The 266138-nt window shown below is 44.2% G+C and overlaps 4 protein-coding genes and 2 pseudogenes across 5 annotated transcripts; 3 read left to right on the top strand and 3 right to left on the bottom strand.

Moving 5' to 3' along the window:
• Positions 1-40387: 40387 nt before the first annotated feature.
• Positions 40388-40887, bottom strand: LOC103227524 (succinate dehydrogenase [ubiquinone] cytochrome b small subunit, mitochondrial pseudogene; annotated as a pseudogene).
• A 2146-nt stretch (positions 40888-43033) lies between these two features.
• On the top strand, positions 43034-63126 carry CCR9 (C-C motif chemokine receptor 9). The gene is made up of 3 exons (XM_007983936.3): positions 43034-43427; positions 54551-54599; positions 60615-63126. The coding sequence occupies exons 2-3, from the start codon at positions 54579-54581 to the stop codon at positions 61701-61703; spliced, it is 1110 nt and encodes a 369-aa protein (XP_007982127.1). The 5' UTR covers positions 43034-43427; positions 54551-54578; the 3' UTR covers positions 61704-63126.
• Positions 63127-77590: 14464 nt separating this feature from the next.
• On the bottom strand, positions 77591-155250 carry FYCO1 (FYVE and coiled-coil domain autophagy adaptor 1). 2 transcript variants are annotated; one of them, XM_007983940.3, is made up of 18 exons: positions 155126-155250; positions 144184-144350; positions 140903-141009; positions 139045-139170; positions 134919-135025; positions 132744-132887; positions 129333-129423; positions 125985-128411; positions 124713-124805; positions 124015-124133; positions 121927-122094; positions 119067-119216; positions 118083-118294; positions 114936-115080; positions 96164-96259; positions 90793-91003; positions 83418-83527; positions 77591-81597 (listed from the first exon to the last, which is right to left on the bottom strand). In XM_007983940.3, exons 2-18 carry the CDS (start codon positions 144236-144238, stop codon positions 81522-81524), a joined length of 4437 nt encoding a protein of 1478 aa, XP_007982131.3. In that variant the 5' UTR covers positions 144239-144350; positions 155126-155250; the 3' UTR covers positions 77591-81521. The 2 variants fall into 2 exon arrangements, with proteins under 2 accessions (XP_007982131.3, XP_072866387.1); XM_073010286.1 differs by lacking the exons at positions 77591-81597; positions 83418-83527 and adding an exon at positions 87690-90687.
• On the top strand, positions 103147-108268 carry CXCR6 (C-X-C motif chemokine receptor 6). The gene is made up of 2 exons (XM_007983939.3): positions 103147-103229; positions 106136-108268. The coding sequence occupies exon 2, from the start codon at positions 106157-106159 to the stop codon at positions 107186-107188; it is 1032 nt and encodes a 343-aa protein (XP_007982130.2). The 5' UTR covers positions 103147-103229; positions 106136-106156; the 3' UTR covers positions 107189-108268.
• A 25504-nt stretch (positions 155251-180754) lies between the features above and the next one.
• On the bottom strand, positions 180755-186166 carry XCR1 (X-C motif chemokine receptor 1). The gene has a single exon (XM_007983941.3). The coding sequence runs from the start codon at positions 186087-186089 to the stop codon at positions 185088-185090; it is 1002 nt and encodes a 333-aa protein (XP_007982132.1). The 5' UTR covers positions 186090-186166; the 3' UTR covers positions 180755-185087.
• A 1302-nt stretch (positions 186167-187468) lies between these two features.
• Positions 187469-188321, top strand: LOC103227529 (nuclear receptor-binding factor 2 pseudogene; annotated as a pseudogene).
• The last annotated feature ends 77817 nt before the right edge of the window (positions 188322-266138 follow it).

Below are 266138 nucleotides of genomic sequence, written 5' to 3'. Positions count from 1 at the left end.
GCATTTGGGCAGAATCCCTGTCTTCTTGCAAGATTCCTAAGGGCAGATTCTCTCAACCCTGCATAGTAACCCCTTCCAAGCTCAGTTAAACTTCCCCTTTACCATCCCACCTCCCCATTTCTGTTTAGTGAGTGTTGTTGAATTTGATAACGATGGCTGCCATTATTTAGTGCCTATTATGAGCTATTAATAGACACATTCCATTCCAGTAGTTAATCCTGATAATACTTGGTTCTTTCCTCTGTAGACATTCGTTGTGTTCACATAGTGAGAGGGTCACTTTACAAGGTGTTGTGGGTGCGAGATGAAGTTCACAAAAACTTTTATGACTGATCAGTAAACAAAGTCGTTCATCAGTTCGCATTGCTGAAAAGCTCGTTTATTTTCTCACAGGCCAAATCCTGTGCTTGCGAAGTGTTATTCAGGGGAAGGAAAGGAGTGTGTGTATAATGCAAATATCACATTTGTGGTTTGGGGATTTTTAAAGTTGTTCAGCAAAACTCCATCAGCTGGTTATTGTAATATAAAATTCTGCTTTAATCTAAAATCTTCCATACCAAGGAGATTATCACCGTTAGCCAATCTACCCAACAGAGTTGAATGTTGTTACATAAGCTGTCTAACTAGTGACAGCAAATGTGAACATGTATTTTTGGTCTTAAAGTAATGAATTTGGCTCATGAAAAGGCTGAACTTGTACTTCAGGTTGTTTACTAGTGTGGGTTGGTCACCAAAGCAAACAATTCGAGCCGTGAGGGAGAACAGCTCCACCCTACTTTACTAGTGATCTTCTTAGGCTCTGTTTTTATTTTTTTTTAATTGCTGTGACAGTTTTTTAAAATGCGTATATGTGTGAGTGTATGTGTGTGTGTGAATTTGGAGGGAGGTACACAAGTCCATTTTGTACCTTTTAGCAGTGTTCAACATAAATAAAATGAAGATAAATTCTTTGTATATTATTATGAAATGAGACTCTTATAACTTTATAAGTTACCAGTCATAATACTAGGACCACCAATTTCAGGGTGTTTGCAACCTAGACTTGGCAAAAGGAGGAATGGGAAGCTGATCATGGCCTCCTCAGGGATGTCAACAGATTCACTCATTCTGCCACTATTTATAGAACCCCTGTTGTGTGCAAAGTTCTGTGGCCATGATAGTGAGTCTGAGTAAAAAATCTGAGGGGGAAATCTGAGGGAAGAAGTGGAGGGACTCACAAAGCCCCAGCTGCCCCCACACTATAAATTTTTGGGGGGTGTGTGTGGGGGACTAAGGTGAGGCTTTACTTAAGTAGAAACAGGAAATGAAGAAAAGGATTAAGTAAAAAAAAATATATAGGTGATACACAGAAAAATGTAAAAATCTTGAAGGTTATATGGGAAAGAGAAAAGTTTGAGAAATACCAAACTGGTAGTAGGTGGAAAATAGGGGAAAACATTTAGGAGATTATTCTTAAGAAGACAGAATCTTTGCAGCATGACTTCTTGCATGAAATTCTACCATACAAGTTCTCTTCAACTTCCCCATCTTGCCACATCTTGGCTACTGAGAAAGTAGCCAAGACCTTGTAGAAGAGAATGGCCAAGATTAAAGGGCTCTTTACAGGAGATATAGCATTTGAGTAGGCCTGCAGTAGGCAAGAGGCTATTTTCAGTTGCTTTCAAAATACCTTAATGATCGGCAGAGTATTGGAGAGTGCTGACAAATTAAATTAGTGAAATCACTATCACATGCATTAAAGGAGGTCAAGCGAGGAAGTGGTTCACCATAAAACACAATTCCCTGTAAGAATGTGTGGATGTTGGCAATTACTTAGCCTGAATTATAGATTAGTTTCACTGATAATCTCAATGCATTAACAACACCCCAAAGGGAACAAACACCAAAACCATCAAAATGAGAAGCCTACCTCAAAAAATGTTGAGAATTGGTTGTGGGGAATACCTTCTTGTAGAGTACAAGAAAAATTATAAAGATGATGATATGCACCAAATCCTCTTTCCATACTCCCTTATGCATATGCATTTCAGTTAAACCCACAAGTTCAGTCTGTACATTCAGCAGCTGTTAATGGGAAGCTGGACTCGCAAGACACGATGGGGAAGGGAGCAATGAACAAGATGGGACTGGTCTCTTTCAAAAATGAGCTTATAATCAAGTCAAGGGAGCATTCAAACTTGCAGAATAATTTCAAAGCAGACAGTTAGTAGTAGGGTAGTTCAGAGAGGGTGCGAGATAGTTCACTTCTGTTGAGACTGGAGAGGAGAGATTCAGAAAAGTTTTCCAGAAGGCAGTGGAATTTGGGTTAGGTTTTAACAGGAGTGTGGAAAAGTTGTGGGTGAGTGTGATGATTGTGAAATTGAGAGTTGTCCTGAACAGGGAAGCCAAATTTTCATCAGGTGCTGCAGTAGAAGTGTCCAGAGATGTACATTTAGATTTATTATTATTACAAGTGGCAAACTACAAAAAGAGATATACTGACAGCTTATACAAGGGTGGAGCACCTTTAAGAAGAGTGTCTTATTCAGAAATGTGGATCTTCCTAGATCTGTGGTCTTCAATAAATGTTTCCCTGGACTGTTGTCAATGTAAGGGTGTTCACTGATTGCATTTCATCGTAGAAAATGGAAAAAAAAATCAAATTTGCTCAGGAAGTTTTGCCTACAAAGCCAGGGCTGTGTAGTCCTATTGGAAGAGCTGAATAGCCTAGTGCAAGCTGTGTTCATGACTGGAAGGTTTCTCAGTGAGATGGATAAATAATATATGAAAAATAAAGTGAACTCAAACGGAAATGTCGTTCTTAGCCAACTTATATGAGTTTGTTTTCCCCACTAGTATATTGCAAGCTCCTTGAAGGAAGAAATATTGATTATATAATAACATAGTATGGCTGGCCTTTAATAAGCTCTGAGCTATGCTTGCAGAATTGAATTGGAGATAAACAGGAACATCTCAACAAACATTTGTGAATTCCTACTGGGTTCCAGATACTGTGTTTGTGGGTTGCTTTTGGCCCCGGACATGCCCTCTTTTAGAAAGCATATCATAAGGCAGCAGACATATTCAGCTATCCCTATTTCCCATGTTAAATGTAACTTTGAGGTGATTTATATAACTTTTAGGAGTTTCTGAGAATGAATTATTTAGTTCTCATGACTTAACCCTTATGTTTTTATATAACTACTGATTGAATTCTACTTGACTTAATGCTACATTTTGAAGACATCCCATAAAACAATTACTAATAACAATTACTAATTTATAGGTTTCTTTTTATATTTTGAGCTCAAGCATTTACAGTTGTTCCTTGAACAACACAAGGGATAGTGCTGTGGACCCCATGCACAGTCAAAAATCCACATATAACTTTTGACTCCCCCGAAACTGAACTACTAATAGACTGCTGTTGACTGGAATCTTTACCAATAACATAAATAGTTCATGAGCATATATTATGCATTATATGTATTATATACTATATTCTTTTGGTAAAGTAAGCTAGAGAAAAGAAAATCCTAGAAAATAATCAGGAAGAGAAAATATATTTACTATTCATTAAGTGGAAGTGGATCATCATAAAAGTCTTCATTTTGAATAGATTGAGGAGGAAGAGGAAGCAGAGAGGTTGGTCTTACTGTCTCAGGGGTGGCAGAGGAGAAAGAGTTGTAGGAGGTGGAAGGGGAGTCAGGAGAGAAAGGCACACTCAGTGTGACTTTATGGAAATACATAATTTCCATCTGACTTTTTATTTTTTGTTTATCTAAAAATGTTTTTATATGGTACCAGTCCTTTCACCATTTGCGTGTTTCAGTGCCTGTATAATAGAAGGGTCCATGTCATAAAAGAAGTTAAAATCAGCCTTGGATAATTGAAACCCTTCTTCCAGATTGTCTAATGTCAATGTATTTTCTGGCACTACTTCTACATCTTATCATTTGTTACTGGTTCAGAAGCACTCATCTCCATCAACTTGTGTTCAGCTAATTCATCTGGTGTGGTGTCTATTAGCTCTTGAATCTTTCTCCAAGGGTCATACCTTGAAACCCTTTGCCCCCATTCTTATTTTGCGTATCTACAATCTCTTTCATGGTTTCCTTGTTTGGCTTATGCACAACATCCAGACACAGTTTTCTCCAGCAGGAATTTATTGTTTCGGGGTTGATGGCTTTCACGGCTTTTCCTGTAGCAATGATGACATCTTCAGTGGTGTGTAATCTTTCCAGACCTTCATGATGTTCTCTCCGCTGGCATTCTCCTCCATAGCATTGACAATCCTTTCCATAAAGAACCATGTGCAATGAGCCTTAAAGGTCCTTATGATCCCGATCTAGAGGCTGAATTAGAGACATTGTGTTTGGGGGCAAGTAGACCACTTCAACACCTTTGACATGGAACTCATGGGGTTTTGGTAGCCAGGGGCATTGTCCAATAAAAAAGGAAACTTTAAAAGTCAGTCCCTTACTGGAAAAGTACTTCCTGACTTCATGGACAAAAGCATTGATGGAACTAATCCAGAATAAGGGTGCTTGTTGTGCATGTCTTCTTCTTGTACAACCAAAAGATTGGCAGCTGGTGTTCACCTTTTTCCTTCAACGCTCAGAGATTGCAGCTTTATAGACAAGAGCAGTTCTGATAATAAACCTCACTGCATTTGCACAAAACAGTGGAGTTAGATAATCCTTTCCTATTATATTTTGGTGCTCATTTCTCTTCCTTATGAATAAATGTCCTTTGTGGTATCTTTTTTCCCAGAATGGGGGCATTTTTATCTGCATTAAAAACCTGTTTAGGCAGCTATCCTTTCTCCTCAATAATTTTCTTAGTGGTGTCTTGAAACTCACCTACTGCCTCTTAGTTGGCAAAAGCTGCTTCTCTCATTATCTTGATATTTTTAAAGCCAAACCTCTTTCTAAAATTATCGACCCATTCTTTGCTGGCACTAAATTCTCTGACTTTAGATCCTTCATCTTTCTTTTTCTTTAAGTTTTCATATATGACTTAACTTTTTCTCAAACTATATTAGAGATGCCTTTTTTAGAGCAATCCTACACTCACATGAAAGCTGCATTTTTAATACAAGGTTAAAAGGTAGTTCACCAAAAGTACAAGGTTTTTGCAGCAACTGGAGTAGATGCAGTGACGCCTTCATGAATTTCCTTTTCTTCTTTTTTACAGTGGTCCTTATGCTGGAGGGCAGCTGCATCCGCAGACCTAAATCTGTGGTACATATCAAGTAATTCAACTTTTTCTTGTAATATCATGACTTTATGTTGTTTACTGGGAGTACTTCCAGCATCATTAGTGACACTTTGTATGAGTCCTATGATGTTATTTAAGGCTTACAGTATTGCACTACACACAAAATTTGCAAGAACTGCTGGAGATCACTTTTTACTATGATACATAATTTACTGGAGAGACGAACTGCTCAGGTGGAGATAATTAGCCTCATAGATATTTTAAGCTGATACTTGAAACATTTGAACTCATTGCAATAGCAACAAGAGGTGGCTACAAAATTATTACAGTAGTACAAAGTGTGCTACAGTTAATTATATGCAGTTATGATTTAATACTGCATCTTTATGTTTGTTTACATTTCTCTCTGCTATGAATGATGCCATGTGTTCTCTAAGTGTTTCTGTGCATAAGTTTTGATAAATTTTATGTTTTTGTAATAGATTTGTGTATATTTTAGGGTAGTGAATTATAAAATAGACCAGTCTGTACATATATTTTATGCATTAATTAAAATCCTAATTTTTTGATATTTCTTTGAGTTTTTTCAAACAGTCAAAAATCTCCAAAATTTTTTCCAATATATTAATCAAAAAATATCCATGTATAAGCAGACCTACACAGTTTAAACCCATGTTGTTCAGGTGCAACTGTGTATTTCTGATTTCAAGCATTTTTATAGGTCATCGGTCCTGTGTCTAAAGTGCCTATTGGTTGTTAGGAGAACAAAGATGAAGCAAAGTCCCTGCTCTCGAGGATGCTATCCATCCGGCAGGACAGACAGACCCATTAGAGGATCATGTCATGTCCATATAATGTAGTCACCTTTTAGGAAACCAGGCAAGGAGCACTTAGCTCAATGTAGGGTTTCAGGGAAAGCTTTGAGGAAAATCCCTGAATTGAATCTTCAGGGATTAGTAAATGTTAGCCTGGGAAAAGCAAGGTAGAAAGGACAGAGGGAACGTAGCAAACTCGGGCACCAATACCTGAAACAGCCCAGCGTGTGGATTCCTTACAAACCCCAAGAGATTAAATGTTAGGTGAGCATCTACTTTTAGAAGCCAATGTTGCCAAAATGTCACTGCTTTGCTAAAAATATTAAGTAGAAAACAAATGACCTGGACAGGGAAAAAAATAACTGAACACACTAAAATCCAGGGTGACATAAAGAAAACTTTCATATCTGGTCTACTGCTATCATTGAAGCTAAGACACCAATCTAAGGGACTAGTGTTAAGCTAATTGGAGAATGTCTTTCTAGGAATGGAGGGAATTTATCTGACTTCCACCCGGTCAGTCTGCAAAACTAACCCACGTACAGGGTTAGCAGAAACGTGGTAGGAATTATCTTCATTAAATCATCCACAAATAAGACTGTGGAGAGTAACTTTGAACAGCTAACATACACAGAACTGATATTTTTCATGTATAAAAATGAAGATAAATGGTTCCCAGTTGTTCTTATGTGATATAATTTGGTTTTATTTTAAAACAGTGAGACTGAATATAAACCAGAAGACAACATGAACTTAAATATCTGCATATATAAGACAGAAAAATTTTGCATTTTAAGAGAGTTAATGTATGAATTTCTATAATTGATTTTGCATAAGAGAAGCCATCAAAACCATGGAGATAGTTGTTTTTACTAGGATCGCTGTCGTATCCACATAAGAAGGTTGTGTTTGTGTGTTGAGAGATTTTTCCATGTACCTGTTGTATTTGTTACTTAGAATTTACAATATTGTGAAAACTTTCCCCTTCAAAATGGATATATGTTTTAAAACCTTCTACAATGTGAGTAATTATAGTTTAATTGATTGCATATTTACTGTGTTCCAGTAACACATGTTTCATGTCTAACATGCTATGTTTAATCCTCAAACAGCCTCATGAGATGCATACTATGATTACTCTTATTTGTGAAGAGAGAGAATGGAGGCTAAGTGAATGTAGGTGACTTTTACAAGGTCATGTAGTGAGTTGATGGAAGAACATGCATGAGTATGCAGAGGCTACCAGACAAATACACAGTCTCCCCAGTCCTTGCAGAATGGAGGGACTTGATCGTCTCACTCTCACACCTCCTCCCAGCAGCATCACCATGGAGAGGCAATAGTACACCTTCACTGGAAAGCTCCATGTGGACCATTCCTTCCTTCTATCCATTCTCGGATACCCTGATTCCTAATTCCCTTGATCCACATTCAATCATTTCAGTGTCCCCAAATTGCCTGATAGAAATCCTAATCAACACTTTTCCTCTCCAGCTTCCAGTGAATGTCTTGTGGGATTCACAATATATTTCTTGATGTCCTGAGATCATCAGCTTTTTCCTTGAAGACTCCTCACCAAAGAGAAAGTTTCCTTTTCTCCACCCTCCGCCTCCCAACACTTGTACTTGTGGGTGGGCGGTAGTCTGTGCATGCTTCACAGTTACCTCCTGACCCTTGAGTGAAGCACCTCTCAACCAGCCCTCCCTCAATGAAGCTCTTGTTTCTTGCTCTGCTGCTCCTTCTTCTCCATCAACCCTTCAGCATCCAGATCATTCACTCATTCAAGCATACTCAATCAGGCCTTGGGATTTCTGCAGGTGACCTGCAGAATGACTCCACCCTGTCTTGCCATCCCTGATGGATGACCCACATAGCACCCCTTTGTCGTGACTCCACCTGCTGTTCTTCAGAAACCTTTAGCTCCACTTTACTTCAGGACCTGTCTGCTCTCCACACCCCATCATAGCCAGCAGCTGTTCCATGCCTTGCTGAAATTTTGAACTCGGAAATGCTCCTCGTTAATCATCACCAACTCTCTGACTATTGCTCTAACTCTCTCACTGCCCTTAAACCTTGCCTCTAACTTGATTTAGCTTTCTTTTTTTTTTTGAGATGGAGTCTAGTTTTGGCACCCAGGCTGGAGTGCAGTGGCGTGATCTCGGCTCACTGCAACCTCTGCCTCCTGGGTTCAAACGATTCTCCTGCTTCAGCCTCCTGAGTAGCTGGGATTACAGGAGCCCGCCACTACGCCCAGCTCAGTTTTGTCTTTTTAGTAGAGACAGGGTTTCACTGCATTGGCCAGGCTGGTCTCAAACTCCTGACCTTGTGATCCACCCGCCTGGGCCTCCCAAAGTGCTGGGATTACAAGAGTGAGCTACCGCTCCTGGCCAGCTGTGATCTTTGAAACTTCTATTTTCTTCTGGCCCATGAGTCCTTCTCTTTGACTCATTTCTCTTTGGTCTCAAGTCAGAGCCTTCGTGCGATCCTTTAACCCTGAGAAGTTTCTATTTCTCACCAGATGACTCAATTTTAACATACTGATGGATTCCAACCTTAAATTTTTCCCGGCCAGGTACAGTGGCTCACAACTGTAATCCCAGCACTTTGGGAGGCTGAGGCAGGAGGATGGCTTGAGCCTAGGAAGTGAAGGGTGCAGTGAGCCATGATCGCACCACTGCACTCCAGCCTGGGTGACCCTGTCTCTCTTTCTTTTTTTTTTTTTTTGTTCTTGTTCCCAAACTAGAAAAGTCATGTAACCAACTGTATTGGCTTCATAAAAACTTTTTGACATTTCCCCCCCCCAATTTTCTGTGGGCTTTTTAGATGCTTGGACATTGTGGGTCAGCTCCTGCTCCACTCCACCCAAGTGGCTGTCTCCTAAAGCTTTCCTAGTCCTCACACGTTCATCTCCCCCACTTCTCTTAAATCTTAACATATGATTCTCCTGCTACTTTTCTAGAAGGGAAGTTCCCTTAATATCCCTAACCTTCTGCTCAAAGAAAGTACTTTTATCTATAAGCAAGGATATATTTAAAGAGTATTAACACCCAGTAGTGTCTGGGGCATGAGGAAAAAGGCACTCTTAAAAACTGTTGGTAGGAGGATAAACTAGTATGATGTTTTTTGGAGGACAATCTGGAATTTCATCAAAACTGAAAATGTACACACCCTTTAAGCCAGCAATTTGCCTTCACTTCTAAGAATTTATTTAAGAAACAACAAGACCACAAAAGTGTAGGTACAGAGATGTTTACAGCCTCTTTTTCTGTGGTAAAAAGTCTTGAGACAGTTTAAATGATCCTCTTATGGGGGAATGACTAAATCAATTATGGAGCAATAAAAGAGTAGTTTTCTGTAGCTGTCAAAAGAACAAGGAAGAATCCATGTGCACAGACATGGAAAGATTTCCATAACATATAGTGAAAACAAAAAAAGTCAAGTTGGAGAATAGTAAGATCCCATTTTTATAAACACACATACACGCAAATTTGGAAAGGTAAAGCAATAAATTCCTCACATCAAAATGTGGGAAGAGGTGCTAGAGTGGCAGCAGGGATGGGAGGTGGTTGATCCCTACTTTATATATGTCCGTAACCTGAATTTATTTATTAAGCAAACAGGCATCACTTTTACAGTTTAATGATGAAAAGAGAAAACAAAAGGTAATACAAAAGCCCCTTTTGTCACTTTTTCCATTGTTTTATGTGCTCACCCCAATCAAGGTACCTTCTTTCTAAGAGCCAGTACTCATTTCTGTTCTCTTTAAATCAGAAGTTAGGCAGACATTTCAGGCCATGAGACCTAGATGGAAACCACTCAAAGGAACATGCCCTTTCCTCTTCAAACACTGTTACCAACATTCAGATATTTTCATTTTGGTTGCAGCCCACTATTTTTAGCTTTTTCTTCTTTTTATTTTTCTCCAGATGGCTGAAGATACCCAGGCCTTTCACATTGAAGGTGGGGTAGGTGGAACAGAAGGAAGGGCTTTACTTGTGGTTGATTAGTTGTTTCATAACCCTTTGCATGAGCTTTCTTTGAGCAGGCACGCTTGGCTTTGGTAAGGTCCTGTCAAAATTTCTTTGATTTGAATTAGATGCACTGGGCAGGTCCCATTCAGATATTTAATAGTAAAATTAAACAGAAAGTCACCATATATTTTTTGAGGGACACAAAGGTACATCATATAGGAATATTATGAACATTAGGTTCACTTTCTTGCTACACTAGGGGAAACATCTTTTTTGAGGCAAGGTGCATAGAAATTTTGGTGTGACTTACTTTGAGAGCAATGATTATCATTCATGGTTTACTATTTACCCTTTTCACAGATATAGAGAGCAAAATTATTAAACATGTAATAAGTGTCTTGGGGCTACAAAGAGATTCTAAGCTCTCATCTTTTCCTGTAGGACACCCATGTATTTTCTTCTCTTCTTGCTCTACTGATTCGCAAGAACTCTTGTCCAAGGTTAACTAGATCTAGTTCTCATCTAAGCCCTTCTACCTCTGCTAGGACCAAGCTCCATCAATTATCCCTTAAGATTTTTCTTTTTGGCTTCTATATCTTCATCTTCTTCCTTTTTCTTTGATCCTTCCTCAGTTTAAAGTCATTCTCAAGTCTCCTCCACATTAAAAAATAAAACAATGACAAACCATAAACAGTGATAAACCATAAACAATGCTAAACTAACCCTTTCTTTGTCCACACCTTTTCTATAGTCAGCTGCCCTAACCTCCTCCTCCTCTGTATTGCTAAACTCCTCCAGAGAGTGGCCTCTGTTGACTTCTTGCACTTCATCTGTCATTCACTCGCATTTTGGCTTTCTCTCCTCCTCCCTACTGAAACAGACTTCTCAAAAGCCATCCAATGAGCTAATGGCTGCCAAATCGAATGCCTTATCTCAGGTCTGCACCATTTTGCACCATGGACACCTCCTCTTCCCCTTGGCTGTGTAATTCCATTCATTCCCAAGGTTTCATCTGTCGCATCTGAGGATGACCATCAAATGTGCATCTCCGGCTGGGCATGGTGGCTCACGCCTGTAATCTCAGCATGTTGGGATGCCAAGGCAGGTGGATCACCTGAGGTTGGGAGTTCTAGACCAGCCTGACCAACAAGGACGAACCCTGTTTCTGCTAAAAATACAAAATTGGCCGGGTGTGGTGGCGCATGCCTGTAATCACAGCTACTCAGGAGGCTGAGGCAGGAGAATCGCTTGAACCTGGGAGACGGAGGTTGCAGTGAGCCGAGATGGTGCCACTGCACTCTAGCCTGGGCAACAAGAGTGAAACTCTGTCTCAAAAAAAAAATCTGCATCTCCAACCACACTTCTCATTTGCATTCCCAATTTATATTTGCAGGAACTTACAGGTATTCTCCAAGTGGGATTCTCAAAAACTATTTATATTCAACACATCTAAAGAGAACTCGTAATCCACAAGTGTGTCTTGGTCTCATTCTACCACTAACCATTTTATCACTATCTGCCAATGAGATGATTCAGAGTTGTTTATGAGTTCTCCTCTCTCTCCTGCTGCTTCCAGCACCTCCTAGGATTACATCTGAAATAACTCAAAATCATCACCATTCCCTTCTTTATACTACTCTCCTCGTCCCATTCATCTAATCTGAAGTAATAATAATAAAAAAACAGTAACAACTGCCACGAAAACGTAATTATAATATGTCAGATGCACTTGTCAACTTACAGAGCTTTCTCCTACTGGAACTTAGCCCAGCTTCTTGGAAAAGTCACTGAAGGGTAGGTAGGGTACAAATTGATGGATTTTCTCTGCCTTCCCTAGAAAATGAGAGTTCAAGTTAAAAATTAAGTCGTGTCTTAAAAAATCAAAGGGATATGATGAACATAAATGCAAAAATACTCAATAAAATACTGGCAAACCAAATCCAGCAGCACATCAAAAAGCTTATCCACCACCATCAAGTTGACTTCATCCCCATGATGCAAGGCTGGTTCAATATATGCAAATCAATGAATGTAATCCATCACATAAACAGAACTAAAGAGAAAAACCACATGATTAGCTCAATAGATGCAGAAAAGGCCTTTGATAAAATTCAACATCTCTTCACGTTAAAAACTCTCAATAAACTAGGTATTGATGGAATGTACCTCAAAATAATAACAGCCATTGATGACAAACCCACAGCCAGTATCATACTGAATGGGCAAAAGCTGAAACTGTTCCCCTTGAAAACTAGCACAAAACAAGGATGCCCTCTCTTACCACCCTTATTCAACATAGTATTGGAAGTCCTGGCCAGGGCAATCAGGCAAGAGAAAGACATAAAGCGTATTTAAATAGCAAGAGAGGAAGTCAAACTGTCTCTGTTTGCACATGACATGATCCTATACCTAGAAAACCCCACAGTCTCATCCCAAAAGCTTCTTAAGCTGATAAGCAAATTCAGCAAAGTCTCAGGATACAAAATCAATGTGCAAAAATCACAAACATTTCTATACACCAAAAATAGAGAGCCAAATCATGAATGAATTCCTATTCACAACTGCTACAAAGAGAATAAAATACCTAGGAATACATAAAACAAAGGAAGTGAAGGACCTCTTCAAGGAAAACTACAAATCACTGCTCAAGGAAATCAGAGAGGACACAAACAAATGAAAAAATATTCCATGCTTATGGATAGGAAGAATCAATATGGTGAAAATGGCCATACTGTCCAAAGTAATTTATAGATTCAATGCTATTCCCATTAAGCTACAATTGACATGCTTCACAGAATTAGGAAAAAAAAAAAAAACATTTTAAAATTCATGTAGAACCAAAAAAGAGCCCATATAGCCAAGACAATCCTAGGCAAAAAGAACAAAGCTGGAGGCTTTCAAACTATACTACAAGGCTACAGTAACCAAAACAGCATGGTACAAAACCAGACACAGAGACCAATGGAACAGAATAGAGATCTCAGAATAAGACTGCACATATACAACCATCTGATCTTTAACAAACCTGATAAAAACAAGCAATGGGAAAAGGATTCCCTGTTTAATAAATGTGCTGAGAAAACTGGCTAGCCATATGCAGAAAATTGAAACTAAACCCCTTCCTTACACCTTATAGAAAAATTAACTCAAGATGGATTAAAGACTTAAATGTAAAACCAAAAACTATAAAAACTCTAGCAGAAAATCTAGGCAATACCATTCGGGACATAAGCATAGGCAAAGATTTCATGATGAAAACGTTAAAAGCAACCACAACAAAAGCAAAAATTGACAAATGGGATATAATTAAAGAGCTTCTGCACAACAAAAGAAATTATCATCAGAGTGAACAGACAATCTACAAAATGGGAAAAAATTTTTTCAATCTATCCATGTAACAATGGTCTAATATCCAAAATGTGCAAGGAACTTAAATACATTTACAAGAAAAAAAAATTAAAAAGTGGGCAAAAGACACGAACAGACGTGTCTCAAAAGAAGACATTTACATAGCCAACAAACATATGAAAAAAGCTCAACATTATCATTAGAGAAATGCAAATCAAAACCACAATGAGATACCATCTCATGCCAGTCAGAATGGTGATTATTAAAAAGTGAGGAAACAACAGATGCTGGCAAGGCTGTGGAGAAATAGGAACACTTTTACACTTTGGTTGGAGTGTAAATTAGTTCAATCATTGTAGAAGACAGTGTGGCAATTCCTCAAAGACCTAGAATGAGAAATACCATTTGACCCAGCAATCCCACTACTGGGTATATACCCAAAGGAATAGAAATCATTCTATGATAAAGATACATGTATGTGTATGTTCATTGTAGCACTATTCACAATAGCAAAGACACAGACTCAACCTAAATGCTCATCAATGATAGAGTGGATAAAGAAAATGTGGCACATATATACCATGGAATACTATGCAGCCATAAAAAGGGACAAGTTAATGTCCTTTGCAGCAATATGGATGGAGCTGGAAGCTGTTATCTTCAGCAAACTGACACAGAAACAGAAAACTAAACATTGCATGCTCTCACTTATAAGTGGGAACTGAATAATGAGAACACAACACACACTGGGGCCTGTTGGGGGTTGGGGGCAGGGAGAGCATCAGGATAAACAGCTAATGCATGTGAGGCGTAATACCTAGGTGATGGGTTGATAAGTGCAGCAAACCACCACGACACATGTTTACCTGTGTAACAAATCTGCACGTCCCAGGACTTTAAAGTAAATTAAATTAAAAAATAAAAGGGATGTTTTCCTCATACCTGACTTTTTGGACTGTTATACCAACCTAGGAGTTAATCACATTGACGAAATTGCCTAATAGACTAAAACTGAATTTTAAATATTTGAAGTAAACATTTTTTAAAACCTGCTAGAGATGTCGTTGGACAAATAGGCCAAAAGACAACTTTTAAAAGTAGATCTTATCCTTTGGAGAAGTTTTGGGTCCAAAACAAGATTGAGAGGAAGGTAGAGAGATTTCTCATAAACCTTCTGTCTCCACATATGCCTCCCGCTCGTTATTATCAGCATCCCCCCACCAGAGTGGTACATGTGTTACAACTAATGAACTGTAGTGACAAGTCATTATCACCCCAAGTCCGTAGTTTGTTTGTTTTTGGTTTTCATTGCTGCTATGTAAGGAAAAAAAGTGTTCTGTGATTTTTCAAGTCGGTTAGTCATAGTGATCATTTTATAAAGGAAATGCTGGTTTTAATGTCTGCTAATTTTGTGTTTTTCTTAGGAAATGAATTAAATCAATTTATCATAATTTTTAAAAAGCCTTTCCAGGATCTCACTCCTTTACACATTCAATTTTCAAGAAGAAAAATACTGTCTATATCCATTTCCAAGAACAGTAAATAAGTATATGAATAGTAGATTAAAAATAAATGCTACCATACTTGGCTTTTTTTAACAGCTGTCGGGGTGTATTATCAAGAAAAAGCGTCTTATGCTTCACAAGATTATTTTGTGTTGCTCTTCCTTACTCTGAAAAATTCTACAAGGCTTATACCTATAAATACTGTAGCCAGAATGGGAATTAACCCTTCAATATGAGCTCCAAGGTCAAGGGAAGATCTGGAGGACTAGTGTACAGGAACGCTGGAGTAAGTATGGTGACACAGAAACAGTCAAAGTGACAGGTACTGAGCTGAATAATACATACTTATGTCTTTACCTAGTGTCATGGAAATAATTTATTTTATCCCTAATATATTTTTTTTATCATTTGTTAAAGTTAAAATCACATGCCATATTTTGTAAACTGTACTCATATGCTCTATAAACTACAGAATGAAAAATGAGCAACCTCAATGCTTTACAAATGGAAATCCTGAGAAAATAAGAAGCTATAGACACAACTGTTTTGAAAGTGCCTTTGTTTAGATCCAAAAGAGAAAGATAGAGAATTTTGTTAAATCTGAACTTGTATCTCATTGCCAAAAAGTTGAGTCTGTCTTTATTAAAAAGAGCACAGAGTTTTCCAGTAATGTCATATTAAAAATATAATTCTAAGAATTGTTGACTTGAACTTTGAGGATACAAATATTTGTTATGAGATGTTTGCCACAGAAATCGGTGTTTGTTCACTTAAAGTTGTAAATTGTGGTTTTCAGAGGAAATTGATTTTATGTACTCACTTTGTGATTGATGCACTCACTGTGAACTCTGGACTCTAGGAAGCTCTCCAAGAAATAGGGACATAGTTGGAGTTATTGCTCAGTTATTTCACGGGTAAAAGTAAAAATGGCTCTGACAGTAGAATCTAAAAACAAAAGGCAGGATTTCTATTCTCCTGGATGGTGCTCATTGATGATACACAACATGTGAGGCAGAAATGGGAACTAATCTCTTCCTGTTTTTAAAAATTTGCTATGCAGAGATAATTTTCATATAATAATGAACTTAAAAGTCTGGTCTAAATATTCTACTCCATTCGTATCTACCAGAAGGACATCTGACTCTCCCAGACTTGAGTGCGGTGGTGAGATAATAGCTCCCTGCAGCCTCTAACTCCCGGCCTCAAGTGATCCTCCTGCCGCACCCTCCCAGGTAGCTGGGACTATAGGCACGAGCCATGGTGCCTGACTATTTTGTTGTTCTTGTTGTAGAGACAGAGTCTCCCTATTTTGCCCATGCTGGTTTCAAACTTCTGGGCTCAATTGATCCTCCCACCTTGGCCTCCCAAAGTGCTGTGATTACAGATGTGAGCCACTGAATATGGCCTATGCTGGTATTTTCACCAACAAAAAACACCAATGGAGTAGTTTTCTCACTTTCAAATGACAAAAAGTAATGAATGAATGAAAGCGGATCTTTCACAGAGAATATTACATAGCTTTTTTTTTTTTTTTTTTTTTTTTTTTTTGGAGGCAGAATCTCGCTCTGTCACCCAGGCTGCAATGCAGTGGCATGATCTTGGCTCACTGCACCCTCCACCTCCCAAGTTAAAGCAATTCTTGTGCCTCAGCCTCCCAAGCAGCTGGGATTACAGGCTCCCACCACCACACCCGGCTAATTTTTGTATTTTAAGTAGAGACAGGGTTTCACCATGTTGGCCAGGCTAGTCCTGAACTCCTGACCTCAAGTGATCCGCCCATATATAGCATTCTTAATAATGTACAGAACTGAAATAAAATTCACTTCATTTTTGAAAAATGAGAATTTGGGAAATTTGAAATAGAATGGCATTAATTATATATTAATCATAGAATGCAACTCTAATAGTGTCTAATGATCGCAGTATGATGACCAGCCATTGTAATTTTAAGGGAGAGAAAAAGAAAAATTTAATGTAGATTTTAACATGTATACTTCTTGGACACGGAGGTGGAAGGATGGTTTGAGCCTGGAAGGTGGATGTTGCAGTGAGCTGGGATTGCACCACTGCACTCCATCCTGGGTGACAGAGCCAGACACTGTCTCAATAAATAAATAAATAAATAAATAAATAAATAAATAAATAAATAAGTAAAAATAAAGTAAAATGTATACTTGCAAGAATTTTTCTTTTTCGAGAAATTATGCCACGAGAAGAGCATGTGCCCATGAGTCTATATAAGGGTGTATGTGCATATAGGCATGTGCAAGAATGTGTGTGTGTGTGTGTATGTGTGTGTGTTAGTTGGGAAGAACAGCAGTGAAAAGGAACGGACTTTGGAATCCTAAGGTAATTCAGATGGTGAATGGACATTTATCTCATAAATGCTTTTGTTTTTTGGTAGGTGATGAAAATAATAACACCAGCAAATGTGAAAAACCTACTTTTCTCTTAATATGATTGTGAGGTTCCCTTTGTAAAGCAAGCTTTTGTTTGCCTAAAATTAATCTCTTATTAATTTAGATTTTGTCAAAATAATTAGGCCAGGCTCGTATGCTTCAGTATGAGGCCACCATGTGACAGAGCACATGGAACGTGCAGAGTCATCTCGAAAAACGAATGATGAAGACAGGACAGGCTCTGAGTGGAGCTTTGGAGTGTAGGAAAAGGTTGCATTCTCGCCTAGTCTCCTAAAGGGTTGCCTCAGCGAGGAAACCCGGCCCAAGGAGTTGAAGTAATGAGTACGGACTCGTTGACCATTTTCATCTTTTCCCTTCTTAATTTTAAAAATCACGTATTTTTCCTGCTGCTAGGAGAGATTTTCTGCTGAAATCTCCACTGATTTCTGATCTAGTCCATTGCCAACATGTTTGTGCTTGACTCTCATTTGGGCATATTTCTTCTGGGTCTTTTAGTGAGGATTATTTTTAGAGAGAAGATAAGGGAAAATGAAATACCTCTGTTCAGCACAGGATCCAAGTACACTGGCCTTATAGAGATGTGCTTAGGAGAGGCAGGGATGGACACTAGAGAGGGCCCCGGAGTGGCATTTATTCCAAGCCTGCCTAGTATCAGTACAGAGACTGCCTGTGGGTATGATAATTATTTTGAAAGACTGTGAAGAAGCAAAATGAAAAAAAGAAAAAACCAAAAAACTCCCTACCAGATCAAAACTTCAGAGGGCAAAAGTTCAAGAGAGGATTTATTTTTAATGTTGAAAGAGAAGAGATTGTGAGTAAAATCGAGAACAGTGATTAAAATGCAAAAGCCCAGGAAGCCCAGAAGTGCTGTTTGGTTTGATGAGTGTTTGTATTTTCGCAGTCAGAAGCCAGCCAAATATACCTGCCTTATTCCTGAAAGTTTTTTCTAACTGGCTGCTAGCCTACAATAAAAACCATTTTCTACAGCTTTAATGTGTGCTGAGGAGGGGTGGGAGTGTTTAAAAGAACTCCTATGAGTAAGTAGACCTTGCGATAATGCATTATAGCATTATATTTGCAAAGGGGTGTGTGTGTGTGTGCTTGTGCCTCTCTGTGCGTGTGTGTGTGTGTTTACATTCTTGTGCCTGCTTATTTGCAGATACAAGGGGCAAAGTCACAGATAAGTAGGAGCATAGCTGAGACCATAAACTAGCAGTAAAGCATATAACTGATATGAATTCTACCACTTTCTTAGGCTTCATAACTTATGTCTCTTAGTGTAACTAACTAGAAAAATTTACGTACCCCTTGCCTAAAAATGAAACCTATTTATAGAAGCCAAAAGCTGTGAAGCCCATTTGTATAATTTATTACAAACCTATCCTGTAGAAAACCGAGATCCAAAAAAGCCATGTGGCTTGCCTAAGGTGCCGAGTTGTTGTCAAAGTATTTTATTCCCCACCTGGTGGTCATTATCTTTGTCATTCTTATGGAGCTCATTTTTCCTGAGAAGATAAAAATCATATACGACCAGCTATGGACTTTTGGTAATCAAGCTCATTTATCAAATGTATGTTGAGCACCTGATATATATGTGAGGCACTGTCTTAGACTCTGGTGTCACAATGGTGAAAACAGACATGGTCTCTGTTTTTGGGAGGTAAAGTGAGTCTTAAAGCCGTGTGAATTGGTTCTATGTATTTTGCTCTTCCTTTGAAGAAACTTACAAATGAATTGTAGCCTCTGCATCCTGCATCTGTACCAGCCAGGAACAGACGGACCGGCCTGGAAAAACCCTTCAGCCTCCACTGGAGGGGAACAAACCTTGGCCATGCACCAAGTGAGGATCTGGGATGTGGTGGCTTCCCTTCAAATAGATCTGCTTCCCAGGGAAGTGACCAATAATGACACAGGACAAAATCAAAGTGCAACCTGCAGGACCATGCAGGGCATGGAGGAGATGGGATTCCCCACATTATCCTCCTCAGGAGTGATTTTCACAACACCACCACCACCATTCTCTTCAGCACTTCTTCCACCAACCCTCACGGGGAAACAGTGACTTACTGAGGGAACCATCTGACATGGGCTCTGATCCTCCTCGTTCTACAATCTGTTTTGTGGGAAAGAAAACTTACTTGCTGCAAGTAAGAAAAAAAAGTAATGGCTTTGGAGGCTTAGAAGCATCTTAAAGTATGGACCGATCTACTACCTTTCGACATTGGATCTGAGTTTATGCCAGCCACAGTCGAAACATTGCTGACAACCAGCAAGGAGAACTCTCATGGCTTGCAGCCTTCCCTCAGACACACTTCTGGAATTCTCCCATATCTTGAAGATGTGGAGGGAGCACAGATATAAATCATAAGGACAGTAATTTATTAGATGATCTTGCCTTTGTTCTCTAGGAAAGTAGTTCTTTCCAGAATGTTATCTTTGGAGCTGCTCTTGTTTTGACAGTGTTTTAAATCAAACTCAGTTCTGACTGCTTTGGTTTCTGGTGAGAATAGTATTATGAGACCCAAGAATAATTCAATAAAAACATACCTGCATTGAATGTATATTCATGAGTCCATAATGATACTCAGAAAGAATACTGACAGAAGAAACTCATTCGAGGCAGCTAATACCAATGTCTTATTTTGACATTGTGTAACTGAAAGAAAAGTGCATCTAATGTCCTTAGGTAGAAACTATATTTCAAGGTAAGCAAATAGCTCCAGTTGACAACATAAAGCTTGAAGAATGCCAGCTAAATGTAGAGGGATGAAAATCATAATCTTGCAATTCCTAATGAGAGGGATGAAAGTCATAATCTTGCAATTCCTAATGAGAATGTAGATCCAGGCAAGAACTATCAATCTGCTTGGAGACTTTAGGGGAGTGGTTGATGGGACTTGGACATCCGTATGGTGCCAAAGTAACATGGCTGATGTGGTTCTGGTCTTCAGGAGAAAAACAGAATTGTACAATGGATGGATCAGACCACCATCACCCTCACCTAAAGGTTGATCCTAGAATCAGGAATAGTGGGACAATGAGTTATTCCATGTCTCCTGGGGTCATGAATTCTGATGTCACAGCATCCCCTGTGATGCAGTCTAGCCAAAGATGTTTAACTTGGATCTAAGCAATATATAGATGTAACTTCCAGGAAATACAAGGGAGAGAGGAACAAGCTAAATGACACCACTGGCAAGCAATGTAGGGGGCCTCTATAGGCCACTGGCCAAGCAGTTGCAATAAGAAGCTACCCATGAAGAGGTTGGAGGCTGGCCTAAAAGCTAGAGAGAGGACATAAAAGCCAGGTGCAATGTGTGGTCCAGGATTGGTTCCTGGTTTGGACAAAGAAGCTGGGAAGGACATTCAGGGAAACATTTGGTGAATTTGAATAATGTAATGGCTATTACATGATATTCAAGAATGATTATTAATTTTAGGTGCGATACTGTTATTTTTTTGTTAAGCAGGAAAGTGTTTTTTTTTTTTTAAAAAAATGCATTTTGGGGGCAATGTCATGCATGATATCTCTAACATGACACACAGCTGGACACTATGTGTGAGACTGACTGTGATGTTCAAGTCCTCTGTGGAAAGGTTGAACAAAAGTGGACACTTAACCAACATATTTGTCAGAGACTAGCAGGTAATGTGTAATTATAAATTACTATCAAATTACTAAGTATAGGTTTTGTGAAACATTTTCTAAAGTTTGAGAGTAAAGAGTAAAAAAGAGTAGCATATTTAGTTCAAAATAATGAGGAAGGCATTTATCATAGGAAGATAACAAATTTTTAAGATGTGATACGTGATTTAATTTTAATATTGCTACTAGAACCTGATTTCCACTTGTCATAATGAATAATTTTTAAAACTTTTCTTCACTTATTGCTACTCAAAATCTTCATCGACTAGTAAAAATCTTTCAACCACAGGGCAACCGTTATAAATTATGGTATGTCTGTTATCTGAAATATTATGAAGTCATTAACAATTAAGATGTGGATTTAATATTTGGTTAATATTTAATGACATGAAAACATATTATGCCAAAGTTCAGTGTGGGACATGCAACTTTATTATAATATAGTCCTAATTTTATGTATTAATAAGTGTAAATGATTTAGCCCCCAGCTTATTGCTGAGAGAGAGATAAAGAGGTACCACTTAATATAGTCCTAGTATCATTAATTATTAAAAGAAAATATAAGAGAGAAAAAACACACATGGGGAGACAGTAAAAAACTGTTTAGCTGACCAAGTATGGGTTACATTATTGTCTGTTTTAAACAAGGGAGTAGGTTTTCTCACCACATTCAGCCAATGTGGTAGATTTTCTAACATGATAAAGAGAAACTCCCAATTTTACTCATTTCCAAAGCTGAAAGTTGAAGAGTTGAAGCCCTTTTGCCCTTCTCAGAATGACTACACTTAATTAAAATGAACTTCCTCACCACTAAGTACCAGAACAAATGGTGGGTCTACAAAGGCAATTCTGCTCTGAGGAACGTGAGACAAGCATAAACCTAATATGATGGCAGAGCTGTCACACCTTGTGGCCATCCATTACATTTCCACTGACTGTTCTTTCACTCTCCAGAAGGGTGGTCATGCCTGTGCTGCTCCCAGAAGACCCAGATCCACCGAAAGAAATGCAATCCTTCCCCACAGGCAACCTTTCCTGAGGAGAAGAAGGAGCTTCTCTAATTGTCACATGAATAGAAAATGTTGAAGAGAACTGCCTCTTTCACAGGAAGGGTAACTAGAATTCTAACCACATTGAAAAACACCTCTCCCCTCTGCTTATTGAAGTAGGATACTCAGCAACAATTCGAAAGATTGAAGTTTTCATGCACCGATGAGGAACGACCTCCAAGCTTCATTATTCAGTGAGTGAAACCAGAGTTAAAGCAACAGAGCTCACAGAATCTCACTTACACACACATACGTGCTTCCACATGCAAACATGTGCACATGCACATACATGCACACACTCTTGCAAAGAAAAGATGAACACACAGCAAACTTTTAATGATAAATATGTATGAGGAACTAAGAAAGGGATGGAGTAAAAGGGAACATTCACTTTTCTTACTCTATATTTCTGAAGCTTTTGGATTTTCTTTTTACAACAGGAGGTATTCATTTATTTCTTATGTAATTTTAAAAGAGAGGGAACAATGAACTCATACACTTCTGGTAGGAACGTAAAAATGATACAGTCATTTGAAAACAGTTTGGCAGTTCCTCAAAAAGTAAAACATAGAGTTATCATATGACCCAGCCATTTCACTCCTAGGGGTTTACCCAAGAGAGAAAGAAATATATGTTCCTGCAGATACTTGCACGTTTATAACAGCATTGTCTGTAATACCCCAAAATCAGCGGCAACCAAAATGTCTACAAGTCAATGAATGGATAACGAACTGGTATAGGCCATGTAATTGAATCCTATTCCACAATAATAGGAAACAACTATTGGTACACATGACAACATGAATGTATCTCAAAATGATGCTGAAAGAAGCCAGACGAAAGAGCATTTGTTATGTATTACAATTTATATAAAATTCTAGAAATGCAAACCAAACTATAGTGACAGAAAGCAGATCAGTGGTTGAATGTGGTAAGGGGTGGTGGCGTGGTAGGAGGAAGGAATAACAAATGGGTCTGAGGACACTTTTAGGGTGGTGGATATGTTCACCACCTTCATTGTGGTAATGATTTATCTGGTATGTACTACAGCAAGATTTATCCAATTGCATACCTCAAACATGTATAGTTTATTGTGTGCTAATCATAACTCAATGAATCTGTAAAAAAGTAATACATGCTTAATATAGAACATTTTGAAACAACATAAAAATGAAGACGAAAAATTTAAAAACCCCTACTCTTTTGAAAAGAAAACCAGTAACATTTTGGGGCTTTTTCTTCCAGGAAAGTTTCACGTCCACCGTACTGTCAGCTCTACAAGGGCAAGCCTGCCTGATTCACCAGGTGTATTCACAGAACTATGCTGGAAAGGCAAATGTGGGATAACTAAGTTTGGATAAATAAATGACTGTGTAAAATAGCCTACCCTCTTCATTTCATAGCATATAGTGAGGGCTTTTTCATGTCACTAAAAGTTCTTTGAAAACATACCAATGGCTTCATACCCTTCCACTGCCTGGATCCACAGTAATTGGTTTTAGACTTGGGTTGTTTAGAGTCTTTCAATATAAACAGTAGTGCTGTAATGTTCAGCTTTGTATATACCACAGAAGACTTGTGTTCACCATGGAGGCTATTCCACAACAATTAATGGATCCAATTAAGTAGGTTAACAATTTGATTTTATGTTGTGCAGCTAAAAATAAGATAGTTGCAACCAGGTGAAGTGGCTCATGCCTGTAATCCCAGCATTTTGGGAGGCTGAGGCAGGCGGATCACTTGAGGTCAGGAGTTCGAGACCAGCCTGGGCAACATAGCGAAACCCTATTTTTACTAAAAGTACAAAAATTAGCTGGGCATGGTAGTGCATGCCTGTAATCCCAGCTACTTAGGAGACTGAGGCAGGAGAATAGCTTGAACCCGGGAGGCAGAGGTTGCAGTGAGCCGAGATCGTGCCACTACACTCCAGCCTGGGTGACAGAGCAAGACTCAATCTCAAAAAAGAAAAAAAACCCCGAAAGACAGTTACATTTTTCATCTTTTAAATTAATTTGTTAATTGCCTTCTCTTTCACTCAGTTCCCCCTTTGGTAAAATGAGAGTAATGATAATATCTTCTTCTCAAGGTGTTGTTAAAATTTTAAAATATGGTGTAAAACATGGTGTAAATATGTAAAAATTTTAAAATATGGTGTAAAAACTGCTTATGACAACTCTGGCAGAAAGTAAACTTGTAATGATGGGCACTTCTGGGCCATTCTTGTGCCAGAACTGTCCTTGGCTCCCGCCAAATTCCCGCAATTCAATTTTTTTTTTCGTGTACCTGCTAGTCTGAACACATCCATCAACCTTGCTTGAATAATCTTTGGGTTGAGTTGGAATTAAAAGGCGAGGCTGGAAGTTTATATTGTTAGTATTTAGCACTTCTTTAGAAAACTCATCTTAGGCTGGGCACCGTGGCTCATGCCAGCACTTTGGGAGGAGGAAACGAGAGGATTCCTTGAGCCCAGGAATTCAAGACCAGCATGGGCAACGTAATGAGACCTCATCTCTACAAAATGTCAAAAAATTAGCTGGGCACGGTGGTGCACGCCTGTAGTCCCAGCTACTCGGGAGGCTGATGTGGGAGGATCACTTGAGCCGGGGAGGTCGAGGCTGCAGTGAGCTGTGATTGCACCACTGCACTGTAACCTGGATGACAGAGCAAGACCCTGTCTCAAAACAACAACAACAACAAAGAAAACTTATATTAGCCAAAGATAAATGTCAGCCCCATTGGAATGGGTTCCATATTCTGTCTCTGGATAGCTCTGGTGATGAGAAGGAGTTAAGGGCAGCAATTTTCTTTCAAGAGGATTTTCCCCAGCTTTCTACTGAACTTGTGCAAGTGAAACTTGATTGAAACTACTAGCTTCGTAGAGTTGTGGTAGCAAACCATAAATCATTCTGGGTTCCCCGAGAAGTTTTTCAAACCTTAGAGAGCCAAGATGACTCTTAACAAAGCTGTTTCATTAAACAGTTTTGAGTGAATTTTTAGCCAAGTTCTGGTTCTAGAGTCTCAGCATTTAGAAGAAATGTTTAGCGAGTTACTCATATACACACATGTAAAACTTTTGTTCACTTAGATCAACAGAGAGAAAAATGAATATGTAAATATGTACTGAGTCAATATCTGCAAATATAGCTTTGTTTACATAATAGCTTCTCATTTTATAGTTAAGAAAAGTGAGGTTTAACAAGATTGAGTGACTTGCTCAAATTCTCAATAAGTGTTAGAGGGTGTAAACCCAACTCTCTCTGATTCCAAAGCAAGTATATCATCTACATGATAGAAAATCACAATAGCAGCTGATATTTTCCCCACACATTACAGTTACAAGCTTCTCTGATACACTGTCTCATCAAGCCCTTATAGTCCTTCTCTGTTCAGAAGGCTACCATGGGGCAGGCCTTCTCCCCACACCTCCCAATCGTGGATATAAGACTCTCCCTTGACATCAAAATGTGGTCCTGGCCCAGCATCATGGGTATCACCTGAAAGCTTGTTAGAAATGCAGACTCTCAAGCCCCACCCCAGACATACCGACTCAGAATCTGTATTTTAATAAGATCCCCACTTTGAAGAGCATTCCCACCAAGTCAGCCGTCAAATGCACACATGATGGCCACAGTGGAGGTACACAGAGTTGCTGAGAAGGCAGAGCGTCCCTCAGGCTAGCAGGTCTTGTTGACACTGACTGAAGAGCTAAAGACAGTGCATGTGCATGGGCGGGAAGGGACAGCCAGAGCACGAGATCACAAAGATCACCACCTGCGTTGCTCAGGGATGGAGGACCATGGATAAAGACCATTAGCAAGGTCAGTCCTGCTGTGCGAGGGGTGCACAGGAATCCAAGCCTACTGATGCTGTATGTTTGTTATGGGAAACCCTTGGGATGCTAGATTAAGCAGAATGTAATCAATTTTTGTTGTTCATTTCATGAAGACCTTTCCAGAAGCAGGAAAAAGAAGATGCCATGGCCTTCCAGTCATGCTTGCTTAAAGCCATGCTTGCTCGCTCTTCTATATTTCATTTAGAAAACATGGTCAACATTTCAATGAAGTAGTGGCTGGATGTTGTCCTGGGCCCCCAAGTTCTGCCTTCCCTAGTCTGGGATGGGACACAGCTATAAGAAGGAGCATACTTCCTCTGGTTCACTTCTAACTTTTAAGGGAATGCAGCCAACTCTAATCCTACACTCGCTTGTTTCATTGATGTGCCCCTCCTTTGTGGAAGGTGCCTGGAAGCAGTGTGGGTAATGCCTGGAGATGACTGGGCATGGCCTTTGTAGGGAATGATTCATCTCTGTCTTTTTTGAGCCATGAAATCCCCATCTAATTGAAATAAAAAGAAATTCAGGTATGTCTGGTCCAGAGAGAAGAGGTCACCGCCAAATCTGGGACATCCAAGATGACACCCAAGATGAAAGATGATGTCATCATCAATCCTCTGGTTTAAAACTATTTCCCTCAGGATTGCAATCTGGTTCCTCCAGTGGGTCTGCCCATGGAGGGAGAGAGAGTGGTTATGTCAACAAAAGTACTCGAGTTCCCATGACATCTGCTTTTGCATTTTCCTCCAACTCTCCATGTCTTTTTGTCATACAACACTGCCTCATTAAACGAGGGGTATAAACTAGAAAGTTGTAATGAAGATGTTTCTTGAAATGATTTCTGCAGACCAGCAACCTTCCAGGCGCCCCACTGTCTCTCCACTGCTCGCTCTCAAGCTCAACCTGGCAGGAGGGGCAGGGTAGCATGTTACAAGGGTGCTCACGGGGGCATGCAGAAAGCTATGTGGTTTGGGGTCAGGAAATCAGGTGCCTGTCTGTCAGGCAGGCTACACCCACAGACCCAGGCATCACCACCAAGTCAGGTGTCTCTTGGTTTTCACTGCTTTAGAATTATGAGTTGACAATCAGATGGCACAGAAGCCTGGAAACTAAGTTATCAGCTAATCAGAAAGGCTTGCTTGCATGTGGTTCAGACATCCTGAGGTGGTAGCACAGTGTGGCATAGGGTGGAAATTGCTGTCCCCAGGGTGAGTTATGGCATCTCTGTGTGTGTGCACATGTGTGCGTGTGTGTTTGTGGTTGAACACAGAGAAACTATCTTTCTTCTTAACGATCAGATGAATAATGAGTGTTTTGACAAATGGGATGATTTTATAATAACGTCTAAAGAGAAGTAATTGTATATTTGTACAAATACAAAGTCTACTTAACATTTGAGGCAAGCGACAGATTATCCAATGTTATTCAACAGATAGAAATACTTATAGGAATCCTAAAATATTTACTGTTAATTACACAATTAAGCAATTTATTCTTGAAAACACTCTCATAGTAAAGCATTCAATGATTACAGACAAATGAAACGCCTCCTTCACCACCTTCCACCACCCACTGACTTCTTCCAGGAGCTAAGCACCATGGCTATTTGGATATTAATCCTTCCAAAGGCTCTCTCTGCACTTAAAAACACGTGTATGTTCCTAGACAAATGGATAATGTTTGAGTGCTTTGTTTCTATCAGAAATGCCATCATATTGAACGTACCATCTATTATAAAAATTGCTTTGTTTGTTCAGAAACATGCCCTGGGGGATCTTTTCATGTTAGTGCATGTACATCCACATTAATTCTTTTAAATGGCTGCATAGTATTCCATAGAATGAAAGTACCATCCTTTATGTGATCACTGTCTCCTTGATGAACATGTAGGTAGTATTTCACCTTCACCCACATAAGCAAGGCAGCTATGATCTTTGTTACAATGCTTCCTTAAAGAAATGCATTGAATTTCTCCAGAGGGGATGCCAGAATGGAGTTGCTTTGCTACAAGGAATGCAAACTTTGTATCTTAGCAGGTATTGCTATCATCTCTTTCCAGTGTGGCTGAACCCATTTTTGCACCCTCAGGAGTAGGTGAGAGGCCATGATTCCCAACGCCAGTCCTTGATATTAAACTCATAATGATTTGTCTATTTGAAGAGAAAACATTGTTTTTATTTAACATGCATTTCCCTACTACTAGCTAGCTAGAGCACCTTTTCATATGTTTTTCCCCTCATCTGGGAAGAAAACTTTTGCACATTTGAAAAATGTGGGTTATCTTTTTATTTTTATTTTTGCAGGAGCAGAACTTCTTTTCTAAGAGAAATTGCAAAAAGCAAGTAGCTACATACTAGATATTTTTCTTTATTTCAGAAAGTCATAAAAGCAATGGCTTGCATAGAAATAGAGAAAAAAAGGCTGTGGTGTGTGTATGTGCATGTTTTTTTTTCCATAGAGTGACGCTAACACCCACACACCTTTAGCAAATGGAGTGAAGCCCCCAAAGATCGCAAAGGCAAAGATGAAAGACAAAGAAAAGAAAGGCAGTTCTACTAGGCACTTTATAACAAGAAAAGCAACTTGCAACCAACATCTGAAATCTGGATTCCATGTTCTGCAGAGGGCTCTGTTTGCTTCCCAGGGTCAACTATTTCCTGTAGAAATCCTTTCTACAGCAGGAGCTTGGGATTTGGCTGGTGTTTATCAGTTGCCCACGTAAGGAAGTGATGTCAGCCTGTGGCCCCCACCTGGGGTTATCTAAGGGGCTCATCGCTTACTGGTACTGACTAAGACTGAGGAGCAGCCAGGTGGCAGCAAGGAATGGCAGGCCTAGGCTCATCAAATCACCCTCAACCGCAGTAGAATTTATCACCACAGTGCATCTCTTGGGGGAAAGCTGAAGTCTGGGAGCTTGAGAGAATTAGGTGTAAGAATGAGGGGTGCAGAGGGGCCAGAAAGGAAGGGGAAGGAGCTCCGTCCTCTCTGGAGTTGGTTCTGATGCATGCGGAGGAGGTTATGGAGCAAATACAAGTATAAACCCCAAAGCTGGGCTGTGGTGTCAATCAGAGAACTCGAGGTGTGTGGCACACACGTTTAAGCTTCTGTTTAAATAGTGTTTTAAAAGATTGGCAAGGGAGAGGTCCAGACATTTTAGAAAACATCTGTGGGGTAGGTTGTGTTTCCACTCTTTGTGAATGTGGCTAGTAAGCTGAAACTCTCACTGAGGAGATGCTAATTTATGAGCCCAGTGAGATTTGCAACAAACCAGCCCAGGAATAGAACAGGGGATGGGTTGGTGAGCATGAGGGCTTCCTGGAGGGCTTGTTGAAGTGCAGATTACTGCGCCCCATCCGTAGGGTTTCTCCTTCATAGGTCTGAGGCGCCTCCCAGCTCTAACAAATTTCCAGGTAACACTGATGCTGCTGGTCTGGGGCACACACTTTGAGAACCACCGGCCTAGAGATGACTAGCTAGAGAAACTTTTAACTGGGGAGACAACAGATGCTGTGACCTTTTGTAGATAGTTTGTGGCTGTGGTCTCTTCTCAGGCTGATGGGGGAGGGGATTGCAGATAATCAGAGGAATTGAGAAATGCTTTTATGACAAAGTTTTCAGATGGCAGATGAGGAGCAATGTTTGCCTGAAGTGCTTCTAAAGGCAAGTGAGGCTGAAGTAAGGCTGTGATGTCTTAGAAAGAGTACTCTAATCTAAACTGAGGGCCAGGGCCAAGATAAGATTAAGTATTAGTGAGAAAAAGAGCATATTCTACCCTGGTACTTATTTTTAAAATTATTAAGGAACTTAACTTGTAAAATCAAACTAATAAATACCACGACCATGGCTAAACAAAGATATATAAGACTTAAGACAAACTTGTTCCTTGTTCTACTTTCCCCACTTCTAGTCCTATTCCCCAAACCAATTTTTCAAGCTTCTCAAACTTTACTGAGTACACAAACCCTGGGGATTTGTTAATGGCAGATTTGATTCAGTGGGCCTAGGGCAGGACCTGAAATTCTGCATTTCTAACGAGCTCCTAGGTGATGCTAGTGTTGGTCTATGGGCCATGCATTTTACTGGGAGGTTTTAAATAATTCTTTTAGCTGTGTGTTTTGGTAATCAATGTTAGACATTCTTCATTTATTTCCTGTAATAATTTAAGAATATTTCATTTCTACGTCAGCCTTACTTGCCTTCCCATCTTTACATTACAGTTATATTTAGTATTTTTTATTAATATTAATAAACACTGCTGCAGTATAGTGACTGTAACATTGTTCACTGCATAGTAAAGCAGTGAACTATTATAATTCATTTCTCATACAGCCTTCTGTTTTTCCTGGAGTTTCTAATTGTCTTTATTTTCTTCTTACAATGTCTTGCTCATAATAATCCTGTTTCCCCTCTCTCCTCAATAAAGCTCACCATAACAGCTCATCTGTGAAGTCCTCTTTTCTCTGGAAGACCTCCATCTTTCCACAAATTCACACCAAACTAAACCAAACCAAGCCAAAACAAAACAAAACCTCTTCCTGCCTCTGAGCATTCCACAAGCTGTTCACTCCTCCTAGGATACCATCTCCTCCCTCCTATAATCTTCCCCCACAGGCTTATGTGCCACCTGTTGAAGTGTTACTCATTGCTTTAATCTGATATAACCTTTGTAATCAGTTTGCTTCCCTACCACCATCAGTAGAGATGGCTCCCTCTGCTTCCCTTTATCTTGTTTATTCCTCCATCACATGTGCATATGCATGCATACATGTATATATATACATATGGGGGCCTCATCCACTCACGAATTCTACAAGTACTTATTAAGAGTTTACTACATGTCGAAGATGTTTCTGCCTGTCTCACCATCTCCACTTTCTTTCTTGTTATTAGTCTCTTCCATCTTCATTCTTCATTAATATTCCCTTTGCTTTGCTTCCTATGCATCCCCCTCTTTCCTATATCTCTATTTTGGGAGACACATTTCTCTAAGGGTCCACAACTATTTCATGAAAATGATAGCCACTGAAAAAATCTGCATGCTTTCAGTGATCATTTGGGGTTGTGGGGAGGTAAAGGGATGAGCATTTTGATGTTATACTATGTTTCTCTCCTGTGTACCTGCTGCTAAGTCCTTTATTTAATATATGATCATGCAACAGGTCTGTGTGAAGGATGTGGACATTTTGCTATGGGGAGTGTATCTTTTAGAATAACTTCTTCTTAGGGGATGCTCTTTCCTATGGTTTTGAATGGCTCTTCCTTCTCATACTTCAGCTCTGAGAATAAATGTCACCTCATCAGAGAGGCCTTCTCCCATCTGAAGTAGCTCTATTCCTTCCTCTTCCCACCACTCAGCCATCCTCTATCACATCACCCTGTTAGGTACATTAATTTCATTGATGTCTCCAACTAATAGTCTCCCTGTATCCATACCCTTTGAAATTGACTTTGTAGTTCTTCCCATTGAGAGGTGGCTATCTCCCCACACCTTGAATCTGCACTGACTTTGTGACTTGCTTTGACCAATAGTATGCAACAAAGTGATGGTGTGGCAGTTCTGAGCCCAGACCTTCAGAGTCATTGTGTATTTCTCTCTCTGGAACCTTATCATCATCACCATCTGTCCAAACCCAGACTAGCCATCTGGGGGATGGGAGGCACGTGGACCAGTGCTAACACCATCCTGTACAGCTAACCCCTAGTTAACTTTCTAGCTGGCTACAAACACCTGGGCTAGTAGGCCCAATTGAGGTCAGCTAAGGTTAGCTGAATAACTTCTCAACTGAGTCCAGCTTAAAGTACGACTTGTAGAATCATGAACTAAATAAATAATTGTTGTTTAAGCCACTACATTTTGGAGCAATTTGTTATGCAGCAATAGCTTACTGATACATCCTGTTTATTTCCTTTAGTGCCCTTATCACTGTCTAACATTAGCTTCTTTATTTGTTTACTTTTTCTCTCTCTCTCCCTTTGAAGTGAGCTCTATGAACTCTATCAGGGTATGCCCTTTGTCTGTTTGGTTCATTACTGTATTCTTAGTATTTAGAATAGTGTCTGACTGTAGCAGGTGCAAAATCAGTTTTGAGTAAATGAATAAATGAATTAACATACCATTTGCAAATGCTTAGTGTGTTGCTGTGTATCAGGGGGAGTATCTAATAACTGAGTTAATGGAAGAAAAGCAGAATTTTGAATTAGTTCTGGATTCAAATCCTGACTCTAGCACTTATTAGCTATATGACCTTGGACAAATCCCTTGATCTCTCTGAGTTTCAATTTCATTGTCTATAAAGCATAAACACAAAAGTAATATCTGGCCAGGTGCAGTGGCACACGTCTGTAATCCTAGCACCTTGGGAGGCCAAGACAGGAGGATGCTTAAGCCCAGGAGTTCAAGACCAGCCTAGGCAACATAGTGAGACTCTGTCTCTACAAAACATACAAAAAAAAGGAGAAAGAAACAAAAGCAAAAACAATATTCATCTACATGGTGGTTATGAAGATCAAACGTGAAAATTATTTTGTAAATTGTGAAATATTGTACCAATTTTATTTGTTGTTTTAAGTTTGACACAGAGTAGAAGGCATTTTATTCTTTTACCTTTTGGTTCTCTGGGTGAAGAAATGCCCTAATGTAAATTTTTAAATTTGTGGAACAAAGTGTCTCTTTAGAGGATGTGACTTATGTAAAAGGAAGGGGAGGAAAAAATTATGGCCTTTGAAATTAATTGAATCCCAGCTACCACTACTGTGTGATCTTAGGACGTTTGGTTAGCTGCTCAAAGACTCAACTTGCTTTTCTAAGAAGGATGCAAAGTCTCTTATAACTCATTATGAGATTTGAATAAGACAGAGTTTGTAAAACTCTTGGCACAAACTCGGTGCTCAGTCCATTCACTTGCTTTCTTTTTCCCAGATGAGGGTGGGAATCACAGTCAAGTGAAGCCTGAGGCTCTTGACGCTCAGGGTCATAGGACAGCTCAAAGGCTCTGGGATGTTTAAGAAGGAGGGTTGTGAGAAGGAGGAATCCAGGGTAATTTAGTGAGACACACCTTTCATTTGGTTGGATTCGAATGATGTTCTTGCGTTGGTCATTTACTGGATTTCTCTGTAGTGTTTAGAAATGAATTCTTTTAATAACAAAAGGATGAGCGTTGTTGCTTTGGCACCGTGTGAGTGCCAAACTCACAGATAACAGCAATCCTAGGAAATAGTTATTAGTGTCCCTGTTTTACAAAAGAGAAATCTGAGGCTGTGAGACACAGACCACCTTGCAAGCAAGTGTAGAGCTGGATAGACCCCAGAGGTAATCATGATACCCTGACACACTTCAGTAGAAAATACCTCCACTGAGCATCGCCATGTGCCAGGCGCTGGCTTGACTCTTTCCTGTATTAGTTCTTTTTCCTCTCACAGCAATCCCTTGAAGGGAGTAGTATCGTTCTATTTTATAGATACGGAAAGTGTCTTGCCCAGGGTCACCTAGTAAAGCACAGTCTTGACACCAAAGCCTGTCATCCTGGCTCAGTTTATCCATGCCCATTCCTGGAGATGCAGGGTGGGGAAAAGTTCAAGAAATTTGGTAGATGGTAGAAACCTTAAAATGAAAAGAGAAATGAGCTAAATCTTTGAGGTGGAAAGGAAAGCTAGACCTGGCTGGGGTAGTCGCAGGACTGGAGAGTGGAAGGGTAACTATTCCCCCAGCCTTCCTCCGGGCTCTCTTCAAAGCCTCCTGGACACAAGACAGCAGGGATGGAAGCTGAGACAACAGCTGTCTCTTCCTTAGGTCATCTCAAATATAGGGCGAGAAAAGGCTTCCTCAATGCGTATCAGAGGAAGAGAAAAGTAGGAGGGGATCCCAACTCCTGCAGCCCAAGATATAGTGAATAAAATACGTGAAACTATTGAAAAACTCCAAGTTTAAAAGATACTGAATAGACCTCTTTCCAGTAGGGCTTCTCAGAACCTGTGAGTGCTGCTTTGCCTTTTTTACAAAGAACCTCCTTTTTTTTTTTTGAGATGGAGTTTCGCTCTTGTTGCCCAGGCTGGACTGCAACAGCACAAGCTGGGCTCACTGCAACCTCAGCCTCCCGGGTTCAAGCAATTCTTCTGTCTCAGCCTCCTGAGTATCTGGGACTACAGGCGCACACCACCACGCCCGGCTAATTTTTGTATTTTTAGTAGAGACGGGATTTCACCATGTTGGTCAGACTGGTCTCGAACTCCTGACCTCAGGTGATCCGCCTGCCTCGGACCCCCAAAGTGCTGGGTTTACAGGCATAAACCACTGTGCCCTGCCACAAAGCACCTCCTTTTGCTGGATACCTGCCCACAGAACTCTGTTTGGGAGGGCTGCTAGGCATTGTTTTCATTTTTTCTCTGCAAATTTTTTCCAAATATGGTTAATACTGAAAATTGGGCTGTTATTTCTAAGATGAAACTCCATGAGTAATCTGAGTCCTGTGGTGGGGTCTTTTTTTAAAAGCATAATTTATTTTATTTATTAGTGTTTTGTTTTGTTTTGTTTTGTTTTTGAAACAGAGTCTAGCTTTTTCGCCCAGGCTGGAGTGCAGTGGCTCGATCTTGGTGCACTGCAATCTCTGCCTCCTAGGTTCAAGTGATTCTCCTGCCTCAGCCTCCTGAGAAGCTGGAATTACAGACACCTGCCACCATGCCTGGCTAATTTTTGTATTTTTAGTAGAGGCAGGGTTTCACTATGTTGGCCAGGCTGGTCTTAAACTCTTGGTCTCAAATGATCCACCTACTTCGGCCTCCCAGAGTGTTGGGATTACAGACATGAGCCACCATGCCCAGCCTGTTTATTAGTTTTTAACTGACAAATGATAATTGCATTCATGGGGTACAATGTGATGTGTCTACATTGTGAAAAGATTAAATGAAGCTAATTAATATATTCCTCACCTCACCCACTTATTTTTTTTCGTGGTGAGAATGTTTAAAAATCTATTCTTTCACTAATTTTGGAATATACAAAACATTATTACTAACTATGGCCAGCACCAGCCTGAGGCCTGAAGCTTTCCTGTGGGTTTCCATTGCAGGGGCCTGACCTTTTGATGTGATTGTTTTGATGTGGCCATTTAGAAACTGAGGCTATTTTCATGTAGCTATTTTGATGCTGTGGAAATTTTCTGACTTTTCAAAAACTAGCCACCGAACTTTCAGCTTTTGAAAAAATGATCAAGTGTTAATATACTATAGGGCCAGGGAGGGCAGGAGTTGGCGCCATGGACAAAGTGAGGCAGGGCGCGACTAGGGGATGGGGCCCGATTCAAATGTACGTTTCTTATTTAAAAAATTAAACATGTAAAGTTCTGATTTTTAGGGTCACAAAAGGCCCCCACGTGAAAAAAAAGCCCCTCTATGAAAGACACTGTTAAGAGAAGGAGAAGACAAGCCCCAGACTGGGAGAAAGTATTTGCAAAAGACACATCTGATAAAGGAATTTTATCCATAATATACAAAGAACACTTAAAACTCAACAATAAGAAAATGAGTAACCCAACTAACAAAAGGGCAAAAGGCCTAAAGAGATACTTCACTGAAGAAGATGTGCAGATGGGAAATAAGCATATGAAAATACGTTCGACATCATAGGTCATTAGGGAACTTCGAATTAAAGCCACACACCTATTAGAATAGCCCAGGCCCTGAACATATAGCACCAAATGCTGGCAATGATATGGAGCATCAGGAGCTCTTATTGCTGGTGGGAATGCAAAATGGTACAGCCACTTTGGAAGACAGTTTGGCAGCTTCTTCCAAAACTAAACATATTCTTACCATATGATCTAGCAATCGTGCTTCTCAGTATGTACCCAAATGAGCTGAAACTTATGGCCACACAAAGATCTGCACACAGATGTTCACGGCAGCTTTATTCATAACTGCCCAAACCTGGAAGGAACCAAGATGTCCTTCAGCAGGTGAATGGATTAATAAACTGTGACACATCCAGACAATAGTATATTACTCAACACTAAAAAGAAATGAGCTAGTAAGCCATGAGAAGACATAGAGGAACCTTAAGTCCACATCAGTAAGTGAGAGAAGCCAATCTGAAGAGGCTATATACTGTCCGATTCCAACTAATATGACATTTTGGAAAGGAAAAACTGGGAACAGTAAAAAGGTCAGTGGTTGCCAGGAGTAAGGTGGAAGAGAGGGACGAATAGGTGGAGTACAGAGGATCCTTAGGGCAACAAAACTATTCTGTTGATATTTTAATGGTGGATACATGTCATACATTTGTCCAAACCCACAAAGTGTTCAATACAAAGAGTGAACCCAAATGCAAACGACTTTGGGTGATAGTGATGTATGGGTGTAGATGAACTATTCTAACAAATGTGCCACTCTGATGCAGGATGTTGATAGTGGGAAGGTTGCACATGTGCTACAGGAGCGGGTATATAGGAACTCTCTGTACCTTCTGCTCTATTTTGCTGTGAACCTAAAACTGCTCTAAAAAATAAAGCCTATTAAAAAACCCCAACATTATTAACTAGAATTAATGATAAAAATATGTATTTAAAAAAACCCATCAGTACTTCTCACTGAATAATGATGACCATCACTGCAAACATTCCCTGGGTGACATTTAGTGTGTGTGTCCTTCCATCAGGGGTGGCAAGAGGGATGGATGTAAGCACCTTGAATCCACCATGATGCCTCCCTACAGGCAGAGGTCCAGAGAAGGGACAGTGACAGGCAGACCTGAGGGTGGATCCTGTGGTGGCCTAGGCCAGCCTAGCCAAGGCAAGGCGCTCATCTAGACGTTTGGTTCTGGTGCCTGCAGAACCAAAGGTTTTGCTGTTTTTTTTTTGTTGTTGTTGTTTCCCATGCAGCAGTCAGTGATCTGTTAAAAATGGAAATCGGGCTCATGCCTGTAATCCCAGCATTTTGGGAGGCCGAGGCGGGCCGATCATGAGGTCTGGAGATGGAGATCATCCTGGCTAACGTAGCGAAACCCCGTCTCTACTAAAGATACAAAAAAAAAAAAAAAAAAAAAATTAGCCAGGCGTGATGGCAGGTACCTGTAGTCCCAGCTACTTGGGAGGCTGAGGCAGGAGAATGGCGTGAACCCGGGAGGCGGAGCTTGCAGTGAGTGGACATCGTGTCACTGCACTCCAGCCTGAGTGACAGAGCGAGACTCCATCTCAAAAAAAAAAAAAAAAATGGAAATCACACTAGGTGCGGTGGCTCAGGCCTGTAATCCCAGCACTTTGGGAGGCCGAGGTGGGTGGATCACAAGGTCAGGAGTTCGAGACCAGCCTGGCCCATGTGCTGAAACCCCATCTCTACTAAAAACACAAAAATTAACTGGGTGTGTGGTGGGTGCCTGTAATTCCAGCTACTCAGGAGGCTGAGGCAGGAGAATCACTTGAACCCGGGAGGCAGAGGTCGCAGTGAGCCAAGATCATGCCACTGCATTCCAGTCTGGGCGACAGAGCAAGACTCTATCTCAAAAAAAAAAGAAAAAAAAAAAAAGGAAATCAGATCATGTTATCACCTATATAAGTCCCTTTGGTAGCTTTCCAGACACCTGGCATCAGGTGAAAACTACTGACCCAACCTCCAGCCTCAAAGCCCGATATGCTCGTGCCCCTCCAACTGATCTGGCCGCCCTCACTGCGCCCTGTCCTCCTGCATGTTGGTCCTTCTTGTCCTTGCATATGTTCTTCCTGCCAGCTGCTTCCTCTGCTGATAATGGCTGCTCCAATCTTCACATTGATGGGAACTTCTTGTCATTCAGCCCTTAAGTGTCACTTGTAGTGGGCCTTTCCCAGACCATCCAGTATGAGGGCCCTCTCCCAGGCCACTCCTTCCATCACCTCTCTCTGTTCTGATTCTCTGCATGGCATTTGCCGCTATTTAATGTGCTCTGTCTTGCTGACTGCTACATCCGACCTCTGAGAACAGTGACAGCAAATAGTAGGAGCTTGACAAATACATGTTGAATGAAGGACTCCAATGAGATCTTTCAATGAGATAATGCGTGTGAGGGCAGAATGGATGATTTTTATCATTAATAGATGAGACAAATAAAAATGAAAAATCCTCTGACTGGTCTCATGACTCAGGTGCTGCAAGCACAAAACCTCAGGAGTTGAGGATGACACGTATTTCCCTTATAAATACAGCTTGCATTCTGCAACAGCTTGGCAGCCACACCACTGAACTCTTGACCTCCCCTCTGAGCTACAGTGGAGAACATCTAACGACCTGCTAGACACCTTCACTTCAACACCTCAGCCATATCGCATCCAGTGCTGCATGCGCCACTATCCGCCAAAACCAATATCTTCTCCCACGTGCTTGCTCAATTAAACATACCCGAGTCTTCCCAGAGCCTCCAACTGGTTTTGCTCTCTCCCTCCTGCAACATCTCATCATTTGGCAGCTCCCGCGGGGCACTTGGCCATGTCTGTGCTGTCCCTCTCATTCCTGCTGCTGCTGCAGGGTGCGGCCCCCCCCTCCTCTCTCTCTCACTCTCTGAGAATTACCTCCTAGCTGGCACCCCGACCTTCAGGGGCTATTCATGGTAACAGCATTTAGCAAAAATGACTCCTTTCTCCTCATTCCTGTCCTTTAAGGGTTTTGATCGCTAACTGCGACACATGAGGAATGTAAAGTATCTACAGGTATTCCAGAAAACCAGTATAGCTAAAGCCTGCCCTGGCTTGAGTGCTACTGGGAAAGGAAGAGCTCACCTTCAGCACCCTTCACTCCCATGCAGAGGGGAGTGAAGCTGCCACAGGCCAGCCGCCCTGGCTTGCATCATAATGTGAGTTATCTAAGGCTAGAGCTGAGCTAGAAATATTAGCTGCTGAATAGTAGGTTCGTCTGGACCTGTACAATCCACTAGGGGGGCCATTGGCCATGTTGGCTGTTTACATTTCCATTTAAGCTAATTACAATTAAATAAAAATTTTAAAAAGATCAGTTTCTCAGTCACACGAACCACAGTGTTGTGTTCAGTAGCTATATGTGGCCACACACTGGACAGATAGCTATAGACTATTTCCATCATTGCAGAAAGTGCTATTAGATGGCTCTGTTCTAGATCTCCAGGACTTATATCAGGTTAATTTTTTGCATTAATTTAGTCAGAAGATGTTTAATATTCTCCTAGAATGTGCTGCTGGGCTTCAACCGTGGCCAGTATCCACATAGTCCCTTTCCTCATAGATTAGTGGAGAAAAAAGGGTCCTTGCAGATTTTATTCCTTGGAAATTTGAACCTAGGACTCTTATTACCTGCACTGATCACACTGTCACCACCAACTACTAACTGCCTCCAGACACTTTGGCTTTCCAAGTCAAGATAAGGCGTTAATCAATGAAAAGTAGAAAGATAGCATTGTCCTCTTCCAAAGACCCCAATATGCTTTTGAAATATGACTTTCCCAGTATGTACGGGAGGCTAAGGAAGGAGGAGAACAAGATTACAAATCCATAGTAGTTTTCAACTTGGGGAACCTAAAAAGTAGAGGACTGAAGTAAAATTAATTTTTTTCTGTGCCAGAGACTGTGCTAGACACTTGGTATATTGGAATGAACCAGAGATAACCGACTTGATCATATATTGGAATGAGCAGACTCAGCACTCCTGTTGGCCCCTGCAACAAAGTCAGCTTGGGTCTTTTCTCTGTTACAGGTATCAGGGTTGTGCATTGCAGTTTCTAGTCCACAGTTATTCCTGAAATGCTCTTCAGTTGCCAGGTATAGCACTTGGTCCAGAACTCAAAGGGGATGCTTTTATTATTATTATTATTGTTGTTGTTGTTGTTATTATTATTAAACATTTAAAAAATATTTCTTTACATAGAATGCATTTCCCCATTACAGATTCCTATAGTGGGAAAATAACAATTTATTACTTATAGTTTTATATTTGTGGACAGATCGTTTTAGAACAAGTAAAACACATTTGAGAATGAAGTCTCAGTTTAGAATTTGTAATATTTTGATAATTCTACAATGGGGACCTTGCCCTTAAATGGAACTTTGCTATACTCAGAAGCATTCCAAGCTTTTCTTCCTAGGATTTCGAAATTCATAATGTGAGATATCAGCATTTCCTAATTTTCAAGTTCCCTAGTATATGTGACCATCAGTAGATGGTGTCTGCTGAATAGAGAGGGAAGTTTTTGGAAATTAAACACTGTCTCATTTTCTGCAAAGTTTTTATTCATGAATTAACAGTATTTCTTTTTGTCCATTATTCCCAAGGCAAGTACAGAAGAAATCTGATCATGTAGTAATAATAATAAAGCTGGATTCTCTTTAAGAGATTGATAAATTCAAAGGCAAAAGCTCATATATCATGTTGAGTTATATGTGAGTCTTGTAAGAAGCTGGGAGGCAGCCCCATTAACTCACCAGAATACAGACCTCAGTCTCACAATTTCTTGGACATAATTCCTCTCAAACCTTTTCCTTAAAGATTACATTCTGAAAATAGTCTCGTGATTAAGAGAAGAAGGCTGTCCACCAATGGATTTATCTGTTATTTCTTCCTTATTGTGAGTTGAATGGCATGACAAAGTGAAAGCAAAGAGGCATGCATTAATTCTTCAAAGTATAAGTCAAAAAGTCAGCGCTTCCACAGTGTGGCAGCGTCTGTGCAGATGCCCACATCATGATAGTTGAAAGAGCAAAGCCCAGCAAAGGCTAAAGCTGAAAGTGCCAAAAGACCTGCCTTGGCAGCTTGCTGCAATGCATCCGCATGAACACAGCCAGGAACAACTTGTCCAAGGCCCCTAGACCATGAAGAGTGAGGGGTGTAGCCACGGATTAGGCCATCACAGAGCAGGGTTTCAGATAAGCAGCTGGAAGCATGCCCAGGAGCAAAACACTGACAATCCGCTCACTAGTCCAGTGGAAAGACGCAGCCTTGGAACCAGAAAGGTGGCTCTGTGACAATTGAATGTGCTGCACTCCACGCCATTCTGGGGTAGGTTGAGTCCTGAAGAAATCCTGAGATCTGAGCAGGTCTGACCACTGGGGCTCGCAGGAACAGAGCTCAGCCTCCTTGGGCACCACAGAGGGCACTCAGCCTCTAGAGAACCCCCATCTCTTCCCTCAGGGTGTACTTATACTGCCCTGTCTTCCAGAACTCACCTTTGGCAGGGTGAGAATGCAAGAGAGAAACAGCCCTTAGAGAAGGGGACCAGCAACCTTTTATAGTGTCACCCAGCTCTGAATTCTAGTTGCAAAGAAAGAAACACAGCAAAGAAAACAAGAGGATAGGGCTTTTTCTCCAAGGAATGAAGCTAAACTAGATTGCAGCAAAGGGAGTCACATCCACAGGCCCCTTTGAGAAAATGGAAGTTCTCTCCATGACCTCCTTGTGTCTTCCCTTCTCCCCAGCCTCATGATCCTCTCTGCATCCCAGGAGAGGGCATGTGAGTGCTCTAGAGCAGCTGCTCTTCCAGACCTTGATGGAAGAGCCTGCCTAAGCTTCCCCACCTCACCTGTACCACGGGGGCCCGTGTGGAGGAGGGAATCTTCCCACCCTGGTGCATTTACCCCCGCTTCTCTTCCCTGACTGCCTGCCTCACCCTCCTTCCTCCTCTGAGCCTCACTCCAACGGTCTGGGGTAAGCAGTGTCTACCTTGTATGCTCTTACCTGATGAAGAAACAGCCTGAGTCAATAGAAGGGAGAAGCACAGCCTCTTCTTCACCCAAGACACTTGCAATAGTGAGTGTCTCACCTTGCTGCAAGCTTTCCAAGCATGCAATCAAACACGGGGGAGAAACAAATTCAGTCAAGAAAGTCAAGTAAGGGAACATTTTCTTCCCTCTAGCACCAGTTCCTTTTGTGTCTTTATTTATTAAGTGAGAGGGAGGAGTGAGAGGCCAGAGCATCTGGCCGGTTCTTAGTTATGTACAGTTTCAGGCACCATTTATGTGCAATGAGCGCTGGTCGAAGGAAGGGAATTTCACGGCTCACTCGCGCCGCTGTTCCTTCAAGGCTGATGAATCAGACATCTCTTTCGTTCTTACTGTGCATGCCCTCTACCTTTCATATGGCCTATTTGTTGGCCTTTTTCCATTTAGACAATAAACCCAAGCGCACCTCCTGCATCCCTTTGCTCTATGGGAACTGAGGGTGAGGAAGGGAACATGTGCCTGGGAGTACCACGCCATGAGAGAGCAGCACTGAGTCCTCGGGACAATAAATACACTGAGAGGTGGAAATTAACATCCACAACAGTGTAGTCGTGATTTTCCCTCAGAACAAATACATAACAGGGATCTTTGTCATAACAGTGACAGGAAATCATTAACCACATCAGGATTGAAGTCCCCACTGTAGCAGTGGATGGGAAGACTTCACCTGTGAGCTTCATTCAAAATGCAATATTTTGTATATTTAGCTTTTTTCAAAGTTTCACCAAAACACCTGTAATTAATACAATTTATTGTATTATCTGTGTTAATGTACCTGATGTGTAAAACCTTACTAGATTTGCCCCAATTTGAAGGTGTCTGTGGCTTTCCAGCACTCCATGTATTCCTAGCCACATCTCACAGGCAGACTTTCTAAAGTAGTGCCATTCAATAGCACTGTCGGCGACGATGGACAGGTTCTGTATCTGCATTGTCCATTGGGATAGCCGCTAGCTACATGTGGCTATTGAGCACTTGAAATATACCTGGCATGACTGAGAAACTAGTTAACACTTAAAAAATTTTTCTTTTTTGATACAAGGTCTCACTTTGTCACCCAGGCTGGAGTGTAGTGGTGCAATCTTGGCTCACTACAACCTCTGCCTCCTGATCCTTCCACCTCAGCTTCCCTGAGTATCTGGGACTACAAACACAGGCCACCATGCCTGCCTAATGGTTTGTGTTTTTTGTAGAGATGACGTTTTGCCATGTTGCCCAGGCTGTTTTTGAACTCCTAGGCTCTGCTTAGTGATCTGCCCCCCTCGGCCTCTCAGAGTGCTGGGACTACAGAGGTGAGCCACTGAACTGGCCCTAGTTAACAATTTAATTAATTTAAATTTAAATAGGCACATCTGCCTAGTAGCTACTGTGTTGGATAGCACAGCCCTCTGGGGTTCTGGTACATCTGTCAAGGCCAGAAAATGTATGTTGTGATGGATAGTGCTTCATCTGCCACAGGGTGGTAATCTGATACAGGCCTGCTCGGGTAACACCACCCAAAGAAATCTCATCAATGTGCACCTCTGGCAAGCCTGACAAGGCTGACTTCTCTCGATGGGACCCTCCGATTTCCCCATTCCCTGTAACTGTGCTTTCTAGGGAGAGAATTTGCTCTTAGATCATCAGTCTGCATGTGTGTCTTCAGAAGAGACAGTTTCCCCTTATCCCAGCAGTTTTCAGCTTTTTGTTTCTGATTGCAAATGATTGACTCTGCTGATTGCTGAAAGCTACACAAGTGACTCCCCACCCTCTCAGGCTACCCCACCAGTGACAGGCAAGGGTGACCTGGCTTCCTTTCTGGGTGTTGTTACCAGGTAGCTGCCTGCTCAGAACCCACAAAGCCTGCCCCTCATCCCAGGCAGAGAGCAACACAGCTCTTTCCCCAGACACAGAGAGCTGGTGGGGCCTGCTGTCCCCGGGAGAGTTGCACCACCCTCCACAGTGAGTATTGCTCTTCTTCTTGCTGCCCCCAACCCAGTGACATCTTGGTCCTCAGTTGTGTGCTGCTATGATGGCTTCTAAAACCTGGGCTTGCATTAATTTGTTCAGAGGTCATGGGCACTAGGTACTTTGCTAGAAACTTCCAGGAAGGCAAATGGGAACTGGTGATGCCCAACCCAGGTTTCTTGTAGGGCGAGTAATAAAACTCCCTTCCCACTCACATACATGAAGCTTAGGCTTAAGGCAGTCTGTGATTTATACCTTAAAGAAAGGAGAAGCAGGTGCTGGGAGACAAGATGGTGGCCAGGGACTGGGTAAAGGACGCACCCATGAGGTCCTTGAGTCTGAGACATTGCCCTATGGAAAGGATTCTTTGTAGCAGTGAAAAATTGGAAACAAGGAAACTATGCATCAGGAGGCGAATGGTTAAATGAATTGTGATGTATCTAGACAATGGAATACACAGCAGCTATCCAATCCTATGATATGGCTCTATGTTGAATTGGTATGGAAGGTGATCCATGAAAGATGGGCAATTAAGAAGCAAAGACAGAAGATTATATGTGTAGTCTGATTTCCTATTAAGTGCTTGTGTGTCCGTGTGTGTGTGTGCGTGTGACGCTGTGTTACAGAGAAAAAGTCAGAAAGGAAGTATCTCAGATACTTAACAATGGCTAAACTAGGAAAGGGTGCTTGAGGAGTTTTTATTTTCTATATTATGTATGTTGGCATTTTGGGGATTTTTTGTGCGTTGTAAAAATACTCCTTTATGATCAGAGTAAAGTAAAAAGTTATTGTAAATGACTCATCAGTGGATGCTGGTTTGCCTTTTCAAACACACCCAACCTCTTTAGATTCTGAATTAGCTGTTACTCCATAGACGGCTGGCAAGTCCATCCAGAGAGTGGTCACTGTATGCTGAACTGTGCAGCAGCCAGTCTGTGGGATCCCATCTCCTTACTCCCTTTCCTGAATGAGCCAAAGCTACTTTGCTATTTCAGCATCTGGAATTTCAGAGTCCTTTTCTTCCAATATCTGCTTGTCTGTTCTGAAGCCCCCTGGTATACACCTCACAGGCTGGCACTGGGAGACCCTGGGCCCTGTGCAGCCCCTGCTGGGTGGTTGGCAGGCATCTGATCCAGGCTTGGTGAGTGGATTGATCTGATAGATGGCTCAGAGACCCCGCCCCGTGTAGGGAACAAAAAGCAGAGCTATGAAAAAATGCAAGAGATGATTCAAGCTCCGTGTAGCAAATTGTACAAAGATCAAAGTAAGGACCTGCATTCCTGACTCATGTTAGTATCCGATTTGATGTTAGTGCTGTGAGCATCAGAGGCTGTAAAGTGTGGGGAGACGCTCTGTGCACAACAACCCCATGCTGATTTTCATGTTGGCTACTTAAGAATGTTAGAGAAAGACTAATAAAGAAGAAAAGAGAGAAGAATCAAATAGACGCAATAAAAAACGATAAAGGGGATATCACCATCGACCCCACAGAAATACAAACTACCATCAGAGAATACTATAAACACCTCTACACAAATAAACTAGAAAACCTAGAAGAAATGGATAATTTCCTGGACACTTACACTCTCCCAAGACTAAACCAGGATGAAGTTGAATCCCTGAATAGACCAATAGTAGGCTCTGAAATTGAGGCAATAATTAATAGCCTACCAACCAAAAAAAGCCCAGGACCAGACAGATTCACAGCCGAATTCTACCGGAGGTACAAGGAGGAGTTGGTACCATTCCTTCTGAAACTATTCCAATCAATAGAAAAAGAAGGAATCCTCCCTAACTCATGTTACGAGGCCAACATCATCCTGATATCAAAGCCTGACAGAGATACAACAAAATAAAGAGAATATTAGACCAATATCCTTGATGAACATCAGTGCAAAAATCCTCAACAAAATACTGGCAAACCGAATCCAGCAGCACATCAAAAAGCTTATCCACCATGATCAAGTGGGCTTCATCCCTGGGATGCAAGGCTGGTTTAACATACGCAGATCAACAAACATAATCCAGCATATAAACAGAACCAAAGACAAAAACCACATGATTATCTCAATAGATGCAGAAAAGGCCTTTGACAAAATTCAACAGCCCTTCATGCTAAAAATGCTCAATAAATTCAGTATTGATGGAACGTATCTCAAAATAATAAGAGCTATTTATGACAAACCCGCAGTCAATATCATACTGAATGGGCAAAAACTCGAAGCATTCCCTTTGAAAACTGGCACAAGACAGGGATGCCCTCTCTCACCATTCTTATTCAACATAGTGGTGAAAGTTCTGGCTAGAGCAATCAGGCAAGAGAAAGAAATAAAGGGTATTCATTTAGGAAAATAAGAAGTCAAATTGTCCCTGTTTGCAGATGACATGATTGTATATTTAGAAAATCCCATTGTCTCAGCCCAAAATATCCTTAAGCTCATAAGCAACTTCAGCAAAGTCTCAGAATACAAAATCAATGTGCAAAAATCACAAGCATTCTTATACACCAGTAACAGACAAACAGAAAGCCAAATCATGAATGAACTCCCATTCACAATTGCTTCAAAGAGAATAAAATACCTAGGAATCCAACTTACAAGGGATGTAAAGGACCTCTTCAAGGAGAACTACAAACCACTGCTCAGTGAAATAAAAGAGGACACAAACACATGGAAGAACATTCCATACTCATGGATAGGAAGAATCAATATTGTGAAAATGGCCATACTGCCCAAGGTAATTTATAGATTCAATGCCATCCCCATTAAGCTACCAATGACTTTCTTCACAGAATTGGAAAAAACTGCTTTAAAGTTCATATAGAACCAAAAAAGAGCCTGCAATGCCAAGACAATCCTAAGCCAAAAGAACAAAGCTGGAGGCATCACGCTACCTGACTTCAAACTATACTACAAGGCTACAGTAACCCAAACAGCACAGTACTGGTACCAAAACAGAGATATAGACCAATGGAACAGAGCAGAGCCCTCAGAAATAATACCACACATTTACAGCCATCTGATCTTTGACAAACCTGGGAAAAACAAGAAATGGGGAAAGGATTTCCTATTTAATAAATGGTGCTGGGAAGATTGGCTAGCCGTATGTAGAAAGCTGAAACTGGATCCTTTCCTTACTCCTTATACGAAAATTAATTGAAGATGGATTAGAGACTTAAATGTTAGACCTAAAACCATAAAAACCCTAGTAGAAAACCTAGGTAATACCATTCAGGACATAGGCATGGGCAAGGGCTTTATGTCTAAAACACCAAAAGCAATGGCAACAAAAGCCAAAATTGACAAATGGGATCTAATTAAACTAAAGAGCTTCTGCACAGCAAAAGAAACTACTATCAGAGTGAATAGGCAACCTACAGAATGGGAGAAAATTTTTGCAATCTACTCATCTGACAAAGGACTAATATCTAGAACCTATAAATAACTCAATCAAATTTACAAGAAAAAACAAACAACCCCATCAAAAAGTGGGCAAAGGATATGAACAGACACTTCTCAAAAGAAGACATTCATACAGCCAACAGACACATGAAAAAATGCTCATCATCACTCGCCATCAGAGAAATGCAAATCAAAACCACAATGAGATACCATCTCACACCAGTTAGAATGGCAATCATTAAAAAATCAGGAAACAACAGGTGCCGGAGAGGATGTGGAGAAATAGGAACACTTTTACACTGTTGGAGGGACAGTAAACTAGTTCAACCATGGTGGAAAACAGTGTGGCGATTCCTCAAGGATCTAGAACTAGAAATACCATTTGACCCAGCCATCCCATTACTAGGGATACACCCAAAGGATTATAAGTCATGCTGCTATAAAGACACATGCACACGTATGTTTATTGTGGCACTATTCACAATAGCAAAGACTTGGAATCAACCCAAACGTCCATCAGTGACAGACTGGATTAAGAAAATGTGGCACATATACACCATAGAATACTATGCAGCCATAAAAAAGGATGAGTTCATGTCCTTTGTAGGGACATGGATGCAGCTGGAAACCATCATTCTCAGCAAACTATCGCAAAAACAAAAAACCAAATACTGCATGTTCTCACTCACAGGTAGGAATTGAACAATGAGATCACTTGGACACAGGAAGGGGAACATCACACACTAGGTCCTATTTTGGGGAGATGGTAGGGGGTAGGGATAACATTAGGAGATATACCTAATATAAATGACAAGTTAATGGGTGCAGCACACCAACATGGCACATGTATACATATGTAACAAACCTGCACGTTGTGCACATGTACCCTAGAACTTAAAGTATAATAATAAAAAAAAAAGTTAAAAAAAAAAGAATGTTAGAGAATACAAAAATAATGATTGGATAATAATAGGTTCCAAGCTAACTTTTCTAACAGGTACTTTTCTCTTTTGGAGAATTAGCAGCTCTCTCCCTTCCTTTATCTCCCAGGTCCCTGCACATACCCCATGCTTTCTGGCTTTCATGCCTTTGTCCATATGTTTTCCCACCCTGGAGCGATGTTCCCTCTCCTCATTGCATGTGTCCATGCTCTTCAGCCTTCAAGGACCCGCAAAAATGTCACCTCCTCAATGAAGCCCTCCTGGATTTTCCCCAGAGCTAGAGACATGACTTCTTCCTTCCAATTCCTAGCACAACTCATAGCATTTTCCATTCGTTGTTATTTGCAGCCATGACTTACCCACTGTACTTGAATGCAAGCTTCTTGAGGACATGGATCATGTCTTATACATTGTTTAAGCCAAATAAATGTATCAGGTACTCAAGACACATTGAATAAGTGGGTTCGATGGGTGGCCTATGGCACCTGCAACAAGGCCTCACTGAGCAGCAACGGAGCGATTTGCTGCAGTGCTGAGTCAACTGCCCATCCACTGCTGACAGACCACTGAGATGGTCCTCGCTCTCAGTATGTTCGGTCAAATGTGGGATTTTCCACCCTATATTTTTCCCTCCGCCTCAGCGGCAAGAAGAAAATGAAAGCAAGCACTGAGACTTAGTAGGTGGGAGAATAAAATATTTGAGACGTATTCTGACAAAAATGAAAGAGAAATAGATGGCAAGGCTGTCTGGAGGTTCTAGATGTGGAGTCTAGGGAGGGGTAGGTCCTGTTTTTACTCTTCGGCTCTCCAAATTTTCTATGAGCCAGAAGCAGATGCATATTGTATAAAATGTAATATATTACATTCTATGATATACTATATTACATTATATATACTATTTATTTGTTTATTTATTTTAGAGACAGGGTCTTGCTCTGTCACTCAGGCTGCAGTGCAGTGGTGCAATGTTAGTTCACTTCAGCCTTGAACTCCTGGGTTCAAGCAATTGTCCTGCCTCAGCCAGCTGAGTAGCTGGGACTACAGGGTAGGCAACCATGCCTGGCATATTTTAAAAATTTTGTAGAGACGGGTCTTGCTATGTTGTCCAGGCTGATCTCAAATTCCTGGCCTCAAGTGATGCTCCCGCCTCAGCCTCCCAAAGTGTTGGAATTACAGGCATGAGCCATCTTGCCTGGCTTATGTTTATATATTACCATTTTTTAAAAAAAATAAAGACAAACCTTTATAGAAAGCTAGTGCACAATTTAGTTGCATAAAGTAGCCATGGTGAATGTAATTACTAGACTTGCTCTTTCTGCGGTAACTGGAGCAGTGTACAAGTTCCTCCTCTAGATGAGTTTTGTAAACAGGTGTGCTGAACGTTAGAGCACTGGGCTTCTTCTTTTTTTAAAAATCTGACAAGTTATTTTTATGACAGCTCTTAAAATTTCACACACTTAGTAAGGTATTTAAATAGTTTGCAAAATCTAAATGAAAACATGAATTCATTTTCCATTGGTCATCGTGGTTCACCTTCCAGAAAATGTTTCGATGCTAGTGAGCAGTGCGGTGTGTGTCTTTCTCTATTTTTTTTAAAAAAGATCACACAACATAAGCCTTCCTACATGTTGCATTTTAATCTTACAGTCTTGGGGACCTCTTTTCTATCAGCATGAGGACCATCCTTGTTTATTGGCTACACGTGGTTTATTGGATTGATGTGTCATAATATTACCAATTGCTGAATGTTTAAGTTGTTTTCCAATTTTTGTTCTGCTCCAACACGTATCCCCACACCTGGACCCTTGTGCTCTTTTGTGAGAATACCAGTAGGGCAAATTCCAAGCAGACGTGCTGCAGAATCAGAGACGTTGTGCTTTGTAAATTGTGACAGATATGGCTTAACCCTCCAAAAAGATCACGTAAATGTATACTCCTCACAGCAGTGTGGAGGCCTTTTCTCCAAACTCTTACCAACACCGTTACCAGCTATTGCTCTTTCCAGTCTGAACCTTGCTATTACTCACTATAACCAAAGCCATTCGTTCTTCTCTTTGTGGCTTCTTTCTTTGGGAATTTTTCTCAGATATTACATGAATCATATTCAATCCTTTCATGCAAGCAAAAAGGAGGTGACATAAGCCCTGGGTATTAGAAATATATATAAAGTGTTTTCTAACCGACATCTCAAAAATCAACCTCCCTGTTCCCCAAGCTGTAATAAAATTCAATTTGCTGAGTTGAGGTCTTCCCAACTCAACTGGACATTTTTCATCTAGGGGAAAAAAAAAGAAGAGTAATTCTTAACTCCAAAGTGGCTGCTTTTCTGCTTGCTGGGTGAGTTCCTTATTTCAAAACAGAGGCTCACTGGGCTTCTTGATGGCACCTGGAGTCATGCCACGCAGGAAGCAATCACTCCACAGAGTTGAAGATGTCAGAACAGTTCAAAAATACTGCCTGGGAAAGTTCTTAGCTCTTTGGCTTAGGAGGAAAGGGGCAGAATACAACCGTTCTGAAGAAAACGCATCTTTCATTCACCTGGGAAATATTTCAAAATAGCTATAAAAAGAAGTTAGAAGCAGGTGAATTGCCCTACAGAGGGGAATGTTTAAATGAATTGGAGCACAGCCCCTGTCGGGATGCCATATAGCTGATGCCTTCACCTGTCTGAAGAATGTTTAATGATGAAGGAAATGATTGTAATCTGTTGGGTGGGAAAAAGAAAATAAAAGTTCAAAGTGTACGAATTCATAGAAACACGGCTGCGAGGGAAAACAACAGAAAGTTAAAAGTCGTTATTTTGGGGTAGAAAGATTATGGGTGATTTTAATTTTCTCCTCTCGGTTTTTGTGTATTTGCCAAACTTCCTACAAACGTATGTGTTACTTTTGTAACAAAAAAAGTCATAAAAGAAAAGCATGGTCTTTTTTTCAGATAAATGCTAGTGTTTTCCTGGCCCCCAGAGGGCTGCAGTGAAATTCGGTGCATGCCCAGGTGGCTGGGTAGGGTCAAGGCCGGAGGCTGGGGCTACTCATTTTTATTTCAGACACAGTCCTGTTCCAGGCTTTCTTGTGTCTTAGGGTCAATTGCCAAAATACTTTTTCCTCTTCTTTTAAAAATGTATTGTGAGTCTTACTTGTATCTAATTTCAAGCTTACTGAAAAGTGAAGAATTGTGTAAAGAATGCTTATAAACCCTTCACCCAAACCATTGTTTTCATTTTGTCCCACTGGCTTTATTATTCTCCTTCTGTCTATATACATGTGTTTTCATTAATTTTTTGCATTTTTTGCACATTTTTTGAATCCTTTGAGAATATGCCAAAGACACTGTGCTCTTTTGCCCCTAAATACTTCCGGGGAAAGTTCCTAAGAACAGGGACATTCTCCTGTAAAACCACAACGCAGTCAGCAAAATCAGGAAGTTTAACACAGATCCAGCACTATCATCAAATTCACAGTGCCTATTGTAAGACCCTTAATTTCCCAGTCATGTCCTTCGGAATTATTTTTTCCCCACTCTGGGACCAAATCTAGGTTCTTGCATTGCATCTACTTGTCCTGTCTCTTTAGTCTCCTTCAACCTAAGATGGTTTCTCAGTTTTTCTTTGTGTCACTTGACCTAGATATTTGGCTGGTTACTTTGCGGAAAGTCCTTCATTTTGGGTTTTTCTGATGCTTTCTCATTCTTTGATTTAGGCCGACATTTTTTCCAGGAATAAAGATGCCGTGTCTTCCCTCCTCAACTGTTTAGGACAAATATGACACTGGTTTGCTTCCATGTTGGTGGTATTGAGTTTGAAGACCAACCAGCTGGTTTTCAAATCCAACACCATCAACATGTAGTTACATGTCTCCGAGGAGTCCTGGCTGCTTCAGTGGAGAAAGGTGTTTAGACTCCAAGAGATCAGGGCACTAGGCGCTCATTATGCTGTGTATCATTGCTTTTAGGTCCTCTCAGCAGACAGAGCCAGGAAATATGTATGTGAAACACACATACATATACACACAAATTATGTATCTATCTATCTATCTATCTATCTGTCTGTCTGTCTGTCTGTCTGTCTATCTATCTATCTATCTATCTATCTATCATCTATCTAATTTAATCTTAAAAACATATGGGTATAAAGACACATGAACATGTATGTTCATTACAACACTATTCACAATAGCAAAAACATGGAATCAACCTAAATGTTCATCAGCGATAGACTGGAGAAGGAAAATATGGTACATATACACCATAGAATGCTACACAGCCATAAAAAAGAACAAGATCACGTCCTTTAACATGGATAGAACTGGAGGCCATTATCCTAAGTGAACTAACACAGGAACAGAAAACCAAATGTCACATGTTCTCATTTATAAGTGGGAGTTAAACGTTAAGTACATATAGACATGAAAAAGGGAACAACAGACACTGGGACTTCCTTGACGATGGAGGGAAGTAGGAGGGTAAGGATCAGAAATCTACCAATCAGGTACTATGCTTATTAACCTGGGTGGCGAAATAATCTAAACACCAAGCCCCCATGAAGCGCAATTTACCTATATAACAAACCTGCACATATACCCCTGAAGCTAAAATAAAAGGAAAAACCCCACAAAAACAAACCAAAAATAAATAAATAACTAAAACCCACGTGTGTCCATAGTGGCTATAACAGCACAAGGCACTCCAGTGCACTTTTGAAAAGCTACCGGCAGAGAGGTTACCAGGAGGAAGTTCTGGCTGCCTTCCTCCTTAGGGCCTGCTGGCAGCCAGAGATGACACTGAGAGGTGAAGAAAACCAGAATGTTTTCATCGTACTTTGCTTTCCCTGCCTCACTTGAACAGCTTTACTGAGGTCCAATTACAATAAACTGCAAATATTACAATGCAGAATGTGTATTCTGACATATATACACCCCTGTGAAGCTCTCACACAACCCAGACAGCGAACATATTTATCCCCCACTGAGCTTTTCTTTGTACCCACCTGCCCTCCTGCCCTCCCATGCTCCACTTCTCTCTCTCTCTCTTTTTTTTTTTTTTTTTTTTGAGACGGAGTCTTTGCTGTGTCGCCCAGACTGGAGTGCAGTGGTACAATCTTGGCACACTGCAACCTCTGCCTCCCAGGTTTTAGTGATCCTCCTGCCTCAGCCTGTTGAGTAGCTGAGACTACAGGCGCACACCACCACACCTGGCTAATTTTTTGTATTTTTGTAGAAACGGGGTTTCATCATGTTGGCCAGACTGGTCTCGAACTCCCGACCTCAGGTGATCTACCCACCTTGGCCTCCCAAAGTGCTGGGATTATAGGTGTGAGCCACCATGCCCAGCCACCTCCCCTTCTCTCTCTCTATTGCCAGGAAATCAGTGATTCTGCTTTCCATCACAATAGATTAGTTTGCATTATCTAGAGTTTTATACAAGTGAAATCATACAGTATGAACTCCCTTTGGTCTGGCTTCTTGGCATAATTGTTTGGAGACTTGTCCATGTTGCTGTGTGAATCGGTCATTCATTCCCTATTCCATTGGATGGATATTTCAAAGTTAACTTATCCATTTACTACTTGATGGGCATTTAGGTTGTTAGCAGTTTTTAGCTACTACAGAGTAAAGCTGTAATGAACATTCACATACTGGTCTTTATGGGGACATATGCTTATAACTTTCTTGGGTGAATACTTAGGAGTAGGATGACTGGATCACATGGTGAGTGCATTAATAACGTGTTAAGAAACTGCCAGTTTTTCAAAGTGGTTTTACCACACATTATGCATTGGGAACCACTGTACTTTCAGAAAAGCAGGGTGGGGTCATGATGTTGTTATGGAAAGGAAGCCAACAGGTTAGGATTGGATTTATGAAAGAGATTATTTTTTTCGAGAACCTTGGGGTGTGACGCTGGACAGGTTTCTTTGAAATGTACTTGCTAAGAGTATAAAAGGAAATGCCCCAGCTCAGGCACAGACTCCGTCCTTGAAGGCAGTCAAGCTGTTGTTTCTTCGGTTATACAGGGGTGGGCTTTAAAGAGATTCAAAACACATGAAAATGACAACTCGAGATTTATTTCAGTCAGTTCCGAGGCTCTGTGCACTAGGGAACTAGAACTCATTTTCTTTAGTACACAAACCTAGGACTTCCTTTTCCTGCTGAAGTCAGGGTAAAGAGGAGAAAGGTGGGTTCTGGGGGCACTGGGTCTCTTAGGGAGGGGGCCCCAACCCCAGCGGACGCCATCCAGCCCTCATGTTCTTCTTGCCACCTGGTTACTCAAAGGCCCTTTTCCTGGGGAATCCAGAGCCCAGGGCATTCTCAAAGCGACCACTGTCCTGTTAGCTTCGGTGAGTCCCTTAGCTGATAGAGCAGAGAAAGGGGAACCAGTCAGCAAAACAGGACAGGACAGAGAAGCTCAATCAAGGGAAAGGGAGCTAATGTAGAAAGGATGGGCTGGGAAAAATTTAACAGCCCCCCTGCCATTCCTCATGTGTGGATGGGAGATGCACTAATTATTGTCTAAGTAGAAAGAAAACAAATGCTAGAATCAGGTGACCCTCAGAGTCAAAGAAGTGAATGATAACTTCAAAGGAGAGGTTCTTGCATTTCTGTGTGGACGACTGTGATGATTCTGAAACCTAGAACACTATATAGACTCTAACTCCTGCTTGGCATATTGTTTTCAGAAGAACAAACAGATTTAAAATTTAATCTCCATCTTTTTGGCGTTTGGTTGTTACTATACGTTTACAAGCCAGTCCCCTTTTTGATGTGTGTCCCTTTTCCAGGAGCAGACTTGCATCTGACTGACGCACCATGACACCCACAGATTTCACAGTGAGTACAGCCATGCTCCTCCGGCTCCTCAAAACACACGCTCATCTTCCCTTTTTAGGGGGTGTGGGAAGGATCCACTGTGGAGGAAAGATTTATCTGTGTGGATTCCCAGGGTAAGATCTCTGCCTGGCAATGCCCATTACTGGGTAGGTTGTTGTCCAGCACAGAAGGTGTTGCAAATGCAAAGAGGCAGCTACGCTTTGGGGTATGTTGTGGAGACAGAGGAAAATGTGGTGTTATAAATAGCTAAGGGTTTTTAATGACCTTTAACTAGAGTGTGCTTAGTTCCATGTGCCTGTTCTAAAACTCAGACAAATGAGGTAAAGGGATAATTCATGTAATTTGCTTTTAAAAAACCCACGGTGGGCACATTAGTTGTGTTTCTTGCATAACATTATGTAGACCTTATGAAAACACATAACGGTATACATTCCCCTGAAAGGTCAAGAGCTGAACAAAAATTAGTGAGTTAGGCTGGGCACGGTAGCTCATGCCTATAATCCTAGCACTTTGGGAGGCAGAGGTGGGCGGATCACCTGGCTGAGGCCAAGATTTCAAGACCAGCCTGCCCAACATGGCGAAACCCCATCTCTACTAAAAATACAAAAATAGCTGAGTGTGGTGGCATGCGCATGTACTTGGGAGGCTGAGGCACGATAGTCGCTTGAGCCTGGGAGGTGGAGGTTGCAATGAGCCAAGATCATGCCACTGCACTCCAGCCTGGGCAACAAAGTGAGACTCTGTCTTAAAAAAAAAAAAAAAAAAAAAAATCGGTGAATCAAATCATAATCTAGAGAATCTTTTTTTCTTTTACAGCCAATGTAATTAAGTATAGAATCAAATTGATTTCCCATGCTTTTGTTAGATTCATAAATGCCTTACAAAATTACCTAAGGGCTTTAATTTTGCTTTTCTCAAAGAGAAAGCCTGGGTTTTACAGGTAGATAATTGAAATCCAGACTTCCTAGCAAGTGGGCTAACAAACTGCCTCACAGTGCATTGTAGGTTTCCATGCTCTAAAGAGAGTGGTGGTTGAAACAGTTCATCAACTAAATTATTTATGATATGCTAATGATTCATTAGTATTACATATGTGTAGTTACCTAATTGTACCTATATCTATAACAACAAAAAAGTAATTAATTTGGTCCTGGTGAAGTAACTATTCTTCTGACCAAAAGTAGATTCTTCAGTTTCTCCTGCATTAAATTCACCTTTCAACACCTGAGGCTGTGGAAACAGAAGTAGATGAAGGCAGCAGAGCCAGGGCTGCTTCTGAGATTGCCAGTCATTTGGTTTTATCATTTGGGATCTTGGATAACAGCCAAACTCTGCAAAGCAGCCCCAGATAAGAAGGAAACTGCATCTCAATAATGACCTTCTCTAATCAGAGGAGTCTGGCGCCATCTAAATGGGAAGAAGATAGGACCCCTGTGGCCCTGACTCCCACATTCCATGGAAAGTAGCTGTGGCACCCTGTGGCCACCTTTCTGAGGATGTGCTGGGCCAGTCACCCATGCAGGTGCCCCACATTCCTTCAGCATCACAGTAAAGGCAGAGTCCCGTTTACAGATGAGGAGACCGAGACTGGGGAAGGTGGTTTGAGGGTTCAAGGTCTCATAGAGATTTGGAGGAAGAGCCCTTGAGGGGTGCTGTTGGCAATCATAGCTTTGCTGGGTTGCTCCCTCAGGGTGAATGTCAAAGCACTGAAATCCAGGTCTGATTGTTGGGATTTAATACTTTCTCAAGTGTGGGGCCAAGGTGTCTGCCAGCATCCCTGCTGATAACACATTCATTGTTTTCCCACCTTCCTCCTTCTTGTGCCCTCTCTTATTCCATCTCTCCCATTCCCTTGTGCCCATTCTTGGTGCTAAGGCACAATGGAAGCCTTGGCAAGCACAGTCCCTGCCCTTTCTCTGCCCATTCCCCAGAGAGGGGAATCTTGAGCCTGGGTCTGGCCAAGGGTTTCCAAAGAACACGTGAGTCAGAGAAGGAGGCCCTGGAAAGCTCTGGGACCTTCTTCCTGCTCTGGGTGTTCACAACCAGGATGCCTGGGCTGCTGCTTCTGAGCCCAGGACTCCTGAGGGAAGAGGACATGCCTGTGTGTGAGCAACAGCCTGTGCGCTCAGAGGCTTGCCTGGGACACAGACAGGCAGGATGGGCCCCTTGCCCTAGTTGTGCGCTGAGGTTTGTTTACATTTACTGGGGGATTTCCAGAGGATTTGATGTCTAAGAGTCGTGACACAGGGGGGTATTATTCTAGGATTCCTCTTGTGGTCCTGACAAATTTTATATAAATCTAGATTTGGAGTGTAAAATTCAACCACTTAAAAAATATGCCTGAGGAGTCCCTAATCTAGCTAACTAACTTCATGCAAAAGCATGAGGTCCTTAATCCTCACCCAGCAGAAAAACTATGCCCCTGGGCTTCCAGCAGGACACAATGTCCTTGTCTGGGATTCAGTCTTGGGAGTGTTGGCTGCGCCTACTCGCCGGGCCGTGGAGAAAGCTGGGTCACCCAGGTCCTGGGACTTCTGCACATTTCTCCCGTTCTGCCCCTTCTACAGTCTCCTCCAGGTCCCACTCCAGACCACTTTCCCTCGCTGGCCCAGGAATCCACCTCCTTCCAGCACCTTAGCCCAGGACTAACACAGCTAAGTGACGCTGGCCTTCCTACCTGCCCCCCTCCCCACTCCCCGTCTCATTTTCTCCCCATGAACCAAAGCTGTTTCTTGTGCTTGCCCTTTTGCCAAGCATGCCCTCTTTCCTCCCGTGCCTTCCTCTTTCTCCCTTGTCTGTCCTCCTCTGAACATGTCTTTAAAATCCATGCTGCTCCTCGCTACCTGGAGCTGCAGCAGGAGGAGAGCAGGCTTGCTGGACTGGAGAAGCAACTCCATGCAGCAAGACCCCTGGGCCCTCATCTGTGAGGCTGCTTGCGATTTGCTTCACAGCCTTGGGCTCAGGCTCACGTGAGAGTCTATTAAAACTATTCGACCAAAAAAACCCCCAAAAGACCAAAACAACAAAAACCAAAAAACACCAACCCACAAATAACAAACAAAAACTTCAAGAGCAAGTTTAGCACCTATTCGTCTGTGGATTCACAAGTTGGTACTTGCTCATCTGCATGGTTTTACTGGGTTTTACTGAGGTTCCTCCAAAAGGTCATCCTCCCAACCTTTTAAACCTGCTGTGATGTCCACTTTGGGGTCTCCGTGCTCTTCACAGTCTTCCTTCTATTCTCAAGTACTTATTTCGCTCAAAGTCCACTCAAACCTCACCTCCCACAGGACGACTGTCTTAGTGGGGCCATGATTGCAACTGGTTCCCGTGTCCAGTGTTGGGAGGATTCTCCTGGCATGTCTGTAAAATGTGTGTCAGCTAGGAGGTCTGTCCTCTCAAGAGGCTAGGTTTCCAGATAAGGGCCAAAGTGTAAACTGAAATGGATGAACTAGGCCTAGGGACTAATCCCATATAAAATAGGGAGATGAGTTTTCTTTAGTTCTTCGCAGTAATGGGCCATTTCCAGCTGCCCTGGCCTGAAGAGCCACCTCCAGGATCCTGCTCCTGGGTCCCGCTCTTTGCAATAGGGACACATATTGGAGATGGAGTCAGGACTAGATGTCAGATTTTCCCAGTTGTTATCCAAGTTACCTTGGGTCCTCCTGCTATTTCCTGCTAGCCAAGGCCCAAATAGGACTAACATCTACTGTCCTTTATCAATCAGCTCAGTGAGCCCTGATATCTAAGAAGCCCTCCACAAACACACACACAACAGGTTCTATATTCCAATAAGGTTTGAAAACATTGCTAAACAAAATTCAACGGATTCTGAAGGATTTCTCAGAGTCTTTACTGTGCTAATGTGCAATTAAAATAAAACAAGTTCTGGGCCAGTCACGGTGACTCACGCCTGTAATCCCAGCACTTTGGGAGGTGGAGATGGGCAGATCATGAGGTCAGAAGTTCGAGACCAGCCTGACCAACATGGTGAACCTCGTCTCTACTAAAAATACAAAAAATTAGCTGGGCATGGTGGTGGGCGCCTGTAGTCCCAGCTACTCAGGAGGCTGAGGCAGGAGAATGGTGTGAACCTGGGAGGCGGAGCTTGCTGTGAGTCGAGACTGTGCCACTGTACTCCAGCCTGGGTGACAGAGCAAGACTCTGTCTCAAAAAAAAAAAAAAAAAAAAAAAAAAAAATTAGCCAGGCATGGTGGCTTGCGCCTGTAATCCCAGCTACTCAGGAGGCTGAGGCAGGAGAATCGCTTGAACCTGGGAGGTGGAGGTTGCAGTGAGCCGAGATGGCGCCATTGCACTCCAGCCTGGGCAGCAAGACTGAAAATCCATCTCAAAACAAACAAACAAGCAAACAAACAAACAAATAAATAAATAATAAAACAAGTTCTGTAGGACTTTTCAGATCCTTCAACTTGCTCAGGAGTATTGTGAATTTCAAAGAAGGATTATGCAGCAGAGATTCTCAACTATTTTAACCATTAGTGTTCACCCAAAACATGGTCTGGGAAATGCTGGTCGGATCTACTAGAAATAGATGGATATTACAATGTATACAGATAGGGAGAGCCCAGCTAACAGAAGGTAGAGAATATTTTGTTATTTAAATATAAACATTTAAGTACATAAAATAATCTTTGTACTTATATATTTGTTAATATTAACTGTTCAAAACAAAATAAAAACTTACTGTGGATTTTGGGTGACTTCTAGTCCAAATGCATCCAGATGAATTGAACTACCGCATTTGCCTCAGGAGAAATAAAAGTAGAGATGAGATTTGGCAAGGAATGTCCCTCAAGGAAAGGGAGTGAGAGCTGGTAGTCCTTGGTGGAATTTGAGAGTCCTAATGGGAGCGCTGGGAGGGAAACTGGTGGGAAGTGAGAGTGTTTGAGGATCTGTGGGCAGAGGTTTTGGAAGGAATGTAGCAGGTGTGGCATGGACTCTCCCCTCCTCCTCCATGGGCAGTCCACGTCCTTCATTCCCTCCCACCCCAGGTTTGACTCAAGGGCTTACATCTCAGGGTCTCATTTCCAGCCCTCATTTCCTGTTTCCATGGGAGGGGTTCTAGGATAGCTTCTGATTCAGGAACCCCAAAAAAGTGTAAGAAGTGTGCGTGTGTATGCACGTATATGTGCATATATATGTGTGCATGCATGAGCGTGTATATATGTGCACGTGAGCATGAGTGTTGGCAGGTTTGTGTACATGAGAGCATGTGCAAGTGCATGTATTTTGTGTATGCATGTACATGTGAGTGTGTGTGCTTGTTGGGGCCAGCTTCATGGCTGTGCAACCCACACAGTCACACAGGGGTCCTGTGCTTAGAAGTGCTTCTTGTTTGATTGAATGCTGGATGTGTTGAAATTCCTAATAATTTTTGGACTATGGGTCCTGCTAACTATAGAGCAGGTCATGATGCTTGTGTGTGTACGTGGGGTTGAGAGTGTCTGTGTGTGTACGTGTATGTGCATGTGTATGTGGGTGTATGCTGGTGCTCCTGGAGCTTTCAGGAAACTCAGGGGACTGGGATCCAGATGAGTTTAAGAGCCCTTGCTAACCTTTTTTAGGGTCAGTGAAAAACTGAATAGATAGGAGAAGGACGATCACAGTCAAACCCACAGTTTGATAAAACTGCCCGTCAATAGTGTGGAGGCACTCTTACCCTATCAGAGCACTCGGCATGCATACTATAAATGTTCGTTCACTTGTCTGGTTGCTCTATGGGAAGGTAAGTTCCCTGAGAGTCACATCTGACTTATTTACTACAGTTTCTTTGGTGCATAGCACAGTAGCCAACATACAGTACGTGCTTAATAAACATCTGTTGAACAAATAAATATGTGACAACCCAAGCAGATGTCCTCAGAATGCCTACGTGTCTTTGGCCTTACCATAGGTGTTTGAGGTTGGAAGGGTCAAGAGGTCCATGCCCCTGCCATCAGACACGACCTTCAAAATACTTTCCTTGACCTAATGCCATCTTGTGTCCCCTTGCAGAGCCCTGTTCCTAACATGGCTGATGACTATGGCTCTGAATCCACCTCTTCCATGGAAGACTACGTTAACTTCAACTTCACTGACTTCTACTGTGAGAAAAACAATGTCAGGCAGTTTGCGAGCCATTTCCTCCCACCCTTGTACTGGCTGGTGTTCATCGTGGGCGCCTTGGGCAACAGTCTGGTCATCCTGGTCTACTGGTACTGCACAAGAGTGAAGACGATGACTGACATGTTCCTTTTGAATTTGGCAATTGCTGACCTCCTCTTTCTTGTCACTCTTCCCTTCTGGGCCATTGCCGCTGCTGACCAGTGGAAATTCCAGACCTTCATGTGCAAGGTGGTCAACAGCATGTACAAGATGAACTTCTACAGCTGTGTGTTGCTAATCATGTGCATCAGTGTGGACAGGTACATCGCTATTGCCCAGGCCATGAGAGCACACACTTGGAGGGAGAAAAGGCTTCTCTACAGCAAAATGGTTTGCTTTACCATCTGGGTATTGGCAGCTGCGCTCTGCATCCCAGAAATCTTATACAGCCAAATCAAGGAGGAATCTGGCATTGCTGTCTGCACCATGGTTTACCCTAGCGACGAGAGCACCAAACTGAAGTCAGCTGTCTTGACCCTGAAGGTCATTCTGGGGTTCTTCCTCCCCTTCGTGGTCATGGCTTGCTGTTACACCATCATTATTCACACCCTGATACAAGCCAAGAAGTCATCCAAGCACAAGGCCCTAAAAGTGACCATCACTGTCCTGACTGTCTTTGTCTTGTCTCAGTTTCCCTATAACTGCATTTTGTTGGTGCAGACCATTGACGCCTATGCCATGTTCATCTCCAGCTGTGCCGTTTCCACCAACATTGACATCTGCTTCCAGGTCACCCAGACCATCGCCTTCTTCCACAGTTGCCTGAACCCTGTTCTCTATGTTTTTGTGGGTGAGAGATTCCGTCGAGATCTTATGAAAACCCTGAAGAACTTGGGTTGCATCAGCCAGGCCCAGTGGGTTTCATTTACAAGGAGAGAGGGAAGCTTGAAGCTGTCGTCTATGTTGCTGGAGACAACCTCAGGAGCGCTCTCCCTCTGATGGGTCTTCTCTGAGGTGCATGGTCCTTTTGGAAGAAATGAGAAATATAGAAGCAGTTTCCTCACTGATGGGACCAGAGAGAGTGAAAGAGAAAAGAAAACTCAAAAAGGGATGAATCTGAACAATATGATTACTTGTAGTCAGAATTTGCCAAAGCAAATATTTCAAAATCGACTGACTAGTCAAGGAGGCTGTTGATTGGCTCTTGACTGTGATGCCTGTGATTCTCAAAGGAGGACTAAGGACCAGCACTGTGGAGCACCCTGGCTTTGCCACTCGCCGGAGCGTCAATGTCGCTGCCTCTGGAGGAGCCCTTGGATTTTCTCCATCCACTGTGAACTTCTGTGGCTTCAGTCTTCATGCTGCCTCTTCCAAAAAGGGACACAGAATCACTGGCTGCTGCTACAGACTGCAAAAGCAGAAGGTTTCGTGAAAATGTCCATCTTTGGGAAATTTTCTACCCTGCTTCTGAGCCTGATAACCCATGCCAGGTCTAGAACCTTTCCAGGCAATCTCAGACCTAATTTCCTTGTGTTCTCCTTGTTCTGTTCTGGGCCAGTGAAGGTGCTTGTTCTTATTTTGAAACGATCTGCAGGTCTGGCCAGTGAACCCCTGGACAACTGGCCCCACCCACAAGACATCCAAAGTCTGTTGTCCTGCTGGAGGTTTTGACCTAGACAAGGATTCCACTTATTCCTTGGTATGGTGACAGTGTCCCTCCATGGCCTGAGCAGGGAGATTATAACAGCTGGGTTCGCAGAAGCCAGCCTTGGCCCTGTTGTAGGCTTGTTCTGTTGAGTGGCACTTGCTTTGGGTCCACCGTCTGCTCCCTAGAAAATGGGCTGGTTTTCTTGGCCCTCTTCTTCCTGAGGCCCACTTTATTCGGAGGAATAAAGTGAGCAGATACAGGCAGCAGCCAGGGAGGGCAAAGGGGTGAAGCACAGGCCTTGCTGGAAAGGCTATTTACTGCCATGCTTCTCCTTTTCTTACTCTATAGTGGCAACATTTTAAAAGCTTTTAACTTAGAGATTAGGCTGAAAAAAATAATAGAATTCACCTTTGAATCTTTCGTGTCTTTCTTTTCACAATTTGGCAAAATGTATCACCTTTGAAAATATTTAGCATATTGGAAAAGTGCTTTTTAATGTGTATATGAAACATTAATTACTTGTCACTTTCTTTACCCTGTCTCAATATTTTAAGTGTGTGCAATTAAAGATCAAATAGATATATTAAGGGTGTGAAGGCTGGTCTGAAGGTAGTGAGTTACCTCAACTGATTGTTCAGTCAGTTACAGATTGAACTCCTTGTTCTACTTTCCCTGCTTCTCTCTACTGCAATTGACTAGTCTCTAAAAAAAATGTGAAGAGTAAGCAATGGGAATAAGAAAATGGAAATAAGATCTCCAAATACCTTAAAACCATCATGGCTGACAAGTTTTTATTTCTCCTCTGTCCAAATTTACTCCTCAGGCTTTTATGTGTTAGTCAAATGGAATTTCCAAGGAGGACTATTGGAACAGCACCATAAACCACCCCTGACTTTGCCAACTGCTCTAGAGGAAGCATTTAATTTCCCCAGTGCCTTGTGGATCGTTGTGGTTTCCGTTCCAACGCCATCCCTTCCCAAAGGGGACACAAAAGCACTGGACCCTGCCATTTCACCCTTTTTCTCCCCGCCCACTTCTAAAGCACAAGAGAATGAGGAATAAAGTGAGCATACATGGGCAGCAGCCAGGGAGGGCAAAGGGGTGAAGCGCAGGCCTTGCTATCCCATCGACATGCTGCCCGTGAGGGGACAGTGGGTGGGAAGAAAGCATTGACCTGGGACCAGCAGATCAACGTGGGCCCAGCACAGGCACTGCATCCATAGTAAAGGGGAGGATAACTTCTCCAAGGTCACTTATGGACAGAGCCATCCACTGACCATTTCCAAGAGGAGACCCAGATATTTGCCCTTATAGGAACTTGAGAGGATAAAAAAGATTCAAGAGCCACTCCTAAATAACATTGTGCAGTTAGGTGCAAAGAACACAGCTGAGTTTGGTTTTTATTTTTAGATACTGCGGTTCTGACGCTCTCTCATGGGAGTCCCAGTGGTGCTGAGCCTCACACAGGACAGCCTCACTAGGACAATTATGGAGCCTCCCCAGGTGGGAGCCTGGACAAGTAGCTTTGCATGGACCTGTTCTGGTACATGTCTTAAATGCCCACCCTCCTCATTACACACAAATGCCTTGTGTGGAGTAGGAACAATATAATGAATTAATATCTTTATAAACATTTCAAATTAATCATTTCTCAAATATGTACTTCATGTGTCAGAGTTCAGCAGTTAGAAAACTTCTAGAAAATAAAGATTGCCAACCTTGAGCACTGGGACATTACTTCCTTTGGGCAGTGATGTTGTCCTGCTATCTACGGGCAGCCTGGGGGACTGGTGGTCAAGGAAGGAACTGACTAAACCAGGACTGGACACCAGTGTTTTTCCCAGCTTTGATGTCCAGGGCTTTGGCCTTGTGAGTTGCCCTGGTTGCTTCCTGAGAGAGCTGACACAGCTCCTGAGAGAGCTGAGTGGCTATAACTTCTTCCATTTGCCCATTGTCATTGTTGCCGAGAGTCCCGAGCAAGGAAGGAAGCAGCCCACAGTGAGCTCCTTCCCTTTTGGTCTTGTGGACCTTCCCCCAGGCCATCGCCATTGCAGTATGGCCATTATGGGTGGCATCCTGGTTTCTGTGATGGTGTTGACTTGAATACAGAGCCAAGGCTGTCACGAAGCATTCATGAGTCGACACCTTTGGACACCACCACAGTCTTTCTGCTTCATCGATGCAAAGCTGTCTCACACTTCCAGATGGTTCTTCTGTGTTTGCAATCTTTGAGTGGGTTTGCTTGGCTTTCCAGTTCTAAGTTGGCCTCACAAGAACTGGAGCTTCTTGTGGGGTCCAGAACAAAGCACAGCCGAAATCATCCCCCAGCACCAGCCTGGCTCTAGTGTCCACAGATCTCTGTCCCTCACTGAAGTTGGCCACTCCAACTTCACCGGAGGGTTCTTCTCCTATACACTAGTCAGGCTGTCTCAGTGTAAGGTCTGTTCGGGGGCTCCCCGTGACTTTGAAAAAAGAGAAGCAATCTTGGGCTCCAGCACCCACACCTTACATGTTTTAGATATTCAAAAAAAATCTTTCCCTCCATTCAACGAGTAGTCACTGATTGTTTAGTCACTGTGTGTGGTTAGTAAGTACCACAGCCTTAGACTTCCCCTCCCAGCCAAAATACACCATAGTGCTTCTGCAGTAAAGTCTCTCTCTCTCCCCATCTCATGTGCTCCTCTCTTCCAGTTGAGGTCCCTATCCAACATGCTCCTGGAACAATGAGCTAGTTCTCTAATCATTCCTACATGATTGGAACAGACAACCCAGACAGCAAATGGCCCATTTAATGCCTTTCTTTGACTTTTATATTATCAAAGCCTAAAAATGACATGCAAATATGTGTCTTTCCAACAAGTGATTCCTTATGAGGTCCTCTCCACATATTTACTTGTATACGCTCAATTGAGGCACCACAAGCTAAGCAAAAAATCTCTATGGTCATATGGAGATGCCTCAAGAAAGAACTTGTAGGGAGTGTGGTCGGCACAGGCCCTCTGGTTGCCAGTTCTTCAGGGCCTGCCTCTGCTGCAGAGCCGCCCTGCCCAAGCCAGGTCTTCCCAGGGTCACCTGTCTCTGGTGCTTGCGAGACAGAGAATAGCGTCATCTCAGTCCCATGGTGGCATTCTGATGGGCAGAATCCACTCCAGGGCACTCTGCCAGCACACCCTCATGGTACACTGGCACTGGAGGGAATCAGCAGGGCCTTGGCTGTCACACGTCACCATTTAGCCTCTGCATGACATGGTCAGTGAGTGGGGTGCTGGCCAACCTTGTGCCTGTCGGTCTTTTTAGCCCCTGGTCCTTAGAACAAAGTCTGGCTTGGCAAATGCTGGTTGATTCTCCAAAGCCAGGGCTTTGTGGAGCCTTCAGGGCAGTTCGAGTTCTCTTTCTGCCCAATCATGCTTCTTCTCACATCCCTCCACAGGCATTGATTCCTAATAAACACCTGGCACCCCAAACTCCATCTCAGTACCTCCTTCTAGAGAAGTTGTCCTGCAACAATTTTCTCACCAGGGGCTGCCAATTCCAAGAGCCCACCTCAGGCTGGATGGGTAAGAACACTGGGTATGCAGGAGATCCATAGCGTGGCTGGGTGCCAGTCACAGAACTCCTCTGAGAAGGCTGAGAGCATGGGTCCTGTCTCACTATAACCTAAGCATTCATCCCAGATATGCTTGGGCACCAGCTGCATGCCAGGGGCCCCATGGTATATGAGACAGTCACGATCTCTCCCAGAATATTGCTAACCCTGATTTACAGAGGAAGGAGCTGAGCCTCAGAGATGCTAAGTAACTCATCTGAGCCCATGCAGTTAGTAATTGGCTTTGCCTGACATGGTCAGACAAACCAGCCCTTGCTTTGGAGGGTTGACCGGCATTTGCCAAGCCAGACTTTGTGCTGAGGACCAGGGGTTGAAAAGATGGACAGGCACGGGCTTGGCCAGCACTCCTCCCACTGACCATGCCATGCAAACGCTAAATGGTAACATGCCACAGCCAAGGCCCTGCTGACTCCCTTCTTCAAAAATGCACATGAGGGTGTGCTGGCAAAGGACGATGGCATCATCTTCACAGAATCAAGAAGGTTCCTAGCTGCTACCTCTCCCAGGCTCTTCCCCAGATACATATGGCTGTGGAGCCTTAATTCCTTCGTGAAGAAGCCACAGATTTCACTGGAGGTGTGCATGTGCAGGTCCAAGGACCTAATACCTGGGCCTAGGCATGCATCTGAACCGCAGAATTCCTGCTGTTGGCTTTCCTCCTCTCCTTGCCCCATTCCCCTGCCTCTCCCTTCCCTGGCTCCTCTCTCTCAGATTCAAGACCCATGAATAACTTTTCTGGGCCGCGTACAAGATGTGGCTTTAGGTCAGATTCCCTGTGTGGGATCCAAGCGTTACTCACTACTGTCCCCACGTGACCCCAGATCTCCTCTGCAGCCAGTCAGATGATCTCAAGGGGCATGCTGGCCTCTCAGGTTGGCCCATGGCCAGTGGTCTGCAGGGCTGGTTTCCACCCTGGCTCTTCCTCTCTGGGTCTAGGTGGCCAGGCTTAGGCCCCAGTCCCGGGTCTGCCTGGGCTGGGGCTTTCACCAGACCCCAGGCTCAGATCTGAGGAGCTCTCCCAAGCCTCCCCTGCCAAGGGACTGGCATCTCCTTCTGGGAGTCACCCTCCAGGCTTCCCTGAAAAGCTGTGGCTGCTGCCTGGATTCCCTGGCCTGAGGATGGCCCCGCCCCTGACCACCTGGACAAACACTGTGCCTGCTCCACCAGCGGCCCTCGCTCAGGCCAGGCTCTGTGGGCAGGTAGGTGCTTCAAGGAACCTGTCTCTTCCTGCGTCTGCTGCAGCGTCCTTCTGCAGACTCTCCACTTTCTAGACCTCAAATACACATTTCAAGCACATCTGAATTAGGTCATCTGGAAATTTCTGAACAGTGTAAACAACCCTCAGTCAAGAGCTGGCGGAAGTGTCCCTTCTCGTATTAAAAGGTACTATGGCTATTGCTAATGTGATTCGCTGTGTGGGCATGGCAAGATGATGTGGCAAAGTCCCAGAGTGCCAGTTAGAGCCCCATCATCATCCTGTGTGGCACACTGCTTGTCCCTTTCCTTCACAGCCCTCCTCTCATTTGTAATTCCCTAGTATTCTTCTTTCTACTGATTGATCCTCTGACTCCTGTGTTTGGACCCTCAGCAACAAGCAGCCACAGACTGTGCGTGTTCTTGCTCACATGTGTCTGCCCAGCAAAGGTACAGTGCCCAGCATGAGAGCTGCGTCTCTAGCATTTGCACGATGTTATGACAGTCTTTGAGGCCAGAAAGAGCTACAGCAATGGAAAATGTTTGGAGACTTGGAGAGTTAGGCAAGAAAGATGGGGACTGAACTCTGAACAGCGGCAGACAGTGAGTCAGCTGGGTGGATTAAGGATGACCTACAGGAAGCAGAGGAGACAGGAGCAACAGTTTCTTTGATGCTCCTCCCATCAAAATATGGGGTTGATGCCCCCTCTCCTTGAATCTGGGTGGGCTCTGGGTTTGCTTGACGAGTGGAATTTGGTGCAAGGGATGCTGTGCCAGTTTCTGGGTACAGACTCAGAAGAAGAAGCTGGCGGCTTCCACATCCTGTGCCATGGGAGGCTTGCTCTGGAAGCCCTAAGCTGCCGTGTCAGAAGTCTGCCCACCCTGAGACCACCGTGCTGCAGAGGCCACAAGTAGGCCCGGCATTTCAACTGTTGCTGTAATTAGCCTCATTCAACATTTATTGAGTATTTAGTACATGCTGGGCACTGGGCAAGGTGGTGAGCAACTGCAGACACAGGCGTGGCGCTCATGAAGCTCACAATCGCAGACACAAGTCACTCCATCACAGGAACAAGCTGAAGGTTATCAGTACAGGATGCTAGAGAGTGTGACAGGGGACTCTGATCTGCTCTGGAAAGGGGAGGCAGGGAAGGCTTCCCTGAGGAGGTAGCGTTTGAGCCGAGAGCTGAAGAATGGACAGGAATGACTATAGGAAGCAGGGGAGGAGGGCGGCGCGTGCCAAGGCCCTGCAGCACTCATGCCTGTGGGACAACACTGTCAACTCTCTGGTGAAGTGTCCATGCATGCAATTGATTTAGGACTTCTCTACTCATGTTCTTTCCTTTTTAAACTTTTTAATTACAGAAATTTTAAAACATACACAAAAGCAGAGGGAATAGTATTAATGCAGGGGTCCCCAACTCCCGGGCCACAGACCACTACTGCTCTGCGGCCTGTTAGGAACCAGGCTGCACAGGAGGAGGTGAGTGGCAGGCAGGTGAGTGAAGCTTCGTCTGTATTTACAGCTGCTCCCCATCGCCCGCATCACCACCTGAGCTCCGCCACCTGTCAGATCAGTGGTGACATTAGATTCTCATAGGAGCACAAACCTATTGTGAACATGCAAGGGACCTAGGCTATGCACTCCTTATAAGAATCTAATGCCTGATGATCTGTCACTGTCTCCCATCACCCCCTGATGAGATCATCTAGTTGCAGGAAAACAAGTTCAGGCCTCCCATTGATTCTACATTATGGCGAGTTGTATATTTATCTTATTATACATTACAATGTCATAATAATATAAAGTTCACAATAGATGTAACATGCTTGAATCATCCCCAAATCACCTCTCCACCAATGCTGCAGGTCCATGGAAAATTGTCTTCCACGAAACTGGTCCCCAGTGCCAAAAATGTTGGGGACGGCTGGTATAATGAACATCCACATACCCCTCACCCAGCTTCAATAATGATTAACATTCTGTCCAGTTTTGGTTTCAGCTACACTTCCCAATTTTCTTTCCTTTCCTCTTCTTTGTTTCATCTGCTCCCTCCCTTCTTTTCCCTTCCTTACCTTCTTCCTTTTAAAAAAAATGTTTCCTGTAGTATTTTAAAGCAAATGCAAGACATCATGCAATTCCCCTAAAAACTCATGCTCTTATCCTTATAAAACCCCATATCACAATTTTAAAAAATTAAAATAAGAAATGGAGACTGGATGGACTCTTCCTCTGTGTGGTTAGGCCACCACTCACCAAAGGAACCGAAGGAGGGAGAGAGTCCCCTGGGGATAGAGCAGCAAGCTAGGAAAGGCCTCACACCGTGGGTGGCACTTTCTCAGTGGGGGTAATCATCCAGGTGGCTCAGAATGCTCTGCAGAGGCTGATAAAGGCCGCAGTGAGCTCCAGGGTTTCTCTTGTTCAACTTTTGGAAACCAGGAAGTCTCTAGGACCACAGGAAAACTGATGTTGCCTGAGATGAGGTGGGACCATCACCCCTAATTCTCACAAGTGTCTCTGAGCCAGGAAAGTGATCATCAGAGTCAAGTGGCTAAAAGAAGAGCCATTGGTGATTGGAGGGTTACAAGTGAGAGGGAAATCAGATGGGAGAGGAAGGTAGGGGCGCTGTTCAGGCGCAGATGATGAATTTTGATTTATTCCACTTCAGGAAGATTTGTAAGTGGGGTGTGGCGTGATCCAATTCATGTTTTAAAGATCTCTAAAGCCCCCAGGTGAAGAAGGGTGGTGGATGGGGATTAGGGGCAGTGCAAGGAAGCAGGGAGGCCAGTCAGGAGCTGGTGCAGTTGCTCAGGAAAAAGATGATGGTGGTGGAGTTGGAGCGAAGGTGGTGGTTGTGGTGTAGAGAGATGGATGGCTTTTGACTTACTCTGGGGGTAGACAAAATGGTGAAGGTTAGAATTGAGAGAAAGGAAGGAATCAGGGATGACTTGGGTTTTGAATCTGCACATTTGAGTGGCGGGTGGTGCTGCCCCTGGGAGGGGAGGATCAGCAGAGAGCGAGACCAGGGATGCTACCCGGAAGATGGTAGCCGTGAGCATGGGAAGAGCTGAGGTCAAGAGAGAGTGGAAGCTGGCAGCGACCTGACTAGGAGCAGCTTCCCAGGCATCAACAAGGCAGACTGTGATTGGCTGAGGAGCAAATGAATGGAAAGTGACGATGTGGAAAGAGGATGTGTGGGCAAAACTTGTGTCAGGTTTGCTGTGATAAAATGTCAGGAGTAATCCAATAAAACAAACAAAAATATTTAGATGATCTCTTTTTGGCCCATTTGTAATTAAATGAAAGAAGTGATTCTAAGAACCTTGCTTGTATTTAATTCAGCTGTGTCCTGGTAACTGTTGCCACAAAATTTGGTGGTATAAAAACAATAACCATTTTATTTTATTCACCATTTTGTAGGCCACGAATTTGGAAGGGGCTCAGTAGGGCATATCTAACTTGGGGTCTCTCGTGTGGCTGTAGTCAGATATTGGTTGGGGCTGTGGCCACTGGAAAGCTTGACTTGGAGGGCCATGCCCTAGGGCCAGTAGTTAATGGTGGCTGCCGAGCAGGGCCCCAGCACACGGCCGCTTCAGCAGGGAGGGCTTAAGGTACTCAGACCTTTTACATGGCAACTGGCTTCCCCGTGCAAGAAAACCAGGGGGAAGTTGCAGGTCCTTTTCTGACATGGCACCAGAAGCCACAGTGTCCCTCTGCTCTTCCACTGGTCAGAGCAGCCAGAGGCCAGCCTGGAGTCAAGGGAGTCAAGACTCCACCTCTTACGGGAAGGGTGTCAGACAACTCTGGGGCCATGTTTTAAAATCATCAAAGGTGGCTGCTCGGTAAATTAACTCATCTTTCAATGACCCCAATCACTCAGTCCCCCAGCTTGACTAGTTGACTAATGCCCAGAAGGAAGCAAAAGAGCCAAGAGAGTAAAAGGGATTGGACAAGGTGTGGACGTCTTTCTCAATGATAACAGCTATCACATTTTTGAGGCACAGAGTAGCTAACTGACTTGTCCCAAGCCAGAGGAAGTAGGTAGTGGCACCAGGAGTTGGATCCATGTCTTTCTGATTCTAGAACCCAACCTCTTAGAGGCTGTTGTACTTTCTCCCCAGTTGAAGTTCAAACACTGATGTTCCAGTGGTCAATTTGCACCATATGATCTGGATATAGCTCTTCTCACAGAGGCCCTGAGTCAGGAGGACAGGGGGCCCTAGCGGGGCCAGTCCCTAGGCAGGGGAAGAGGAACCCTGGCCATATTGTGGCTTCCTCCCAGGCCCTCCCTGCTCATGGCTTTATGCCGTTCAGCTTGGCTGGTGAGTAAGTCACCCCTTTGGTGAATGCAGAAAGACATCAACAACTGTGTAATGACTCCAGCATATAGGAATTGGGCATTTGGTTTTTTACTGGGAATTTGAGATGGCTGTAAGATGACGTGAATGTCTTTTTAGAAATTAGTTTTCACAGTTTAAAAGATAAACTGAAACCTAATAAAAAGACTTCATATGACATAGAAAGGTATAAAGAGAAAAGTAAAAGCATCTTATTCCTGCCACCAACTCCAAAGCCCCACCAGCTCCATCTGCCGAGGCAGCCAGTGCTGTGTCCAGCGTCTGTGTCAGGAAATGTTGCGTGGGTGTGAGTAGTGTTCATCACATAGTCTCCCAGGGTGCCGTCGTATATTGCTTCAATCCAACCCACTTTGAACAAACTCTTTCCTGTTGTTTTGCTATCATAGACATTGTGGCCATGAAGAGTGTTGTGTGTATTTTTGTGTACTTATATGAGTGTATCTGCAGGAGAAGGTGGATGTTTTACTGAGGATGAAAATTGAAGTGGAAATATGTGCAAGAAAGGAAGATTATCTGACTCTTTGGTAGAATTATTACAAAAATGGTCCTAATTCTCTACCCCTCACTGTCCCTGTGCCCTTTATAAAGTGACCTTGCAGTTCCTCCCATCCAGAGGAGTCCCTTTGCCCACACCTGGAATCTGGGCTGGCCTGTGACTTGTTCTGACCAACAGAACACTGTTGAAATGATGCACCAGGTCTGCGACTGGGCTTTGCAAAGCTCGGGCACTTGTACTCACTCTCTTGGAAACCTGCTCAGCGGCCATCTGAATAAACCCAGGCTATCCTGTTGGGGTCAGGGAGACCACGTGGAGTATAGCCAAGTTGTCTGGCCAAGACCATCCTAGACTAGCCAGCCTTCCTTTGACCAGCTGACCACAGATGTAGGAGTCAACCCCAGCCATGATTAGCCAATGAGCAGCCAACCCTCAGACATGAGGGAGCACAGCCTCAAGGCGTAGCTGACCACGGACAGACAAGGGAGTGAGCCCACCAAGAGTCCAGAGCCCGCAGCCAACCTGCATATTCGTAAGCAAAATAAATCTTTAGTAATTTAACCCATGGTTTTGAGGTTGTCCAACTTCAAATAACGCAGAACAATGTAGCTTTATTCTGACAACAGGTAACTGATACAGCCTTTTGTATTAACAATCATAGTAAAGGTCTGAAGGTCAAGGGCTGCCATAGCAAATCCTGGTTTATGGAAAAGTTTTTTATAAATCATCAGATAATCTATATTCAAGTAAAATGAGAATGGTTTAGAGAAAACCATTCCTACAGCTGTCTCAGCATAACGCAGTAGCAGTAACATGTTCTGTAAATGGTTTAGACTTACCATCTTCCCTGGGTCTTGGTTCTTCATCTGTAAAAGCAGGCTGACTTACAGCAAGAGCCTAGCAAATTATACAATTATACAAATTAAACAATGCTACTATCATTACTATTAACAAACCAGTGCTGCAATGAGCTGATCTTTCTCTTGTTTTTCATGAGGACCTGCCACAACCCAAAGATCCTTAACTTCTTTTTTTTTTTTTTGTGGCCTCCTCCACACCTTTGACAATCTGACAAAGCCTATAGCCCCTTTCTCAGAATGTTTTAAAATGCAAACAATAAAATAAAGGAATTACAAACCAATTAAATGGAAATACAATTCTCCAAGTATTAAAGCAGATATAGGAACTAGTAATACATCTGTCTCTTTACTAATGCATTACATAAAATCTATCAGAGCTAATGACAACCTTCATTTCAGAGTGGAAATAAATATAAAAGATATTTTGAGAGTCTGCAGAAATTGTCATGTAATATGAAAATATCTGCCATTTCTACCGGTGACAAAGTGACAGGTCTTGCTAATACTAGTGTGGCATGTTGTCTCTATTCATAATTGAAGGAAGACTTAAATTTTAGTTAGTAGTTAGGGTAAAGATGTCATTTTTCACCCACCCATTTTCAAAGATCTTTGATTCTGTGTATGGACCAGCTTAGGAACTCCTTCTTAACCTGACCTCCCCAGCTCATACCCCTGGATACTTTCTCCATTTCTTAACATTTGGACATGCGTGGAACTCTTCTGGATTTGGGGAAGGGGATGTTTTTCCACTCACAAATGATCTGCCAGTTGGCACCAGACGCCTTGAATAAAAATATAAGCCATAAAAAATTTATAGTTGTAAACCATTTTACCCTTGGAATAGTTTTATACCAGGGGATTCATTTAGAAACATCCTCCTCTCCAAGACTGAAATTTCCATCATTGCACCCTAGTGCTTGGGCTAGTGGATTTGAGGAAGATGGCCTGGTTCCAAGATTCAAGGATTATTGGGAGAGTTACATTAGGAGACAGATCAATTAGTTTATTTCTTCCTTTCCTCAAGTTCTAATCAAATCAGTGGTGACGCAGCAATGCTCACCAGGACCACCTGCTCCAGCCTCACCTGGAGGACCTGTGAATGGACCAGACCTGATGAACCAGAATTGAAAGGGGTGGTGCCCACGGATCTGCATTTTTTTTTTTTTTTGAGACAGGGTCTCACTGTGTCACCCACGCTAGAGTGCAGTGGGGCAATCACAGTTGCAGCCTCAAACTCCCAGGCTTAAGGGATTCTACCACCTCAGTCTCCCCAGTAGCTGGGACTAGAGGCGCCTGGCTAATATTTGAATTTTTTTGGTAGAGACGGGGTCTCCCTATGTTACTCAGGCTGGCCTTGAACTCCTGGCTTCAAGTGATCCTCCTGCCTCGGCCACCCAAAATGCTGGGATTATAGGCGTGAGCCACCACACCTGGCTGGATCTGCATTTTAATAGGCCCTCAGGTAACTAAAGCAAGAGAAAACCTTCTAAGAATCTCTCTGCAACTTTCTTTTATTTACAGACACCGAATAAACGAACAGTTGACTCTGGAGCAAAACTGAGCCCTGGGTGAGTCTTGGGCTTTTCCTGATCGCTCAATACCTGAAACTTTCATAACCAAAGAGGATGGGGGCCTGATCCAGGACCTGTTCTGGTCTCCCTGTCCTTCTTCTGCTGGTCACCTTCAGGGCATGAATGTGTGGTCCTCTTTCTGAGACCACCCAACAGCTGGGTGGCGTCCCTGCTGGGGGAGAGGAGCTGCCTCTTCCAAGACCTTGGGTTCCACATAGGAACCCTGTCTCTCTTTCACAAGCCTCGTGGGAGGACTGGACTGAGGCTGTTGCCCCAGTTGCTTGTGAAAGCATGCAGGGCTCTGTTTGTGAAAGCTTGCAGGGCCCTGAAGCCACCTCCGAGGCAAGGAACAAACTGGCTTGTCTTTTCACATCGGCAGTCACTGCCTTTGGTGTCTGTTCCCTCAACGGTCCAGGCTTGCTTACATTAAAGTGCTGCCTCCAGCAGATGCACTGGGCAGCTTCAGCCACACCGACACTGTCATTTCTCACTGCCACTTTCTTCCGATGAGAAAGATGGCTTCTGCTACACCAGCCCTGGGTCCAGCCCTCCCTGCAGCCTTTGGGGAGGCCTTTTCTGTTGCCCCTCTTTTCTCATCACTTCTTTGCTCTCCTATCTTTTATCCCCGCACCCCACCCCCACCGTTCTCCCTCACCAGCTTTCCTTTCTCAAGCCAGGGAGAAGACAGCACCTGCCCCACTGACCTGGAAGATGGATGTTTTGGCCTCCCAGAAATGGCTTCCTTCTCTCCTCCGAGGCTCAGTCAGAGTCGGCCTTGGGAACAGAAGGCGGGAGAGGCCTCCTGAAATCACTTTTTCTGTGATGAGTCTATGGACCCACAGGCCTGAAGACAGACCTGTTTTAGAAAAGAGGGCTTCCTTTTGGTAAGGACACTCACGCATCTCAGGTTTTGTTCATTTTTTAGCTAAAAAAGACTTAATTCATTCCAGGCTTCAGATGGGGCTGTCAACTCTGAGATAACCTCAGTGCCAGCATGGTGGGAGGTGTGAGGAAACCACACTAGTCTCCGACCTCCCCAGAGCTTGCAGGATGGGGGCGGGTGAGGAGGGGACACACATCAAAGCCCAGAGGTTGGCCATCACCCTTCTGCTCGCGTTACCATCCTTCTTCAGAAACCAGCGGGTGTGGGAAAAGTAAAAGGCTGACCTTTCTCTCACCCCTAACCCACTTTGAATGTCTTTCATAATCACTATTGCTTTCCCCCTGGCTTTTGAGGCTTCAGCTTCAACTGCTGTCTCAAAAAAAAGTCCGTTTTCTCATCTTGGGCTACTGGTTTCACCATCTGTTTGCTCTTCAGATGTGTGTGGGTGGCAAGAGATTTTTCCCACGCATCTTCAAACTGAAAGGGCTGACCTTGCTGTGAGGAGCTTTCTGAATCATCCGGGAGTCTCTACATCCTCAGCCCTCACCCGGCAGCCGTGGCAGGGAGGGGAGGGGCACCTCTATGTGCCACAGAGTCTGCGAACACTGATCTGGGCCCAGACTACCTGGAATCAAGTGGAGGGCTTGGAAATCCTCCAGCATAGACTTGGATCATCTTGAGTTACTCTGCAGTTTAGCAGGGTGGAGTGAGACGCAATGGAGGATTTTGACCTGGAGGTCCCCAGATCCCAGCCCCAGATGCACAGCACACACATCTATGTGTGTGTCAACTGTTTCTTGCACTAGCCCCCAGCCCATGAGACCCCCAAGCCTCAGGAAGGACTGTTGTATTAACAAAGAAACTCTCTGGCTGTGTCATTGGGGGCAGTTGGAGTAACTATCTGCCATTACTTCAACCTGGTTACTAGACAGAGACTTGATTTGAGGGCACCTTTTTATTTTTTTGAAACAGGGCCTCCCTCTGTCACTCGTGGAGTGGCACGATCTTGATTCACTGCAGCCTCTACTGAGTGGGACTATAGACATGCACCACCACACCTGGCTAAAAAAAATGTGGAGATGGGGTCTCACTGTGTTGCCCAGTGGTCTCGAACCCCTGGGCTCAAGCAATCCTCCTGCCTTGGACTCCTGAAGTGTTGGGATTACAGGCATGAGCCACTGTGCCCGGCCCGAGGGCACCTTTGACATAAGAGGGGGTGCAGGGAGTGGGACTAAGTGACCAGCTATCATTGCCCATATCTCCTCCTGCAGGCCCACCCTTTCCCTTCTCTGCCACCAGAGTGTTTCAGGAGCCTCTATTCCTGGCAGAGTTAGTTGCCAATGGGAATGCTGATGACTTTTTGGCTGACCCAGGGCACTGGGACTGATCCGTGAGGTCAATTCAGTGTTTTCTGAGTCCTTTCCTGCCTGGCATGTTGCTCGATGCTGCGGTGGGGAGGGAAAGGAGGAGGGAGATGAAGATAAAGATGAAGGAGAGAACCAGAGTTACAGAAAATGTGACTTCTTCCATGGACTAAAAGATTAAAGCAGAGGACAAACGAAAGTCTGGCAGCAGGAGAGGGCTGGCAGAGGAAGGGCAGTGAAAGGGCGGTGTGGGGAGGTGTTCTTTTGAGGCGCAGAGCACTCCGTGGACACAGCCCTGGCCATCCGTGGAGTGGGGGTGTGAGGTGAGTGTGGGCGGGCTGCCCAGCCTGAGCTCAGTCCAACATCCAGCACTGACCAGGACACGCCCCTCTGGGCCTCTGTCCAGGCTCTTTACTGACCCAGCCAGAGAAGGGTGTGCGGGAGTGGGAGTGCTGACTTCTTCCTCTGCCAGCCATCTCGGCCTGGCAGTCTTGCCCAGCTTTGTACCTCATATTGACTAATCGTGGTTTTAGGCCATCCATGATGCTTCTCCCCAGCCCCATTGTTCCGGTAAACTCAGAAGTCTGTTCTTTGTTCAAAATGCTCTGTGGGTGCCCTGGGAGATCTGGACATTTGAGCTGAGGGTTAGAAGCCCATAGGGCACAGCAGCATGGACTGAAAGACAGGCTGTCTCAGGCAGGTCTAATCACCACCCTCACAGCAGGCCGGAAGTAGCCAGGTGCCAGGCCACTTGGAAACTTCCCAGAACATCTGCTGGCTAAAGTCCCCCTGAAAAGCCACCATAAAAGAGGCTCTATTTCCCAGCAGCACAGCTCAACTCCAGCTCAGCTCTGGATAACTTTGTCATGCACTTTATATCCCCAAAAAATGAGAGACAAATGTCTAAATGTCATAGTGTTTACTTTATTTAAATCCTGAGGTTAAAAAATAAAGTATTTCCACATGGCATGGCAGACACTATAAAATAATATGCTTAGGGATACAAAAGTTTTCCACCCCCATTGTGCAGGTGGGGTGCTGGTGTTTGATGTGCTTCTAGATAATTCTTTGGCAGATAAGAATGAATTGGGGTCCCAGACCCACCATCCCGTAAGGCCACATGAATTGAGGATTAATCAATTAAAGTGCAATTCCAAATGTTAAGCCTTCCAAACGAGGCTTGGGAGTTGCTCTGCAGCCACCAGAGGCAGAGTGTCTCTGGATAACATACGTCAAGCAGCCTTTCTTTTTTTTCTTTTTTTTTTTTTAAATCAGAGATGCCTCCTAAAATTTCAAGATGTACTTTATTATTTTAAAAGTGCTTAAGAGGAAAGAGAGAATTATTAATTCAGTCTCTCCTGTTTCCTTGGAAGAAACGTAATGAAATGAGAACTTACTAAGGTTCCCCTACAAAGTGCTTTCTTGGTAAGTGTTTTGTAAACAAGAATGGCTGTCTCCATGGTCTTTGTGTACATGACCATCCTTGGTTCTCAGCATCACGAATGGCTTCTCTCTGCTTTAATTCCCAACACCTCTGAGCCAAGGACAGTGTCTTGGCCTAAAGAATTCTCACATGTAGAATCATGTGCACTTTAAAAAATGAAATCAGGTACACTTTTAAAAATGAAACTTCTTTAAAATTTCATCAGTGGACATCCAACCATATTACAAAACACAGGCTCCGTGATTTCATCCCCAAATGGGGATTTCCTTTCATTTGGGCCTGAAATAGTTTCACCACCTTAGACGATAATTTTAAAATTTCCAAAACACTATTTATTCTTGAGTTATATGATGTGGCTTTCATTTCTATTTTCCAAACCCTGTGGAGTTTTTCAGTTCCTGTGTCTTTGCCTGCTCTTGGTCCAGTCCACCTGGAGTCCAGTGTGTTGAGGTCAAGCACTCTGTAGAGTCCACTTGGACCTGGAGGACACTTTGTGCCAAACATGCCTCCTTGTTTGCGGCTAAGTGCGTCTGACAGAGGTTGGCATGTTCTTGATGGTGGTGAGTGGCTTCAGTGGCATGATGAAGAAGGCATCTGGTATCGATATGAAGACGTGACTGTTATGCAGAGAGATGAGCCATCAAGGGGCTGCCCACCCGCCCCCCCTTTTTTTTTTTAAAGAGTGATCTGGGATCCCAAGGACGCTTCCTTCTGGCTGATTTCTAGTGTAATTCAGTCTAGCCAGGGCTACCACCTGCAGCGGCGGTTCTTCAATTGTTATTTGCATTTTTTAAAAAGTACCCCAGTCCTTAATTGTCAGTAAAGTTGGGAATCTGATTTAAATCAGAATAAAGCTATTTATAAAAGCCACTCTTAAATATGCCAAGATGTTCTGTAGCTGCAGAGAGCACAGCAAACTTGAGCTTGAACAGCAACCTAACAAAATACAAATGTCCACCCAGCACAAAAAATAAATTTGCTAATGAAACCACATAGTTAGGAAGTCACCTCGGGGCATGGGGCAGTCCTCCGAATGTAGCAAAGGCTTTCTTTGAACAATGGCAGTCAGCGCTGAAGGTGGTGCGCACGAGACACCCAGCTCTCCTGAAGGAGTCGTTCTGGGTAAGCTGCAACTGGTCTTCTGCTGTGGTGAGTGACATGTTCAGAAAGGACCTCAGATGGAATGTCCCGGGCCCCAAACCTGTCAGCTACTCAGTGAATGGTGGTTCTTGTTGCATATGGTGCCAATGACACTTCAGAAGGTCATCAGCTTGGCCAGAGTCTCTGCAGTATCCTCAGAAAGCTTGGCCAGAGTCTCTGCAGTATCCTCAGAAAGCTAAGCACTCAAAGATTCTAGATTGCTCTGGGTTCTCTTTCATTAGTTTCTTTCTTACAGTGAACAAGCTGACTCCTGATTATCTTTTGCAAGAGGCTGGATGGATTCAAAGTTAGCATGATTTGCTCTGAATCATCTCAGGCCATGTGGCATGCCTGTGAGGACAAACATGAGGCCAAGAAGAGTCGCTGGGGGCCTGGCCACTTCTATTCCAATATTAAACATGGTCAGAGCCTTGGCCAGGGGAAGATGATTGAGTACCCGATGACTTTCTGCCAGAAGAGGCTGCTCCAAGAAAGCCAAATGCAAGAGGCCCAGCTTTTCTCTGGGTAACCTCTTTGAAAGGTTCTATTCCCCATTCCTTACGTCTTGCTTCAACTGACTGAAGTGCCCAACTCTCCTGTTTAAAGGTCTGAGTCCATTCCAGAAATGACTCCTTAGCTGTGGCCCCACAATAGTCCTCTTTGCTGGTGGTGAGGCTGTGGCTGCTGGTGTGTGGTGGGTTTGGGGTCTCTGTTGGACTTCGCCTGGAGTTCCTGACCCATTCTCAAGCCCTCAAAACCAGCCAGACCAGGGTTATGACAAAGAGAAACTTTGGGAAATGTGTGACTGGACTTGGGTCACAAGGCTAGCTGGAGGAATTGCTGGGCCCAGCTCTCAGATTCTCAGACAGCCTGCCTGGGGCTCTCTCCCCTCCAAAGTACGACCTTTGTCAGACGCCCTGTTCACCCATGGAAGAACCTGGGGCCTGACTGTGGGCAGCTGGTTCCATGAACAAGGAACAAAGAGCTGTCCAAGGTGAGCTATCTGTTGTTGGAGAAGAAAAGGACCACAGAGAACAGGGAAGATTAACGAATTCTTGTCTGGGAACAGGCAACAGGATCTCTCTGCCTCAAGCGGGGATGTCTCCTGGAGGTCAGGTGCGGGCTGAGCAGCGGGAAGTGGGCAAATGGGCTGTCAGGGAACCTGTCAGGAGGGGAGTGGGGCCCAGGGATCCATCATGCCTCTGCTTACTCTGTCACTTTGGTTTTTAAGTTATCAAAGACTTTTGTTAAGAAGGCCCCAATGTTTGAAAGTGGTTCTAATCCTGGCTATGATCATCAGTAAACACGTCTGCAGGCGGGGCAGAAGCTCTTATTTATATAAACAAACGTGGGCCATCAGCTGAGGTGTAACTCTAAAGCCAATGCACAAGCCTGCTCTGTGGTCACGACATCCACACTGGCTGGCATTTGGGCATTAGATGTAGTGTACACACAGCCACCGCAGGCCCCCAGTACAGTGGGTTTTGTTCTCGGATTATCTTTACTTCTGATTCTTAGGGCAATGCTTTGAGCTGTGGAGAGGCCTGGCTGAGTGAAGGGCTTTGAGGACAGAATCACCCAGACAAAAGGGCCAGGAAGAGAGTGCAGCTTAGAGGCCCCTCCAACACTGCTGAGTTCTGGAGCAGCCTCCAGCTTACTGGGGCAGTGAGGGACAAGAGCATGACTGGAGGAGGCTAGTCAGGATCTCAGGAGGGTTCCCTGGCACCCTGACTCACGCAATGGTTGTGTGCCTCCTCTTCCTGGGAGTACCTGAGGGTGTCACAGCCACAGGGCATGGCCAGGGCACCCAGCTCAGGTCTCCAAGATGCGGGACCCTGGTGGGGTAGGGCAGAAAATCTCTCCACAGGCAGGAGTTGGGATCACCCCTACCCGTGAAACTCTCCACAGGAGGCCTAGTGCCAACCGTGCTCCCAGGAGAGGCTGACGGTCTCCTGGGTGTTTAAACCTCTGGCAGAGCATCCCTTTGGGTGTGCGAACAGCTGGGTCTCTACTTAATGGAAACATTGCCTGAGCCCTTCAAAGCCTTGGGGGCTAAGAGTGGCCGGTGCAGAGTGCTGAGCACAAAGTGCTCCCCAGACGCCACCTCTGAGGGGCAGCCCAGGGGCCTCTCTTCCAGAGGGGCAGAGTTGATGATTTTGGAGCAGCTGACGTTTTAAAAAAATGCTTTATGTGACAGGTGAGGAAGAGTAGTGTTTCCTGTGGATGAAGTGAAGTTACCGAGGTGCTGAAGCTACAGGAAATCACTTCCATCGTAGATCACAGGCCGATCAACCGTCAAGTGATAAAATACCTTTTTAGAGACAAACCTGAAGAAAGAGAAATGGAAAAGGAGGGTGTTACCTGAGAGCTGAAAGTCTGAGGCGTGGCAGCTGCTGCTGAGGCCTCTGTGGTCTCTGCAGTGACCTGGTCGGGTGTGGGTGCTGGAGCCCCGTGCCCCACTTCTTGTCTGTCTAGTGGAGTTCTCTCCCTGTGAGGGTCAGGAGGTCTCAGGACATCACCGTGGACTCTCCTGAGGCTTGGATACAGAAATGTCCTTTTGGTCACAGGCTGTGAATGTCACCTTCCTCACCTGGCTGCTCTGAAGCAGCTGGCAGTGGGGACTGCACAGTGTGTGTATGGGGGGGTGAGGAGCAGGCAATGGGAGGAGGCATATGGCGGAGGCCAGCACGGATTTTTTCTGACTTGGCAGCTAACTCAGTTCTGACATCCATAGTTTGGAAATCTCAAGTAGGTCCCTAGAATGATCTCAAGGGGCCAAGGCCAGAGTTTATCACGGCACCATGGCCACCTCCAGGGGTAACTGGGAACCTGCTCAGGCTTGGGACGGTGCTCTGCCCTCATCATACCTCTCCTTGGTCTCTCCATCAATCCACAGTGTGGTGGCCATTGCAGAGTAGGAAATGGAGACTCAACTAAGGGCCATTGGGGGAAGAGCAGAGCTTGGGCCTGGTGGTCCCCAACCCATTCTCCTAACCACTGCCCTATCCTGTTCAAGAGGGGCTGGGACTCATGTCCACTCTTGGGGTAGAGGGTGGCTACAAAGAGAGCTCTCTGGCCATGACAGGCCTATGCCATGAGGTCCTGCTAACTCCAGGGGTGCTTTCATTTCCGCTTGGGAGTGTAGGGAGGGGCAGGAGGGGGCGAGGTGGGAGGTTCATCTTCCAACCCCTCCTGTGGTGGGCACTCTTGGCCACAAGCCCTGGCAGTTCAAGGCCTGGAGGTGGTGAGGGGATGACATAGCTTTTCCTTAGTGTCCTGTCTAGTTATTCTGCTAAGAGCCAAGTACTCATGCTGGGGATGTGACCAGTAGCCCAGGACCTTGCTCAGAGAGGATGTGGCCAGAAACAGATTGGGCCGTGCTCTCTAGAGAGCCGGTTCCAGTGACGGGGTCTGTGCTGCAGCAGAAGACATAAACAGGGGCAGGTGCCCAGCAGTCCTAACCACCCTTGTCCACATGATTGCTGCTCAGTCAATGCTGGTCCTCTCTCCGCTTCCCTCCTGCTATCCCTCTGACCTCATCTCCCTATTCCCATTCTCCTGTCCAGCTTCTCTCCCATCTTCTAAACTATACACTCCTGAACCTTAGCTGGTTCTCAAAGTGCTTCCCAGAGATGGCACCTGCTGCTCCCACCACACGGCCAGGGGCTTTGTGGTGTAGTCTCGGGCCTGCTTATCTCAAGCTCTGCCCTTCCTTCTTTTATTCCTCCCTTTCTCGTTCATTCATTCATTCAGTCCTTCCATTGTATTTCCTGAGCCCCTTCTTTGGGCAGGGCAGTGGCAGGGCAGTGGGAATCAACATCAGAGAGAAGGAAAGGGCACCCTGGTTATTAAAAGTTCAGAATGGCCAGACCGCCTGTTTCAGATCCGGCTCCACTACTGGCTGTGTGACTTAAGAGTGTCACTCCTCTACCCCTCAGCAGTGACGTGGTGAGATTCTGCAAGCATGAGCCCGTGTGCCACAAAATCTCTAACAAACACTGGAACACCACGGGAGAGTGGTCAACAATCAAGAACGATTAATAATAAGTTACTGACAAATAATTTGTTTCGAGTGTCCACCTCTGCCCTTGAGAAGAGGTGGAAGAGAGGCCTGGAGACGTGGAGCTGGTGCCTGAAGTGGCCCTACCTTGAGAAGGTATTGTCGAAGATAAGCATGTAGATGCCAGGCGTGCGAACCTTGAGCTGGCCCTGGATGTTCTCCTTGTGGGAGTTGCATCGGGTCGTGGGAATGAGGACCTGGGAGGGAAAGCAGATAGGCAAAAACATCACAGAGGCCGAGAGGGCCCTGGGCATCCTCGGGGAAGACCTTTATTTTAGGGAGAAGGCTGAGTGTGTTGCCCGAGGTCACAGCTGAGCAGGGCCGGAGCTGGGACCAGCCCCAGTAGTGGCACAGTGCCATCCCACACCCCGAGGCTGTTGATGACTAGTGGCTATGAGTTTCTTCCAGAATCATGACCTGGTCAGCACCCTTAAGAAGTGATCCCCTAGCCTTGAACATAGAAGATGCTAGAACACTCCACGGGCTAAAGGAGAAGCCCTTTTCTGGCTTCAGGATAAGAAGCTTAGTCTAGGTGGGATCCACCTGTCCAGCTGTCTCTTGTTGGTCCTGGTGCTGCCCTTGGGTCTCACAGGACAGGCTGAGACCTCCTTCCAGATAACAACCTTCCAGGCACAAAGCTGCTGGGTTCACTCTCCTCCAGGCTCAACATCCCTGGCTCCACCTAGGCCTGTTTACTGGCTGTGCTTTGGCTGGTCCCTGTACCCCAGGACCCTTTCATCTTCCTGCACCTGCGCCTCAGCCTCCTATTCACTTTCTGCCTTCCCTGAGAATGAGAAATTAGTCCCAGGAGACAGTGATACTGATTTTTTTCAGACGATTTTTGAAGGGCCTCACCGTCAGAGATAAAATCTGTGCAAAGGGTGCGTGCTGGACAGGGCCAGGGCTGCGGGGGAGGTCTTTGAATGGCTCACTTCTTCCCCACCAGGGCAGGCTCTTCAACCTACTTCCCAGCTAAGACACAGGCCTCATTTTAAAACTGAAAATATGCTAGGAGATAAGGCAGAGCCAGCCAACATTTTTTTCCTTTTTTTTTCTGAGATGGAGTCTTACTCTGTTGCCCAGGCTGGAGTACAGTGGCATGATCTTGGCTCACTGCAATCTCTGCCTCCCAGGTTCAAGCAATTCTCCTGCCTCAGCCTCCCGAGAGTAGGGACTACAGGCGTCCACCACCATGCCTGGCTAATTTTTGTATTTGTAGTAGAGACGGAGTTTCACCATGTTGGCCAGGTTGGTATTGAACTCCTGACTTCAGGTGATTCGCCCGCCTCAGACTCCCAAAGTGCTGGGATTACAGGTGTGAGCCACCATGCCTGGCCAGAGCCACCAACATTTAAAATTTCTTTTGTTTTCTTTTGAGATGGAGTCTCGCTCTCTTGCCCAGGCTGGAGTGCAGTGGCGCGATCTAGGCTCACTGCAACCTGTGCCTCCTGGGTTCAAGCAATTCTCCTGCCTCAGACTCCTGAGTAGCTAGGATTACAGGTGTACACCAACACACCCAGCTAATTTTTGTATTTTTAGTAGAGACAGTGTTTCACCATGTTGGCCAGGCTGGTCTCGAACTCCTGACCTCGTGATTCGCCCGCCTTGGCCTCCCAAAGTGCTGGGATTACAGGCATGATCCACTGCACCCAGCCCTTAATTTTTTCTTTCTTTCTTTTTTTTTTTAAAGAAGTGACTAGCACCTAGAGGATCTTGTCTTATAAAGTGTCCCTAAGCCTTCCATTTAAGACTAACTACACAGAAATGGTTAAATGGACCAGAAGGTCTACAGACAATGGAAGCAGCATCTTAGCAACTTTGAGTTCCTAATGAGGTAAACTTCCCCAGAAGTGACCATTTTTATTCTTTACAAAATAAAATGTAGCTTCTTTTTCAGAAATACAATTTTTATTACATTCAGTTTTTATTTTTTCCTATTAAACATTTTTAACTTGTACAAAATGACTGAATCCAAAATAGTTGTTAATATAAGGATGCGATTACTTTCTCAACTTAATCTTGAACACAGCTGCATATTTCTCAAAACTCTACATGTTCCCAAACTCTACACAGTTCCCAAAATGAAGCGAATTCCCACAAAGGGCTCTGCTCTCAGGAATCTTGTGGTTTAATGGCGATCACAAAGAAGAAAACATTCAATTACACTGGGGTGAGAGTACCATGAGGGGAGAACTGGCAAGGGGTGCCATTCTAGCCTCTGGGTGGGAGGCAGGAGGCCGAATGCCAGGGGAGACTTCCTGGAAAAGGTGATGCTGAGTTAGGACAAGTTAGCCAGTGAGAAGGGGTCTGGCTGTTCCTGGCAGTGGAGACAACATATTTAAAGGCATGGGAGAATATCTAAGATTTACCCTCCCAGGACACAACAACAACAAAACAAAAAATAGAAAACATATGAAAGGACAGTTTTTAAGACACTGGTTATCAGGCAATGCAGGATAGTGATCCCTGAGAGACAGGAACAGGGTGAGCCCAACAACTGCCCTCACAAAAAAAAGGAGAGAGACAAAAAAACCAGAAGGGGTAAAAGAAAATGAATACCAAGATGGCAGACTCAAACCTAACCTTAACAGCAATCACAGTAAATGAAAATAGCCTAAACATTCCAATGAAAAGGCAGAGATTACCAGACTCTGCCCAACCCTATCATGCCTACAAGAAATGCAATTTAAATATAAAGATACAAATAGGTTAAAAGTAAATGGATGTAAACAAGATTACCAGGCTAGCATGCTAGCCAAAGAATGCTGGCTTGACTGTATTAATATCACATAACATAGATTTTATATCAAAGAATATTACCGGGGATAATTTCATAATGATAAATATGTCAGTTCATTAAAAGGACAATAATCCTAAACATTTATGCCCTTAATGACAGAGCTTCAAAATACATGATGCAAAAAGTCATAGAACTGCAAGGAGAGATGGACAAATTCACAATTATAGTTGGAGATTTCAACGTCTCTTTCTTAATAATCGATAGAATAAGTAGACAAGAACTCAATGAAGAAACAGAAGATGAACAACAGCATCAACTAACTTGAACTAATTGGCATCTCTAATAGAACATTCCGGCCAGGCACGGTGGCTCACGCCTATAATCCCAACACTTTGGGAGGCCGAGGTAGGTGGATCACCTGAGGTCAGGAGTTTGAAACCAACCTGGCCAACACAGCGAAACTCTACCTCTAATAAAAATACAAAATTAGCTGGGCATGGTGGCGCTTGCCTGCAATCCCAGCTACTTGGGAGGCTGAGGCAGGAGAATCGCTTGAACCTGGGAGGCAGAAGTTGCAGTGAGCCAAGATCGCGCCATTGCACTCCAGCCTGGGCAACAAGAGTGAAACTGTCTCAAAAAAAAAAAAAAGAAAAAAAAGAACATTCCACCCCACAATAGCAGAAGGTACATCCTTTTCAAGTGCACTTGGAACGTTCACCCAGGTAGGTCACATTCTAGGCCAAGCTTGTCCAACCCGCGGCCCAGGAAGGCTTTGAATGCAGCCCAACACAAATTTGTAAACTTTCTTAAAACATTATGAGTTGTTTTGTTGTTGTTGTTTTGTTTTTTTAGTTCATCAGCTATTGTTAGTGTTAGTATATGTTATGTGTGGCCCAAGACAATTCTTCTTCCAATGTGACCCAGGGAAGCCAAACGATTGGACACCTTTGTTCTAGGCCATTAAGAAAACACCTCTCAAACTTCAAAGGATTCAAGTTATATAAAGTATGTTCTAGGTCTACAATGGAATTAAATTAGAAATCAAGAGCAGATCTCTGGAAAATCTCAAAATATCTGAAAACTGAAAAACAAACTCAAACATGTGGATCAAAGAGAAATCAAAAGGGGAATCAAAAAGGCACAGAGGGAGAGTGAGCATTGTGTTCCTAACACAACAGTGTGCTTGCTCAGGCTGGCAGCTGGTGGTGGTGAGGCAGTAGGATGGGCCCCTGACAAGCCTAGAGGGGACAAAGGTGTACAAAGAGTGTACATTGAGGGCCTGCTATACGTAGGCTCCATGCTGCCTCTTCTGCACACGACATCTCATTTACTTCCATTAACATTCTATCACATTCTAGTTCCACCAGGGACTAAGGATCCTGGGAGGGTGAGGGGTTGGTTCTGTTTCTGTGATCCACAACCTAACAACTCTGGCCTGGTCTCAAACACAGCAACAAGGGTGTATGGGAAGGAGCTGCTGGAGGGGAAGGCTTGCTGTGTGCATGGGGACCTTGGTGTGCTCACCCTGCATACCCTCGCACCCACCACCTTGATTACAAGCAACATCAAGAGCTCCTTAAAGCAGGCCCCCTGAAGAGGACATGTTTAACATAGATTAATGTGTGTTCTTGAAAATGATACTCTTCATATCTTTAAAACATCTTATTCTGTAGCCTTTTCATTCATTCCAGCTGTTTTTCATTCATTCCATTCACATGAAACATCTAGAATCAGCAGATTCACAAAATAGATCCGTGGTTGCTGGGGGCAGAGGTTGGGGAGTGACTGCTAATGGGCACAGAATTTCTTTTTTAGAGTGATGAAAAGAATCTAAAATTAGACCGTGGTAATGGTGGTTACAACTCTGTGAATATACTAAAAACCATTAAACTGTACATTTCAAGTCGGTGAGTTATATCTCAATAAAGCTAAAAAACAAAGTCAAGTGTCCTTGCTGTCAGCTGATTCCTCCTCTGACTCCCTCTGGAGCCCACCCCAGCAGGCCATCGAGCTTCTCTGGCCAAAGACGGATCTTCTGCCCAGAGAGAGGACAGGGTCTGGATCCAATTCTCTGCTTTGTCCCTGGGCCTCAGGCCAGCGGTGTGTACACTGGTAACCTGGTTCATAATTTCTTTCACCAAGTGCCTCACCTAGATTCACAATCTCTAATCTCAGTGTCAAGTCCGTGACTATAATGGAGGAAGTGGGTCTGGAGAGAGGGTGGCACAGGGTGGCGAGTATCAGACAGGCACCTCTAGAGATGGGGCTGGCCTTCTGCTGTGCTTTTCCATCTACTGGATGCTTCTCCTCAAGCGCACAGGCCCCTCGCCTCACCTCACAGTGCTGCTCCTGGTTTCCTCCACTGTGGCCTTCACCATCACCCAGGGGTCTCCTTTCCTCATCTCTGTTCCCCAGGCTGGGCTAGGCACCCTTCGCAGGGGTACCCACAGTGCCCGCCCACCCCTGTCATGAAGCCACCTGGAATCACAAGTGTCTATTGATTACAGTCTCTCTCCGACTACACAGTGAGCTTCCTTCATCTCTCTCTATCCCCTGTGGGCCCTACAGTCCAGTATACAGCAGACACTCAATAAATGGTTGCAAATACACAGCATAGTTCCTTGTGTCTATACCTCCGTAATCATGAGGTCTGAGTGCTGCCATTTGCATTGTACCTGTCATTTCCTCTAAGGCCCAGGCTGGTCAGGAGAGCACCCGGGGAGTCCCCGGGATAGATATTGAGGGCACTTGTGTGGAAACAGGCTACCCTGGCCACGGTCTCTTTGGGGGACATCAGGCAGAGATAACAGCCACCCCCATCTGTGGCTGGTGACAGTGGCCTGTGAAGGCAGAGGAGCACCTGAGCATCCTGTACACAGGCCCCTTCTGCCCCCTGGTGTCACTGTGGGGAAAGGCAATGGGGCCCCCTGGCAGTTAGAGATGAGGAAGGCTCAGTAGGTCCCCAAGTTCCTGATTCCTGGTAGAGCCACACAGGAACCCCAGGCTCCTGAGGACTCGGTGGGTAGGGACTGAGCAAGGGGAGAGGCCTACAGCCCAGTCATGTGTGGGCAGGCAAAACAGCAAAGGCCTGGATCCCTGATTTCGTCCCTTCCCTCCTTGCCACAAACACTCACGGTGTCTGGTCTGGGTGGATTCAGGATGAGGCCCTGGTAGGTCTGGGGAATGTGATGGTGAGTGGCAAGGGCAGCTCTTGGCAGTGCTGCCGTTTGTTAGTGTGGAGCTGACAGGCATGTTGGCTGTGCCAGGACTTCCTGGGCGGAGGCTCAGAACTGCTCAAGAAGGAAGGGCTCCAGAGGTAGGTATGAGGAGCTGGCTACAAACCCCAAAAGAATAAGATGGGCAGAGCGGTTTTAAATAAGACAGAATATCAGACTCCAATAAACAAGGCCAAACCAAGGGAGCAGAGTTACATTTTGAGAGTGAGTCTGAAAAGCAGAGAAATGACAAAAGCGATCCCTGCAATGAGCAGATTCCAACAGGGCAGGATGGCAGGAGAGCAAACCCAAACTGGTACATGTTCCTCTACGGGATGCCAGCATCAGAGCAGGAACTGCTGTGTGGCCCTCCTAGCTGGGCTCTCCTGCTCTGGGCCTCCCTCATCCCTCAACCTCAAGCCCCTCAAGGGCACCCAGTGGACCAAACACAAGGGACTAATAGATGTTTCTGCAAAGACTTCACAGAATTCTTGTTTCACATGACTTTAGCTTGCTTTTCCCTATCTTGATCCTTGCAATTCTTGCAAAATGGAGATTTCTGCAGTCATATTCCCAGGCTAGGATCCACTTTCAGCTCCAGTCCAGCAGGCCCAACCGCTTTTACCATTTCTTCCACTCAGAATGATTCAAATGGAACTTGTGTTTCCATCCAAACCGTCTCTCCCTCCCATATCCCTCTATACCCTTTCTCTGCAGAGATGCAGGCACCGAATTCAGACCTCAGGCATGGGTCTCCCTCCTCCTTGCCCCGTACTGAATCAGCCACCCATGGAGCCCTGCCCAACCTCTGTCCCTGTGGTCTGGATTCCACCCCATCCTTTCCACTCTGGCTTCAACTCCCTGATCTACACCAGTGGTTCTCAATCTACACCAGTGGCTGCTCATTGGAATCACTTGGAGATGTCTGGATCCCACACCTAGAGATTCTAATTTGCAGCCAAGGTTGAGAACTACAGTCCAGGCACTGTCAACATTCCATGCCTAGAATGTCTTAGGAATTTATAAACTGGTACCCACCACCAAGATTTCAAGCTTGACCACCCAAGTGACATTGGTGTTGTCTCTACTGACACCCTTCCAGGTGGGATGCACCCTAAGCTAAAAACTAGAGGAAGACAGGTCACCACCTCCCAAGGTGACCCATTTCTGCTTTGCATAGCTCTATTAGAAAATGATCCTTAAATTGAGTCATATGTCTGTATTCCTCTTTCACCTACCCATCTATCCCAAGGGCAGATTGTACCTGTTTGACACAGGTGTGACCTTCAGACATTTGAAAACAACTTTCCAGAACCTCTGGGTCTTTCCCTCCCCAAACTCGACAAGGCCCAGGTGCTCTGCCTTCTCTGCATGGCACAGCCCAGAACATTCCAGGTGAGGCCTGCCCAGCAGAGGGTAGGATGGCCACTGCCCTGCTTTGGGAAAGGCCTGCCCAAGTACCCAGATGTGTGTGTTAGGAGCCCATAGGCAGGGAGCCCAGCCTTACCTTACACTGATCCAGCGGTGTGTCCTCGGCCTCCTGGAAGACCACGCTGAAGGAGATGCTCTTGGGGTCAGAGGAGAAGACCCAGCTGATGGTGAGGCCTGCTTCGGCCACAGTGATGGGGATCAGGCTGTAGGTGCTGGACCTCACAAACAGCTCCCTGCTACCCTCCCCGAAGCTGGCAATCTCATCCACTGTGAGGGGTACTTTGATCCTAAAATCAAAATACAGAGCGGGATCTGATTGACTGGGCAAAGTGTTTGTGTCCACTGGCCAGGTCATCCATGGCTCAGAGGTGGCTGGAGACTTCTTGAGAGGATAAGCCCTGGGTAACCCTGGCCAACATGCTTAATTACGGGATGGCCAGTTCACTCCAACAAATGTTTCCTGAGCGCTTACTACATGCCTGGCATGGTTCTAGGCATGGAGGACACAGCAGTAAAAAATATAGATGACGTATTTGCCTGTGTGGAGCTGAAAGCCCATGGGAACTAAGGAACTGAGGATGGCCTGACCTGCTCCATGGCCCTCGTGGACAGGAAGTGAGTGCCGAGGCGCAGCTTTCTACTGCTCTCCTGAAGGTGCCCTGCTGCTCAGTCGTCTGTTTTCTCTCTGCCATTTCTGCTTCCAACTCCCTGCCTCACCCTTTCACCTAATTAGCACAAGCCTCCCAGCCTTTCAATATAGTCGCATCTGGCATCCACTGTAAGATTCTACATGGAAACCCTGACCTTTCCTCAAATGCCAACATCCCATACTCTTTATAATGTAGGGGTGATGCAAGTAATATAATGGTTTTGGGGAGAAAAGCTTGTTCTTACTCTCCCTGGGTAGAGAAAAGCTTCTTCAAGAAGTTTACAGGGTTCATTGACAGTGAGTTCCTCTGTTTTTGGGGTTCTGTGCTGGACCCAGAGTATTATGTGAAGAATGTGAGGTTAGGGGCCAAGGGACCTGCCTCACTGCATCCCGGCTGCAGGGCTTACCCTCTCATAAACCTCAGTTTCCTCATCTGCCAAACAGGGACAACCATGCCTGCCTCAGGACTGCTGCAAGGACTAGATTACAAGATGAACCTGAGAAGCTTGCTCCTCGGGGACCCTTCCAGGCCGAGTGGCACCCCTCCGACACTGTGCAACTCTGGAGGCAGTTAGGTTAGCTCACGGTCATGGAGGCAGGACCTCCAGTGCAGAGCTGCAACTTAGGAGCAGTGTGGCCTTGGGTGAATCACTCACTCATTTTGAGCCTCAGTTTCTCAACTGTGAAATGGGAAGGTGGCAACCATCATAGGCCATGCCGTGTGCTCAGCAATTTTGCATGTTACTGCAGTAGCTCCACGAGGAAGGCATGACTGTTGCCATTCTGTGAAAGAGGAAACTAAGATTCTAAAAGATTAAGAAATTCGATCCAGGCTCGCACAGGTCTGAGGCAAAGCCATCATCTTCCTACCATACCAAACTGCCTTTTGTGGAGAAAATGTATTACTATGCCCTTTAACACAGGGGAGGGAACTAAGTTCAAAGAGGTTAGGTAACTTGCCCAACACTGCCCAGCAAGTGGTGGTGCTGAGGGCTCATTTGCCTCCAAAGCTGTGGAGATGAATGGACAGACTCCCCAAAGCTAACGAGAAGGTAAGAAATGATGAAAAACCAGCATGCTTTAAAGAACAGCTCCAATACTCACCTTTGTGAGAATTCAATTCAATGCAATACTTCTCCATGTGTTAAATTTTATTTCTAATTAAGACCCCTCGACCAGTATTTACAATTTTCAAGAATCTGAGGGCAGGTGTGGGGGTCTATTCTGGAACAGACATCTTTCTCGTAATGTGGAAATCTTACCATATTACCATGTAAAAAGTCACTTACCCTGACATAATGTCCCATTAATGCTGGAGCATTTTATAATTTTATGCTCCAGAATTCTCCCCTGGCACCCAGGTATTTGGATTGTGCATCAATCATCTATTCTAGACATCATCTATTCAGCAACAAGGACAATACTCAGCCTCTCCAAAGGAGATCTTAACAAAAAAAATCAAGGGTTTGCTCAAATATAATATAATCTTAAGATGCCTATTGTCTATAAGGCTCATGTCACAAATGTGAATTCCACTGAGTGACCTCAGAAATTCCAGTTTACATGAGTCAAAGGGTACCAACACATGTGCAGTGTTCTGAGATAATCCCAACCTTTAACATGTTTTCAGATGCTCTCACGATATGGTTGCTAATCCTTAGCTTGCTGTCACTCTCTTTGAAAGAGGCAGAAAAAAATAACTTTCAAGATGTTGTCATTCTCCTCGCATTTTATTCCCATGTCCAGCCGACCTATTCTCGGTTCTATCCTATTCTCCTCCAGGATATGCCTTGGATCTGCATGTTCTAATTACTTATAAATCTCATAACTTTCCTCATCCCTTTACTTGAGGGTAGGTTTTTTACAAGTTTTATTATAAATGATTTCAAACATTTCCTTGTTCTTTCCCATTAAATGCCACTAAAAAACCTGAAAATGATTCAGCAGTTGTAATAAAAGTAAAGGGCAGGAGAAGGAAGGTGGACTGATTAAGGACCCCCAGAATATGAGGAAAATCACAACAGCTGAGCGTCTCTGAGCCCCCAACCTACACATACTAGAAAACCACTCATTATCCTAAGAGCCTGGAAAATCACAGTGTGCGTGAGGAAAGACAATCAACAGAAGCTGACACTGACATCAATCAGATGCTGGAGTTATCTGTCAAGGCTTTTAAAGCAGTCATGAAAAAAATGCTTCAATAACAATTTTAAATGTTCTTGAAACAATAAAAAAGTGGAAAACTCACACCAAAGAAACAGAAGATATAAAAAAGAACCAAATGGAAATTTTAGACCTAAATAATTACAATAACCAAAAAAAAAAAAAAAAAAAAAAAAAAAAAATCACTGGACACTCAATAGCTGAATAAAGATGACAGTTATACTTGAAGAGAGAAAAACAGAAATTCCTCAATCTGAACAACACAGGGAAAAGAGAATTGGGGGGCGGGGTGCAAGGAAAAAGAACAGAGCCTCAGGGACCTGCAAGACAAGGACGAAATATCTCACATTTGTATTACTGGAGTCCCAAATGGAGAGGGAAAATAGAGTACATCTGAAAAACTATTCAAAGAAATGATGGCTATAAACTTCCCAAATATGGCGACAGATATAAGCCTAGAGATTCAAGAGCTGGGTGTACCCCAAATAGGAAAAACCCAAAGAAATTCATGCCAAGACCCATCATAGTTCAGCTTCTAAGAACAAAAGACAAAGAAAAAACTTGAAAGCAGGCAAGAGAAATAACTTATTATCTACAGGAGAATACCAATTTGAATGCTAGGGGATTTCTCATCTAAAACCATGGAGGCCAGAGGGAAGTAGCAGCACACTTATTTCAAATGCTGAAAGAAAAAAACTGTCAATTCTATACTTGGCAAAACATCCTTTAGATATTTTGTGAAATCCAGCAGGGTGTGAAAAAGAATTATATACCACAGCCAGTGGGATCTATCCCAGGTATGCAAGGTTGGTTTGATATATGAAAGTCAGTCAATGCAATCTATCATATCAACAGGCTAAGGAAGAAAAAGTCTATGATCTTATCAATTGATGTAGAAAAAAGATCTGGCAAAATTCAACAGCCATTCTCAACCACCCAAGTTCTCTTTTACTATTTCTAATTGTCACTGCTGTGAGTAGCATGCAAGGGACATTTTGGTAGCTTTATCTTTGCACATCCAGTCATTATTTCCTAAGGATAAATTCCCAGACATAGGCCCATTGCATCGAAGAGAAAATGCAATTCTTGAACTTTTGGTACATCCTGCAGCCGAGCTGTTCTCCAGAAAGGGTAGCCCTGACATTTCATACTCCCCCAGCATCAACAGCTTGTGAGTGGGCTAGCTATTTAATTCTTCCTGCTTGGTCTGCCCCATAATTCAATATAGTGTTTGTCCAAGTGTGGTCCAAGGTCACCTGAGGACTGGTGGAATAGATCATTCTCTTATGACCACATCTGACCCTTCAGAAAATTCTGTCTTCACCACCTTCAAAATAGGTCCAGAATTTGCCCTGGCTCTGCCCTCTCTGCCAACACTTGGTCCAAGGAACAAGCATTCCTCTAATACCCTTTCAACTGGTCTCCCCACTTTTGCTCTTGTCCTCCATCATCTATTCTCCACATGGCAACCAGAACAATTCTTTTTCAAATGTAAATTAGATTAAGTCACTCTTAATGCTACACACCTCATTTCGGGGTCCCATTTCCCTCAGATTCAAAGTCAAAGTCCTTACAATGGCCAACAAGACCCTACGTGCTGGGACCCTCATTTCCACTCTGACTCCACCTCCTGGTTCTCTCTACTGCAGGCACGCTGGCCCTTTTCTCGGCCCCTCAACATGCCACGCACCATCCTGTCGCAGGGCCTTTGTGCTGCCTGTTCCCTCTGCCTGAAATGCTATACCCGTAGATAGAAGCCTGGCAACTCCTTCACCTCCTTCAAGTCTTATCTTCTTACTGTCACTCTATTTAAAATGGCAAATTCCCCTTCCCTGTTATCCTACTTTATCTTTTCCCATAGCAAGCACCACCTTGTAACATTTATACAATATTGACTTATTTAATTATGTTGACAGTTTGTCATCTGTCAACCCCTGCTGGAATGTAAGCTTGATGAGGGCGAGGGGTGAGCCTTTGTTGGTTTTGTTTACTGACATGCTCTAAGCACCTAAAATAGTACCTGGCACATTGTGATAATGAATAAATATCTGTGAATGAGTGACTGAATCTATTCAATGACAGTTATGCAGCCACTGGACACAACACTGGAGAACTTGATGATGTGGGAAAATACTCATGCTATAGCACGTTTTCAAATACTGCAAAAGAAGATTTAGAATATTTGTTTGTGTCAAAAATTATATGTATATAGGTATATAAAAAAGACTGGAAGGCTATATGCCAAAATGTTTTACTTATCTCTATTTTCCTAATTTTTTACAATGAAAGTGTATTGCTCATACAAAAAAAAAAAATTAACAAAGTTACTTTGAAAAAAGAACATGAGGTGTGGGAGGAATATTATAAAGGGGCATGGGGAGCTTCCCAGGGTGAGGGAACTATTCTATATCTTAATTGTGGTAGTGATTACACTGTATCATTCATGAGAATTCAAGCACTGTATACTTGCTTGAATTTTAATGTATATAAGCTATACCTGAAAAAAAAGAATAAATGAAGCCCCACTGGTATTAAGTTAGAGTCCCCGGGGTGGTCCCCAGCGCCGGCACTGGAGAGGCCATTACTCCTCCCAATGCCACACCTGGAGAGGGCCCAGGCGGCAGCTGCCACTTACATGAGTTCTCCAGACTTCAGCAGGCAGATTTCCGCATCTTGCCCCACGGGCATGTCTTCAGTGTCCTCAGGCGTTAGTGAGGTTGATGTAGTGTCCCTGAAATGTCACCAACAAGAATACAGTCATTTAGCTATCAACACACAGGGCCTCACATCCTGGCGTCCGCAGTCTTGGAGTCACAGGCAGCCAAATCCAGATGCGTGGGGGATCCTTTAATCACAGAGGCCATGACAGAGACCCCGGCAGATTTTGTGGGTAGAGGGAGGGCTGCAGGGGCAAGGGTCAAGCAGGTGGATAAGGAGAAGACAATAGGGCTACAGCAGTTTCCCTGGAGCAGCTGTAGGGAAGAGACCTCCTGCTACAGGAAGGGTAAGCAGAAACACAAATCAACCACTCTCCTAGCCCACGCCAGCAGAGCCACTGCCACGGGACCAAGGTACCAGTACCACTGGGTCCTGCCTCCTCAGTGCCAGTGCACGACTAGAGAAGCCTCTGGCCTATCCCTGGGGCACAAGAACAGGCACCCAGGGGAGGTTTTTAACACCTTCTGAATGATGGATTCTTAGAACATATTGGCAGATTGCAGTCCCTGCACTTCACTGATGGGGACACAGAGGCCCAGGCAGTTCCTCCAAGGCAGAGCTGGAGCCAGAACTAGATACCCTGACTGCAACTTAGTGCTTTCCCTGTGGGGCCCCAGGTCCAGCTCAGTCAGGGGCTTATACAATCTCAGGTGCCTCAGAGCCCAACCAGCTCCACTCCCTCGTTCTGCCAAAGAGGAAACCTAGGTCCAGAAAAGAAAAAATGGCTTTGTCCTCATGTGAAGGCGTCAGTGAGGAAGATCTGCCACTCAGTGTGGCTTCTTTTTAAACTGCTGCAACAATCTGTGCTCTTCCAGGAGCTGAATGCCACCAGCCCTGAGCAGTGGGGCTCCCTCTAGCTGAGGTCTCTGTGGCCCTAAGGGCAGGGGACATGGTATGACTGTGGTGGGGTCCACTGTGGTTCCAGCTTCAGCATTGTGACTGTGTGACTCACGGTGAGCTCTTTCCTCCTGAGACCCCAGTTTTCCTTCTCTAAATGGAAGCAAATGGAACCAGATGGACTCTGGGTTCTGAGGGCTTGAAAAGGCTGTAAGTTTTAAAGGACTCAGAGGTAGCATCTTGCAAGCCCACTGGTTGAGAAAGAGGTGGACTTGCTCTGGTCAGCAGCTTCCTGCCCGCGGCCTCTGGCTCTTCTCAGGGAAAGTGCAGGAAGAACGCAGGCTGCAGCACCTGCTGCCACCGGGGGCATGCCTTGTCACTCTGGCATTTATTTTTCTTCCTGGCCCCAACCCCCTATCTTCCTCCTTGCCTAACACCTCCTTCTTTTTGCTTTTCCAGCCGCTGGCTTCTAGGCCCCCACTCCCTCACCCTGGGACAAACAGAAACAGGGAACATCAGTGCAAGAAGCTGCTCAAGGAGCCAGCTCGTGCAGCCACCCACTTGACAGCAGGGAAGCAGAAGTCCAGAGGAGACAGGCCAGGATCACTCAGGCCTGCTTGTTTTCATCCTTGTCCAAGGTGCAAATACCATAAATGAGATAAAGAAATAAAGTAGAATCAGAGAGACTCTGAAAGCTGTACTTGGTTCTCCCAATTTTCTTGCATTCAGGATGAAAGATGTTCTAATCTATGATTCGTTCTCTTCCTCCATCACCCTCCTCCCTGATCACAGTGATGACAGACAACGCCTGATTACCTGTAAGCAGATGATTCACAGAGCAGGTTTCCCAGACCCTTGCTGGCCCCGGCGGATGCCCTGCATGAGTGAGGTGGGAGTGGGACAGGGGGGTGATGCAGTCTTAAAGGTAACAATTAGGGCAGAGGGCTTTCTTTTCAATAGGTTTTCAAACTGTAGGTCATGACCCATTTGGTGAGCTGTGAATCAATTTAGGAGGTTATGACCAACATTAAAAGAAATAGAATAAAATAGAAAATACAATAGTATATTGCATGTTGTGAGGATAAGTATTTATGAGGCTCTTGGGTTTTGTTTGTTTGTTTGTTTTTGAGACGGAGTTTTGCTCTGTTGCCAGGCTGCAGTGCTGTGGCACCATCTTGGCTCACTGCAACATCCAACTCCCCAGTTCAAGCGATTCTCTTGCCTCAGCCTTCCAAATAGCTGGGATTACAGGCATGCACCACCACACCCAGCTAAGTTTTGTATTTTTAGTAGAGACGGGGTTTCACCATGTTGGCCAGGATGGTCTCAATCTCCTGACCACATGATCGGCCCACCTCAGCCTTCCAAAGTGATGGGGTTACAGGCATGAGCCACTGCGGCCAGCCTTGAGGCTCTTGTTTTGACCGTATGTGTACACACATGCACACGAGGTAGCCATGCAAAATGTATTTCTTACCGTGAGATACTGTAGAAAATGTTGAAGCAACTCAGAGGATGTCAAGGGATTTAAGAGCTTGAGAAATGACGGTAACCAAAGCATGACCACTAGAGGGCACCCCACCTCCTACCAGAGCTGCTTCCGTTCCTTGCTATGGAGGCAGTCTCAGCGAAGATACCAGACACTCACTGCCCACGCGGCCTTCCTCCTCCCCTTGCTCTGGTCATGGCAGCCTACTGCTAGCTTGGCTGATGGCATGCCACCCTTTCCGTCTGAGTTTTTGTCTGGAGCCAGTGGTCAGCTGAGATCAATATCTCTCGAACACACGTTCCAGTCCGTCAACTTGTCTGTCCCTTTGTGGGTGCCATCCTGGCATTCCTGGGCAGCCTGCTGTGCACACAGCCCATGCCCAGTGAATGTCTACATTATTTGCCTCAGAGTAAGGTTTTCTTCTGTCCCAAATGCTCCCAAAGGAGGACATACCCAAGGCTCCGCATTAGAAGCGAGTCAGAATAAAGTGGTGAGCACAAACCAGGTGGCCCCTGGCACTGCAGTCCTGGAGTCCACACCTCTCTGAGTCATGGTGGAGCCCCTCCAGCTTGGTCTCTACAAATGGAAGTCTATAGTCCTTCCCTGTCACGAATCAAATGGCCTCGGCCTGTTTGTTGTGTAATTACTGCACAACTTTAATCCTGCAGACTGCCTGCGGTACAGGTCGGCTGGTTTAGAAACTAGCGGAGGGAGGAAGGGATGCCTGGAAAATCCCTATGGCCCAAGGTGCCTTGCTGCCAATCTGCCCCAGGGGGCGCCATCTCTCCTCAGCCTCGCTAAGCCCCACAGAGTGAGAAATGTTGCTTTTCCTGATTACACAGGCTCCTATCCTCCCTCTGGTCAGCCTCCATCTGCGAACAGTCTCCTCTGAAATGGAGATGTCTTCAGTTTAGAACTGCACTCTTCAATACAGTAGCCACTAGCCACATGTGGCTATATAAACTTAAATTAATCAGATAAATTAAACTAAAAATGTGGCTGCCTGGTTGCACTAGCCACATTTCAAGTGCTCAATTATCACCTGGACTGGTGGCCACTGTGTTGGGCAGTGCGGGTACAGCACAGGTCTCTCACAGCAGAAGGCTCCACTGAACAGTGCAGGTTTGGAAGGTTGGGCTGAACCACACCACACACATCCTATTCACTCTGTGATCTGGGGGCATATTTTAGTTTTGCTATCAAATTATTATTATTGTATTAACTTGATTTTACTTTGCTAATCCATTGCTTATAAATTCCTAGTGTTAGAGTAGGTAGCTAGGCAGGCATGAGCAGGGCAGGAGAGGGCCCCCCTCCCCCAGGAATGTCAGATGACTGTCAAGTAATGGTCAGGCAATTGTTAAGCTGTCTCTGTAAAATAACTGGTTGCAGCCAGAGCCAGAGAAAGAGTCTCCCAATAGATAGAAAACATCTGAAGCGGGTAATCAGCAGCTTCCTAAGATCTCAGGAGTTGGGCGAGTGGGCTCAAGCATGCACATTAAGAGGCAAAATGGCAGAGTTTAACCGGTATATGACCTTCCTCTAGAAACGACTGATAAGGGAAAAATACCTCAAGTGAGCATGCGTACATCTCCAGTAAACACACTGAGCATGCAGCCCCTCCCAAGTGCTGGCAAGCCGCCCTGCCTGTGGACAGCCTGCTCCAAGGAAAGAGTCGGGGGAGAAGAAACACAAACCCTGGAACCATGCCAATGTATCAAACCTCAAGTCAAGGGCCCGACGGGGCACTTGGATCTCTCAGGTCACCTGCTTGGCTCTCTTCCAAGTATACTTTACTTCCATTTGTTCCTGCTCTAAAACTTTTTAATAAACCTTCACTCCTGCTCTAAAACTTGCCTTAGTTTCTCCCTCTGCCTTAAACCTACCTCTGCCCCTCGACCAAATTCTTTCCTCCAAGGAGGCAAGACTCGAGTTGCTGCAGACCCGTATGGATTTGCTGCTGCTAACATACTTTGGTGCCACGTGACTCAGACACATTCTCTAGTGGTAGGACACTTCTACAACTCACCTTCTTCTGCTGGAGGTAGTCAAACCCTGTAACCGGTTTCCTTCTCCTGCTCTCCTGCCTATAGAAAAACTGTTCCTCCAGAACAATTCCTCTCAGCTATAGTGGCTTTGCTCCTGCCAGTTGATCTCTCAGCTCATCCTGGTGGCTTGCAGGGGTACAGGTCTGCTGGTTATGTTGCCCAGGCTGGCCTCAAACTCCTGGGCTTCAAATGATCCTCTCATCTTAGCCTCCCGAGTACTGGGATTATAGGTGCCCACTGCCACGCCTGGCTGGTTAGGTTACTTTTCTGTGGATCACAGCCCATCATTCACCAATGCCTTGCCAACAGCAATAAATGTCTCATCCCTGGATCCTGGAACTGATAACTTAACAGCTCTGCCAGGTCTTCAGGTAAGGAGAGCAGGCCAACAGTCTGACTTCCAAGATAAATCTGCAGCAGGTGTGTCTGCCACTTCCCTTTTACTCTTCCCTCAATTTTATTTAGAAAATGTTTAGGTATTTCTGGGGAAATCTAAGACATATATGATTGGGTTCCCACCCTTAGCAAGTTTAGTTTCAAATAAAAGTAATGCCCTTAAAACAATTAACACTACAAATTGGCAGATAGTAAAAGGCGTTTTGTAAAGCGATTAAAATAAAATTTTAGCCCCAAACCTGCGAGTGGCTCAGCTCCTCAAATATAGGTGCAAGTCTTTGTACTACAGAGAAGTTTCTATTAAAGAATGGCCATGATAAACAAGCCATGCTTTCTCAAATACACGTATCCCCATATTGACACGTACACACAGTCATGGAGGGCGCCAGGTGCTGGTTTGTTTTTCCTCATGGAGTAGAAAGGCTTGCTGAGAAGAGCACGGCCAAGGGTGCTTGACAAGGCTCAGGCCATTCTAACACTGCCCTGTGGACCTGTCTTGAATGGCATGGTTGGCTTGTCCCTGGGTAAAACTCAGCTCTCAAAGCTGAAAGATTCCTAAATGTCAGGCAGGGTTACTTTAAATTGCCACCCTGCCTTGAAAGGTCTCTTTCAGGAAGACAGGTGCATATTTGGCTCAGTCTGTTCTTCTATTCATTTGTCCACCATTCCCTACATCCATCTGTCCATCAGTGTATAGTCTATGCGGCCTCATGGTTCATGCCCATAAGGAACACCTCACTCATTTGTACCAGTTTGGTAGAAAGGACAGTCTGAACGAATTCATTCAAAAAAACACCTGCAAACCTACTAGAGCTCTTCAGATCTTTTTCCAGGCCCCCTGGCATAGCTCCATACTCAGAGCAGGGCAGGAAGCACTGGCTTTGCAGCCTGACAGTCCTGGGTGACTGCTGGGGATGTGTGTTCTTGGGCAAGTGGGCTAATCTCTCTAGTCTTCTGTTTGTCTATCTGTAAGTGACTAGGATTAGATGGCTGTACATAGACGCATCCAGCATAGGGCCAGGCTTGCAGTAGAACTGAGTGTTAGTCTCTGGATCCTGAGGTTGCTCCTGGTCCGTGCTCCCAATGCTTGACATTTGCCCTTAGAAGAGCCACATGAGGTTTGCCTAGGAGGTGGGAGAGAGCAAAAGCATTGGAGAGAAGCAACCTGAATGGTAGTGCAGAGCCAGAGAAGGGAGGCCAGGCACCTCCACAAGAGAGCAGCTGCTTCTGGGAAAGCAGACATCGGAGTACATGCCTCTCCCTAGTACCCTCTCCACGAGGAGGCACTGGGGCATGTGACCCAGGCTGACATGCCTCTAATTCCTGCCTTCCAGCGTTATTTCCCAGAAGGGTCAGTAATGTTAGATCATGGAGACTGACAACTAGAACTGTACTGAGATCAAAGTAGTCAACATCTGGGGAATTCTAGGAGTAGAGAGGGCAGCCCAAGGAAACCAGATGATTCCAGCCAGGCTAGGCAGGGTGGGTGGGCACTGCTTGCTGAGGTGCCTGAGTGGTGTGGGCTTAGGAGGGAGCGCTGCACCAGGCCCTCTGGCAGACTCATCATCATCCTGTTGATTGGTCTGGTAATGACAGAGACCTGAGTGTGTATCTTCGATTTGCCAGTTTCTAGTTGTGTGCACCGAGGGCTGTTATTTTGGCTATGGTCCTCAGTGTTCTCATCTATAAAGGAAGGATAATATCGACTGCAGGGCTGCTCTGGGGCTTAACAGCTATCACATATGCTGGAGCTACATGTGCACACAGAACCCAGCCCATGCCATGGACTTAGCATTGGCCCAGACCCCAACTGTTCCAAAAAGATGTCTGACTAGTGAATGAAGTAATTTTAAGGTACAAATGCCACCATCTTTGGTGGATGGCCAGAGCCAAACCTCCTTATTGTTCCCCTTTAGTTTATGAATAAAGCCCTGTCAGGCCCTGACAGAAGAATCAGCCCCAAAGCAGAATGAAGGGGGTGTGGGGTATCAGAGTAACCCACCCATCTCTGACCCACGCACTACACAGGGGCGGGTTGGTCATATGGATTCTGATCTGAAGGATGGGAGTAGGGGGTGGGTCTTTTATAGTAGCCAGCTGAGGGCTCTTAAAAAATGTTCAGCGGAAGCATGAACCACATCACAAAAATAGAGGCAGACCTTGCTTCACGAGCAAGCTCATCTGTGGAACAAACCGGCAACGCACCTCTGCTGGTGAGTTATTTGTCTTACTCTTTCCACTGAAAAGAAGACAGGGAGGACTAACCCCAAGTATTCTTGGTATTCTCTGATTCCTGTCTGTAGTAGGGCACAGTGCACAATGCCAGGCTATGGAGCTCAGCTGCTCTTAGTTCAAATTACATCACTGCCATTTGCTACTGTGTGGGTTAAACTGGAGAAACATGAAAACTACTGAACATGTTTCCAGGCACACAGTTAGTGCCTGTAGGCTGATGGTACTGCTAGTCATGGCATAGTCAGACCCACCCAGGGAGATAAGGAGGATCTAGTTATTGTCTATATTTGCTCAATGGATAATCTGTTTTCATTTCTTTTGCATAAGACAGGCTGTTTTCTCAGATGATCATTTATGTTATTTTTCAATATAAATCAATATACTACTGTAGAAACTTTGAAAACTATTTGTAAAAAAGGAAGAAATAAGTCATCCATAATTCCACCAGCTGGAGGCCAACTGTTAATAAAATGTGATCATTTTTTCCAAGTTTCTAAAAGTAGGGTCAGTCAAAAATCACGTCGTTTATCATGAACTCTTAAATGAGGGCCCACAGAATACATGGCAGAGGGATCCAAGGGGTTCATGGACTCCCAGAATTGCAGGGGTATTTGTGTGTGCATGTGTGTGTGTGTGTGTGTGTGTGTGTGTATACATTATTTCTGAGAAAAGGGCTGTAGTTTTTAGGAGATTCTCAAAGGAGTTTATGGTCAAAAAAGGTTATGAATCACAATTAATTTTATATCCTTTTGACATCTATTTGTTGTAATAGTAATAGCTAATACTTATTTTGCATACTTACCTTGTTTACACTGTTCTTAGCAATTTAACTAAGAGTACTGCATTTTCCAAAATCAGTAAAAATACTTCCTAAACATTGAAGTCATATTCTATTTTATGTTTGAATTATAATTTGCTTCATCATTATCAGACTTTTACACTATTTCCAAAGTTGTAGATTTTTTTTTAATTTTCAGAAAACAAAATAGGATTTTGATTATAGAAGATAAATGTTTTTAGTTCGCTTAGAAGGGGAAGTAATTTTTAATACTCTATTTGCACAGCACTGTCCAGGCCCAACCTGTTTACCAATTATTATACATCAAAGTTTACCAATTATTACACATGAATTTGCACAGGTCCTTTGATGAAATGTGTAATGGCAGCATAAGGGACCAGTAAAAGCTGGAACAGGAGGATACCAAAAAAAGGCAAGAGTGAGTCAAGCAATAATGGGGAGCTGGACACTACTCTTAAGAGCAAAGTCACCTGTTTCATATTTTAAATGACGAAAAAATGTGTTTTTGCCCCTGTGAATCAATAACACAAATGCATCATCTGACCTACTTAATATAGTGCCCCAGAGAGCTTGTTGGGGGCAAGCTCTAGAGATCTAACAATTGTGGTGTAAGGGCAAGGATTGTTATTAAGCAGTCTTAGCCCAAAGGCAGCATCCTTCCTTGCTAGAGAGAAAGGGCACTTTGGCCCCTGGAAAGACAGAGGCAAGCAGCAGCATCGGAGACACTGCTCCCAGTCAGGACTCAACGTCAGGGACAGAAGTGTTTCTGAGTGGATTAGGAAAGGTAACCTCATTGTTTATATGCCCTTGTCTGGTCAGGCAATATTTTGACTTTGCTGGCAGAGATTCTGTCCAAACACCTACTCTTCTTCATACATCTTCTTGAGGTGCTGGCCAGACATAGTTCCAGGTCACTGGAAATGAGCTGCTGCATGTTGAGTATCTGCAGGTCAGTAGCAAGGGCAGGCTTCGCACTCATGGGCTGATGTTGACGCAGCAGCCCCTGCTCCCACACCACAGGTTACATGATCCCTTGTCCTGTCTGTGGTCTTTGGCAGGGTCACAGGGCAGAGGGAAGGGTCAGAGAGAAGTGACATCTTGAAGGGCTGGTGCCCTGGGTAAGAAAGATAGCCCATCTGGCACCCCATTTCAATTGGGTCTTCTGCGTGTTAAAAGAGGCCCCTAAGTCCTAACCTGCCAATCACAGGAGCTAAGGCAAGGTTCTGCTTTGGGGAAATCTACCTTTTAAGAGACTTCTTGCTCAGAAGTCTTCAGGAAATGAGACTCTGATGGTGGAATGCCATAAACTGTGTTAGATGATGAAGGGGAAAGTTTAGTTGGGAAGTGAGAACCACCCAGTGCTTTATCCATGAAGCCAGCTCAGCCAAAGTGCTGGGCAGCCGTGGGCTTTTCTATCCCTTGTTTCCCCATTAGTAGCCTTTGAAAATCTATGCAATTGAGGGGAAGGCAGGAAGGACTACCTACCCATGCAGAGCAGTCTTGCCATCCCCAAACACCTGTGGTCTCCAGAAGTCTCCTTGATAGGAGAGCCCCCTGGTAGGGGCACTTGCTTTAGCTTTCACAATTTATTAGGAAATGGGGCTCAGGATGGGTGGGCAACTGTGGTGAGGCAGGGGGAGATGAAAACAGGCATGTCCCATTGATGAGCTCAGATTATCAGTGGGCTCATCCACTAACACCCAGATTATCAGCGGGCTCAACCATTCATTATCAGTGTTGCTCTTCCAAAGAGCACTGTGCCCACCTGGCAGCAAAGCGACTTTTGCTTTCAAAATAATTGAGCACAGGATTTTATGGAATGTGCTTAGGGGTCAGTTATGAGTTGTCTCCCACATGGGTGAGATCCTGAGAATTTTCAGGCTAATGGAGAGTCCTTGTCCTGTCTGAGCAATTTCCCCTCAGGATTGATTATCTTCATTATACTGGACTGTGCTGTTTCTACATAGCCTAGTGGGTGGGTTTAGGAGATGACTATTTGCTCCCTAAATGTGGTCAATGGGACAGCAGGAAGACAGAGAATGCCATCCTCAGCCCCAAATATAATTCCTGGGTTCTGACTCACAGGTGTTCATCAGAACAAACACCATGGCAGAGTATGATCACTATGAAGATAATGGGTTCTTCAACAGTTTCAATGACAGCAGCCAGGAGGAGCATCAGGACTTCCTGCAGTTCAGCAAGGTCTTTCTGCCCTGCATGTATCTGGTGGTGTTTGTCTGTGGCCTGGTGGGGAACTCCCTGGTGCTGGTCATATCCATCTTCTACCATAAGCTACAGAGCCTGACGGACGTGTTCCTGGTGAACCTACCCCTGGCTGACCTGGTGTTTGTCTGCACTCTGCCCTTCTGGGCCTATGCAGGCATCCATGAATGGATCTTTGGCCAGGTCATGTGCAAGACCCTACTGGGTATCTACACTATTAACTTCTACACATCTATGCTCATCCTCACCTGCATCACTGTGGATCGTTTCATTGTAGTGGTTAAGGCCACCAAGGCCTATAACCAGCAAGCCAAGAGGATGACTTGGGGCAAGGTCATCTGCTTGCTCATCTGGGTGATATCCCTGCTGGTTTCCTTGCCCCAAATTATCTATGGCAATGTCTTTAATCTGGACAAGCTCATATGTGGTTATCATGATGAGGAGATTTCCACTGTGGTTCTTGCCACCCAGATGACACTGGGGTTCTTCTTGCCACTGCTCGCCATGATTGTCTGCTATTCAGTCATAATCAAAACACTGCTTCATGCTGGAGGCTTCCAGAAGCACAGATCTCTAAAGATCATCTTCCTGGTGATGGCTGTGTTCCTGCTGACCCAGACGCCCTTCAACCTCGTGAAGCTCATCCGCAGCACACACTGGGAGTACTATGCCATGACCAGCTTTCACTACACCATCATAGTGACAGAGGCCATCGCATACCTGAGGGCCTGCCTTAACCCTGTGCTCTATGCGTTTGTCAGCCTGAAGTTTCGAAAGAACTTCTGGAAACTTGTGAAGGACATTGGCTGTCTCCCTTACCTTGGGGTCTCACATCAATGGAAATCTTCTGAGGACAATTCCAAGACTTTTTCTGCCTCCCACAATGTGGAGGCCACCAGCATGTTCCAGCTATAGGCCTTGCCAGCATTTCGAGAAGCTGCTCTGGAATTTGCAAGGCATGGTTGTGTCCTCTTATGTGGTGAGGCAGGCTTTGTTTATAGCTTGCGCATTCTCATGGAGAAGTTATCAGACACTCTGGTTTGGAATGCTTCTTCTCAGGCATGAACATGTACTGTTCTCTTCTTGAACACTCATGCCGAAAGCCCAAGTAGGGGGTCTAAAATTTTTAAGGACTTTCCTTCCTCCATCTCCAAGAATGCTGAAATCCAGGGGGATGACATGTGACTTCTATGATCTCAGGTTCTCCTTGATTGGGACTGGGGCTGAAGGTTGAAGAGGTGAGCACAGCCAACAAAGCTGTTGGTGGTAGGTAGCACGCTGGGTGCCCAAGCTCAGAAGGCTCTTCTGACTACTGGGCAAACAGTGGAGATCAGAGCAGCCATGGAAACAAATGCTGGCACCACCAGGCACCTAACAGAAATGAGATCAGGCTCTGCCTCACCTTAGGGCTTGACTTTTGTATAGGTAGATGTTCAGATTGCTTTGATTAGTCCAGAATAACTAGCACCAGGGACTATGAATGGGCAAAATCAAATTAGAATAGGCTGAGAATTCCAGTGGTCCATGGAATGCTTGAAAAATGTGGAAAACGGCATTTAAGACTGTAATGAATCTAAGTAGCATTTCTGAAGTGGACTCTTTAGTGGCTTTGCTCATTTAAAAATGAAATTTTCCAATGTCTGCCATATAAACATATGTAAATGTATATACACACACATATACACATATGCTGTATATTACTAGCATATGAGTTTCATAGCTAAGAAATAAAACTTTTAAAGTCTCCAAACTACTTTTATGCTTTGGTATATTCTATTTTAATGTGGTGTGCCTGGAATATACTTTTTTGGAATATATAAAAAAGTTACTTTTGGGCTCAGAGCACGGAAAATAAATTGTAAACTTTCACGGCTGTGCTCTATCATGGAAATGGAATATACCAGTGATAACAACCCTGCTCTTTCACTGTGGTTTCTAACCTCCTGTCTAAAGTGTGGGGCACATTTGTTTAACTTCTAGAATGTGGTCACAGGATGAGGCATAGTTTTAAATGTCAGATTTTATGCATGTTTATTAAATCCTGGCAGTCTGTTCAATAGGCTTAAAGATGTTTTTTGGGCTTATGTATCCCCAAATCACTCACCAAATACGGAGAACCAACTGACAACAGCTAATTGGAATGCACAGAGAGGCAGGCCAGACCGGACCTAACAGTGTGGTTTTGGGGGCTGAATAGACCAGAGCTGAATCCCTGCCACTCACCAGTTTGTAAGACCTTGGGCGAAACTCAGCCTCTGAGTACCTGTTTCCTTTCTTTTTGGTGAAACATGGATCATAACAGCACCACCTCTACGGGTTGGTGTGAATACCTGAGACACTGCATGTAAAACACTTGGCACAGTTTGCATTTGGGGAGAAAAGGTCCAAAAAATAGCAGTAGTTATTATTTCTTACAAGAACTGGTGACACAAAATGGAAGCCCTCCATGTCAGCCCTGTGGGTTAGCGAGGCAAGGGAGGGTTTATATCGTGCCTTCCAGGTGTGTGGCATACCTTGTGCACCTGTACAGCTGAGCACAGGCTGGGCCTTTCAGAGCCACATGATCCTACTACTGTTTCATAAACATGCCTAAACGCATCTACAAGCAGAGTTTTACTGTACTCAGGTCACACGGACCTCCGAGTGCTTCCTTCAACTACAAAATCTGCCCTTTTAGGGTGACAAGGCAACATTTATCTTTTAAGTGGCTTTCAAAGAGAGTTTCTGTCATTCCCCCTTTGTGCATTCACGTTAACATAGAACACTTCTGACAGGGGGCACCAGTCCCTGGTTTGCCTGACAGTGTCCTGGCCCAAAGGACAGAGGCAGAAGTAGAGTCAGGAGACGGGGCCCGGCAGCATCTCCACGAGTCCCCATGGAGAGAGGCAGCAAGATGTGATGAGAATGCAGGCTCTGGGCTCACTCTGACAGTGTTCAGTGTTCAGTGACAGCTCCACCACTGTGTACCCCTGTGCAGGTGATGCAGCACCCCTGACCCAAGCCCTGGTTCACCACCTACGCCATTGGCTCATGGTGGCCTTCCCTCCTGGGGTGCTTGTGAGCACCATGCTTGGGCCTGCCTGGCCACAGTAACAGAAAAGCAGCCACCTGGGACCGTGGGACTTTCCCTGTCCAGGTGCCCGCCCCCTCCCAGGGTCCCTGCACTGGCCTTTTGTAGCTTAGGAAAGCCCTGCCTGCCTGGCCCCAGGAACAGCACAGCAGCAAAATCTTTCTTTGCCTTCCCTGCCTCCTCAGCCACTAATTGATCCTATGCCTCTGGGCCCTTACCTGCCACTCTTTGGAGCAGAGGTCAGTTTTCCAACCCCTTCCCCTGGGTAGGGGAATAAACGCTGGCACAGCACATGCAGATTACAGAAGGCCTTCATGTCTTGATTTCACTCCATCCACACCACAGCCCAGGAAGCAGAAGATGCTCTTGGTACAGGCTCCATTCCACAGAGGAGACTGAGGTCATGTGCAGGGCAGAGCCAGTTCCCAGCCTCAGCCTACCCTTCTCCCTTCCACTTGGCTCTCCCCTCCACTTGTCCACACCAGCACATGGTGTCGGAGGCCTGGTGGGAGGGGATCAGGCTGGGTGTGGGCTCTGCTTGAGTACATACTGCCTTGGTGTGGCCTCAGGGTTGGAGGGTAAAGGATGTGCTCTTTCCCTATTTCCCTACCAAGTTCCCAACACCTGGGGGTGGCTGCAGTACTTATGGGCTTCAACCCCTTTAGAGATATGGCAGAGGCCACTAATGGCCACATCATCTGAGATGTGGGGAACACAAGATGACACTGACTCTAGGGGCTACCTGGGAGCTAGGGGCCCACGTGTCCTCCATGGGTGTTCTGGACTGAGGAGATGGTACCACAGAAGAGAAAAGCCTGGAGCTACCCCTACTGGAGGGGTGGAGGCAAAACAAAGAGGATGGGGACCAGGAGTAGTCAGGGAAGTCACTCTGGCCTCCTCCTCCAAGGGGCTCTCAAAGCAGCACCCCCTTCCAGCTGCCCAGTCCCTGTTGGTCCCTGGTAACTAATGCCATTTTGTAGGAGGCCTGGCACTATCATCCCCATTTTCAGATGAGAAAACTAGTTCAGACAGATTAATGCCTGCCAAAGCTCATACAACAGAGCTAGGACTACAACCTCACTAAACAGCCTTTCTTTGCCCAGAAATGTTGGCTCTAGGAAGGTTTCCTGCCACTGACAAGCCACAGGGTACCTGTCACCTCTGTATTCAGCTGAAGGCAGAGATCTTGGGGAAGCCCACGCGCAAGGTGGCTTTGTAACCTTAACCATTCACCATATCCTGTTCTCATTTTGCTTCTGAGATAGCAAGCGTCAAATCTCCCGGTGGGTGACAAATCCACCACAGCTCCCCTAAACACTCTGACCATGAAGCGCCTGTTCTGAAGCAATTACTGGCAAAGACGCTCTGAGGGTTCAGGGATCGTTTCTGTGCGAGAGTTTAAGCTCACTTAGGGTCATCTGGGTATCTGAAGGATCTTCCTTGGAGGAGACCCCTGGGCTGCGCAGTGCAAGGTACTGAGGTGGTAGCAGTAGCATGCACAGCTCAGCTCCTGATGACACAACATCAGGAAAGCAACATACCTCCATGAAAGTCTTCCCAGGCTTTAGGCACTGGGCTGGGCTCAGTGCTCCACACACAGTTCTCATGCAACCTTCCTAACACCAGGGGTGAGTGCTGTTCCAGTCTCTTCGGTAGAGGGGAGGAAACTGAGTTCGTGGGCTGCACTGCCTAGAGCCATGGAGCCTGGAGGTGGCAGACCAGGCATGTTTGGTTCTAAAGTTGGAGCTCTTCACCACTATACTGTCTGTTCATCTGGTAGCTAGAGGGGGAGGCTGGGCCTCAAGGAGGCCATGACTGGGTAGAGGCTGAGCAAAGGCTGAGGGAGCCACAGCCCAGTGCCCCTGCCAGCCCTTACCCCACAGGCCTGGTTCACCAGCTGACAAGAGCTTGGTTTCCTTCTGTGCTTCAGTCCAGAGAACAGCTGGACACCTGGTCAGGGAGATGGTGGGGGGTGAGCCCGAGTGACTGAAAAGGGGGTGTGCACAGGTGTGTCTGGAGGGCTACAACGAATACCATCTTTTCTCCAGAAGTCAGGAGCTGTGCTCCTGCTCTGCACAACCATTCTAGCTCTGAGCCATGCACAGGGACCACTGGGAGGTTGCTTAGGGGGTCCCAGCATCAGGCCACATCTCCCTTGCAGGCTGGACTTTGGGACCCCTTTCTGACCCACCTCTGCCAGGAAGAGGGGCAAGGCAAACAACTTCCTTAGCCCCAAAACTAGGTATGTGTGCAAAAGAGTAAACATGAAGGCAGGGGAGATGGGCAAAATGGGGACACAGGATGGAAAGAAGAGAGCTGAACTCTTCCAAAGGAATCTTAAGCCAGCAGACCGGAGGGAGGAGTCCAAAGCCTAGTTCTGGCACCTCCAACAACAGAAGTTATCCAGCCTCCTGAGGCTTCAGCTTCTTTGCCTATAAAATGAGATAATTCCCACTCCCTGATGGGCTGCACAGGGACTAGTGAGGTCACGCATAAGAGCAGCTGGTGCAAGGAAGGCGCTCAACAGCATCACTCTCAACAACACTACTTCCAAGTGGCCTGATATTCCTCACGAATTCGGACTTAGTGTTTAATCTCTCCCGGATCCCTTCTTACCTTGGATTTGCTTATTTTTTCCCCGAAGTTTCTTGCCAGGGATGCTTACACAAATCTAGGGCTCTAGATCTCCCACACTTTCTCAGACTCTTGGTGTTTTCGGTTTAGGTCTTAAAACTTAGGAAGAAAAAGAATGTAGGAAAAAGCTTCCAGAAATGCTTGGGTTTATCTCTAGCTAATGCACAAAAAAAGTATCTGACAATGCAGCCTTTAACTGACTGGGAAGGGTGGATCTTCACCCAAACAGAAGTGCAGGGATTACAGGTTCCCATCAGTTAGTCCCACATCCTCCTTGGTGGCCGTGGACCAGAACACTGGCAGTTTCCTTTCCCTGGAACAGTTCCTGATTTCCCAAGACCAAAACCACACATATTTGTCAGCAGTCAGAATGCCTTCTGTTTTTGTTCCTACTAGGCAGGGGAAGGTGAGAGGTGAGGAGAGAGAGAGCTGTAGGACAGTCACTTTATCACTCAGGCTAGAGGAGGCAGCAAGACGCTTTCAAGCCGGAATGTCCTCCCAGGCCCCCAGGTTCCTGGTCCTGCTCACTTTACCTCCTACCATCTACCCACTTGGCTTTCCAGGTGATGGAGGCAGAGTATGGCTTAGTGCTAACGGAACAGAACAGGCCCCAGGGACCATTGAGACATGGGGGTTGGGAGAACGCTGCAGATTTACATGGTCAGGGGTTGGAGGGGTGTCTCAGCAAGGCTTTAAGGAAAAGCCCCAAGTCACAGAAGCGACAGTAGTAGAGATGATCTTGGGTCTGGTGAGTTTGGTGATCAGGCTGGCTTTATCCATGAAGCTATAACATGGTGAGTTCAGTCATTCTCTAGTCAGGGAACAGAGGGTTGTGGAGATACACGTAAGCCCAGAGTCCCTTGCACTGGCAGCGTCACGAAGAGTAAAGACATGCAGCAGAAATCCTGAATGATCAATCTGACAGATCAGTCTTAGCCTTCCTCTGAATTCTGGGCAGATTTCAATGTGGAAGCAGGAGCATCATAGAATGTCCTTAACTAGAGGGAAAATGGGTCAAGAAACGTCTGGGACCTGGGACCCACATCCCACATAAATTCTTTCTTGAGGTTCTGAACAGCCAGTGCTTTTTTGTAAACTGCTCTAAAGCCGGACAACAGGGGCTGAGAAACATCAAGCAAGGACCTCCTTTTCTTATGGGTCTCATGTCATAAACTCTTGACATTTTAATATGGTGGTACTTTATACAATTCATATTTTTAAAAACTGACCTTGTAAAACTCTCCTTGAAAACCTTGTTGGCAAATAGCTACACTAGAAAAATGAGAAGGCCAAGGGAGAATAAGTACTTAAGGATACCCTTGCCGTGGCTGCTTTGGCCCTCGGAAGCCTGCTCGCCTGTGTAAGCTGCAGCATTCTTGCAGCAGTCAGGAAGGTTCAGTGGATCCAGGTCACTGATTAAAAGCAGCATAAAATACCAGTGCTAGGGCAAAGTGCAGGCTAGGTGAGTGGAAAGTCCCTTGGGTTCCACAGGGTATAGAGTAATAGGCCTGTCCATATTTTTCTTACTGCTAAAACTTTGAGGTTTTGGGTGGGTTTATCTGCAGCTAAAGGGACCTCCGAGAGGATGCATCTATCAGAGACAATTGCAACTAAATCCGAGCGTCGTTTCTCATGGCATCCTTACCAAGCCTGATTAGTGTTTCCAAACAATGAACTAAACTCACTGTGCTGGAGCCTCATGGATGAAGCCAATCCAATCACCAAACTCAAGACCCAAGACAGCCCCTACTCACTATTTCCTCTGTGACTTTGGGCCTTGCCTTCCCTTCCTGGAACACCTTCCTCTGAAGCAAGCTTATCCAACCCATGGCCCACAGGCTGCATGCGCCCAGAACTTTGAATGCAGCCCAACAGAAATTCATAAACTTTCTTGAAACGATATGAAATTTTTTCTGGGGGGAGGGCGATATTTTTTTAAGCTCATTAGCTATCGTTAGTGTTAGTTTATTTTATGTGTGGCCCAAGACAATTCTTCTTCCAGTGTGGCCCAGGGAAGACAAAAGAATGGACACCCCTGCTCTGATGCGTTTCCTGACAATATTAGCCTGCAGTGTTCTCCCAACCCCTACACTCCTGTGGTCCCTAGGGCATGCTTCATTCCATTGGCACTAAGCCACACTCTACCTTCATCACTCGGCAAGCCAGGTGGGTAGGTGGTAAGGTGAGCAAGACCAGGAGCACAGGGGCCTGAGAGCAAGGCTTTTAAAGAGCAGCATGTTGCTCTGAGCAACTGCCAAAGGTGGCCCAGCAAGGGTTGCTGTTATAGGCTGAATTGTCTCCCCATGCCCCAAATTATTCACACGCTGAAGCCCTAAGCACCAGTACCTCAGACTGTGACTGCATTTGGAGATGAGGCCTGTAGAGGAATGATTAAGTTAAGATGATGCTATTAGGGTGGGCCCTAATCCAATGGACCAGTGTCTATAAGAAGAGGAGATTGAGAGACATGGAGACACACCAGGGGCATGCAACAGGGACAGCCACACGAAGAGGCAGCAAGGGGGCAAATATTTGCAAGCCAAGGAGAAGAACCTTGCAGGAAACCAGCCCTGCCCGCACCTGACCTTGCAATTCCAGCCTCCAGAGCTGTGAGAAGGTAAATTTCTGTTATTTAAGCCACCCGGTCTGTGGTATTTTATACAGCACCCAAGCAAACTAATACAGTCGCTCAAGCCAAGAAAGACAGGCCTTAATGGTGATGCTGAAACCTGGGGCCACTGACATCTCCCAGGAGCTCTCTGTAAGGCTCAACACTGACCACTTTCTGAGCACATGATGCTCTTCAAGGTCATTGCAAGCACTGTTCTCAGGCACCTTCCCTTAGGCAAGGACAGTCAATCCTGCTTCCAGTGTCTCACTTTCCTCATCCTTTGATAAGAAAGCACAGGGGCCAGGCCTGTAATGAGCACTTAGGAAATGGGGGTGACCTCTACTCACTGTTCAGCCACATGTGGGTCAAGAGAATCAGTTTCAGTGGGTGTTTCAGGCAACGAGGAGCCAGACTCCTGTATCTGGCACAATTCCTCATCTGTGATGATATCAAACACAGCGTCGTCCGGTGGCCTGTAGTCTGTATTTGCTCCTGGGCAGCAGAGGCAGATCAGGAGAGAAGAGACACAATACACTGTTATGCACAGGCTGGGTAATGGCCTTTGGGAAAGTGAGAGAGTGCAGCTATGCAGAACAAGCTGCTGAGGCACAATTTAATTGGTCACTCAACTGACAGCTATTCTGTCCAGAGTTGAGAGAAATGGTTGGTTGCTGGGACATTCCAAAAAAGTAGAGGAAGGCTTACAGATGAAATGGAATGTACAACCTAAGAGACTTCTCAAAATCAGGGGCTTAGAGAGGTTTCAACCTCTTGCATATTCTCTGAGGTCCCTTATTTAGAAGGAAAAATCTTATTAAGAAAGAACCTAATAACAGAAAACACACTTCTATGCCACTAAATCCTTGCTCCATAAGACACAGGCAGTACTTATTCATGTATTTTTGAAAGCAGGAGTCTGTCTGATCTGCATTTTCCCTTTATCCACTGATGTGTGGGAAAGAACCTCCAAGTGCTCAAGGACTTGCAGCAGGCACTGGGTTTCCAACCAGGGGCCTTGTGTCCGACTGTGCAAGCCACTTAGTAGGAAGGCCACTGTAGGAATGTTCCTGTACCAGTCATCTGCCCACAAACACTCTCCAGCACGTCATGGAAAAATGTGAGAGCAGGTTTGAGGCAAAAAGAAAAAAAGACCGGGTGCGGTGGCTCATGCCTGTAATCCCAGCACTTTGGGAGGCCGGGGCGGGTGGATCACTTGAGGCCAGGAGTTCAATACCAGCCTGGCCAACATGGTGAAACCCTGTCTCTAATAAAAATACAAAAATTAGCCAGGTTTGGTGGCAGGCACCTGTAATCCCAGCTACTCGGAAAGCTGAGGCACGAGAATCACATGAACCCAGGAGGCAGAGGTTGCAGTGGGTAAAGATCATACCATTGCACTCCAGCCTGAGAAACAGAGCAAGACTCTGTCTCAAAAATAAATAAATAAATAAATAAATAATAAATCAAAAATTTAAAATGAGCAGACAGGAAATGTCAAAAACCAAAACAAGTGACTTGAGCACTCTGTGGTCACTAATGAGTCAGGGCAAGCCCATGCAAAGTTCCTGGGGTGTTTAGCAAGAAAAATGGTTCATGTGAGCTTCAAGTTCCCAGCTGGACCTGCCACATGACCACTAAGACAGGCCCTGCTTTAGAAGTGAAGTTCTTCTTCTTGTCTCAAGTCTGTATAATAGAGAGCTTGAGGCATAGGCTGAAAAAAGGGGCCAGGGATTGGTTTTTTTTGATAGACCCAGCCACACTCCTGAACCTGCCTTGCAAGGCACAGGGAAGGGAAAGCAGACAACAGGGATCTAAAATGATGTCCACTGACAGAAACCGAAGACTTAAATAAATAGAAAGTTATAACATGTTCATGGACTGAGTCAATTTTATTAAGATGTCAATTCTCCCCAAACTGAACTACAGATTCAATGCAATCTCAATTTAAATATCACCAGAATTTTTTGTAGAAATTGACAAACTGATTCTAAAACTTATATAGAAAAGCAAAAAACCTAGAATAGCCAATACTTTGATAAAGAACAAAACTGGAATCACTCTACGTGATGTTAAGATGCTTTATAAAACTATGGTCATCATAACAGTTTGGTATTGGTGAAAGAATAGGCACATAGATACATGGAATAGAATAAAAGTGCAGATATAAATCCACACATATAAGGTCAATTGCTTACTTTCTTATGGCAGCATAAAAAAAAATAAAGTCGGTTTTTGACAAAGGTACAAAGAACAGTTTCAATCAATGGTGTTGAAATAACTGGACAACCATACAAAAAGATGAATCTCTATTCACACCTTGCACCACACACAAAGATAACTGAAAATGAATCACAGACCTAAATGTATAAGCTAAAGCTATAAAACTTCTAAGAGACAACAGAAGAAGGTCTGTGAGTCCTTGGGCTAAGTAAAGCTAGACATGACAACAAAAAGAAAAACATTTATACATAACAGAAAAAAACGGATACATTGGACCTCATTAAAATGATATACTTCTGCTCTTTGAAGACTTTTTTGCTCTTTGAAAGAAAATATAAAGACAAGCTATAGATTGGGAAAAAATACTTGTAAAATACATATCTGACAACTTGCGTAGAGAATATACAGAGGACTCTCAAAATTCAATATTAAAAATCATTTTAAAATGGGCAAAAGATTTGAAGATAAAACTACAGCTGTGTAAAGTACGCTCCCCATCCTCATCAGTTCTTTGTACCCAACAACATAATGGGGGCTGCCAACCACCTGGTAATCCACTCAAACAAAAGAGGAATGGACAGTATTTCTAAAGGCCGGTTGGCCTGCATCCAGACAGAGGTCAAGGAGGAGTTCACAGGGACCAACTGCAGATGGCAATGATGCTCGAGCAGAGACAAGCTGAGACCACTTCTGCCTGTGCCATCTCAGCTCTGCCTCCCTGTGCTCCACATCCAAAGTCCAGTGCCCTGAAGGGCAGCCCAGGCCTGTCTGTTAGGTTGTGCTCAAAACAGAACCAGCAGAACTCAAACTCTACTTCCTTCACTGGGCTGAGTGGGAGGACACAAAGGAGATTACACCCTCCTTGGACATGAAAGAAGAGCCAACTTCAGGAAGAGACTGAAGGATATGGATGGTTCCAGACACAACTCCTAGCCTGGAGTTACTCTGGATGCCAAGGCTGCAGCTCTGGTAGACAGCATTCTCCAAAGCGTGGAGTGTATTTCATGGATGTGCATTAAGAGGTACGTAGACTTCAGGTTAAATCACACTGAATCTTATCAGAACAAAGTTATTCCTTTTTCAATTCTCTTTCAATCCTAATATATCAAAACGAAAGTCTCAAGTTGGTGGTAATATATTTTAGCACCTCTTTAATACCAAAGTTTAGAAAACACTGAATTCAGCTTATTAGCACTAACTAGCCACAACAAGCGGGGTGGAGGGTGGGAGTGGCATCTAAAGAACATAGTAGGTAGTAGTAGCAGGAGACTGACCTTGGCCTCCTGTGGCCTGGGGCCCAGGTGAGGCTGGTGACAGTGCAGGGCTGGGCTCTCCCTGGCTAGTGCCTGAGCCAGTGCTATCAGGGGAGCCAGGGCCTTCACTGAGCTTCTGGAAACAGGCTCGGCAGCAACGCTCCTTTTTGCCACTGTGCTTGCTCAGGACGTAGTTGTTGCAGCAGTAGTAACAGAAGATGCGGCCACATATCCTGGGAACAAAACAAGCCCAGGCTATGAGGATGATACACTATGATCTTGTGTGATCTGCTCAGCACCCAAACTGGGCTCTGGATGCCATGTGACTCTCATCAGACCTGGCTCTGCCCCCATGTTAGGATGTGGCCATGAGCTCATTTCACAAGATTCCAACAAAGCCTTCTTGTCAGCTTGGTGAAAGCATGGTTTACTTCCTAAGGTCCTGGGAGGCAGGGAGATAAAGTATGGCTGAGCCCACCTCCCCTGGCACCAAGTTGTAGCTATGCCTCCCATATTTCAGAAGCTAAGGCTCTAAGAGACCACAGACCTTCACAGCTATGCTGACTATTTTGCACCTGCCCCCAGCTCAGCCCGAGATTCATCTTTATCCATCCTTCTCTGGCCTTTGTGTCCCTGGCACTGCCTGTGTTCCTCTAGTGAGGTTTCAGGCCAGCTCTTGCTGGCTTCCAGTAATGCTGCTCCCCTCTGGTCCCTACAGGAATGGTAGAAGAACTGCTAGTCTCTGGGTATGCCCCATCCCTGTGGGGACCCCTAACTCCATCCACATATCTGTATTCTTTCTTTCAGGGAGCCCTGAGTGTCTTGTTAGGATCCCAACTAATACACCTTCCTCACCTGGTTCCCTTAAAGCCAAAATGCAATGTGCTCTTCCTAAACAGTTAGCCATGGTGCCAACACCTATCACAAAGTCCTCTTTCGGAGCTCTCTGCTCTGGTCCTGGGCCCCACCAGGGTGTTGGTGCCAACCCAGGAGCCCCCTGCTGACCTGCAGTGGTGCCGCCGCATCATCCAGCTGAACTCCCGCTTGCAGTCGAGGCAGTGGTTTGCCTCCGTGTCTCCGAGCCACCTGTCCTCAGCACTGAGCTTCTGCTGGAATTCCAGGGCATCTGACTTCTGCCAGAGAGCATCCTTGTCCCTGGGACGAAACCACATTGGAAGAAAAGAAGAGAGAATCCATGAAAACAGTAGGATGATCCTCGCTTCATTTCAAAAGACTGGTATCAAATTTCCTAAGTCATAGAAAGAAAATTTACTTTCACCTTGGAAATATGCCCCAGCCCATGCTAGGACTCCTCCATCCTCCCCAACATGCAGACTTAACTGACACCACATGTGTGAGAACACGCGGGAGACAAAAGATGTACACAGAAGGCACTGTCAACTGCAAAGAGCTGCCAGCACCAACGAGGGCCACCACTCAGGCACCTAAACAACAGTGCTGGGGACCACTGGGAGTTTAAGCTAAAACGTGCCGCCATGCCAACTGTCTGCGTGCAGTAAGCCCAAGGACGATGAACATACTCCCCACCCGAATCTTAATGTTCTTGGGGCCCTTTATGTTTCTATGGTTGATCCAAGTAACAATTAATCAGTGGAGAAGATCAAAGATTTCCTAGCATGAAAATCTGATCAGATGTTAGCCTCCTCTGCCCCTCAGAGACATGGTAAGGTCATTCTGGAAGCCAGACTGAAAGAAGTGTGAGGCTTTCCAGAAAGGTCTGGCAGTGTCAGAATGTGCCTGATGAACTGGGGGTGGGGGATGTGAACAGAGGCTTCCTCAGGGACACCAATGAGCATTTTCAGGCTTGATGGTGTCTGACATGGGAAGTTTAGTTCTTTCTCATATGAAGCCCCAGTCGGCATCCTCAGGGCTAATGCAGCTCTAACAGCTCCTCAGCCACCAGTAATGTGACACCTGAGCCACTCAAGTCCTTAGAGACACAGGCTTCATCACTGACCAGGAACTCCCAATCAACCCCAGATCTTTTGCCTTAAATAAAAAAGCTTGAACATGGGCTTGACTGGCTTTTTCAAGGTCACTTGAAATTGTCAGGAAGCAGGAAGACTCATTCTCTGAAGCAGCCTCATTCTCTAGGCTGGTCCACCCACACTTTGGGAATGTGGAATGCTGCCAGGAGCTGGTGTTTTCCATCACACCCCTCAGGTCACAAATACCCTGAGTTCTAACTCTGTATATTGATGATAAGAAGGCAGAGTTTTTAAACTCTCAAATTGCTTGTAATTTTAATATCACTGTTTTATAACACTTAATGAATTAGCATATCTAGGCTTTGCTGATCCATGGTGCTGCTAACATCACAAAAAGAGGGCTAATCAGATTGTATGTGCCTCTTGAAAGAAAGATCCCAAACTACAAACCAATTCTATGAAGGCTTCTTGCCAAAATTTTGAACCTGAGTCTAAGCAAGCTGCCAGTAGAATGATGGTTCTCAGCTGTGGTTCACTGGTGTCTGAGTCTCACTCCCAGAAATTCCAATTCAGTTAGTCTGGGTGGGGCCTGGACATGGGCATTTTAAAATTACTTCCCTAGTGATTCTAATATGTAGCCAGGATTGAGAACCACTGCAATAGTTCTATCTATGGACTCACAGGAAATGCAAGGGATGGATGATCATGTTAAATGACATCATGAGGATGCAATCGGCAAAAGTAGAGAGATGATAAGGAAACTCATTGACTAAAAGGGATGTAAGAGACATATCAATTGCAACAGATGAATCTAATTTAGATCCTGATTAGAATAACCTGAAAAAATTCTAAGGCAATCAGAAAAATTTGAAACTGACTAGACACTTGATGATATTAAGAAACTATACTTCATTTCTTAAGGTATAATAAGGACACTGTGGTTGTTTAAAATGGAGGGTTCTGGGCCAGGCTTGGTGGCTAATGCCTGTAATCCCAGCATTTGGGAGTCTGAGGCAGGCAAATCACTTGAGGCCAGGAATTCAGGACCAGCCTGGCCAACATGGTAAAACCCTGTTTCTACTAAAAATATAAAAATTAGCCAGGAGTGGTGATGTGTGCATGTAATTCCAGCTACTCGGGTGGCTGAGGCACAAGAATCGCTTGAACCCAGGAGGCAGAGGTTGCAGTGAGCCAAGATCACGCCACTGCACTCAAGCCTGGGCAACAGAGTGAGATTCTGCCTCAAAAAAGAAAAAAAGAATTCAAAAAATAGAAAATAAAAGAGTCCTTACCCTGGAGAGGTACATACTGAAATATTTATGGATGAAATGATATGTGTGGGATTTGCTTCAAAATCTGGGAAGGTAGGTAAACAGGTGGGTCTACAGATCAATCAAGACTGGCCCTGAACTGAACACTGTTGAAGCCGGGTGACAGGCTGGCCCTGAGCGGAACACTGCTGAAGCTGGGAGGTGTATTACATGATTCCATTTTTGTATATTTGAAAATTTCCATAAGGAAAAGTTAAAATAAGTTTTGAATGACTTGTCAGGATTAAAAAATCAAGACACTTCACATTAAAATCCAGGTTTCCACCTTCTCTTGAGAAGAAAGGTGGTCTAGCAGTTCTGGGCCAAGACTGATGCGGCAGAAGTAGAGCCCAACTGTGTCCCCAGTTTCTCACAGTCCCCTCCCGACCCAGCTCCCACTTATATCAGCTGCCTGGTACCTGCAGGCAATGGAGTTTGGGACTCTAGTACTGGGGAAAGTGAGATGGAGGAGGAGAGAGGGGCTCCTGAGAGAGGGGAAAGAAAATGGGGAAATTTCTGAAGTATGCTTTCAAGAACAGCTGCACTTCTTTAGAGAAAACCCAAGTGTGGGGAAAACCCCAGCTGCTGGTTTGACACAGCACTCACCTGAGCAGCTCTATCAGCCGCTCCTCGAGATACTTCTTGGTTCTGTTGAGGTCATCCAGGTCAGCAAGCATCTTCTGGTCATTCCTCTCGCGGTTTGTCACCTCCTCGCAGAGTTTGTTGTAATACTCTTGGACTTTTGTTGTGGCTTTTTCGAGTTCCTTCTGGGTCCTGGGGGAGGAGTGGTAAGTTTTCTTGATTAGCCAGAACTTCCAGCTTTCCCAGGCCTCTGGGCTTACCCAGGACTCTAATGAGGGGTGCTACTGCCCCCGCCATGAAGGAGCCCCTTGGTACTGCTCACAGGTATCTGCTCACAGGTTATGCAGTTCCCTAGCTTTTGAGACTCTCCTCACACCCCCACATACAAAGGGGTATCCTTGGAGGGACAGGAGGCTGACCCCAGGTTGCCAGAAGCACCCTAAGTGAATAGAACTCTGCACCCCTTGGCTCCTGGACAGGGGCTGGGCTTGCAAGCCTGATAGACAAGGCTCATGGGCTGGTGATGGGGAGGACAAGCAGGAGGAGAAAGGAGTCAGGACAGGCAGGACCGAGGTGTAGTTTACTGGAGGTGGCCACACGGAGGAGGGCCTGTCTTCCATATGTCCCCGGGACTCTACACATGGGGCATGGTGCTGGGCCCACAGCAGGTGCTCAGTCTTAATCTGCACTGCCAGCTGTTCTACCTGATAGCCCCCCTGAGGCCCAAGGAATTCCGTTTTAGGTGCTGCAGGGTGTTTCAGTCTTCAGCAGAGGAAGCTGGCTGAATCTTGCTGTCTTCCTCATCCCACCCACTCCATTTTTAACGCAGCTATCTCCTAAGGTAGTGGTTTTTCAAGGATGGTCCAGTGGGACATAATAAAAGCTCCATTAAACAAAGGGTTCTGCAGAGAGACTGATTAATTTATACCTTCCACATCTAGTATAAAGTTGCCAGGAAGTTGTTTACTAGACCCTGTCCACCAAAATGGGCTTATAGGTGCACCCACACACACAGGTGGTGTACGTGTGTGTATACACTGAATAAGTTGTCAGATAGACTGTGCAGCTTGGAACAACTGAAACAAATGCTCTGAGATGTTACAAATAACCACTGTTATATCATGTTTTCATGCCACCAACTCAGGCTCTGTTTAAATTGTCATATGAATATGACTTAACTAAGGGCAGCCAGTGCCCTATAGGATCTGAACACTGGAAGGGTAAGATGAAAATGTATGTCCAGGTTACTGAATGTCAAAGATATCCTGGATCTCCCACTAAGCCGGAGCCCAGGCCTAGAAGGCAGGTGTTGGGAAGAGGTAATAGATAAATAGAAAAGCTAGAGACTTGGGACAATTTGGTGTGCTTATCTTTGCTGGTGGCACACATACAGTTCGATTCTGGCAACTCCTCCTTTCTGCTACACCTTTTTAAAATTAGGTCTTCCTCCCTGTTACACTTTTTCTTAATCAGGTCCTGGCTCAACTAGCTGGGTCCCATGACCACATGGTGAACCTAGGCTCACAACTCCACGTGGCCCCAAGTCTGAAAATGAGGGGGTCAAGGAGGCCTTGGGATGGCAGCGTGATCTGCTCTCCACAGATATGGCATCAGAGAGTCTGCACAAAGACAGGCTGATCCTGGTCCTTGGCACACTCATCTTCCTCATCCATAAAATGGGGATAGATGATAACACCTTCCTCATAGGACTGTTAGGAGGATTACATGGGTAAATGTATGCAAAGTATTCAAAACAGAGCCTGCCACGTTTTCAGCATTATTTAAATATATGCTGTTACTATTACCATTATTATTATGATCTAACTTTTATTTCATTTTAGTTTTTCCAAAGCTTGCAGTTACTCAAGTATGCACTGCCAGAGAGAAGAAAATCGAGTTAGGAGAAAGGTGCTTTAGCTGTGTATAGGCTGGGATGGGCAGGCAGCCGGGTTCTCTGTGGCATGCTTCCAGCATGAGCACTTTCTGAGTTTGTGGCTTTTCTTGCAAAAGGACTTCCTAAACCTAACTTGAGTGACTGACTTTCTAAATGACGAGACCAAACACTCCTCCCCTGAAGACTACCACCAGCTGCGTAGGCGGACTGTGACTAACCTTTCTAGGTCTTCATGCAAGGCAGCCCCCTCCTTGTCCTTCCTCAGCATGGCCGCCTGGCACTCTGCAAGATGGTTGCTGGTGCAGCTCAGCTTCTCTCCCATGTCTGCTTGGGTGGCCTGGCACAGGACATCAGGGAGAAGACACTCAGCTTGCAGAAGCCCATGCAATGTACCATAAAGTGGCTAGTGTGCCATCCACCCCATCTGGCTGGGTCACTTCTAAATGGAGGGTTGTTTTCTATTAAGTTCAAGAAGCCATGAATCTCTGCTCTATATTTGTGGGGCCTCAACTGCAACTAGTTAAGGTGGTTGGCAAGTGGCAGGTACCAGAATTCCCAGGGTGACACTGAAGGTAGGGATGGCAGGGAGCAGGATTCACTTGGACAAGTCACTGCTCTGAAGACTGTGGGACCAGTGCCACCCCTGCTGCTGCCCATTTTAGAATCACTGTCTGGTGATCACCCATAGAGATGGCCAAACAGGACACTTATTTCCTTTCTGCATTTGGCAGCTCCAGCCAGGTGTCCAGGGAATGGATGGAGGGGGTCAGGGTACAAACTGAGGGTGTCTACAAAGGTAAACTGAGGACGGCTTCAGCTTGGGAATCTGGAGGCATGCAGGGAGCCCTCTTAAATGACCCAGTCAAAACCACACCAGATGCCCTCTCCCTGAGAGGTCCACACCACCAGAGCCTACCTTCAGCTTCCCCACAGCTTCCTCGGCAGCCTGCAGCTGCCGGCCTTGCTCCTCAAGCTGGCCCCTGAGGCTCCTGCACTCCTCGCCAGCATTCTAGAGAGGATACGAAAGGGATCATAAATGTAGGGTCCTTGCCCTGAGGATCCCTCAGCCCCATCACCCAAATAGATAAAACCAAGCTGCCTTTCTCTGTTTCCCTGCAAACTGGCTCCTCAATGAGCTTTGGGCTTATCAATAGTGAAATACTTTCAAGCTTACTAAGAAAAGAGACTTAGCCTGGTCCCCAAACTTAGAACTTAATTTCTGCAAGGGAAAAGGTTGGCTATGAGCCACATGGAGTTTCACGGAGTGGGGTGGCACTGGGTGGGGAGGCACATCTGTGGCAGTGCGGTAGAGCTGCCTCAGAGAGGAGGGTTAGGAGTAGCCTGAGAGTGCACAGACCGTGATGCAGACAGACTAGTGGCAAGCCCTGGAAATCAAAGCCCCAGGCCATTCTGCCGTGTCTTCAATCTAAACAGTCCTTAACCCTTCATCTTTGTGCACTATCAAAGAGACATATTAACTGCTCATCTCATTCACTTGTCTGTCCCAAGGGCCTTGTAAAAACGAAATAAGCTGGTTCCCTACCCTATATCTGCTGTCAGGAGAGCACCTGATGGGGTTGGTTATTCATTAAGAACCCAGAGGTAGGACGTGAGGCAACTGTGAACTGCTGGCCCTCAGAAGGGGTTTTAGAGGCCAAGTCAGTGTTCTCACACTCACATGCCCAGGGCGGGGTAGGGGACTGGGCAAGTACAAAAACCAGCGTAAGGAAAAGTGCAGAGGATGTGTGCCTCCTTTAAAGTGGGCAGACACCCTCAGGTTCCTGCTGACTGCTGCCACGGGGAGGGGGCAGGGTGAGGACGCAGGCTTTCAGATCTTCTGAGGTTTCAAAAGAAGCCCTCAAACTGTATTTGTAAACACCCTGCTCTTTCAAGGTTGGCTACTAATTTTAAAAACCTCTATGTGGGCTAATCTTGTTTGCAGTGGTCTTGAGTTTAGACTTCTGGGCTAAGGTATCACTCCAAATGTTCTGGCCCTAACATGCTCCTGCAGAGAGAAAGATGCTACTGTGAGCTGTGATAGCAGGACAGGGCCACAAGGTGTTTGCCTGCACCCACAGTACATTCTCCAGCCCTCACCTGCCTCATGGCTGAAGGTGCATCCTCTCATGGACCCACCAGGCCTGCCCAGGGAGATGGGTAGAGCCCAAGTGGTTGAAGCTAGGATTACCTTAAGTCTGCTCTGGTAGTCCATGATTTCAGCGCTCAGCTGGAACTTGAGGGTGTCGAGCTCCTGGCGTGCAGCCTCTTGGAGGCTCTGGGCCCGCTGCTCGGCCTGGGTGAGCTGGGCCTGCAGGCCAGGCAGTGAGTCGGCTGCTGCTTTGGCTGCCTTCAGCTTCTCCTGAAAGCTCTCCTTCTCTTGCTGCAGCCCAGCTACTTGGCGCTCCAGGCCCTCTCGCTCCCTTGAGGCTGCCTCTTTGGCATCCTGGAGCTCCTGGACAGCACAGGCCAGTGCCTTCTCCACTTGCTCCTTTTCCATGGTCAGTGTGCAAACCTGGATGCCCAGCTCGGCTGTGTCCGTGTTGGCGCGGTGCAGCTGCTCCTGCAGCTCAGCGTGCTCCAGCTGTGCTTCCTCGGAGCTGTATTTGGCCTGGGACAACTTCTCCTGCAGGGCCCGCAGCTCCTCCTCCCTCTGCTGGGCCTCACTGGTCCTCTCCTCCTGCAGCGCCCCTTCACGCTCTGAGCACTGCAGCAGCTCCTGGACATGGGCTCTGTTAAGGGCTTCATTCTGCTCCTTCAGCTGCTGCACAAGGGTCTTGTGCTCCCTCAGGACTGCCTCAGCCATGCTTAGCTGGCTCTGTACCTTGTCCTGGTCATCCAGGGCTGCCCGCATCTTGGCCTGGAGGTCCACCACCTGAGCCTGCAGCCGTTGGGCCTCCCCCTGATGGACTTCCAGCTGCGCCTGAGACAGGGCCAGCTGGGCAGCCAGCTCACGGGCTTCATCGTCGGGGGGTGGGCCAACTGCCTGTTGGCCTTTCTCTGCGGTGAGGACTTCAATCAGCTGGGTCTGCTGCTGGCACTGGCTCTCGAGAGCCCTAAGCTCTCTGTGCCGGGCCTCTGCCAGTTGACGGCACTGCTCCACCTCCTCCCGCAGCTGCTGGCACTCACCCTCCTTGCTCTGCAGAGTGGCCTCCTTCTCTGCCACCTTGGCTTTCATGGCCTCCTTGGCCTTCCTTACAGCCAGCAAGCTTGCCTCCATCTGGTCGCCCAAGTGCCGGATGCTGGCCTGCTCGGCCTCCAGGGAGGCCAAGGAGCCCTGGATGGCTGCTTCCCGCTGCTGCAAAGCCTGGTAATCGGCCTGCAGGGCTTGCAGCTTGCCCTCCAGGAGCTGGTTACGCCCGACCACATTCTGCAGCTCCTTCTCCAGTTCCCTGTTGGCCTGCCGGAGCTCTTCCTCCTGGCTGCCCTCCTGCACCTTGGTATTGTCTAACTGTGCCTCCTGCAGGCCCCTCTGCTCCTCCTCTGGCTTCCCACAGGCCTCTGGCAGACTGGAGTTCACAGGGGCCAGGGCCTCATTCTTTTCACCTGCCACTGGCAGTTCTGGGCTGGGCTGCCCAGCAAGCCGCTCGAGTGCACCCACCTTCTGGCTGAGGTGGTCTTTGTCCTGGATGAGCTGCTTCTTCTGCTCCTCCAGGTCACTCACATGTTGGCTCACCTGTGCCAGCTGGGTCTCCAGGAACTGCAGCTGCCGGGTCAGGGACCTGACCTCCTGCTCCAGCAGCTCCTTTTCCTCCTGTTGCTGTTTTTTCTCCCGCCTCAACTCTGCTAGCTCCTGCTCCCAGGAGCTCGAGTGCACCAGCAACTCCTGTAGCCGTTGCCAGAGCTGGTCTGCCTCCTGTCCCTTCCCAGACAACTCCTCCTGGAGTGGGGCCATCTCCTTCACCAGGTGCTCTAGTCTGGCCCAGGCATCCTCCTTCAGCTGCAGCTCCTTGACCAGCTGCTCCAGCTGGGCACTCTGCTGTCTGTTGACGTCCTCGACCTCGGTTCTCTCCCTTTCTAGGGCTCGAAGCTTCTCCCCTAGCTCCTGGATCTCCCGGGCCGCATCACTGGGAATAGATTCTTGCTGGCCCTTTGTGTCTGGTGCTGTATCCGCCTTCTGCTGAGCCATGGCTAGCCAGTCTGGGATGCTGGCTAAATGCTGGTTCTTCTGGCCCAGTGAGTCCCGTGTGGCCTTAAGCTCCTGTGCCAAGGGCTGCAGCATGGACTCCAGCCGCCGCAGGGCTGTGTGGTAGTCCTCCTCCTTCTCTGCTGCTCCTAGCTCCAGGGCCTGTAGGCATGTCTGCAGCTCCTTCACAGTGTTCTGGGTGGCCTGGGTGACCTCCCACTGCTTCTGGAGCTCAGCCACCAAGCAAGTGAGGCGAACGTTGTCCTCTGCTGCAGTGCGTCCCCTCTCCCTCTCTGTCTGCAGTTGCTCCTCTTGCAGGCTGACAGCTGCCCTCAGCTCCTGGTTCTCTCTGTCCAGCTGCTGCATGCGCTCCTGTAGCTGCTTCTCCCGCACCTCCAACTGGTCCAGCTCTAGTCGCATCTCATCAAAACCCTCCAATGCCTCGTTGTTTAGGGGGCTGTTCAGGTCAAAGTTGGACACCATCTCTTGAGTCTGGGAGGAAAAACACAGCAGACAAGTGGCTTTGGGATGAAGCTACAGGGCTACTCAGAAAAGCTTTAGAGTTTAATGAGAGCAGAGGTAAAAATATAGGCATTACCTGCCCTAAGGTTAGTCTAAAGAGCTATTCAAAAGACTAGAATCCCTTTGCTCAAAGCATCTGCCACACATTCAGCAGCACATTCCAAAGCCAAGAGGCCACCCATGTGAGCTCCACTGAGATACAGACATGCTTTTCCCATCCAGCCTTCTTCAGCTTTTAATGGACATTGTCTCTGAGATAAATTCAGTTATATCTAAGCTGTTATTCACTCACTGTGCCACACCCATACCCGCAATTCCTGGCATGATTAAGGCACAAAATAAGGTAAAAGATTCATCTATTTTCTACTCTTAATGCTCCTTATATTGATCATTTTAATTTTTTAAATTGCTGATCAGTTTTCACAGCACTGTATACAGCTGTGATAAATTCACATTTCTAAAAAAATTAACAAACTGCCCCTACCTACTAACATTGACTGAGCCCTTGTATATGTCAAGCCCTCATCTATGAACTAGAATGATTTGTATTATCCCCATCCTGTGGATGAGAGAGCTGAAGGTTAAGTAATTTCCCCTTGGTCATAGCTGGTAGGTGAGAGTCAGGATTTGACTCTGTCACTTTTAACCATGGTGCCAAACTGCTTCTTTTAAAATACTTCAAAATCATTTAAAAGAATTTAATTTTAAGAGAGCCTAGATTTCATTTGGTTGAAAAACCCAGACTCCAGGGAATAGTGGCTATAACTGAGTGGTTCTATTGCTCTGGCTGGAACAACAGGTATCTGAAAACATCACCCTTGAGTTGCTAGGGGCAAGGACATACCGTGGTAGAAGTTATAGTAAGATAATTCCCAGCCTTCCTGGCCTTACCTGCAGGTAGCTGCTCACCAAACTGCTCATGCTGGAGCTGCGGCTAGGGGGTTTCCACAGGTAAGCAGAAGAGCCAGTGGCCAGTGTCCTCCTGTGGGGCCACAAAGCAGACATACCTGTATTCAGAGCAGGAAACCTACATACATGGAGGCCTTGCTGGTCACCAGGCAACCAGGTGGTGGTAGGGGGCTGCCATCCCAGGTAGAACGTAAGGAAGTCAAACCCAACAGATTCCACCAAAGAGCATAGCTACACTGGTCTGTAACAGATGAACTCCATGGCTAGAGTTTTACTATCATGGCTTTCCTCCCACTGCCAGAAAAGAATGACGTGAACATGTATTTCCCGATATTTGGTTTAAATTCTTCTTGAGCTTTTGGTGCCTGCCTCAGTTTGTCTGCCAGTGAGGAACAAGCAGCAGTTTGGTAAATAAGAGTCACACTGTGCTTGGGGGCTCAGCTGCCGCTCTGCATGACACAGCAACAGTGTGGCTGGGAGGCTGCTTCTAGGTCACATAACCAGGCCGGTCAGTGCAGATACAGAACATTGCCCTCATCGCAGAAAGTTCCATTGAATGGCATTGGCTTAGAAATACAAAGGCTTGTGTGATAACTCTTGTTTAGCAGGAACCTAAACACATTTTTACTTCACCAGAATTATCTCCTAAATCTAAAATTATTGTGTTTTCGAACTTAGTCTCCACAACCCAGCAACTGCCCTTCACAGTATCTTCCCTGAAGACAGTCACACAGGTACATAAGGAGACTGTGGGGATGCTCTTGGCAGCGCTGTAACTGGAAAAAGGGAAACCAAACAAACTCTACACTGCTAGGGAAAGAGATACACTATGGCTTATTCACCCAACAGAATTCTCTACACCATGGGTTAGCATTCTTTTTGTTTTTTTTGAAAAGGGCCAGGTAGTAAATATTTCGGTCTTGTGGGCTATACGGTCTCTGTCACTCAACTGGCACTGTTAGCATAAAAGCAGCCATGGACAACAGGTGAATAAATGGGCGAAGCTGTGTTCCACACAGCCCTGTGGGCTGTGGTTTGCCAACCCAACTCTATACTTACAGAACTCCATGTATAAACAGATACAAAATCTCAAAAACAAGGCAGAATGAAAAAAGCAGGTTGCAAAAGGAGAGCTATCACATGATTCAACATGTGTAAAATTTTAAAACATTTACAAAATAAAACTCTATATATATACTATATAAACTATTTACAAATACACAATGTAATAATGAAAGCATAAGATCTGGGCATGAAATGCATTCATTATAGGGCCATGAGTACTTCTGAAAGGGGAACAAAGGAGAAAGGATGGCAATGGGGTGGGCCTTTAGCCGATCTATAATACTTCATTTATTAAAAAAAGTATCAGATATAACCAAATCTCCCCACAAGAGCCAGCTTGATAGGGGCTCCCACTGGGGTAATTGGATAAATGGGATTATTTAAGCTTCAAAATAAGTAATGACAGTGACAGAATGTAACCTATTGAATAAAGTAAGAATCCATGAGTCAATACTGCTATGAACGAATAAATGGGGAAAAAGAAAAAGATCTTCCTTACAGTAGAATGCCAACTAATAATGTAAAAGAAATAATGGAGTTAGAAAATCACTCTGGTAATGATGACGCTAATAACTGCTTCAGGCAAGAATTATCAAATGGTATTAAAACTAATACAGGGCAGATTTAAGAGAAAAAAGGATAATAATGTAATTTCAACATGCCTTCGCATAAGATACATATTCATTACAAAGGAAGAAATAGTAACTTTTGGAGAAACTTGGCAAGCACCACGTTACCCAAATGACCAGGATTAACCTCATTAGTAATGAAACAAATCAACACTGTGTGTCTCCAGATACAGTGTACTGACAAGACAACAGCTGAGGCATTCCCGCCAAAAACACTTAACCTAAATCCAATAATGAGGAAACATCGGTCAAACTCAAATTAAGGAACATTTTACAAAATAACTGGCCTGTATTTTTCAAAACTGTCAATGTACTGAAAGACAAAGACTGAAAAACTGTTCAGAATTAAAGGGGACTAGAGAGGCATAGCAATTAAGGAATTAACAATATGTGATCTGGGATTGGGTCTTAGATTACGAGAGACATTACTGAGATAATTTGTAAAATTTAAATGAGATCTGCAGATTAGATAGCAGTATTGTATCAATGTTAATTTTCTGATTTTAATAACTGTACTGAGTTACATAACAGGATGTCCTTGATTTTAGGAAATGCATAATTAAGTACTTAAGAGAAAAGAAGATCGAGTCTGTAATTTACTCTCAAAAGGCTTAGGAAATAAACCAACATGTAAATAGAAAAAATGATAAACAATTATAGTAAAATATCGATAACTAGGGAATCAGGGTGAAGGATAGATGAGTACTTTGTATTATTTTTACAACTTTTCTGTAATTCTGAAATTATTTCAAAATGTAAAAGTTTTAAAAAGAATATCTGGGCCAGGTGTGGTGGCTCACGCCTGTAATCCCAGCAGTTTGGAATGCCAAGATAGGATTGTTTGAGCCCAGGAGTTCAAACCAGCCTGGGAAAGATGGCAAGACTCCGTCCCTACAAAAAATAAAAATAAAAAAAGGACACCTCAATATGGCAAAATGTAAGCTATTAAGTCCTGGTGGTTTGCATGTGACTATCATATTCACCACTTTTCTCTATATGTGAAGTATTTCCTAATAAAAAATATGAATATTAAATTTTAAAAGCCTTATAAACAGAAAGCAAAACAAAACAAAGAACGCTGGACTTGATTTTAACCTAAGTCAGGTGTCCCAGGCCTGCTGCCCACCAGCTGGGTGACGTTGTCAAGTCCCCTGATCCTCTGAGCCTGTTCCTCACACCTCCTTCCTGGAGCTGATGTAAGGACTCTGGTGGTAGGTGAGTGCCACACTGGTGTAAGATATGGCCGGCTTGATGGCCTCAGAAAATAAAGAAAGAAGAAACAAAACGCAGCAACCTTTCCTGCAACCCTTACGTGGACGAGCTGTGGCTTTTACTTCCTCTCCTACTGCTTAGGAGCCTTCTATAGTAACTCCATAAGAACAGGCAGGGGAAAAATCCCACTCCTCCCCCAATGTCCATAGCAACAAGTACCTTAAAAAATTTTTAAAGCCTTGGCTTTTGCAATATGCATCTCCACTGACTCATGCCCTGGCCAATTAGGTTGGTTTAAGGTTGGAGCCTTCAGATGTTATTGTTAGTCATGATTCAACAAAGTCTGTAAAAGGAGCTAGAATAAGAGTTGAACAGTTTTATGTAATTTACTGAGCAAGCAAAATTGCCTTGAGTAGACTGGTGGCAATCTTCAAAACTTTAAATGTCTCTTTTCCTGTCTTTTAAACCAAGCAATCCTTCAAAGTACCTGGCAAATGTTGGCCAGGCAGCATCCAAGTCATAGCCCCTCGACGCCAGGTCAAACTGAACCTCGGTCAGCTCATACAGTTGGCCCACAATGTCCGAGCTCAGCTTTGGCTGCAGAAAGGGGCTTCTTGCGTAGTACCAGTCACTGCAGAAAAACATGTCAATTATAAGAGTAATAAAGATAAAGAATGTGTGAATTTAATCAGTCCTCCCACTGTGGCTCTGCCTCATCGAATTCCAACTCAGGTTACTAAATTAAAAGACACAGGCACACAAACCAATTTCATTTTCATGGTAGAAGAACATAACTCTCAAATAAGCTTGCTCTTCTTCAAAGAAATTACTGCAATGATCTGGATGCTTGTTCATTTATTACATATACCATATCTGCTTCTCAAAAAGGATATGGGAACCTTAAATGTCAATTATTTGCCAAGGAAGGGCAATTGTAGGAGAAAGAAAACTTATTTTTTGAAAGATTACTTTCTATTCCATTTTCAGAACTCAATATGGGACACTAAACTCAACTGCTAATTCTGTCCAGATACCAATTTAAAAGCCAAGGAACAAATTATTCAGAAATGTTTCAGCACCATAAGACAGGGTGAGAAAAAATAAAATAAATGTTATCTGCATTTTGAGGTAGTAGTTGTTTCATTTCAGGCAAAGTAATAAGAATTTTAAAAAGATGCATCAGAACACAGTTACTCATGCCTGTAATCCCAACATTTTGGGAAGCTAAGACAGGAGGATAGCTTGAGCCCAGGAGTTCGAGGCCAGGGTGGGCAACATGGCAAGATCCCATCTCTACCAAAAAAATAAAAAATTAGCTGAGCATGGTGGCATGCACCTGTAGTCCCAGCTTCTCAAGAGGCTGAGGCAGGAGGATTGCTTGAACCCAGGAGGTAGAGGCTACAGTGAACCATGATTGTGCCACTGCACTCCAGCCTGTGTGACAGGTTAAGACCCTATTCCCCCTATCCCAACCCCCACCCAAAAAGAAAAAGATGGCTGGGCATAGTGCTTCACACCTGTAATTCTAGCACTTTGGGAGGCCTAGGCAGGGGGTTCACTTGAGTCCAGGAATTTGAGGCCAGGCTGGGCAATATAGTGAGACCCTGTCTCTACAAAAAGTAAAAAATTAGCCAGGCACAGTGGTAAATGCCTATCCAGCTACTCGAAGGCTGAGGTAAGAAGATCACTTGAGCCCAGCAGCTTGAGGTTATAGTGTGCTATGATTGTGCCACCGCACTCCCGCGTGGGCAAAAAAATGGGACATTATTGTCTGAACTGTGATTAAGTCAAGCTGTTTATGACGATCTTCACCAAACATCTAAAACAAAATAACCTTCAAATCAAATATGCAGACTTTTTCAACTCACACCAATTCACAAGGCCTGTCACATGCATGAGAAATACGAGTACATCTCTATGAAAATCAATCTTTAAGGTGACATAATGAAACAAAAGGTTTTCCTTTGTAGTTTTTTTAGATTCCAAAAAAAAAAATTGAATACTCCCAAAGGAAAGGGGCCAGGCAAGAGATGCTGGAAAACCCAAAGAGGTTTAGTTGACTGGTACCTGATTTGCAGCTTCTAAGTTGATACCCACTCTCCTCATTATAGACTCAATCCCTGCCCCTCTCCTCCCTTCTCTCTTCCCTGCTGAGGCTTCAGCACTACCTGCACAAAGGCTGACTGCACACCTGACCTGAGCTCTGCAGTGGCCCCCAGTCCTGGCTGCCCACCACAGTCTCCGGTGTGTTCACTCAGTATGCCAGGTGAGGACCCAGGCTCAATAGTGTTAAAAACCCCACAGGTGATTCTGCTGAGAGGCCAAGGCTGTAACGTGTCTGTCCAGTAGTGCTGGCACCAAGGACATGCCGTCCACCAGGGAAAATGTCTGGTATCGGGAGTTAAGAGAGCAATGGCTGAGGCCTAGAGAAAAGCATTAAGCCCCTCTAAGCCTCAGTAACCTATAAAAACTCAGTGCTACCTGCCCACATGTGTCAAGGACTTTGGGAGGAGGGGTGGAAGACAATGATAGATGTGGAAGGAGTCTGCAGTGTCACGAGGGACACAAATGAGCACTATGTTGCAGTTGTTATTATTATTAATGAACTTGAGTTCATTTCTGCATGGGATGGTGCTAAACCCCAGCCCTGTCCTGTATTTACCTGGTCACTTTGGTGTTCATGAAGCACTGCTGTAAGGTGTCTGCCAACCTCTGGTGCACCAAGGAGTAGCGAATAAATGCTCTTCCTTTCCCCAAGGATGTTCGGAGCTGGAGAAAGCAGATTACATAGAGCCAAAGAGCTGTTAGCCTAACTCCAAATACAGACCTGGTCTCATAGATGGCTTGTGAAACACAGATACAGGGCAAAAAATGTCACCCAATTTTACCCTACACGTTGTCCTTCAAAGGACACAACACATTTGATACTATCACTGCAGAGAGTAAGGCTTGAAGTGGGCGAACTACTTGCAGGCCTTCATCTGAGAATAATCTGCAAACTCCAGCAAACATATCATGGAAGATATATTAATAAGAGGCTTCCAAACATCTGTGGATTCTATTGGAATGTCACTTTCCCTCCTCTGCTCTATCAGAATCTCTGGGTTTGGAGTCAGATAGGAAACCAAATAAAACTTAGTTTTATATTAGAGTAAAACCTGGAGGTAGGTCAATGAAGGACTTCTCACACCACAAGTCAGCTTGAGGAGGAAGAGATGGTCTCAGCTCAGCTAATGCTGGTTTGTTTTTAAGGTGTGTGGGGAACAGGTGCAGGGGAAGGGCCTAAAGGCTTGGCAGAAACATGTGCAGAAGGAAGAAGAGAGGGACAAGGGCAGAGGTGCGTGCGTGTGGCCATGTAACTGCCTCATCTGTGTTCCATGAAACCATCAGTAAAATCTACAAGTCTGCCAATGCTTTCCTGGTTGGATTTCCTATTCTTTATCAGATATGCCATATCACTACATTGAATCAGAAGGAGCCCAGGAGTGAGACCAGGGGTGTCTCTAGGCAGCCCAGTCACACGGGGCTGAGGATAAAATGGATATGGGTCTGTCTCACAAGTTTGGCATGGATTGCATAGGAAGGCCCAGGTGTAGGTCTGTCTTCAAAACCTCTCCCCACAGAGCTTATACCTAAAAACCAATTCAGAGGAAGGGGAAGATGTGACTGGAGCTGTTTTGAGGCTTAAATTCACACCACTCAAAAGCTTGTTGTGGTGGAGATGGGATATGTTGGTCAGAGACTCTGCCATGAGGCCGCAAAGCAGGGCTCTGTCAGCTGGGAGCATACAATGGCCAAGGCAGATGGAATAAAAGGGACAGCCACAGAAGACACTTAAGTTTGCAAATTAGGATTCATATTTCTGATAGGTCAACCCAGAAGATCAAGAAAGTCGGCAGGAATTCAAAACCTCCTGACCTACCACATGTGCCTGCTCTCTCAGGCTCTGGCTCTGGGTAGGGTAAGCTGGGACCAATACCCTCCCAACCCCTTCAAAGGTCAGAAATATTTACAGTGTGTACATGTGATGGGGAAGGGGGAGCAGTGGTTTGCCAAAGAGGGCTCCTATAACCCATGCTATTCAGATTTTAATTCCGACCCTATATTGAGTCACTATCTGACTCCAAACCCCTATATTTAATGCCAGTGCTTGAGGCTGTACCACATATTTCCTGACTCAATGGGGTAAACATCCTGGCGTATAGCACCTTTTAGCTCAGAGCTATATTTCTTCTTACTGCTGACTCAAGGAAATGATACCATATGAAGTAGTTTTAAAAAACAAAAAGGTGTTAAATCTTTTTAACTAGAGAAGCTGTAAGACAATTCCCCTGTGTGTTTCAGGTGCAGCCAGGACACCTGGAAGTGAAGGCAGGCAGCAGTCTGGTTTATTGGCTTTACAAAAACCACCATGACATGTCTGCAGATAGACGATCTCAGCAGATTTGCGGGGGAGAATCTTGATGGTATATCCTGTCTAAATCACTTTTTTTTTCACTGACGACTGAGGTGAGAACAAAGTGTTTAGTGGTGATAACCAGGAAATTCAGGCAATTGGAAAGAGCTGAGCAAGGCATTGTGAAGTGAAGCGTGTCAATTATACACACACACACCCTGCAGAATTTCATTAAGACCCTCACATCACAGCCCAGGTCTAAGCTCCCAAAGACAGGAGCTTGTCCTTATTTTTGCCAAACTTACCATTATACAAGCCTTTAGAACATCAAAACTTTTTAATGGCAAATATTTGAGGCTATATTTTTAATCAGGCCCATTAACTGAATTATATATATATATGGAGCTATTTGTTTTAAAAGGTATTTTTAGGGGGAAGGGAACAATAGTTTCTTTGTACTACAAATCAAAATGCTGCATGGCCTTTTTATGTTTTCAGATTATGGATCCGCTTTCATTACCTAATTCCTTAATTTTTTTTAGCTTCTAATCAGAACCCACATACACTATCCCGAGAAGCAATACAATGGCAGCAAAGGACAGGGAATCTGCAGGGTACATGAGAGCTGATTCTGCTTTAAACCAGGCCATTGTGCCATGAGCCCGACGCTGAGCTACACCCTCATCACAGTGAAGCACAGTCCAAGCTGAGCCCATACTGAACCTCCAGAAATGGTTTCTTAGAACCTTCACCTGTTTTAGCCTAAATAGCTGCCTCCTACCTCAAAGGGGTCAGAGGGGACCTACAAATGCTTCTTATCCATTAACTCTTACCCTTTCAGTTAAATACCCAGATGGCGACTTCATTATTAAAATTAACCAAGTATCCAGCAACTCACTTAGTCTAGGGATGTTCCAAGCCATTCCAACCAATGATGCCCCAGAAAGCAGTCTTCAACAGAGATGAAACAACTGGACCCTATGGGAAGCATATGCCAGCCACTAAAACACCAGCATTCATGCAAGCAAGGAATGCTTTTTGCTTCTAGAAAGTCAGTTTCCATGGCTTCAGACTGTCTAAAGATCTGTCTGCATTATGAGAAAAGAAGAAGAAACTAGCCAAAAAGTAGATGTGTTTTAGCAAGCATTTCATAATCCTGGGGAATGGGCATTAAAACTAAATTTATTTCTAGACTTCAGCTGTCCAAAGTCATAAAGTGAAAGGCTTTAGTTGCTCTGATGCAGTGGCTGAGGAATGAAGAGAGGAGAGTGACAAAGAGAACCCCTTTCACATTTATGATGCATTAAAATTAAAATACTGCTCTACCTCATGGACCCAAGTATCCCACCAGACCTCACAAGACTCATCCACACTAACATGGACATTAAAGAAACTCGCAGAACCAGCCCTTTAGAGCCAGGATCCTTCATTGTCTCAGATGTCAGAGGGTGCAAATGGTGGGAAATGTCTAGCCATTGATGCCAGCGTATCTAACACCGTCATTCTCTATAAGAAGAAAGTCATTCAGCTCCAGCTGGCATGATTGGTGAGGAGCCCTTCCCAGAATACTTAAGGCTGTGGTATTTGTGGGCAGCCAGCCAAGCAGCAGAAGTGTTGACTTTAAAGTGACTTCACACTCTACTGAAGAGATACCGAAAAGAAAGAACAAATGTACAAACCTCCTGTCTCAAATCTAGGGGTTTACCTGCTCCCTGATATGCAAAGTTCTACACTCCTAGATGGACTAGGCTGATGAGAGAGAAGAAAGATTCTCTGAGGGTTGAGGGTGGAAAACAAACAGAGAGTAGAGTGTGAGTGTGTATGTGAAGTATGTGTGTGTGTTTGTTGTTCTGGAGTTTTGTAAAACAGCAAAGCCATGGCATTTTGCTCTTGAGGGGCTCAGAATTGAATGTAGAAAGTTGGCATATCACTATTTTAAGAAATGTTTCTTGAGATCCCACATCATTCTCATTTCAAATCTACGTTTCCTGGGCAAAGTGTAGGGAAAGCAGCCTAGCAAACTCTAAAGAACTTTATCTCAGAAAATAATTTTTTAAAAAAGATGGAGCCATCCTATGCTGTACACCTCAAGGGCTACCATTAGCAGACTTACAATGTATGTGAACAGGCCACCCTGTTAAGTAACATGTGGGTTGTGGCCTAAGGTACATTCAGGACTCAGCATTCTTCCTCTTGGTAAACACTCACTGAAGTGATTTTCCCAAGCTTGAGCCACTGCAACAATGAGCACTGAGTATACCTGGACTAGATTTCTTTACCACCCTTAAACTCCCACTTCCTCATTTAGCTGTCTGCAGCAAAGGTCTCTGCAAGATCTGCTTTAAGCAGACAAAAGGAAGACACGAAGTTGTTGGCTGCTTGCTCTGCTTACCTCTGAGATAGACTTGACAAATCGGATCCCATCATTGGCTCCTTTCACCTTGGCCAGGCAGGCACAGAAGTAATCCCAGTAGTCCTTCTTGTTGCCCAGGAGTGTGGCCTTCTCTTTCTGATCAAACTGGGTAGGGAAAGGGACAGGGAGAGGAGGTCCAAACCCACTGCTCTTCATCCCAGCATTTAAATGATAAATAATAACAATAGCTTCTTAGGTGCCAGCACTGGGTGAGACCCTTTATTAGCATTATTTTTATTTATTGGCAAATCAAGGTGTGTTAATACCCTGTTCATACAGTTGGGTGGAAAACCACCAAATTTGTTATTAACGGATGAGAAAGAAATACAAGAAAAGAGTCTTAGCCAGGTGTGGTGGCTCACGCTGGTAATCCGGCACTTTGGGAGGCTGAGGTGGGCGGATCACCTGAGGTCAGGGGTTCAAGACCAGCCTGGCCAACATGGTGAAACTCCATCTCTACTAAAAATACAAAATTAGCTGGGCGTGGTGGTGGGCACCTGTAATCCCAGCTACTCGGGAGGCTGAGGCAAGAGAATCACTTGAACCTGGGAGGCGGAGGTTGCGGTGAGCCAAGATTACACCACTGCACTCCAGCCTGGGCAACAAGAGTGAAACTCTGTCTCAAAAAAAAAAAAAAAAAAAAAAAAAAAGTCTTAAGGGCAATATGAAGAGTGTTAACTCTGCTTCGACTTAGGGAGATAAGATAATGACATTTTATCCCAGTTACTCAACTCTTAAGTTTCAATATCGTTTAATACACCTACAACAAATTTAAATAAATGTCAGCTCTGAGTCATTTCAAATTCAAAACCAAAATGGGCTTAATTGAAAAAAAGAAAGGCTCAAAAACATTTTTACAATGTTAAAGAGCCAGTTGAAATGGCATGAGAGAGGCAAGTCCTTCAGCACGTTAGGGCCTTTCCTCCAGTGGGCCCACATACCACGTGCTTTGGTGGGATGTGACGTTGCAAAATAATGGTGTTCACAGTGACACAGGTATACCTTTCTATAACATTTTATAGCATTTTTTTCTGATTACAGAAGCAAGATATGCATATGTTATTAGGATATCTAGATAAAACAAAATACAAAAATTGAAAAAAATTTAACACCTAATACCACTACCCTAAAATAACTTCTAGATCATTTCCTTCCTGCCTGTTTTAGTTGCATGCATTTTTCCACATCTGCAGTGTTCATTACATCAGCACTTTTTGGGCTAAGCCGGGATAAGAGTTACACCATCAATATGTTAAAAGAAAATATCCTGGGCTGACCCCAGAGATTCCCATTCAGTAGATGGGGGTGGGGACCAAAAATATACTACAAATAAGCTCCCAGAGGATGCTGATGCTGCTGGTCTATGGACTGCACATTGAGTAGCAAAGCTCTAAAACAGAAGCCCATGGGTAATCTTTAGAGGGTCCACACACTCTTAGAATCTGCCTGCAAAAATGCGTGATTGTGTGTATACATACACGAATGTCTTTTTGGGAAGACTCTATAGCTTTCACTAAACTCCCAAAGGGGTATGTAACTGTCCCAAAGTTAAGATCCTTGCCTTACAGTAACCTTCTGACCTACCTTACAATGACCTAAATCTCTAAAGGATGTTTTTGATTCTCAAAGCCATCCTAAGGGGCAACATTGCAGTTCCCCAAAGGATCACACTTGGAGGACTGAGCTTGCACTGGGGACTCCTCTGACCTTCAATCTAACTACAAGGGCTTACTGGCTCCTTGGGCTTTCTGAACCATATCTTGAATGCTGATGAGTCACCCAAGAGGGAGAAAAGAGATACCAGTGCAAAAATCAACACACTACAGGCGTCACTTACTTGCAGGAGATACTCAAGTTTATAAGAAAACTTATGCAAGCTGGTGCTGTCATCCGTGATGGGTTCCCCTGCTTCCTGAAATTCTTTGCTTAGTTCTGTCACAGCATCTTTAAGACAACAAATAGGAACATGTAACCAGATAGTGACTAAACTCAGAAAGAGAAGCAGGAATAACCCAGGAAGCATGAGGAGCAAGTGGTCGGTGATACAAAGCACCTCTGAAACATAAAAGGGTATGTAAGTATCCATGAGATATAACTCCAAGTCAGGGAGTGTTGAAATGTCCTGAGAGCCCACAGATATTTTACAATGCTTGTTGACTGGGCACATTTATTGTTTACCATTGTCTGTGCACCACCCAGGGCTAGTAATTTGCATATAGTAGCTGGACAACAAATGTTTGCTGTGTGGATTAATCATTCAGTCCCTGAATACTGACTTCCAGAAAGCTTTATGTTTATTCTAGCCATATTTCAGGTTCTTCACTATAACCCTACTGCTCATTATAGGTAAGTGCAGGATCAGAATACCCAGTATGTAAAAATAATAGTAACGATAATCACAATTCCAACAATGACAACCGCACCTGCTTCTGTTAACTGAGTGTCCTTGAGGGGCTAGGCCTTTACATGTATTTTTCTCATTTAATACGGCATTGAGAGGCAGGGATTGCCTTATTTTGATGAATCTAAGATGCCATTAATTATAAGATACATTCCAGTTCCAGAGCTGTTAAAATGTCAAAAAAAAAAAAAAAAAAAAAATTAAGTACAGTTTAGAATCTATGAAGTCTGCTATGATTATCCCCATTTTGCAGATGAGGAGTGTACAGAGAAATCAGAGCACTTGGCCAAAGAATACGGGTAGCAAACAGCAGAGCTGGAATAAGATCCCTGGTTTTCTCAAGAGCTTTCTAACTCCAGAGCCCACCTCTTAACTTGTAAGAGAATTTACCTCCCTGTGCGGAAAAGAGGAAAACCCGCCTTTGACTCTCACTTACTGCCTCTGCTGTGGGCCAGAGGGACTATCGAGACACCGGATTTGGTTTAGATCCTGGAAAACATTTCCCCAGTGGAAATGGTTGGGATATGCTTGACAAAACGATCTGCTTCTCTGGCAATTCTTACATTTCTAACCCCTGCTCCCGAGAACCATGGTTAGAAGCAGACCTGTCCAGGACTGAAGCCAAGCCTGAGATGGCTGAAAATGTAGTCAACACTGACCCCTCAGGCAAAGATTAGCAAATGGTGGAGACAGGTTCTTGGGACTGATGCTTCCAAGTGACAATTGTCCAGCTGTACCTTCCTAGAAGTGTCTGCAACGGCTGGCACTGACAGCCAGTGAGCCAAGGGCCTGGGAGAGACATAGAGCCTTCCTCCTCAGGTCAGGTAAACACTCGCAGCCTGATCTGGGAACTCCTGAAACTTTGAAGGAGGAGACTCTGGACATGAAATGTGAAACGTTCAGCTCTAATCTCTGATACTCTAAATAATATTAGCTTTACAGGAATTACTATCTGATTCTTTGAATAATCTTGAGAAGTGGGTGTTATCATCACACCCAGCTGGCACATGAAGGAAGCAACGGTGTGTTGGAAAGGTGAAGGGACTTGTCCAACATTTTCCAGAGTTAAAAGAGAAGCCAGAAGCTGAGCACACCCCTGCCTGACTCCAAAGTCCTTGAAACTGCTGTCACCAAGAGGGTAAGTGGGCTGCCCTGCAGAGGAGTGAAGGCTGTGTACCACACAAAGACGCCTCAGTTAAGGACACTCCACTCTCATGGTAGATGCTGTAGATTTGTATGCTTATTTAGACATTTACCAACAGATCAAAGTGGAGAGTATGGAGAAAGTGGCATCTTTCAAGAATTCCCATTAAAGTGCTCTGTGGCCTATGTAAAGGATGTTGAAACCAACCCAGGATATTGCGGGTGGCCAGACTCAGCTGTTATATGGGACAGACAATGGTCTAGATCAGAAGCTTTACCTGAGGGTCCCCTATTTCACCCTCTTCCCTCCCAATAAGGACCTCTAGGTCTCAAAGTTATCCTCAAGAACCAGATATTGAAACACAGAAAAGACTGCCTACTTTATGGAGAGACCTCTTAAAGCTACTGGCAAACTCAGATTTGCAGAGACCGGCATTTCACTTTCTCTGTCTCTGCGTAGATTCAAAAAAGCATCTAATGTCTTAGCTGAAAGTAGACTAGAGTGGTTAGGAGCATAGACTGGTGCCAGGCTGTTGGTATAGAAAGAGCCTGGTGCACACAAAATGCCATGTAATTCTTAGCTATCAGAGGCACAAGACACAGTGGACACAAGATTAAAAGCTTGAGAAAGTGTTTTTCATCTTGTTGACTTTAGAACTTCAGAATGAGAGCTGCATTGTGGCCGGGATAGGCCAATGGCTCCTGGCATGGGAGATAACTGCTGGTGGTGTCCAAGCGGTTAGGAGCCTGGGCTTTTAGTCTGTCACGAAAGTGTCACAGCAGACTCTGCAGGCATGGAGGAAGTGGTCAGCTTCAGACTGTGTAGTATCAAGTGTTCTGGAGCTCCACATTGCTTAAAGATCAGCACTGGTGATGAGTGGGGACGGAAAACAAAAATTCTGACCCCTGGGACAGCATCTGAAAGAGTGAAACTTGGAATTTGCAGCCAAAAAGAAAATAGTCCGTTTCTCCTGAGTCTATGAAACTTTATCTGCACCTTCCTCTGCCTTGCTTTTCTCCAGTGAGATAAGGGATACAAGTCACAGCCTCTCTCAGTGGACAATGCTGAGCTCAGGGAAGTCTGGGAGGCAGCAGGCCTGGACCTACAGTGCATCCCAGGCAATGGGCCGTCCGCCAGCCAGGACCCGGTGGGGCAGCAAAACAAGACAGGTGGGTCTCTGTCCTTCCTGCTCAGTGGGAGAAAGAACATTCTTTCCCAAAGGAGCCAACTTCATCAGCGCTCAGAAATTTGGGATTTAGCCAAAGACTTAACAGGCAGCTTGAAAACACACATATGTGCGCTAATGGAAATCAGACCCAGTCCTGGAGCAGGGTGTATGATTTTGTTTACAAACTGGCTTTACACTCCTCTGAAAGGAAACCAGGCAAACTTTCCAAGCCTTACACAAGGCGGATATTTGAGCCCCAAATATTTCAATGTGATGTGACCTGAGGACTCCAATTACTCGTGGTGTGAACACAAATGAAAGGGTTGAATTTCAACTGGCAACAGCAAAAAGCCCTGCCACAAGTCCCTCAAAACCAAACTCAGTCTGCCCAGCAACCTACCATACCTTGCAAGTCTCGGATGATTCTCTGGAGCTGGCTCTCTGCATTGGTGGAGGCCATGGTGAGTTTGCCTTTCTTGTCTGTGTGTCTTCTGCTTGGGTCCGGAGGAAGGCTCAGAACTTCGGCCCTCCGTGGCTGTCTGCTTAGCAGTGGTCAGACTCCATGGTGGCACCTGCACAGAGGAAGAGGAGGCCATGGAGGAAGCAGACACAGACACAATTTAACGACAATATTAGAGAACTCTGCTCTGGGCAGAAAGGTCCCCCTATCTGGGTGTATTCCCTCAAGAGGAGGGCTTGACCTTTCTGTGTGGGCCTTGCTCTGTGGGCACTCTCTGGTTTGTTTCTGACACACTTATATTCAGACACAGTGACCTGATTTGGGGCTTAACAAGAAATTAGATCAATCATATTGCAGCCTATTCTTTCTGAGCTCACTGTCCATTCACCGTAGATAGGACCGCCTTACTTTCCTTTAAAAAGCCACCCAGTGGCTCTCTCCACCCCCTTATGCCAAAGGCTACATGGAACCAGGGCAGCCCAGCTTCAGACAGCTCTGCTAAGCCTAAGGATCCCCATCTCCCCCACACACTCTCTAGCCTTTCTTTCTCTGAAGAACGGTCAGTCTCTAGCCAGTCAGTGCTAGTGGGGGAGAGGATAAGGACACATACCCTCAGAACTTCTGCACCAAGGAAAGCTGGGCTTGCCTGGCAAGGTCCCCTTCGTTGGGAGGCTTGCAGCCTCCAGCTGCCCAGAGTCCAACTCAGCCTGGGTGTGCAGATGCTGCCTGGCCTTCTCTCCAGAGGCCTGCACAGCCCCTGTACCAGGCAATGGATGTGTCTCTATTTTTAAGTTTGGTTCCAGTCCTCTCCCAGCTAGTGAGTCCTGAGTTACCAGCCCTACTTGGGCAGCTGTTGAAGTGATTTAACCGTAGGGCTGAAGGCCAACAGAAGTTAAAGAGATGTGAGCACACGGGAAAGAGGTCTGGACATGCATCCGGAGATTCCTACGTCCTTTAAGAACCTCTCATTCTTCCCTCAGATATCCAGTGCAAAGTTGTAATGTTTGCTGGCAAAGTAGATAGCAAGGCTAGAGTTGGCTGTGGCGGCAGCCAGCACTAAATGAGGGTCTATTGCGTGCAGGGCTCTGTTACGGGCTTTACACACAAGATCACTGTTAATTCTCACAATCACCCTGGTGGCGCAGATAACATCATCCCTGTTTACAAAGGAGAAAATGATGCTCAGAGGAGTCATGTAACTTGTTTAAGGCCATGGGCCAGTACAGCGAGGAATCACATTGAACTCTGGTCAGTCTGATTTCAAACCAGGTGATTTTTCCAATAAGTCCTACTGACTTTTTAAGACTGAGCCATTGTCACTACAGCAAATGACCAACCACTTCCACCGGCTCGAGGTACCACCATGAACTCCAGTGTCTCCCAAGCAGTGTGAATACTCTGAGTGTTCTAACACATGCCACCTCTCACTCTCCCACTGCCACCTTGCCCTCATGGCTCCAGGAGTCCAGGCAAGCAGATCCCGGCATGGAAATCACCCCAGCCACAAGCTCCTCCAAATATTTACATAAGGATTCCTGCCTCTGCCCGAGGAGAGAAGGGCCTATCACAGGGCGGAGATAACTGGAGCCTATTTTTAACTAACTAGCCAATGTAGCTATGACTCAGTGCAAACAAGGCCCAAAGAGGACTTCTCTGGCTTAGGAGGAAGGAAACAGACATATGCCTATACCACAGTCCCAGGAATTCATGAGCCCCAGAGAGAAGAGCTTCAGGGCAGCCACAGAGAACCCCCCAAAACCTCCCAACAAGTGTTGGCACCCATCCATCAGGGACACCAAACTGAGGATGGGAGTGCTTTATGAGAAGCCTGCCTGCCCATCCCTGGGTGTCTCTCCAGCTCACCAGCTGAACACAGGGCCTGAGCAGGGACCAGCCAGCACCCTAGAGAGAGCCAGAAAGGATAAGGATCTCCACTATCAACACACAGCTGCCCCAGCACATTCCATCAAGTGCCTACTACGTGCAGGCTGGGGATACAGAGGCACACAAGACACAGTCCATCCCTGGAGGAGCCTGGCTACCCATGAAGGAGACAGATAGAAAAATATCACATATCCAGATACAGTGGAAGAGGCCCACATAGAGATATGGATAAAAAGGCATGGGTACTCAGTACTGAGAAGATATGAGCTATGGGTATACAAAACATGGAGGAATCTGAAATGCCCTGTGCTGAGTCAAAGAAGCCTCTCAAACCACTACAACTGTGCAATCCCATTTATATGCTATTCTGGCAAAGGCAAATCATTAGGAGAGAAATCACATCAGCAGCTGCCAGGGTCTAGGGGAGAAGGGAGGGTCTGGCTACAAAGGAGCACAGGAAAATATGGGGGGCAATTCTGTTGAGTGCCTTGATTACGGAGATGGTTACATGACTATATGTATTTGACAAGCATATACTTGTCACAACTCATATAACTGTAAATTATATCTCACAAAAAAGCAGCATTGTGATGAATTTGTAAAAAAAAAAAAAAAAAAAAAATGCAATGGGATCTGAGAAGGGGAAAATTTAATTCAGCTTGGGGAAGGGAGTAGTGGTAGACACTCTGTGATGGCCAGGCCTAAAAAGTGAACAGGCGGTCACTGGAGAGAGCCAAGAAGGAAAGGAAGGGCACACAAGAGTAAAGGCTGTTTCTCTATCTGCATTCCTCTTATTTGGCTGCTGCCAACACAGAGGAGCTTGCAGTCTCTGAGAGAAATAATCCTGGAGGAAGACGACTGGAGTGATACCCTGTGAGTCTTTAAATGCAGCCCACGGGGTCTGTGTGTACACTTCTGACCATGTCTGTGGAGAGGGTGGAGCTTGGGAAGGAGGTGATAGTAACAACAGATCCTGAGTAGCTCATCCAGGCTGCGCCCAGGACAATGAAGGAACCACACAACCAGCTGGATTTTCTGGAAACCAGCCCTAACTGGAGTCTGGCAAGAGGGAAACAATGTCTGCAAACCAAAACCAGTATCTTGGCATCATGAGCCTGAACACAGATGGCAACACGCTCCTTTAAGACTTCTTGGTGCTTCGATGACACTGCCCTTGTGTCAGCCCAAGGCAGGAGACCTTCCTGTCTGACCTTGGGAGTGTGCTCTTGGCTGGTGTCAAGTTCCCAGGTCGTGGGGTGAGCTGTTCCCAGCCACTGATTACACAAGCTGATTTTCCAAAGAGGCTGTGTCACCACCAGCGTAATGAGCCCTAACAAACTGCCTGCCAGGCTTGTGGGGTACGGTGGGCTTCCCCACTCTGGCTCTGGGTCATCACCTCACAGGGATTCAGGAAGTAAATAAGAGCTTCCATAGAGAACATGGTCACCATGGGGATGCTATTTTCATGAACTCAGCATCTTGCCCTGCTAGATCCTCCATCTCAGTCTGAGGTCATTACTAACCAACAAAAGGCACAGAATGGGCACCATCTCTCTCCAAACATGGCCAACTTCCTTGTGTCTCTAGATAAGCTTGCCCTTTCATTGAGGGAATCACAGACTCCTGGCATGAACCAGCCTGATCCTGACATCTACAACCCATTAGCAAATGGCTCTCCCAACTCAGGAGACACTCAAAGCTCTGTACACACTACCATGGCTGCCTCAGCACCGGGGTAAGGACTCCAGGACTCACGTACCTCACAGCCCCCCAGTGTGCCAATCACCTCATAAACCCACAGTCCTTGTTGCACAACATGTAAAAACCTTCATTGCTGTCTCTGACAGGCTCTTTCAAGTATCAGAGAAATGAGTTTTATAAAATCTTTGGAAGCATTGAATTTCCTTGCCAACAACTCAAAATTATGTTTAAGCCTATCCAAAATGTCTGAAAACATCCAATTTTCTGATAAAGAGGAAAAGGGATTCAATGCATTTTTTAAAATTCTTATTTTTCACTTGGTACTAGTGTATGAGTTCCTAACTAAAGTGACCTAGATATCATTTTGGAGGTAAAGGACCTTCTCTGACCTCCAAGTGTTTTCTATACCTGCCCAGATGCCCTAAATGCCTTAAACAATAGCAACAGCAATTTAGTCAACTTAAGATACAAAGATGCTGACTGACTCATGTAAACATATTTACGCTATGATGCAAGTGACTAATACTCATAATATTGCCCAGAAACCGGCTCAGACAGCAGCAATAATAGCATCCGAGTAGCCATACAAGGAAAGAAGAATCATCAGGGGAGGAGGAGGTTGGAGGTGTGGAAGTCAACCTTTCTCTGCCTTTAAAATTTTGCTCCCAACACAATAGCTAAGGGCTGACCCAGAGAGGGCACCTTATAGTTGGATTCCACCCCCAGTCCCAAATAAGGAGGAGCCTACCAGTTGTAAAGTCTCCCTGACCAAGAAAGAATGTTAAGGACAAGGATGGTTAAAAAGGCAGAAAAGCCTTTCTGGAAGAGTCCATTGCCTAGGCCTGGCTCAGCATACCCAACAGTATCTATCTAGTTACCACCTACAGAAAGGGAGGCACTTGGCTGGTACCTGCAGCTTCGAAGGCCTGGAGGTCCTGCTGGAACAGGGGCTGGAACAATCAGTGGGCAGGCAGACTGTCCTTCCCAGAGCTTCAAGAGGGTAGCTAGGAGAGTGCTCCGGAGTTTGCCAGAGGGCAGCTCAGAGGCAGGCATTTCAGCACAGGTGAACAAAGACTTATTAGGTGACACAACCTTTTGGACCTGTGATTAAAGTGTTAACCCACTGCATGCCTAGGTCATCTTTCCCAAACACTCCTTGCTTGTCATCTTCTCTTTTTCTTAAAGGGAATGAGAACTTGAGGTTTTGCCATGGCTTCTTGAACCTTCTCTTGGTCCCCTCCCTTCCACCAACAACAGCAGGTTCCTTGGTTGCTCTCCCAGAACATATACAAAAGGGCCAATATTCCAGTCCATGGACCCCAGAGAGCAGGCTTAGAGGGTTCTGAGGGGTTGCTTTTGGATCTGGGGGAAGTCAAGTCTTTTTTTAGTGAGGTGGGCAGCTGCTCAAGGGAGGAGCCACACCTCTGTACTTGAAGCTGTGGGGCTGAGAAAATATCCAAGAGGTGACAATGACAGGCATGAGAATCTGGACAGTCTCTGGAACAACTGCATCAATAATTGAGAATTCAACTGGTATATCTACTCCTGCCCCAAAGAATACAGGCCCAACCTAGGTGGGGAAAAACCACAGATCTCCAAAATTATATGCTCTGGGACCTCCTGACCCAAGTGTCAAGGGGGTCAATCCAGCCAGTTATGAGCTAAGAACTGAATCTCTGATAGAATATGACATAGCCACAAAACACGGCCTTGAGGAAGCAGCAGGTAACCTCTGTGTGCTAACAAACCGCCAGCCAGGTAAAAGGTATTTTTTGGCAGCACGATGAAGAGGCAAGTCTGAACCAGCAGCCGGGGCTACAGTTGTGAAAAGGGGCGGTGGGTGGAGCTCTGACCTTTAAGGAACTCAGGCTTAGCGGGAGAAATAGATAATGTATACCCCAATAAACTCACAAACAAGTAAGAAGGAGCACTTGAGGCCTGGTAAGTGCTTTCATGAGAACAAGTGAACATATAAGGTACCTCACTGTACTCTGCTCATGATTCTCAGCCCTCACTGCAGAGTCTCACGTTATGCTTCTGTGGCTTCTGGGGACATTTGGTAATTTTTTGTTGAATCTGTGTTCTTTCTACTTGTCTGTAAACTTCATTGCTGTTCATGATTTCCCCTAGCACAGTTCTGGCACATGGAGAGCCCTCAATAAATTACTGCTGAATGAATGAATGAATGAATGAATGAATTAGACAAAACCAAACACATAGATCCTTACTCCACCAACCAAACTAAACTTTGAGCATAGAAATGTACTAAGATGTAAATACTACTAATCTTTCAATGGTGGCAACATGAGCACTTTTTTTTTTTTGAGACGGAGTCTCGCTCTGTCACCAGGCTGGAGTGCATTGGTGCAATCTCAGCTCACTGCAGCCTCCACCTCCCAGGTTCAAATGATTCCCCTGCCTCAGCTTCCTGAGTAGCTGGGACTACAGGCGCACGCCACCATGCCTGGCTTTTCTTTTTTTGTTGTATTTTAGTAGAGATGGGGTTTCACTATGTTGGCCAGGATGGTCTCAATCTCCTGACCTCAGGTGATCCACCCGCCTCGGCCTCCCAAAGTGCTGGGATTACAGGCATGAGCCACCGCGCTCGGCCGTCATGAGCACATTTTTAAAAAAATTCTATTTCTCTGATTTTTCAATTTTCCTTTATTGAGCATAAACTATTTGTATGTTGACTAAAATAACGCACTTAAAATACCATGTAGAAATTGTGAACATTATGTTTTAATTACTGTAAAAATATTGTGAGCTATTATTTCCAGAGTGAATAGAATAATATAATTCAGGGGTGGATGAAGTGTATCTACTCCACACTGCCTACCTAGCGTCTCTTTATAAACAGACCTCTGGTGTCCTGAGAGCTCAAGTGGCTGCTGTCAGAGATGGGTACAAATCTCTTAACCCAGCTTGTGAGGCCCTTTACAGATGGTCTGCCTGACCTCGATAGGGATAGGCCCATCCTCTCTCTTGTCCCTCCTCCTTCCCTCCCTCCCCCCTGCCTATGTTCGGGCCTCCCTGCGCTGCCCTTCTGGGCTAGGCCCTGCCTCTGGGGTTTGGATGCTCTGCTCCCTCTGCCAAGGCCATGCCCTGCCCAGCTCATGCTCCCTACACCTTCCTCTGGCCAGCTGCTCCAGTCTCTCTGGGTTTGGTGTGGACAGGAGGAAGTGTGAACCACAGTTCGGTTCCTGAGGAAGCCTTACCCACAGCCTCCTTCACCCCATCCTGGAAAATGGAAAGCACCGCCACCCTCACAAACAACCCTGCTAACCCAAACCTCCTGTCAGGGGGTGAATTGGGCACCCCACCCCACCGTATTCCGATGTTGAAGTCCTAACCCTCACACCTCGGAATGTGACTGCATTTGAAGACAGGGCCTTTAAAGAGGTAATGAAGATTAAATGAGGTTATGAGAGTGGGCCGGAATCCAATCGGACTGGTGAGTTTATAAGGGGAATTCTGGACACACACAAGAGATACCAGGGATGCACGAGCACAGAGGAAAGGCCATGTGAGGGCACGGCAAGAAGGCGGCCGTCTGAGAGCCAAGGAGAGAGGCCTCAGGAGAAGCCAAACCTGCCAATGGCTTGATCTGGGACTTCCAGCCTCCAGAACTATGAGAAAGTATATTTCTGTTGCTTAAGCCACTCAGTCTGTGGTATTTTGTTATGGCAGCCCTAGCTCAAATACACCTCCCAAGGCCCTTGTTTCTCCATTCCTGAAAGTGTGCATCTGATACCATCAACAAGGCAACCTGGGGTGGGGAGGTGCTGGTGGACCTGGGTTCTGTTACACTTCTTGGGGAGAAGCATGACAACAGCAGTACCAGCCCGGGTGCAGAGGGCAGGGGGTGGGGCCATGCCACAGATGGGAGGGGCAAGCAAGACCCAGGATAGCTCTGAAGCTAGAGTTGGAGCAATGAGCAAGATATTTTCTTCTCTCTTATCAGTGGTAGCCAAGTTTTGTCAAATTGGACCCTATTTAGATTTTGGAATCAGACTAGTTACATGAACTTTCCATTATGTATTATGCAACAAATAATGCAACAAAGATCATGCCATGGTTGGGTGAGACCCAAGGTATATTTAGCTTACTCAATTATTTTTAGGCACTCTATCTGTCCTGGGGAAGTCATTTGACCTCTTCCTACCTTTCTTTTTTCGGATACAATGTTGAGAGGTAAACTTCCTTCATGTGAATTAATTAAGAATCGCTACCCTTGAAGGAGGTGGGAAAGGGGGGTAACAGACACTCTCCAGTAGCTAAGGCTTCTAAGTGTCCCCTCCCTGCTCCTGACCAAGTCTACAGATACCCTGGAAAAAGCATCTAGGGCTGCAGAGTCAACTTCAGGAAATTCCTTCCAGCTCCATTTTAAACCACTGTTTCTGGTTCAGCTGTCCAGCCCTATCCTGGACTTCACATAGAGATTCTTCTCTTGGCCTTGCCCCCTGCATGCTAATGGTTTTCTTGGAATGCTTTTTTTGGTCCAAGCTTTTCTTTTGTATGCTAAGGACTTCCCCTAACTCGGTTTCCTGGGACTGGCCTAGGGTACAGCACTCTAGATTCCTGAGGTCATTGGCCAGATCAGCCCTTGGGTCCCAGCCACAGGGCCACAATATTATACCCAAACCACAGATTCTCCTTAAGTCTTTCATCAGAACCACACTGATGTACACATCCTCCAAATGGCATCCGGCCTAATGGGAAATAGGTCCTTGGTGCCTTTCAAATGCCACAGAGACCCAAGTGAACATGAAGGACCACTGGAGGTTACTAAACCAACAGGCTGACTGGCTCCAATGTGAGAGAAAAGGGATAAAACTGCTCTTGCCCAACTGAGCACAGCTTCTGCCACCCTCCTCTTCTCAAAGCCATGGGGCCCATTTGCTCCGAGGCAATGGCTCTTATTTTAGGGGTAGTACAGATATTTCAGCCATTTTTAGTGATGTGTCAACAAACAGCAAGAAGGTAAACAATATTTCCATAGGTAGACCCACAGAAACATTCCAATTCCCACCTATTGATTTATTTAATTGCTTAAATAGAGGCTCTTATACCAATAAAGAGTTCTTACTTTCTTGAAACTGGCATTGAGATCACAAACAAAATACTATTTATCTTTTTACTAAGACAAGAACATAGCAGTCATGACGTGAGCAGATGTTGCCCTGATCATAATGGACTCATCTGTGCTCACAAGTTGCCTCTGTAATCACAGGCACCAGTTAATGACCCTTACCTGCTGCCTAGGGCTGCTTGCAGTGAACGTGGCCCCTAACTCTGGGTATGCCTACCAGTGGTTTCCACCATAAGACCACAGCTAGACAACACACTTCCTCTGCCTTATGTTTAAAGACATTCTAGTCTTGAGTCACCAAAGCTGTGTCTTTGGAATCTTCAGTAAACAAAAGTTACCTATCAGCTAAACTTCTCCCCTAAAGGGAAGCGGGGGGGTTGGGGTGAGGGGGCTGCCTTTTCTTGCGTACCTACTTCGTATGCTTGAGCTAGCAGCCCACAGCCTCGGTGACCAATATGGGTCAAAGCTACCAGCTGCTCTGATCTTGCTCTGTTATAGGTGATTCCTCTCATCACAAACATCTATGGGGGCCATCCCCCTCAAAAAGGACCAGGTTAAAAACTTGGCTCCTGAAATTATATTGGTGCTCCAAACCTAGCCCCAAGGGGCAAAGGTCATCCAAACAACAGCTAAAGGATCACTGCCTGAGACTGCTACCAATCTGTAAAGTAACTGCAAATATATATATATATATATATATCAAAGTAAAATGTTAAGAATTGAGTATACGGATATTCACCATACAATCCTTTCAGTGAGTCTGTATGTTTATTTTTCTAATAAAATATTAAAAACAATTTAAAAGTAAACGAAGTGCTACACAAAGATAGATACTTTGAACATAAACAGATAAACTCTATTTCCTAAAGTAAGAGCCTTTAGGAGAGATCCTATTAATCAGAGGCTGAGATCCATCACTGTAACAATTAGCTCTTATTTCCGGGGTGATGATAACCACGTTGCACAACTAGTATGGGGCATTCAATGCTTTCAGAACAGTGGTATTCACAGAAGGGAGGGTCAAGTAGAGCTCACTCAACAGGGGTCCACTTCAGAAGGTGGGAACTACAGAAAGCAGAAAACCTTGGCATGATAGCTCCAGCTCCCCACCCCTCCCCTACACCAGCCCCCAACACCCTCCAGCCGCATTAGGCAGATGGCGGGGGAATTAAGCTTGCTGCCACAGACCACAAGTCCTGCAGAGGCAGGAGAACCAGTGAGCAGATTAAGCCCTGGATCCTCTGTCCCCCAAAAGCCCCTGACCCATTTCTCTGTTGGGAAAGGAAACTGCTGTGGTAAGACAAGCAGAGGGGCTGAGAGGCTCTGGCCAACACAGGCAGTTTCAACAAGTGTTCTATATATATATATATATATATATTTTTTTTTTTTTTTTCTGGAGGGGACACCCAATGGGAACAGTGAAGAGTGACAGGGACATCAGAGAATACATGTGCTTTAACAGGGGGCCACGCGGTTAACGTGTCAACCACATGTGCTTTTCTTACAAAAAATAAAATTCCGCCATCCTCCCCGCTCCGCACCACACCCCGCCAGGTTTCAACAGCACGGACTCCAGTCCAGTGAGTGCAGTGCCGCCGCGCCAGAGACAACAGGTGTTTCGGGAAAAGACCTCTGGGGGCTATCTCCAGACCCTGCACATGGGCACAAGGGGCAGTGGATAGTGAATAGGCCTTGGCCAAAGGATGGGCCGGGAAGAAAGAAGCATCCCTTCCTGGGAGGAGGGGAGAGATCCGAGCACCAGCGGAGCCTTGCAAAGTGAAGGTCTGGGCTGTCCCGGCCCAGGAGGGCCAGAAACTAAACTTCCTAAAGCCCACGCAGGCAGGAACTCGGGGGCCTGCCCCATTCTGTGCTAAAGGATCCAGGCTTGTTCTGAGACGCCGCACGGTGGGCTCCTTTCCTTTGCGGCCCCTCCGCCGTCCGGGGTCTTGGAACTGGTGTTTGGGGTTTGTCTTTCTAACCCACCAACAAAGGCAGGCTGGGTGCCTGGGCCGGCTTCCACGGGCCCGAAGTGCTTCCCGGCCCGCTGGGCAAGGACTGGGGAGCTCCGGCAGGGTCTGAGGGAGACCTGGGAGGGGCGGGGACTGTAAGGGCAGCAGGTGACAAGCCGCGGCCCGACCGAAGCTCTCGGCTCCGGGATCGTGAGCGACCCAGGTGCCCCCAGAGTCCAGACGGTCTCCCGCGGCACTTACGCGCTCGTGGGTCCTCCGCCGGGCAGAACCGAAACTTTCTGGGGCCAAGCGGAAGAGGATGGGACCGCGGTGCCGACGGCCATGACACGCACACCAGGCGGCTGGCAGGGGCGGACTACAGCTCCCGGCGTGCTCCCTGGGGCTGAGGCCTACAACTCCCGTCGGACCCCCCCCCCCCCCCCCCCCCCCCCCCGGGGCTCAGACTACAACTCCCGGCAACTCCGCAGGGCCGGGGTTAACTGCTCCCACCGCCCAGTCCCCGGAGCGCCTGTCCCACCCCACGACCCAAGCTGCCCCGGGTTAACCCTTGCAATCCCGGAGGGCCACAAATCAAATGTCTGGCATCTTGACAAGGCTGTTCTTGTATGGCTAAGGAGCACTCCAAATGTAGCTAGTTCGAGTTGAATTGTGCACGTGCTCTACGTGTGAAATACACCTACGTACCAGAGTCCGAAGAATGTTAACTAGCTCATAAATTTTTAGTGATTGCGTATTAAAATGATAATATTTTGATATATTGGGAAATAGAAAAACATGTATTGGTGGGCCGAATTTCTCATCTTTTAATCCAACTTACTTCTTAATATCAGGGTCTTACTTTAAATTAGTGCTCAAAAACTACGTGTTTATGAACTACCACCCCTAACTTTGGCCCTATCCTCAGCCCACCTTCTGTTTATAAGATGGATGTTGCAAAGCACTCTGGAACTGAATATGATAGAACAAAATGCATTCAATCAATGTCTGTTATGGGGACAGTAGTAAAGAGAAATGCAAAACGGGGACTTTGGCCTGTAACTGACTGCATTCCTTCGCTGTGGCTGGCTATCCTTTACTCTCTGCCCTAGTTCTCATCATTTAAGCCAGAAACACCTCTCTCCCTGGTAGGACCTAGCTCGTGGTATCCAGTCAGTAACTGTGGTGGCCCAACACCCTTCTAAATTGAGGAAGCAGGGTGTTGTCTGGGTAGAATGATACAGAAAGAAAATCAATTTCTTAGTTGAGTTTAGGCTATGACATCTCAGCCATCTAATTTTATAAATTAGATGTAGCTAAAACAATGAGTTAGAGGGATAGAGTTGTCAGTTGGGGGTGGGGTTGGGAGGAGGTACATGAATACAAGTGATTTTCACTCTTGTTAACAGAAAGGAAAACAGAAAGAAAAAGGGGAGAGTGAGAAGATGATAAAGAGAAAAGTAATCAACGTAGTGGTCTAAGAGAAATCATTGCTCCAACCACTGTCTCAACAGCTTCATGCAATATTAAGGATGAGAGAGATTTTAATGTTGGTCATCTGGTCCAATATCCTTGTTTGAAACTGTCCCGGGGGAAAGGGGGAAAAAACCTCCCTCAAACCGTGTTTTTCCTCTACTCTTACACAACAACAACAATCATCAACACAGGAGAATACTTTGGTGACCAGATGTGTATGGGGTTTTCCCCACACACTGAGCAGCGGACCACACCTGGGTGTCCTCCAGTTCAATTCTGACACTATCTACCTGGAGTATCAGATCTCACAAGTGGAGGGCTCAGTCCCCAAGACTGCCTCCTCACCTTTAAACACCAGTTGTAAGTCTGGGCCTCCGGAACTTCTGAATGACTGACTTCAAGTTGGGTTCCCATGACACCTTCTTTGGGTTCAGCTAATTTGCTAGAATTGGAGGTTCATAGAACTCAGAGAAACACATTTACTGGTCTATTATAAAGGATACTGCGATGGATGCAGATAAAGAGACACGTAGGATGAAGTGTGGGGGAAGGGGCGTGGGGCTTCCGTGACTTCCCTGCGTGCACCATGCTTCAGTAACCTCCACGTGTTCAGCTATCCGGAAGCTCCCTGAATCCAGTCTTCTTGGGTTTTTATGAAAGCTTCGTGATGTCAGCATTGCTTCCCCCAGGGTATAGGGCAGGACCCTCTCTTGGGAGGGTCTTAAGACCTACAATCAGAAAGTCGGGGGAAGATTAGAGTCCTGCCTTAGAGCAGGTGAAAGGAGGGCAGAAGGCCAGAGAGACTCGGTTTCCTGAAGCCTAACATACCTGACATAACAAAAGACTGTAACAAGGGCTATGGGAGTTATGAGCCAGGAACTATGGATGAAAACCAATATAAATAGATAGGTAGGTAGGTAGGTAGGTGGATAGATAAATAGATAGATATCATAATACCACAGAAACTTAGACCCAAAAGCAGTTTGAAAAGAAGAGGAAAAACAAACCTAGTATTTATTGAGGACCTATATGCCACTCCCTAGCCCCCGCCCCAAAAAAACAAAAACAACAACAGAAACCCATACAGCATTGTATTTAAAACTTGCAGCCACTCTGTGACATAATTAGTATTCATTATCCTACTTTGAAGATGAGGAGACGAAGCTCAGAGAGGTTAAATGACTGTCCTTGTCCACCCACCTAATAAGTGGTGGAGAGTGGTGGAGGCTGGGGTAGAGCTGGGGGCTCCTGAGGGGTCTTCCGTCACCCAGCACACTGTCAGATACAGGGAAGGTTAACAAAATCACTACTGTTCAGGTAGTTTAACATGGATTTCCTTTATAGATAGAGCTGAGTATTTCAAACTATCATCTTTCAAACAAACATACAAACAAATGCGGCATATTCTTGTGTTCTGATGTGAATACATATTAAGAGATCAGATTCAAAATCACCGAATCCCCACATCCTCTCCTTACAGCCTTAACAAGCAGCAGGAGACTATTCCTCACTGGAAGCTGACCATACCCACAGCCCTGATGAGGGATGAGGCTCTTGGAGTGATTGTCAAGGGCTTTGTATGTGCCAGGTGCCATGTTATGTGTATTCCACACCTGGTTTAATTTTATCCTTATATCAGTCTTATGATACATAATTATCCCCATTAAGCAGATAAGCAAACAGCCTTAGAGAAGTTAGCTAATTTGCCTAAAGCCCAAACCTTATAGTGGTAGAACAAATTTTGAGCTCAGGTCTGTTCGATTGGAGTTTAAGCCTTTAACCACTGTGATGGCAGCTCCTTCCATGGGACAGCCATGTGCTCTGCCAAGGACCCTACCATTGTGGCCCCTGCTGGTCAGGCCAGAAGTGGATGCCAGCCATGCCAATGGCCTGGGGTGGCAGTTCAAAAGAGTCAGCCTCCTCTTGATAGTCACTGGTCAATTAATCTCTCTGCTGGAAGATTCAAGTGTAAGACCCACAGAAGGAATCAGAAGTTGATTGCAGAATCAACAGCTCTAAGCTGGTTGAGCTATCTTCCCCTACAGAACACAGATTTTTAGTAACGACTCATAGACAATGCAGAAGGATGTGGACCTCAGGGCTCCGGAATTTGTTTTGAATTCTGACATGTATATTTTCCAGAATTTTTTCTTCATGACTCTACTATTGACTTTTCTCCTCAACCCTTCATCAACTGAAAACTTTTGAAATTTTAAAATAAGTTCTTGATAATACAGAGTTAGACTTTTTCCATTTTGAGTGATAGTAATAGAAAATAGCATTTCCCACAGAATAAGGACACTATTCTTCCTGGTTCACCCAAGAGAGCCCGTTATCCCAGCATGAATATTCATAGCACTTCTGTTCACTCCCAGTGGTGTCCCATTTTCTCAATACATTATAGTTACTGTTCGGGAAAAACTCTCAAACTGGTTTTCCTCTGTTGTCACACCACAACAATCAACACAGAAGACTTCTGTATTTCCTGAGGATTCCTTTCCACCAGCAAGCAAGCAATCACTTCTGCAGCAGATACCAACTGGGTGTCCTCCAATTCAATTCTGTCACTGTCTACCTGAAGATGGTGTCAGATCCTGCCATTTTGGGACCCAGAACCCAAGAATCATGCTTCCCTCCTTAGATACCAGTCACAAGTCCAGCCCTCCAGAACTTCTGACTGACCAGCTTTGAGTTGGGGTTCCCAAGACTTCCTCTTTAGGTTTGATTGGTTTACTGAAGCACCTCACAGAACTCAGGGAAACACATTTACCGGTTTATTAAAAGGATATTACAAAGTATACAGACGAAGAGATGATACACAGGGCGAAGTATGGGGGAAGAGGCACCAGAGCTTCCATGCTCTCCCTGGACATGCCACCTCCCAGGAACCTTCACGTGGTATGGAAACTCTACGAACCCAGGCCACTTGGGTTTTTATGGAGGCTTCATTATATAAGCATGATTGATTAAGTTATTGGCCATTGGTGATCAACTTAACCTTCAGCTTCTCTCCCCTCTCAGGAGGTTGGTGGTGGAGCTAAGTCCCAACCCTCTAATCATGCCTCTGTCTGTGGTGACCAGCCCCACCCTGAAGCTGTCAGTCTGTTAGTGCAGGTAGCTAGACAGACATGAGCAGGGCAGGAGACCCCCTCACCCCTGCCAAGGAATGTCAGGTAACCATCAGGTGACTGTTAGGGAGGAGGACGAGGAATCTCACATACACATTTTCCTCCATTTCTCAAATCACTTCCATGCCCTTGCCAATATGCATCCAGACCTTTAAGGTCATATTTGAAGGGAAAGAAGTCCATTCCATTGTGGCAGCTGGCTGAGCTGGTATAGACACAGGCTTCTCATCTACTTTAAGAAAAATGGGAAATGAGATGATAAAAAAAGAGATACTCACTTTGTTGCTAGAATGCGCTGACAGAGTCACTATAAGTTCGTAGATACAAGGAGATAGGCTGGCCCAAGGCCACAGGCTCAAGAGACAAAAGTACCCACAGGACAGAAATGAAGGCTGGTCCCAGGCTACAGGCACAGAATAGATTACCCTAGAGCAAAGATGAAGGCAAGGTTAAGGGTACCCATAAGATCAATTCATTCTGAAACTCCAAGGATGAATAAGGGGCCCCCTATTCACTCCGGTATCTCCTCTCTTCTCAAATGGATAATCATGATGGGATGGGAGCGAGGTTAGGGGTACCAGGTAAGACTGGTTCACTCTGGAGCCCCAAGGATGAATGGGAGATACCCTGTTCAGGAAAGGATAATAGGGAAATAAGAGAGGACACTTTCTTTTTCCCTTTTTTTCCCTCCTCTATTTTCTCTTCAAAGATGGATAATCATGTATTCATACCATGGGACATGCCCCTCGGATGCATCCTCAAGAAGTGAGAAAAGTTTGAACCCTAAACGCTAAAAAGGAAAAGACTAATATTTTTCTGTAACTCAGCCTGGGTTGAATAAAAGCTCCAGGACCAGTAATGTTGGCCAGAAAACAGATGCATAAATTTTAATACAATCCGTCAACTAGATTTGTTTTGCTATCAACAGGGAAAATGAACAGAAATCCTTTATGTACAGGCCTTCGTGACCCTAAGAAACAACCATGGCCTTTGTCAAGCTTGTAAAATGGATCCAGTGATGATAGCGGCCATTGTCAGGTAGCTCCCTCCAGTTGGTTTGGGAGGCCTCTTATTGGGTTTACCCAGGGCTCAAGCCCCAGAGAAACCAAGGGCAGAGGTTGGGTCAAACCCCACTGCCCCTTCTACCCTTTACATCCAAGTCTCCCAGCCCTGGAACCTTCCTCTTTCTATCCAGGGTCACCCTCTGGACACCACCCCCTTAAGTTATGCCCCCTTCAAGAGGTTAGCAGCCCCAGTGGACCCACTAGAGTCCAGACTCCATTCACTATGCAAGACCCGAGCCAGATTAAGATGGAAGTACGAAGTTTATGGAAGACCCTGAAAAATACATCAAAGAGTTCCGTAAACTGGGCTAAACATTTGAACTCACCTGGAGGGTCCTCTTAGTCATACTATGGCAAACTCTGTCTAAGGGAGAATATGACTCCATTACAGAGGTGACCCAGCAATTTATAAGTGCAATGCACATGACTGACTCTGGTGGCAGCACTGTGGGGGCCACCACGGTTCCCTAGGTTGACCCTAATTAGGGTTACCACACCCAGGGGGGTATATGGGCAAGGAACCACATGTTTCTCTGTCTGGTAGAAGGAATGAAAGCTAGCAAAACAGAGCCTATGAACTATAATAAATTGGCCTTAATAGATCAAAGCTCTCTTGAAAATCCCTAGAGAGGCTACAAGAGGCCCTAATGAAACATACTAACCTGGACCCAGACACACCAGAAAGACAACTGACCCTAAAGGACCATTTCCTAACTCAGGCAGCCCCAGATATTCAGAGGAAACTCCAAAAGCTAGCATTGGTACCCAACACCCCGGGCCTGACATTTTCAATATAGCTTCCTCAATCTTCTACAACCAAAACCAGGAGAAAGAGGAAAGAGCTCAGGAAAAGGGAGGCAAAAGGAAAAGTGGCAGCTCCAACTCTTGGCTGCACTGCAAGTCTGCCAGCCCCCTCCAGGTTGCCCTCAGATTACCCTCGCAGTAACTGCCATCAGCACAGGAGGGCAGGCCACTGGAAGGCAAACTGCCTCAATGAGACTGATGGAAAAAAGCCCCGCATGGCTTGCCCCTACTGCCACAAGTTTGGCCACTGGAAATGGGACTGCCCTGAGGACCGAAGGGACTCTGGGACAGAATCCCAACCCCTGATGGCCTTGAGCTGAAGGAGCCCTACACAGCAGCCAGCTCCCAGACTGAACATCACTGTTGAAGGGACAGACCCAAGGGCTACTTTGGTCATGGCAGGTAGGACTATAAGTTTTCTTTTGGACATGGGAGCAACCTGCTCAGTGCTTACCTCTTTTCCTGGGCAATTATCCTCCAAATCCTCCCGGGTGCTGGGGCTAAATGGGGTGCCTATAACCTGAAGATTTATTCCTCCTCTGTGGTACCTGTGGGGGAGACTGTCTTTTCTCATTCATTTTTAGTGATGCCAGAATATCCTATGCCCCTTTTGGGTAGAGATAGTTTATTTAGACTAGGGGCTTAGTTAACCTTTCCTCCAAGGCAACACCTCCTTTTCCAAATACAATCTTATGCCTCAAGGAAACCACACACAGGATGAACTGCTGACAGACCTTTCCATTAATCCAGAGGTCTGGGCCACAGGAATATATGGAAAGGCCATAATGGCAATGCCCATAGTAATTCACCTCAAGGATCCTTCTTGCTATTCTTGTAGAAAGCAGCTGGCCAAAGAGGGACTTTGGCTCCTAATTGAAAAATTTCTGTAACATGAATTATTAATAACTGATAACTTGCCCTGTAACACCTGCATCTTACCTGTTAAGAAGAGCAATGAGGCCAGATGCAGTGGTTCACACCTATAATCCTAGCACTTTGGGAGGCTGAGCCAGGCAGATCACTTGAGGTCAGGAGTTTGAGACCAGCCTGACCAATGTGGAAAAACCCCGTCTCTACTAAAAATACAAAAAAAAAAAAAAGAAAAAAAAAAAGAAAATAGCCAGGCATGGTGATGCATGCCTAAATCCCAGCTACTCGGGAGGCTGAGGCAGGAGAATCACTTGAACCTGGGAGGCAGAGGTTGCAGTGAGCCAAGATTGCGCCATTGCACTCCAGCCTGGGCAATAAGAGCAAAACTCCGTCTCAAAAAAAAAAAAAAAAAAAAAAGAGCAATGACAAATACAGGCTAGTCCAGGACCTGCAAATCATAAATGAGGCAGTAGTCCCAATGGTCCCCAACCCATATGTATTAATAATTCTAGGAGAAGTACTTCCAGATCTCAGTTGTTTTCAGTCTTAGATCTCAAAGACACTTTCTTTTGTATCTCCCTAGACTCATCCTCCCAATTTTATTTGCATTTGAGTAGGAGAATGAGAAAGCAAGGCATCAACAGCTCACCTGGACAGTGCTTCCACGAGGTTTCACAGATAGTTCCCACTTGTTTGGGGAAGCCTTGGCTAGAGATTTGCAGGACCTGACTCTTGAGGTGGGCACATGGCTCCTACAGCATATGGATGACCTGTTAATCTGCTCCCCTGCAAGACAGCTGGGAATCCAACATCTAGTCCAGACACTAAATTTACTGGCAGACAGAGGGTACAAGGTGTCCAAGGCCAAGACACAGCTTCTAAGACAAGAGGCCCAATACTTGGGGATAATCCTGACCACTGGAGAACATAAGTTCTCCCCAGAACAGATACAGGCCATCCTTAAAATACCTATCCCAGCCACCCAAAAGCAGCATCAGGCCTTTCTAGGTATCACAGGATATTGCAGACTTTGGATACTGGGACATGGTGGGACTTACATCGGGCTCTAAAAGAAGGCACTGATAGGGACCCACTTCTTTGGGTAAAGGATCAGGAGCAAGACTTTATACAGCTAAAAACTGCCCTCTCACGAGCCCCAGACCTTGGGTGACTGACACTAACCAACCCATTTCAACTTTTTGTCACTGAAAGGCAAGGTGTAGCCCTAGGAGTTCTAATTCAAACCATTGAGCCTATCAAATGTCTGGTAGGTTGCTTTTTAAACAACCTAGATCCAGTAGTGCAAGTGTGGTCACACTTATTGCAGTGGCCATCCTACTTGAGGAGGCCCTTAAAATCACCATGGGACTGTCAGTCTGGCTCCTGACATCCCAGCAAGTAGGCCCCTTATTGAACATAAAAGTGTCATAATGGCACACTGATAACAGACTGCTAAAGTACCAAGTCTTGTTAGAAAATCCACAGGTAACAGTTGAGTGGTATTCCCTCCTTAACCCAACCTCTTTACTGCCACTATAAGGAGACTATAACTCAACACATTCATGTTGTGAGATACTTAACCAAATTTATGCCAGCTGGGAAGACTCAAAGAATCAGCCCCTAGATAATCTGGACGAAATATGGTTTTCAGATGAAAGTAGTTTTGTCTGGAATGGAACTGGATATGCAGGGTACACTATAGTGTCCCTTCACCCAGTTCTGGAGGCTAAAGCTCTGTTCCCGGGGAGCTCAGTGCAACTACCCAAACTCATTGCACTAACCAGAGCCCTAAAACCAGGGACAGAAAAAGAATAACTGTGTACACAGATTTTAAATATGCCTTTCTGGTGTCTCATGCCCACTTGGCTATCTGAATGGAAAGGGGGGTACCTAACAGCTTGGGATACTCCTATTAAGTATGGGCCTCAAATCTTAGAGCTCCTAGAGGTTGTTCATTTGGCCTGGGAAGTGGCAGTAGTGCACTGTAAAGGACACCAGAAGGGTTCTGGTGAAACTGCATGAAGAAAACAGTTAGCTGACCAAAAAGCTAAAGAGGCAGCTGTCTCAAAAAACACCTTCTTGGGGGCCTTGCTCCCCTCTCCCACCAATGAACTGCCCCCTCTCCAGTACACTAAGGAAGAAATAGATTGAATCACCCAACGTGGGTATAAAGAAGAAATCAGTGGTTGGTACAGGTTGGGAGGGTTTCTCTACCTAAAGCCTCTCAAAGAAAGTCATCATGAGTTTCCACAACTCCTGTCGCCTTGGAAAGGACAGACTACGGCAAATTTGTAAATGGGTATTTAGCAGGAAGGGACTAAATAAAACTATTCAACAGATTTGTCAAGCCTGCACCTTGTACACTGTAAATAATCCCCTGACAGAGAAGCCCCCTCCATTAATAAGTGCAATCCCAAGGAGAGGCACATACACTGGGGAGGACTGGCAGATGGACTTCACTCAGCTTCCCAAATGCTGCAGGAGCTGAGTGAAACTCAACTCCAGCCCATGGAGCCACCCTGCCCTGACAGTTAGCAAGAGGCCAAGACCCACAGAACAACCACCACTGCCCCTCTAGCAGCAGGAAGCAGTTACAGAAGACTGATCTTCGTCCATTTTCCCAAAGAATTGGGTCTTGCACTCTTGAGCAGAGAAATGTTAGAGTAGGTAGTTAGGCAGACATGAGCAGGGCACGAGGGTCCCTCCTCCCCACCAGGAATGTCAGGTAACTATCCGGTGATGGTCAGGCAGTTGTCAAACTGTCTCTCTAAAATAGTAATTAGTTGCAGCCGGCAACTAGACCGTCCTCCAACAGACAGAAAACACCTGAAGCTGGTGATCAGCGGCTTCTCAGTAAGATCTCAGGAATTGGGGCAAATGGGCTCAAGCATGCACACTAAGCTGCAAAATGGTGGAGTTTAACTGGTATATGACCTTCACCTGGGAACACTCAGCTGGTAAGGGAAAAATGTCTCAAGTGAGCCCATGTACAACTTCCTAACACACTGCACATGCGGCCCCTCCCAAGTGCTGGCAGACCAGTGCACGGAGGACAGGCTGCCCCGAAGGAAAAATCAAAGGAAGAGAGATGCAAAACCCCAGACGCGTGCCAACATATAAAACCCCAAGTCAAGGGCCGGATGGGGCACTTGGATCTCTCAGGTCACCCACTTGGCCCTCTTCCAAGTGTATTTTACTTCCTTTCACTCCTGCTCTAAAACTTGCCTCTGTTTCACCCTCTGCCTTATGCCCCTCAGTTGAATTCTTTCCTTTGAGGAGGCCAGAATCGAGTAGCCGCAGACCCATACAGATTCGGTGCTACTAACAAGTCAACATTAGCATACAAAAAACATAGCACTTGGAAGATTCCAAGAATTTTAGGAGTTGTATGCCAGGAAATGGGGATGCAGACCAAATATCTATTGCGTAATGTCACAGTCACTCTCTCTGTAAGTCAAGTAGTTCCCTGGGATAGTAAAGACTGTTTCATGAACAATATTAGACCCTGTGGTCAAATAAGTTTTGAAAACGGGACTGGATGAAGACAAAAAACGAAGTCCTATACCACAGGACTCTGGGGAACCTCCAAATGTTTAAAAATGACCCCCTGGTTGCAACCTTTTCCAGGAAGTCCAGGAAGCAATTGCAGCTGGAGATTTGCCATTTCACAATTGTGAGGCAGTTACAAGATAGTAAGGGATGGGGACTTCAATTCACCTTTGGGCAAAATGTTTCTTTATCTTGGAAAAAAAGCACTGAAATGGGCCTCTTTGTGCCCATTCTCTGTTTCATACTTTTTTTTTTTTTTTTTTTTTTTTGAGACGGAGTCTCGCTTTGTCGCCCAGGCTGGAGTGCAGTGGCACCATCTCGGCTCACTGCAAGCTCCGCCTCCTGGGTCACGCCATTCTCCTGCCTCAGCTGGGACTGAGTAGCTGGGACTACAGGCGCGCACCACCATGCCCGGCTAATTTTTTGTATTTTTAGTAGAGACGGGGTTTCACCATGTTAGCCAGGATGGTCTCGATCTCCTGACCTCGTGATCCGCCTGCCTCGGCCTCCCAAAGTGCTGGGATTACAGGCCTGAGCCACTGCGCCCGGCCTGTTTCATACTTAAAAACAGAGTTTGGTAATAGAAACTGTTTGGTAATAGAAAAGTTGTATTTGGTTAAATCACAGCTGTTTATCATTCAATAAATATTTATGGAGCACTCCAGGTATTATTCTAGATCAGGGGTTGACAAAATTTATATTAAAGAGCCAGAGGTAAATATTTTAAACTTTGTGGCTCATGTGGTCTCAGTTGCAACTGCTTACATCTGTCATTATGGTGCAAAAGCAGCCATAGACAATACATAGGTAATGGACATGGCCATGTTTCAACATAACTTTATTTGCAAAAACCAGCAGCAGGTCAGATATGGCCATTTGCTGTCTCCTGGCTTAGATGCCTGGGCTACAGCAGTGTACTGAATGGACAAAAATCTTTGTTCTCATGGAGCTTATATTCTAGAGGAGGGAGATAATAAGCATGATAAACAGATAATTTAAATGTTAAGTTAGAAGGTGACAGATACTATGGGGGAAAAAGAAACCATAGAAAAGGAATTGCAAGGCTGGGATTGGGGGTTGAGTGGGAAGAAAAAGTCTCTCTTAGAATGTGACATTTTGGCTGAGCATGGTGGCTCACACCTGTAATCCTAGCATTTTGGGAGGCCTTGGTGGGAGGATCATTTGAGTTTAGGGTTCAAGACCAGCCTAGGAAACATAGCAATACCCTGTCTCTGTTTTCTTTTTTTTTTTAAATGTTCAAAAACTAAAAAAAAAAAGAGAGAGAGAGAAGGTGACATTTTAGCAAACTTGAAGGAGGTGAGTATGGCAATTTTAAAACATGTTCACAAGCATGTCTTTGACATTACTCTCACCCAGAGGTAGTGGTGGTGAGTGGGAGGATTCTATGTCTTCTCCCCTTGAATCTTGGCTGACCTTTGTGAATTGCTTGTAACCTAAAGAATGCAGCAAAAGTGATGCTATGGAACTTCTGAGGCTGGGTGGGAATAGACAGTGCAGTCTCTACCTGGTTCCCTTGGGATTGTTCTCTGTGGGAGCCAGATGCCATGTAAGAAATCTGATTCACTGAGAACTCCCTGCTGGAGAGTCCACATCTATAGCCCAGTGGAGCTCCCAGCTGACACCAGTGTCATCTGCCAGCTGTGTGATTGCACCATCTTGGACGTCCTGCCCAGTCAAGCCATGAGATGATGGCAGCTTCAGCCGACATCTGACTGCAACTGTGTGAGTGATCCTAGGTGGGAACTGCCCTGCTGAGCTCTCCCTGTATTCCTGACCCACAAAATCCTTGAGCAATACACAAATAAAATGATAGCTTTAAGCTGCTAAGTTTCAGGATAATTTGTAAGGCAAAAATGGTATCTGAAATAGAAATCTGCTACAAAAAGCAGACTGGGAAGAGTGAACTGTGTCAGATTGTATTTTCCAAAGATGGTCACAGTATGATTTCCCATCCCATGTGTTTTCCCACAATGTGACCTTGCCACTTCCCCATCAACAGGCAGAGTCTAATTCCCCTCACCTTGATTCTGAGTTGCTGGCGACTGCTTCCACCAATATGGAATGCAGAAGCGACACTGTGTGTTTTCCAAGGCTGAGTCACGAAAAATGATGTAGTTGGAGCTTTGAACTTTCATATAAGAAGTCTGACTACCCTGAGGCAGTCATGCCACGAGGAAGGCCACATAGTGAGGTGGATACGGAGCAAGCCTTGGGGATAACTGGAGAAATAATTTTAGGCAAAAAGAACAACCAGTGCAAAGGCTCTGAGTCAAGACCTGGGCCTAGTGTGTTTGAGGAGCCACAAGGAGGCCAGTGTGGCCAGAGGAGAATAGACTGTAGGGACAAGGGAAGAAGCAGGGAGCCAGCTATGAGAGTGCAGGTGAGTCAGTGTGGTTGGTCACAGAAGAGATGGGGGTGAGAAGTGGTTGGATTAAAAGGCAGAACTGAGAAGACTCGATCATAATATGAACTGGTCATAAACATTGAGAGAAACAAAGGAACCAAAGATGATTCCTAGCTTTTTGGCCAATGGAAGAATTGAATTAGCAAAATCAGAAATGGTGAAGACTGTAGAAGCAGATGTGGGGTTGTATGTAGGGGGCAGGTCAATAGCTAGGTTTTAGACATAGATTTCAGACGCTGATTAGACATCCAAGTGGAGGTGTCCGGCAGGCAGAAGTTGTCACCAGAAAAGGGATCTTGTCCCAGACCCCAAGAGTGGGTTCTTGGATCTTGCACAGGAAACAATTCAGGGCGAGTCACAGAGTATACTGAAGTTAAGTTTACTAGAGGCTACTCAATTGCAGAGTAGGGTGTCCTCAGAAAGCAAGAGGAGGAATGCAGTACCTTAAATGTAGTGCTGGCTTATATAAGTTATTAAGAATAGCGTACTGTATCACGAAGGCCTGTGATCAGCTTGTGACAGTCTATTAGTATTGTTACTTTCCTGTTACTATTATCTTTAAAGCAAAACCTGTTCTTAAACTAAAAATGCTTTTTGTTCTTAAAGTATTGGGACCTTTCCATAAGTTCTGGGTCTTTATTTAGTTAACACTATTAACTAATTCCCTCAACCACAAACATCTTGTGACCAAGAGTGCCCAGCTCCCTGGAAATGTAACTCAGCAGGTTTGGCTTTATCCTGGCTTTATTAAAGATGGAATCACTCTGGTTAGGACGCCTCGGACCAAGCTGCATGAGTTCACATGCAGGGGAGAAGTTTGAGCTGCTGCAGATATAAATGTGGGTGTCATCAACATATAGTTGGTTTAAAGCAATGACTTTCAGTTTGATCTCAGATCCCTTTAAAAAATTGTTTTTATTGGCCCGGCGTGGTGGCTCACACCTGTAATCCCAGCAATTTGGGAGGCTGAGGCGGGCGGATCATGAGGTCAGAAGATCGAGACCATCCTGGCTAACACGGTGAAACCCCATCTCTACTAAAAATGCAAAGAATTAGCCAGGAGTGGAGGTGGGTGCCTGTAGTCCCAGCTACTCGGGAGGCTGAGGCAGGAGAATGGTGTGAGCCCAGGAAGCAGAGCTTGCAGTAAGCCAAGATCGTGCCATTGCACTCCAGCCTGGGAGACAGAGCGAGACTCTGTCTCAAAGAAAAAAAAATTGTTTTTATCATAGTAAAAACATATAACATTAAATTTATTATCTAACAAAATAAATGTATCATCTTAATCATTTTTAAGTATACAGTTCAGTAATGTTGAGTATATTCACATTATTGTACAACAGATCTCTAGAACTTTTTCATCTTGCAACACTGAAACTCAATACTCATTAGACACTGCCTCCCCTCCCCCAAGGCCTGGGTAACCACCTTACTACTTTCTGTTTCTATGATTTTAACTACTTTATCATGAAGGAAATGAAAATACTTTGAAATCATCTTTGCAAAAATTATAACAGTGAGAAAATTATGACAGTGAAAGAGATCTAACCTAACTGATCCATCTTGCTTCTAACCTTCAAGCTGCCCCTGTTCATTCCTGGGCATAGATCAAGCTAACTTTGGAAGGAATTTAGTTTATAGTTTAACTTTGAAACAAAGATAGTAATAGCTGCTCCCCAGAACAAATCCCCTCCTTGCCTGGGGATCAGACTACTTTTGTAAAACTCACAAATTAGCCACAGGATTAGCATTTATAACTCAGGGAACACATGGCCAGAGGCCACAAGATCACTAACCTCTGATTGCTAATGTGGATAACATTACTCTTGTAAGACCTAAGATTGGTGTTTGAGGTATTTTTCAGAACCTGCATTCAAGTCGATCAGGGTGCCACCCAGAACAGTAAACTGGCCCATTGGGTCTTCTGGCCCCTATCCAGAAACTGACTCAATGCAAGAGGAAAGCGTTGACTCCCTGTGATTTTATCCCTGACCCAACCAATCAGTATTTCCCCTTCCTAGCCTTCCTGCCCACCAAACTATCTTTAAAAACCCTAGCCTCAGCTGGGTTCGGTGGCTCATGCCTCTAATCCCAGCAGTTTGGGAGGCCGAGGTGGGCAGATCATGAGGTCAGGAGTTCAAGACCAGCCTGGCCAATATGGTGAAACCCCATCTCTACTAAAAATACAAAAATTAGCTGGGCGTGGTGGTGCATGCCTGTAGTCCCAGCTACTCAGGAGGATGAGCAGAAGAATCACTTGAACCTGGAAGGTGGAGGTTGCAGTGAGCCGAGATCACACCACTGCACTCTAGCCTAGGTGACAGAGTGAGACTCCATCTCAAGAAAACAAAAAACAAAAACCCTAGCCTCTAAATTTGCAGAAAGGCTGATTTGAGTAGTAACAAAACTCTTGTCTCCTGTTTAGCTGGCTCTATATGGATTAAACTCTTTCTCTATTGCAATTTCTTTATCTTGATAAATTTGCTCTATCTTGGCAGTGGGCAAGAATAACACATTGGGCAGTTAAAATTTTACTCCAAAAATATATTTCTTTGACGTATTTTGAAATGGCTGCCACTTGGCCATCCTGACAGAAGTGGCTTTACAAAGCTGTCTTACGGGGGGAAAATTTGCATCTGTAGAGACTCTTCATTAATGCATCCATGCCCTTTCCCCTTTCTATGCCTTTCCACAGATCCAGGAGAGATTGAGTCTGACACCTTTAAAAATCTGAAAAGAAACATTTATTATCTGATATGCTTTGGCTGTGTCACCCCCCAAATTTCATCTTGAATTGTAGTTCCCATAATCCCCCTGTGTTGTAGGAAGGACCCAGTGGGAGGTAATTGAATCATGGGGGCAATTACCCCCATGCTGTTCTCATGATAGTGAGTGAGTTCTTATGAGAGCTGATGGTTTTTTTTTTTTTTTTTTTTTTTTTTTTTTTTTTTTTGAGATGGGGTCTCACTCTCTCGCCCAGGCTGGAGTGTAGTGGCCGGATCTCAGCTCACTACAAGTTCCATCTCCCGGGTTTACACCATTCTCCCGCCTCAGCCTCCCGAGTAGCTGGGACTACAGGCACCCGCCACCTCACCCAGCTAGTTTTTTGTAGTTTTTTAGTAGAGATGGGGTTTCATCGTGTTAGCCAGGATGGTCTCAATCTCCTGACCTCGTGATCCGCCCGTCTCGGCCTCCCAAAGTGCTGGGATTACAGGCTTGAGCCACCGCGCCCGGCCTTTTTTTTTTTTTTTTTTTTTTTTTTGAGATGGTGTCTGGCTCTATTGCCCAGGCTGGAGTGCAGTGGCATGATCTCGGCTCACCGCAAGCTCCGCCTCCTGGGTTCACACCATTCTCCTGCCTCAACCTCCCTATTAGCTGGGACTACAGGCACCCACCACCACGCCTGGCTAAATTTTTGTATTTTTAGTAGAGACGGGGTTTCACCGTGTTAGCCAGGATGGTCTTGATCTCCTGACCTCGTGATCTGCCCGCCTCAGCCTCCCAAAGTGCTGGGATTACAGGCGTGAACCACCATGCTCGGCCGAGATATGATGGTTTTATAAGTGTCTGGCATTTTCCCTACTGGCACTCATTCTCGCTCCTGTTACCCTGTGAAGAGGTGCCTTCTGCTATGATTGTAAGTTTCTTGAGGCCTCCCCAGCCATGCTGAACTGTGAGCCAATTAAACCTCTTTTCTTTATAGATTACCCAGTCTTGGGTATTTCTCCATAGCAGTGTGACAATGGACTAATACAGTAAATTGGTACCAAGGCAATGGGATGCTGTTATAAGGACACCTGAAACTGTGGAAGTGACTTTGGAAACTAGGTAACAGGCAGAGGTTGAAACAGTTTGGAGGACTCAGAAGAAGACAGGAAAATGTGGGAAAGTTTGGAACTTCCTAGAAACTTGGAGGGCTCAGAAGACAGGAAGATGTGGGAAAGTCTGGAACTTCCTAGAGACTTGTCAAACGGCTTTCCCAAAATGCTGATAGTGATACAGACAATGAGGTCCAGGCCAAGGCGGTCTCAGATGGAGATGAGGAAGTTGTTGGGAACTGGAATAAAGGTGACTCTTGCTATGCTTTAGCAAAGAGATTGGTGGCATTTTGCCCCTGCCCTAGAGGTCTGTGGAACTTTGAGCTTGAGAGAGATGATTTAGGCCATCTGGTGAAAGAAATTTCTAAGAGCAAAGCATTCAAGACGTGACTTGGATGCTCTTAAAAGCACTCAGTTTTATGCATTCACAAATATATGGTTTAGAATTGGAATTTTATGTTTAAAAGGGAAGCAGAGCATAAAAGTTTGGGAAATTTGTAGCCTGATGATGTGATAGAATACAAACCTATTTTCTGAGGAGAAATTCAGGCCTACTGCAGAAATTTGCATAAGTAGTGAGGAGCCAAATGTTAATTGTCAAGACAATGGAGAAAATGTCTCCAGGGCATGCCAGAGGTCTTCATGGCAGCCCCACCCATCACAGACCTGGAGGCCTAGGAGGAAAAAATGGTTCAGTGGGCTGGGCCCAGGGCCTTGCTGCTTTGAGCAGTCTTGGAACTTGGTGCCCTGCATCCCACCCATGGCTAAAAGGGGCCAATATACAGCTCAGGCCATTGCTTCAGAGGGTGCAAGCCCCAAAACCTTCACAGTTTACTTGTGGTGTTGGGCCTGTGGGTACACAGAAGTCAAGAATTGAGGTTTGGGAACCTCTGCCTAGATTTCAGAGGATGTATGGAAAAACGCTTATGTTCAGGCAGAAGTTTGCTGCACAGGCAGAACCCTCATTGAGAACCTCTGCTAAGGCAGCATGGAAGAGAAATGTGGGGTTGGAGCCCCCACATAGCATCCCCACTGAGGCACTGCCTAGTGAAGCTGTGAGAAGAGGGTCACCACCCTCCAGACGCCAGAATGGTAGACCCACCAACAGCTTGCATTGTGCACCTGGAAAAGTTGCAGGCACTCAATGCCAGCCAGTGAAAGCAGCTGGGAGAGGGGCTGTACCCTGCAAAGCCACAGAGGTGAGCTGTCCAAGGCCATGGGAGCCTACTTGTTGCATCAGCATGACCTGGATATAAGACATGGAGTCAAAGGAGATCCTTTTGGCACTTTAAGGTTTAATGACTGCCTTATTGGATTTTGGACTTGCATGGGGCCTATAACCGCTTTGTTTGGGCCAATTTCTCCCATTTCAAATGGGTGCATTTACCCAATGCCTGTATCCCCATTGTATCTAAGACGTAACTAACTTGCTTTCAATTTTACAGGCTTATGGGCAGAAGGCACTTGTCTTGTCTCAGATGAGACTTTGGACTTAAACTTTCGGGTTAATGCTGGAATGAACTAAGACTTTGGGGTAATGTTGGAAAGGCATGATTGCATTTTGAAATGTGAGGACATGAGATTTGGGAGGTGCCAGGATGGAATGATGTGGTTTGACTGTGTCCCTACCCAAATCTCATTTTGAATTGTAGTTCCCATAATCTCCATGTGTCATGGGAAGGACCTGGTGGGAGGTAATTGAATCATGGGGGCAGTTTCCCCCATGCTGTTCTTCTGATAGTGAGTGAGTTCTCATGAGATCTGATGGTTTTATAAGCATCTGTCATTTTCCCTGCTGGCACTCATTCTCTATCCTGCTGCCCTGTGAAGAGATGCCTTCCACCATGTTGTAAATTTCCAGAGCCTTCCCCCACCATGCTGAACTGTGAGTCAATTAATCTTCTTTTCTTTATAAATCACACAGTGTTGGATATTTTTTCATAGCAGAGTGAGAACAGACTAATATACTATCTATTCTTTCTGAGGGAGGCTACACTTATATAACAAGGTCACCTTTGCTAGCCAAGCCTCTTCTTTCCCTCCAATAGCCTGTTTTACCAGAATCTAAGCTCTCATTTTTCTGTAACCTCAAAAATAGTATAAAAGTTTCTGTAACTCACTGGAAAGTTGGATCTTCATTCTTAAGGCTCCTGTGTATGTGTGTTAAATAAATCTGTATACCTCTCCTCTTATTAATCAATGTGCCTCATGTCAGTGATTTCTAGTGAACCTTTAAGGAGCCAGAAGCCTATTGTCCCCACAATATATTTTATATTGTAATCAGTAAAAGGGTTCACTTGCCCACCACTTGCAGAAATAAGTTGAAGTAATAACAAGTTGTGATTAAAAAAAAAAGAGAGAGAGAGCAAGATTTTTATGTGCTAGCAAGGGGAAGAGCAGAAAGCAATTTCACTCTTCAGTTTGTGGAGGGAACGTAGGAGTTTTTAAAGAAAGGGCTTAGAATGCACAAGAGGCATGCAGGGGGTGGATACTAGGAGGTGTCAGGTGGTGCAACTTACTCCAATGGATCATCTTGAATTATTATTCCATTTGGTGAAGGAGCTGGTGTCATTGTGGATACTACCAGATTATAAATTAACTGCAGTCAATCCTGTAGTCATTTTTTAGCTGTGAGTGGGTGCCTTAAAGCAACCTTTTGTTGGAGAGATAATTCAGGAGATGTCTGATCCCTATAAGGATCCGACCCCTGAAGGTTCTAAGGAAATATATGACCAGGTAAGTGAGTACAGTGTGAGTATGGTGTTAAGCAACAAGCATCTAGGTAAATAAATGTGCACAAGGCATGGGAGCACAGTATGGGAAAAACAGCAACAACAACAACAACAAAATTAGAGAGTCACAGCACATCCCAAGGCTGTATTTCAAGAAGAAAGGAAACGCATATGCAGTTTGTCTCAAAATTGTATCTTGAGACTGGTGGGGGAGAAGGAAAGGAGAAAAGAAAAAAAGTTTTAAAACAGTTTGAGGCTAAGCTGCTAAGCTGCTTTGTTACAATATGAGTAGCTTCACATAGTATTTGACCTTTTGTGACTATGACTTATTTTTCTTAGTATAATGTCTGATGTCCTTGAGGTTCATTCAGATGTAGCATGTGACACGATTTTCTTCTTTTTCAAGGTTGCATAATATTCCCTCATGTGCATATGCCACATTTTCTTCATACATCCATTGACAGACATCTGGGTTGCCTGCACCTCTGGGTTATTGTGAATAATGCTGAGATAAACAGGTACAAATATCTCTTTGAAATACTGCTGTGATTATTTTTGGTTATATTCAGGAGTGGGATTGCTGGATCATATGTATAAACCAGAAACACAATTCTAAGCCCCCAAGCATAGGGGACATGTAATCCTATAATTCTAGTTTTTTGGGAGCCTGAGGCCAGTGAGTTGCCTGAGCCTAAGAGTTCAAGACCAGCCTGGGCAACATGGTGAAACCCCATCTCTACCAAAACAACAACAACAACAACAACCACCCCACAAATAATTAGCCAGAGACCCTGTCTCCATTAAAAAAAAAAAAAAAAAAAAAAAGGTTCCTGGCAATGAGTCTGGAGTCTAGGCCTTAGACACTACCAGATGCCTTCTCTGTGTGATTCTTTACTTTGGTTAATCCTATGCTTCAGTAAAATTTGAGAATTAAGAGGTCGGGGACAGGCGCTGTGGTTCACGCCTATAATCCCAGCACTTTGGGAGGCCGAGGTGGGCGGATGACTTGAGGTCAGGAGTTTGAGACCAGCCTGGCCAACGTGGTGAAACCCCATCTCTACTAAAAATACAAAAATTAGCCAGATGTGGTGGCTAGTGCCTGTAATCCTAGCTACCTGGGAGGCTGAGGCACGATAATCACTTGAACCTGGGAGGTGGAGGTTGCAGTGAGCTGAGATCGTGCCACTGCACTTCAGCCTGGGCGACAGAGTGAGACTTTGTCTCAAAAAAAAAAAAAAAAGAAAAAAGAAAAAAAAAGAGGTTGGGCTTGGGATAGAGTGGCAACAAGAAGGATGAATCCCTCTTCCTTCATCTTTGTCCCAGTTCCTCCAAGCCAGACTGGTGGAAGGAGACAATGGCCTGAGGGAGGCAGCATAAGCTGGAGTTGCAGGAGGAGACTGGAGAAAACTCATTGCAGTGGCCTGGCAGAGGGACAGTGGAGAGGTGACTTCATGAGAAGACTGGATGGGAGAGCTCAGCAGCCATGGTCCTCAGTTCACACTGACAGCATCTCTGTGAGAGGCTGAGTCAAGCAGAGTAGCAGGTGGGGCTTGGCATCACCACTCTCGGGTCACCCCTCCTCATGAAGTAGCCTCAGGCAGCGCTGGGAATCTCCACAATGGAGAAAAGGCAGATGCCATTTCTACAACTGAATCACCCCAGGAACCTCTGGTCATGAACCATGTTAAGGATTAGTGTTCCAGGAAACACGCTGGCACATGCAGATGAAAACCAGAGGAGATAGAAGGGACCAGTGTCAGTATGTTGGTTCACTGGTTCTCACTGGGGTCATCAGAATCACTTGGGAAGGAACTTAAAAATATAGTTGCCTGGGCTCATCCAGACTTAACAAAAAATACATGTCCTGGAGCCTTACCCTCTGCAGCATTCTGATTTAGTAGATCTAGACAGGTTCAGGGCATCTGTAGTTTTAAGTACCTTTTCAGGCGATACTGTCATGCACTCTCGGTAGAAACCCTCTGATCTAATTCCTTGTATTACACATGAAGAAACCAAGGTCTAGGAATGTCAATAGGGTTATGAAAGGAGGCACGGTGCTAGTTGAAAGCTTAGGTTTGAGTCCTGACTATGTGACTGGATAATTTGTTTAATCCCTCCATGCTTCACCATCCTCATCTAGAAGAAGGGGCAATAACAGCAATTCCAAATGGTTTTGTGAGCATTAAATGAGCTAAGGCAATCCAAGCCCTCTACCATGGTGCCTGATGTAAAGTTTCTGCTAAATAGTTGCTGGCTACATTGTCATATCATCAGCAGCAGCAGCATCGTCATCATTATCACCACCACCACCACTGTCATCATTATTGTCACTATCACCACCCCCCCATCATCATCATTTTCATCATTACTATTTCCAAAAGTGTCCCCCAGTCAGCTAGTGGCAGAGCTGGGACTACAATTTTGGTCTTCAGACTCCAAATTCAGTGACCTTTCCACTACTGAAGCTTCTAAATTCTCAACACAAACAAGTATTTCCTTGGCCAAGACTGTGTAACAACGTCTTTTTTTTTCTGACTGGAAAAATAAATTTCTCTTATTTTCTTATTTATTTCCTTTTTTTTTTTTTTGCCGTGGGGGTGAGGATGGAGTCTTGCTCTGTCACCCAGGCTGGAGTGCAGTGGTGTGACTTAGCTCACTGCACCTCCGCTTCCCAGGTTCAAGTGATTCTCCTGCCTCAGCCTCCCTAGTAGCTGGGATTACAGGTGCCCGCCACCACACCCAGCTAATTTTTGTATTTTTAGTAGAGATGGGGTTTCACCATGTTGGCCAGGCCGGTCTTGAACTCTTGACCTCGTGATCTACCTGCCTCAGCTTCCCAAAGTGCTGGGATTACAGGTGTGAGCCACTGCACCCAGCCTAAGTTCTTTTATTTTCAAACTGGCTCTTGACACTCAGAATAAAGGAAATCAACTCCATCTAAGACATGAGAAGAAATTGAAAAAGGCTCTTTGGAAAAACTCAGCTTTGCTACCAAGAGATAACCTTTAAGTAAATGGCTGCTAAGAAGGAAATTCTCAATAGTACTATTGTAGAAAATTGAGCCCACCATTTTCCAAGTGCTTCACTGTCTCTTGAGTAGTTCTGTTGATGTGGGCAGGGAGCAGTACTACTGATGGGAGCAATTTGGGGTGGGGTTTGATCCTATCACTTGTCAAAGGCTTATCCTAAAATGTTTTTGGTGTGCCTAGTGGTGTCACACCTCTGACCTCCTATCTTAGTGGCTTAGGCTCTACAAGGCTGAGCAGTAGAAAACCCAGTAACCATTTTCACACTTGTGGTGGCCGTCAGCTGATCTTGTGGCTGACCTCTCCCTGCTTGGGGGGATTCCTCACCACATGAGTTTTGGTGGGAGGCAGAGCCCATTTCTGTAGGAGCTAAGGAAGCCTGGGTGCCCTTTCCCAGCTCCCTTGAGGCCAGAGTGTGGGCGTGTGGCCTTCGCTCACTCTGTGAGCCTCGTGTACCTGTTTTTTGTAATATGGGTGGGAGCAGTCTTTCTAGAGTCACTGTAACCTCTAGCTTCTGGGGTTGTTGTGCCAGAGACCACCTCCCTTTGTCCTAGCTGTTTCTCCTGCCTTCCCACCAGTTTTGTGAGCTACCCAACAGTTTTTCTCTTTCTTTGAGTATAACCTTTTCTTATATGTCATTTCTCCCCAATTTTAATGTATAATTACACACATTTTTCTTTTTTTAATTTTTTGCCGAATCATTTGTGATGTAGCTGCAGACATCATGACACTGTACCCTGATGCATCTCTGATGCAATTACAATGAAATCATGTCCAGTATGTTTTCCACATATTTTCTTCTGCCATGGCAACTAGAGGCAATTTCTGTTGCTTATGGTTAAGAGTCCTGATGGACATATCATTTGGGAAATTGGCAAGATGTGATGGAAAGAGTAGGTGTTTGGGTACAATACAGACCTGAGTTGAAAATCCCTAGTTTGGCTTTAACTTAACAAAGTCATTTATCTCTCCAAGCCCCCCTTTTCTCATCTGGATAGACACAATGCCTACCTTGTAAAATTGTGAGAATGTGGCATAACGTGTGCAAGGGACATAGCATAGTTTCTAGCACGCAGTAGTTGCTCAATAAATATTCATTGAGTGAATGATTGAATGAATAAAGATACTAGGTCAGTGGTTGTCAAACATGGCTGTACATTAGAACCACCAGGTTAAAAACATCCTGAGACCAGCCTGCACCCTAGAACAATTGCATCAGAACCTTTGGGGTACAAACTCAGACAATAGTTTTTTTTTAGATGGAGTCTCGCTCTGTCACCAGGCTGGAATGCAGTGGCACAGTCTCATGCATTGGCACAATCTCAGCTCATTGCAACCTCTGCCGCAGCCTCCCTAGTAGCTGGGACTACAGCCGTATGCCACCACACCCAACTAATTTTTGTATTTTTAGTAGAGACGGGGTTTTACCATGTTGGTCAGGATGGTCTCGATCTGTTGATCTCATGATTCACCTGCCTCGGCCTCCCAGAGTGCTGGGATTAGAGGCATAAGCCATGGAACCTGGCCAACATTAGTATTTGTTAAGCTCCCCGTGTGATCTAACATGTAGCCTTGGATGTTGGAGTGTGAGCTGTTCTGGTCCCTTGTGTCCTCCTTAGTCAAACTGGAGAAAACAGAAACCTTGTAAGGTAGCTGTGCAATGTTACCTGTTCTGGTCCCTTGTGTCCTCCTTAGTCAAACTGGAGAAAACAGAAACCTCGTAAGGTAGCTGTGAGATGTGAAAATGTATAGACCTAATACATAGTAGGTCTCAGTAAACACGAGCTTCCAATCTCCTCTGCATGTCTTCAGTTAGGTGTAGCCTTCTGTGTAGGTGCAGGAGACACTGAAACATCATGGAAGGTTTGGAGGTGCACTGGGATTCCCCTCCCACCCACCGAAATTTGTGTCCTGTATTAGTTTCCTCTGGCTGCCATTAACCAAGTTCCATGACTGGGTGGCTCGAATGAGAGAAATATACTGTCTCACAGTTCTGGAGACTGGAAGTCTGAGATCAAGCTGTCAGGTTGGTTCCTTCTGGGGCTGTAAGGGAGAATCTGCTCCATGCCTTTCTCCTTGCTTCTAGTCTGCTGGCAGTCTTTGGTGTTTTTTTGGCTTGTGGCAGCATAACTCTAGTCTTCACATGATATTCTCCTGTGTCTGTGTCCAAATTTACCCTTTTTGTGAGGACACCAGCCATATTGAATTATAAACTCAGCTTCCCTCAGCATAATCTCATTTTATATGATCTGCAATAATCCTATTTCCAAATAAGGTCATATTCAGAGAGACTGTGGGTTAGGAGTTGAACATATGAATCTGGGAGCAGAGGATGACACAATTCAACCTGTAACCTTTTGTGGAGGGGCCAGTGGAGGTGTGGGAGGGGTTGCAGCAACCCCACATCTATGATCTGGGCTGGCCTCAAGGTAGAGAGCAAAGCTCTGTGCTCAGAATAAGTTGGTGAAGTGTTAGAATAATCCCTCTTACCCTTCCCAAACTTCCCTAAAACCCCCAAATATCTCCCACCAAGTTTTCAGCATGCCTGAAATTTCCAGCCAATAATAGTACCATACTTTCTGACTGTAGGACTGTATTTCTGAAAGGTCCTTGTTCAGACCCAAATATTTTATAATACAGAAAAAAAAAAAAAAAGCCTTGGACTTGGAGACAGAAGACTTGGGTGTCAAGCCAGGGGAGAGATGGGGACAGGAAACTGAGCCACAGAGCATTCAAGATAGACTTGGTCTCCTGGAAAGTTTCACCTAAGGTCTAAATTGAGCCAGTTTCCCACCACCCTGACTCACACAGGCCTTTTTTCCACACTTTGTTCTCCAATCCTGAATCCCTAACCCAGATCCTCCATAAGTAGAAGACTTTTAAGAACCTATACACCCTTGGTAGAAATGAGGGGACATAATCAATGCTATGGGCTGAATGTTTGCCACCCAGTTTATGGTATTTGTCATAGCAGCCCAAACTGACTAAGACAGCCAGCCAAAGGTAAGATAATACATGCTAATCTTTTACTTATTCATATAACACAGTGAAGCTTTCTTTTTAAATGAAATGATGCATAATAATTCGTACTTATCTAGGACAGAATGATCTACAAAGTAAGTACTTTTACATACATGACTTCATGCACACCCTCATAGTGTGGGTGAGTCTGTTATTGGCTTCTCTACAGTTTATAGATGAGTAAACTGAGCCTTGAGAGGCCCAAGGTCACAGTGGGAAAGAGCTTGGACTTGGAGTTTAGATCCAGGGCTCAAATGCCATTCAACTCCACAGACAGTTTACTTTGGACATCTTTAGACCAGGTTTCCATGTTTGTGGACTTCTTTGTGCCATCACAGACGGTTGCACAAATGAAAGCTGTGAAAAGTTCAACAAAGCTTAATTCCAAACAAAACAGATGATGTTTGGGCTGGTGGGCCCTAGACAAGTTCACAGGAAGCTCATGGGGTGAGTACCTGGTGTTGACCAGAAGATGAGAAGTAGGCAAGTACAGTAAGAGGAAATAGAAGTAGAAAAAAGCCAAAATATGGTCTCCTGTTAACTCACTCAACCAACCACAAACATTGCCAGGCACCGAGGGAGATGGCAGGAACTGGGTTTGTGCTTTTGAGAGATTTCCACTCCACTTGAGGCCATTGGCGGTCTGGGGCTGGCCTGAGCTTGGAGACATGCTCTGCTCAGAGATCAGCGAGGTTCCTCTCTTCTGGACTCTGTCTGAGGGAATGTGGAGGTGTAAATGCTGTAGAACCACTGTGGGTTTTTTGTGTTCCAGGCGTGGTTAGAGGTCTGCAGCCCTGTGTCCAGGACACCTCTGTTTGGAGGGAGAGATAGGCCTGCAAGAGTCCAGTTGAGATTGAGCAGTGGTTTCCGTGGGTGGAGGGAGGGGAAGCCCAGGAGGTGGTGACTAGTGGAGGTTGTGGTCAGGGACAGACAGCGTGGCTCGTGGCGTGCAGCTCTCTGGCAGCTCCTTTTCAGCAGTCTCATCTGCCACTCCCTCGCTGACTGGGTTATCCTTCTATCTTCCCATTCATACTTCTCTTTGTGCCTCTTCCCTTGGGTTCTTGAGGAGCTGGATTAGGGGAAGACTCCTGATTAAAGACTGCCCTGGGAGCCAGTCTATTAGAGATGCCAAAATATCACCGGACGTATAAAGAGTCAGATATGAAACGCTCCCAGGGAGATGGCTAGATGTGCTGAAAGAAATACAAGATAAGCATCTTGGGATAGGTAGGAATGGGATGGCATGGGGAGAGGGTGAAGTGAGCCTCTCAAGGGGCCTCAACCCCCACACCTGCCTTCTAAGAAGGGTGGGTTCAAAGCCCAAGGTGCTTTGGTTTTGCCAAGTGGGTATGTGAGTCGGAGTCCTTTGCCTTTTTGCTCCCTGGCTCAGCCTGCCCTCTGAATAAAAGTTGAACAAAATGTTAAGAATCAGTGTGAAAGTGTGTTTGAAAGATTAGGCCAACTAGAAACCCATAGGCTTAGCTCTGATTCCACAAACTATCTAATTATCTCTTCCTTATCCTGTTTCTCCCATCAGTGGTGAGTAGTGGCCCCACCTGTAGGCTGGCAGGTCCATGGGAGCCCCTTCCCTTCACTGGTATGCTGTCCAGCCCTGTCCAGCAGTTGCTACTGGCCTCATTATTAAAACTAGCCCTGGATCTTCCCTAGACCAATCAAACTCCTCCGGATCTACTCCCCCATTGGCAAATAGATCATTGAAGTTGCATCTGGAACTGAAGGGGAAATGCCTTACAAGCTCTCTCCAGGTTGGCCATAGGGCTATATTGGTATCTACTAAGGGTTATATTGGTATCCACTTTATTCAATAACAAGATATTGAGTGTCTTCTGTGTGCAAATCCCTGCTCAAGGGACGGTAGAAGACTCTGGACTCATTTTTTAAAAAAGTTGGCCAGGTGCAGTGGCTCACGCCTGTAATCCCAGCATCTTGGGAGGCTGAGGCAGGCAGATCACGAGGTCAGGAGATCGAGACCATCCTGGCTAACATGGTGAAACCCCATGTCTACTAAAAATAAAAAAAATTAGCTGGGCATGGTGGTGGGCGCCTGTAATCCCAGCTACTCATGAGGCTAAGGCAAGAGAATGGCGTGAACCCAGGAGGCAGAGCTTGCAGTGAGCCGAGATCGCGCCACTGCACTCCAGCCTGGGTGACACAGTGAGACTCTGCCTCGAAAAAAAAAAAAAAAAAAAAAAAAACCAAACCAAACAAAACAAAACAAAAAACACTTGCAGCCAAATGTACCTAACAGAGGAGGTGCATGTCAGAATCACATGGGAAGCTTTTCCAAATCCCCAAGCCAGAGCTGAATCAGGTTCACAGATTGGGCCCAGGTCTTTGTGGCATGGCACAGTTTAGAGTGGGACTTTTATTTATGCCCTTGGGTGTGAAGCAATGGGCCAGTGTGAGAGGCAGGCATGTGTACCATGAACTGGAAGGCAAGGCCAAGCATAGCCATCGCCAGAGAGAGAGAGAAGCAATCTCTCTACTATTATACCCTACTCTCTCTCTACTACTCTCTGAGAGTGTTGACTAGGAAAGAAAGGTAAATATTTATAGAGAAGCATCCTGGGACAAAGAAGGTAAAGTGTGCCCCAGGGCATGGCTCCCCAAGAAGCATAAATCTGAAGGATAGTATCAGCTGTTGATTCTTCGCTCCCACTGAGCACACAGTGATAGAACACTGGGGTTCAACACCAGGTTCCTGTCCCTAAGCAGCTTGCAGCCTGATGGGGCAGGGAGATAAGACATTGCATGTGTGTAACTGCAACACAAAGTTGTTTTATTTTAGAGGGGACAAGCAGAATCCCATGACAACCCAGAGAGTGTCCTAATTTGCAGATTGGGGAGGGCGTCCTGGAGAAGTTGGCCTGTCAGCTAGAACATGTTCCAGACCCAGGTGACAGCAAGACAAATGCCTAGAGGTAGGGTATTGGGGAGATAGGTGTCTGGAAGAAGGCCAGTGGTGTTTTGGGGCTGGATCCCAAGCTGCTGTGGCGAGGAGGCTTAGAGTGAAATAAGAATGGAAAAGTTGGCTGGCATCAGATTGTGGAGGCCTTGAAAGCCTTGCTAAAGTGTATGGACTTTATTTGTAAGTAATGAGGAGTCACTAAGGGTTTTGAAGCACCTGGCGTAAGGGCAGAGGACAGCCTGGTGGGGAAAGAGAGGAGCAGTGTGGAGATGCCAAGGAAGTGCGGCCCTGTTTCAGGGATGAAACCATGGGTGTGCAATAGCAAGAATGAGTCAACTCTGAAAGCCACTAGACAGGCATAGTCCTTTGGACCTGGCTGTGGAAGTTGAGAGAAAGAAAATACAGGCCTCCAAGAGGACTTGAGGTTTGGAGTGTGGGTGGGTGGGGGGAAGCTAGCACCATCCACCAAACAGGAGGAGGACACTTTAGGTGCAAAGTGATAGGTCTGAAATCAGCTCACTATCCACCTGGGAAGGATGAGATGTTGGAGGAGTCCACCCTAGATGCCTTCACCAAGGTAGGTGTTCACCAAGGTAGGTGAGCCTTTGGGGTTGGGTTGTTGGTCCCTGGAGCGTAGCAACCGTATCTCATTCATCTTTGTATTATCTTAGTGCAGAAGGCAGCACTGATTATATTCATTCCTTCAATCCAGCACTGATTATATTCATTCCTTCAATCAAATATTTATGAGCTAAATTTTTAAGGGCCAATTCATGGGCTAGGACTTGGATCCAGGATACAGAACATTTCTCCAGTCTAGTTGTGGATTTTTAGAATCCAGATTTCAACATGACCTTGCTTATCTCAGGGTATGGTGACTTTTGTCTTCCAGACAGCCTCATCCAGCAGTACCTGAGGAATACAGAGCCAGGCGCCTCCAGAGTGAATAAACCAGTTGGGACAACCCTACAGTCAGGCAAGGGAGGCACTGTGTTGTCAGCATCATGCAGTTATCACACACATTGAGCTTTAGGCCCTGTAAAGTCTTCAGGGAAGCACCTTCCCCAGAATCCTTTCATGTCTTAGAACCTTCTGAACCAAGCATTGATTAGAAACACACGTCTAAATGAAGGAGCGTGCAAGATGAACTCAGAGTTCAAGAAATGTTTTTCTGGATGGCAGTATAAAATTCCCAGGTAGGAAGCCACTTTCCCGCAGATAAGAGGCTGGTGGGACCCACTGGTGTAATGAATCATCTTCACTGCACGCCTGCAGCGGAGGTGACGTCCCCACCCTGATGTGTTCTGCAGTGCTCCTTCCAGGCCCACTTCATCATTACCTCGATTCCAGTCCCCTGTCCACCTGCTCCTGCAGTGCCACAGGCCCCTCAGTAGAAGGAGGCACCCTCATAGGCGAAGGCACCAGGGGAGTGGGGGATTGGGGGTGGGCTGGGCGCCTGCAGCCGGCAGAACCAGAACTGCCGGAGGACATGTTTCAGGTGTGTGCGGAACTTGACTCCCACGAAGACATAGAGCACCGGGTTAAAGCAGCAGTGGGAGAAGGCAAGGTTGCGGCAGATGAGCAGGGCGTATTCCAACTGATGTTTGGCCTCGCAGCTCCGGATGATCTGGGTGTGAAACAGTGTCTGCAGAAACAGGGTGAAGTTGTAGGGACCCCAGCTGAGGAAGTAGGCCACCACGATGGCGAAGATGAGCTTGACTGTGCGGTGGCGCCGCTTGGAGCGTGAGCGGAACAGGGTCCTGAGGATCTCCACGTAGCAGAACAGGATAATCCCCAGCGAGAGCAGGAAGAAGAGGTTGTGCTGGTAGACGGAGGTGAGGTACCACGTGAGTTCGGAATAATCACAGCCTGAAGAAAGCACCTTGTGGAAGACGGCGTCGAGGATGGAGGACAGGATGCTGGCTACCCACACAGCCGTGGTCACCAGCACCCGGCAGCGGAGGGTGGGGACGCGCAGGGTGGAGAGGGGGCTCACTACCGACAGGTAGCGGTGGATGGTCATGATGGTCAGGAAGAAGATGCTGCTGTAGAGGCTGATGGAGAAGATCATATTGAGGAGCTTGCAGAGGAAGTCTCCCAGCACCCAGCCCCAGTGGTATGGGGAGATCCACACAGGCAACAAGCAGGCGAACACCAGGTCTGAGAGGCACAGGTTGAGGATGAAGATGTTGGTGAGAGACTCCAGGCTCTCATACTTCACCAGGACCCACAACACCAGGCTGTTGCCCACTAGGCTGAGGAGAAACACTAGGCAGTACAGGATGGTGGTGGCAAGGGTAGCAAAGGCCCAGGCCTGGTTCTCACACAGCTGGCTCTGAAGGTCATAGTAAAAAAAGGTGGTGGTCTCTGGGTTGCCTGAGGACTCCATCTGGACCAGATGGCAGGGACGTTTAGAGCATCTGAAATGATAGAGACATGGAGTTTAAAGCCATGTGGTGGCTGGGTACAGTGGCTAACACCTGCAATCCCATCACTTTGGAAAGGCCAAAGGGAGAGGATTGCTTGGGCCCAGGAGTTTGAGACCATCCCAGGCAATATAGTGACACCTCTGTCTCTACAAAAAATTTAAAAATTACCAGGGTATGGTGGCACATGCCTATAGTCCCAGCTACTCAGGAAACTGGGGGGTGGGGAAAGATTGCTTGAGCCCAGGAGGGCGAGACTGCAGAGAGCTGTGATCACGCCACTGCACTCCAACCTAGGTGACAGAGAAAAACCGTTTCAAAAACAAACAAACAAAAAAACCCAAAAAAGATGCCAGACTCTTAGTTAATTCTCTTCTGGATCAGAGAAAAGACCTGGAATGGGAAGGGGATTCTCCACAGAATGTGTTTTCCCATAAGAGATAGCTTTGCAGGACCATTTCAAAATATGTCTATTTGTCATGTTGGTATCTTATTGCTACAAAGAGTCTATTTTATCAGGCTTAAGGACTGCTTTAATGTTAATGCCGGTCAGCTGTGCTGAATTACAAAAAGAGGAGAGTATAATGAGGCATGTCTGACCACCTATTCCCATCATGGCCTGAACTAGTGTTTCTTTAGAATGCCCTTCCTTGGTTGAGGAGTCCATTCCGTTAGTTGTGGGGCTTAGAATTATATTTTTTATTTATACAACTTAAATGCCTGTTAAGACAAACACCAAACAACCAATCAACACTTTTCAGAAAAATGAAACAAAATCCAGAGTCTACACAACATAACAATGTTTAGGACACAATCCAGAATTACTCAGCATATCAAGAAATAGGAAAACATGACCCACACTCAAAAGAAAAGACAACCAAGTAGCTGCCTGTGAGAGGAGCCACATGTTGGAATTTGTAAATATGTATCAAAATGTAACCATTATACCTGTTCTCAAGGAAATAAAGAAAACTATATTCATAATGAATGGAGAGATAGAAAATCTCAGCAGAGAAAGAAAAGTTATATAAAAGACCCAAAATGAATTAGAAATCAACACCAAGATATCAAGAAAAGCTTCAATAATTTGGAAATAATTTTTAAAAAACCCCCAGCGCTTGTGACGTCATGGCGCCGTGCGTGGCCGCGGCTGCCGCGCAGGGGGCGGGCCCGCGGCGCGGGGGCCTGAGGAGGAAGTGGTGAGATTGTTGCTCCCTCTGCGCCCACTGCTGGTTCTAGGGGCACAGAGAGGCCGGAGTCTCTGCGGCTGCGTCGCACCGGCCTACAGTGCCCTCCATGTTCCCTGGCGCCACCGCGGCGCTTCCTAAGGCCGCTGCTGTCTATGGAAGTAATGGAAGGACCTCTTAACCTGGCTCATCAACAGAGCAGACGAGCAGACCGTTTATTAGCTGCAGGCAAATACGAAGAGGCTATTTCTTGTCACGAAAAGGCTGCGGCATATCTTTCTGAAGCCATGAAGCTGACACAGTCTGAGCAGGCTCATCTTTCACTGGAATTGCAAAAGGATAGCCACATGAAACAGCTCCTCCTCATCCAAGAGAGATGGAAAAGGGCCCAGCGTGAGGAAAGATTGAAAGCCTAGCAGAACACAGACAAGGATGTGGCTACCCATATTCAGGCATCTCACAAACCCTCTGCCGAGCATGCGGAGGGCCAGAGCCCCATTTCTCAGTACTGTACTTCCTCAGAGAAACGCTTGCCTGAGATTCAGCGGATCATTGGCAAGGTTCCAGACACACTACTATATTTACTTCAGCAAAAGAGTGAGCCAGCAGAGCTATGTATTGGAAGCAAAGCCCCAGAAGATGATAAATCAATTACAGAGGAGCAGGCAACCAAAATTGCAGATTTGAAGAGGCATGTGGAATTCCTTGTAGCTGAGAATGAAAGATTAAGGAAAGAAAATAACTAAAGGCTGAAAAGGCCAGACTTCTAAAAAGGTCCAGTAGAAAAGGAGCTGGATGTAGGCGCTAATTTTGTAGAAATGTCAGTGTTACGGAGCTTGCCGCCACGTTCAGAAACTGCTACAGCCTCCCTGGCAGAAGTTTGCAGCAAATGCCGGGAAAGCCAAAGACATTCCAATCCCCAATTTTCCTCCCTTGGATTTTACATCTCCAGAACTTCCCCTTATGGAACTTCCTGAGAATATTCTGAAAGGATTTATTAATAATTAAAATGGAAGGCCACAGAAGAGGGGAGAAGAGGAAATAATACAGTAATAGTTAATCCAGCAGAAAAAAAAAAATGGGAAAACTACATAGAAGGGGCATCCTGGTCCCGGAAATGCTTAATCTTCTGGTGAACTATGGGAGAAGAGGCATTGCTAGGACTTGGGAAACAGTCACTGAAATGTGTTGCATATCTCATTCACTGACTTGAGCTAATGATTCCAATTTGACAGACACTAAACTCATGGAGGTTCAGTTTCTCCTGATACAAATCAAATGGCTACCTGGAATAATTTTTTTCAAGCAACAATTATTTTTCTTATCTTCAGGGTTAAAATGTATAAAATATGTGTAATCTATAATGCCATAAATGATAATGCAAAACCTAAATAATATGGTGGCCTGAGGGGCTCCCTTGTATTTGAAACATGCTTTCTATCATGTATTGACTGTATGCATTTTGTTAATGCCCATTTTGTTTGTTTAAGGTGTGTATCTTACACACCTTATTTGTTGTAAGATATACATCTTAATTGTTAGTTATGCTTTTGTAAGCAAATTACCAGTTTACATAATTAATCAGGGTGCATTTTAAGTTCTAACTTTGTTTATTGTATAATGCATCATTTGAAAATACCAAGGAGGAAATATCCTTTGTTTTTGATGATGCATGAGTGGAAGTAATGCTAACTGGCAGTATTTGATTGTAAGAAATCAATAAAGTAATTGTGTTTTATTGAAAAAAACCCAACTGACTTTTAAAGAATCTGAGTCAAAGAAGAAATCAAAAGGCAAAGTATAAAATATTTTGAACTGATAATAACGAAAATACCACATATCAAAACTCATGAAATGCAACTAAAGCAGTACTTGGAGAGAAATTTATAGCTTTAAATGCTTGTATTAGAAAGAATAAGCGTCTACAATCTAAGACTTAAATCAGTGACATAAGCTAGATTTAGAAGAGCTAATTAAACTCTAAGTAGAAAGAAGACATTAATAAAAATAAAAGAAATAAAATAGAAAATGAACAAGATCAAAATTGGTTGTTTGACAACATTTTAATACATTGATAAAATCAGCAAGGAGCAGTGGCTCATGCCTATAATTCCAGCGCTTTGAAAGGCTGAGGCAGGAGAATCCCTGCCTCAGGCTGCAGTGAGCTATAATGGTACCACTGCATTCCAGTCTGGGTGTCAGAGCAAGACCCTGTCTCAAAAGAAAGAAAGAGAGAGAGAGAGAGACCAAAAAATTGATGAAGCCTTATCTAGATTGATTGAGAACAAAGAGGAAATATGTTACAGATCTTATGGACTTTACAAGAATAACAAATAAATATTATGATCAATTGTATGTTAAAAAATCCAACAACTTAAATGTAACAGATGAATTTCTTTTAAAATCCAACATATCAAAACTGACATAGGATGATATGGCAAATGTGAATAACCCTACATTTGTTATAGAAATATAATTAACTATAAATCCTTACCACAAAGAAAACGTTAGAACTAGAGGATTTTTCTAGTGATTTTTTTTAAACCTTTGGGGAAGAAATAACACCAGTTTTACACAAACTATCAGAAATAAAGGATGGAATATTTTCTAACTCCTTTTATGAGGCCAGAATAACCCTGATACCAAAATTAGACCAACAAATTATAATAAGAGAAAACTACAAAACAATATTCTTCAAGAACACAGAAAAATTCTTAACAAAATATTGGCAGATCAAATCCAGCAATATTTTAAAAGAATAATATAACATGACCAAGTTGAGTTTATCCCAGAAATATGAGATTGTTTTAATACATGAAAATCGATTTAAGTCACTATATCAATAGAATAAAGACAAAAACTATATGATCTTTTCTGATAAATGTAGAAAAGCATTTGACAAAGCTCAACACACTTTGATGATATAAACTCTCAGCAAATTAGAAATAAAAGGGATATTGTACATCTATAAAAATCATTCATTTTTTGGCTGGTTATTAATTCATTTACTCCAAAATTTCAGAGGCAGTCATATTCTGGGCCTGGAAGGCTTTGGGGATAAAAAGGAAGATGATGTCAAATTTCAAACCTCTCCAAATTACATTCAGTGGTCTGGCTCCCTTTTGCTGGTTGTCTCTCCCGCTCCCCATCTCCGTGGCCCACCTCAACTCTAAGGGAGTGAATTTAGCTTTCTGGAGTACAATATAAATTAGATTGAGAAAGACAGCTCTAAATTATACAACCACCAGTAATAACAAGGCCTTACGTAAAGATATGTAGCCAAATAAACCTCTCTACTTCTTTCAGAATAAGAAAAATATTACTTATATATTAGGTCTACTCAAAGTATAGTTCCCAGATCCATTTTCTTTTCTTTTCTTTTTTTTTTTTTTTTTTTTTTTGAGATGGAGTCTTGCTCTGTCACCCAGGCTGGGGTGCCGTGGTGCACTCTTGGCACTGCAAGCTCTGTCTCCTGGATTCATGCCATTCTCCTGCCTCAGCCTCCCCAGTAGCTAGGACCACCATACCTGGCTAATTTTTTGTATTTTTAGTAGAGACCGGGTTTCACCATGTTAGCCAGGATGGTCTCAATCTCCTGACCTCATGATTCACCTACCTCTGCCTCCCAAAGTGCTGGGATTACAGGTGTGAGCCACTGCGCCCAGTCAATTTTTCTTTGATTTTTTTTTTTTTTTTTTTTTTTTGACACAGGGTGTTGCCCTGTCACCCATGCTGGAATGCAGTGGTGTGATCACATCTCAACCTCCTGAGCTCAAGTGATCCTCTCACCTTAGCCTCCTGAGTAGCTGGTAGTACTGATGTGTGCTACCACACCTAGCTAATTTTTGGGGGGTATTTGTTGCAGAGATAGGGTCTCACCATGTTAGATGAGGAACTCCTGGACTCAAGAAATCTGCCAGGCTAATCTGGAACTCCTGGACTTAAGCAATCTGCCCACCTTGGCCTCCCAAAATGCTGGAATTACAGGCATGAGCCACTGCACCCAGCCCAGATCAGCTTTTCTGAAGAGATTCTTGGGAAATCCCCACACCAAAGGAATCAGTCTCCAGAGGTAGCTCAGGAATCAGCATATTTACTAGCCTTCCAGGTGGTTCTGATGTGCAGCAAAGCTTAAGAACTCCTGATACAGGCTATTACAATTAAAGGAAAATGTACGTTTAAAATGTTTGTAAAGGAACTCACCTGAATCTATACCTCTTTACAGGCGTCTTGAGGCAGAAATGGTGCTTCTCTGTTTCATATTTCACTTAAAGAAACTGAAACACCTGTCCTGCCCAGAAGGCTAGAGGAGGAGGATGGGAGCAGTCTCAGAGGGAGCCAGGGTGCCAGAGAGAGCACCTACTTAGTAAGAAAAGAGGAAGGACGAAGCCAGTCAGGTAGGCAGTTAGAGTGGATCCTTGGTGGAACTTCTTCAAACCAAGAACAGCCTGAAAATCAAGGTGCAAGCCCCAGATAAAGAAAAAAGCCTGCATGTTTGAATAGAAACCCCTGCTCTGTGAATCCAGATGAACAAATTCCACTTCTTTTTTGAACACATATCCCTCTCCTTGGCGCACCTTTGTCTCATTTCACACGCTTCCTCCTGACTGGTCCTTACCTTTTACCTATTTTACATATCTTTCTGTGATTAGCTGCTGGCCAAATTTTCATTTGCATAAAGTGTAATGTCACATCAGCCCCAGATTGGTCCTGGGCCAAGGTCTCAGGCCAAGTCTTCACTTCAGCCCCCAATTGGTTCTTTACACTATTGTACCTCTTCCTGAGTAGTGCTTTCTCCAAGCCTACCCATAAACCAATCAGCATGTATTTCCTTATTCTAAGCCTGTAAAAACCTGTGACTCAGCCTTATAGCTATCAATCCTCTTTTGGATTCCCTCTCTTTGCTGAGAGCTTTTCTGTGGCTTAATAAATCCAACTCTGCCTTATTCACTCTTCAGTATCTGTGTGCCTTATTTTTCTTGGTCTTGGGACAAGAACCTGGAGCTCACCAGTCGGGGGAGTAAAAGAGCTGTAACACTCCCTCCCACTCACCAAACAACAGGAGTGAAAAAGCCACAACAGTAGGAAACAGTTTTTCCACATCCTTAATGAGTAAAGATTTTGAGCATCTTTTTATATATGTATTGGTCATTTGTGTATCTCTTTGTAGAAGTGTCTATTCAGAACCTTTGCCTTTTAAAAATTTGAGTTATTAGTATTTTTATTAAATTGTAAGAGTTATTTCTACATTCTGGATACTGGAACTTTATCAGAGATATGATTTAAAAATAATTTATCTCATTCTGTGGGTTCCTTTTTAATTCTTCATGGTGCCCTTTGACACACAAATGCTTTAAATTTTCTTCTTTCTTTCTTTCTTTCTTTCTTTCTTTCTTTCTTTCTTTCTTTCTTTCTTTCTTTCTTTCTGTCTGTCTTTCTCTCTCTCTCTCTCTCTCTCCCTCCCTCCCTCCCTCCCTCCCTCTCTCTCTCTCTCTCTCTTTCTTTCTTTCTTTCTTTCTTTCTTTCTTTCTTTCTTTTTCTTTCTCTCTCTCTCTCTCTCTCCCCCTCTCTCTTTCTTTCTTTCTTCCTTCCTTCCTTCCTTCCTTCCTTCCTTCCTTCCTTCCTTCCTTTCTTCCTTTCCTTTCCTTTCCTTTTTTTCTTTTTGAGGCAGGCTCTCACTCTGTCACCCAGGCCTGAATTCAGCGGCATGATCAGCTAGCTCACTATTGCCTTGAACTCTGGAGCTCAAGAGGTACTCTCGCCTCAGTCTCTCAGGCAGCTAAGACTATAGGCACACAGCACCACATTCAGCTAATTATTTTAATGTTTTTGTAGAGACAGGGTCTCACTATATTGCCCAGACTAATCTTGAACTCCTGGCCTCAAGTGATCCTCCTGCCTTGGCCTCCCAAAGCTCTGAGATTACAGACGTGAGCCACCATGCCTGACCTGTTTTTAACTTTCATGAAATGTAATTTATAAATTATTTCTTTTGTTGCTTGTGATTTTGCTGTTGTAGTTAAGAAATCCTTGCCTAGTCAGATTACAGGGATTTATAGCTATGACTTAGCTATAACTTTCAGTTATATTCCACTGGTCTTTGCATCTATCCTTATGTCAGTACCATAGAGTCTTGATTACCTTTGTAGTAAGTTTTGAAATCACAAATCCTCCAACTTTGTTCTTTCTTCTATTCAAGATTGGAGACATATAGATCAATGAAATACAATGGGGAAAGCCATATATCTACGGTCAATTGATTTTTTTTTTTGTTTTGAGACAGGTTCTCACTCTGTTGCCCAGTCTGAAGTGTAGTGGTGTGATCATGGCTCACTGCAGCCTCCATCTCCCAGGCCTAAGTGATTCTCCTACTTCAGCCTCCCGAGTAGCTGGGACTACAAGTGCACACCAACATGCCTGGCTAATTTTTGTAGAGACAGAGTTTCACCATATTTCCCAGGCTGGTCTTCAACTCCTGGGCTCAAGAGATCTGCTTGCCTCAGCCTCCCAAAGTGCTGGGACTGTCAACTGATTTTTGACAAGGGTCAAAAATCAAGACCATTTCCAAGGCCATTCAGTGTTAAACGAATATTCTTCTCAACAAATGGTGCCAGGAAAACTAGATAGTCATATACAAGAAAAAGTTGTACTCTTACCTCACATCGTATACAAAAATTAACTCAAAATGGATTAAAGAGTCAAATGCAAGGACAAAAAACCTGTAACACTTTTGTGTGTCAAAGGACAGTATCAAGAAATTTAAAAATAATTTTGATGGAAATTTCATTGAATTTATAGATCAATTTGGGGAGTGTTGCCACTTTAACAATATTGAGTCTTCTAATCCGGGAACACTGAAAGTCTTTCCGTTTACATAGGTCTTCTTTAGTTTTTTTTTCCACATTATTTTGTGGTTTTCAGTGAGTAGATTTTGTGCACTCTTGGTTAAATTTATTCCTAAGTATTTTTATGCTATTGTAAATGGAATTGTTTTCTTAATTTCATTTTCAGATTGTTCATTGCTAGTGTATAAAAATACAACTGATTTTTATATATCGATCTTGTACCCTGAGCTTATTTATTAGCTTTAATAGTTTTTTGGGTTTTTTTGGCGACTTCTTTCAGTTTTCTATGTACTATAAAGTCATGACATCTGCATATAGAAATAGTTTCACTTCTTCCTTTCCAATCTGGGTACTTTTCCCCCCTACCGTGTTTAGTTGTCCTGGCTGGAACTGCCAGTGCAATGTCAAATAGGAGAGGACAATGGACATAATTGTCTTGTTTCTGATCTTAGGAGAAAAGCTTCTAGTCTTTCACTACAAGCATGATGTTAATTGTGGGTTTTTAATACATGCCTTTTATCAGATTAAGGAAATTCCCCTCTGTTTCTAATTTGTTGAGTGTTTTTATCATGAAATGGTATTGGGTTTTGTTAAATGCTTATTCTGCATCTCTTGAGTTTATTGTATGGAAATACCACAATTTTTTTTATTCCTTCACCTATTGAAGGACATCTTGGTTAATCCTATTTCTTAGAAATTATGAAAAATACTTTATACACTATACACTAAGTGTAAAAATGTATTTCATACACTATATGTATTTGAATGCAGGTTTTTGTTTACACATGGTTTTGAGCTCAATTATAACTAGGAGTGTGATTGTATTATATGATAATGATGGCGGTGGTGGGTCATCCAGAGCAGCTGCTACCATCATGCCAGCTGCAGTGGGGAGGCATTAGCGGTGGTGGTAGAAGCAGCAGCAGGAGCGGCAGAGGGGATGGTGGGACCTCCGTGCTCTGTGTCCCCATACTCTGCATCCCCAAGGCAGCTTACTGCACCACCCCCACCCTTGCATGGCCAGGTAGGACCTGCTGTTAGGCCTGGAGCCTCTGCCACAGCCTCAACCTCACTCCCTGTCATGTTCTGGGAGCCTGTGAGTACCTGGCCAAAAGCGTAGCTGGGACTTGCAGGGCTAGCCCTGGGAGTGTCAGGTTCATTTGTGTGGGGTTGGCCAAGGCCACCATGCCACCTGCACCTTGTCCAGAACCACTGTGGGGAAAATGCGGAGAGGAGGTGTCACTGGGGCTGCATGCTCCACAGAGCCAGCAGGAGCTGGGAACAAATGAGAGCCCTGCCCCTTAGAAGTTGTTGGGAAATGGAGCTCGCCAGGCACAACTGCAGCTGCCAAAGCCATGGCTGTGACTTGGACACCCCTGTGCTCTTGGGAACTAGGAACAGGCAGGAGCCCCGCCCTCCAAGGCACTGCTACAGCCACCCTGCTGTGGCTATGGATCCAGGTATCTTTGCGCCTGCAGGGGCTTGGGAAGGTCCCCCTGCCCACAGGCTTGGAAGTACCTGCTCCTGCTGCTTGGCTTCTCCCTGCTGTCACTGCCTGCTCTGATCTTGGAGTAAGGTTGGGGCCAAGCTCGGGTGCTGTTGCAACCTGGCCGGGTGTGTGTATGCTTGGGGCAGTGCTGACATGCCAGGCCCTGTCACCTTGGCCCCCTCTGGACTTTGGGCACTGATGAGCACAGGAGGGAGGCTGAGGAGGGGGGCATTGGGGGCAGCTCATTGCTGGCCTGCAGGCAACCCTTGGCATGAACAGCCTGAGTGCCATAAACAGTGGTGGGAGGCCAACAAGCTCCTGGGCAGAAAGGGCCAGGTCCCTGGTGAAGCCCCACCTTCAAGCTGGGGAAGGCCTGCAGCCAGGTGGCTGGGCTGACAGTCCTATGAACCACAGGGGGACCTTTTGGAGCCTTTCCCTGTGCGGGCTCATGGCCTCCCATGGACCAACCGGCATGTACTTTCTCCCCTCTGCTGCCCGTAAAAACCCTGGACTCAACCAGATTTGGGAAGAGGATGGAGAGATGACAAAGAGATGATGGGATGACCTGCCTAAGAGAGGCTACCCACTCTAGGGCCTCCTCTCTGTGGAGAGCTGCAGAGACAATGGGAAAACCTGCCAGCAGAGAGGAGCTTCCCACTCCAGCGTCTCCTCTCTGGTAGGAGCTGAACACTCATTGCAACACCCTGGCTGCAAAAAAGAGCTAGGCACTGTGAGTCTTCTCTGAGCTGTTCTATTGTTTGATAAAGCTCTTCATCTTGTTCATGCTCCACTTCTCTGCATACTTCATTCTTCTGGTTCGCAGGACAAGAACTTGGGACCCACCAAATGGCTAGGCTAAAAGAACACAAACAGGGCTGAAACATGCCCCCTGCTTGCCACATGGGCAAAGAGGAGAGAAAAGCTGTGGTCTTTTGGGGATTCCAGACTTGGGTGCTCCCCAAGCCAGGACTGTGACTTCCTCTTTGGGGCCTTGTGGTTCCTGGCATCTCCAAGCTTCCGTGCACCACTGCAGTCCCTTATGCTAGCGGGGGAAGCTGCTTGTGGTGCATCTGGTCCAGTCACAGCTTCACAGAGAGCCAGCACCCAGGCTGGCACCTGGAGCTGCCTGCCCCACAGCATAGCTGTCGTGTCTGACTATGCAATGCTGGGCCCCACACTTGCTCACACAGCCCTTGCCGCTTCATGCCTGACTCCCAGTCTCCCTTGGAGGCATGGGATACAGGTTGGTAGTGTGAGCTGAGTGCAGCATGCCAGGCAGGACGAGCCCAGTGGGCCTGAGGAAAACTTGGGCAAAGGCACCACTGGCCACAGGTTTCCAGCCAGAAAAGAGACCCCCAAAGTTCTTGTAATAATAAGATTATGTTTAGCTTTGTAATAAACTGTAAAACTGTCTTCCAAAGTGGCTGGATCATTTTGCATTTCCATCATCAATGAATGAGCATTCTCATTGGTAGACACCCACATTCACGTTAGCATTTGATGTCAGGTTCTAAAAAATTTATCCATTCTAATACGTGTATAGGGTCTAATACGTGTACACGTGCCATTTTAATTTGTAATTCTATAATGACATATGATGTTGGGCATCTTTTCATATGCAATTTCGAATCTGTCTATCATCTGTGGTGAAGTGTCTGTTTAGATAGTTTGTCCTTTTTCTAAATTGGATTGTTTTCTTATCATTGAGTTCTAAGAGTTATTTGTATATTTTGGATATAAGTCCTATATCCAAAATTTTTTCAAATATTTTCTCCCAGTATCTGGCTTGTCTATTCATTCTTTTAACAAGTTTTTTTTTGTAGTGCAAAAGTTTTAAATTGTAATAAAGTCTAATTTATTACTTTTTCTTTCACAGTATTGTATCAAAAACTCATCAATTTGGGGTCCTACTTAGGTATCAGAAAAAGAAGACAAAAATTAAAGAAAAACCAAAATAATAAAAACTCATAAAAAATCCAAGGTCATCTAGATTTTCTACAGTGTTACTTGCTAGAGGTTTTGTACATTTGCATTTTGCATTTAGATATAAGATGCATTTTGAGTTTTTTGTGAAAGGTGTAAGATCTGTGTGTAGATTCCTCTTTTGCATGCAGATGTACAATTGTTCTAGCACCACTTGTTGAAAATATCCTTTATCCATTTAATTACCTATGCCCCTTTGACAAAAATCAGTTGACTATATTAGTGCAAGTCTATTTCTGGGCTGTCTGTTATGTTCTGCCAGTAGTCTTTCACCAGTGTCACACTATCTTGATCACTATAACTTTATATAAAGTCTCAAAATTTGGTAGTGCTAGGCCCCTGACTTTGTTCTTCTTCAGTTTTTTGTTGGTTGTTCTAGGTCTTTTGTCTTTCTAAATAAGCTTTACAATCAGTTTGTTGATATTCACAAAATAAATTGCTGAGTTTTGATGGGGATTGCATTATATCTATAGATCAAGTTAAGAATTGCCATCTTGACAATATTGGGTCTTCTTATCCTTAAATGCAGACTATCGCTCCATTTATTTAGGTCTTCATTGATTTATTTTATACAGTTTTTATCATTTTCCTTAGATAAATTCTGTATATATTTTATTAAATTGATGCCTAGGCATTTAAAATTTTTTGGTGCTAATGTAAATGGTTTTGTTTTGAATTTCAAATTTCAAGTGTTCGTTACTTATTTGTTTGTTTGTTTTTTTGTTTTTTGTTTCTTGACAGAGTCTCACTCTGTTTGTTGTCAGGCTGGAGTGCAGTAGTGTGATCCTGGCTCACTGCAACCTCCGCCTCCCGGGTTCAAGCGATTCTCCTGCTTCAGCCTCTGGAGTAGCTGGGATTACACGTGCTTGCCCCCATGTCCAGCTAATTTTTTTGTATTTTTAGTAGACAGGGTTTCACCATGTTGGTCAGGATGGTCTTGAACTCCTGACTTCAGGTGATCCACCCCCTTGGCCTCCCAAAGTGCTGGGATTACAGTTGTGAGCCACTGCACCTGGCCATTGCTGGTATTTAGAAGAGCAAAGGTCTTTTGTATATTAGCCTTGCCTTCTGCAGCCTTGCTATATAAATTTCAGGAGTTTTTCTTTTTGTGCATTCTTTGAGATTTTATACTGTGAGAACCATGCCATCTGCAAACAAAGATATTTTTATCTCTTCTTTCCCAATCTTTATACCTTTCATTTCCCTTTTTTGTTTGTTTGTTTTATTGCAACAGCTGGATGTTTGGTACAATGTTGAATAGGAATGGTGACAGAGGACATCCTTGATGCACTCCTATTCTTAGGGGAAACGCATCCAGTTTCTTACCCTTAAGAATGTTAGTTTTAGGTTTTCTTTAAAAAATTATATAAATGTATAGGTACAAGTATATAGTTTTGTTACATGCACATATTGCATAATGGCGAAGTTAGGGTTTTTATGATATATACCACCTGAATAATGTACATGGTACCCACTAACTAATTTCTCGTAATGAAACTGACCCAACAGTCCCATAAAGAGCTTTTTTGATAAACAAGCCTCTGGTTTTAAAGCTTAAAACTTGTATTTGTTTTACCTGAGTTTCTTTCTCAGGAGAGACCTTTCAGGCCTCTTAAAAAAAAGTATCAACCACCAGAAACTCACCATATCACCACATCCACATAATGAGATGCCAGACCCCTCATTCATCATGATTGCCTCCTTGCCCTTCCATAGTTCCTGTTTTCTTTTTCTTTTGAGACAGTCTCGCTCTGTCGCCCAGGCTGGAGTGCAGTGGTGTGATCTCGGCTCACTGCAAACTCTGCCTCCCAGGTTCAAGTGATTCTCCTGCCTCAGCCTCCCAAGTAGCTGGGATTACAGGTGATCACCACCACATCCGGCTAATTTTTGTATTTTTGGTAGAGACAGGGTTTCACCATGTTGGTCAGGTTGGTCTGAAACTCCTGACCTCATGATCTGCCCACCTCGGCCTCCCAAAGTGTTGGGATTACAGGCGTGAGTCACCATGCCCGGCCCCATAGTTCCTGTTTTCTTACGCATTGTTACATTTCTTCCCTGCCGTGTAAACATCTCCTTTTAGTCAGGGAGATGGATTTGAGACTAAGCTCCTATTTCCTCAGTTGCAGCACCTGATTAAAGACTTCTTCCTCGGCAATAATTGTCTCAGTCATTGGTTTTCTGTGCCACGAGAAACAGGACCTAGACCAAACTCCTGGTGTTTCAGTAACAGATTTTGGTTCCCTGACCACAACGTGTTGCCACAATTGCTCATTGCTCAGCTTCCATGGGCCAGGAGTCTCAAAAGCCCTCCTAAGCAGCTTCCCACTCAGTTTTGGTTGGAGGTAAGTTTCAGTCTGTCTCTGGCCTCACTACAGCTGGTCTCAACTGTGTTCCTAATTGCCTACAAAGAATTGTCTTTGAAATTTGACATCTGCATCCTGATAGGTGAGTGTCCTTTGTGGGCCCAGACAGCAGGAGATGCTCCTCTCAATTTGGGACATTTTTGAAAGAATTTCCTATTTGCAGGTTGAACAAGCCCAACTGACAGAGAGGGAAGCACCCTGACTGTTTCACTACAGACACTCTTGGGGGCTTGTTAGTAATTGTTTGTGTGTGTGTCCAGGCAAGTGAGTGTCTTTTGTGGGTACCAGATAGCAGGATGTGCTCCTCTCAATTTGGGAAATTTCTAAGGAATTTTTGTTTGCAGGTTGATTAAGCCCAACCAGTGGAGAGAGGAAGGACCCTGACTGTTTCAATTTGGACACTCTTGGGGCTTGTTTATTGCTGCAGCAGTTGGATTGTGTTTTGGTGATTGTGTGTGTATTGTGGGAAATTAGAATTACATAAACTGATATTCTTTTGTAATGATGCTTGTCCCCAGTATTGTTTGGAATCGGAGTTTGCTGTTGATTGAGAAAGTGGGATGGAGTTTCCTGTATCCAGGCTTTTATGTTGCTGTTCTAAGCAGGTCGGGCCTAGTTAATAGGTTCCGGGTGGTTTTCTGTGGTGCTGTTTGGCCCCAGTGTTCCTTGGAGTCAGGGATGTTTGGCCTTTAAAAATCAAACTGCTATGGAGACTGCTTTACCCAAAATTTTGGTTCACACCCTATGCTGGATTACATATGGGGCAAATAAAGTGTAATCACGTAAACCAATGACTTTGTATGTGTGCATATACATGTCTAGATGTGTTTATGTATGTACATTTATTATGTTATGTCTTTTTGTCTACCAAATTGGCCTGTAAACAAAAAAGAACTCATAAATTAAGTAAGCCCAAAGTATTTTTCAAGGTCACATGACTTAAGTAAACCTTTAATAAGCAAGCTGACTTTAAAACTATTAAAATAAAAATAGGAATATCTTAAGAATCGTTAACATATGTTACTGTTTGGGCTTTATATTTGTCTCTGCTAGATATTTTGAGGCATCAGGGTTTGGCACAGGTTATAAAATGATAAACCTAGCCAGAACAAAATGATCTTTGTAGGAATTTTTTAATAAGTAAGACTAATTTAATGTTAGTGGTTCAATGAAAACAGCTGAATCTTCTGAATTATTAGTGAAAATGCCCTTGTAGTTAACTTAAAGTTCTTATTTAGGTAAACACCTGGTATTCACAGGTTATAAAATGGTTAACAGGGAAATAAATAATGCATAAGTAATCTAGAAAACTGCCAAAAATAAATTAAATATGTGAGTAAGTGCTATAGGTGAAGTTTTTGTGTAACTTAAAATCTTAAAAGTTATTTTCAATGCTTATTGGATGCCTGAGTCATTTGCAATTAAGGAAGGGTTACGGAAAATATATTTCTAAAAATTATAGAGTTGTTCTCATCTATAAAATGATAATATCTGGTAGGCAGTTCAGAGTTTCTTGCTTCCTAGTATTTCGCTAAAATTTAGGGTTACTAAGTATAAGAATTATATTAATTCTGTATATCAAATGTACCCAAAAATGTGTGTTCTTAGTGAGAAAAAGAATAATTTTGTCTAATTCAGAAGTTATCTAAATGTTAATTCAAACTATGGACTTGAAAAGGTTATTTATGAAACAAGGTAGAAAGTAACCAGTAAGTAGGGGAGAGAGATATGAAGAAAGTTAAGAATGTGACAATGTATTTTTGGTGAGGAAAGTTATAAAGAAAAGAGAAAAAATATTGTATGAGAAAGAATCCTGTATGGTGAATTTTTGTCCTAAAATAAAATGACTGGTTATTTAAAAAAGAAAAGAAAATTTAGGACAAAGTAAGAAGTCCAAGCATATCATAGATGGTCTGTGTAAGTCATATGTTGCTTTTTCCTGGTTCTCTGTGTTTCTGTCTTTATGCACACATAGAGAAAATAGAAAGTTGAAAAAGTTTAGATAGTGAAATATTGCTAAAAACCTGATAGAAAATTGGAAAAATTTGACTGATTAACATTGCTCATAGTTAAAGCTCTTAGTTTTGATGAAGATAAAATAAATATTATAAAGAAATATATTGTCAGTTTGGCAATTCTTTTTTAATACAATTAGCCATGAAGCCAGATTTAGCATGGACCCAAATTTCACATACTATGCTTACATTGCTTCACAGTATATTTGCTATTTTGCAGGTCATGTACCTAAGTGAATTTCTTAATTTCACAAAATGTATAGTGGTATCAGTTGACTTGAAGACATTAATTTGTGCACCAGGAACAACATATATGTTGTGTGCATGGGTTTGTTTTTTCTTTCTTTCTTTACTTCTTTTTCTTTCTTTTTTTTTTTTTTTTTTTTTTTTTTGAGATGGAGTCTTGCTCTGTCACCCAGGCTGGAGTGCAATGGTGCAATCTTGGCTCACTGCAACCTCTGCCTCCCAGGTTCAAGCAATTCTTCTGCCTCAGCCTCCCAAGTAGCTGGGATTACAGGCACATGCCACCATGCCTTGTATTTTTCTGAAAGGCGGGGTTTCACCATGTTGGCCAGGCTTGTCTGAAATTCCTGACCTCAGGTCATCTGCCTGCCAGGCTTGGCCTCCCAAAGAGCTGGGATTACAGGCATGAGCCACCATGCCTGGCCGTGTGTGTGTGTGTGTGCTTTAACCTCTAGGTAACACTTTAGCCTCCAAGATAAACTGAGTAGGATAAAAATTTGGGGTTGGTTTCCTGTTTATTTTTACTTCTAATTTTCATTTATTTGTTGATTTTTTGTTTGTTCTCTTTTGGGTTTTACTTATGTATACATCTCTATACAACTATTGATTTTTTTAGTTTGTAATTGAAGGCTTTTATTTGGTTCTATGAATAGTCATCTTGTTTCCTATACATTTCTAACAAGTCATCATTTGTTCTATTTATCTAGAGTTCCTAGGCTACCTTTGCCAAGCCTCCAAAAATTAACAAACACCAGACATTTAACATTTGATTGGTTTTTCTTACCCCTGATGATCTTGAGAACTATGAGAGCTTTAAAGATCCTGGCTAAAAAATACAAGACTTATTTTTACAAGTTCTAAGCAGAAATAGTATACTATTTATTTTACTGGAAAAAGTAGGTGAGAATAATTTCCAAGGTAATTCAATTCAATCAACAATTATAGTTGGTTTTAGATCTTTTCCTGTAATGAGGGAAAACTGTGATATGGCTATGAACTTTTAATGCTAAGGAAAGATTGGCCTTGTCCTTAAATAAATTATATTGATTGGAATTTTTTCTCAAATTAATTCCAATTAAGTGATATTCACTTTGATTAAGTGGTAAAAAAAAAGTGAGACTTTCTAGTGATCTTTGACTCAAAGCCATTTATCACGATGGGTCCTCATGTGTGTACTTGAAAACAAAATATGTGCAAGTGTTTTACTGATTTGAAGATTTTGGTGGTTAAAGTTGCCTAATCAGCTGTCAGTACTGTATCTAGAAACCAATCTTGGAAATGTGTGATGATGCTCTTTTAAATAGCTGAAAAGAAATTACTGTGTGTTTATTTTTACTTTGTTCTTGTTTTGTTGTATGGTATTGAAGTGAAAGGAGATACTTGTTCTCATACTGAATTTACAAAACTGATACTTGCATTTACCATTTCTTTAATGATGGAGAGTAAAGTTAATTGTCTTACTTTGATAAGTTTGGCATAGGACCTATCACATTTTTTAATGCTTTTAGTCATAGTTCTGTCACTAGAATGCTAGCAATTAGACATATGCAATGTGTAACCTAACTACTTTAATCCAGTGGTTTGAAGTACTGCAGGCAGTCACTCCTAGACACCAAATCACAATGTTTTAATTTGTGAAATGTTAGAATGATAGGACTTTCTGTAGTGTAAATAATCTATTAAGTAATCCTTGTGCTGCTAAGTTACAGGCCTTTGACTCCTGAGTCTGAAAAAGGCACTGACCCTTGCTGAATCTTGAGCATTAATACCATTTGAAGCCTTATTTTCAGACCCAGGAGAAGGTGACAATCAAAATGAACTGTTTTCATGAGACACAGGTTCAGAAACTAAAATTATTCTATCCCTCTAGGCCCAGGGACTATTGTAGAAGAGGTAGGTCCATGATATTGTAAGGATCAATTTTGAGGGATCAGATTAGTATAGGGTTTTTCTATAAATTAAACAATATCAAAACCACACTTATGCAAGGCCAGTGTCTGGGCCAGTGTGTCAGAATAACAGGGTTTTCTAGGAGCATTGACCTGTTTTTCAATAGAAAATTATAAAAGATTATAAAAGGTTTATGGAAATTTTACCTTATGGTCACACTGATTAAAATTAGATTTATTTATAAGGTTTTATTAAAGTTAACTTTAACATTAATAACACCCCATACAAAGGTAAAATATGGTGTTCTCTTTTGAACAAAATTTTCATGCAAGCGATAATAAGAGATTTTTGTTTACCTTTTGAGTAAAACCACAGAAGAAAAAAATAAAGGAAGGAAGATAGGTTTATTGACCTCATGCCGTCTTTATCAGGTCTTATTGTATAGGAAACGGACTCCTTTTTATCAAAGAGTAAACATTTTATATTATAATTTTGGCTAAATAAATGATTATTTTATAGTAATTTGTGATCCTATTTTGTGATATTAAGTGTCGTAAGCCTTTGCTATTTGATAGACTTTACAACAGAAAAATTTCAAGTTCTAAATTCAGTCTTTTTGACCTCAAACTAACTTTTTTGGATATTAAATTCCCTGAAGTCCAAGAGAAATCTATTAGGTTTACTAGGCTTATTTTATATGTTAGAATTATACAGCAAGCGTTGTCAAATGTGAAGTGGTATTTAACTTTCTTTGAGTTATGGTTATATAGATATGTTGTTAGTGTATGTTCCAGGATTATATGATATTCCTGAAATTCTGATATGTCTTAATATATGTTGTCAGTAATAATTATGATCGTTATGTTAAATTGTTATATGCCACAGAAATAACCAAATTGCCTTGTCAACTGTGTCTTTGACTATGGCTGTCCTGAGATTTTGTCATCCATAATTGTTATTTTGCCTTGATGCTCCTCAAAATGTGACTTATAATCAGCTTCAGTCTAGGGCTTGATTCTTTGGAACAGTTCATGAAAAGGACTCTTGAATGCAGGTGTCTGATAACTCTGAAGAATTGTGCCATTAAATTAGAGAGAATATTGTAGGACACTAATTGAAAGGCTGATGTGTTCATAAAGATTGCTAGCCCAATGTGAAGCAGAGCAGGAGTTGATTGCATGGATCAAACTAATGGAGGACTAAAATAATTTTTATGGATTTTTTGTCTGAAATTTTGCTGATTTTTTTTTGTTTGTTTTTCAGAGTCTGCAGAATTTTTTTCTTTTGAGCCATTTATAGCCTTTAAATGTGCTTTGTATATTGAGCATAGTTTTATAAACAGAATTTGAGGCATATTTCTCTCTCTCTGCCTAATTTCTCCAGAATTTGTAAACTATTTGTGAATATTCCTGATTCATGGCAATGTGTTTATTTGCATAAGTTCAATAAGAAGCTGTTTTCTCTTATAATGGGACACAGTTGGAGGAACTGGTTATTTTCTCAGGGCTTTGATTGAAATAGCCTTGTGAGAAGTGCCAGCAAAGCCAATTTAGGAGAGCCTATGTGGACAATGATTCTTGTTGCACTTTGTGTGAGTAGTCGGGCCAAGTAGAAGGGTCTGAAGCTTATTTTGCTGGTAAATTGGTCCTGCTGTGATTTGTCTTTGGAGGAACTAAGGGCCTGGAGAGAGAAAGATTGTGTTTCAGAAGAAAACTCTATAGTAGATTAATTTTTGATTCCTGGGTGGCCGCAAGGTCACCCATGGCATGGAGCTGCCCATGAAGCCCCTCCTCAGCATGAAGCAGCCAGAAAGATGAATGACCAGATTCCCCATGATTGAGGAATTTATAAATAGAAAGGGGGGACTGAATCTGACCCAGTGATCCCATAGACAGTTGTTTTTGGATAAACATAGAAATTGATCCTTCTGGTCTTAAAGCTTGAAACTTACATTTGTTTTAGCTGAGTTCGTTCCCCAGGAAAGGATCCATTGGTCTCCCAAAAAGTATCAAATAACTGAAATGCACCAGATCATTGTATCCAGACAATGAAACACCAGGTTCTCATTTATCATGATTGTTTCCTTGCTAATCCCTAGTTCCTGTTTTCTTGCACATTGTTATATGTCTTCCCTGCTATATAAACCCCCTAGTTTTAGTTGGTCAGGGAGATGGATTTGAGACTGAGCTCCCATTTCCTCAGCTTCAGCACCCAATTAAAGCCTTCTTCCTTGGCAATATTCATTGTCTCAGTGACTGGCTTTCTGTGAGGTAAGCAGTAGGACCCAGAGTGAACCACTGGTGTTTCCGTAACACAACTATTATGGCAGATAAGAAATCATAAGGGAAAATAGGAGACATCTTTAGGTGACTGAAAAGAAAAACACATGTCAGAACTTATGTGATGCTGCTTTTAAAGTAGTGCTCAGAGGGAAATTTATACTGTAAATGCCTATACTTTATAAAGAAGAAATATCTCAAATCAACCTAACTTTATACTCTAAGGAACTAGAAAAAGAAGAGCAAACTAACCCAATGCTAGCAGAAGGAAGGAATCAAAAAGAGTAGAGTAGAAATAAACAAATGAGAGAATAGAAAACAATAGAGAAAATAAACAGAACCAAAGTTTGCTATTAAAAAAAACTGACAAATATTTTGCTATATTGAGTAAAGAGACAGAGATATATAGAGAGAGGACTCCAATTACTAATATCAGAAAGGAAAATGGGGACATTACTACTGATTTTATAGAAATAGAAAGGATTATGAGAGAATATGATGAACAATTGAAGGCCAACAAATTGGGTAACTGATAAAATGGACCGATTCTTAAGAACACACAATCTACCAAAACTGACTGAAGAAGAGATAGAAAACCTGAATAGACCTATAACAAGAAAAGATATTGAATCAGTAATCAAAAACTTCCCAAAAAGAAAAGTCCAAGACTAGTTGGCTTTGTTGGTGAATTCTACCAAACATTTAAAGAAGAATTAACCCCAGTCCTTCTCAAGCCCTTCCAAACAATTGAAGAGAAGGGAACAGTTCTTAATCTATATCTGTGAGGCCAGCATTACTCTGATAGCAAAGCCAAATATACTATAAGAAAAGAAAACTGCAGTCCAATATCCTTCATGAATATAGATGCAAAAATCCTCAACAAAATACTAGCAAGCTGAATTCAACAACATATTAAAAGACCTATATACTTGCACTAAGAGGGATTTATCCCTGAATGCAAGAGTGGTGGTTCAATATTAAAAAATCAATCAATGTAATGTATCACATTAATAGAATATAAGGATAAAATCATGTGATCATCTCAATTGATGCAGAGAAAGCACTTGACAAAATTAAATACCCTTTCATGATAAAAACACTCAATAAATTATGACCAGGGCCAGGTGTGGTGGCTTATGCCTGTAACCCCAGCACTTTTGGAGGCTGAGGCAGGCAGATCACCTGAGGTCAGGAGTTTGAGACCAGCCTGGCCAACATGAAGAAACCCTGTCCTCTTGAGACCAGCCTGACCAACATGGAGAAACCCTGTCCCTACTAAAAATACAAAAATTAGCCAGACACGGTGGTATGCACCTATAATCCCAGCTACTCGGGAGGCTGAGGCAGGAGAATTGCTTGAACCTAGGACGCAGAGGTTGCAGTGAGCTGAGATCACACCATTGCATGCCAGCCTGGGCAACAGAGCAAGACCCCATCTCAAAAAACCAAACCAAACCAAAACTAAAAATATGACTAGAAAATACTTCAACATGATAAAGTCCATATATGAAAAACCAACAGCTGATCTTATAGTCACTGGTAAAAGATTGAAAATATTCCCCTAAGATCAGGAATAAAATAAGAATGCCTACTTACAGGCCAGGTGTGATGGCTTGCTCCTGTAATCTCAGCACTTTGGGAAGCCAAGGCAGGAGGATTGCTTGAGCTCATGAGTTTGAGACCAGCCTGGGCAACACAGTGAGACCTCATCTCTACACACACACACATACACACACAAGAATGCCTACTTACACTACTTCTATTCAACATAGTACTAAAAGGTCTAGCCAGAAAAATTAGAAGGTGTTTTTTTTTTTTAAAGCATACAAATTGAAAACAAAGAAGTAAACTTGTTTGTGTTAATGTGATGGTTCCAATTTCTACACATTCTTGTCAATGCTTGTTGTTTTCCACATTTTTAGTAGCCATCCTAGTGGGTATGAAGTGGTACCCCATTGTGGTTTTGTCATTTGTTTGTTTTGTTTTTGTTTTTTGAGACGGAGTCTTGCTCTGTCACCCAGGCTAGGGTGCAGTGGCACGATCTCAGTTCACTGCAAACTCCACCTCCCAGGTTCAAGCAATTCCCCTGCCTCAACCTCCCAAGTAGATGGGATTACAGGTGTGAGCCGCCAAGCCTGGCTAATTTTTGTATTTTTAGTAGAGATGGGGTTTCACCATGTTGGTCTCAAACACCTGACCTCAGGTGATCTGCCCTCATTGGCCTCCCAAAGTGCTGGGATTACAGGGATGAGCCACCATGCCTGGCCCTCATTGTGGTTTTGATTTTGAGTTTCTCTGGTGACTTATTATATTGAGTACATTTTCATATGCTTGTTAGCCATTTGTATAATATATATTTGGAGAAAAGTCTATACAAGTCCTTTGCCCACTTTTAATCAGCTTGCCATTTTTATTATTATTGAGTTGTAACAGTTTTTTATATGCTCTAATATTATGTGTATAATCTGCAAATATTTTCTCCCATTCTGTACATTGTCACTAAAATTGAAAACAAGAAATCAATAGAGAAAATAAACGAAACTAAAATCTAGTTCTTTGAAACAAATCAATAAAACTGATAAATCTCTAGACCAGCTTACAAAGAAAAAAAAAAGACACAGATTACTTATAGCAGAAATGAAAAGAGGAGTCGTTACTACTGATCCCATGGATATTAAAAAGCAAATAAAGAAATAATGAACAACTTTATGCCCACCAATCCAATAACTTAGATGAAATATACTAATTCCTTGAAAAATACAAACTACCAAAACTCACACAAGGAGAAATACAAAATATGGATAGGCCTATAGCTATGAAACAAATTAAATCAATAACTAATCACCAGTCCAAAAGGTATCCAGCCTGGGTGGCAGAGCAAGACTCAAATTAATCAGTGAAGTTATTAAGCTTTCTTAATTTTCTACACTTTCTCCTAGAAAATAAAATCAGAAGGAACATTTGTGAACTCATTCTATGAGGTCAGTGTTACTCTAATACCAAACCAGATAAACACATTACAAGAAAGGAAAAGTACAAACCAATATCTCTCATAAACATAGATACAAAAAAGCCTCAAAAATATTGTCAAACAAAACCCCTAAATGTGTTAAAGAATTAGGCTGGGTGGAGTGGCTCACACCTGTAATCCCAGCACTTTGGGAGGCTGAGTTGGGTGGATCATGAGGTCAGGAGTTCAACACCAGCCTGGCCCAGATGGTGAAACCCCGTCTCTACCAAAAATACAAAAAAAATTGGCCAGGCATGGTGGCGGGTGCCTGTAATCCCAGCTACTCGGGAGGCTGAGGCAGAGAATTGCTTGAACCTGGGAGGCAGAGGTTGCAGTGAGCCGAGATTGCGCCAGAGTGAGACTCCATCTCAGGAAAAAAGAAAAAAAGAAAGAAAGAATTAAATACCACTACCACCTGGGACACATTCCAGATATACAAGTCTGGTTGAAAACTTGAAAATTAATTAATGTAATGCATCACATCAGGAGAGTAAAGGAGAAAAATCATATGATCATATCAATTTAGATACAGAAAAAAGCATTCAACAAAATTCAACACTCACTCATGATAAACACGCTCAGCAAACTAGAAATATATGAGAACTTCCTCAACATGATTAAAAAAAAACTTTTTTTAAAAACCTAAAGCCACAATAAAATATCATCTTACACTAGTCAGAATGGCTATTAGTTAAAAGGTTAAAAATAACATGTTGGTGAGGACGTGGAGAAAAGGGAAATCGTAAACACTGTTGATGGGAATGTAAATTAGTACAACCTCTATAGAAAACAGTATGGAGATTTCTTAAAGAACTGAAAATAAAGCTACCATTGGATCCTGCAATCCCACTACTAGGTATGTACCCAAAAGGAAAGAAATTATATCAAAAAGCACCTGAACTCATATGTTTATTGCAGTACTATTTACAAAGGCAAAGATATGGAATCAACTTAAATGTCCATCAACAGGTGATCGCATAAAGAAAATGTAGTATATAACCACAATGGAATACTATTCAGCTGTTAAAAAGAATAAAATCATGTCTTTTGTAGCAACATGGAGAGAATTGGAGGCCATTATCTTAAGTGAAACAAGTGAGACACAAAACGATAAATATTGTACGTTCTCACTTAACCTGCATGGACCTTGGGGGACTGAACAAAGGGGGTGAACGTGGGAAGAAAAGACAAAGACAGAAGAGTATATTTGGAAGAAGGGGTCGGGGGCACCTTGCCTCTAGTGGTCAAGGGCCCTGAGCTTTACACAGCCCTCTGTATTGTTAGGCAAAAGAGATAGCTAGAAGCGTGGCGTGGAAGAAGGGGTCAGCTGCTTGGTCCAGAATAGGCTTGCAAGACTGCATTCTCTAGATGTCCCAGTAGATAACCTCAAGGAGCTCGGCACCAGGCAGTGACTGCCTTCAGCAAAACTTCTGGCAGTGGGAGCAATCGTGAGTTTGCCCACATCCTGCATTCATGATAAACAGTTTGCTGTTTGATCATATAGCCTCCAGTGGAATGCTGAGTTGGTCATGTCCCATGGACCTTCGGCTCCCTGCATATCCCCCTTTCTGTTTACGTATTAATTGAAAGAATGTAAGACCAGGCTGAGCAGCTCTCATTTTTTGATTGGCAGTCCATCCGAGTTTACAGACTATAAACGGAAGACGGAGACAAAACAACATTATTCCAAGAACTACGTATAAGATGTTAGTGTGGTGTTTTAGATAGGTCCAAGGGTTGAGGCTCTACAGGCCCTTGTTGGAATTCAGTCCAGTCTTCTAAAGAAGGCTGAAACTCTTGAGTTTGCCTGTTTAAATCAAGAATTTTGTTTTATAATTCACCAATATCAAAGGTGATGTTGGATGTGAAAGCTCCCTGCAAATGGGCTTTCACAAGGTCCCATGGATACTCACTTTGGTTATATTCTAAGTTGGTTACACAAATATCAGTGTGATTAAAATGACAACGCAATTGCTGCTGGAATTGCAAGCTTTGTACTTGTTCCCCTAACCACAGAACCGTGGATTTTAACATTGACACTTCAGTTTGTAACTCAGTGTTAATTTTATTCTGAAGTAGTCACACTTGGTTGGGTGTGTGTGTCCAGTTCTCCACGTACTGAGCTGTTTGAATAGAATTATGCAAAGCTACAGAGGACATCACAACAGAAGTTATTAGTGTGACCAAGGAAACAATAGCAAAAATTATCATGCCCAAGGCTCTACAGACACGATGAGTAAGCCGAGTTAGAAGTTTCACAAAATGCAAAGCAGGTGTGGCAGCCCAAGGCTTGGACCAATTAACAGGAATCCATAGCCCAGAGATGCAACCTAAAATCATCAAAGTAGAGAGATTATGTGTTTGGAATGTGCTATGATTAATGCAGTGATATAATTGGCAAGATTTACAGGTCGATCGGGTACTGTTTACCTGGAGCTGGTCCTTCTTAGCTGCCAAAAAGACATAAAAATTAAAAATACAAACTGTAAATTGAGTGGTGGTATTCTTTACAAATGTAACATTAAGACTGTGTAGCTTACTATTGCTATTATTGGATAGAATTCCAACCCAGATGTTGTCGTTCATAAATGGGAGTGCTGCTTTCCATATTGTCTCTTGAATGGGTCCTTTTCTTCCTACATAATGCCACTGAGGAAGAGGCAGGCTAAAGCCTGCTCCATGCCAAGCAGTCTGGGTGGCAGACTGGGATTGCATCCCGGTGTTGTATAAAGAAGAAGAATTAAAAGCTTGCCACCAATGCCAGCGAAGTTTGTGCCATGATTTCTGATTTTCGTCTTTTCCATCTAATTGACCTTTAGGTTCCCAATCCACAATGTCTCCAGTTAACATAGATTGTTTTCTAGCCAGTGGGCCAAGACAGGGGATCCATGGAGGTGGGTAGGAACTATTGAAGGGAATCCATTCTGTATAGTCAGCACAATTAGGGTGATTGGGCCGGGAATGGTTGGTTAGCACACCCGTTACATTAATAGAACCAAGACGTAATAAGTACATGATTTTACCATAGTGACTCAACCATGTTTGAACTTGAATTGTAAGACAGCTATGGCTGAGCGACGTCTTTGTGGTGATACACAAAGGAAGCCCTTCCAGTGGAATGATATAATTAATGACATTATTCTGAGAGTCTAACTGTGCTATGTCACGGGGAGTTAGGAGTTCTGGAGCCCACGCTCCCTGATCGTGATAAATCTCAGGAGGAGTGTCACTCCAAAGTATAGGTTGTACTGCTGGGGGATTGGGAACGTATGCCTAATATGTTTTTGCCTCTGCACAGGAAAAACATACCACACAGGATGTTATGGCTAATATGGCCAAGAACATGGAAACAAGGGTTTTTGCCTGTTCCTGACATTCCAGTAGTTTCTCAGCTTCCTGTATGGCTTTCTTGAGTTGTCCCCAGGTTATGGGGGTTGATGTCATTGTGACTCTGGTCAGCCTTCTCTCTGTCTTTGCACTTAGGCTTAGCTGGCTCATGGCTCGTACCGGAGGCACCAGGCCCATGGTTGGCCACCCTGGGTTCCTCCAGTCTCCCATTCCATGGTCGCACGCACCTTGAGGGCACCCACATGGCTTGTCCATCTCCTGTGAAAATACAAGCATACCCTCTTCCCCATGTCAGTAAATCCACCAGACCTTTCCATTGTCCTTCTTCTGGGTATTTCCATAACACTTGTGGATAAACTTTCCTCTTTTCCTTTAACACTTGCCAATGTCTTTTTGCGAAAGTCTTACCATCCCTACCAGGAGTCAAAAAATTTTAAGTAAATAAGGCTAAATGTAGTTTTGATTGAGGTGGTAGTTGGCCTCCTATACCCCCTTTTTGTCTTTTCAACATGCATTGTAATGTTTGATGTGCCTGCTCTATAATGCCTTGTCCTCTAGGATTATAAGGAATTCCTGTTTTATGGGTTATAGCCCAAAGCTTAAGAAATTTTTAAAAGCCTGGCTAGTATAAGCGGGTCCATTGTCAGTTTTTAATTGTTTAGGTATCCACATATGAGCAAATGATGACAGACAATGTCACTGTACATGACCAGCTGTCTCACCTGTTTGGCATGTAGCATGCAGCGTATGAGAGTAAATGTCTATAGTCACACGAACATAGCTAATCTTACCAAAGGTAGCTATGTGTGTAACATCCATTTGCCAAATTTCGTTTGGAGCCAAACCTCGTGGGTTACAGCCTTCTACAGGTGTGGCTCTAGGGACATGCTGGCAAGTAGGACAGGCTGGTATTATAGCCCTAGCTTGGCTGTGAGACAAATGGAACATGCGAGTGAGGGCGGAAGTATTTTAGTGCAGAAGCGCATGAGATGCTTGAGCTTGCTGAAACACAGAACCAATCAGTTTGTCTGCTTTCTCATTACTTAGAGATAGTGGCCCAGGAAGTTGTGTGTGAGAATGAATATGAGAGATATGATCAGAAGCTGCACAAGAGCGAATAACTTGTTGAAGTCTTAAAAATAAATTAAGCAGTTCTGGGTCTAGTGTGTTTTTAATTGTAGCAGTTTCTATGTGACTGGCTACATTTACAACATAAGCTGAATCACAGACAACTTTGAGAGGATCTGAAGCTGTGAGCTGTAAAACCTGAATGACTGCAATTAGCTCTGAGCCTAGAGCTGAAACCCTAGAGGTCATTACTGTTTGAGTATGTTTTGGTCCATGACCTTTGGAAGAGCCTTCAGTAAAATAAGTCTGTCCATCTGGAATAGGCTTGTGATGAGTAATCACAGGAAGAATGAAAGAATGGGATTTTATAAAACTGTAAAATTCTGTCTGAAGGGTAGTGATTATCTATAGCACCCACGAAGTCTGCAAAAGTAGTTTGCCATGCAGTTGAGATTTCCCAAGCTGTGGCTTGTCACTGGGAGTCTACAGGAACAATAATTTTGTCAGGGTCATATCCCATAAGCATTTTTGACCGATGCCTGCCCATAGTCACAATCTGTGTAATTAAAGAAAGATAAAGTTGCAAGGTTTTGACTGTTTGATTAGAGAGAAAGAGCCATTCTATTACTGTTGCAGACTTGTCTATGAACTGACCCAAAAGTCATGTTGGAGAGTGGGGTGTGGGAAGAATAAACAAAAGCAAAGGTTTTTGCGGTTGTAGCCGTGAGGCATGTCTCTGCTATAACATTTGCTCTACAAGCTACAATTGGCTTCTGCCTCTTTAGTTAATTGCCGCAGGGAATTTAAAGAAGAGTCTCCTTGCAGGGTTTGATAAAGATACGTAAGTTGATAGGTAGCAATACTTAGCATCAGTTGTAGCCAATTAATATCTCCTAATTGCTGAAAATCACTTAAGGTCTGTAACTTGTCTTTATGGAGAACTACTTTCTGAAGCTGTACACTCCTCTCTGTAACAATAGTTCCTAAGTATTAGTATTAGGAGGTTGTTTGCACTTTCTCTGGAGCAATTTTGAGATTCCATTTGACAAGAGCTCGCTTTACTTCTCTGAATAATTGATGTAAAATTTGATCTGTAGGAGTGGCCAAATGAATATCATCCATAAAATGAATGATATACATAGTGGGAAGCATATTTCGAGGCTTCTTTAATGCTCTTCCCACAAAATGCTGAGGTAATGTGGGACCGTGAAGCATGCCTTGAGGTAAAACTTTCCATTGATAGCGAGAACCGTTCTCTTTGATTAATAGAAGTCACAGAGAAGGCAAATCCAGGCTTATCCTTCTCGTGTAAGGGTATATTAAAGCAACAGTCCTGGCCGAGCGCAGTGGCTAATGCCTGTAATCCCAGCACTTTGGGAGGCCGAGGCAGGCGGATCACAAGGTCAGGAGACTGAGACCATCCTGGCTAACACGATGAAACCAGGTCTCTACTAAAAATACAAAAAATTAGCCGGGCGTAGGGGCAGGTGCCTGTAGTCCCAGCTACTCAGGAGGCTGAGGCAGGAGAATGGTGTGAACCCAGGAGGCAGAGCTTGCAGTGAGCAGAGATCAAAATGATACAATCCTAAAGATCTATTACTACAAGAGACCAGTCTCTTGGAATGGCCGCTGGGGAAGGTAAACCTTGTTGTAATGCGCCCATTGGTTTAATTTGTACATTAACAGCTCTCAAATCTTGTATTAATAGCTCTCAAATCATGCAGCAATTGCCATCTTCAGGACTTTTTTGGAGTAACAAATACTGGTGAATTCCAGGGGCTAACTGAGTTTTCTATATGTCCTGCTCTTCAATTGCTCTTTTACCAACAGATGAAGTTGATCTAGCTTCTCCTGTGTTAGGGGCCATTGATCCACCCACACAGGTTTGTCACTAAGCCATTCTAATGGTAAGGCCGTGGGCGGAGGAGAAATATTAATGACCCCTGTCAGAAATCCTGACATCCTAGCTGCTTTTCTATCTGTTTTTCCAGTTACTGATATCGGGTTAGGGTTTTCTTGTAGAAACCTCCCCAAACCTTTTCCACTCTGATATCCCATGTTCTTCAACATTTTAAATCCTGGGTTATCAAAGTTTTCATTTGTAAGTCTCATATCCCATGCTGTAGTAAGTCTTGACCCCATAAATTGATAGCTATATTTGCAACATAAGGCTGAAAATTACATGACTGTCCATCCAGATCAAGACAATGTAAAATCTCAGCACTCCGTTGAACACTTTGAGCTGTTCCTACTCCCACTAAGGATGTAGAAGTCAATTTCCAGGACCAGGATTGGGGCCAATTGTCTTTAGATATTACTGACACATCAGCTCCCATATCCATAAGCCCATAATATTTCTTTCCTTTAATTTGTACCACACAGGTGGGTCTATTAGAGGCTATGGGTTGGGATAGATAGATTTCCCATGTAGTTGTGCTCCCAAACCCTTTGTTTCCTTGTTTCTGCTTTCATGGAGAAGGGTGTAATTTTCAGGGAATAAGTAATAATTGCACTATGTATTGTCTCTGTTCAAAAACCCAAAGATCTTGTGACATTAAAACTACTTGAATTTCTCCTTCATAATCAGTCAACAACTCCTGGGACTACTGTAATGCCTTGCAAGTTAAGGCAGCTTTTGCCTAAAATTAGTCCCATACATCCTGCTGGTAAAAGTCCCCAAATGCCAGTGGGAATCTTGGTGGGTTTGTCTTCCCCAACTAACATAACCCTTTCTCTGGCTGGGAGATCTAATCCTGCACTTCATGGTGTTCCTGGGGTGAGGGAATTAATGTTTTTCTGGGAACCCATGCCTGAAACGGGGTTGAGGTCTGGGCTGGGAACGTCTTGATTGTTTGTGGGACCCTGGTCCAGGCCCCTGTCTCGTTTCCTGACAGGGGGGTACCATTCTGATGAAATATTGAGTGGCACTGATTAGCCCAGTGATTTCCTTTGTTATAGGGAGGACAAAGTCCTGGTGTTTTCTTGGCTGGGTGGGACACTGCATTGTAAGGTCCTTTCTGTCCTGAGATCTGGCAACATTCCTTTTTAAAATATCCAGTTGTTCCACAGTTACAACATTTTCCCATTTTAGGGCCTGACCCTTGGCTCCTTTTAGATTTGTCAACAGCTAAATTAGCCATTACTTCAGCTAACATTGAAGAGCAGCGAAGTTCAGTTCTTACATCCTGACAAGCTCTGAGAAAATATTCCAAGTTTTCTTGTGCGCCTCATCAGTGCAAGTGCACGTTTACAATCTGTGTTTGCATTCTCAAAAGTTAGAGTTAAGGTTAGCATTTCTGCAGCTGTGGTATGAGGAATCTGACGCTTCACTGCCTCTTGCAATCTTGCAAGAAATTGTGCATAGGGTTCCTGTGACCCTTGCATGATATGTAAAAAGGATTGTACTGGGACTCCCTCTTCAGGAATTGTGGCCCAGGCACATTTAGCAGCCTGTGTGCACTGCTGATAAGCAGCGTTTGGGAGTGCCATTTGATGTTCCAGGTCTGAATAAGGGCCATTACCCAATAGCATCTCCTCTGTAATGTCTCCGTTTCCAGCAGCACAGTTCTGTCTAGCCTGGTCTGCATCCAGTTCTTGCCAAGTTAAGTTCCATGTCAGATATGCGCTAGCCGACAAGCAAGTTTGCCCCAAGTGTTTCACATCAAAGGGTAAAGGACACACGGCATCAAACACAGATTCTAGCAATCCTAAAGTGAATGAGCTCTGTTCGCCGTTATTTACCACACTCACTTTTAATTCCTTTAACAACTTAAACTCTAGTGGAGTGTGTTCATGATTAAGCCACAGTGGATTATTTGGAAATAGGAAAAGCGCAAGGTCCTAAGGACTCTCCAGCCATGGCAGCAGAGTATAAAATTCTTTGGACTGGGATCTCTATTTCTGCCACCGAAGGAGGCGGAACAGATGTTTCTGCAACTGGAGGGGGTGGTATAGATCAATTTTTATCCTCCCTCTCCTGTTTTTCATTTTCAATTAGAGCTGTGGGTGGGACAACAGATTCTTTCAGATTTTTAGATTCAGCCTGCTGTCCTGCAGAATAATAAGGAGATAATGGCAGAAGTACAGTACAAACTAACTCCAAATGGAGAAAACTGAAGAATCAACTTTAAAACCTTTATGATGAGTCTGTTTTAATCCTTCTCCCGCTCTGTCCCAATTTTCCACATCAAGAGTGCCTGCCTGTGGAAACCATGGGTTATGCATAATAACCTCCTGTAGCATCTTTAATGTGAGAACTAACCTGAGCACCAGTTTGTTTCAACAAAACTTTAAGCAACTTCACATAATGTTTTTCTTCAACAGACAAATTCTGCCCCATGTTACCCTGATTCAGAAAACTTCCCATTCCCAGTACTTCTTTAAAGCACTGCTCCCAGTACCTTTTTTAGGGCACTGATCAGTACCTCTGTAGGGCACTGACCATAATTATATCCTCCGCCAGTGGACTCGTCCTGGGCTCCCCGTTTGCCTTGCTAATTTCAGTTCCTCTGCTCCAGCAGACCTTCTTTGTTCACGTCCTCAAAGTCCCTGTTCTGGGGCGCCACTATGTAACCTGCACGGACCTAGGTGGACTGAACAAAGTGGAGGGAATGCAGGAATAAAAGACAAAGACAAAAGAGTATATTTGGGAGAAGGGGTTGGGGGTACCTTGCCTCTAGTGGACAAGGGCCCTGAGCTTTACACAGCCCTCTGTATTTATTAGGCAAAAGAGATAGCGAGAAGGGGGACGTAGAAGAAGGGGTCAGTTGCTTGGTCCAGAATAGGCTTGCAAGACTGCATTCTCTAGATATCCCAGTAGATAACCTCAAGGAGCTCCACGCCAGGAAGCAATTGCCCTCAGCAAACCTTCTGGCAGCGGGAGCAGTCATGAATTTGCCCACATCCTGCATTCATGATAAACAGTTTGCTATTTGATCATATAGCCTCCAGTGGAATGCTGAATTGGTCATGTCCCACGGGCCTTCAGCTCCCTGCAAAGTGGGAACTAAATAATGTGTACATAAGAGCGTAGAGTGTGGAATGATAGACAATGGAGACTCAAAAGGATGAGGGGGTGCAAGTGTGATGGATTATCGTTACCAAAACACCAGGGGTTTGGTGTAGGTACTGCTGCTGGCTGCACAGAAAACCAATGACTGAGATGACAAGTATTGCCAAGGAAGAAAGCTTTAATCGGGTGCTGCAACTGAGGAGATCGGAGCTCAGTCTCAAATCCATCTCCCTGACCAACTAAAACTAGGAGTTTATATAGCAGGAAAGAAATGTAATAATGTGTGAAAAAACAGGAACTAGGGAGGGGCAAGGAAGCAATCATGATGAATGAGGGGGTCAGGCATCTCATTGGCTCGTCCCGGGAAGCATTGCACCTGAATAAGAAGTGGTCCGCAGACATGGATGATCAATCAAATGCACCTGGGAGCCAATGGTCAGCCAAGATCAGGAAAAACTGACCTAAGGAAATCGATTACTGGCGGAATCCTTAGCAGAAAAGGCATATGTAACTCGGGGTGGGAGGAAGAATGTTTATATTAAGTTATATCCCTTGTTGCCCTCTGAAAAGTATTGAGTTCAGGCCAGGAAGGAGTAGACAGAGTGCTTAAGCCGTCTTTGCAGTTAACAAGAATTTTGGACAGAAATACGTATAATGAAGCATTAATCAGGGTGCACTTCCACTCACTTCTTTGTAACCAAAAGTCATGTAGCACTTGATACTGACCATTGGCATCCCTGTTGTTTCTATAGATAGAATTTCTGCTGTTAGAATCATAGGCATTTATTTAAGATAGAAAAGATCTGAGTCATGTACATAAACAAAAGAATCATAAACAAAATCATAAGGTTTTAAAGAATTTCTAAGATGTTTTCCAGATCCCAAATTCCAGCCAAAAAGCTGTTGCCAACTAGTTTGAAGACCCCTCCAGATGAATGGATCATAATGAAAATACAGTTTCTTCATCCTCTTGTCTCATGACTTCACCCTGCACTCTTTGACCAGTTAACGATCTCCACACTTTGGCTCACTTCAAAACCCTTAAAAACCCTAGCCGCAAACTTCTCAGTGACACAGATTTGAGGTTTCTTCCCATCTCCTCATTCAGTAGCTCTATGATTAAACCTCTTTCTCTGCTGCAACCCAGTGTCTTGGTGTACTGACTTGCTCTGTGCATCAAGCAATGAACCTATTACAGTTACAGTACCTCAGAGGGTCCTCTGGAGACCTGGATTCCGTAACTTCAGGGTACCTTGAAGGATCCCTACTTGTCCAGCAGTAAGGCCCATGTGGAAACATGGAGTTAGGGAGCCACCACCACTCTGCCAAGCATCAACTTAATCAGACCTCTTAACAACACTGTGAAGAAGAGACAATCAATATTTGAATTTTGCAGATAAGCCAGCAGAGGTGCTCAGAGGTTAAAGTCACTCACAGTTAAACAGCAAGACAATGGTGGTTGAGTGGGATTCAGTCCAAATTGTCTGGCTCCAAAGTCTCAGGTTTCTAGGACTTGATTTAAGGGGAGCTACACTTGTTTCCAAGATTGGGCTTGGGGTTGGGATTGGTTGTTAAGCAGTCTCCTGACTCCTTAGGCTGGCTGGGACTGTCTTCCTCCACTCTTCTTCCTACTGCTCTCAGAAATGTCTGGTGTAGGTGCAGTGCTTGACTAGCATTTCAAGAGTTCATTTTTTTTTCTTTTTCTTTTTAGTAGAGATGGGGTTTCACCATGTTGGCCAGGCTGGCCTCAAACTCCTGACCTCAGGTGATCCACCTGCCTCAGCCTCCCAAAGCGCTGGGATTACAGGTGTGAGCCACTGCACCCAACCTCAAGATTTCATTTCAATATATCTTTTAACACAAAATTTATGACCCACATACAAATCAAAGGACTTTTGGGTGACAAATTTAAAACTTGGGGGGATGGTACAATTATTCTAGGAAGCAGTTTGGCAGTTTTTCTTCCTTTTATTTTTTTTGAGACAGAATCTCACACTGTCACCCAGGCTAGAGTGCAGTGATGCAATCACAGCTCGCTGCAGCCTCCACCACCTGGACTCAAGTGATTCTCCTGCCTCAGCCCTTCAAATAACTGGGACTACAGGCACACGCCACCACATCTGGCTAATTTTTGTATGTATTTATTTATTTTTTGTAGAGATAGGGTTTTGCCATCTCACCCAGGCTGTCTCCAACGCCTGAGCTCAAGCGATCTGCCCACCTTGGCTTCCCAAAGTAGTAGGGTTACAGGCTTGGAGCCCCTGCACCTGGCTGGCAGTTTCTTTAAAAGTTAAACAAACACCCATCATCAAATGGAAGTGGTAAATATGAGACAGGCCCGAGCAGGCCTTGAAGGCACAAGAAAGTTAGCTGAGGAAGTGGTCCACATACCTATAGACCTGATTCTTCCTATACTGCCTTCTTTGTCTCAGCCTGTACCTATGACCTCATGAAGAATTCCCTGTGATTAGCTGAATGAGGAAGAGAAAAACTCGTGTTTATTTACAGATGGTTGTGCACAATATGCAGGCATCACCCAAGATGTTCAGATGTAGCAGTACAGCTTCTCTCTGGGTCATTCCTAAAGGACAGTGATAAGAAGAAATACTCCCAGTAGGCAGAACTTTGAGCATCGCACTTGGTTGTTCATTTTGCTTGGAAGGAAAAATAGGTACCTAAACTATCAATCACATAATTTATAGACAGTCTCAGGGTTCAGTCTTACAAATTGCAGCCTGTGCACATTTGAATTTGCTAGTTGATTTCAGAAAGAAAATCTTAGTTCCCAATTTCTAGTTTCAGTGACAATGATGTTGAAAAAACTTTCACTGTTACTCGTATATAACATGCAGTGTACACATTCCATTTCCCACTTTTAGCAAAAAAGAGGAAAGGGTGCCTGGCTACTTTTCACTTCCACTTGGCTGAGTACTGAATACTCATGACCAATGTCCCTAAGAAGGTTTTTGCGTTCGTGTATACAACTTTATTGAGGCATATGTAAGTACAGTTTCCACCAAAGAAACAGAACCAGAAGAATGGATATCTACAGCTATCATCTATATCTATATCTATCTTTACAATAAGAGAATCATACTTTCCACTAACATGATACAACTGAAAATGTGCTAACATTTTCCTTGGAACAGGTTGCAATGTCCTTGAGTGATAGTCATTCTTTCCCTAGATACCTTATAACTTAAATACTAGGATGTAAAGTCAATCACTGTTAATACATCTTATGTTAGATGATAAGAGTATAAAGAGGGAAAAACTCAAAAATATTTGCTTACTGCATATCTATTCATACAAACATATAACAAAATAGAAAGAAATACTCATATATAGTTCTCATTTCTGCATCTGGTTACATGGTCATAGCTGGTATTTATAGCTACCTTCTTCCACTACCCATGACTTACTCCTTTTGCCCTCAGCAAGCACCTAAGCTGGCCATGGTTCTTTGCTTGGTGGGTGACCCCAATCTTCATTTCTGAAACCTGGGCCATTAACAGTTCTTCCTGAACTGTGTTGTAGTTCTCCATTGACTTTAATCGCAGGACATGGTAGTACTAATAGGTGCCTTAAGGAATCTCTTGTATTCCAAATATACTTTGTCTTCTTCTATTGTGGAGTAGCAGCCCAATTTCCCTTTGGTAATCAGGATCGATCATCCCAACCAGTACAGCACTACCTTATTTGCCTGTTAATTCAGAGGTAAGAGGAGCCCAAAGTGGCAGGGTGGCAGTTTTAACTTGTAATTCAATGGAATCATTGTTGAATCTCCTGGTGGAAGCATTCCTCCTTTTGTAACTAGGCCTTCTAGATCAGCTGAGCATAAGGTCACAGGAACAGAAGCAAACATTTTGCTAGTGGATTACCTATGGTAATAGTGAGTGGTACCACTCCCATTTCTATCCCCTGATTCCTGGACTGGTGACTCCTGGCTATGGGAGAAACAGTATGTATATTGGATGCTGATTTACAGGGCACACATCCTCCTGGAGGACACTTCCCCAGTACTGCAAGATACTGCCACCTGGCTGCCACCATAATTGAGTCTTCACAAGGCCATTCCATTGTTCTATGAAGCTGCTGCTTCAGGATGATGGGGAATATGGTTAATCCAGTAAATTGCATAGGCATAAGCCCACTGCCACACTTCATTTGGTGTGAAGTGAGTTCCTTACTCAGAAGTAATGTTATGAGGGAATACCATGATGGTGGAAAAAGTATTCTTCAAGTCCACAGATGGTATTATTATTATTTTATTTTTTATTTTTTGCAGAAGCATTGCATTCAGAAAAAGCAAATCCTTTTTGGTGGGGAGAATGGAGGGGGAAGGAAATATGTGTCCAGAGTCAGTGTCTATTCCAGTTAAGAACAAAACACTGCCTCTTCCATGATGGAAACAGTCCAGTGTAGTCAACTTACCACTAAATAAGGTGGCTGATCACTCTGGGGAAGTGTCCCTGTTAGAGACTCAGTGTTGATCTTTCCTGCTGGCCAGTTGGGTGCTCAGCAGAGGCTGCAGCCAGGTCAGCCTTGGTGAGTGTAAGTCCACGTTGCTGAGCCCATGCATAACTTCAATTCCTGCCACCATGGCCACTTTGTCCATGAATCTGTTGGGAGATGACAGGAGTGTCTGGAGAAGGAAGCTAACTGACTCACAGAGTAGATCATCCAAACCACTTGATTATTAAAAGTCTCCTCTACTGCTTTCACCCTTTGGTGAACATTCATGTGGGACATTTCCCTGCATTCCCTTCTCTCTTATGGGATGTTGCTCAACTTCCTTGCTGAGAACCTTTGGGCTGAAGCATGGCTTCCAAGGACTCCTTAGGACAGTCCTCTTAAAATCAGAAGATACAACCATATCTCAGTGAAGCTGGAGCCTGGGGTCCTGCCAGGGGAAAGGAATATGGGGAGTTAGAGGTACAGAGGATGGGGGTTAGGTGGCTGATGCCAGAAGGAGTCATGGGGGTGCCAGGCCTGGGCTTCTCTCCCTGGTCTCCTGGGTGTCTGGGCATGGCGAATGAGAAGCCCCAGGTGAGTGTAAGGCATCGGAATGGGGGCTTGAATTCAGAGGCCCAGCTGGGTCCAGCACTGGGGGCAAAGCTGGATTTGGAGAGTCTGGCATAGAAAGTATCTTCTCTGGGATGGATTCCATCCCCAGAACCCCTAAGGGAAGGGTTTTGTGGGGCAAAGGATCATGAAGGGAATGGCATAAGCTTTTGGAGGTCACAGCCAGAGGTCAATTTGGACAGCGCCCATTACATACAGAAGCTGTTGAGTCAGCAGGATTGGGCCCAGGGCACCTCTGGGACTTCTGAACTTTTTCAGTAGGTGGTTATAGATGGAGAAAATAGATGGTTTCTGAACTCCTTGGGGAGATGCAGGCCTCCTGGAAGCAGGTCCAGTGGATGTGAGTTCCTGCAGCAGCTGTGGACACGCCTGCTCAGCTCTCCTTCAGGAGACCCTGCTGCAGGATGCATGGTGGAATGATGGCCTCAGCTACTTCCACCATGAACACTGAGGCCACATGCCACTCTCCCCAACACCCCCCACTACTTCTGGATAATGATTGAACTTGGAGCCCTCCCATTCTTGCCTGAAGCAGAACTCCTCTACAGGCAACTTTTGCCCTGGGTCACCCTATTGGCCTTGCCAAGACTTCCTCAGACTTTCTATGCTATGGCCTAAGGTTCAACTTCCTGGATCCTTTTTCCTTCCCCCTTCCTTTTATAGGTGTTGGATCTGCATCTCTATCTAAAGGCTCTCCCTGCATACTTCTGCTCCTTCTCCTGTTACTCTTTTGGGAATTTTCCCCAATAGATCTCTTGTATCTCTGATTCCCTCTTGGGGTTCACTTTTGAAATTCCAACAGAACAGGGGCTCAGGGCCATTCTGGCTTCTCAAGCCTAACATAGGCCATCCTTTTCCCAGGAGGCAACAGGGCCTTGTGGAAAGGAGCAGAAAGGAGGATGGCAGCATCCAGAGGGCCTGTCGTCTTCGATGGAACCCCTAGCCTATCTCTGGGCTGGGGTGGCTCTAGTGGTGGAGGATAGGAGAGTTGGTTTTGGATCTGGGCAGAAGTATGAAGGAGCTGGCTCATACCAGCTTGTATTCTATTTTTAGGACTGTTGCAAGCTGTTGATGTCATATTGATAGCTTGAAATCAGCCAAGGTGGAAGTATTTGGACCTCAAGACAAATACTGCAAATCAGAGCTTTTCTCTTTAGAGACCTGGTTGTTAATATTTACCAGCACGCCACTGAATGGAAAATTATCATTTTCTTAGAATTGCTCTTGGGATAAAGTTCCAAATTATTATTCTAGCTGCTATAGCTGTATCATTCAGGGTCCCAGTAGGAATCAAGTGGCTCTCTCAAAAAGGTTATTGATGAAAAGGAAGAGACCATTTGCAAAGGTGTGGGCAGGATATAGGGAATGCAAGAAGGGATGGTAAAGTATCCCTGATCTAACAATAGTGGGAAGCTGCTACTAATCCTAGGCCTGAGTACACAGAAGAAAGAGCCATTGGAGAACCTAGTGAGACCTAAAGCCTTAGGAGACGGCTGCTTGGCAGGGCACACAGCCTTAGGCAGAGGAACATGGTTACTTTCACCCCAGTGCAGCAGAGAGGAAGCCAGAAAAATACATACTCCACTTTCTTTCTCCCCCGACACCTGAGTTCCCCTGTCCAAACTCCTGCTGGTGCCTCCACTGTCACCAACCAGGAGAAAAGGGAACTGTAGGTGCAGCTCATACACATCAGTCGTCAGAAGCACGAGGCAGGTGGAAAAGGTGGAAGGTGGATCTACATGAACACATAAGGGCAGAGCCTTGGGTGATCTGTCCTTGGGCCCCCTGCCCAGCCTCACTCGATGCCCACTGCACTGTGGGGCACACACTGTTTCCTCTGCCTGAAAACTCTCTCACTTCCCCCTTCCCCTAGTTCATTACTTCTCATCCTTGGCTTAAATGTTAACCTCCTGAACATGTAAGCCTCTTTGTTGATTGTACTGTTTTGCACCCTGTTGTTTATCTGCTTATGGCAAATCTTTTTTCCCAATGGTTATTATTAATATTTTTTGAGACAGGGCCTCACTCTGCCACCCAGGTTGGAGTACAGTGGTGCAATTATGGCTCACTACAGCCTTGACCTCCTCCAATGCCTGAGCAATCCTCCCACCTCAGCCTCCCTAGTAGCTGGGACTAAAGGTGGATGCTACTACGCCAGGATAATTTTTTTATTTTTAGTAGAGACAAAGTCTCGCTATGTTGCCCATCCTGGTCTCAAACTCCTGGCCTCAAGTGATTCTCCTGCCTTGGCCTCCCAAAGTGCTGGGATTACAGGTGTGAGCCAATGTGTCTGGCCTCTAATGATTATTTAACAATAATAATACTAGTATTCAACATTGATTGAACACGTATTGTGTGCCAGGCACTGCGTAATTATTTGTTAGACTCTCTTAGACTACAGTCTCCATAAGGGCAGGGATCATGTCTCTGTATTGTTCATTGGTCTGTCTCTCCAGTGCCTAGGGCAGTAGCTGGCACATACCAGGACCTCCACAAACATGTATGGAGTAAAAAATCCCACAATGAGCCTTGCAAGTTTTTCCTAGCTCTCTTGTATCATGGGAGGTTAAATATGGCTGCAAATTCTTTACTGCTCCTCCCACTGAGAGATGAAGTCCAATTCCACTCCCTTGAATCTGAGCTGGTCTCAGTGACTTGCTTGGCTGATAGAATGTGGCTGGAGTGACATTCTTAGACTCGTAGCTCATAAGAAGCCTTGCAGCTTCCACCTGGGTCTCTTGAAACATTCTCGCTTGGTGCTCTGAACCACCACTTTCGAAGTGCGACACATGAAGCCACCATGCTGGTGAGGCCACATGCAGGAGTGGTAGATGGTTCCAGCTGAGCCTAGCTCTCCAGCCTTCTCTGCTCAGCCCCAGGTATCCACCAGTTCAACAGCACCAAGGGTGCATCCACTGATGTTACTTGGAAGAGTTACCCAGGATGGGCATGGTGGCTCATGCCTGTAATCCCAGTACTGTGGGAGGCTGAGGCGGGCAGATCACCTGAGGTTGGGAGTTCAAGTCTGACCAACATGGAGAAACCCTGTCTCTACTAAAAATACAAAATTAGCCGGGTGTGGTGGCGCATGCCTGTAATCCCAGCTACTCGGGAGGTTGAGGCAGGAGAATCGCTTGAACCGGCAAGGTGGAGGTGCGGTGAGCGGAGATCCCGCCATTGCACTCCAGCCTGGGCAACAAGGGAAAAACTCTATCTCAAAAAAATAAAGAAAAACAAAAAAAAAGAGTTACCCAGCCAAGCTCTACTCAACTTTCTGGGTCACAAAATTATAAGATCTAATAAAATGGTTCTTCTTTTAAGCCTCTACATTTTGGGGCACTTCTTTATGTAGCAATAGTCAAAACAAGTAATATTGGTTAGGGGAAAATGCCCAACCTGCTTTTCCTCCCCACCTTCACCCATCCCACACTCTCAGGCTCCCCTTAGGGACTGTTACCTTCAGGAGTCTTGCTAACTTTCCAGCAACTTATCTTTGATGTGGCTTTAAGAGAGGTGCCTTCTATCAGCTCAGCTTCCATTTGCCACACTGCTGGGGAATCCCCAAATGCTAACCTGCCCACTCTACAACAAGCTCCGACAGCTGAGCTGTTCTGGGCCACCTGCCAAATCTCATATGATACCCCCTTGATGTTGGGTGATAGTAAAATTCACCGACTCCTGGGTGGAAGCCCTTTTCTTTGAAGCCTGCCCTGCTCACCCAACCACACACAGCCCACTTAGGTGGCATCACCAATTAGAGTTGGGGAAATGCAGGTGGTGGCCCCAGGCTACGCCAAGCTCCTCTGCTGCCTTGCCCTCTGGGTCAGATCTGTCCCAAGCCAAACAAACTACTGCTGGAATCACCAGGGCTGTGAGGAGCTTCAGAGGGTGACCAAGGTTAGCAGTTAGAGGACTGAACCCTGGGTGGTGTGCTCTAAATGTGTGTAGGGTCCTAGATGAAGCCTTTTGGATATTTCTGGTAGCAACAAAGACTAAACAGGCATTTGAGAAACCTGAGGCATCTTTGCCTGCTCCAGGGCCTCTGGAAGAGGCCACGTGGGGATGTCCCTGGGGCATTTGCTAACTCATTCTCAGAGGAAGATCCGCCGTCGTCTCACTCCTTTGCTGCTCAAGCACACATGGGTGGGTGGAAGGAGGGAGGCCAGAGACAGCATTCCCATAGAGGGAGTGAGGGTAGTGAGCACAGGGTGTGTTATGATGCAGCAAGACAGGCTCACCAGGGCCAGACCATGTAGAGTCTCGGACACACTCCTTGGTGCTCTTGGGCACAGCCTGCCTTCCTGCCCCACCCCTCCCTTCCCCTCCCCTCCACTTCTCTCTCTTTCTGTCTCTCTCTCTCTCTCCCCTTCCTCCCTTCCTTCTTTCCTTCCTTCCTTCTTTCCTTCCTTCCTTCCTTCCTTCCTTCCTTCCTTCCTTCCTTCCTTCCTTCCTTCCTTCCTTCCTTCCTTCCTTCCTTCCTTCTTCCCTCCCTCCCTCCCTCCCTTCCTTCCCCTTCTTTCCTTCTTTCCTCCCTCCCTCCCTCCCTCCCTCCCTCCCTGCCTCCCTCCCTCCTTTCTCTCTCTCTCTCTCTCTCTCTCTCTCTTTCTCTCTCTCTCTCTTTCTGATGGAGTCTCACTGTGTCACCAGGCAGGAGTACACCAGTGCCATCTTGGCTCACTGCAACCTCCGCCTCCCGGGTTCAAGCGATTCTCCTGCTTCAGCCTCCAGAGTAGCTGAGACTACAGGCATGCACCACCACGCCCAGCTAATTTTTGTATTTTTAGTAGAGACGGGGTTTCGCCATGTTGGCCGGGATGGTCTCGATCTCTTGACCTCGTGATCCGCCCACTTGGGCCTCCAAAGTGCTGGGATTATAGGCATGAGCCATCCTGCCCAGGAATAGCCATCATTTCTTAGCGGGAAGTTGGTGTGGACTACACTAGGTGAGGCTCGTGGCATATATAGGTTCCCAGGCTCCACCCAGACCTATAGAAACAGAAGCTCTTTGGATGGGGCCCAGGCCTCTGCATTTGTAACAAGTGTCTAAGCAGTTATGAAGAAGGAAGGCAGGCAGTGTAGAGGTTAATTCCATGGGTCTGGAGTTAGGCCACAGGGGTTTAAGCCTAGACTCTAGCATTCAGTGCCTATGCAATTTTGGCACCTCATTTTCCTTATCTGAATTGCAGATATTTATAACACCAACTTTACTGAGTTGATGTGAGGATTAAATAAATTAACATGAGGTAGATACTTAGTACATAGATGGTGGGTCCTCAACAGCCGATTTTTCCAGCAACCTGAATGATGACAGTAGTGCAATGAGGAAGCCATGTACCTGCAGTACAGAGTCAGACCTCAGTACATGCTTGCTGAAGGGAGGATGGGAGCATAGCATATTCAGCCAGGCCATTGGCACAATCATGCTATGAACATTTGTTTTCACAGCTGAGCATAGCATACCTCTAGGTGCGGGGAGTTCAAAAAGGAATACTTGTGAGGATATTTTTGAGGTCACAGATATGGAAATGGATGATTAGAAGGCAGTGTGGTAAGTTCTATGTGAGGGGCAGGCTCTGAGCATACCAGCTTTGAAGAGACAGGGTAGGCTTCCTGGAGGAGGTGATATCAAAGGGGGATCAGAAGGACAAGTAGGAGTTATCCAGGGAGAGGGGGCTGAATACCAGATCTAGGGGAACACTCATGCACTAGTGGACATTCTGGGCCATCAAGAGGTTCAGTGTGGGTGAGGTGCATGGTGCAAGAGGCGGGAACGTCAACGTTTGAGGCTGAAAAGATGAGCAGCATTAGCTGATTGGGTTGAGATGAGTTGGGCTAAATTGGGTTCCATGCCTTCAGTTCTTGCCAGGTCATGTCACCCATAGCACGTTCTTACCACAAAGGTCACCTGTGTGTCCTTGAATAACACTCCTCCCTGGATTAGTCAATTACACACTGCTTTGGTGCCTAGAGCTATGAAAGGTCACAGAGGCCCAAATTCCTGCCTCAGGAAACACATGATCACTTTCAATTAGAGGACTATTGACTAACTTGGGGACCACATTTCAAAACTGTCACATGGAGATTTAGGGAAAACTTCCTGGAAGAAGTGGCATGGCTAAGTTTTGAAAAGTGCATAGGGGTGAGAACAGGAAGAGAAGAGGAAAGAGAACATGTGGAGGGGCCAGCACACGAGAAACTCAGGAGGCAGAAAATCTCAGGTCTGATTCAAGGGTCTCTGGCTCAAGAGAGGAAAGTGTGTGCTAAGATGGGTGGTGGAAGAGGCAGACGAGGGAGGCAAAGGTCTTTGTGTGTTAAGCTATAGAGTTTGAAATTATGCTGAATGCAGAAATAATGAAAGATTTTAAGCAGAGGAATAAGGTCATTGGTGGATTGACCAATGACCTTTGGTGGATTCACTAGGTGGATTCACTAGGATGCTCTTGGCTGCAAGTAACAGAGCACATGATTAAAGTGACTTACGTAGTGGGAGGCTGATAATTTCTGTTAGGAAGCTAGTTCTAGGGCTGATGCAGCAAATGCTACCAGTGTCAGCACCTCTGTGGCATCATTCCTCATAATTACAAGGTAGCTGCTATGGCTCCAAGCATCATGGCTTTATTACAGCATGCAAAACAGGAAACAAGGACACACATATCTATACAAGTGGCTCTCATTGGGTGCAATTTTGTGATGTCTGAAAGCATTTTTGGTTATCACAGCTTGGGGGCAGCTGCTAACATCTAGTAAGTACAGGCTTGCTTGCTTTCTTCTTGATATGTCTTTAGTTCCTGGACTTTTCTTGCCATTGTTATTTAAATGCAGTGTCTTTTTTCCCTTTCAGTTTTTCAAAGGAGAATTACTTTGATAGATCTTGTTATTATGATAGAGCAGTGATGGTGGGAAGTTGGGGAAGTGTTGTTAACTTACAATAAATGCAGTTTGTCTGCAGTCAACCCAGACATTGAAATATTGTCTCTGATATTTCTGCTGGAGGCTTCTGGTTTGGCCTGATTCTTTTAACGATGCTGAGCTGACCTGGTATTTTTTTCTTCCTAAACAGCTTCCTTTTCCTTTTTCTTGTTTACCATGCTATCTGCCATCAGCCTTGTTTTTTCAAAATGAGAATTTGTTCTCTGCTGTTAGCTGTGGGTATAAACATATCATGGACGTGTGTGTGTGTATGGTTTCTTATATGTTTTCTTGTCAACACAATATAGCTGACAAAATTCTAGGCTTTTTCAATAACAAAGCTGTGGTTTTCCTTCCGGCATGAAATCAACAGCTGAAAAGAAAAGTATAGTAAAAATACTAAACCAATGTATCATGCTGAAAATCTATACCAAGTTAGTTATTGAAAAATGAATATCATATGTTTAAAATAATCCAAAAGTCAAAGAAGTCTCAAGGGCAATAAAAATATACATGGAATGAAATAAAAATGAAAATACAAAATATCAAACTTTGTGAGACACAGCCAAAGTAGTGCTGAGAAAAAAATTTGTAGCACTAAATGCTTACATTAGAAAAGAGAAAATGTCTCACATAAATAATCTAAGCTCTTATCTCAAGAATCTACAAAAAGAAGAGCAAAATAAACCCAAAGTAAGTAGAAAAAAGGGAAAAAATACAGAGCAAAATTAATAAAACTGAAAACATAAAAAAGAAATGAAACAAAAAAATTGTTCTTTGGAAAGATCAATAAAAGTGATAAACCTTTAGAAAGACCCACCCCCGCCCCCCCAAAAAAAGAAAGGCACAAATTAGCAACATCGGAAATGAAACAGGGAGTATTACTACAGACCCTGCAGACATCAAAGGATAATAATCAAATACAGTTGACAGCTAACCCTTGTACAACAAGGGGGTTAGAGGTGGTAACCTCCTCTACCTCCATGCAGTTGAAAATCTGCATGTAACACTTGACTCTCCCAAAACTAAACTATTAATAGCCTACTGTTGACCAAAGCTTTATCATAACATAAATAGTGGATTATTACATATTTTGTATGTTATATGTATTACGTGCTGTATTCTTGCAATAAAGTAAGCTAGAGAAAAGAAAATATTAAGAAAATCACCTCTCAGTAAGTCTAGCTAGCAATTTATTAATTTTATTTTTTCAAATAACCAACTTTCTGTGTTGTTGATCATTTGTATTGTTTTCTTTGGTTTTAATTTCATTTAGTTCTGCTTTGATCTTTATTTCTTTTCTTCTGCTAGCTTTGGGTTTGGTTTTTTCTTCTTTTTCTAGTTCCTTGAGGTGTGATGTTAGGTTGTTAATTTGTGATCTATTTTTTTTTTTTTTGGATGTAGGCATTTAATGCTATAAACTTCCCTCTTAGCACTGCTTTTGTTGTATCCCACAGGTTTTGGTATGTTGTGTTTCCATTTTCATTCATCTCAAAAAATTTTTAAATTTTTATCATTGACCCAAAGATTGTTCAGGAGCATGTTACTTAATTTCATGTTTTTTATAGTTTCAAGAGTTCCTCTTGTTACTGATTCTAGTTTTATTCTACTATGGTCTGAGAATATACTTGATATGATTTTGATCTTTAAAAATACATTGAGACTTGGTTTGCAGCCTCACAGATGATCTATCTTGGAGAATGTTCCATATGCTGATGAGAAGAAGGTATACTCTGTAGTTTAGAGTGGAACGTTCTGTAAATGTCTTATTAGGTCCATTTGGTCTAAAGTCCAATTTAAGTCCAATGTTTCTTTGTTAATTTTCTGTCTCAATGATCTATCTAATGCTGTAGGTGGATTGTTGAAGTCCCTCACTATTATTGTGTTATTGTCCATCTCTTTCTTTATATCTAGTAATATTTGTTTCATTAATCTGAGTGCTGTGGTGTTGAGTGCATATATATTTAGGATTGTTATATTATTTTGTTGAATTGATCCCTTTATCATTACATATAATGACCCTTGGGGTTTTTTTTTAAGGTGTGTCTTATCTGATATAAGTATAGCTACTCCTGCTTGCTTTTGGTTTCTGTTTGTGTGGAATATCTTTTTCCACCCCTTTACTTTCAGTATATATGTGTCTACCAATAAGTTGAGTTTCTCGTAAGCAGCATATAGTTTGATCATTTTTTTAAAATCCAGTGTGTCAATCTTTATCTTTTAAGTGGAACATTTAATCCACTTACATTAAAGGTTAATATTGATATATGACATTTTGTTCCTGTCATATTGTTAATTGTTATCTAGTTGTTTTATCAATTCTTGGCTTTTTTTTTTCCTTTGTCTGTTGTCTTTGTGGTTTGGTAGAATTCTGTCATGTTGCCATTTGGTTCCTTCCTGTTCCTCTTTTGTGTAATTGTTTTATAAAACCTGTGAGTTTTTATACTCTCATGTAGTTTTATGATGGTGAATACCAACCTTTTGTTTCCATCTTTAGTATTCCTTTGAGCATGTCTTGTAAAAAAGAAGAGAGCAGATGCGAATAAACATACTCAGAAATGAAAATGAGACATTGCAACTGATACCACAGAAATACAAAAGATCATTAGAGACTATTATGAACAACTATATAGTCATAAACTAGAAACCTAGAGGAAATGGATAAATTCCTGGAAATATACAGCCTACTGATATTAAACAAGGAAGAAATAGAAATTCTGAACATACCAATAACAAGTAGTGAGAATGCATTGATAATAAAAAAAATTGCCAGATTTTTTATTCCAAAAAATCCCAGGCCCAGGTGACTTTTTTTTTTAAGTTTCAAAAAAGGCCAGCACCAGATGGATTCACAGAGGAAGTCTGCCAAATGTACAAAGAAGAGGTGTACCCATCTTCCTGAAACTGTTCCAAAAAATTGAGGAGCAGGGAATTCACCCTAACTCATTCCACAAAGCCAGTATCACCCTGATACCGAAGACAAGGATACAAGAAGAAAAGAAAACTACAGAGCAACATTCCCCATGAACATAGATACAAAAATCCTCAACAAAATACTAGCAAATAGAATCCAAGAGCATATCCAAAAGATAATACAGCATGATCAACTGGGTTTTATTCCAAGGATACAAGGATGGTTCAATATATGCAAATCAATACATGTGATTCATCACATAAACAGAACTAAGGACATAAGCCATATGATCATCTCAATAGATATAGAAAAACCATCTGATGAAATTCAGCATCCCCTCATGATAAAAACACTCAATAAACTAGGCACAGAAGGATCATTCCATAAAATAATAAAGCGCATATATGACAGACCCATAACCAACCTCATACTGAATGGTGAAAAGTTGAAAGCATTCCCTCTAAGAACTGGAACAAGACAAGAATGTCCACATTTACCACTCCTATTTAACATAATACTGGAAGTCCTAGCCGGAGCAATGAGGCAAGAGAAACAAACAAACAAAAATCCACCTTGGAAAAGAGGTAGTAAAATTGTTTCTGCTTGCTGAGGTTATGATCTTATATCTAGAAAATACTAAATCCTTTTAGATTTAATAAATGAATTCAGTAAAGTATCAGGATACAAAATCAACAGACAAAAATCAGTAGCATTTCTATAAACCAATAATGATCAAGCTGAGAACCAAATCAAGATAGCAGTCCCATTTACAATAACTAAAATTAAAAAAAAAAAAAACCAAAAAACCTTAAGCTGGGGATAGTGGCTCACACCTGTAATCCTGGCATTTTGGGAGGCTGAGGTGGGCAGATCGCTTGAGCCCAGGAGTTCAAGACTAGCCTGGGAAACAAGGTGAAATCCCATTTCTACAAAAAATTAGCCAGGCATGGTGGTGCACACCTAGAGTCCCAGTTACTTGGGAGGCTGACATGGAAGGATTGCTTGAGTCTGGGAGGCAGAGATCGTGCCAGTGTACTCCAGCTTGGGTGGCAGAGAAAGACCTTGTCTCAATGAAAATAAAAACAAAACAAAACAAAAAATCCTGGAAATAAATTTAACCAAGGAGGTGAAAGAGCTCCACAAGAAAAGCAGCAAAACACTGATGAAAGAAATTATAGATGACCCAAATAAAAGGACAAATATCTCATGTTCATGGATCAGAAGAATTAATATTGTCAAAATGACCATACTGCCCAAAGAAATCTGCAGATTCAATGCAATTCCTATCAAATTATCAACATCATTTTTCTCAGAATTAGAAAAAAATTCTAAAATTTGTATGTAACCAAAAAAGAGCCTGAAAGTATTCCTAAGCAAAATGAACAAAACTGGAGGCATCACATTACCTGAGTTCAAATTACACTAGAAGGCTATAGTAACCAAAACTGCATGGTAGTAGTATAAAAGTAGACACATAGATCAGTATAACAGAATAGAGAACCCAGAAATAAAACCACATATTTAGGGACAACTGATCATTGACAGAGTTGACAAAAACATACACTGGGGAAAAGATACCCTGCTCAATAAATGGTGCAGGAAAAATCGAATTGTGATATGCAGAAGAATGAAACTGGACCCATATCTCTCACCACATAAAAAAATCAACTCAAGATAGATTCAAGATTTAAATGTAAGACTCAAAACTATAAACATACTAGAAGGAAACCTGGGAAAAACAAGACATTGGTCTAGGCAAAGAATTATTGACTAAGATCTCAAAAGCACATACAACAAAGACAAAAATAGACAAGTGGGACTTAGTTGAACTCTTCTGCACACCAAAAGAAATAAATAACAGATGCTGGGTGCAGTGGTTCACATCTGTAATCCCAGCACTTTGGGAGGCTGAGGCAGGCAGATCACTTGAGGCCTGGAGTTTGAGACTAGCTTGGCCAACATGGCAAAATCCCATCTCTACTAAAAAATTAGCTGGCACACACCTGTAGTGCCAGCTACTTGGGAGGCTGAGGCATGAGAATAGCTTGAAGCCTGAGAGCCAGAGGTTGCATTGAGCCAAGATCATGCCACTGTACTTCATCCTGAGAGACAGAGTGAGATTCTTTCTCAAACAAACAAACAAAAAACATAAAACAAAAACAACAGAAATAAACAACAGAGTGAACAGAGAGCCTGCAGAATGGGAGAAAATATTTGCGACTTATGCATCTGACAGGGGACTAATATCCAGAATTTACAAGGAATTCAAACAACTCAACAACAACAACAAAATACAAATAACCCCATTAAAAAGTGGGCAAAGGACATGAATCGACATTTTAAAAGAAGACATACAAATGACCAAAAAGCATATGAAAAAATGCTCATTATTGCTAATCATCAGAGAAATGCAGATGGAAACCACAACATGCTATCATCTTACACCAATCAGAATGGCTATTATTAAAAGGTTAAAAAAAAACCCAATAGATACTGATGAGGATGTGAAGAAAAGGAATTCTTATACATTGTTGGTGGGAATGTAAATTAGTACAATCTCTTTGGAAAATAGTATGGAGATTTCTCAAATAACTAAAAATAGAACTACCATTGAATCCAGCAATCCCACTACTGGGTATCTACTCAAAGGAAAAGAAAATCATTATATCAAAAATACCTTGCACATGCACGTTTATCACAGCACAATTCACAATATATATGCAATGGAATTATTATTCAACCATAAAGCAGCAACACGAATGGAATTGAAGGCCATGGTTTTTTTTGTTGTTGTTTGTTTGTTTTGTTTGTTTTTTTGAGACAGGGTCTCTTATCTGTTGCCCAGGCTGGAGTGTAATGGCACAGTCATGACTCATTGCAGCCTGCACCCCCAAGGCTCAAGTGATAGAGGTCATATCTTAAGTAAAACAACTCAGACACAGAAAGTCAAATACCGCACATTCTCCCTTGTAAGTGGGAGCTAAATAATGTATACACATGGACATAGAATGTGGAGTAATATATAGTGGAGACTCAGAAGAATGGGAGGTGGTGGGAGGGGGGTGAATTATGAGAAATTATTTAATGGGTACGATGTACATTATTTGGGTGATAGATATACTAGAAGCCAAGACATCATAATTACATAATATATCCATGTAACAATGCCATTGTACCACTTAAATTGATATTTAAAAAAAATCATAAGGAAGACAAATATATTTACTATTCATTATGTGGAAGTAGGTTATCAAAAAGGCTTTCATCCTCATTGTCTTCACACTGAGTAGGCTAAAGGAGGAAGAGGAAGATGAGGGGTTGGTCTTACTGTTTCAGGGGTGGCAAATGTGGAGGAAATTTTGGATGTAAGTGGACCTTCCCAGTTTAAACCTATGTTGTTCAAGAATCAACTGTACTATGAACAACTCTACACACATAAAACTTGTCAACTTAGATGAGATAAACCAACTCCTCAAAAAGCACAGACTACTATAACTCATCTATGAAACAGATAATTTGAATTGCCCTGTAACCACTAAGGGCATTGAATTCACAATTAAAATCTCCCAAGAAAAAAATTTCCAGGCCCAGAGAGTTTGACTGGAAACTATTTCAAATATTTAAAGAATAATTAGCACTTTGAAAAGGAATGAAATGGGAAGAATCACTTTACCCAATTTTAAGACTTATTTCAGAGCTATAGTAATCAAAAATATGTGATATTGGCAGGGGGATAGACACAAAGATTAATGGAAGAGAATAAAAAAACCCAGAAGTAGCCCCACACAAGTATGGCCCACTGATTTTTGACAACGGCACCAAAGCAATTCAATGAGGGAAGGATAGTCTTTTCAACAAATGGTGCTAGAGCAACTGGATGCTCACAGACCAAAAACAAAAACAAAAACAAAACAAGCAAAAATCAAAACCAAGAAACCTCAATCTAAACCTTTGACCTTATACACAAATTAACTCAAATTGGATCATTGATATAAATGTAATAGATTAAGTATAAAACTTTAAGAAGAAACACAAGAGAAAATCTTTGAGACCTAAACCTTGGTGAAGAGTTCTTGGACATAACACCAAAAATATAATGCATAAAAGAAAGAATAGATAAACTATGAAAATGAAAAACTTTTGCTCTGCAAAAGGCCCTATTAAGACCAGCTCCAGAATGGGAGAAAACATTTGCCAACCACCTATCAGACAAATAACTCACGTCTAGAATATATATACAATCCTCAAAATTCAACAGTAAAAAAAAAAAACAACAAAAACCAAAAACTAATTCAGTTAAAAATAGGCGAAGGACTTGAAGAGACATTTCATGGAAGAGGATTTTTCAAATGGCAAATGAGCACAAGAAAATGTATTCAATGTCACTAGCTACAAGGGAAAGGCAAATTAAGACCACGATAAGATATTATCACATACGTATCACAATAGTTAAAATGGAAAAAATAGTGGCAATGCCAAATTCTGACAAGGATGTGGAAAATCTAGGTATCTCATACTTTGTTATCCAGTTTTGGGGAATGTAACATGGCATAGCCACTCTGAAAAGAGTATAGCAGTCTCTTAAAAAACCAAGCACGCGCCGTATGTGTTAGTGAGGGTTCTCCAGGAAAAACAGCCAACACAATACATAGTGCTGGCCTGGGCCACCGAGATTTTTTAACAGTCACCCTCCAACCCTGCCCCAAGTGATTCCATGTGCAGCTAAGATTAAGAACCACTGCCCAGGGGGGACTTGGATTTTGTATGCGAAACAATTACTCCATGTGATCCTACCATTTAGGGACATTTGAAAGATACCTTTGCCTCTACCATCTGACGTACCACCCACACTCAGCACTGGGCCAGCTCTGGGAACCCCTTGCATTCTTCTGGCTTTGAGAGAACTTGTTGAGTGTAAGGTATGAGTCCTGCTGAAATCTGGGCCTTTCCCACTTCTTGGCTGAAGATTTTGTCTGAGCTGGCCTCATGTTGGCTCAAGTCTTCAAAATTATTAATATATTTTGTGCCTCAGCTGCCTCCGATGTAAAATGAGAAAGACACTCATCTTGCAGAGTTGAGTGCTTTAGATGTGATGTTGGTCAGTGATTGCCATTTTGTAGGAGCCTAACAAATGGTAGCCATTATTTTGAAAAAAAAAAAAAAGGAAATCATTGAAATCATCAGCAGCAAAGTTAAAAGACAGAATTGTGACTCCTGTTTAGTTCACATATGTCTCTGGGAAGGAGGGAAGTTTCTATGCTGGGGCATAGAAAACAAGGGGCTGTACCTCAGTGGTCCCAAACTGTCCTTATCAGGTTGGCCTTCTTGATAGTTTCAGTTTCAAGGTGGTAGAGAAATTTGCTGTGGGCCACTGCCCTCTATTGAAGTAATATTGTCACTTCTGAGGAAAGAATACTTGGACTTGCCATAGGAGAAGTCAAGGAGGGCACTTGGATTTCAATTCAGTGGGGGGAAAAGCTGACCCCTGTGTGAGCACTGAGAAAGAAAAGAAACTTTTAATGTGAGGAATACAAACCCCTTTAATTTATCCAGCCCAGAAAGGCACTAGAGTAAAAAGCCATCACGTCTCAGTCCCTGCTTGAGCTAAGTAATTACCTCTTGAAGCCACTTGCTGTGGTTCTAGACTAACCGATGTCAAGTAGCTATAAAATGTCATATACCATAATCATGGATGCCATAACTCATATCCTCTAGTTCAGGGGTCCTCAACCTCTGGGACACAGACCAGTTAGGGACCAGGCTGCACAGCAGGAGGTAAGTGGTGGGCAGGCAAGCGAGCAAAACTTTATCTGTCTTGATAGCTGCTACCCATTGCTAGTATTACCACCTGAGATCCTCCTCCTGTCAGATCAGCAGCAGCATTAGACTATCATAGGACTGTGAACCCTATTGTGAACTGTGCATGCGAGGGACCTAGGTTGCATGCTCCTTACGAAAATCTAATGCCTGATGATCTGTCACTGTCTCCCATCACCTCCAGATGGGACCATCTAATTGCAGGAAAACAAGCTCCTACTGATTCTACATTATGGTGAGTCATGTATTTCATTATATATTACAATGTAGTAATAATAGAAATAAAGCACACAATAAATGTAACGCACTGGCTTCATCCCCAAAAGCATCTCCTCTACTCCTCCCAGGTCTGTGGAAAAATTGTCTTCCATGAAACTGGTCCCGGGTGCCAAAAAGTTTGGGGACCACTGCTGTAGTTCAACAACATAAAGCCAATCACTAATCAATGTTATTTCTGCAAACCAATGAGAATTCGTGTCAAATAACTTTGTATCAGTCCACTCCTTGCTCACTTTTTGTCTTTAAAAACCTGCCTGTATGGATGCAGCTGGAGGCAATTATTCTAAGTGAATTAACGCAGGAACAGAATACCAAATACCGCACATTCTCACTTATAAGTGAGAGCTAAACATTGGGCACACAGGGACATAAAGCTGAGAACAACAGACACGGGACTATTAGAGTGGTGAGAGAAAGAAAGGGGCAAAGATTGAAAAACCACCTATTGGGTACTATGGTCACTACCCGGGTGATGGGATCAGTTGAACCCCAAACTTCAGCATCATGCAATATAGCCATGTAACAAACATGCACATGTAACCCCCTGAATCTAAAATAAAAGTTGAAGTTATTTTTTTAAAACCCTGCTTGCAGCAAAGGCTGGATGGAGCACTCCCCAAAGCAACCTGGAAGTGTGTCCTGAGCAGCTGGCCTCATGTTGGCTCAAGTAAAGTGTTCAAAATTATGAATACATTTTGTGCCTCATCTTCTTCCTTTGAGGTCAGCATTTTTCGTGCCATGAGAAGGATTCAGAATAACCCCCTTGGCTCTACCATCTGACTTACCTCCCAGACTCAGCGCCTGGCCAGCTCTGGGAACCCCTTGTATTCTGACTTTGAGAGAAATTGTTGAATGTAAGGTATGAGTCCTGCTGAGATCTGGGCCTTTCCCATTTTTTGGTTGAAGGTCTAGATTTTGCCTGAGCTATGTTTTCCAATCCTCCCTTACTAGAATGGAAGTTTTCCATCTGTGCCTAATGGGCAGGAGATTTGGGTTCCAGAAAAGAAAAAGGGTAGGGGGAACAGCGTTTTTTCACCTCTGCCTTGGGGCAGATCTGGGATTGGCAGTTTGACATTGGTGGTTTTGCTTTACATAGCACGCTTTTTAAATTGCAGCTACTTCCTAATGTTTGAAATTCAGACTTGGATGTTTTATCTGTGACCAATTCCTATTGGTTCTAAACTGAAAAGTGCATGAGAGTGAGTTTTCTTGCTATGAAGAAGGGGTAATTGCTCACTTTGACCAATTCGAGTGCTCTAGGTGACTGGAGACTTTGCAGAGGTGTCAAAGACTGTTGTCTAGGACATAAAGGAGCCTCGTAGGGCATTCCTCACCAAAAGAACATTTTTTAGGGACTCTATCATCTGCATGCGCATAAAATACGGTACTGATCGCTCATACCTTTAGCACTCTGGTGCCACCTGGTGGTTAGAGGCATTCTGAGACCCGTAAGAGAGCAACTCATGACTTTTGGGTGACACCCAGAGGAGTGGTGCTCATAAGCACCACACTTCCACCCAAACACATTCCAGGCCTTGGTCATTTTTGAGAAGTTCCTTTATTATGGGAAATCAACCTTCAAAATCTGAATGCTCTTTTAAGGGACAACCACTGTTAGAAACACCATCTGGTTTTATGTACACTTATGAGACATCCTCTTATAAATATCTAGGAAAATGGACCCATATAGCCCTGGATGATCATCAACAACAATGGCCAAAATGTGGGTCTTTTGAAATGCCCAAAATGATTCATTTCTGTGTACAATAGAGAAAAAAGCTGGTTTTAGAACATGAAATAGGATAATTACTTCCAATGGCACCTAGGTTTTTTAAAGATAAATTCTGAGAAAATTGCCTCAATCCAGGAGGTAAACAAAAAGATCCTAAATCTATTTCTGAATTTAAAAAGACTTTGAAGGCCTCCTCCCTTTCACTTCCAGCTGTTTCTCCTCATCCTACCCCTGCACCTTTATATCCTCTCTTATCTCAAGTCCCCTGTGCTGACCTTCCTTCCCTCCCACTACCTCCTTAGGAAATTCCCTAGAACTTGAACCCCCTCCCTGAAACCCCATTTTGGCAGCCCCTTTGCAGGTAAAACCACAGCAAGAGGTGAGATCACTATTATGTATACCCCTTGGATGAAAACTGAACTGAAGAATATTATAAAAGACTTCCCTGACCTACTCCGAGATCCCATAAGGTGTGCAGAACAATCTGCTTTCATTGTCCAGACTTATGAGCCCAGATATCCTGATCTTTATCAGTTAGTTCACATGCTGGTATGAGAAGGCAGGGCCACTGAATGGCTGAAAAAGGCAATCTGGAAAAATCTCTTAGAGGATTTGGAAAAACAAATGAAAGCTGACCATGAGAGGATCCACACTTTAGCCAAGTCTCTCCGTGATGCCATTTCCTGGGTCTTTCCTCAAAAGTAGACTGGAAGATAATTCAACAGTATACTCAAAGGCCAGATGAATTTGTGCTTAATTATTTTGAACAGTTTTTTAAAAAAAACCTTTTAACAATATTCTGGAATGGGATGCCTGATGCTAGCCTCCAAGATCACCTATGATTGTGCCACTGCACTCTGGCCTGGGTAACAGAGCAAGTCCCTGTCTCAAAAAAACAAAAAAACAAAAAAACAAGCTAACAAGTCTCTGACCTCTTGGAAGCAGTCCCCAGCTGAAATCTCATAAAAATATAAAAATTCCTGGCCATGCCAAATTAGGTAGTCCAGAGAGCAAAGGCAATCATTTCACTGACAATGCCGCTAAGAATGCAGCCCTGAAGGTTACATCAGATAATAGATACCCTGAAATGTCTTTACAGACTTATTACCCATTTAAAACTTTGGCCAGGCGTGGTGGCTCACGTCTGTAATCCCAGCTACTTGGGAGGCTGAGGCATGAGAATCTCCTGAATGGAGGTTGCAGTGAGCTGAGATTGCGCCACTGCACTCCAGCTTGAGTGACAAAGCGAGACCCTGTCTCAAAACAACAACAACAACAACAACAACAAAAAACACCAGCCCCCCCTGTCAAACAAACAAACAAAAACTTTATTAGAAGCAGCACAAACGGAACTCTCAAGAAGGAAATCGACCTTGGGAAAGATAAAGGAACCAAGTTTTCCCCAGAAACAGGCTTATGATATGGATTTAATGATAGACCAATCTTTCCCTTAGGGCTTCAGTTACCCTTTAAATGATGTGTTTATGAGCTGACTCATTGGAATCCAGATGAAGTGACAGCTTAGGGAAAGCAATATTATTGGAAACCATCCCCTCTTGTTTATATTCTTGCTGTATGGTTTGTCCCAAACATAATCCTGGAAAACTCCTTCATAGGTTACAGGGACATTTTCCTTTACCTTTAGGACCCTTTGATATATGGCAATTGGACTTTATCCAACTGCCCCTATCTCAGAGTTATAGATATGTTCTGGTGCTAATTTGTGTGTTTTCTCATTGGGATGAAACCTGCCCATGCCAATAAGCCATGGTCCAAGAAGTAAGAAAATTGTTATTAGAAAAGATAATTCCTTCATGAGGAGTTTCATCTGAGCTCCAGAACGGCCAAGGAACACATTTTACTGGTCAAGTAATTCAATCTATTTGCAACATTTGGCCTATATTCCAATATTTCCATTGTGCTTTTAACCCCCAATCCTCTGGACTGGTGAAACACACCAATGGTATAATAAAAACTCAATTAGCCAAACTAATTGAAGTTTTTAACCTCTCCTGGCCAAAGGCTGTCTCATTAGTTCTGTTCAACCTGTGATCCACACCATTTGGAAAACACCACCTCTCTCTCTTCCAAATAATAATAGGAAGGCCCAAGTGACTAGATGAAGGAACTTATGAACTTGCATTTTTTAAAGGTGATATCCTCCATTACTGCCACGGTCTCAGAATACTCAAAATTAATCAAGAGTTCCTTCTGCAGAGAGCTCTGGGGAGATGAAGTCATCAAAAATCATGGCCTATAACTGGAGTTTTTTTTTTTTAATGTCTCTGATGTCTAATATTTCACAGGCCAGTGAAGCAGTTTTGGCATTCCAAGCGTTTTTGCCCTTTGTGAATTTCCCACTAGAGTGATTTGCAACTATTCCGTTTCTTTTCTTTTCTTTTTAAAAAATAAGTGTCTAAGAGCATGGAATGTTAAAGGGCAATGTGTCTTAGGATATTTCATTACCCTTCTCTATATACAGCTCTGAAGAAACTCAGCACTGGACTAGTTCCCTCATACTTTTCTCTAGGCATGACTGCAGATCTACTTTAGATGGAGATTCTATTTAGAGAAAATGTGCTAGTTATCTGGCTAGCCATCAAGAAGACAGCTCCATGCATTTTTTTTTTTTTTTTTTTTTGAGAATACTTTTGCCTTTGTTGGGTGTAACTTCCCGTGAACACATGATCTAAAACCCTAGGAAACATTGCTGATGAAACTGCTCTCTCCATCACAGCTCAACAAAAAGCTACGGATTTACTGACTAAGGTTGTGCTAGAAATCACATTGCTTTAGATTCTACATTAGCTGAGCAAGGAGGTGGATATGTGGTGGCAAATACCTCTTGTTGTGTATACATAAGTATTTCCAATGAAGCAGAAACCCACCTAGGAAAAATTGGAGAAGAAGCTACTTGGCTACAGTCTCCAAAGAAAAGCTGGGATTTAATTTTCTTCATGATGTTTTTAGTTGACTCTTAACGGACTAGATTCCTTTTTCATTCTGGCATAAAAATTCTCTTTTTGATTATAATCCTATGTGCATTATATATTTCTATTGTTCAAATTAATGCTAGATATCTTTCATTGTTTTATTTCTTCTGAGAAAAAGAAAATCGTAGTATTTCAGAGACTGGTGATGATGGAGCAAGCGACGGCAGCTATGTAAGTCAATGCTTTGACTGAGGACTCACTTTTGCCATTCCTTAATGTCATCCTGATTCAGCTTTTTGGTATTCTTAAAATTCCTCCCTGAGATGTCTCCACTCCCCCATGTGGGACAGGACAACCCAGGAATGAGCCTTCCCAGTGACAGGGGACAAGCTGACACTCAGATTTGTATCATCAGTGCTTTTGAGGAGAAAAATGTGTGATCAAAAGGAAGGAAATGAGAGCGAAAAGAAACTTTTAATCATAGGAATGTGAGCCCTTTTAAATTATCAGTCCCAGAAAGGCATTGGAATGAAAAGCCATCACATCTCATGCCTCCCTTGAGCTAAGTAATTACTCTGGAAGCCACTTGCTATGTGGACTCTAGACTAACTGATGCTAAGTAGCTGTAAAATGCCATGCACTGGATGCCATAACTCATATCCTCCAGCTCAACAATGTAAAGCCAATCCCTAATCAATGTTATTTCTGTAAACCAATGAGAATTCCTGCCAACTTTTTATCAGCTCACTCCTTGCCTTCTTTGTATCTTTTAAAACACGCTTGTACGGATGCAGCTGGAGGCCATTATCCTAGGCGAATTAATGCAGGAACAGAAAACCAAATACTGAATGTACTCACTTATAAGTGAGAGCTAAACACTGGGCACACAAAGACATAAAGATGGAAACAACAGACACTGGGGGCTACTAGAGGGTGGAAGAAAGGAGTGGGGTGAGAATTGAACAAGTATCTTATTGGGTACTATGCTCACTACCTGGGTGATGGCATCAGTCGTGCCCCGAACCTCAGCAACATGCAATACACCCATGTAACACGTGTGCACATGTACCTCCCGTAGCTAAAATAAAAGTTGAAATTATTTTTTTAAAAAGCCTGAATGCAACAAAAGCTGGATGGAGTACTCCCCAAGGCAACTTGGAAGGGTGTCCTGGGCAGCTGGTCTCACATTGGCTCAAGTAAAGTCTTTAAAATTATATTTTGTGCTCAACTTCTTCGTTTTAGGTTGACAGCACTCGCAGAAAACCTTGCCCCTCTTAAGGCGTTCTTGTAATCATGATAGCTAACACATGGAGCAGCCTATGTCTGCTCTAAGCGTTTGACATATATTATTTTGAAAAAAAAAAAAAAAAGGTTCCATCACCACAAACACAACTCATCACACTGCAAACACAAGAGGCAGGTACTAATGTGGTCTACGTCTATACAGACCAGGGAACTGAGGCACAAGGAGGCAAGTAACTTGGCCAAAGTCATGTTGCCAGGGAGCAGCAAAGCTGGCTCCAGTCTTTATTCCTAACCAGCCTCTTGACTGCCTCTGATGCTTTTGATCTTATCATGACAATTGTTCTGCAGCCTGTATTGTGGTCCAAGTATTTTTTTCTCCATTTTAAACACTTTGAGTTTGCGCTCCATGCTGTCTGCCCCTCCCCTTCACAGCAAATTTCTTGAAAGCATAGACCACATTCACGCTCCTTCCAGCAGCAAGCCTGCCATCAGTTTTCACTCCCAAGGTCAGGAGTCTGGCCTTGGCCTGGCTCACTGATCTGCCCGTGCACTGTCCCCCAATACTCCCACTCACTTCCGTGTCTCAATAATCATGCATAATGCCGGCACCCCCAGCCCCATACATTCAGTCCAAACCTCCCTCTTGAGCTACAAATCTACAGTGGTCAACCTTGGTGTAGGACCTCCTTACTTAGTGTGGTCCTTGGTGTGACAGCATCATCTGGGAACTTGTTAGAAATGCAGTTCTGGGCCTAACCCCAGACCTGCTGAATCAGACTCTGCATTTTGGTAGGACACTCCTCTGACCTAGCAGATTCTTGGGCACAACAGAGTCTGAGCAGTGTGATGTCTTGTGACGTAGCAGTTGCTGTAATGCTCTCCCATGGCTCTACCTGCTGATGCACCCATGCCTTAGGTGCTAAGAGTCCTGGCTGCTAACTTTTCCCACCTGCACCCTTCTCTGGAGGATGGCCCTTAGCTCAAGCTTGTCTGCACATTCCAGTCACCTGGGGATATAGTAAAATGTCCAAAGCCAGGCCACACAACAGGCCAAGTGAATCACAGTCTCTGAGGGTGGGATCCAACATCAGCATTTCTGAAGCCCAAGAGTTGCCCTTAGACAGACATGTTTGGGACTCACTACCATAGCTGATGGGGCGCTGCCGTGCTTAGAGGTTCTGGAGCTTTCTCATACTCCTCCCAGCTGCCTGTGACTAGCAGCTGACTGATGCTGGGCCATAGAAGCTCAGCCACCTGTCGTAGCAAGGGATGCCTCTGCAGTGCCTTACCTTACTCCAGCCCTGGGCGTGGCCAGGCTGAGGTCAGACTTCTGCCCACCCTGTCCTCTGATTTATCCTGCTTCCCTCACTCCTACACATTTCTCCTGAGAGCCCTTCTCCATGCCTTACTTTGCACAAGAATCTCCTTCTTAGGCTTTGCTTTCAGAAATCCAACCCAAGACACAAGGATAGCACCACCCCAGACCCAGCTAACCCCAAATTGAACTCAAATCTTTCCCCTGTGCCTTCTCTTCCTCCTGTGCCACTCCCCTTCTCATCCTCTGATCTGAAAGTGGCTGACACTGTTTTCCACACCCTTAGACTCTCTGTCCCCTGTCCTCCCCTACTTTGGATTTCACACATTCGTACCCTGGGCCATGACATGGGGGCTGCTGTCATCCTCCTCCATCCTCCCACACCCGCCCATTCTGCACATGCTGGCCTGGAGGATACAATGTCTTGTCATGTTGCTCCTGCCTGAAGTCCCCAGTGTCTGCCTGGCATGCACAGCAGTGTTTCCTAAAATGGGATTGTATTCTGTACAGTCCTCAAGTCATCTGGGAGAATTTTTAATTGTCCATTGTCATTTGATAACTTTAAAAATACATTATTTTATGAGCACATTCTTGATGTCTGGACAGTCACGTCTGCCCCCTACTTCCAGTGCCCAGACTTCAGCTTAAGATATTTTTGGAACCAAACGATCACTCAAAGAAATAGATTTTCATTTTCAAAAGTACTGGTAGATGAGTCTGGCTTGTATTACTTAGGCATGTCCTAATATCAAAATGACAACAGTTATCATGGACCATACTCATATGACTACTATTACAATAATATTTACAATTTTTGAGTGTTTATCATAGGCACTGCATGGTACATGCCTTATCTCATTTGATCTTCACACAGCTCTATGAGATAAGTGTAGCAAATATCATATTTGTTTCAGTTATCTATTAGTATCTAAAGAACCACTCAAAACTTAGTGGCTTAAAACAATAACAGTGTATGATTTCTCATGATTCTTTGGTCTGGAATTTCAGGTGAGGCTCAGCTAGGTAGTAGTTCTGTTCATTCTTCCTGTGGCTGGGTTCAGCTGGAAGGTTCAGGAAGAGTTCAGTCATGTCTAGTGCTTCAGGTTCCTCCATGTGTACTTTTTTTCTTCATGTGGTTTCTCATCATTTGCTTGTCTAGCCCAAGCTTTACAGTTGGCAGCTGGCTTCCCAGAGGCCACCAGCTCACTTCTGCCACATTGTATTGGTACAAGTAAATCACAAGGTAACCCTAGAATCAAAGGAAGGGAAGTAAACTCCAGATCTTGATGGGAAGACAGCAGGCATACATGTAGAAGGATGGTAAGAACTGTTGATGGCCACATTCCCATTTAATAGATGTGGAAACTGTGTCTATTTATCCCAGCCAACAAGAGGCAGAGTGAGGACTAGAACCCAGGCTGTTGGGCTCTATGGTCTATGCTTTAAGCTGTAGAGTCATGTTCTACTTTCATTGTATCCCCTATGCCTCACTAAGTCTCAGCTATAAAGACAACTCTTTTGTGTGATAGTTCACAATCCAAAGGCATTTTTCAGAGAAACTGATTTCATCAAAACCACAGGGCTCAGGAGAGGCCCAACGATCTCATGGTTTCTTCTCTCACACTCCCTCCTTTCCCCATCACTCTCCCCATCACACTCTAGCTGAACCGACCCCTTTGCACCCCCCAATATGCCTGTGCTTTCCAGTGTTTTGCTCATTTAATCCGTTGGTCTCTCATGTATTTTTCTGTTTTGTCCACTAGAGAGAGGTCTTCTCTTCTTAAAGACAGTTCCTCCTCCTGCTTCACAACCTAGCAGCCCCTGCGCTGTGGAAATGTGGTTGGTCTGAATTGAGATGTGCTTACATACAAACCATATGCCAGATATTGAAGACTTAGTACAATAAAGAGAATGTAAAACATCTTATTAATACATGCAATCAGTTGATTACATGTTGAAATGATATTTTAGATATATTCAATAAATAAAAGATAATATTAAAATTAATTTCACATTTATTTATTTACTTATTACCAACTCGGTCTTACTCTGTCACCCAGGCTAGAATGCAGTGGCATAATCTGACTTACTGCAGCCTCAAACTCCTGAGCTCTAGCAATCTTCCCACCTCAGCCTCTTGAGTAACTTGGACTCCAGATGCCCACCATCACACCTGGCTAATTACCTATTTATTTTAGATTTTAAAAAATGTAGCTACCAAGTTTTTTTTTTTTTTTTTGAGACGGAGTCTCACTCTGTTGCCCAGGCTGGAGTGCAATGGCATGATCTCGGCTCACTGAATATCTGCCTCCGTCTACCGGGTTCAAGTGATTCCCCTGTCTCAGCCTCCTGAGTAGCTGGGATTACAGGCGTGTGCCACCATGCCCCGCTAATTTTTGTATCTTTAGTAGAGATGGGGTTTTACCATACTGGTCAGGCTGGGCTCAAACTCCTGACCTCATGATCTGCCCCCTTCGACCTCCCAAAGTGTTGGGATTACAAGCGTGAGTCACTGAGCCCAGCCTACCAAAAATTGAAAATTGCATATGTGACTCACTTTATATTTCTATTGGACAACACTGGTATAGGGGATGCCTCCTTATGGCAAACTCCAAGGTAACTCTGAAGAACCCTAAGGCTCCGAGGAACCCAGGCTGAAAACCATTAGCTTGATTTGACTCATGAGGAAACTGAGGCTGGAATTGGCCAACAACTTGTTCATGGCTATCCAGGTGGCAGAATCTTGAGTTTACATGAAAACCCAGATGTTCTATGCCCTGTTTGTTTTTTTCTTTCCTATCCTGGAGGTCCTTGAATACCATAGGAGGATGTAGGCACAAGCCACTCTGCTGGGCCTTTGAGGTCTTTCATCAGAAAACTTCACCATCTCAAGTCTCTCTTGGCTGGAGACCCTGGAGACAAACTGACTGCTCAGCCCTTCTTGCCCTCTTGTCTTAAACTACCCTTTTGACTTGCCCAATCCCAGTCCTGCTCACAGGACCATAGTAACTCTTGCTGGAATAAGTCCAATCTAGTTGGAAGGATGAGAAAACAGAGCCAGCTTGGCCTCGTCACTCGCTGACCCCATGACCACAACACTCAGCTCACTGCTGAGCGCTCACATAGCTCAGGCTTGTCTTGTGCATGGGTGACTGGTATCCACATGGCCAGTGACTCACATGGGAACTGAAAGCTCCCTTCGGTGGGGCAACTTCTCTAAAGTAGCCCTATGAATTAGCAGTGTGGGGTGCTGGAAAGCAAGGGCTGACCCTGACTTGCGGTCAGTCAGGGACCCTAAGCAGAAGCCCCTGCACCACAGGCTTCCATCACAGCCCGGAGGAGTTGCAGCACTGTGGGCCAGCCGTAGTTCCATGTATAGCATGAGTGGAGGCCCAAGATGCATGTGCATGTATAGGCCTAAGAGGTCTCCATGAATTGTTTCTCTGGGTTGTAAAGAACACAAGCAAGCGGGAACCAAGAATCTCTACCCCAGTCCCTGACTCTGTGTTTCCTGTCGGAGGAGGTGTGTTGGCCCAGGCCCTGAGTGTGCCAGGGTTGCTTGAGCAATCACTGTCCCATGCCTGCAGTCTCATCTCTCCTGAAGCCAAATCAGAGAACTGCAGACTCATAAGGCTATGAGGAAACCCATGTTGTGTGGATCAGCAGTCACAAGGTGAAGGTTCTCTTCCCACTTCTTCCACAGCTGTAGCTGTGTGGCTTTGAGCTAGTGGCTATATGTCGCTGAGGCTCGATTTCTTATTTATATAATAGGTATATTAATGTTAGTTATACTTTGCTATATAAAAAAATCAACACTTCGTGGCTTAAACAATAAACATTTCTTATAGTTTCTGTGGGTCAGGAATTTGGGGTGACTACACAGGGTGGTTTCAGCTTAGGGTCTTTCAGGTACTGAGTTCCTTTGACATGGTACCTGGCTTCCTCCAGAGTGAGCATTCTAGCCTTTGAAGTCAAGTTCTGTCATTTCTGCACTATCCTATTTATCACAAAAAATCCTATTCAAGGATGGTGCAAACCACTGTGGGCCATCTGAGGCTGGCTAGCACAGTGGAGTTGTTAATGTCTGCCCTGCCCATCTTACAGAACCATTGAGAGGTTTTGTTTGCATACCCACAGCAAGGAAAATCAGCACCCAGAGGATGCATCTGTGAAGAGTCAAGGCAGCATCTGCTAAAAACAGCTGGTAAAGGGGCTTCTGGGGCTGGAGCCCACAGACATTAGAAGAAGCCCCATGAGGAACATGGGGACATTCAGCTGTGAAGTTTGGCAGCTCAGAGGTCTTCCTGATGGGAGAGTGGCAAGGTTCCATTGTAGATAAGCATGTGGGATGGGAGAAGTTGCTGTGGTCATTTTTGGAAAATATAATTTCTCATAAAGGACCAGAGTCATCTCCCATATTTGAAGGCCTGTATTGAGTCGTGATTGAATATTTTATTATCTAAATTAAGTAATCTCATTCCAAAGGGTCAAAGACAATTCAGAGTTTGATAGAACCTTGAAGATGCTCTCGTTTAGTCATTGGATTGTACGATGAAAAACGCTGAGCTCTCAAGTTGAAATGACTTGCCCAGTTTATCTAGCTGGCCAGAGGCAGAGCCTCACGGAGAATCCCAGGCTCCTACCCTCTTTGCTTCAGCCCGCCCTTGGGGAACTCTGATGGTTGCCTCACTGGAATCACCCCCCTTCTTTCTTCCAACAGGGTGATTTTGTTCAGGTATTCACCCTGCCCAAATGGCTTATGTGCTCCAAGGGAAGCTGACCCTGCCATGTTGCTCTACCTATAGCCAAGGCCAGCATGGAAGGAGCAGCTTGCTACCAGTCTGCAGCAGTGGAAACCTCCATCCCGAGTCACAAAGTCAATACTGTCAGCGGAAAACAGAGCTGGGGCCACTGGATTAGGCTGGCACAGGCCTGCTCTGCTGAACTTCCCATTTTGTGAATTAACTCTCTCCTTAGTATTCAAGTCACTTTAAGTTCAGTTTTCTGTTACTTGCAGCTGAAAGAATCCTTGAGAAAATATTCCTATTTCTGGGATTAATCCTGACTTTGGGAAGGGGAATTTAAGGAGATTTAGGTCAATACTATAGGTCTATGCTTCAGGCATTGACAGTGTGCCCCTGACCTAAGCCTGGTTTGTGAAAACTTGGATTTTCTCTCATTCTCTTGATTCGTATCTCTACCTGAGAGGAGCTCCATCCCTCCAGAACCCATTCTTAGTACTCTCACTCACAGTTGCTGCTCAGGGCTGGAGTCCTCTCCACTTCCAAAATTTCACTCTAATGGCTATAGCCTTATAACCCACTGTTGTCCCAGGTGCCTTCTCACCTGCTGCTTATCTTCCTGGATTTCAGAGAATCACTGCTCCTGGAGTCTTCTTTGTTGAGCGCTAAATTCTGCCCCTCTTAGCATACGGCTGGTTCGGCCCAAGTGCTATATGCTCACCTGTTTTTTGTCTATTATTGTCTTAATCTGTTTTATGCTGCTATAACAGAATACCACAGACTGGGTAATTTATAATGAACAGAAATTTATTGGCTCATAATTCTGGAGCCTGGGAAGTCCAAATCAAGTCATCTGGTGAGTGTCTTCTTGCTGTGTCATTGCAAAGCAGGAGGTTTCACATGGCAGAAGGCATCACATGGTGGAAGGGAAAAAAAGAGAACGAACCCATTCCCTTGAGCCTGTTTTTCAGAGGCATTAATCAATTTATGTGAGCCGAGCCCCCATTACTAAAGACCTTACTTCAGGCCCTACCTCCCAACACTGTTGCATTGTGGGTTAAATTTTGACATGATTTTTGGCAGAGACAAACATTCAAACCACAGCAGTTATTGAACCATACAGATTCCAGACACCCAGACTTTCCTGCTGGAGTAGACTTCCTCCTTGCACCTGCAACTAGACAGGTGAAACCTGCCACTCCCACTGTTCCCTTTGTGTCTTTGTGAGAGAATCTTCTTGCAGATCATCCTGGTAGACCTTGGGGGAAAGTGCTTGGTTTGGGGGGTGCAACATCCCATAGCTACCCCTGCAATGTCTAAACCTTCACAGAACAAAGGATCATCATTAATGTTTCACAATGCCCAAGGCTCCTTTGTATGTACTCAAGGTTCATGTTTTATCTTATTTTTCCCCTGCTGTTTGGAGAGTGAGGTCCCATGGGAATTTTGAAAGCAACACAAGTTGTTCCTGTCTCCGATAAGTGTTTGAATGAAGTAACAGGTGTGCATAAATAAATATAGTTAGAAAAAGTTAACATATTCTCATTGAGACATGTGCTTATGTTTGGTTAAGGTCTCTGTTTTCATCCTCATCATCTCTTTGTGGCTCTAAACAGTTCTCTTGCATTTGAAAACATTACCTGCTTGCTAATAAATATTTGTATTTAGGACAGAATTCATTCTGAGACTTGCTCCTGGGGTAACGTGGATTGAGATAGCAGGGGAGTGGGTAAGTTTCCACTCTTATCTGATGGTGGCAGCTGATAGTAACCAAAAGGAACTTTGTGGTTGTCCATGACCAAATTGGCTTAGGTCAGTTTCAACACCTGGGCAGTAGGATGTGCACATGCATAAATGAACAGTGAGAATTTGCTAAAGATTTTAATAGAGGGACCCAGGGAAATCTAACCTTACACATAATGTGTTTCACAAACCCCTTGAAACCTTCCCTGGTCTATGGCAGTGCCTCCCCCCTTCTTCCCTGGCCATTTTCTGACAGCACCCAGCTCTGATCCTTGTTCTTCCATCATGCTATGGAAAATCTCTTTCCTTCCACAGAAAATTTGGGAACAACCCAAAGTCCAGGCTGGAAGCTCCCTTTGACTCTTTGAGAAGTGGGTTTCTCAAAGGCCCTTTCTACTCAAAGAAATCCTCACGCCAGCAGCTACAAAGGTATTTTCTTGATAGTCTTTGCAATTACCTTGAAAATGCTGATTATCGGAAGGGAAACATGATGGTTCAAGGTTCTTGATAGAGAGTGAGGCATCGTAAATTCTGACCTCTCCGCATTTCCTCATGGTAGTTTTGGGGTGTGGTTCAGATGGATGGAGGGCTGTCAGGCTTGGTTTGCTTCCTGGTCTCTCTAGCCTTCTTATTGCAACAACCAAGACCATGCTCATGCTCTTTCCTGCTGGGCTCTAGGACGGCTCACCTCCATGGGGGTCCTCTCATTGCTCTGGCTCCAATCTTGTGCTCCAGTTCTGGCTGCTAGGCCTTTGCCTCACTTCCTGGGTCTTCTCTCTCTTCCTCATGGAAATCTGCTCATTCCCTAGTCTCTCTAGAATGGGCCCTGCCTTGTACCCAGAACCCTTTCGCCACCTATTTGGGGGCTGGCTTCCTGACTTAGGCTCTAACCCGGTGGTTGTGACCCTAAGACAGGACAGATGATATATCTTTCTGATGAAAACTCTCTCCCCCACCCCACGCACACACAGGGCTTACAAGGGCACTTTCTACTTCCCAATTTGGTCTTGTACAATTGGGAGGTTCTTTTTGGTTAATATCAGTAGCCACCATTAGTAATAGGTGTTTAGGGCCAGCTCCTCCTCACAGCCTCACTGCAGGTTACCATGAAAGCAAGTCTCAGACTGAATTATTTCCCCCAAAACAGACATTTATTAGCAAGCAGGCTCACATCAGTCACCTCCTGAGTGTGATAAAATCCAGCATCTCTGTTCTTTAGGAGGCTCCAACAAGGTCATGCATGAAAGGGAGGTTCAGTTGAGGCAAATATCACCACAGTCTAGTAGCAGGATTGGTGAACCATCTAGTCAGACTCAGGTTGGTCCGTATTCTCCTGAACCAGAAGCTGACAGAAAAGTCATGGGTGACATTCCTAAGTGGGGAGGAAGAAAGGCCCACTAGATTCGAATGACCTGTTTATGTATGTTAGTGGAGTTTCTTGCTGTGGAGTTTCATGCTTCACTGATGAAAACTCGTGTCCATGTTCATTATGTTAATGAATAAAACTGCTGGCACTAATCAGAGAAAAAGACAGCTGAAGCACTTGTGGGTGTCTGTCTGGGGTATGGCCTTCTGATGACACTCTAATTACCATCCTGGAGTTGTCTTGATTAGGGCAACTGGCCTCCTCTGGAGTGAAGATTTAAAAGGCTACACCCACACTTAGATTACATTTTCAGTGCCAAAATATTTTTAAGTAAATTGCAGATATCATAGTACCGGGGTACTGCAGCCCCTATATTAATAGTAATGAACACATTTCTTTGGTTTATGACATGTTATTTCATGATTTCAGCTCCTTACAAAGTAAGCCCCCTAAAGTATTTTAAGCACCCCCAGGCATCTTACACAGACTCACCAATAGTTCCATTTAGCACAGCCCCTGCTTCATCCCTTAACCACTTCCAGCCCCCTTTGCAATGGGCATTCATTGCTTGGCTTGCCTACAGCAGTCTTCCCATTTTGGGGGATAGCTGCTTTTTCACCAATCCAACCATCCCTGTGGTGTGAGAATGAGCATATGATCTGCCTGGGCCAATCACAGTGGCCTCATCCCTTTGGCCAAGCAATTGGCCAGGAATGAGTAAGTGGGCCCACAAAGCTAATCACGAGCCTTCTCTGAGATTTTTTTTTCCACCTGGAGCTGGTGAGGATGCTAACTCTCCCCCCGGCATTGTTGGTTCAGAGCTGCCTGCAGGCATGGCTTTGACTTTGTGGGGACAACTGGACTGAGAGAATGAGTCCAATATGCAGAGAAAATTAGAGACATATGTTGTTATGGACTGAATGTTTGTGTCCCTCACCCCAAATTCTTATGTTCAAGTCCTAACCTCCTATGTGATAGTATTTGAAGGGTGGGAACTTTGGGAGGTAATTGGGTTTAGATGAGGTCATGATGGGATTAGTGCCCTTAAAAGAAGAGGAAGAGGACACACTGAAACTCTCTTTTCAAGTGTGTACACACAAAGAATTGTCATATGAACACATACTGAGATGCTGGCCATCTGCAAGCCAGGAAGGGGGCCATCACCAGAACCAAATCTGTCTCCACCTTGATCTTGGACTTCCCAGCCTCCAGAGTTGTGAAATAAATGACTATTGTTTATGCCACCCCCTCTATAGTAACTTATCATAGCAACCCAAGCTGACAAAGATGTAGGTGGAGAAAGAGGAAGTTCTGGCAATATTCAAATCTTCAAATCCAGTTGTCCTTGGGTTTAGCTGCACCTCTGCACTCTGTGTGATTTGGTTACACAGCCCACAGATTCCCTTTTTTGCTCAAGCTGGTTTGAGTTGAATTTCTGATGAACTTGTTCACTGACAACAGTCAGTAGTTGCTTTACAGGAGCTTTCACTCCTCACTGAAGCCCTATGCCTGCTATCAAGGACCACAATCACCCACCCTGTCCTTCTGATGCCTCCCAACATGTCTGAATCCTGACCTGAGGATCATCTGGGCCAAAATGGAAACCTTCAGTGTTCCAGTACGGTCTGCTTGTGGCCAGCTCACCTGGCAGATGCCCACTCCCAGGGTTAGGAGAATGTCCACAGTTCTGGATTTGCCCACAACTGGTTAATGCATACCACAGATTGGTTAAGGCCTATTAGGTGATTTTGACTTTCTATTCTCAACACTGTCCCTGATTTGGACTACACATTATATTGCCAGCCAAGGTATCACAATGACCATGTTTCAGGAATCATTTTTGCCTTCTGGGAAGAACTTTCCTGGGACCTGAAGCTGATCCTGTCCACTCAGTGTGGCCAGGTCCTGGGTCCTGGGTCCCCAATTTCTCCCCATCCTTAGGCTGCCCACTGTGTACCCTGTAACTGGACTGTGATCTCTGAGTGGCTTCAGGGCAGGTTGTGGGTCCAGCTTCTCTGTGCCCATTGGAGCATCCCTGCCTCACATCTCATCTGCTGATGTATGATGCGACTGACTCATCCCAAACTTGTGGTCTGGGCAAGTAGGACCCTCTCGATTCCTATCTGCACTTTCCACACAGAGGAAGCCAGACAGCATTGTGGATTGATGGTTTGTTTCCGTCTCACTAATCAAGAGACTGAACGCAACAAATTCTTTTTTTTCCTCTCTCTCAACTTTTATTTTAGGTTCTGAGGGTGCACGTGCAGGTTTGTTAGATTGGCAAATTGAATGTTGCTGAGGTTTGGTGTACCAATGGTCCTGTCTCCAGCAATGGATATAGCCTGGAGGGCCAGACTCCAGGTTTCTTGTGGCTGAGGAATACACTCCTGTCTTGCTGAAACCCTCACTATGGAGTGTGCTCTGTGGACCAGCAGCTTGGGCATCACACAGGAGCTCCTTAGACATGCAGAACATCAGGGCCAGCCCCAGGGCTTCCAAATCAGGGTCTGCATTTTAACAAGATCCCCGGGTGATTTCTGTGCATAGAATGGTTTGAAAGGCGCTAGTTTAAGACATTATTTTTTTTCCTGTTATTTGCAGCTGAACCCAATTTTTTCTTTCTTTCTTCTTCTTTTTTCTATAGGACTTTTAAAAAATGTTTCCTCACTGTTTTGACAATATCATGAAAAAAATTCAGTTTGTAATCTGGAACTGACCTGAATGAGATTCAGGGGCAGCTGCGTGGCAGGGGCGGCACAACTCCTTCGATTCCTCCACCACGGTGGGAGCTAAGCTACTGGTAATGGAGGCACCGACAGGCAGCAAACCAGGAACTGAGTTAGTGTCTCAGGCAAGGAAGGGGAGGTGAGGCCGGAGCCACTGCGGGGACCCTCCTGGCTGTGGTTAGTTCTGTCTCTTCCCTTCCCCACACTGGCGACATGGAGACAGGCGGGTGGGTCAAGTTGTTTCAGGACAGAAAAATAACCAGCAGTCAGCCCTTGGGCTCACACCTGAGCTTCTGGTCAGTCCCCCTCGGCTGAACCCGCTTCTTGTGAATAGAGTAGATGATGCCCAGGTGGGGTCACTGAGAGAGTGGGACTGGAGAAGGGATTGCTGAGCAGCTCACTCATGGGCACTCTCACCTCCTTTCCCTGAAGCAGGCCTGACTTTGTAGAAAATGCTCATTTCGCCAAGTCATACCATGAGGGGTGTGGGAGCCTTGACCAGAGCTGTTCTGGGGCTTAGGGTCTCAAAAAGCAAGGTTCCTGTCCCCTGTGATTGCCTTGCCCCAGACCCCTCTGTCTCCAGAACCAAGAGTGTCAGGGCGGATGATGGTGTGTAGCTCAGAGGAGGCGGATAAGGGGGCTGTAGTGATTTTGAAACCTTAAGGTATTATAAAATAGATCATCCTTCCCGGAAGCCACGGCCTTCTGTTTTTAAACACAGGCGTTTCTAGGCCAAATTTCTGGGGCTAGCTGTTATACTCACCTCCTCTATGACTCAGACTTGATTGCCTAAGAGGGTCACAATCTCTGGTACAAAATTCTGAGAAGGGTCCCTCCCAGCAAATCCACATCCACCCAGGTCTTGTACACAAGCACCTCTCAAACTTTAATGCCCAAATATATCCTCTGGAGATTTTGGTGAAAGGCAGTCTGGCTTGTGACCCAAGACTCTGTGTCTCATAAAGCCTCCTGGTGCTGCAGCAGCTGCTGCTGCTGCTGCTCTGAGAACTACACTTTAAAAGGCAAGGTTGTAGACTCTCTAGTGACTGCTAGTGGACATTTCTTAGTTATGGTCTGTCATTTTCAAAACCTGACCCCACAATTCCAGACACACTAGTTAGAAAGCTCAAATGAATTGTCATTTGTTACAGGATCTCACCACAAGTGTGCCTTCCCTTGAACAGGTGAGGGTAGAAGTTTCTATTTCTGTTTCTCTTTGTTTTGCTCTTATTAATAACCTACTACACACAGAACTTCATTTTAGATAAAATCCTGGCCAAGACATGAACAGGTGTGTAAGTAACTCTGTGGACAGTCGGATTTGCTTTCATCTGGGTTCCTGGTGGTGAATGATATCTCCGTGTTTAGAGAGCACCTCTCAGTTTGATGTGGCAGTTTTTACTGTGGTTATGACTTTCAACATACTTCCTGCTTTTCTTGCAAAACAGAGAAGACTCACTCCTCTGTGGGAGTCCACAGCCCAAATGATTGCCGGTTTCTTCGAGGGCTGGAGCAGGGCTTGTGGGGAATTGCTGACCTTCAGTGTGTGAGGTCTTTGGTCTTTTTCTATGTGAACATCAAGGTTAATCTATGTGTACTTTGCCTTCTGTTGAAGCAAGTTATTGCAATGCTGTTGGAGGAACATGAGGTTCTCAGCACTTCTTAGCTTCAGATATCAAGGGAGATTCTTGTCCAACAACAACAGAAAATAGAGCCCAGCCATTTTTGTCATCAAGATTGTCAGGGTCACATGATCTCAATGGCAATGCTCACACTTGCTAGTAATTTGGATTCATAAGCTTTAGAGTGAAACAGGATCTGAGAATCCTTAAAGCTAACTCCTCACTGCTTCAGAGGTGCAAACTGCTGATGAGAAAGATGCCAATCTTGGCCGGGCGCGGTGGCTCAAGCCTGTAATCCCAGCACTTTGGGAGGCCGAGACGGGTGGATCACGAGGTCAGGAGATCGAGACCATCCTGGCTAACACGGTGAAACCCCGTCTCTACTAAAAAGTACAAAAAACTAGCCGGGCGAGGTGGCGGGCGCCTGTAGTCCCAGCTACTCCGGAGGCTGAGGCAGGAGAATGGCGTAAACCCGGGAGGCGGAGCTTGCGGTGAGCAGAGATCCCGCCACTGCACTCCAGCCTGGGTGACAGAGCCAGACTCCGTCTCAAAAAAAAAAAAAAAAAAAAAAAAAAGAAAGATGCCAATCTGGTTCTTATTCTTTTTTTTTTTTTTTTTTTTTTTTTTGAGATGGAGTCTTGCTTTGTTGTCCAGGCTGGAATGCAGTGGTATGATCTCGGCTGACTGCAACCTCCACCTCCTGGGTTCAAGCGATTCTCCTGCCTCAGCCTCTGGAGTAGTTGGGATTACAGGTGCGTGCCTCCACACCCAGCTAACTTTCGTATTTTTAATAGAGATGGAGTTTCATCATGTTGGCTAAGCTGGTCTTGAACTCCTGACTTCAAGTGATCCACCTGGCTCGGCCTCCCAAAGTTGGTTCTTATTCTTTTGTTGCTTATTTGTTTCTTGTTTCTCTCTGAAAGTGTTTAGGATCTCCTTAGCTTGTTGGTGCTCTGAAATTCCAAGAGGTTATTTCTATGGATAACTTTGTTCACTGTGCTCAGTGCTTGGGGTCTTTCAATCCAAAGCTTGTATCTTTCTTCAGCTCTGGCAGATTTTCTTCCATTGTTTCTTTGATAATTTTCTGCTTTCTGTTTTTCCTCTCCTCCTTTTCTGAAATTCCTGCAATGTAAATGTTGATCCACCTAAATTGACCCTATGTATTTTTTTTTCTCCAATTACCCATTTTACTTTGGTCATTTTACTCTGTATTCTGCAAGTTATTCTTGAATTTTTAATGTATTTTTTTCTGTCTTTGACTTTTGGTTTCAAAAAAATTTCATGTATTTGTGATAATAAAAAGTAAATATATTTTAAAAGGGATTTAGAACAAACTCTTGGTTTCCAACTGCTCCTTTTTAATAGAAGATGGATTTTTTTTTTTTTTTTTTTTTTTTTTTTTTCTGAGATGGGGTCTCGGTCTGTCACCAGGCTGGAGTGCAGTGGCGTGATCTGGGCTCAGTGTAACATTCATCTCCCAGGTTCAAACGATTCTCCTGCCTCAGCCTCCTGAGTAGCTGGGACTACAGGTACGCATCATCACACCCAGCTAATTTTTGTATTTTTAGTAGAGACGGGGTTTCACCAGGTTGGCCAGGATGGTCTCGATCTCTTGACCTCATGATCCACCTACCTTGGCCTCCCAAAGTGTGGGTTTTGTTTTATGGATGTATCATCTTGGTTCTCCAACAGGATAATTAGAGTTTAATGTTTTTACTTAGTTCTCTTTTCTTCCCTTAGTTCTACCTCTTCCAAGTTCATTTGTTCTGTTGACTTATCTTGGTCCGTTTCTTTTCCCGAGTGAATGGTATTTTTGGCAGCTCATTTCTATTTATACATTCTAGGTTGGGTGGTTAAGTTGAAGTAAATGGGGGACTGGGGTTCTTCTCTGAATGAGAAGATGGGACTATGAGCTTTCTGGGTGTGGAAGGGTGATGGGTAAACCTTGCTTTCTTCTGTGAGAGTGGGAGAAGTCAAACCAATTCAAGGAGACCCCTGCTCTAAGATGTTACTCCCATGTTGGATGCCTTAGCCCCTTACAGTCAGCTTTCATTTGCTTTTTAAAAAGATTATTTCTCAAGGGTGCAAGGGTGGTAAGGGATAAAAGACTACACATTAGGCAAAGTGTACTGCTTGGATGACAGGCGCACCAAAATCTCAGAAGTTACTACTAAAGAATCTATCCCTGTAACCAAAAACCACCTGTTCCCCAAAAACTATTGAAACAAAATAAAAATAAAAAAGTCTTATTTCTCCAGCTTTTAAGGGAAAAGTTGCCATTTTCTGCCCATGGGATTAGGGAGAGGTGAGATGGTGAAGGCCAGTTTCCATAGTAGTTTAGGTCCAGTCATTCCATCAATCACTTCCTTTTATGCTCACTGTGGTCTTTTTACTTGCCAACCTCCAGAGGCTCTAACATGAAGGACATCACCCCCTGCCACTGCCCTCACCAATAACTTCCACTTCTATTGCAACCCCAAAATGTGCTCTGAGCATCTGGGAAGCTAAAAATTAGCCTTACTCATCAACTTCCTTAAAATTGGGGCTTTAAGTAATACTTTTCAGAATCTGTCCACTCAGCTTCCAGTCTATATCCCTCTGTTCCAGCTCCACCCCATTTCCATCCTTATGGTTTCTGGGGGAAGCCATTTGAATATGCCACGTATTTTCCAGTTCTGCTTTTGACCGCATTTTGCAAAGTAGCATATGGCATGATGCTTGTTCCTTCTTTGGTTTGGAAGACTTTTACCTGTTTTCTCAAAACAAACAAAAGAACAAAATTCTCTGGTGTGTTTTGGATTTGGTGGGAGGGAGAATTTTGAATCTGCTTTAAGTCCCACATCTTTCTCTGCCACCTCACATGATTAATATCAAGAAGCACAGACAACTCTCATGTTTCCCACTTTCACTGGAAAAAAAAAAAAAAAAACCACCAACCTTGCTTGTTTTGGTTCCATTTTGTTTTGTTCTGTTTGCTTTTAATAGCTGTTCACATGAATGTATTAGCCTGGATGGGATCTCGATTTGACCTAGAGTCATACTAGGTGGCTGAGAGGACACTAGCCTGCTTCCTCTCGACTATGAGATGACGTAGTGGTCAGCCTTCAGGGTCTGGGTTTTCCTCAGGAGGGTCCTTGCTCTGGGTCTGAAAAGTGGCAGAGTCCATTTTCAGTCCAAGGCAGGATGACATGAAAGAGAGAATCAAGGATGTGGACCTGATTGCCTGGAGACCTGTGTTATAGTCCCACCTGGCCTGCTGATCAACTGTGCAGGCTGGGGCAAGTGGTAGCCTCTCCCCAGCTTCATTTTCCTCCTGTGTAAAATAAGTGGGTGGGTCCTGATGTCTGCCAGGTTCCTTTTACATTCTAAAACTCCATGATTCCTTATAAAGTAGGCTTCTAAAGAGCAAGTAAGGGCAGAAGAGGATGTGAAGGGGAAGAATAATTAATATCTACATTCAGCTCTAATTTGGTTAGTATGGTTTCATTAATAATGGAAATAACAACAATTGCCATTGACCAAGAGTATTTGTGTTTCTGTTTCAGAGACAATATCTGCTCTTGGAGTCACTGCCACCAAGGGGATTAACTTTACCTGGAATATGGACTGGGAGCTCAAGCCAAAAGCATGGACAAGGGAGTCCCAGATTACAGGATACTATCATGACTCTTCTATAAATATAAACTCCTGTTAGATAAATTGATAAGATGCACTCTGGTTAGCTATTGCTGTTACAAACCACCCCTAACAGTGGCTTAAAGCAATAACAACCTAGGGTTGGCTGGGTTCAGCCAGGTGGTTCTTACGTGGTCTATCATTAAGGTGCAAAAAGATAGTGGCTGGGTTAGGGCCATTCTGAAGAGTTATTCATTCACAGGTCTAGAACCTGGGCTGAGAGAACTCAAACAGCTGGAGGATCTATCTGTCTGTCTATCTATCTATCTATCTATCTATCTATCTATCTATCTATCTATCTATCAATCAATCATCTATCTACAATCTTCTATCTATCAATCATCTATCTTTTGACCCCCTCCATGTGATCTCTCCCCAAAGTGGCTCCAAAATAACTAGACTTCTTACATGACAGCTGGAACCTTGGAGTAACTTTCCTAAAGAGACACTGGTAGAAGCTGCATGATCTTTTCTAATCTAACTTCAGAAGTCACACTTCTACAACATTCTGTTCATTAAGGCAGCCACAAGGGCCTGCCCAAGTTCAAGACGTGAGGATACTGACTCTGTCTCTTAATGTGTAGAGTGTCAAATAATTTATAAGCATGTTTCAAAAACCACTAGAAGTTGCAAGAATGAATCAATTGGTGTTGACTAATATCAATATAATACACTTACAAAATGAATTATTGCAAGATTTAAAATTTGTAAACTCTGATAGTCACCTAATGACCATCTCACTAAGTATTTCCAGAGGTGCCCACCACTAGATTTCCAGCCTGAGTGCTGCCCTGGCCTAAGCAGAAACCTCAGTTATACATTGGAGTAGGCAATGGAGAGTCAAGACGACCTGATTCTGTCAAGCAGAATCATGTGACCTTTGATAAATCACGTTAGCTTCCTGGGCCTCGTGTTTCCCTGCATAGTGGAGATACTAGCCCTGCCTTACCTATGTTGAAGAATTGGGATGAGACTCAGATAAGAATGTACTTTATAACTGCAAGCTGTTCTACAAAGGAAGAGAATGCTCCCTCCTGTTTCTTGCCTCTTCTGAACACTGGTGAAGCCATGAGGCCTTAAGTACTTTGTCACATTAAAGGTTAACCCTTCAGGAATCTTCTGTTACACGTTTCTTTCCAATAGCCCTGGGTTCTTATGGTGTCCACTGGTGCCTATTTACTGGGTTCTTCTGGGAGGGATGGAGGATTTGGCTTTTCCCCCATGTGACCTGACTGTTGGCAATCACCTCTGTGTGCATTTTTTTTTGTTTTTTGAGATGGAGTCTTGCTCTGTAGCCCAGGCCGGATCTCGGCTCACTGCCATCTCCGCCTCCTGGGTCCCAGTTCAAGCAATTCTGCCTCAGCCTCCTGAGTAGCTAGGATTACAGGCACGTGCCACCATGCCCAGCTAATGTTTGTATTTATAGTAGAGATGAGGTTTCACCATGTTGGCCAGGCTGGTTGAACTCTTGACTTTGTGATCCTCCCGCCTCAGCCTCCCAAAGTGCTGCGATTATAGGCATGAGCCACCACGCCCGGCCCTGTGTGCTCTTTATTTTGGGATGGCTTTTCTAGTCCACAGGGAGGATCTTCCCTACAACTGACAGCATAAGGCTGGGTTCAAGGGGTGAAATGGACAGTGCTCTGGGACCCACTGGATTTGGGCTGGGAGACCAAATGCCTGGTGGCAGAAAAGCTAATGTGAAACTGACAGAAGAGAAATTTCTTTACCGACTCTCCAATCTACACGGCTAACACAGACTTGCTTTTCTTTTAAAGGACCCAAGTTGACTTCTTTTCAAAACATTTAAAATATTTAGTCAGAGACAGTTCAGCCTCTCAGTGCTTCCTCTTTAGCAGAGAAGATCCAGAAACACCTGTCATAGGCACAACCTATGGATTTATAAAGGAAGAAAAACATGCGGCGGATGGATTAAATTATCTGACAGTGGAGGGGCATGGCCATAAATGTTTTTGTTTCTCTAACCATTGCAGTCCATTGTCCTGCGTTGAGCTTCCTTTCCCATTCTTTAAGGATATTTGGTCAGCTCCCATGGCTTTCCAGTGACTTCCGAATATAGAAGGGACAGGTTCAGCCCAGGGCAGCACAGGTTAAAGCCCAGTCTCCTACACAATTTAGCCCTTGCTTCATCCTCTGCCTTAAGCACCTGCCAGACTTTTTCCCTTGGAGGGAACATGGTCTTCACTGCCCCACTGGCTTGATTCCTTGGGATTGGGCAGTGGGGAGAAAGAGGAGGAGGGAGACACAATCTCTAACTTCCTGGTGGGGCTGCAGCCTTCTCTTTGTGACTGTCTCCTGTTCCCACCCAGAGACTGGGGCTGTGTGGAGGAGCTCTCAAAGCCCGCCTCTGTACACTCCCTGATGTGGTTCTGCTCAGGTCTGATCCTGGCCAGACCTCACTCAGCTCCCAACCCACTGCTTCTTATTCTGCAGGGTTCTCCTTTCTAGGTGGCCAGACTTTCTGGGTGAGGTCCTGGCAAGATGGTGCAAGTGCAGCTGCTTTCTGTGATTGTCCAACTGGTCTGTAGGAGACTCTTGCATTCTTGTCTCCTAATGCTGGAAAAGCAGGCTGCTGCAGGACCACCCCCTTGCAAGTTATTCCTGCTCCTTCTCCAATTCATCCTCTTTTTCTCAGAGTCCTCCCTCCTCCCCTGCTTAAATAGCCCCATGCCTAAACAGACTCCAGCTAGGGAGCAAGATATCAATCTTCTTTCTCAAAGCCACCTCCTAAATGCACAAGAGATTCTCTTGAAGCCCCTACTCACATGGCCTAGGGGAGTGAAGGGATGGAGGTGATCAGGAGAACTACCTCTTCTACTAGAGAGGAAAAGCCACAGCACTCTCCCCTATGACTTCCTACTCTTAATATTCTCTTTTCTCTCTAAGTATCAGAAAAGTTCAACTTCCTCTGAATTAACCAAGGAAGCAGTAATTGTTTCCCCACTTGTTTGTTTCTTGATGCCCTTTGGTTCACAGCAGCCAATTCTCAGGCAGCAAGAGAAGTGGCTGTCAATATCCTGCTACAGACACATGGTCAGTGAACATTGGAATAAGTGATGAGCCTCACTAACAATCAGGGCTATGAAAATTAAGAGAGGAAGAGGATTCTTTTCAACCTATCAAATTGGTTTAAAATAAATGCTTATATCCAAGCTTA

The sequence above is a fragment of the Chlorocebus sabaeus genome, chromosome 22, assembly GCF_047675955.1.
Source record: "Chlorocebus sabaeus isolate Y175 chromosome 22, mChlSab1.0.hap1, whole genome shotgun sequence".
NCBI classification, from domain to species: domain Eukaryota; kingdom Metazoa; phylum Chordata; class Mammalia; order Primates; family Cercopithecidae; genus Chlorocebus; species Chlorocebus sabaeus.
The sequence above is the reverse complement of the archived record's forward strand: the minus strand, read 5'-3'. Positions and strand labels throughout refer to the sequence as shown.

Bases quoted from the DNA above. Each gene is read 5' to 3' on its own strand.
- CCR9 (XM_007983936.3), top strand. From the start codon at position 54,579: ATGACACCCACAGATTTCACA. The intron at 54,600-60,614 runs GTGAGTACAGCC...GTCCCCTTGCAG, and splicing joins TGACACCCACAGATTTCACA to AGCCCTGTTCCTAACATGGC.
- CXCR6 (XM_007983939.3), top strand. From the start codon at position 106,157: ATGGCAGAGTATGATCACTATGAAGATAATGGGTTCTTCAACAGTTTC.
- FYCO1 (XM_007983940.3), bottom strand. From the start codon at position 144,238: ATGGCCTCCACCAATGCAGAGAGCCAGCTCCAGAGAATCATCCGAGAC. The intron at 124,806-125,984 runs GTAATCCTAGCT...TATCCTCTCTAG, and splicing joins ACTACCAGAGCAGACTTAAG to AATGCTGGCGAGGAGTGCAG. The intron at 96,260-114,935 runs GTGAGTAGAGGT...GTGACATTTCAG, and splicing joins GACCCACATGTGGCTGAACA to GGACACTACATCAACCTCAC.
- XCR1 (XM_007983941.3), bottom strand. From the start codon at position 186,089: ATGGAGTCCTCAGGCAACCCAGAGACCACCACCTTTTTTTACTATGAC.